Source organism: Bubalus kerabau, chromosome 11, assembly GCF_029407905.1.
Source record: "Bubalus kerabau isolate K-KA32 ecotype Philippines breed swamp buffalo chromosome 11, PCC_UOA_SB_1v2, whole genome shotgun sequence".
NCBI lineage: Eukaryota > Metazoa > Chordata > Mammalia > Artiodactyla > Bovidae > Bubalus > Bubalus kerabau.
Genome location: NC_073634.1, coordinates 71,151,647 through 71,440,004, shown reverse-complemented (window position 1 = coordinate 71,440,004; position 288,358 = coordinate 71,151,647). Strand labels below are relative to the sequence as shown.

The 288,358-nt window shown below is 41.7% G+C and overlaps 6 protein-coding genes, 2 long non-coding RNA genes, 2 other non-coding genes and 1 pseudogene across 43 annotated transcripts; 6 read left to right on the top strand and 5 right to left on the bottom strand.

Moving 5' to 3' along the window:
• Nucleotides 1-3,241: 3,241 nt before the first annotated feature.
• Nucleotides 3,242-11,965, top strand: SNRPG (small nuclear ribonucleoprotein polypeptide G). 5 transcript variants are annotated; one of them, XM_055540580.1, is made up of 4 exons: nucleotides 3,242-3,498; nucleotides 6,936-6,958; nucleotides 7,683-7,807; nucleotides 11,768-11,965. In XM_055540580.1, the coding sequence occupies exons 1-4, from the start codon at nucleotides 3,467-3,469 to the stop codon at nucleotides 11,810-11,812; spliced, it is 225 nt and encodes a 74-aa protein (XP_055396555.1). In that variant the 5' UTR covers nucleotides 3,242-3,466; the 3' UTR covers nucleotides 11,813-11,965. The 5 variants fall into 5 exon arrangements, with proteins under 5 accessions (XP_055396555.1, XP_055396556.1, XP_055396554.1 ...); XM_055540581.1 differs by lacking the exon at nucleotides 11,768-11,965 and adding an exon at nucleotides 8,565-9,199 and having other exon boundaries at nucleotides 3,245-3,498; XM_055540579.1 differs by having other exon boundaries at nucleotides 3,247-3,498; nucleotides 7,683-7,804; nucleotides 11,796-11,965.
• Nucleotides 11,966-12,506: 541 nt separating this feature from the next.
• On the bottom strand, nucleotides 12,507-26,637 carry PCYOX1 (prenylcysteine oxidase 1). Its single transcript, XM_055540576.1, has 6 exons — nucleotides 26,465-26,637; nucleotides 25,151-25,357; nucleotides 23,979-24,153; nucleotides 17,005-17,216; nucleotides 16,502-16,654; nucleotides 12,507-15,780 (listed from the first exon to the last, which is right to left on the bottom strand). The coding sequence occupies exons 1-6, from the start codon at nucleotides 26,622-26,624 to the stop codon at nucleotides 15,122-15,124; spliced, it is 1,566 nt and encodes a 521-aa protein (XP_055396551.1). The 5' UTR covers nucleotides 26,625-26,637; the 3' UTR covers nucleotides 12,507-15,121.
• Nucleotides 26,638-34,269: 7,632 nt separating this feature from the next.
• LOC129623292 (RNA-binding protein EWS-like) lies at nucleotides 34,270-36,436 on the bottom strand (the record flags this gene model as incomplete). Its single annotated transcript, XM_055540575.1, has 1 exon — nucleotides 34,270-36,436. A coding segment is annotated over one exon (1,992 nt), but the record flags the coding sequence as incomplete, so codon positions are not given.
• A 28,609-nt stretch (nucleotides 36,437-65,045) lies between these two features.
• LOC129623833 (phagosome assembly factor 1-like) lies at nucleotides 65,046-67,138 on the bottom strand (annotated as a pseudogene).
• A 1,555-nt stretch (nucleotides 67,139-68,693) lies between these two features.
• On the top strand, nucleotides 68,694-68,764 carry TRNAG-CCC (transfer RNA glycine (anticodon CCC)). Its single transcript has one exon. It is a non-coding gene; the product is annotated as a tRNA-Gly (tRNA).
• A 288-nt stretch (nucleotides 68,765-69,052) lies between these two features.
• On the top strand, nucleotides 69,053-107,807 carry TIA1 (TIA1 cytotoxic granule associated RNA binding protein). Of its 16 annotated transcripts, XR_008700463.1 has the most exons (14): nucleotides 69,062-69,328; nucleotides 79,744-79,846; nucleotides 82,797-82,895; nucleotides 84,852-84,906; nucleotides 85,076-85,108; nucleotides 86,374-86,461; nucleotides 89,604-89,679; nucleotides 96,076-96,184; nucleotides 96,567-96,662; nucleotides 96,762-96,846; nucleotides 97,211-97,334; nucleotides 98,177-98,322; nucleotides 104,378-104,520; nucleotides 104,625-107,807. XR_008700463.1 is itself a non-coding variant. In XM_055540568.1 (13 exons), the coding sequence occupies exons 1-13, from the start codon at nucleotides 69,303-69,305 to the stop codon at nucleotides 104,409-104,411; spliced, it is 1,074 nt and encodes a 357-aa protein (XP_055396543.1). In that variant the 5' UTR covers nucleotides 69,062-69,302; the 3' UTR covers nucleotides 104,412-107,807. The 16 variants fall into 16 exon arrangements, 13 of the variants coding, with proteins under 13 accessions (XP_055396543.1, XP_055396537.1, XP_055396539.1 ...); XM_055540568.1 differs by having other exon boundaries at nucleotides 104,378-107,807; XM_055540562.1 differs by lacking the exons at nucleotides 104,378-104,520; nucleotides 104,625-107,807 and adding an exon at nucleotides 99,252-102,343 and having other exon boundaries at nucleotides 69,067-69,328; nucleotides 98,180-98,322.
• A 2,740-nt stretch (nucleotides 107,808-110,547) lies between these two features.
• C11H2orf42 (chromosome 11 C2orf42 homolog) lies at nucleotides 110,548-149,389 on the top strand. Of its 3 annotated transcripts, none has more exons than XM_055540558.1 (10): nucleotides 110,548-110,661; nucleotides 123,368-123,645; nucleotides 124,111-124,945; nucleotides 125,649-125,759; nucleotides 133,090-133,194; nucleotides 134,504-134,608; nucleotides 137,994-138,101; nucleotides 139,949-140,049; nucleotides 141,380-141,542; nucleotides 148,708-149,389. In XM_055540558.1, exons 3-10 carry the CDS (start codon nucleotides 124,123-124,125, stop codon nucleotides 148,914-148,916), a joined length of 1,725 nt encoding a protein of 574 aa, XP_055396533.1. In that variant the 5' UTR covers nucleotides 110,548-110,661; nucleotides 123,368-123,645; nucleotides 124,111-124,122; the 3' UTR covers nucleotides 148,917-149,389. The 3 variants fall into 3 exon arrangements, with proteins under 3 accessions (XP_055396533.1, XP_055396532.1, XP_055396534.1); XM_055540557.1 differs by having other exon boundaries at nucleotides 110,639-110,718; XM_055540559.1 differs by lacking the exon at nucleotides 133,090-133,194 and having other exon boundaries at nucleotides 110,639-110,718.
• TRNAC-ACA (transfer RNA cysteine (anticodon ACA)) lies at nucleotides 135,128-135,199 on the bottom strand. The gene has a single exon. It is a non-coding gene; the product is annotated as a tRNA-Cys (tRNA).
• A 4,403-nt stretch (nucleotides 149,390-153,792) lies between the features above and the next one.
• LOC129623289 (uncharacterized) lies at nucleotides 153,793-192,091 on the top strand. Of its 3 annotated transcripts, XR_008700461.1 has the most exons (4): nucleotides 153,793-155,051; nucleotides 165,328-165,436; nucleotides 187,992-188,162; nucleotides 191,478-192,091. It is a non-coding gene; the product is annotated as an uncharacterized LOC129623289 (long non-coding RNA). The 3 variants fall into 3 exon arrangements; XR_008700460.1 differs by lacking the exons at nucleotides 187,992-188,162; nucleotides 191,478-192,091 and adding an exon at nucleotides 165,673-170,113; XR_008700462.1 differs by lacking the exons at nucleotides 187,992-188,162; nucleotides 191,478-192,091 and having other exon boundaries at nucleotides 153,807-153,926; nucleotides 154,958-155,051; nucleotides 165,328-170,113.
• A 17,539-nt stretch (nucleotides 192,092-209,630) lies between these two features.
• Nucleotides 209,631-211,144, bottom strand: PCBP1 (poly(rC) binding protein 1). The gene has a single exon (XM_055540556.1). It carries the CDS (start codon nucleotides 211,047-211,049, stop codon nucleotides 209,979-209,981), a length of 1,071 nt encoding a protein of 356 aa, XP_055396531.1. The 5' UTR covers nucleotides 211,050-211,144; the 3' UTR covers nucleotides 209,631-209,978.
• Nucleotides 211,145-211,724: 580 nt separating this feature from the next.
• On the top strand, nucleotides 211,725-269,221 carry LOC129623286 (uncharacterized). 11 transcript variants are annotated; one of them, XR_008700453.1, is made up of 12 exons: nucleotides 211,725-212,614; nucleotides 213,365-213,455; nucleotides 215,315-215,476; nucleotides 222,577-222,626; nucleotides 226,538-226,602; nucleotides 228,877-229,096; nucleotides 230,212-230,270; nucleotides 239,436-239,540; nucleotides 243,610-244,292; nucleotides 244,893-245,049; nucleotides 255,836-255,983; nucleotides 268,956-269,221. It is a non-coding gene; the product is annotated as an uncharacterized LOC129623286 (long non-coding RNA). The 11 variants fall into 11 exon arrangements; XR_008700449.1 differs by lacking the exons at nucleotides 243,610-244,292; nucleotides 244,893-245,049 and having other exon boundaries at nucleotides 211,726-212,614; nucleotides 228,916-229,096; XR_008700452.1 differs by lacking the exons at nucleotides 222,577-222,626; nucleotides 243,610-244,292; nucleotides 244,893-245,049 and having other exon boundaries at nucleotides 211,726-212,614.
• The last annotated feature ends 19,137 nt before the right edge of the window (nucleotides 269,222-288,358 follow it).

Genomic DNA, 288,358 nt, shown 5'->3' with positions numbered 1-288,358 from the left:
CCACTAAAAATAACATCGAGGAAGAATATTAATAGACATAGAAGCTGAGTGGGTATATTGCTAAGATTTAAAGGCATCTCACAAACAGTGTTAACAGCAGTTCTGAGTGTTAGGATTATACAGGTGATTATCACATTCTTCTGCCGATTTGCCGGTACTTTGTGCAATGATTGTGCTGTGTGCTGTGCTTCGTTGTTCAATCATGTCCGACTCTTTGCAACCACATGGACTGTGGCCAGGCTCCTCTGTCCATGGGGATGCTCCAGGCAAGCATACTGGAGCAGGTTGCCATGCCCTCCTCCAGGGGATCTTCCCAACCCAGGGACTATGGAATATTAATTTTATTTATTAAAGATACACAGCTTTATACTGTTAAATATGCAGGAACAAAGCATAGACAGGAAGTGTAGAAATGCTACAATAGCAATTTCACTTAAACACTAACAGCAAGGAGAGGGTGTGGAGAAAAGGGAACCCTCTTACACTGTTGGTGGGAATGCAAACTAGTACAGCCACTATGGAGAACAGTGTGCAGATTCCTTAAAAAACTGGAAATAGACCTGCCTTATGATCCAGCAATCCCACTGCTGGGCATACACACTGAGGAAACCAGAAGGGAAAGAGACACGTGTACCCCAATGTTCATCGCAGCACTGTTTATAATAGCCAGGACATGGAAGCAACCTAGATGTCCATCAGCAGATGAATGGATAAGAAAGCTATGGTACATATACACAATGGGGTATTACTCAGCCATTAAAAAGAATACATTTGAATCAGTTCTAATGAGGTGGATGAAACTGGAGCCTATTATACAGAGTGAAGTAAGCCAGAAAGAAAAACACCAATACAGTATTCTAACGCATATATATGGAATTTAGAAAGATGGTAACAATAACCCTGTGTACGAGACAGCAAAAGAGACACTGATGTATAGAACAGTCTTATGGACTCTGTGGGAGAGGGAGAGGGTGGGAAGATTTGGGAGAATGGCATTGAAACATGTAAAATATCATGTATGAAACGAGTTGCCAGTCCAGGTTCGATGCACGATACTGGACGCTTGGGGCTGGTGCACTGGGACGACCCAGAGGGATGGTATGGGGAGGGAGGAGGGTTCAGGATGGGGAACACATGTATACCTGTGGCGGATTCATTTTGATATTTGGCAAAACTAATACAATTATGTAAAGTTTAAAAAAAAAAAAACACTAACAGCAAGAAGTAGAATAGACATACAGTTATGACCCCTCTAGAGAAAATGCAAGGACTAGGATTTTGAGTACCAAAGAACACAAAATATATGATGAGTTTAAGTCTTTATTATCACTGGTATTTAAATAGAGTTATTTCTAAACATTAGAAATGAATCTTGTAGAACCATCCCCTACTTAAAACCACCAATGCTTTTCGATTTTGGCCTAAATCTTCTATAACCCCAATTGTATTTGATTCATAAATGCGGATGTATCTATCTCTAGTAACTAAACAAGGAACAAGTTGGAGACCACTTGTTACACCTAAACTCTTGTCTCGAAAATCAGTGCCTCAAATCAGACCTCATTTGCGTGCAGTACTTCATGTTGTATATAGAGGGGCAATGTACCTTAAATGGGGTCTTGGAGGCATTATTAAGCATTGCAGGACTGATCATAGGAAATACACTTCTAGCTCTAGATTCAAATTCTTGGAAAACCGAGCCCCAGTCATTCTGTTCTCTTAACAGTGCAGAGGTCACTAACTGAGCTGTTTCCAGAACCCCTGGCTTAGCATGACATTATCCTGTGAGAGTAAAAGCAAACCTCAGAGACACTAAAGTTTGGTTGGAGACCACCACAGTGAAGCGGATATCTCAATAAAGCATGTCACATGAGTCTTTTGGTGTGATACTATAATAATTACCAAAATGACACAGAGACACCAAATGAGCAAATGCTCTTAGGAAAAAAATGGCACCAAGAAATTCATCAGACTCAGGGTTGCCACAAAACTTTCATTTAAAGAAAAAAGAAAACAAAATGCGGTATCTGCAAAGCACAACACAATTCAGTTCAGTTGCTCAGCCGTGTCTGACTTTTTGCAACCCCATGGACTGCAGCACACCAGGCTTCCCTGTCCATCACCAATTCCCGGAGCTTGCTCAAACTCATGTTCATCAAGTAAGTGATGCCATGCAACCATCTCATCCTCTGTCCTCCCCTTCTCCTCCTGCCTTCAATCTTACCCAGCATCAGGGTCTTTTCAAATGAGTCAGTTCTTCACATCAGGTAGCCAAAGTATTGGAGTTTCAGCTTCAGCATCAGTCCTTCCAATGAATATTCAAGACTGATATCCTTTAGGATGGACTGGTTGGAGCTCCTTGCAGTCCAAGGGACTCTCAAGAGTCTTCTCCAATACCACAGTTCAAAACCATCAACTCTTTGGCGCTCAGCTTTCCTTATAATCCAATCTCACATCCATACGTTACTACTGGAAAAACCATAGCTTTGACTAGAGGGACATTTGTTGGGCTTCCCTTGCAGCTCAGCTGGTAAAGCTCAACACAGGGAAGCACAATTATGGAGGTATTGGCTCACACTGGCCAAAGAAATATTAGGGGCCCACTCCTCTTAAAGCTTATTTTCATTTAGTACATATGAATAAGAGAAATGTTGCAATCCACAAACACAAGGGATTGACTAGGGTCCTTCAGAAGCTAGAGGCGCTCGCCAATTTTACAGAAGAAAGATGCAGTACTATGTCTCTTCAGTCGTGTCGAACTCTTCACGGTCCTATGGACTGTAGCCCGCCAGGCTACTCTGTCCATGGGCTTCTCCAGGCAAGAATACTGGAGTGGGTTGCCATGCCTTTCTCCAGGGGATCTTCCCGACCCAGGGATTGAACCGGCGTCTCTTTCGTCACGTACAGGCGCAGGCAAATTCTTTACCACTAGCGCCACCTGGCAATGGCAACCCACTCCAGTACTCTTGCCTGGAAAATCCCATGGATGGAGGACCCTGGTAGGCTGCAGTCCATGGGGTCGCTAAGAATCGGACACGACTGAGCGACTTCACTTTCACTTTTCACTTTCATGCATTGGAGAAGGAAATGGCAACCCACTCCAGTGTTCTTGCCTGGAGAATCCCAGGGATGAGGGAGCCTGGCGGGCTGACGTCTATGGGGTTGAACAGAGTCGGAGACGGCTGAAGTCACTTAGCAGCAGCAGCAGCGTCCCCTGGAAAATCCACAGAAGACGGAAATGAAGGGGAATCCGTCCTAGCCAATCACTAGCTACACAACCGGAAGCTTGGGACTGATCGACAAACGCAGGCTTTCCCTAAGTATCGCGAGGTAAAGCGGGAAAGCGACCGACCATCAGTTGGTTAACGGGATCAGTGACGTCAGACGCAAAGCCCCGGGCCTGCTGCTGAAGCGTGAGGCCCACTCGAATTCCGTTTGGAGGCTTCTTGGAGCTCGCAGAGTAGACATGAGCAAAGCACACCCTCCCGAGTTGAAGAAGTAAGTATGCGTGGGGCCCGCGCCCAAATGGCCGCTTCCCTGTGTGCCTTGAGTTCCTTAGATCCTCCCAGGAGTGTGCCTGGCGTGCGTCTTCTGGGCCGCGGACGCCGAGATCCGGGCCAGTGTCGCGTGCTTCGGGGCCTGAGACCCGCGCGAAAGTAATATTTCGACCGGGTGGATACGGTTACCAAAGCCAACAAGGCGCCACCATCTGCTGACTTACTTCCCGTGCCCGAGCTCCCAGCTCTGTCTCCCGGACCCTCTCCCTCGTTTCTTGAAGGTCTCGAATGCCACACTTCGTTGAACATCTTGAGTAGCAGCATGTTTTCGATAAGGTGGCTGGACAGTGATTGTATAAAGGAAGCAGGGAGATGGATGTTTGATAGTATCTGAGGAATCAAAAGCCACCTTAATCTTAGACAGTATTTGTAGCTGTTTCTTTGAGCTTTAACTTAGAAATTGTATTCCTTTTTCTTGATTTCTTGTTCGTAGGTTAAACGTGAATGTCTTGTGATATCTACTCTGTTAACAGAGCTGTGTGAGAATATTCATGTTTCTAATTAGAGAAGGCTAGGTTGTGTGTGGGGGAATGCGGTTGAAGCCAGTAAAATCGACTCCAAGTAGGTTATTCCTACTGTAGATAACACCCAATTTAAAGTTTTAGCGTCCTAAAACACTCTTGGCTTAACTTAGCAAGTTCCATGTTTCCTGAGTAACTTCTCTGTCGTCTTTGTACTATGTAATGCCAGAATTCTGCATTTATTACTTGGTTAGCAGCAAGGATGGAAAATTGATCCAGGGGTCAGTTTGTGAGGCAGCCACCTGGTCTGCCTTGTGTACAGTTAATTTATGCTTGCCCCATAAAGAAGTCAGGCTTAAGGGAAAGTTCAAATTTAATGATTTTGCATTTAAATGCACTTGTATTGAAAACATATTTTGTGCAAAATCTCCGTGTATGTTTTAGTCTGTTAATTAAGACAACGCCTGACATTAAGAAAAAGAGATATTGCAATTAGTGAGCTGGTACAATCTTAAAATGTCTTCTGAATTCATCATGAACTGGTGAAATTATATTTTAACAAAGGACCATTCTCTACTTGTAAGACTTCCTTTTGATTAAGACATTATTTGAGAATTTCAGAGGATGAAACTGGTTTTAACACCTTTCTCTGCTTATCTAGATTTTATGAGTTGTGAAATCCTGTCAGGTCGACCTCCAAAATGGCTTTTAGTATTTTTCTTCCTTTACATTTCTCACAGATACCATCTTTAACAAGTGTATATACCCTTCTCCTAGTTTAGCATGACTCAGTGGTTCTTAACTGCAGGAATGAGAGTCTGGTTCTGCCGGAATCTAGTAGGTAGAGGCCAGGGTTGCTGCCAAATTTTCTACAGTGCACTGGACATCACTCAACAACAGAATTATCCGGCCCCAAGTGTCAGTATGCTGAGGTGCAGATACCTGGCCCAACCAGATTCTTCCTAGTGCTCTTAAAAATGGGTGACAAAGTAGTCTCTCTTTGTTTTTTTTCCTTCCAGTTTTGAGATATAATTGACATACAGCACTGTGTAGGTTTAGGGCGTATAGCATGATGATTTAACTTACATATGCCACAGTCGTTTTGCCCGCAGTTGGTTCTGCTGCAGTAACTTATTGCTGTCTGCATAACAGAGTGCAGACTTCTTAACCCAGCATTCAGGGCCCTCCATCTGAACTCCAGGCACCAGACTCTACACACCTTAATAGTTGAATACTGTGTTCTCCAGCCAAACTGACCATTTGATTTTATCAGACTTTTTCACTGCTGTGTGACTTAACAACATTTTATTTAAACTTTCTGAGCTTCAGTTGCCCTTCTATTAAATGGTGGTAATTATTATTAATTTATATGTATGTAATTTATGGGCTTGCCAGGTGGTGCTAGTGGTAAAGAACCTGCCTGCCAATGCAGGAGACATAAAGAGAGTTGGGTTCAATACCTGAGTTGGAAAGATCTGGAGGAGATCATGGCAACCCACTCCAGGATTCTTGCCTGGAAAATCCTATGGACAGAGGAGGCTGGCAGGCTACAGTCCATGTAATTGCAAAAAAGTCTGTCTTCTTACAACTTCTGTCTGGTCCTTTGTCTTATTTATCTTTGAATTCTCCCATGATATACATTAAAATTGAATGAAGATTCATATTTTTTAGCCTGTAACTGGAAGAGGTAAAAACTGGTTTGACTACATGTCTTCATATTATTCTATGCTGCTGATATGGAATTTTATTGCTTAATTCAAATTATTTAACTTCAAAATATGTATTTTGCCAAAGTAAACTTATGTGTTGAAGAATATCCTGAACACTTAAATTGATGTTTAACACTAAATAAACAACAGTACTTATTGTCTCAAATATAGACTAAAATACCTGTTGGATTGGGTATGGTATGATTACCTTCTGGTTTCTTCACAACTTTGTTTGGTTTTGGAAATAACCAAAAATATAACCAAATCTTTGTTTTTCTCTTAAGCCTGTAAATCCTGTTGTTGAAAATTAGTTCAGTATTGAACAACAAGAATGTTATTGTAGTTCATGTGGGAAATAGATGGGGAAACAGTGGAAACAGTGTCAGACTTTATTTTTGGGGCTCCAAAATCACTGCAGATGGTGATTGCAGCCATGAAAGTAAAAGACGCTTACTCCTTGGAAGGAAAGTTATGACCAATCTAGATAGCATATTCAAAAGCAGAGACATTACTTTGCCAACAAAGGTCCGTCTAGTCAAGGCTGTGGTTTTTCCTGTGGTCATGTATGGATATGAGGGTTGGATTGTGAAGAAGGCTGAGCGCCAAAGGAGTGATGCTTTTGAACTGTGGTGTTGGAGAAGACTCTTGAGAGTCCCTTGGACTGCAAGGAGATCCAACCAGTCCATTCTGAAGGAGATCAGCCCTGGGATTTCTTTGGAAGGAATGATGCTAAAGCTGAAACTCCAGTACTTTGGCCACCTCATGCAAAGAATTGACTCATTGGAAAAGACTCTGATGCTGGGAGGGATTGGGGGCAAGAGGAGAAGGGGACGACAGAGGATGAGATGGCTGGATGGCATCACTAACTCGATGGACGTGAGTCTGAGTGAACTCTGGGAGTTGATGATGGACAGGGAGGCCTGGCGTGCTGCTATTCATGGGGTCGCAAAGAGGCGGACACGACTGAGCGACTGAACTGAACTGAATATGTTCTAAACTCATTCCGTTCTTCATTATCTTCCCCTTCACAAGTTACATTGCTCAGTTAGTATAAGTACTAGCTGAGGTAGCCCATCATTCTCATCCTTTACAGCAGTGTAAAGCTTTTAATTTTTTAAATTTAATTATTCCTGTTACATAAATTTAGCAGATTACATTGACAATATCTAAAATTAGTTATATAATCTTTACCCCTTTTGATTTTTCAGATTTATGGACAAGAAGTTATCATGTAAGTCTTTTTGGTTTTCTATTTTCGGGGTGTTTTTTGAATATTAAATTAGTTTTTACATCTGCTTTGGTAGTATATTTTATTATTATATTAATAATGTTTTGAGAAACTTTATAAAAATTCAAAGCATACAGATCTCTAATTCACATCCATTTAAGCAAGCAGGTTTATCAGAATTCTAACTAGACAGCTTTCTTTTCTTTTTTTTTTTTTAGACAGCTTTATTTTCTTAATTTCTGATATTTAGTAAGTTTCACAGTATTTCATACTTTTATTTCATATAAGCCTTCTCTCACTTTGATAAAAATTAACATGATTTTATATTTGAAAACTTAACCTTTTTTCCTTTAAACAAAGAACAGATAAGGAATAAAAATCTGACCTGCACAGAACTCAAAGTATGTAGGGGTTAAGACCATGGCTTTAGAAACAAGCAGCCTTCAGTTTGAATTCCGTCCTTCAGTTTAAATTCCCTACAGTAACTGTGTAATCTTGAATCAGTTACTTAAAAATATTATAATTCAGTTGCTTCATAAAAAGTCAGGATGATTCTACTTTGTAGGATTCCTATAAGTTTAAATGTGGAGGTAAATGTAAAATGCTTAGCCCAGTGCTTGGCATATAGTAAAGATATATCAGGGTTTTCTCTTACTTTATTTTTAATGAGTAGTTTAGTTGATAGTTAATGGTCAGCTTTATTAAATTCCTTTTTCCTTTTACATAGTGAAATTAAATGGTGGCAGACATGTCCAAGGAATATTGCGGGGATTTGATCCCTTTATGAATCTTGTGATAGATGAATGTGTGGAGATGGCAACTAGTGGGCAACAGAACAATATTGGAATGGTGGTAAGTACAAATACAAGATCTCTCTTAGAGATTTCATTTTTCTTTTGGATTAAACATTAGCATCCCTTCTATCCAGCTCTTGGGTTAAACTGAAGTTAGGCAAATTACAGGCAAGATTAGATATTCCAACCCCCTTTTAGTTTAACTTCCTTTTAGTTTAACTTATGGCTGTTATTGAACTGTGGTAATACCCCAGTTACCTGTAGGTTAGATCTGAATCTTACACAGAATCCACTGAGGTCCTTGGACTTGAAATAGCTGTTGGAATTATTTTTGTGCTTTATTCTATAATGAGGCCCATACTGTTCCTTCATTAGAGCCATAGTGAAGTCACTCGGTCATGTCCAACTCTTTGCAACCCCACGGACTGTAGCCTGCCAGGCTCCTCCATCCATGGGATTTTCCAGGGAAGATTACTGGAGTGGGTTGCCATTTCCTTCTCCAGGGAATCTTCCTGACCCAGGGATCGAACCCCCAGGTCTCCTGCATTGCAGGTAGATGCTTTACCATCTGAGCCACCAGGGAAGCCCCTACATTAGAGCAGTAGTATAGAGGGTTTTCAAGTTCCCCAATTATGCTGAGTCCACCTCAAAGCAATTGAAACTATCTCTAAGGGTGCTGCTGCTGCTGCTGCTAAGTCGCTTCAGTCATGTCCGACTCTGTGACCCCATAGACGGCAGCCCACCAGGCTCCGCTGTCCCTGGGATTCTCCAGGCAAGAACACTGGAGTGGTTTGCCATTTCCTTCTCCAATGCAGGAAAGTGAAAAGTGAAAGTGAAGTCGCTCAGTCGAGTCCGACCCTCAGCGACCCCATGGACTTCAGCCTACCAGGCTCCTCCGTCCATGGGATTTTCCAGGCCAGGAGTACTGGAGTGGGGTGCCATTGCCTTCTCCAGTCTAAGGGTGCTGTTTGTGTTTTTGTGTGCTATTACAAGATCTTGTGTAATTTTAATATGTGCTGAGGATTACTACTCATCAAACTTCAGTGTTTATGCATTCACAGAAGGTTAATTACCCTTTCCAAGGCTTGTGTTATTGCTTGTTTCAAGTATATTTCCATTATTGCATTTTGAAAAGCAAATCAGTCAGGGTTTGAAAAACAACTTGGAGTCCCTAGATATGAGTCTCCCTGGCCTCTTGCACACATTTCATGTATATGGACCTTCTTTTCAGGTACAGTCCCCTTGAGATTCTGTTGAAAATGAATACAAGTCTGGCAAATCATTAGCATTTTCTTATAAAAGAGAGTTTTAAAAATACCCCAAGATTTCCTTCTAGCCCTTCCTTTTACAGATTAGGAAATCTTCATTCTGATAGAGGGTAGATTAGGGTTTTGGTTCATATATCAACAGATTCGCCAAAAAAAACAAAAAGAATTAAAAAGGGAATTGATGTTTAAAGTTCTAATTTGAGGAAATAACTTTTGAGAATGTGTGGCACTTTTCAGAATTTTTATTAGTGAAGGTATTTATGGTTCTCATAATTTTCCCCCTTATTTTGATGGGGTTAATTTTCCTTACATGGAAATTGGTTAAAAGCAGTGCTATCACAAGTCATTCAAATAGTGAGCTCCAACTTACTGTGATAGGCAGTCTGTTCTTCCATCTCTGATGTATGGTCTGTGACTAAAGTAAGTCTATTAGTAGGTGCTAATTCTTATGGCCGAGTTAACACTTTGAAAATGAAATAATGATAATATATCAATTTTAATTAAAAAACAGCCTAAAGAAAATGTAAGAATGGTTTTTCTAAGGGAAAGAAGGGAAACTATAGTTACTATTTTATTTTTTCACAAGCTGTTTGGCTAAAGAGACAGTTTCATTGGCTTCCTTGTTCCCCTTGTCCAATCAGTGACTCATTGAGGCCACTGAAACTATTTATTACATGACTTCCCTGGCAATCCACTGGCTCAGACTCTGCTCCCAGTGCATGGGGCCCAGGCTCAATCCCTGGTCAGGGAACTAGATCCTAAAAGTCACAACTAAGACCTGTGCAACCAAATAAATAAAAAGAAGTGGTGTTGTTTTTTTTTTTTTTTTTTTTTTTAAGAAATTACTTAATACAGGATCTTTCAGGTGGATATTACCTAATGATGTCTCAATTAGCCTCTTCTGAAATATAACCAGAGTAGTCAGTAGCTTCTCCTCTGTCTTATTTCCTTAAGATTCCACTCTACTTCAAGGTTCCCCTAAGAATATAGTAAAAATTGTGTAGTTTTTGATGCTATGTGTTTCAGGAGTTCTTACTGGCTTTGTGCTTTTGTAGCTCCAATTTAGGTTTGTATTCTTTATTAGACAGTTGTGCCCCTTCATGAAAAGGCCTGGGCAACACTTTGCCAAAACTTAGTACTCAAGCCCAATCCAAGGAGCAGTATGGAATTCTGGACCTGATCAGGGTTCCAGTTTGATCTGGAATATGGGGCATCCAACACAGTGGGAAAAGAGGAAGAGCCCTGTGAAGCAGACGAGCCTTAATTCCTGTGTCTTATATGAGAAGGCAAAGAAGTGTGTGATACCTTTTTAGAAAACATTGAGGAAAGTGACAGTTTTATTTTTTTTTAATAATGCCAAAAAGAAAAAGCCCTCAGATCTGAAAATCTTAGTTATGTGAAATAACTTCTCTTCACCACCTTCCACTTCTGGAGAAAGTCACAAATGGACAGGTTTAGGAAGGAACTGGGAAGAAGGCTACTTGGTTTTTAAGTTTTGATTGGTGAGAAGTCATGTTCATCTTCTGTTGCAAATAAGCCAGCAGTTTAAAACTCTTGAAAACTAGGAATCATGTTGTTTAGGTTTCTTCATTTCTTTTCCTGATTTGTTAAGAGTGAGAGTCTGTAGCTTCTTTCGGTCTCCATTGTCATTTTCAGTGCAGCTCTTTAATTCTTTGCCACTTTCTCACCATCAGCATTGCTGTTTGTCTCTGCCAGGCTCCCCAACACTTTCCCACCTGTCATGGTCCTTCCCAGTCTGTCACCTGTAGTAATCAGATGCAGGCCATCTGTTTGCTTAATTGAGCCTTTTGCGAGCCTGCCACTGCTTTAGGCACTGAGTAGATGCACCAAGCAAGTCCTTGCCCTCACAGAAATGACACTTGAGTGAGGAAGACAGTATATAACAGTGTGTCTAATAAATAAAGCAAGTAGAATGAGAGGAGAAAGGAACACGTTACAGCTATGCCAGCTGCCTCCCAGCATAGCTCCACTTTGAATCTTACTCAGTGAAAGTCACTCAGTCATGTCCGACTCTTTGTGACCCCATGAACTATACAGTCCGTGGAATTCTCCAGGCCAGAATACTGGAGTGGATAGACGTTCCCTTCTCCAGGGGATCTTCCCAACCCAGGGGTTGAGCCCAGGTCTCCCACATTGTAGGCGGATTCTTTACCAGCTGAGCCACCAAGGCAGTCCATGAATACTGGAGTGGGTAGCCTATCCCTTCTCCTGCAGATCTTCCTGACCCAGGAATGGAACCAGGGTCTTCTGCATTGCAGGTGGATTCTTTACCAGCTGAGCTACTAGCGAAGCCCCGAATCTCACTCAGGATGCCCCATCCTGTCCTTTCACCTGTCTGGCTCTATTGAACTGATTAGTGGTTGTACTACCTACAGTCCACCAGGGGCTCCTTATTTTCACAGTCCCCTTCCAGTTTGACTTTCCTGTCCCATTTTACCAGCCATTTAGCCTATGCTTCATGAATATCCTGAGTTACCTTCTTTTATAGAAGATCCCCAGGAGTAGGAAATGGCAACTCGCTCCAGTATTCTTGCCTGGAAAATCCCATGGACAGAGGAACCTGGTGGGTTATAATCCATAGGGTCGCAGAGAGTCGGTCACAACTGAGCATCTGAGCACTCACACACACTGACTAGGGGGAAAAAAAGCCTCACAAACTGACATTTAATAAAACCATTAATGAGGTGATGAAAATCCTTTAAATCATCATTGATAGATCTATTGAATAGTGTTCTTTTCAAATTCATTTTTTCTTAGGTAATACGAGGAAATAGTATCATCATGTTAGAAGCCTTGGAACGAGTATGAACAATGGCTGTGTTCACCAGAGAAATCAACGCTTCCATGTGTCCCCTCTCCACATTTTACTACCAGAAAAATTGGGTTGTGTACATTTTCTTACTTTTTTGTTAAATAAACTTTTGTAATAGCCAAAAATGCTTTCTTAGCTGTTCTCAACTTAGAATATCTGCTCTTAATCTGATTTTTTTCTGTCATGACCTGTTACTGGTTGAGACTGATTAGTTCAGAGGTTTTTAATGCATTAAAATAGAAAAATCTTACTAAATATGAAACATTGGCAAGATGCCCTTTTCCCATATCTTTTACTACTGAACAAAGTTAAAGAAGCTGCAAACCTGAATGGGTTTCTTCTAAAACATTAACTGGAATTTTCAAAGTTGTTGCAATAACTTGGACAGACTCTGACTTTTTCACATACATCTACATTCCAAGTACAGTTTCACTCAGACAACGTGGGTTAAACTGTGCAGGTCCACTTATATACTGGTTTTTTCCAATAGTAAATACTACAGTACTACACCATCCATGGCTGAATCCACGGATTCCAAACTGAAAAGAGGAACTGCATATGCAGAGAGCTGCTTGCTCAGAGGGTCAGCGTCCATAACCCCCACAGTGTTTTAAGGGTCAACCATATAGTGGAACAGAAGTAAAACACACAGGAAGTAATGATGTCTCTGTTTTATTTTGAACATAAGTGGGAAAAAATTTTGAATACAAGAGTAGAAATACAATTCCGGAGGAAAACATTCCAGTGCATTGTGGTTCTTTGTGGGGTAGAAGATGGTGGTAATGCTGCCCATGATACACTCACCTAGTTTGTAAATTTTATGGTGCACAAACTCCAGTAAGAGAGAATATCACAAACATGTGTCATAAACCTAACTTTAAAAAAAAATCTATCAAGCAAATGCTTAAGTTTATTTTTGTGATCTGGTAGAAAGCCTACAAGTCATGAATCACTTTAGAACTAGAGAGGGGGGTATACACAGTATGTGAGGCACTTGTAAACAAGTACGTAAAATGGTATTCCCTATTTTTAGGAAATGTTTACAGAAAAAATAAAGCTAGCGGGATCAAACTAGAGTTGATGTGAAGGCCATACATTTTTATTTTTCCATTCTCCTCTTTAAACCTTCCCTAACACTGTAACCACATAAAGTTGAATTTTAGAACTGGTAGAATTTCTAAGTGTGGCTCCTAACTGGCAGCATCACATAGGAACATAACAGAAATGCAGTCTTTCGTATGCTGCTCCACACCTACTGCAACATTCTAGGGGCGAGGCCAGCCATGTTTTAACAAGCCTTCCACTAACACTGGAGCAGGACTTGGCCTTCCTTCAGCCTGTGCATAATCTTTACCAGTCTCTTCTGTAAAAATTTCACTTGAGTAGCCTCCTGGAATAATGGGCCCTGACAGGTCTTTCTTCCAATTAAGTCTTTTTAAATTCTGTTAGTGGCATTAAAATTAATACGCTTACTATATGGATAACCTTTTTGCTCTTTAACAACTTCAGATGCCTTGTTGGAAAACAATCAGAGTTGGGTTTGATACAACAGCAATATTTAAAACTGGTGTTCTAAAAATATTTGCCATTGCAAAACAAGTCTGCAGATGTTAGAAATTATTCCACTAGGATTCACCCACTTTTAGCATATATACAACAGTGGTATACTCTACATACTGTCTTTTTTAAAACCACAAAAGGAAAAAAGTAGGAATGCCTCTTAACATACTTGCTAAGAATAAAAATAGTAAAAAGCTAACTCGGACAAACTAAATTTAATTCCTGCCTCTACATCAAATATCTTGGCAGTTTTATCAGCATATTTATATTCACAATTGTAGAGAATCAATCGCTTTAAGAATCAATGTTCTTTTTGCTAAAAGGAGCAAGTGCTATAATCTGGAGGAGGACTTTTTTAAAAAGACAATATATGTTTAACTTGGTTGCAGTTCAGTTACTTTAAGAATTCACAAGTTTTTACTTGTTTTGTCCTTTCCAGTGACTATAAGAACACTCATGATCTTTGTACAGGTGGAGAACCGGGTCTCAAGTTTGGCTACATCCTGGAATCATTCAGGAAGCAGTCCTACAGGTGACTGCAATGTACAGCCAAACCACCGCCTCAGAACAAGATTTCAACAACCAATTTCTCAATCAAAATGCTACAGTACCTTCAGAAGCATTTAACAGTTTGAACACAAAGTGGATCTGATCAAGTGTGGGGTCACTGACTATATTCTAGTGCCAGAGGCTCTACAGTCATCTAAGTTGCCTCTGCTGTGAGACTGTTGGTGCTTCTTACTACCAAGACTTCTAGAGTTCTCACAGAGAGAAATCCTTTGCAACATGGATTTGCTTTGATAATGGATTGGGTTTCTTGGGACTTTTAAGGCACTAAAAACCCTTTGAAAACATCATAAACCCCCACATCAGTGACTCTAAACCCCAGTTGTACGTTAGGAACTCTAAAAAGCTACAAAAAGCTCAGGTCCTATCCTTAGTCCATTAAACCAATCTCTGTTGTGGGGCTTTATCACCATTTTTCAAAGCTCCTCAGGTGAGGGTTTGATAATAGAAGACAAATTTAAGAAATTTCTTAAATCAATAGGCTATACTTGCTTTTCATTTTACTTGAGATTTTTGTGTGACATCTTTATACTACACTAAGACTTCTGAACTTCACCCCTAATGAAATAGAGACAGAAGCAATCAAAAGAACATTCTGAAAGTCAAGGCTTCAAGCATGGGCATATGTCCTTTGCAAAATGTAAGTTACTAAAGCCAGGTGTAAGATATCAGTTCCCATGGTAATTTTACCTGAATGAAGATCACATCCAACCGTGAAGTGCAAATGAACTAGCCCTGAACTAAAAGGTAAGTCTTCCTCAAGGGCTCAGCTTAAAATGCTTTAAAGTTTCGTTCAAAATCCAGGGCCCCATCCCAGACCTATTAAATCAGAACCTCCAGAGGAGCTAGAGAATTCATATGTCTAACAAACTCCAGGTGATTCTTATGACCAGACAAGTTTGGGAAATGCTGCTGATGGATATTCAAGAAAAGAGTTCAATTTTGAAGATGGAATAGTTTTACCTTCATGCTTAATTAGAACCTTGCGTTTCTCATGACTCACTGGGATTATTTTGTTAAATGATGATAATGGCGAAATATCTGATTCAAAATCATCTCTGTTCAGAGTATGTTCTTTTTTTTTTTTTTTTGCCAGTGATATTCCATTTGGAACCAGGAGAGGGATAAAGGAGAGAGTGGTGTTTCATAGTTCCGTTTTAAGTCTCTCATGTAAGTCCTCTTGGTCAATCATGTGTGTGTTCCCATTCCAGCGGTGATAGGCGAGGAGAGCAGCATTGTAGCCTGCAATGGCACTCATTTCCATGGCACTTGCTGCAAACTCTATGCCGTTGAGGTAATAAAGTCGATCGTGGAGTATGATGGAGGGGCATTTCTCTGGAGGTGTATAATGAGGGTATGCAAGCCATGACTGCTTCACAGCATAATCGTAGGACACAAAGAGCTTTAAAATTTGTTCTTTAGTAAGTGGTGCTGCAGAAAAGATCTTCCAGACATGTGCTATATCTGCTTTTGGCTGAGAATTACTGTCGTCTTCTACAGGGGACACAAGCCCAATGCTGTTAATGAATAAATCTGGGTTATCAGTGGTTAAGACTGTACCAAGATGAAACTCATTTAAGGCTCTAGAGCTAAAGACAGTTGAATTCAACTCCCCTTTAATTAAAGTTGTTACTAAAGGTTCGTAGTGTTGATGGAATTCCTCAATTGGAGGATCGAAGTTGAGAAAATTTATATTGGACATTTTCCGATTCAATGGAGTGGCCACCAGGACGATGTCATAGAAGTCTGAATGGGTCTCAGATCCAGTTTGGTAGACCACTTCATACACCTTTGAGGGATTTCCTAGAGGAAATAAAAAAGCATTTTTTTAAAGTGTTTCTAACATACTATATTTTACACCTTCTAAAAATAATTCTATACCTTAATAGTTTCTTCATAATTCTAAGGACTTAAACAAGTGTTGGAGAAGGCAATGGCACCCCACTCCAGTACTTTTGCCTGGAAAATGCCATGGACGGAGGAGCCTGGTAGGCTGCAGTCCATGGGGTCCCTAGAGTCGGACACAACTGAGCGACTTCACTTTCACTTTTCACTTTCATGCATTGGAGAAGGAAATGGCAACCCACTCCAGTGTTCTTGCCTGGAGAATCCCAGGGACGGGAGAGCCTGGTGGGCTGCCGTCTATGGGGTCGCACAGAGTCGGACACGACGGAAGTGACTCAGCAGCAGCAGCAAACAAGTTTTATCCCTTAAGATAACTGGCCCCAGCATTTGTTTTACACTGAGGCCAATTTTCTACTTGGAATGGAAATAAAACCTGTCAATAGATACAAAATATGAAATGTTTACTTTTGAGGATGAAATTCTTTTTTAAATCCAAAAAGTCATGCCACTGTACTTGAGCACATGTGTATCTATTTCCACATGACACACAACACCTAACCTCCAATTTAAAATTTCATCATTTGGAACTGAGTGAGAGATGGAGAAACAGGTTTTTCTCCCTGAGCAATTATTTTCTGCAGGGGAAATGAGAAACAATAAAATAGGAGTTCAAGCTTACCTGTCTGCTTGGTCCTCGTTTTCTCCTCTATGGACATTACTAAGCCCGATACAAGATTGCTTCTGGAAGCCTGAAGGAGCCTTGAGCAAACAAGTTTATTGCCACCTTTTACTGCCCAAAGGCCAGGATCAGTACCGGACATTGACACTGCCCCTGTCGGCGGCAGGACAAAACGTATTAATTCTGACTCTGTAAGGGGCCCTCTACCCACTCTCCCTTCCCGAGTAGCTGCATCGGGCTCCAAATCTAGACATTGCCAAATGACCCTCAGAGCAAAGTTTCCCCCAGGTGAGGACCATTCAACTAATAAAAACCAAAGACTCTGTTCCCATAAAAGTGTTCATCTACACATGCACAATTTTGCCAACATTTTCATTGTGTCCGAGGTTTCACAAAGGAAGGTAGTCATCTCCAAATCATGGCCTAAAGTAAGGAGCCACCAAAGCATCACGTAAACCGCACTGTCAACTAATGTCCGTTAACTATTCCAAGTCCTGACTTACCTACAAAGCCATTGATGTTTGTGGTTTGGCCATAATTTACCCTCATGACGGGAGTAATAATTTCATCAAGGAACTTCTCAGAGAAGCCTGCTTTCTGCAAGGTTTCAAGAAGTGACCGGTTAAATAATCCAAGATAGTCGTCCCCTCCTAGGGAATGCAGTAACTTTTCTACGCTACTGAAGGCATAGTCATGAGACTGGTAGCGGTAGATCCTTTTGAATAGAAGAGAAATGGCCATTAAACAGCAGATAGTGGGGAGGGTACACACAAAGAAGGAAAACAGCAGCCTAAGACTCCAAGTGGCTTTCCTGTTTTCTTTCAGATGAGTCCCTACCGATCCTGTGAGATGCATCTTTCCTAGGTATCCCAGAGGCTCCTGGCCTCCCTTTCCCTCTGTCTCCTCTGGAGGAAGTCCACTGTCCTTTGAATTCACTCTTCTGCATGAATATGGTCACTGGGATCACCTTTCAGGAAGTAGGTATGTCTTGTTCTCATTCATCTTCCAGCACACTTAGACATGTCTAAAATTAAACTTTACCTTTCTACTAGGCTTGATCCTCTCCTCCTACCCCCAATTCCAACCAAAACAATGGGTTACTCCTAACATCCTACACATCATCCTCAGTTCATTTAGTTTTAAATTTAAACATTTCATTTCTCCTTTCTGCTTCACCCACTTAAGAAGGGAAGCTTATCAACCTTCCTAACATCCCTCCTGTTATTTCTCATCTCCCTGATCTTAAGTGAAGCTTTATATTCAAACTGCTGCTGCTACTAAGTCGCTTCAGTCATGTCCGACTCTGTGCGACCCCATAGACGGCAGCCCACCAGGCTCCCCGGTCCCTGGGATTCTCCAGGCAAGGACACTGGAGTGGGTTGCCATTTCCTTCTCCAATGCATGAAAGTGAAATCGCTCAGTCGTGTCTGACTCCTAGCGATCCCATGGACTGCAGCCTACGAGGCTCCTCCATCCATGGGATTTTCCAGGCAAGAGTACTGGAGTGGGGTGCCATTGCCTTCTCCGTTTATATTCAAACTACTAACATGAATAACTGATTTATCTGCCTCTAGTTTCTCTTTTTTATATAATTTTTTTATATTTGTTATGTGTTAGAATATGGAGCATCAGTTTGAGCCAGACACTGTTCTAGATGCTGAGGATACAGAGGTCAATACAACACAGAAAGAAAAATCGCTGCCATAACAGAGCTTTTGTTTTAGATGGGACAACAGGCAATAAAATAAACACAAGCAACTTACTAACAGTTTGTGCTAAATTGCTTCAGTTGTATCTGACTCTTTGGGATCCTATGGCCTGTAATCTTTCAGGCTCCTCTGTTGGTGGGATTCTCCAGGCAAGAGTAATGGAGTGGGTTGCTGTGCCCTACTCCAGGGGATCTTCCTGGCCCAGGGATCGAACCCGTGTCTCTTACATCTCCTGTACTGGCAGACAGGTTCTTTTATCAAGGAGAAAAGTAAACCAAAAGATTGGAAACACTTGGAGCTGGCAAAGAAGCAGAGAGATCCAGGAGAGCAGGAGGAGGCACAGACAGAAAAAAGTAGTGGAGGTGGGATGAAGGACTTCCAAAATGGAGTAAGGACCTTAGAAAAATCTGTCCCTACATAAAAGCAATGAGAACACTGGCAAACACTGTCAACATCAACTTTTTTGGAACTCTGGAAATAAACCAAACACTTGCTAAAATCCCAGGAATATTTAGATGGCTGACTGTAAGAACAAATGAGCCCTGTGGTATCTGAACTGCCCCTAAGCTCATTCCCATCTTGCTAGCAACAAGGTAGCCTTCAAAATCAGCAGCCTTGCAACCACAATATCTGTGAAACCAGCAAGCTGGCAGCCACAGAGGCAATAAGACATGTTTAGAGCATCCCCAAATTCCCATTGTCAGAGAAGTGCCACTATTTGCCTTATCAGGACTTGTTCTTTTTTGATTAAAATGTTTAAAGGATATACTCCATTTACAAAATTGGGAAAGGAGTTCATCAAGGCTGTAAGTGTCACCCTGTTATTTAACTTATATACACAGTACATCATGTGAAATGCTGGGCTGGATGAAGTTAAAGCTGGAATCAAGACTGCCAGGAGAAATATCAGTAACCTCAGCTATGCAGAGGACACCACCTTAATGGCAGAAAGTGAAAAGGAACTAAAGAGCCTCTACAGGAAGGTGAAAGAGGAGAGTGAAAAAGCTGGCCTAAAACTCAACATTCAAAAAACTAAGATCATGGCATCCAGTCCCATCACTTGATGGCAAATCGATGGGGAAACAATGGAAACAGTGACAGACTATTATTCTGGGCTCCAAAATCACTGCAGATGGTGACTGCAGCCATAAAACTACAACACGCTCACTCCTTGGAAGAAAAACTATGACAAACTTAGCATATTAAAAAGCAGAGACACCACTTTGCCGACAAAGGTCCACACAGTCAAAGCTATGGTTTTTCTGGTAGTCACGTACGGATGGGAGGGTTGGACCATAAGGAAGACTGAGTGCTGAAGAACTGATGCTTTCGAACTGTGGTGCTGAAGACTCCTGAGAGTCCCTTGGACTGCAAGAAGATCAAACAAGTCAATCCTAAAGGAAATCAACCCGGAATATTCATTGAAAGGATTGATGCTGACGCTGAAGCTCAAATACTTTGGCCACCTGATGCGAAGAGCTGACTCAGTGGAAAAGACCCTGATGCTGGGAAGGACTGAAGGCAGGGGGAGAAGCAGACGACAGAGGATGAGATGGCTGGGTGGCATTGTTGACTCAATGGACATGAGTTTGAGCAAACTCCAGGAGATAGTGAAGGATGGGGAAGCCTAGCGTGCTGCAGTCCATGGGTTGCAAAGAGTTAGACATGACTGAGCAACTGGACAATTCCACGTACAATTACAAAATACTGGCTACATTCCCCATGTTGCACAATACATCCTGCGGCCTATCTTACACCCAATACTTTATACTTTCTATGCCCCCACCCCAACATTGTCCTTCCCCCCTCACCACTGGTAACCACTAGTTTGTTCTCTGTATCTGTATTTGTTCTCTGCATCTGTATTTGTTCCCTGTATCTGTGAGTCTGCCTCTTTTTGGTTATAGCCACTAGTTTGCTGTATTTTTCAGACTGTTTTTATGTGTGTGTGCTCAGTTGTGTCCAACTCTTTGAGACCCTATGGACTGTAACCCGTCGGCTCTCCTGTCCATGGGATTATTCCAGCAAGAATACTGGAATGGCAAGAATGGGTTGCCATTTCCTTCTCCAGGGAATCTTTCTGAACCAGGGAGCGAGCGAACCTGTGTCTCCTGCATAGGCAGGAGGATTCTTTACCACTGGGAAACCTTTTCTTTTTAGATTAGGGCTTGTCTTTTTTTACCTCACTCTATACAAACAGCCCATCCTGAGCACATCTGTCAAAAACTTTTGTTGCCTGAGTTTGTGATACCAAGTGGGGCTAACAAGAGGCTTATCCGAAGATTTTAAAAAGAAACACTGGGGAATGAAAAACCCCAATTCATTTCTAGGGACTTAGAAGGCCATGCCCATGTACAAGAATGTCACATGCCCAGGAAAGACCTGAGAAGGCCCTCATCTGTCACCTTCGGCTGACCTTGAGGCTTTGAGCAAGCCAGAAGTAAAGGCTAGAGCTATAAACCACCTGCCAGAGCACTGCAAGCGATCCTCACACACACACACTTGAGTAGTCAAACATGACAAAGAATAGAATTAGTTCCAGAATTAGTTCCAGAGTCACTAACAAACAAGCAGCAACAGTAACAAACCCTGGGGTGAGCAGATTTCTGACGTCCAGAGTTACTATTCAATATTATTTTAAATGTCCAGTTTACAACAAAAATCAACAGAAATCCTCCTTAAGAAAACCCAGACATTGGACCTGCCAGACAAAGACTTTAAATCAGCAACTATAAATATGCTCAAAGAAGTAAAGGAAGCCATATCTAAAGAACTAAAGCACGTATGAAAACAATGTAGATTAGGGACTTCCCTGGTGGTCCAGTGGTTAATACTCTGTGTTCCCAATGTAGGGGACACAGGTTCGATCCCTGGTTGGGGAACTAAGATCCTGCATGCCACACATCTTTGCCACAAACAAAGAAATGTAGATTAGAACAAACATAGACTGCTAATAAAGAGAAATAAATAATAGAAAATAAAAACAAACCGTGGAGTTGAAAACAGTAGATAAAATTTAAAATGAAAGGTAGGGGAATTCACTGTTCCTGACTCCTCTTTGGCAACCTCTGTGGCTCCTAATCCTGGTTTTTGTGACACAGGTGATACTACAAGCATTTAACAACTGGATTGAAGGCAAGAGAAAAAGGGGCGACAGAGTATGAGATGGGTTCAATGACATCACTGACTCAATAGACATGAGTCTGAGCAAACTCTGGGTAATAGTGAAGGACAGGGAAGCCTGCATGCAGCAGTTCATGGGGTTGCAAATAGTCGGAAATGACTTAGTGACTGAACAACACCAGCATTAAACAGAAAGCAGACTGATTATATCCCTGGAACTGAGTCAAGACTCCCTGCTGAGGGCAAGGAAAAAGATTCCTGGGGAAGAGAAAACATGCAGGCAGAAGCTATTTCATAAGACCAGCAGTATTTCACTATTTAGCAACTGGCACATGATGGCTCAATACTTGCTCTTTGTCCAGCAGGGTATGATGGATATGATAAAATTATCAAAATAAGACCTGCATGTTCTTATAGAAAGGAACAGAAATGTGTGGCCCTTTAAACAACATAACGGTCAGCACTCTATAATCAAGTATCAGAGATATATGGCGGGGCGGGGTTGCATAATTCCATGTTTTGGAATTGTTTTATAAATCAAAAATAGTATAATATTCAGGGAACTATATGCAATGTATGTGTATGTGCTTAGTCACTCAGTTGTGTCTGACTCTGTGTGACCCCATGGACTGTAGCCTGCCAGGCTCCTCTGTCCATGGGATTCTCCAGGCAAGAATACTAGAGCAGGTTGTCATTCCCTTCTCCAGGGGATCTTCCCAACCCAGGAAGATAGATTCTTTACTATCTAAGCCACCAAGAAACCCCACTATATGCAAAACCTTGTGATAAGTCATAATGGAAAAGAATATTAGAAAAGAATGTATATATGTATTAATAAACCATTTCGTTGTTCAGCAGAAATTAACACAACATTGTAAATCACTATACTTCAATAAAATTTTTTTTTTTTAAATTCAGAGGATAACTGGTTTGCAATGTTGGGTTGGTTTCTGCTGTACAACAACGTGAATCAGCTGTAAGTCCATATACATATATCCCCTCCCTTTTGAACCTCCCTCCCACCCCCTTATCCCGCCCTTCACATTTTAAAAAAATAGTACAGTCTATGTATCCCCTCCTTGGGCCTTTTTCACAGTTCTGTAACACACTACATTCACTTCAAAAGTGATTTCTTAATTTCTCAAAGGGCAATTCTCTACATGTCAAGAAAACTGATTCACACAGGCGAGGCTGTATCTCAGGCCACGTGAACTTGATTTTCCTGTTGAGGATGTAGCAACATGCCACCTTTCTCTAAAAAGTGACTGGCTCTACACAAATTCTATACATTTTCCTAGTGAACTGCTTGTCTCTCTACTAGAACATATATTCTTTAAGGGCAGGGGTATGTTCTAGGGTCTACGTCTTCAAGACCCAGAATACTGCCTGGCACAAACTAAGCACTCAATATTTGGTGAATGAATAAACGAATGAATGACTACATTAGAACAACCTGCACTATAGCTGACCTTTCCAGTAACTGGAGAGATGTTCAAGGAATTGACCTCAGAATGATGCTTAAAAAGAAAGAAATCTCCAACTACTACAAGTTACAGAAACTATATTTATCCTATTCAACTCTTACAAGCTGCATTTCTCCTGAGATCTAAAACTGTAAACCAGCATAAAAGTTAGCGCATGCCAACAACCTAAAAAAAAAAATAGGTTATATCATACATGTATATGTACAGTTGAGTCCCTTCGCTGTCTACCTGAAACTATCACAACATTGTTAAACGGCTATACCCCCATACAAAATAAAAAGATTTTTTAAAAAATAAGCTATAGTTTTCAAAGTCAGAATGGTTTTCATTTTGTTTTAATATTCTCTTGGCTGAGCCGTAGAGCATGTGGCATCCTAGTTCCCCAACTGGGATCAAATGTGCGCCCCCAGCATTGGAAGTGTGGAGTCTTAACCACTAGTCCACCAGGGAAGGCTCTAGACTGGTTACTTTATGTTATTTTTCTTACTTACCAAAAGAATGCATATTCATACATAAAGGACTTTTTGAAAATACAGAAAAACAAAGAGAAGGAAAATAGGCACCTATATTCTCACTATGTAAGACAGTGTGGGAATACAATACCTTAATTTAAATTCTTGGGGCACAGAACTGATATGCTATTTCAGGCTGCTGGCTCACTGAAACATCATGTCACAGTTAAATGAAGCTCATTTAAGTTTTCTACAAGCTCTTGTACGTATCACCTTATCCATCTACATACAACACTAAAACAGTTCAGAGATTAAGAGGGAGGACTCTGGAGCCAGATTGCCTGGGTAAGAACTCCAGCTCCACCAGGTACTAGGCAGGTGGACTTGCATACCTAAAACCTTTCTATGCCTCCACCTTCCAGTATCCTACAAAAAGCAGCTAGTAACAGTACCTACCTCAGAGAGCTGTCCTAAGACTTCAAAGAGTTAGTATTAAATAAACATTTACAAAATATGTTTTCAGAAGCAAAAATAAATGACCCTTTCATGTTCCAAGTGAATAAAGGCCCTGCATATCATATACAAAACATTTTTCCTAACGACCTTACAAATAGGCTTTGTGGTTAGGTAGAGCACTGTTCCCCAAAACTGTAATTCCTACAGATTATTTAATAAAAGGTCTTAGGTTAAATGGAAGAGAAAAAATTACCTCATAAACTTGTCTAATATATCCTCTACCCACATGTGCATTCGGAGGGATTGAAATCCATAGTGCCAAATTAGTTTAATCATGTTAATTATAAACCAGCTGCTCTCCTCATATACCAGAGTCTCTCCATTATACACCCCCACTAGGCCACTAGGGCTCTGAACAGCAGAGAGACCTGCAAAAACAAAGAAAGGGTAACTAAGTCAATGGTTTCTGTACTGATCAAATGAGAGAAGGTAATCTGAAGCTATGGAGGACCCTCTGAAATAAGTGAATCTGGGCTTCCCCCAGTTCTCAGGAGACATGTTAACAGAGCTCTATCTTTAGAACAGTGTGTGATACTCTAGACATCACACTGTCCAAAAGCAGATTCCCTTAAAGATGAGTTGGATGATCACTGCAGCTATATCAAAATTAGAAACTGGCTATATTTAGTCTCAAAAGACTAAAAAAGGCAAAAGAAAAAGCCAAAGGACAGCTGAATTCATCTTAAAATCAGCATAAATTGCTCCTGGCACACACGTGCCCTTGTGGAGCGAAGAGGCCCTGGAAGCATCCACAGGAAATGTGGAAAGCAGCTAAGGAAAATAGGATTTCCATTCCTGTGCAAATCCTATTCTATGTAACTCAACACTTCTCATAACTGGAAGGAGGCCAAAATTACACAATATTCCCCGAGGAGGGAGCCTGCAGAGGACCCCCCAGGCATTCCCCACAACCTGTCCAATACCTCTCCTGGTAGCAAAGCATCAGATGTCCCAAGTTCCAGGCACATGTTTGCCCCTACAGCTGTGAATGACCTTAAGTCAGACACCTCAACTCTCTGAGCCTCATTTCCCCAGCTATAAAATTAGCATGCTAGGTTTTGCTAACTCAAACCACTCTTTGATTCTTTAACACAAACCCAGAATATATAAGAATCAACAACAGCAACCATCCCCAACCCACGCCCCATGGCTGTAATTCCAGATAACTGAAGATATACTGTAGTGTCCCATTACAGCAGAGCAGCTCCTAAGGCAGTGCCAATTGCTAGCAGGAAAGTAAGGAAAGCAGTTTTACCAACTTCACTGTAAAAGACAATTAATAAGGCAGAAAAGTTTCAGTTCCCTATCTGATAACAATATCCATGCACTTGGAAGTCTGCTTTGTTCTCAGACCAAATTACATACCCAGATCCTTGACAAAACGCTTCATGTGCAGATTTAAAGGATGGATGACAGAACCTCCTGACTCAAATTCTTGCCCCTGCACATTCAAGGTGGCCAAACGGCCTCCCACCTTTCCTTTTTCGAACACGTCAATCTTCACATCTTTCCCAAATTTCTGCCGCAGATAATAGGCTGCTGAAGTGCCACCAATTCCAGCTCCAATAACCGCTACGGTGGGGAAAAAAAGGAACAGGGTTTTTTCTCTTACCAGCTTCGCATGTTTGTTTTTGAACCGCCGTAAATCAACAACCGACATTACCTAAAGCAGTTATCGACAATTTAGGGAAGCCTGGGGAGGGGGAGGCAAGGGACAGTTGCAGTGAAGACAGAAGCAAGTCTAAATCAGGACAGACACTGCCCCCAGACAACAGTAGTAGTAGATTGTTACTTTTTTTTTTTTCCACAGCCAGATGCCCCAGGCTCTCACAGTTCGTTGCGGAGGCACCAAGCGGCCCGCACACGCTCCTTTGTGCCCAATGCAAGGGAACAGAGGAGGTGGGGCCTTTCCAGCACGCATTTTAAATAAAGTGGCCGCCATTTTTGCCTAGATTTGTTCTGTCTCGTTAATGTAAATAGCTTAATGAACCCAAAGAAAATGGGTTAAAAAGGAATAAAAATAAACAACAAAAAAGCAAAACAAAATCAACAGGGAGCAAACCACCAAAACGAATCAAACTAAGAGAGTGACTGTTTCCGCTGAGTAGTCGTCCTAGGTAAAGTTCTTGCTCTGCAAGCCAGCCGACTTCAACAAAGCAGAGGGCGGAGGGGTACCCCCGCCCCCAGCCCATCACGGGAAGCACACGCGGTCAGCGCGGTCAGCCTGTTCGCGCTGCTCGGCGTGCTGTGCCCGCATGCGCCTCTCATCTGCAGAGCGGAACCGGCCAGTCGCTCCCTGAGCAGCCAGAGGACCGGCCTCTGAACAAGTGCAGCAAGGGAAGGCCGCGGGAGGGGCCTTTGCTTCCTTGGAGCCCCAGGTCCCCGAGACAGAGGCTGCAGGGACGCCGGGCGCCCGCCTGCGGACTGGTCTGGGTCGCCCCCACCTCCACTGCCCATTTCTCAAGTGGGCATGTCTCCACGCCCGAGAAAGGGCGTTCCCTGGGGGCACTGAAAGCGGTTCGGAGGCGCGAACTGGGAAGAGCAGCACATTCGCAGCGGGCTGGCTCCGCGCGACTCAGCGGGCGCCAGGGGCGCCCGGCCTGCAGCAGCTGGTAGTGACCTCCCGGCGCGGGACGCGCTCTCGCCAACCCCGCAGCGCGCCGCCTCTTCCTCGCCTACCGATCTTCTCCGGCGGGGCCCGCGGCTCGGCGCTCCCAGGGTACCACCAGCTGCACAGCAGCAACAGCCCCAGCCACAGCCGCAGAATCGAGCACGCGAGCCCAGGAGCTGCAGGTTCCATGGCTCTCCAAGCGCTGCGGTCGGACTGGAGCGCCAGCATGCCACCCGCATTTGAGTCTGCGCTCTCCGCCCGCCCCGCCCCCTGGCTGGCCTCACCCCTCAAAGCCCCGCCCAGGTCCGCTCCCACCCTACCCCCACTCCTCAGCGCAGGCCCCTAACACCCCAGGGCCACACTTCCCTCCTGGAGTTCCCAACCGGGTGGTCTGGGTACTCCAAGCCGGCTCTTCCCCATCCCCCGCAACTCACCCTGCTTCAGGGAGATACCAAAGGCCCCAGAGGAGGCTCACCCCAGCTTTTAATTTCTTCAGCTGTGCCCTCTTCTGTCCCTACAATCGCTCTCGCTCAAACAATGGTCACAGCTAATCACTGCCAAAAACAGACCAGGGGTGCAAGAAATACTTTACCGAGTGATTACTAGGTTCGGAACTGCTGGATATGGGATGAATGCGTAAATGGTACTGACAGTGACAATGACAGTCGCTCAGTCGTGTCCGACTCGTAGCGACCCCATGGACTGCAGCCTACCAGGCTCCTCCATCCATGGAATTTTCCAGGCAAGAGTACTGGAGTGGGGTGCCATTGCCTTCTCCAGGGGATCTTAAAAGGAAAAACGGGGGAGCCCAGGGATAGGATAGTTCAAAGTGAAAGGAGTGGAAACATCGTGACAGACATGTTGTCCACTCCAGTGCTCTCCAGTGTCCACCCCACTCCAGTACTCTTGCCTGGAAAATTCCATGGAGGAGCCTGGTAGGCTGCAGTCCATGGGGTCGCTACGAGTCGGACACGACTGAGCGACTTCCCTTTCACTTTTCACTTTCACGCATTGGAGAAGGAAGTGGCAACCCACTCCAGTGTTCTTGCCTGGAGAGTCCCAGGGACGGGGGAGCTGGTGGGCTGCCCTCTATGGGGTCGCACAGAGTCGGACACGACTGAAGTGACTTAGCAGCAGCAGTACTGTTAGGTGCGGAGAAGGCACTGGCACCCCACTCAGTACTCTTGCCTGGAAAATCCCATGGATGCAGGAGCCTAGTAGGCTGCAGTCCATGGGGTCGCGAACAGTTGAGTCACTTTCCCTTTTCCCTTTCATACATTGGAGAAGGAAATGGCAACCCACTCCAATGTTCTTGCCTGGATAATCCCAGGGACGGAGGAGCCTGGTGGGCTGCCGTCTGTGGGGTCGCACAGAGTCGGACACAACTGAAGCGACTTAGCAGCAGCAGCAGCAGTATTGTTATGTGAGAAAAGCTGCTAACTGAGTGATGGGTATTATATGATTCCATTTCTGTAATTAAAATACCCCTCCCAGCCAAAAAAAGGAAAAGAAAAGAAAAAAACTAGTACATGACCATGAAGAATAGTATGGATGGAAGGAAAACAAGTTGGATAAAAAGAAAGGTTAAACTTGGAGAAAGGAAGTAGAAAATCCACTACAAAAAAAGGATTCATTTATTGGACATTTATTGAGTTCTTTCCAAGTGGCAGACAGTGTTCCAGGTACTTGAGAAAAACCAGTAAACAAAATATTGTTTTTTAAAAATTTAATTATAATGACACAGCCATTCTAGTGGAAGGAGACCAATGACAACTAGAATAACATGCAAATGATGTAGTGTGGGGAAAGAGAAATGGGGAATGGCTTGCAATTTTAAATAGAGTGGTCAGATCAGGCTTCATTGAGCAGAATGGCATTTGAGCAAAAGTAAAGGGCTACCCACTCCAGTACTCTTGCCTGGAGAATTCCATGGACAGAGGAGCCTGATGGGCTACAGTCCATGGGGTCACAAAATGTCAGAAACAACTGACTGACTAATACTTGCAGTGAGAAAGTGAGCTAGGGAAAGAAAGACCTTTCTAAGCAAGGGAAATGCCTGGCGTGTTTGTGGAACAGCCAGTGGAACACAGTACAAACAGGAGAAATGGAGGCATTAATGGAACAAGATGCAAGTCACACAAAAACTAAACACTTCCTTGTAAGAACATAAAAATATGAAGATTAAGTCTGCTTTTTCTACAAATTATAAAGAAAGAGCTAAATTATGTCTTTTACTTTTTCCAAACTACATTATGCCCACAACACCTAAGTACCTTTAGCCTAAAAGGCCTTCAATAAATACACGCTGGTTGATTAGAATTTACCATGTCAGTGACCTTGACACAGGTGTCCTAGGAAAGAATGTGCTGAAAGGACCCTTGGTGAAGAGACAGTAGAGGTGGAGTTAAGGCTTTCTTATTCTGCCCATTTACCTTTGCAAAAGGATTCTGTCACTAAAACTTAAAAAGATATTTTTATGTCATTTATGGAAAATGTTACCATGTACATGAAGTATAATATAAAGTAATACTAGAAATCTTTATTCAAAGACGTATTCAAGAAAACAGTCCACCTTAGGAAGCTGAAGCCTAAGATTCTCTCCTTGACCAAATTCTCTTTAGCCAGGTTCCTCTGAGACCTCCTCTCAACAGCACCTCAACTTTAGCATATGAAGACTAACATAGTTTATAGGAGCTCAAAGCCACATCCTTGGAATGAGGATGTGCTTCCCTTAAAGTGCCTATTTGAGAAAAACTCAAGGCTGCCAAAAAAATTTAGTATTGGTTCCAGGTAATAAACGAAGATAGAGAGCCCCTATCTTCTAGTCTTAGTGGAAGGACAGGAGACTAAATTTGATAAGGAACAGTTAACGAAAGCAAAGTGACTTCACTTGCCTAATGGCTGCTTCTAAATTTTTGTAATCTTTCACTTCCCTAACTCCACTCAGTTCAGTTCAGTGCAGTCGCTCAGTCGTGTCCGACTCTTTGCGACCCCATGAATCGCAGCACGCCAGGCGTCTCTGTCCATCACCAACTCCCAGAGTTCACTCAGACTCACCTCCATCGAGTCAGTGATGCCATCCAGCCATCTCATCCTCTGTCGTCCCCTTCTCCTCCTGCCCCCAATCCCTCCCAGCATCAGGGTCTTTTCCAATGAGTCAACTCTTCGTATGACATGGCCAAAGTACTGGAGTTTCAGCTTTAGCATCATTCCTTCCAAAGAAATCCCAGGGCTGATCTCCTTCAGAATGGACTGGTTGGATCTCCTTGCAGTCCAAGGGGCTCTCAAGAGTCTTCTCCAACACCACAGTTCAAAAGCATCACTTCTTCGGCACTCAGCTTTCTTCACAGTTCAACTCTCACATCCATACATGACCATAGGAAACACCATAGCCTTGACTAGACGGACCTTGTTGGCAAAGTAATGTCTCTGCTTTTGAATATGCTATCTAGGTTGGTCATAACTTTCCTTCCAAGGAGTAAGCATCTTTTAATTTCATGGCTGCAGTCACCATCTGCAGTGATTTTGGAGCCCCAAAAAATAAAGTCTGACACTGTTTCCACTGTTTCCCCATCTATTTGCCATGAAGTGACGGGGCCAGATGCCATGATCTTCATTTTCTGAATGTTGAGCTTTAAGCCAACTTTTTCACTCTCCACTTTCATGCTGATTCCCCAACTTCTATCCCCTCATTCTCCTTTTAAAACAAGAGATCATCTATGTACAAATCAAAGTTGATTTCTACAATTCACACTGGACTTTTCCCTATTGCAACAGTATACTATTGATTAAAATTTAAATACTGATAAGTGTCTGAGTTTGTATTCACACTGCACTTCTCCCCAGTGAAATAGTATATTACTGATGACAGTAAAACTATAACCAGTGTATGGCTTTGTTTGTCTTTGACTCAAATTGATAATACTACCACGTCTCCAGGCTTTTTTCTTCATTGAAATTAACTCAAAGAAATTCATTTTCATATGTTCTTACTTCCACACATCTCATTTCTTTCTTATTCTAAATAGTCTAAATGATATTTATTGCCTTTAGGTAAGATAAGGAAATTCAGAGGCAATACGAGAAAAGATAAACATGTTTGATTACATAAAGATTTTCAGATGGTAAGAAATAGAATTTTAAAAGTTAAAAAAAAATACATGAGAATTAATATTTGCCTCTAAAATGACAGACAAGATGGTAGTTTATATCACATACAAAGGGTTCCATACTCAATATAAATACAGACTAAGTACATAGTTAAGTAAATCAAAAAAGAGAAAGCAAAGTGTCATTGGTCAAAAAATACACGATGTTCAACTCCAGTAGTAGTTTAGAAGAATGCAACTGCAAATAATGAGAAACCAGTTTTCATCAATCATATTAGGAAAAATTAATAAAAATAACATCTAAATGCAGAAAAAACAAGGCAGAATAGATATAGGTCTCAGGTACTAACTACGTTGGTTAGAGTGTGAGTGACAAAACCTTTTAAAAACAACTATTTATTAAGATACATATAAAGATAACATTTAATTCATAAATCCCATGTTTGGAAATCTATTCAAAAGAGATTAAAGAATCAGTCATAAGGATATATGTACCAAGATGCTTACTGCAACATTGCTTGAGGGCCAGGATCAGGGGGTAGGGAGGAGGACCAGGCATAAATACTAGCAGACATAAGGGAGAGATTCACTGCAACACAAAAATTAGGGGGAATTTTTAAAAATAATTTTATTTCTTTGTTCTCTCTATCTATTTTTGGCCATGTTGAGTCTTCATTGCTGCACGGACTTTTCTCTAGTTGCTGCGAGCAAGGGCTACTTTCTAGTGGCGGTGTGAGAGCTTCTCACCGTAGTGACTCTTGGACAGAGCATGGGCTCGGCAGCTGTGGCGCACAGGCTCAGCTGCTCTGTGGCATGTGGGATGTTCGCAGACCAGGGATTGAACCAGTGTCTCTGCACTGGCAGGTGGATTCTTTACCACTGAGCTACCAGGGAATGTCCAAAAATTGGGGGGCATTTAACACCACACTCACATCAATGGACAGATCTCCAGACAGAAAATCAGTATAGAAACACTGGTCTTGAACAACATGGTAAACCAGTTGGATTTTATAATTATATTTAAAAAATTGTATTCAGAACAGCAGAATACACATTCAAGTGCACTTGCATCATTCTCCAGGATAGATCACATAATAGGCCATAAAATAAAAGTTTACAACTTTGAATCATATCAAACATCTTTACCAACTACAACACTATGAGACTAGAAATCAACTACAAGGGGGAAATGTGCAGAAAATACAATACAAACACATGGAAGCAAAATAATATGCTACTGAACAAACAATGGATCACTACAAAAATCAAAGAGGAAATCAAAAAATACCTGAAGACACATGAAAAATCAAAAACGCAATGACTCAAAAGCTATGGGATGCAAAAAAGTAGTTGTAAGAGATAATTATTAGCAACAGAAGCCTACCTCAAGAAACAAGAAAAATCTCTAATAAACAACCTATACTTACACCTAAAGAAACTAATAAAAGAACAAATAAATCTAAGGTTAGTAGAAGGAAAGAAGTATAAACTCAGAGAACTAAGTAGAAACTACAAAAAAAAAAAAAAATACTAGTGAAACTAACATCTGGTTCATTGAAAAGAGAAAACAAAATTGACAAATCTTTAGCCAGACTCATCAAGAAAAAAAAGAGAGAGGGACCAAATAAATAAAGTCAGAAAAGGGAGAGGATACAACTAATGCCATACAAATACAAAGGATCATGAGAATGTCTGAGTGCTAAGTCGCTTCAGTTGTGTCCAACTCTTTGTGACACTATGGACTGTAGCCCACCAGGCTCCTCTGTCCATATGATTCTCCAGGCAAGAATACTAGAGTGGGTTGCCATGCCCTCCTCTAGGGGATAGTGTCCACTCAGGGACTGAACCCACATCTCTTGTCTCCTGCATTGGCAGGCGGGTTCTTTACCACTAGCGGCACCTGGGAAGCCCTCATAAGACAGTACTGCTGCTGCTAAGTTGCTTCAGTCGTGTCCAACTCTGTGCGACCCCATAGACGGCAGCCCACCAGGGTCCCCCGTCCCTGGGATTCTCCAGGCAAGAACACTGGAATGGGTTGCCATTTCCTTCTCCAATAAGAGAGTACTAGGAACAGTTATATGCCAGTTAAGGGGCAACCTAGAAGAAACTGACAAATTCCTAGGAATGTGTAATATCCCAAGACTGAATCAGGAGGAAATAGAAAATATGAAAAACAGAAAATACACACAAACCAATTATCAGTAATGAAACTGAAACAGTAATAGAAAAACTCCCAACAAATAAAAGTCCAGGACCAGGTAACTTCACAAGTAAATTCTACCAAACATTTAGAGAAAAGTTAACACCTAAATTTTAAAAAAAATTTTAAATTTTAAAAAACTATTCTAAAAAATTGCAGAGGAAGGAGTGCTTCCAAATACATGTCAAGGCCAGTATCACTCTGAAAACAAAACACACAAAGATACCACACCAAAAAGAGTATAGGCCAATATCACTTACGAACACAGAGGCAAAAATGCTCGAGAAAATATGACCAAACTGACTTCAACAATTACATTAAAAATATCATACAGCACGATCAAGAATTTATCCCAGGGATGCAAGGAGGGCTCAGTATTCAAAAATTAATCTACATGACACACCATGTTAACAAATTGAAGAATAAAAATCATATGGTCATCTTGAAAGATACAGGAAAAGAGTTTGACAAAATTCAACATGCATTTAGAATTAAAAATCCCAACAAACTGTGTACAGAGAAAATAAAATTCAACATAATAAGGGCCATATATGACAAGCCCACAGTTAATATCACACTCAACAGTGAACAGCTGAAAGCATTTCTTCTGCGATCAGGAACAAGGAAATTGCTCTTGCCACTTTTATCCAACATATTAGTGGAAGTTACCCCAATCAGACAAGTAAAAGAGATAAAAAGAATCCAAACTGGATAGGAAGATGTAAAACTATCACTATTAGATAACATGACACCATATACATAGAAAATCCTAAAGAAACTACTAAAGAGTATGAATTTAATATAGAGACATATGTTGAACTTCTATTACTAACAACAAATTATTAAAAGAAATTAAAGGGGAAATCCCACTTACAGTCACATTAAAAAGAATAAAATACCTAAAAATAAGTCTAAATAAGGAGGTAAAAGACCTCCACTCAGAAAATTATATGAAACTGATGAAAAAAATTACAGACATGAACAGATGAAAAGATATACCATGCTAATGAACTGAACAATTTCATATTGTTAAAATGACCATACTACCCAAGACAATCTATAGAATCAATGCATTGCCTATCAAACTACCAATAGCATTTTTCACAGAACTGGGACATAATTTTTTAATTTATATGGAAACACAAAACATCCTGAACAGCAAAAAAAAAATCTTAAGAAAGAAGAACAGAATTTTAGGTGTCAGGCACCTTGACTTCAGATTATACTACAAAGCCACAGTAATGAAAACAGTATAGTAGTGGCATACACACACACAAAAATACATAGCTCAATGGAACAGGATGGAGAGTCCAGAAATGAACCCACCCACACGGGTATTAAATGATGACAAAGGAGGCTAGAATACACAATGGGGGAGAGACAACCTCTTCAATAAATAATGACAAGAAAACTGAACAGGGACATGCAAAAAATCAAATTGGTCTACTCTCTCACTCCATACACAAAAATAAATACAAAATGAATTAAAAACATAAACGTTAAAACCTGAACCATAAAATTTCCAGAAGAAAGCATAGGCAGTAAGTCTTTTTTTTTTTTTTTTTTACCATTTAACTTGTTTTAATGTTTCTTCACAAATGGTGAAAAGTACTAAAGTACAGACAAGGAATAATCATAATGTTGTGGCCAACATTATAAATAAGGAATTATAAATTTAAAACATTTTCTGGTTTAAAAAATAAATCTGGTAGTCAATGCAGCTCTGCGGGTCTCTGCGTCTAGTAGGGCCGGTCTCTGCGCTCCTGACGGTGCTCGCCTTTATCCATCTTTCCAGGTCCTCCTCGCCCGCCTCGTCGTCCTCCCATCTGTTCCATCAGTGGTCCAGGGGGTCCCCCAGGGCCACCTCGTCTTCCACCACCAAAGCCACCACGGTCCATGCCCCGGCCGCCACGGAAGCCACCTCTGTCTCCACCACAGCCGCCTCTGAACATTCCACCAGGACCACCTTGGTCCATGAGGCCACCTCTTCCTCCCCGCATGCCTCCAGGGCCACCTCTGCCGCGGTCACCGCCCGGGGGCGGGAAAGGCGGTGGGAGGAAGCCTTCAGGCTTTGGGGCCTTACACTGGTTGCACTCTGTTCTCCAGGCGAAGTTCTGGTTCCCACAGCCCGGGTTGGGGCACTGCCAGTCTCCAGCTCGGTGCTGGACGTTTCCTCCTCCAGACGGGTTCCCCCGGGAACCGCGGGGCCCTCTTGGTGGGAAGCCGCCTCTGTCTCCTCCACGGCCTCCCATGCGCCCCATGGGTCCTCTAGGACCTCCTGGGCCCCCTGGACCTCCTCGGAGCGGCGGCGGCATCCCCCTGCCCTCGCGCGGCGGCATCCCTCCCCGCATGCTGTTCATGGGCGGCTTCTTCCGAGCAAGAGACACTTTAAGTTTGCTCCCTTGGAAATCTTTCCCATCAAACCACTCGACAGCAGCTTTGGCAGTTGCTGGGTCTTCGTAAGACACCGTAGCGTCGCCTTTGGGCTTTCCTGTTTCCTTGTCCAAGTAAATATGGATCATGGGTTGTCCAGTCCTCTTATTCATTTTAACGACTCCGCACTGCTTAAAGAAGTCCACCAGGTCATCGAGAGTCACACTGTCGTTCAGGCCTTGCACGTAAATGGCACTGTTGTCAGAGTCTTCATCTGGATCTACAGGTGGGCCTAAATCAAGGTCTGGTCCTTCATCCATGGGTCCACCAGGCTTATTGAAGCCACCTCGCTCTCCAGCGCCCATTCCACCGCGTCCTCCTCCCCGCCCACCTCTGCTCATGCCTCCACGATCAAATCCCCCTCTTCCCCTGCCCCGGTTATCAGGGCCACTCATGCTCCGGTTCTCTCCTGGTCCGGAAAATCCTCCAGACTCCTGCCCATAAACACCCATGCTACTGGGGTGGTCCTGTCGGAATGAACTCTGCTGCCCGTAGCTGCTGCTCTGTTGACTATATTGACTTGGAGCCTGGCTGTAGGATCCAGTCTGGGGGGGGTAACTAGTGGGTGGCTGCTGCCCATAGCTGCTTTGTTGACCATAGCTACTCTGCTGTCCATAGCTGCTCGGCTGCCCATAGGTGTTCTGCTGGGAGTAACTGCTCTGATCATAACTAGTCGGCTGCGCAGAGGAGTAGCTGGTAGGAGGATAGGATGGTGGTGCTGAGACCGGCTGCATGGGGTAGCTCCCAGGCACCTGGGGATAACTGTAGTTACTCTGTCCATATCCTAGGTTGGGCTGGTTGTAACCCCCTGTGCTAGATTGAGGTTGACTAGTCTCAGCAGGTTTGTTACCATCCTGCGGTCTTGCAGGCGCGGTGGCTGCTGGCTGCTGTCCATACGCCGGGTAAGCGGGCTGAGTGCCATATGCAGACTGAGCTGCATAGGAGGCCTGGGTGGTAGTAACCGTAGCAGCGGTGGTGTCGTAAGCACCAGTGCCGTACCCCTGGACAGGCTGACTGTATGCCTGGGGGGCAGTTGGAGTAGAATATCCAGTGGGAGGCTGTCCATAAGAAGTTGCATAGGCGGTCTGCCCGTAGGTTGCAGTGGTCTGCGCCTGGGTGTAGCTGACATCAGCGGGCTGTCCATAGGTTCCATAACTTTGCTGCCCATATGCCTGGGTAGTCTGTGCATATCCTTGAGCGGGCTGGGCGGTGTAAGCACTGTAGCCCTGCTGGGCTGCAGCTTGGCTGTATGTACTATAATCCGTGGACGCCCTTTTCTCTCCTTCCTTCTCGTTCTCTCAACGTCCGTCTCCCTCTCGCTGGTCCTCTACGGCAGTAAGTCTTTAATATCTGTCTTAACAATATTTTTTATATGTCTCCTCAAGCAAGGGAAACAAAAGCAAAAATAAACAAATGGGACTACACTGAAGTTAGAACTTTTGTACAGTGAAGCAAACTGTCAACAAAACAAAAACGCTACCTACTGAGTCAGAGAAGATAGTTGCAAATGCTATATCCAACAAGGGGTTAATATGCAAAATATATAAAGAACATATATAACTCAACATCAAAAAATAACGCCTGTTCAGAGCCTCTGCCCTAGTGGAATATGAGCAGAGGCTCTGAACAGACATTTTTCCAAGTAAGGCATACAGATGGCCAACAGGCACATGAAAAGGGGTCAACTTTGCAGATCATTAAAGAAACAAACCAAAACCACAATGCAATCACCTCACATCTGTCAGAATGGCTGTTTTCAAAAAGACAACAAATAAGTGTTGGCAATAACAAGGCATGGAAAAAAGGGAATCCTCTGGAACTATTGGTATATGCTAAGTTGCTTCAATCGTGTCCAACTCTGCGACCCTCTGGACTGTAGCCCACCAGGTTCCTCTGTCCATGGGATTCTCCAGGCAAGAATACTGGAGTAGTTGCCATTTCCTCCTCCAGGAGATCTTCTCGACCCAGGGATTGAACCCACTTCTCTTACCCGTCCTGAATTGGCGGGGCGGGTTCTTCAGCACTAGCGCCACCTGAGAAGCCTGGTACTATTGGTAGGAATGTCAATTGGTGTAGTCACTGTGGAAAACTGTATGGAGAGTTCTCAAAAAATTAAAATAGAATTTCCAAAGAATCCAGCAATTCCATTATTGGTTATTTATCCCCCCCAAAATGAAAACATTAATTAGAAAATATGATGCACTGCTAAGTTCATTGCATCATTATTTATAATGGCCAAAATATGGAAGCAAGCAAAGATTAAAAATATATGGTAAAAAAATAAATAAATAAATAAAAATAAAAATAAATAAAAATATATGGTACACATATATTCACACAATAGAATATTATTCAGGTCAGAGTTTAAGTTTGATAAGCACCAGTTAACGAAAATAGAAGAGTTTCACTTATACTAATCCCTGCTGCTCAATTTTTGTAATCTTACATTTCCCTGACTCTACTAGGCCCCTGTTCATCTCCCTCCGTATTTCCTCATTCTCCTTTTAAATCAAAATATCATCCCTGTACAAATCAAACTTGATTTGTACAATTCACATGGGACTTTTCCCTACAGCAACAGCATATTGCTGACTAAAATTTAAACATTAACTTGAGTCTGGCATTGTTTATCAATGACAACCCTCAAGTCAATAATTCCAGCACTGCTCCATAGGCTTTTTGGTTTTGGTTTGATTTTTGTTTTGTTTTTGTCTTTGAAACTACCCTGAAAGAATTTCATTTCACAACTTCTAATTTCGACACATCTGATTTTCTTCTTATTTTAAATAGTCCAAATGACATTTATTCTGTCTTAGAAATAAAAGGAAATTCTGAGGCAATATGAGAACATATTTGATTACATAAAACATAAACATTTTCAGATGGCAAGAGATAAAATTTTAAACATTAAAACATGCATGAGAATGAATATTTGCCATCAAAATGGTAGATGAGGGAATCGCCTGGTGGTCCAGTGGTTAAGAATCTGCCTTGCAATGCAGGGGGTGCAGGTTTGATCCCTGGTTGAGAAGGAAATGGCACCCCACTCCAGTGTTCTTGCCTGGAAAATCCCATGGATGGAGGAGCCTGGTAGGCTACAGTCCATGGGGTTGCAAAGAGTCAGACACGACTGAGCAACTTCACTTTCACTTTTCACTTTGGGTAACTAAGATCCCACATGCCATGGAGCAACTAAAGGCCCGTGCCCCACAACTACCGAGCCTGCACACTCCAGAGCCCACGTGCCACAACTAGAGAGTCGACATGCCACAGCCACCGAAGGCTGTGCTCTCTGGAGCCCATGCACCACAACTAGGGAGCCTGTGTGCCACAACTAGAGAATCCGCGAGCTGCAATGAAAGATCCCACATGATGCAATGAAGATTGTACAAACCACACCTAAGAACCAACACAGCCAAATAAATAAATATTTTTAAATGACAGATGAGATTGTAGTTTATATCACAAACATACAAAGAGCTCTGCAAATGGATAAGAAGGGTTAAACAACTCAATATAAATACAGACTAAATACATGAGTAGGGAAATCACAAAAGAAAGAACAAGTACCACTGAGCAAAAAAAAAAAACAAAAACCCCACACATGAATGGATGGTAACTCCAATAGCACTTTAGACAAAAGCAAATTCAAACAAGAGATACTAGTTTTCATCATTTATATTGGCAAAAATTAATGATAAGAACATCTTAATACAAGAAAAACTGAGGTGGACTGGGTGGGGTTTTCAGATACTAACTATTGGTGTTATGGATGACTATAACTTTTTAAAGACAATTATTTAGTAAGATATATATATAGAAAGTGATATATTTAATTCAGAAATCTCATGTTCAGTAACTTATTCAACAGAATTTAAAGAATCAGTCTTAAGGATATATGTTCCAGGATTCTTAATGCAACACTGATTGTAGTATGGGGAAAAAAAGTTGGAAGATGTGAAATTCAAACAGATACAAAGGGAAGCCCGGTGCTATTGGTAGGGAAAACACAGAAATATTGGAGAATTTAACACCACACTCACATCAATGGACAGGTCTTCCGCACAGAAAATTGATAAGGAAACACTGGTCTTAAATGACACAGCAGACCAGTTGGACTTAATAAATAAAAAAAAGAAAACTGCATTCAACAACAGCAGAATATGCATTCTTTCAAGTGCAAGATAGGTCACATGATAGGTCACAAAATAAGTCTCAGTAAAATTTAAAAGATTGAAATCATGTCAAACACCTTTTACAACCACAACACCATGAGACTAGAAATCAACAACAATGGAGAAACATGCCCAAAAAACCCACAATACACACATGTGGAGGCTAAACAATATGCTACTCAAAGACTAAAGAAATCAAAGAGGAAATAAAAAAAATACCTGAAGACAAATGAAAAAACAAAAACACAATGACCCAAAAGCTATGGGATGCAGCAAAAGCAATTTAAGAGGTAAGTTTACAGCAATAGAAATCCACTTCAAGAAACAAGAAAAATCTCTAATAAGCAACCTAACCTTACACCTAAGGGAACTACTAAAACAACAAACAAATTCAAAGTCAGTAGAAAGAAAGAATCATAAATTTACAGAGCAGAATTAATTAAAAAGAAACTAAAAAACAACAGAAAATACTAGTAAAACTAAGACCTGGTTCATTGAAAAGATAAAACTGACACACCTTTAGTCAGATTCATCAACAGAAAGAAAAGAAAGGGATCAAATAAATCAAGTCAGAAATGAAAAAGGAGAGGATATAACCAATACCACAGAAATGTAGATGATCATTTGAAAGTACTATTAACAATTATATGCCAATTAAACAGACAACCTAGAAGAAACTGACAAATTCCTAGGAATGTGCAATACCCTAGGACTAAATTAGGAAGAAATAGAAAATATGACCAAACAAATTACCAGCAATGAAATTGAATCAGTAATAGAAAAACTCCCAACAAACAAAAGCCCAAACCACACAGCTTCATGGTGAATTCTACCAAACAGAGAACAGTTAACACTTGGCCTTCTCAAACTACTCCAAAAAATTGTGGAAGAAAGAATGCATCCAATCTCATTCTATAAGGCCAAGAGATAAGAAGCCAGAGAAAGATATCACAAAAAAAGAAAATTACATACAAAACAAAAAGAAAATTATAAGCCAATATCACTGATGAACATAAAAATGTTCAATGAAATATTAGCAAACCAAATTTCAACAATATATTAAAAAGATCATACATCTTGATCAAGTGGGCTTTATCTCAGGGATGGAAGTAAGGTTTAATATCTGATAATCAATCATAGGATATACCACATTAACTAATCAAAAAAATAGAAATAATATGATAATCTTGGAGAAATATCTTTTGACAAAATTGAAAATTTATTTATGATTAAATCTCTCAACAATGTATGCTTAGAGAAAACATACATCAACATAATAAAGGTCATATATGACAAACCCATAGCTAACATCATAGTCAATGGTAAAAAGCTGAAAGCATTTCCTCTAAGATCAAGAATAAGACAAGAATGAACACTCTTGCCACATTTATTGAGAGTAATATTGGGACTCCAGGCCACAGCAATTGGTAAGAAAGAGGAATAAAATAAATACAAACTGGAAATGAAGAAGTAAATTGTCACTGTTAGCAAATGACATGATACCATACACTGACCATCCTAAAGACACTACCAGAAAACTACTGCTGCTGCTGCTAAGTCACTTCAATCGTGTCCGATTCTGTGCAACCCCATAGACGGCAGCCCACCAGGCTCCCCTGTCCCTGGGATTCTCCAGGCAAGAACACTGGAGTGGGTTGCCATTTCCTTCTCCAATGCGTGAAAGTGAAAAGTGAAAGTGAAGTCCTAGAACTCATCAAAGAATTCAGTAAAGTTGCAGGATCCAAAATTAATATACTGAAATCTGCTGCATTTCTAAGTCCTAACAACAAACTACTAGAAAGGGAAGTTAAGAAAACAATCCCATTTACAGTTTCATAAAAAAGAATAAGATATCTAGGAATAAATCTAAACAAGAGGGTAAAAGACCTATACTTGGAAAATTATAAGACAATGAAAAAAGAAATTGAAAATGACACAAATGGATGGAAAGATATATTATGTTCAATGGTTGGAAGATTTCATACTGTTAAAATGACCATAAAGTGCCAGTGTCATTTTTCACAAAACTAAAACAAATAATTTAAAAATGTGAATGGAAACACAAATGACTCCAAAGAGCCAAAACAGTCTAGAGAAAGAAGAACAGAGCTGCAGGTATCATGCTCCTTGCTACAAAGTCACAGTAAGGAAAACAGTATGGCAATGGCACACAAAAAAACAGACACACAGATCAATGGAACAAAACAGAGAACCCAGAAAGGAACCCACACTTATATGGGCAATTAATCTATGACGAAGGAAGCAAGTATACACAATAGGGGAAAAACAGCCTCTTCAATACTTGGTTTTGGGAAAACTGGCCAGCTACATGCAAAAAAAATCAAATGCAACTGCTCTCTAATACCATGCACAAAAATAAATTCAGAATGGATTAAAGACTAAATGTAAGACTTGAACCATAAACCCTAAACCAGAGGGAAACATAAGCAGTAAGTTCTTTGACATCAGTGTTAGCAGTATTTTTCTGGATATGTCTCTTCAGGCAAGGGAAATAAAGGCAAATATAAACAAATGAGACTATATCAAGTTACAAACTTTTGCATGTGAAAGAAAGTATAGATAAAATGAAAAGGTCATCAACTGAATGAGAGAACATATTTGCAAATGATATATTCAATAAGAGGTTAATATCCAAAATATACAAAGAACATAGACAACTCAACATTAAAAAAAAAAAAATTCAAAATGGGTAGAGGCTCTGAACAGACATTTTTCCGAAGAAGACATACAGATGACCAACAAGTACATGAAGAGCGTCAACTTTACCAACCATTTGAAAATGCAAATCAAAACCACAATGAAATATCTCCTCATACCTGTCAAGATGGCTATTATAAAAAAGACAAGAAATCATAAATGTTGCCATGGATGTAAAGAAATAAGAATCTTTGTACAGTATCAGTGAGAAAGTAAATTGATGCAGCCACTGTACTGGAAAATACTACAGAAACTCTTCACAAAATTAAAATAGAACTACTTGGACCCAGCAATCCAATTCTAGATATTAATCTAAAGAAAATTAAAATACTAATTAGAAAACATGTATAAACCCCTATGATCATTGCAGTATTATTTATAGTAGCCAAGATACAGAAGCAACCTAAATGTCTATCAATAGATGAATGGATAAAGAAGATGTGGTATAAATAATGGAATATTTCTCAGCCATAAAGAAGGATGAAATCTTGTCATCTGCAACAACATAGAGGGACCTCGAAGGTATTATGCAATGTGATATAAGCCAGACAGAGAAAAACAAATACTGTATGATTTCACTTATATGTGGAATCTAAAAAAAAAAACAAAACAAGGAAATCCCTGGTGATCCAGTGGTTAGGATTCCACAGTCTCACTGCTGGACCTGGGTTCAATCCCTAGTCAGGGAACTAACACTCCACAAGTCATGCAGCAGCCTAAATAAATAAAATTAAAAAAAAAAAAAAAGCCAAAACAAATGAACAAGCATAACAAAACAGCAACAGTATCATAGATAATAGACAATTAACAAGTGGTTGTCATTGGGGAGGGACTGGGGAGAGGAAAGAAATAGGTGAGGGCGATTAAGAAGTTATACACGTCCAGTTGTGAAATAAATGAGTAACAGGTAGAAACACACAGTGTGGGGATTATAGTCAAACTATGCGGTATCTTTATACATTGACTTATGACTAGAATTATCGTGGTGACTGCTTTTAATGTTTGGAAATATTGAATCACTATGTTATACAGCAGGACCCAACAGTACTGCTCCTGTACTGGTATTGGATCTAACAGTAACAGTATTATACGTAAACTGCATTTCAAAACAAACAAATTCTTAGAAAAAGAGATCAGATTTTTGGTACCAGAGGTGGATATGGAGAGGGAAAACTGGATGCAGTCAATCGTTAAGTATGAACATCCAGTTACAAAATAAATAAGTACTAGGAATGTAAGTTAGTGGAGGTGATGGAATTCCAGTTGAGCTATTTCAAATCCTGAAAGATGATGCTGTGAAAGTGCTGCACTCAATATGCCAGCAAATTTGGAAAACTCAGCAGTGGCCACAGGACTGGAAAAGGTCAGTTTTCATTCCAATCCCAAAGAAAGGCAATGCCAAAGAATGCTCAAACTACCACACAACTGCACTCATCTCACGCGCTAGTCAAGTAATGCTCAAAATTCTCCAAGCCAGGCTTCAGCAATATGTGAACCGTGAACTTCCTGATGTTCAAGCTGGTTTTAGAAAAGGCAGAGGAACCAGAGATCAAATTGCCAACATGCGCTGGATCATGGAAAAAGCAAGAGAGTTCCAGAAAAACATCTATTTCTGCTTTATTGACCACGCCAAAGCCTTTGACTGTGTGGATCACAATAAACTGTGGAAAATTCTGAAAGAGATGGGAATACCAGACCACCTGACCTGCCGCTTGAGAAATCTGTATGCAGGTCAGGAAGCAACAGTTAGAACTGGACATGGAACAACAGACTGGTTCCAAATAGAAAAAGGAGTACATCAAGGCTGTATATTGTCACCCTGTTTATTTAACTTATATGCAGAGTACATCATGAGAAACGCTGGACTGGAAGAAACACAAGCTGGAATCAAGATTGCCGGGAGAAATATCAATAACCTCAGATATGCAGATGACACCACCCTTATGGCAGAAAGTGAAGAGGAACTCAAAAGCCTCTTGATAAAAGTGAAAATGGAGAGTAGAAAAGTTGGCTTAAAGCTCAACATTCAGAAAATGAAGATCATGGCATCCGGTCCCACCACTTCATGGGAAATAGGTGGGGAAACAGTGGAAACAGTGTCAGACTTTATTTTTGGGGGCTCCAAAATCACTACAGATGGTGACTGCAGCCATGAAATTAAAAGACGCTTACTCCTTGGAAGGAAAGTTATGACCAACCTAGAGAGCATATTCAAAAGCAGAGACATTACTTTGCCAACAAAGGTTCATCTAGTCAAGGCTATGGTTTTTCCTGTGGTCATGTATGGATGTGAGAGTTGGACTGTGAAGAAGGCTGAGCGCCAAAGAATTAATGCTTTTGAACTGTGGTGTTGGAGAAGACTCTTGAGAGTCCCTTGGACTGCAAGGAGATCCAACCAGTCCATTCTGAAGGAGATCAGCCCTGGGATTTCTTTGGAAGGAATGATGCTAAAGCTGAAACTCCAGTACTTTGGCCACCTCATGCAAAGAGTTGACTCATTGGAAAAGACTCTGATGCTGGGAGGGATTGGGGGCAAGAGGAGAAGGGGACGACAGAGGACGAGATGGCTGGATGGCATCACTGACTCGATGGATGTGAGTCTGAGTGAACTCCGGGAGTTGGTGATGGACAGGGAGGCCTGGCGTGCTGCGATTCATGGGGTCGCAAAGAGTCGGACACGACTGAACTGAACTGAACTGAGGAATGTAATGTGCTACATGATAAATATAATTAACACTGCTCTTTGTTATATATCAGAGAAGGCAATGGCACCCCACTCCAGTACTCTTGCCTGGAAAATGCCATGGACGGAGGAGCTTGGTAGGCTGCAGTCAAAGATAAAGGTCGGACACGACTGAGCGACTTCGCTTTGAGTTTTCACTTTCATGCATTGGAGAAGGAGATGGCAACCCACTACAGTGTTCTTGCCTGGAGAATCCCAGGGACGGGGGAGCGTGATGGGCTGCCGTCTCTGGGGTCGCACAGCATCAGACACGACTGAAGTGACTTAGCAGCATGTTATATGTGAAAGTTATTAAGAGGATAGATTCTGAGTTCTGGACACAAGGAAATATATATACTCTTCTGTTTCTTTAACTTTGTATCTACATGAGATGATGGATGTTTCTTAAATTTATTATGATTTTTACCTCACTGTGTCAGTTCAGTTCAGTCGCTCAGTTGTGTCCGACTCTTTGCGACCCCATGAATCGCAGCACGCCAGGCCTCCCTGTCCATCACCAACTCCCGGAGTTCACTCAGACTCACATCCATCGAGTCAGTGATGCCATCCAGCCATCTCGTCCTCTGTCGTCCTCTTCTCCTCTTGCCCCCAATCCCTCCCAGCATCAGAGTCTTTTCCAATGAGTCAACTCTTTGCATGAGGTGGCCAAAGTACTGGAGTTTCAGCTTTAGCATCATTCCTTCCAAAGAAATCCCAGGGCTGATCTTCAGAATGGACTGGTTGGATCTCCTTGCAGTCCAAGGGACTCTCAAGAGTCTTCTCCAACACCACAGTTCAAAAGCTTTAATTCTTTGGCACTCAGCCTTCTTCACAGTCCAACTCTCACATCCATACATGACCACAGGAAAAACCATAGCCTTGACTAGATGAACCTTTGTTGGCAAAGTAATGTCTCTGCTTTTGAATATGCTCTCTAGGTTGGTCATAACTTTCCTTCCAAGGAGTAAGCGTCTTTTAATTTCATGGCTGCAGTCACCATCTGTAGTGATTTTGGAGCCCCCAAAAATAAAGTCTGACACTGTTTCCACTGTTTCCCCACCTATTTCCCATGAAGTGGTGGGACCGGATGCCATGATCTTCATTTTCTGAATGTTGAGCTTTAAGCCAACTTTTCCACTCTCCATTTTCACTTTTATCAAGAGGCTTTTGAGTTCCTCTTCACTTTCTGCCATAAGGGTGGTGTCATCTGCATATCTGAGGTTATTGATATTTCTCCCGGCAATCTTGATTCCAGCTTGTGTTTCTTCCAGTCCAGCGTTTCTCATGATGTACTCTGCATATAAGTTAAATAAGCAGGGTGACAATATACAGCCTTGATGTACTCCTTTTTCTATTTGGAACCAGTCTGTTGTTCCATGTCCAGTTCTAACTGTTGCTTCCTGACCTGCATACAGATTTCTCAAGCGGCAGGTCAGGTGGTCTGGTATTCCCATCTCTTTCAGAATTTTCCACAGTTTATTGTGATCCACACAGTCAAAGGCTTTGGCGTGGTCAATAAAGCAGAAATAGATGTTTTTCTGGAACTCTCTTGCTTTTTCCATGATCCAGCGCATGTTGGCAATTTGACCTCTGGTTCCTCTGCCTTTTCTAAAACCAGCTTGAACATCAGGAAGTTCACGGTTCACATATTGCTGAAGCCTGGCTTGGAGAATTTTGAGCATTACTTGACTAGCGTGTGAGATGAGTGCAGTTGTGTGGTAGTTTGAGCATTCTTTGGCATTGCCTTTCTTTGGGATTGGAATGAAAACTGACCTTTTCCAGTCCTGTGGCCACTGCTGAGTTTTCCAAATTTGCTGGCATATTGAGTGCAGCACTTTCACAGCATCATCTTTCAGGATTTGGAACAGCTCAACTGGAATTCCATCACCTCCACTAGCTTTGTTCATAGTGATGCTTTCTAAGGCCCACTTGACTTCACATTCCAGGATGTCTGGCTCTAGGTCAGTGATCACACCATCGTGATTATCTGGGTCCTGAAGATCTTTTTTGTACAGTTCTTCTGTGTATTCTTGCCATCTCTTCTTAATATCTTCTGCTTCTGTTAGGTCCATACCATTTCTGGCCTTTATCGAGCCCATCTTTGCATGAAATGTTCCCTTGGTATCTCTAATTTTCTTAAGAGATCTCTAGTCTTTCCCATTCTATTGTTTTCCTCTATTTCTTTGCATTGATCGCTGAAGGCGGCTTTCTTACCTCTTCTTGCTATTCTTTGGAACTCTGCATTCAGATGCTTATATCTTTCCTTTTCTCCTTTGCTTTTCATTTCTCTTCTTTTCACAGCTATTTGTAAGACCTTCCCAGACAGCCATTTTGCTTTTTGCATTTCTTTTCCATGGGGATGATCTTGATCCCTGTCTCCTGTACAATGTCACGAACCTCATTCCATAGTTCATCAGGCAGTCTATCTATCAGATCTAGGCCCTTAAATCTATTTCTCACTTCCACTGTATAATCATAAGGGATTTGATTTAGGTCATACTTGAATGGTCTAGTGGTTTTCCCTACTTTCTTCAATTTAAGTCTGAATTTGGCAATAAGGAGTTCATGATCTGAGCCACAGTCAGCTCCTGGTCTTGTTTTTGCTGACTGTATAGAGCTTCTCCATCTTTGGCTGCAAAGAATATAATCAATCTGATTTCGGTGTTGACCATCTGGTGATGTCCATGTATAGAGTCTTCTCTTGGGTTGTTGGAAGAGGGTGTTTGTTATGACCAGTGCATTTTCTTGGCAAAACTCTATTAGTCTTTGCCCTGCTTCATTCCATATTCCAAGGCCAAATTTGCCTGTTACTCCAGGTGTTTCTTGACTTCCTACTTTTGCATTCTAGTCCCCACTGACCTAGAGCCAGATATCCTGGAATGTGAAGTCAAGTGGGCCTTAGAAAGCATTACTATGAACAAAGCTAGTGGAGGTGATGGAATTCCAGTTGAGCTATTCCAAATCCTGAAAGATGATGCTGTGAAAGTGCTGCACTCAATATGCCAGCAAGTTTGGAAAACTCAGCAGTGGCCACAGGACTGGAAAAGGTCAGTTTTCATTCCAATCCCAAAGAAAGGCAATGCCAAAGAATGTTCAAACTACCACACAACTGCACTCATCTCACACGCTAGTCAAGTAATGCTCAAAATTCTCCAAGCCAGGCTTCAGCAATATGTGAACCGTGAACTTCCTGATGTTCAAGCTGGTTTTAGAAAAGGCAGAGGAACCAGAGATCAAATTGCCAACATGCGCTGGATCATGGAAAAAGCAAGAGAGTTCCAGAAAAACATCTATTTCTGCTTTATTGACCACGCCAAAGCCTTTGACTGTGTGGATCACAATAAACTGTGGAAAATTCTGAAAGAGATGGGAATACCAGACCACCTGACCTGCCGCTTGAGAAATCTGTATGCAGGTCAGGAAGCAACAGTTAGAACTGGACATGGAACAACAGACTGGTTCCAAATAGAAAAAGGAGTACATCAAGGCTGTATATTGTCACCCTGCTTATTTAACTTATATGCAGAGTACATCATGAGAAACGCTGGACTGGAAGAAACACAAGCTGGAATCAAGATTGCCGGGAGAAATATCAATAACCTCAGATATGCAGATGACACCACCCTTATGGCAGAAAGTGAAGAGGAACTCAAAAGCCTCTTGATAAAAGTGAAAATGGAGAGTGGAAAAGTTGGCTTAAAGCTCAACATTCAGAAAATGAAGATCATGGCATCCGGTCCCACCACTTCATGAGAAATAGGTGGGGAAACAGTGGAAACAGTGTCAGACTTTATTTTTTGGGGGCTCCAAAATCACTACAGATGGTGACTGCAGCCATGAAATTAAAAGACTCTTACTCCTTGGAAGGAAAGTTATGACCAACCTAGAGAGCATATTCAAAAGCAGAGACATTACTTTGCCAACAAAGGTTCATCTAGTCAAGGCTATGGTTTTTCCTGTGGTCATGTATGGATGTGAGAGTTGGACTGTGAAGAAGGCTGAGCGCCAAAGAATTAAAGCTTTTGAACTGTGGTGTTGGAGAAGACTCTTGAGAGTCCCTTGGACTGCAAGGAGATCCAACCAGTCCATTCTGAAGGAGATCAGCCCTGGGATTTCTTTGGAAGGAATGATGCTAAAGCTGAAACTCCAGTACTTTGGCCACCTCATGCAAAGAGTTGACTCATTGGAAAAGACTCTGATGCTGGGAGGGATTGGGGGCAGGAGGAGAAGGGGACGACAGAGGATGAGATGGCTGGATGGCATCACTGACTGGATGGAGTTGAGTCTGGGTGAACTCTGGGAGTTGGTGATAGACAGGGAGGCCTGGCATGCTGCGATTCATGGGGTTGCAAAGAGTCGGACACGACTGAGCGACTGATCCGATCTGATCTGATCTGATAATGAAAAGGACATCTTTTTTGGGTGTTAGTTCTAAAAGGTCTTGTAGGTCTTCATAGAACCATTCAACTTCAGCTTCTTCAGCGTTACTGGTTGGGGCATAGACTTGGATTACTGTGATATTGAATGGTTTGCCTTGGAAACAAAGAGAGATCATTCTGTCGTTTTTGTAAGTCAAATCACTATGTTGTATACCTTAAATTTACACAGTGCTCTAAGTCAATTGTATCTTTAAGAAAAAATGAAAAAAAAAAAGTGAACAAACCATTAACATAGTTACTGACAGCTCAAAGCTGCATCCTTGGGAATGACCCTAGTGCCCTTTTTAGTGCCTGAGAAAACACAAAGCTGCCAAAAGAAATTACTGTTTGTGGGAACTTCCCTGGTAATCTAGTGGTTAAGAAGCTGCCTTGCAATGCAGGGGATATTGGTTCCGTCCCTAGTCAGGGAACTAAGATTCCACATGCCCAGGAGCAACTAAGCCAGCACACTACAACTACTTAGCCCATGCACTATAACTGGTGAGTCCATGTGCCTCAGCAAAAGATCCTGCATAATGCAATGAACATCCCACAGGCCACAACTAAGACCCAACACAACCAAATAAATATATTTTTTAACAAGAAATTAGTGTTTGTTCCAGCAAACACTTTGAGTACGTGCATGCCTACTGTCATTAAGTCATATCTATTTGCAACCCCATGGACTGTAGGTCAACCAGCTCCTCTATCTGTGGGATTCTCCAGGCAAGAATATTGGAGTGGGTTGCCACTTCCTCCTCCAGGGGGTCTTCCTGACCCAGGGATCAAACCCACATCTCCTGCATTGATAGGTGGATTCTTTATCACTGAGCAACCTGAGAGATAGAGCCCCTATCTTCTAGCCTCTTAGGAATGGTATGAGTCTAACTATGATAAGCACAAGTTAAGGAAACCCTGTGAGCTTCACTTGAACTAATCCTTACTTCTCATTTTCCAAAACTTTACTTCCTTGACTCTCAGTTCAGTTCAGTTCAGTCGCTCAGTCGTGTCCGACTCTTTGCAACCCCATGAATTGCAGCACGCCAGGCCTCCCTGTCCATCACCAACTCCCGGAGTTCACTCAAACTCACGTCCATCGAGTCGGTGATGCCATCCAGCCATCTCATCCTCTGTCGTCCTCTTTTCCTCCCGCCTTCAATCTTTCCCAGCATCAGAGTCTTTTCCAATGAATCAACTCCTCGCATGAGGTGGCCAAAGTATTGGAGTTTCAGCTTTAGCATCAGTCCTTCCAAAGAACACCCAGGACTGATCTCCTTTAGAATGGACTGGTTGGATCTCCTTGCAGTCCAAGGGACTCCCAAGAGTCTTCTCCAACACCACAGTTCAAAAGTACTACTGAGCTCCAAATCATTCCACTCCCTTTATCCTCTGTGCCTTTCTAAAAGAGCAGATCATCTCTGTACAAACTGAAGTGAAGTGAAAGTCGCTCAGTTGTGTCCAACTCTTTCCAATCCCATGGACTATACAGTCCATGAAATTCTCCAGGCCAGAATACTGGAGAGGGTAGCCTTTCCCTCCTCCAGGGGATCTTCCCAACCTAGATATTGAATCCAGGTCTCCTGCATTGCAGGAGGATTCTTTACCAGCTGAGCCACAATGGAAGCTCAAGAATACAGGAATGGGGCGCAAACTGAGGTATCAGGGAAGTCCCTGTACAAATTGAAATTGATTTCAATTCACATTGGAATTTCTGTATTGCAATAGTATATTACTAATACAAATTTAAACTTAGTGTCCACACTGTATTCAAACTGAACCTTCCCCTATTGTGATACTATATTATTGACTACAATTTAAACTTTAAATATTGTCCAACTTTGTTTTATCTTTGACAACACTGATATTTATAACTCTGCCAAAGCTCCATGTTTCTTTCTTTCAAACCACCTTGAAGAAATTCATTTTCTACCTTCTCATTTCCCCATAGCTCATTTCTTTCTTATTCTAAGTAGTCTAAATGATTACTTACTCTGTCTTAGACAGCATGTTGCAGCCTGGTGGGGCATAGACCAGGACCTGCCCCATGACTCGAGGGTGCGGCAAACTGTGCCCTCCTGATTGTCCTAGCAAGCATGCTGAAGGGACATTTTTGGGGCGGGACATGCTCTCTGCTCCACTTCACTGCCTACCCCTGCATCTGTCCTCATGGAAACAAAACAAGATATTCCTGATCAACAGCAGAGCCTTCATTAATCAAGCTCCCCAGTATAGCTATTCCCTAATGATCTCATGTGACTTCCGGTAATAAAAGTGTGGGCTGAAAGGAGCCATTCTCTCTTCCTGCCATGGACAGCAGGAAGGCCCCGACTCCTCGATAGCCAAATTATACGTGTCTGTCCTTTCATTGCGCTTGCCCCTGTTTCAGGTCTTTCTCACTCGCTGTGCTGGATGTGGCAACAATACAGAAAATTCAGAAGCAATATGAAAAGATAAACACATCTGATTCCATAAAACTTAAACATTCTCAGATAGCTAGAGATAGAATTTTTAAAGTTTTTAAAAAGACATGAGAAAAAATCTGTCACTAATGTGACAAGAAAGATTGTAGTTTATATCAGAAATATACACAGAGCTCTACATATGGATAGAAAGAGGTAAACAACTCAATATAAATACACTAGGTATATAAAATAAATTGCCTGGAGAATCCCAGGGACAGGGGAGCCTGGTGGGCTGCCATCTATGGGGTCGCACAAAGTCAGACACGACTGAAGTGACTTATCAGCAGGTATATAAAAGGCAAATCAAAAAAGAGAAAGCTAGTACCATTGGTCAAAAAAACACACATGAAGAGATGCTAAACTCCAGCAGCAGTTTGAAAGTCAAAGTCACTAAGTCTTGTCCGACTTTTTGTGACCCCATGGATTATACAGCCCCATGGACTATACAGTCCATGGCATTCTCCAGGCCAGAATACTGGAGTGGGTAGCCTTTCCCTTCCCCAGGGGATCTTCCCAAGCCAGGGATCGAAACCAGGTCTCCCACGTTGCAGGCAGATTCTTTACTAGCTGAGCCACAAGGGAAGCCCAAGGGAAGTAGTACTTTAGATGAATGCAAATTCAAACAGGGAGATACAAGTTTTAATTGTTCATATTAGCAAAAATTAAGTCTAAAAACAATTTAATACAGAAGAAAATGAGATGAAGTAGTTGATGATCTCAGGAACTGACTTTGTTCCTGTGGATGTGAATGAATAAAACCTTTTAAAAACATTAGTTATTAAGATATGTAGAGAGAGATAACACATATTTCAAAAATCCCAAATTTCTGAAAAATTTCCAAATAGAAAATCTATTCTATAGAAATAAAAGAGCTAGTTACAAGGATATATATACTAGGATGCTTATTGCAACATTATTTGTAGTATAGGGGGGAAAACAGGTATAAAATAATAACAGACCTAAGGAAGAAATTGACTGAAATGCAGTAATAGTAGTGATGTTAACATCCTACTCACCAGGACTTCCTTCATGGTCCAGTGGTTAAGACTCCCACTGCTGAGGGCCCAGGTTCAATATCTGGCTGGGGAACTAAGATCCCGTAAGTCAAGCAGCACAGCCAAAAAAAAAAAAAAAGTCAACAAATAATAACTGTTGGTGAGGATGCAGAAGAAAGGAAACCCTTGTACACTGTAGGTGAGTGTGTGACCTGGTGCAGCCACTGTGGTAAACCATTTGGATAGTAAAAACAAACAAACAAACCCACCAGCTGTGCAACATGGCTGCCCCCCCTCAAAAAAAAAATTACAACAGAACTACTATACAATTCAACTGCTTCACTTCTGAGTATTTACCAGAAAAAAAAAAATTCAAAAAGATATGTGCACCTTCATGTTCACTGCAGGATTATTTACAAACAGCCACGATTCGGAGAAGGCAATGGCACCCCACTCCAGTACTCTTGCCTAGAAAATCCCATGGACAGAGGAGCCTGGTAGGCTACAGTCTATGGGATCGAGAAGAGTCGGACACGACTGAGCGACTTCACTTTCACTTTTCACTTTCATGCATTAGAGAAGGAAATGGCAACCCACTCCAGTGTTCTTGCCTGGAGAATCCCAGGGACGGGGGAGCCTGGTAGGCTACCATCTATGGGGTCACACAGAGTCGGACACGACTGAAGTGACTTAGCATAGCACAATATGGAAGCATCTTAAGTGCCCATCACTAGATGAATGGATTTAGAAGAAATACTGTATGATTACACACATGTGTGGAATCTAAAAAACAAACAAATGAATAAACATAACAAAACAGAAACAGAGTTGTAGATACAGAGAATGACCAGGTAGTTGTCAGAGGTGGAGGTCATGGGCAGGAATGAAATAGATGAGTGAGATTAAGAGGTAGAAAAACAATAATAATAATAAAACAAGAACAGTGGACCTTGAATCTATGTCAATGAATGCTATTTATGGTCATTTATTCAATTTGCCATTGAATACATGGTGGCATATTCTAGGAACTCTTTGCAGCTGCCTTCTCAGTACTCTGCAGGTATCCCGATGAGTTCTCATGCTGAGATCTTACTGTTTGTTTGGTTTTAAATATTTACTTATTTGGCTGTACCAGGTCTTCACTGCTGCATGCAGGAACTTTTAGTTGCAGCCTGTGAACTCAATTGCAGCATGTAGTATCTAGTTCCCTGACCAGGCATCGAACCCAGGACCACTGCATTGGGAGCACAAAGTCTTAGCCACTGAACCACCAGGGAAGCCCCAAATCGTATCAAATGATGACCTGAAAATTTTATTCTTGGAGACTTAAGGGGCACTTGTACGTTTCTTAGGCAGGGACATAGTGGGATATGAGTGGGGTGCTCAAGGAAACATAGGTGGCCATGTTTTTGTTAAATCTGGCTTAATTGAAAAACAAGTAGATACATGGTCTGAACAAACTGCTAGTGAAATGAAAGGTGAATTATTCTGCTCTGAAGAAAAGGGACATTAGCTCCTTCTGGCCACAAGGTGTCCTCAGGCAACTGAGAACCTAGTGGAAGCGTCTGAAGATCAATCCTTCCAACGTGGACCAGTCTCACAGGGAATCCCAGCACAACCATTAAGGAAATCTGCTCTTCCTGAGACGCACGATGTAAAGACTGATCATCTAGTGCCCTGAGCACCCAAAGCAGTTTTAAACTACCAGAGGGAAAAACAGAGGCATGTCAAAGAGTCAAAAATCCAAGGCTAACTCTTTGGGGAGCTTAAACTCAGAAACAGTACACATCTGATCCACCACACTCTTCTCAGAAAATTGCTCAGATCGTATCTGAGTTAGGGTACCAAATTAATAATAGGAAATTGTTCCTCGAAAGCCTAACAGCTCGCTGACAGGCACCTATGGGCACCCCAGTAGGGCTTATGTACAACACTTATGGATAGAGAAGTCGGTGTACCGCAGTCCATGGGGTCATAGAGTCGGACACGACTGAGCAACTGAACTGAACTGAAATATGGACAAAATACTTGCAAATGCTTATTTATTTGGAAACTGAGGAACGTAGTGCCCCCAAAATGACTAAGATGGGGCTCTTCTCACCTTTCCAGGCTGGCTTTGCACATGCATTTACATAATGCCAGCTTGATCAACATCTTTTCAGAATTCAGACCCTAAGGGAACAAGTTCTTCTAGGAGGAACTCGCTTTTCTCTCCCTAAGCCTTGAGATGTAAATTTTCTACCAAGGCTCTCAGGAAGTCTTAGCTTACTCCTATCTAAACCATTTGCAATTCCTGAGACTAAGAAGAAAAAAAAATGGAAAAGAGGCCTTTTTAAACTCATGCAAATAAAATTAACTACTCCAATTGTTGGGGCTTCCCAGATGGCACAGTGGTGAAGAACCTGCCTGCCAATGCAGGAGACGAAAGAGATGTGGGTTTGATCCTCGGGTCAAGAAGATCTCCTGAAGGAGGGCATGGCAACCCAGTTCAGTATTCTTTCATGGAGAATCCCATGGACAGAGGAGCCTGGCAGGGTTGCACAGAATCAGACACAATTGAAGCAATTTAGCATGCATGCACTCCAATTGCTATTTACAAACTAGTGAGTTTATACTGTAATCCCTGATTCATGACTAGATTTGAAAATGAAGTCATGAAATCTCTGGTTGTGTCTGTCTATACATGTGTGCGTGCTCAGTCACGTCGGACTCTGCAATACTGGAGTGGGTTGTCATTTCCTCCTCCAGGAAAGGATCAAATCCATGTCTCCTGTGGCTCCTGCATTGGCAGGTGGATTTTCCACCACTGAGCCACCTGGGAAGTCCTGTATGTGTGTAAGTTATAGATATGATATACCTTTACTGTGAATGACTTTACCAAAATTAACTTGTAAATTAACTGTATTTAATTGGCTTCAAGAAAATTAAACTCTTACGTAAATACTCAGAAATAGAAAAGAAACTAATTCAAATGAATTTTAGGTTCATATGATTTGAAAAATACTCAAAAACAGTTTTCAGTTCAGTTCACCTCAGTTCAGTCGCTCAGTCATGTCTGACTCTTTGCGACCCCATGAATCGCAGCACGCCAGGCCTCCCTGTCCATCACCAACTCCCGGAGTTTACCCAAATTCATGTCCATTGAGTCGGTGATGCCATCCAGCCATCTCATCCTCTGTCATCCCCTTCTCCTGCTGTCCCCAATCCCTCCCAGCTGAATCAGGGTCTTTTCTAATAAGTCAACTCTTCGCATGAGGTGGCCAAAGTATTGGAGTTTCAGCTTCAGCATCAGTCATTACAATGAACACCCAGGGCTGATCTCCTTCAGGATGGACTGGTTGGATCTCCTTGCAGTCCAAGGGACTCTCAAGAGTCTTCTTCAACACCACAGTTCAAAAGCATCAATTCTTCGGCGCTCAGCTTTCTTCACAGTTTAACTCTCACATCCATACATGACCACTGAAAAAACCATAGCCTTGACTAGATGGACCTTTGTTGGCAAAGTAATGTCTCTGCTTTTGAATATGCCATCTAGGTTGGTCATAACTTTCCTTCCAAGGAGTAAGAGTCTTTTAATTTCATGGCTGCAATCATCATCTGCAGTGATTTTGGAGCCCCAAAAATAAAGTCTGACACTGTTTCCCCATCTATTTCCCATGAAGTGATGGGCATTACTAGAAGTCAAATAAGGTCTTATTATATGTTAAAAAAAATTAGCAAGAAAAAGAACTTGATTTGATGAAACCAAGATTATTTCATCAATTGTATTGTAAATAGATCTTTAACCACCCCTTTCAAAGTCTTCTGTCATTTAACAGACAGCTATTGTTGCTCTCTGATACTTTGGAAAAAGATGCTTCATCTTCAAGAATATTCTTAGTAAGGACCTTTTGACAAGTACAGTTTCTAATAACTTTCAAATCATACCACTAATCTGAGTAAGAAATTAAAGAATTCTAATGGAAAACTGATGATGGTTTCATAAACACTTAACAATCAAGATCAACAAGAATTAGCTACAATAGGACTGAATGAACTGATGAATATAGTTATAATTTTTATGACTTTTTGTCTGAAATATTATTGGCTTTCAATATTTGTTTTCCAGTTTTAAGGAAATCTTTCCCCTTAAGCTAATAATGACTTATAGCAACTTGGTGTTAGTCATTCAGTTGTATCTGACTCTTTGCAACCCTATGGACTGTCCATAGGCTCCTCTGTCCATGGAATTCTGGAGGCAAAAACAGTGGAGTAGCCATTCCATTCTCCAGGGGACCTTCCTGACCCAGGGTCTTCTGCATTGCAGGCAGATTCTGTCTGAGGCACCAGGTAATTCTGTCAGATTACCATCTGAGGCACTAGGGAAACTTGTACTTTTTTAGGCAGAATTTAAATATTTATCCTTTCTCCATAACTGCTCATTCCAGAATTTGGAAACTCTTAGTGAATATTCTTATTTTTAGGCAATATAGTTATTTGAGAAGTTTCCTTATAAGAGTGCATAATTGGAAACACTGGTAATATTACTTTGGCTTTTATTTGAATGTCGTATTACAGGATATTTATAGAATCAAATATAACCAAACAGCTTTGAAGAACTAACGTGAACTTTATGACACCATAAAGCCCCTTGGAAACAACCTGGTACTCTGCTTGCAGGGTTCTCAGCAGCCTTACTAGGTAAATAAAGAACTCCACCTCCTGGCTGGTAAAGGAATCTCCAGATATTCTGGAGACCTCTAGAAGACAGGAATTCACCCAAATCTATAGATACTGCGCAGTCAGAATCTAATAGCAAGCCCTTGAGGTGGCTTTCCCGCCCTTGAGAATCCTTTTAAACATTCTGCCTGAGATTCCTTATGAAAACTTCCAGAAAAGCCAATTTAAAGAGCCTATAGAATCAATTGCTGCTGCTAAGTTGCTTCAGTCGTGTCCGACCCTGTGCAACCCTATGGACTGTAGCCTGCCAGGCTCCTCTGTCCATGAGATTCTCTAAGCAAGAATACTGGTGTGAACTGCCATGCCCTCCTCCAGGGGATCTTCCTGACCCAGGGATCAAAGCCACATCTCTTATGTCTCCTGCATTGGCAGGCAGGTTCTTTATCACTAGTGCCTTATGTGAAAAATCAAGACAAATTATTGAAGCCAGGTTTATTTTGCAAACAAATTAGTCTTAATTTGGCTATATGTGGTGGAAATGAGGATAATTTTATTTTTCCAGATACCTTTTATTTTTTTATTTTTAAAAAATTATCTATTTAAATTGGAGGCTAATTACAATATTGTAGTGGTTTTTGCCATACATTGACATGAATCAGCCATGGGTGTACATGTGTCCCCCATCCTGAAGCCCCCTCCCACCTCCCTCCCATCTCATCCCTCAGGGTCATCCCAGTGCACCAGTCCCGAGCACCCTGTCTCATGCATTGAACCTGGGCTGGCGATCTGTTTCACGTATAATACACGTTTCAATGCTATTCTCTCAAATCAGGAAATGAGGATAATTTTAGAGAGAAAAAAAATTATGTTTCAACAATATAACTTTGTGGATATTAAATTCTAGTGTTCATTTTTTTTTTTTAATTTACTGCCTAACATTCATTTCCTGAATGGCTTCTCATTACTATGCTATATTATTATTTTTTTTTTTTTTGTTAAGACAATCTCTTCAATAATGATGCTGGGAAAACTGGACAGCTACATGTAAAAAAAAATGAAATTAGATCATTCTTTAACTACAGTCACAAAAATAAGCTCAAAATGGATTAAAGATCTAAATGTGAGACTGGACACTGAAACTCCTAGAGGAAAACACAAGCAGAACACTCTGACATAAATTGCAGCAATATGTTTTCTATCCATTTCTCAGAATAGTGGAAATAAAAACAAAAACAAACAAATGGGACCTACTTAAGCTCAAAAGTTTTTGCACAGCAAAGGAAACAACAAAATGACACAGAGTGGGAGAAAATATTTGCAAATGATGTGATCAATATGGGATTAATCTCTAAAATTTATAAACAGCTCATGATGCTTAACAGCATCAAAACAACTCACTCAAAAAGTGGGCAGAAGACCTAAATAGACATCTCTTCAAAGAAGACATACAAATGGCTAATAGGCACATGAAAATATGTTCAACATCGCTAATTATTCAGTTCAGTTCAGTTCAGTTCAGTTGCTTAGTTGTGTCCGACTCTTTGAGACCCCATGAATAGCAGCATGCCAGGCCTCCCTATCCATCACCAACTCCCGGAGTTCACTCAGACTCACGTCCATCGAGTCAGTGATGCCATCCAGCCATCTCATCCTCTGTCGTCCCCTTCTCCTCCTGCCCCCAATCCCTCCCAGCATCAGAGTCTTTTCCAGTGAGTCAACTCTTCGCATGAGGTGGCCAAAGTACTGGAGTTTCAGCTTTAGCATCATTCCTTCCAAAGAAATCCCAGGGCTGATCTCCTTCAGAATGGACTGGTTGGATCTCCTTGCAGTCCAAGGGACTCTCAAGAGTCCTCCAACACCACAGTTCAAAAGCATCAATTCTTCGGCACTCAGCTTTCTTCACAGTCCAACTCTCACATCCATACATGACCACTGGGACAACCATAGCCTTGACTAGACGAACCTTTGTTGGCAAAGTAATGTCTCTGCTTTTGAATATGCTATCTAGGTTGGTCATAACTTTCCTTCCAAGGAGTAAGCGTCTTTTAATTTCATGGCTGCAGTCACCATCTGCAGTGATTTTGGAACCCAAAAAAATAAAGTCTGACACTGTTTCCACATCCTGGAATGTGAAGTCAAGTGGGCCTTAGAAAGCATCACTACAAACAAAGCTAGTGGAGGTGATGGAATTCCAGCTGAGCTATTCCAAATCCTGAAAGATGATGCTGTGAAAGTGCTGCACTCAATATGCCAGCAAATTTGGAAAACTCAGCAGTGGCCACAGGACTGGAAAAGGTCAGTTTTCATTCCAATCCCAAAGAAAGGCAATGCCAAAGAATGCTCAAACTACTACACAATTGCACTCATCTCACATGCTAGTAAAGTAATGCTCAAAATTCTCCAAGCCAGGCTTCAGCAATACATGAACCAGGAACTTCCTGATGCTCAAGCTAGTTTTAGAAAAGGCAGAGGAACCAGAGATCAAATTGCCAACATCTGCTGGATCATGGAAAAAGCAAGAGAGTTCCAGAAAAGCATCTATTTCTGCTTTACTGACTATGCCAAAGACTTTGACTGTGTAGATCACAATAAACTATGGAAAATTCTTAAAGAGATGGGAATACCAGACCACCTGACCTGCCTCTTGAGAAATCTGTATGCAGGTCAGGAAGCAACAGTTAGAACTGGACATGGAACAACAGACTGGTTCCAAATAGGAAAAGGAGTACGTCAAGGCTGTATATTGTCACCCTGCTTATTTAACTTATATGCAGAGTACATCATGAGAAGTGATGGACTGGAGGTTCCTTTAGAAAACTAAAAATAGAGCTACCATATACTCTGCAATCCCACTCCTGAGCATTTATCCAGAAAAAAGCATGATCCGAAAAGATACATGCAAACCAGTATTCATTGCAGCACTGTTAACAACAGCCAAGACATGGAAGTAACCTAAATGTCCATCAAAAGAGAAGTGGATAAAGAAGATGTGGTACATATATACAATGGAATATTACTCACCCATCAAAAAGAGTGAGATAATGCCATTTGCAGCAACATGAATGAACCTAGAGAGTGTTATACTGAGTGAAGTAAGTCAGACAGAGAAGTATCGTAAGTCAGACATGGCATCCTTTACATGTGGAATCTGTATATGCATGGCTGAGTCCCTTTGCTGTTCACCTCTGAGGCCAGTGCTGCACCAGGCTGATAGGTGGAAACTACTATGCTATATTATTGTTAACTTTAAATTTTTCAAGAGCATTCTAAGTTTCTTTCTGAAGCTTATCACAGAAATCTATCTTTGGGTGAAGATCAAGTACCCCATGACCTGTAATCAGGCAGATTATGCATACTAGGAAAGGCATTATTTAAAGGATTATCTCCAACCTAGATGGAAGATCCTTACCAGGTATTCTTAACTAACTCACATACAGTAAAACTGAAGGAAATTGACTTTTGGATTCTTATTTCCCACTTCAAAAGGGTCCTGCATTGGGCTGGTATATAGAGAGACCTGCTGACTTCAACTCACTTTAATACATTGCTCACATAGAAGGGAAACGGACACCCACACTAGGACAAGAAGACAATATCAGAGGCAGACAGCTATCGTAAGATGCTGGACCTGACGTGTATGATCATTTATAGTTTTTTACTGATTTCTTGGACTTTTGTATAAACCAACTTTTTTCTATCACAGACACAAATCCTATGTAGAGTTTTAAATTAATTCAATTGTTTTACAGTCAATAGCCTATGTCCAACTTTTCCAAGTGTACTGTAGTGGACTTCTCTCCAAGGCTCTAATTGGATGGCGCTCAGAAATTTTATTTTAGAAGAAAGATACTCTAGGACTGCATAAGCTACTGCTGATATCACTAAGTGGGACTCTCTTATCCAGCCAGTTAATGACATTTGTTTGGAGTATGGCCATAAATACTCCTTTTCACTAGATGCTAAATATATTAGTTAGCTCCTACTAAGATCCAGTGAATTCATGGAACAAATTTATGGCCTTGGCTCTCCCCAGGCTGGTTAGAAAGATGCACTATTAGTTTTACTCATGCTCAAGATCACGTAGAGGAGGTAGCCTTTGAAACTGCCCCTGTCAATCTGCCTTTAAAGTGAACACACAGGGATCAGTCTTCCACTGGTATGATCACTTAGTCAACGAATTTATTCCTTCATTTGAAGATGTCATCATTCACAGAGACTTTAACAAAACTCACCCAGCAAGCCTTAAATGATAGTAACCAAGTCATTAGCTTGCTTAATTCAGAAGTTTCCATGATGAGAAAATCCCGTGGCCCTTGATATTTTTAACTGCTTCCCAAGAGGCTTCTAATATAACCCATATTGTGACACAAATGAAGACTCCAATTTCCACTCTGAATGACCTTCTTTCGCGTTTAGGGGAGATGCGAGGAAAACGGTTTGGTTTGGGAAGGAAGAGGTCGTAGCTTTACTAACGGTATTGTTACTCGTTTTAATACATTTATTTGGCTGCACCAGGTCTTAGTTGCAGCACAGGGCATCTTCAATTTTCATGTGTCTTAGTTACAACATGCAGGATGTAATTCCCTGACCAGGGATCGAACCCAGGCCCGCTGCATTGGGAGCACAGAGTTTTACCCACTGGACCACAGAGAAGTCCCTGGCATTGTTATTATTGATGGTAATTTTGATTACAGTTTGTGTGACATAAAGTGATGGCTTCCTGCATTTCATGCTGTGTATCACCAACTTCTACTAAGACAGTAACATCTAAACTGCTTGAAATTATTGATCACATCTATAGCTGCCAATAAAATAATGAACATTCACAATGCATATACAATGTAAAACTGGCTTAAGTTCTATTGGACAATTTGGATTGACTGTTAGTCCTTGCCAGACATTCTACCAATATGTACATGCATGCTTGCTAATTCACTTCAGTCCTGTCCAACTCTTCTTCGACACTATGGACTATACCCCACCAGGCTTCTGTGTCCATGGGATTCTCCAGGCAATAATACTGGAGTGGGTTGCCTTGTCCTCCTCCAGGGGGTCTTCCCAACCCAGGGGACGAACCCGAGTCTCCTGTGGCTCCTGCATTGCAGGCAGATTCTTTACCACTCAGCCACAGAGGAAGCCCCTCTACTAGTACTGCTGCTGCTGCTGCTGCTGCTAAGTCGCTTCAGTCGTGTCCGACTCTGTGAGACCCCATAGACGGCAGCCCACCAGGCTCCCCCGTCCCTGGGATTCTCCAGGCAAGAACACTGGAGTGGGTTGCCATTTCCTTCTCCAATGCATGAAAGTGAAAAGTGAAAGTGAAGTTGCTCAGTCGTGTCCGACTCTTAGCGATCCCATGGACTACAGCCCACCAGGCCCCCCCGTCCATGGGATTTTCCAGGCAAGAGTACTAGAGTGGGGTGCCAATTCCTTCTCCAATGCATGAAAGTGAAAAGTGAAAGTGAAGTTGCTCAGTCATTTCCGACTCTTAGCGACCCCATGGACTGCAGCCTACCAGGCTCCTCCATCCATGGGATTCTCCAGGAAATAATACTGGAGTAGGTTGCCTTGTCCTCCTCCAGAGGGTCTTCCCAACCCAGGGGACGAACCCGAGTCTCCTGTGGCTCCTGCACTGCAGGCAGATTCTTTACCACTCAGCCACAGAGGAAGCCCCTCTACTAGTACAATCCCCCCTAAAAGGAAAGAAAGAGCAGGCTTTTAGAACCAGGAATGGAGGGATATGATGGTCCTAGAGCAGGTAAGCAACCATTCTGGGTGGCATCAAGGGACCAAATATTTGATTACCAAATGCCTTCTATCAAAAGATTAAGGATCAAAAGAGGGAGTTGATGAAATAAAATCATTTTTAAGGCACGACAAAAAAATTTAAACATAAAACTCTCTCTGCTCACTTAGGCCACTACTTCTCTTTAGTGTGTACTGTGCTCCCGCAATTATGTGTTAACCAGATTTCCTTAAAAGACACAGGAATTCCTGCTTGATGGTAAAGAGCAAGTATTTCTGGCACCAGAAAAGTAATTCCTTAGGATATAACGTGAGGGATTGAGCATGGGGATGTTTTATTTCTTTTTCTTCTCAACTGAAGAGGGTTTTCATTTCTAGCTCAAATGTTCTTCTTATTTTATTTATTATTATTATTTTTGGGGTGTACCATACACCATGCAAGATTTTAGTTCCCCAACCAGGGATTGAACACAGTCCTGGGCAACGAAAGCACTGAGTCCTAACCACTGGACCTCCAGGGAATTCCCACATTTCTTTCTTAATCCTTAATCTGCATTTGTACATGCAGATTTGGACGATGCAAACTGTCATCATTTGTTTTGTCTTCAAAATGTATATAACTTTGCATTAATTTCTTTTTTTTTTTTTTTTAAGTGCTAACATTCCAGCAACAGCACAAGGTGAGCTGTTGCTGAAGCCATAGGAGGAGGACTATGGGCAGGGCATGAGGAATGTTCCCTCATTCTAGGAGGATGGGAACAGTTCTGGCTGCCCCAGAGTGGGATGTGTGCAGGTCTTTAGCCAGGCCACAGTCTACATAGGAAAACAATCAGTCACAAAGTTATGGGAATGCCACATAAGCTTGGCTATTGGCCCGGGTGCCACAAAGGAGCCCAGGGCAGGTCCTCTGCACACTCGTTGTTAAAAACTCTACAGGGTGAGGCTGTACATAAGTTTATTACAAAAGAGTTGTACTTACAAAAATCTGTACACACAGGTGAAAACTCTCAAAATTCTCATCTATGTGTCACAAGTTGCTAAGCCAAAATATTAAAAACAGGGTAAAATTATAAACTTCTCAATTCTTTTCAAAAGGATTAATTTTTTAAAACACATATGCTACTTTCTTTAGCAAATCCCACAGACAGACTGAGCAGCCCAGCCCTCCTTGAGCCCCAGAGGCCTTGCACCATGAATGGGCCTGGCCAGGAGACACTGTCCAGAGTCAGGGCAGGAGAGCCAAGCCCACAGTGCAGAACAGAATGCTGAAACACACACAAAAGAAGGAAGATGTCTTTAGCTAAAACCTTGGCATTAAATGAAAGAGGCAAACAGGATGGAAACATGCAGTCCTACCAGCCAGGTTGGGGAAGAGTCAGGAAACAGGCAACTTTTCAGGCTGGCTCCAAGAGCAGTGGGAACCAGGTCTGGGCACATACCTTGATGGTAGAAAGTTGTATTTCAACCAGTTGGGTGTGCCCACTAGGCCTAGCAGGGAGCGCATACAAGAAAGAAACAGAGAAGGGTAGGTGGGCCATCCTGGCCACAACCAGCTCATAAAGTAACTAATGTGGATGTAGTGCAAAAAAAGTCACCACTAAGTACTATGGGCATGCTCCCTGCTTGCCTTAATGGTCACATGGCCATGCTGGGCCAAAGGCAGGACCTTGTTCTTATCCTGAATGCCTGTGTCCTCAATCACAGAAAGAGTCCCAAAAAAGACTTTTCCCAGGGTGCGTGGGACAGGAAAGACAGAGCCCTGTCTCCTTACATGTTAGTTGAGAGCTCCTGGGTCTGGGTATCAAGATGCACAGTTGCACTTCTCTTTGTAGTCTGTGTCCCCTGTTGGCACCAGCAGGTGAGAATGGGGGACAGAGGAATATCTGGACCTCTCACCTCATGGCAGAGCACCCAGCCTGAGCCCCACCTTAACATATCACAATAACCCTTCCACACTGGCGAGGTGTCCAGGAAAACCCACAGGGTGGCCTGCTGAATAGTATGTGGTACACAGTTTCATGGAGGAGCAGTTTCATGAGTCCTGATGTTCCTAGGGTACAGCTCCATGGTTCTCAGGTGGGCACCAAGCCTGGAGGGCCATAGAGAGTTACCAAGGCAATGTGACTGTTCTGCCTGACCTCAGAGACCATCTGTTTAAGGCCAAAGCAGAATGTGGAGCCAAATGGGTTGGAATTGTTTGGGCAGGAGAACTTGTGCAAGACAACAGGTTCCCCCCGCCCCCCACCCCAGAGGATGGCCCAGAAGCTCCTGAATGTTGTCCCACTTGCTGTAGGTCATGTGTGTTTCTGTCTGACCCTCTGTGTTTTCTCTCTTTACAGATAATGGAATCTTGAATTCACTGTAGTGATACATATTAAAATTATAATGTCTAGGGTAACTGGTGTGTAGGACAAACCTCTTCATTTTGTGTGTATTCCCATCAAAGCAGATGTTCATTCTGAAAGTGAAGTAGTTAAAAAGCAGTCATGGGACTTCCCTGGTGGTCCAGTACCTAAGAATCCACCTTCCAAAGCAGGACATGGGTTCCATCCCTGGTGGGATCCCACATAGCCCAGGGAAACTAAGCCCACATCTAGAGCCTGTGCTCCACAACAAAACAGTTCACAAGCTGTTAAGGAAGACTCAGAGCAGCCAAAAAGAAACAGTAGTCATTACACTTGGGTGGAACTTGCTTGTGAGGCAAAGGAGAAAGAATCTTCATCTTGTCTTCTGACTTGTAGAAGACCTTGTGTGGAGAGTCAAGCGTGCTAAGAACATCTTGGCAGGAATCGCCAAAATATACTAAGATTTCAAATACCTGCATCTGGACCATCTGGTAATAAGTTGGGTCCACACCTGTGGCAAGTAGGCAAAGTTGTAAAGCTGGGGATCCACTTTCATATCAAAGATTATCTACAGTCTCAGCATACATGTTGCCCAGGAAACATCTCAGGGGCATCATGGGAGCCTTGGTATCCTGTAGGCTGTTTCCACTGTACATGTACATTCATCTCACAGTTGCTCTGTGGGGTACCTGGAGAGAAGCCAGAACATGGGCAAAACTGGGCTCATACTCGGGAAACTTGGTGCATGAGTCTAGCTGAAAAGAGAAAGACAGTCCTCTGAGGTTGAGCTGAAAAAGCTGTGCAATGGAGTTGTCCACTCCAGGATGGGCTGCACCGAAGACTGGTCAATCTGCTCAATTAAAATGCACACCACAATAGTTTAACTGTACTTTCAGTTCAGTAGCTCAGTCGTGTTCGACTCTTTGCGACCCCATGAATCGCAGCACGCCAGGCCTCCCTGTCCATCACCAACTCCCGGAGTTCACTCAGACTCACCTCCATCGAGTCAGTGATGCCATCCAGCCATCTCATCCTCTGTCGTCCCCTTCTCCTCTTGCCCCCAACCCCTCCCAGCATCAGAGTCTTTTCCAATGAGTCAACTCTTCGCATGAGGTGGCCAAAGTACTGGAGTTTCAGCTTTAGCATCATTCCTTCCAAAGAAATCCCAGGGCTGATCTCCTTCAGAATGGACTGGTTGGATCCAAGGGACTCTCAAGAGTCTTCTCCAACACCACAGTCTAAAAGCATCAATTCTTCGGCACTCAGCCTTCTTCCCAGTCCAACTCTCACATCCATACATGACCACAGGAAAAACCATAGCCTTGACTAGACGAACCTTTGTTGGCAAAGTAATGTCTCTGCTTTTGAATATGCTTTTGAATACACTATCTAGGTTGGTCAAAACTTTCCTTCCAAGGAGTAAGAGTCTTTTAATTTCATGGCTGCAGTCACCATCTGCAGTGATTTTGGAGCCCCAAAAAATAAAGTCTGACACTGTTTCCACTGTTTCCCTATCTATTAGTCAAGTGATATATTTGAATGACCTTAAGTTTCTGATTGAAGGCTTCAAACAGTAGTTTGATCCTCTCCTGAGTCAGGTTATGGATGAGGTCATGCTTAAAAGAGGAGACCAGTGCCAATACCTATTGCTCTTTTCCCAGAGAGCGCTCAGGCACCACCTCCATATCCACCATTGATTGGGCCCGCCAGGCCGGGGTGGCCTCCTGTGCACAAGGGCTGGAGCTCCCTCACCAGCAGCAGCATGGGGCAGCCCTGAGCACTAACCTCTAATGGGCAGAAAATCCTCAGAGCTTGCTGAAAGACTGTCTCCTGGGTTATAATCCTCTTGATTATAAATTGGCTTGAATAAAATTCTCTATTTCTTTTTTTTAAATTACCTATTTATTTAATATCTTGCTGCACTAGGTCTTAATTGCCATATGCAGGAGATATATATATATATATATATATATATATATATAATTTTTAGTTGTGGCCTGTGGCCTCTTTAGTTGTGGCATTTGAATTCTTAGTTGTGGCACATGGGATCCAGTTCCCTGATGAGGGAACAGAGTCTTAACCACTGGACCAGCAAGGAGGTTCCTCTATTTCTTTCTTAGATTAACCATTAATCATTTTTTTGTGGACAATGTGAAATGTTCAGAACAGACAAATCTGTAGAGAGGGAAGATCAGTGGATTGGAGAGGAGGAGTGAGACGGGGTATTGGGAGTGACTTCTAATTGGTAAGGGTTTCCTTTGGTGGGGGTGGGGGGTGAAAATGTTTTAAAATTGATTATAGAGTGGGTGCATACCTCTGTAAATATACTAAAAAAACCATTGGCTTATACACTTTTTTTCCTTTGACTGATGGTATACAGTATCTCAGTTTCCAGACCAGGGATTGAACCCAGGCCATGGCAGTAAAAAAAACCCCAGAACCCTAAAATTTAGGCCACAGGAAATTCCTGAATTACACATTTTAAAAATTTGTATTGTTCACCCTCAAAATATTATTACTTGATGTCTTTGAATAAAACCCCAAGAATGTACCACAGATTCTAAATTCAATTTCAAAAATGATTATCTAAAAGTGCTGCAGTCTAAATGAACTACTTCAAAGAAAACATCACATTTTTGGGCATGTACATTTCCCAATGTTTAAAAAAATTTTTACATAATTTAAAATGCAATACAAAATGCATAATGACTATACTGACATACATTTTTCTGCCTCCCTGGAAGAGGATAAAAATTTGTATATCTTCTTATTCCTTCAGTTTTAGAACTCTTGGATTGATCTGTATTTAATAACTGTTTCTTAAATATTTTCCAATGTACAATGATTATATCAAGGAAATTCAAATATAAAGAAAAATTCCTCAAAGATCTGGAAATATATTCCTGGCTCAAAAATTCGGTTAACACCAAGAAGACAAATTCTTAATGAAACTCTTACTTTTTTTTTCCGGCTGCGCCGCGTGACTTGGGGAATACTTAACCAGAGTTTAAACCTGATTTCGGCAGTGAAAGCGTGGAGTCCTAAATACTGGACTGCTAGGAAACTCCCGGAAACTCTTTTAAATTTAAAAAAAAAAAAAAAAAATTTATTAAGTGAGATTTTTCATACAGAAAAAGTAGGAACATCCATTCAACCGTAGCAAAAGGAAAGAAAAGAAATCATTTCTTACCTGAAAAGTAACAGGTTATGGAGACGCTCGGTAAACTTTTATTTTAAAATGACTAAATCTTCCTAATATGGGAACGAACGTCCGCGTGTACTTGGTCCTAAGGTATTTCGGCAGAACCAGCTTCCGTGAGCGCCGCTGGTGTAGTGGTATCATGCAAGATTCCCATTCTTGCGACCCGGGTTCGATTCCCGGGCGGCGCACGCTGTTTTTTGTCCCCGCTTTGCGTAATTTTTAGAGTCTTTCTTCTTCTAGAAACACAACTTTTCATTTCCATGAAGATTTATATTTTACTATAAATCACTGTTGACACATTCGAATCTTGAGGTGGAATTCAAAAATGTTTACTCAAGTCATGAAACAGTTAACCTTTACGCCTGCGCAGTCTGACACAACCCCCTGGCGTCGTTGGAAGCACGGCTGCGCAACAAGTGAATATAAGGACTGAGGTGCAGCCTGGCGGCCAGGAGGTTGAAAGTGCAAAATTTTTCTGCGCCTGCGCGGCCGGGGTCACTTCCCTGGCTGCTCCAAGGCTCCCGGCTCGCCGCCATCTTGTATTGGGGCTTCATTGTTCGCGTTGGGCCCGGCAGTTGAGTGTAATTGCCGCCGAAGAAGGAGGCGGGGTAACCTCCGGTCAGCCGAGAAACCCGGCTACCCCTCAGCCATAGCCGGTCAAAAGATTTGTGAGGTAGTAAAGGGTAGGGAGCTGGACCTGGAGGCGCCGCCGCGACAGCAGCAGCCATGGAGGACGAAATGCCTAAGACTCTGTGAGTCTGGGGCAGCGATGAGGGGGGCGGGATGGTGATCGTCCCGGAGCGAGCCTTCGGCTCTGCGCCGCTCCCCAGCCTATTGTTCCCCGTGGACGCCGCGTTATCAAGGTTACTCTCTCTGGCGCTCACCTGGATGTCTAGGGACCGACACCCAGGCAGTGAGGACGAAATGGAAGGAGATGGGGCTCAGCCTCTAAATTAGTCCGTACACCGTAACTGCCCCTACAGCCTGGCCTTTGGCCTCGTCCCGGGCCCTCGGCGGCCTTCGGCCTGAGAAAAGACTTTCATTCAAACCTCTTTTTAGAACTCGGCGAGCCTTTTTGTCCCATGCTTTCTTTCTCGCCTGCATCCCTTCCCCCGCCTCTTGATTAACCTATTCTGATTTTTACAACCGTCTCGCTTTCATTTTACTTTGATTTTCTCCAGATACTCTCCCTTTCATTTTCTTTTCATTGATAAGAATTTTTGTGTTGAAAATCCGTGTACTCATTTTCAGGGGTGTAAACTTTATTTTCGCAGTTGCCAACTGGGAAAAAGCCAATTGTTTTTTCTTAAACTTCTCTTTGGCTCTTTTTCTGTGGCAACCCCCCATCCCCGATCAAAAAGCCCCAAATCGGACCCCTAAGGATTTTGAAACTGCTTTTTAAAAATGGAACTCTCGTCCGGAGGTATATATCAACTGAGGGGAAGTGGATTTAATGCTCTTTTATCTTCGCTTGCTACTTTTGTGATTGACATGTCGTTGAAGGAGCGGGGAGTTTTGAATAAAGCAACAATTGATAAGTACCGTAACTAAAATATTTAGTCACCTCTGTGAATTTTTGTAGTGTTAAGTGGTCTTAGTTTGGGATCATCTCTTTGTAGCGTAGCTTTCCCCCCGCCCCAGGCATTCTCCTTTGTTTTTCGAAGTACTATCCGATGAGGTGATCCTGCCTTTGTTGCTTTTCTCGAAAATAAGAAAAAGCCCAATTTTTGACGTAGCTTTCTTATTTTTATTCTTAGAATACTGGCAATTTGAGAACCCTCTGCATTAAAAAAAAAATACACTCTTAGGTTTCTTTTTGCAACTCTGGATATTATAGTTGTTATGAAATACAATGTAGTCAATTATTTTTTTAGCGCCAAAAAATAGTTTTGTTATATAATCTATGAGAAATATAGTCACTCTTTTCTTAATAAATAAGTACAATTTTTTGCTATTTTATCTCATGTTAGTGACCTTTAGTACTAGGATGCAGCAATTAGCACATGACTTTTGTTTTTTGAAAGATTGTGTCTGTAGATGAATACTCCCTGGGAAAAAAAAAATCATTAACCCCATAGAGTTTATGGAACCCTTTTTTCCCTTTTGCCTCTTCACTACAAGTATGATATCCAACAGCATACTGAATTAAGAAACTGTCTTTTTATATTATAATGTCTTCAAGGTTCTTATTTCAAAATTTTTAATTTCAGAAACTGCCAAAAATAATCTGAGAACTTAACCTTTTTTAGTATGTTGATTTGGGAATATCAAATAATGACAACTTCCGCTTTCCCAGGTCAGTCTACAGAAACATGCAGTACTAGTCTGGGGACAGAGGACCAGCCATTGTGGGAGAATTAATGAAGGAAGTTTTATTCAACAAATACTTGCCTTCGCTGTTAAGCCTTTCATGTGCTTGTTTAATCCTCATCAGAATTCTGCAGTAAATGTGTCCATTTTGCATTTGAGGAAAAGCTGAGATTAGAATTTAAGTAAGTCATCCCAAGTCATACACCTTTTTGTTCATCAGCCTGCCACTTTGCAGTCCTCAGCTTTGACTCACGTTTATGACTGATTTTGCCTTGTATACTACCAGAACACCACATCCAAGAATCTTTTCCCCAAGTTGTCCATACTTGAACATTTCCTAATATCTCCTCCCTTGCTTCTACTTTTCTCAACCAAAGCTCCCATTCTTCCAGTCAAACCAATCCTGATTAAATATGAGTAGGTGCTCATCCCTAAGTTTTGCCAGCAACGTTTTTACTTTTAATACAAAATGTTTGTGTGAATAACCTTGGGAGTCAGAGACTCTTAATATGTTCTTAGCAATGTCTGATCCATGGTAAGTGATCAATAAAATTGTTCTAAAAACGGGTACAGTTTCAAGCAGTGAATCAAGATTTACTCATTCTTGAGGGTAAGATATAGTCTGAATTTCAGTATTGCCTGTGTACCTAAATGGCTCAGAGGAAATACCTTCATTTGCCCCAAATGCGTGTTCAGCACTGCCTCTTTGGAGACCGCCAGGATTCAGTTTCTTGTCAGCAGTACTCTGGAAATGGTACAGTTTACCCTTGAACAATGCAAGGGTTAGGAGCTGTAGCCCTTGAGCAATCAAAAATCCATGCAGAACTTTTACAGTTGGGCCTCTGCATCTGTGGATTCAACCAATTGTGGATTGTGTAGTACATATTTAGTGGAAAAAAATACATGTATATGAATGAATGGATCCACGCAGTTCAAACCCATGTTGTTCAAGGGTCAACCATATTGTGAGAAGCGATTTGATTCGGGATACATTTTGAAAATAAAGCTACAGGAATTGCCAGTGGTTTGATGTTGAATGTGAGAGTGAAGTCGACAATAACTTTAATTTGCAAATGCATAATTATCAGTCATCTAGAATGTTAGTTTGTTGCAAAATAAAAATGAGAACTGCCTTGAGAGCCTGGATGTCTTAGTAAGTCTTCTGGGCATGTTTGCATGTGCTCAGTTGTGTCAGACTCTGTGACCCCATGGATTGTAGCTTGCCAGGCTCCTCTGTCCATGGGATTGTCCAGGCAAGCATACCTGAGTGAATTGGTCTCCCATGTCCCTTATCTTTTGCGTTGCATACTGATTCTTTACCTCTGCGCCACCTGGCAAGTCTTGTCTTCAGACTGATTTGTTTACAGTTGGCCCTTTGTATCCACTGATGTGAAACCCTCAATATGACAAGCCAAATGTAAGAAACTTGAGCATCCATGGGTTTTGGTATCCATGGGAACAGGCAGGTCCAAGAACCAATCCCTTCAGAGTAACAAGGGATGGATGACTGCATATGGTCTGATATCCAAGTGAAGGAGATGCCAACTAATAAAATTAAAGGGTTTCTGCTATCATGCAGCGGTCTTTTGTGAAGAAGAGACAGTTGTTATAAGGTTATGATACTGGCATGTAATATTTATATTATGTACCACGTGGCTCTTACCAAGTTCCATCCTCAGCTTCAATGGAGCTTGCTAGATTGTTCATGGAGAGATTAGATACCATCTGGCAAGAGCAGAATCATCTCCCCAACACATGAGAAAAGAACAGACACTGGCCTGCACCCATTTTATCCTCCTCTGCCTGTCCAGCCCATCATGGCAGCAAAAGGTGTCCCTCCTCCCATCAGAAGCAAACCCCAGGTAAAGGACTTGGATGTAAAGGAAACCAGAATATTGTCTTGAGCTGCAGACACTTTGGGGGTTCGCAGGCAGCTCAGATGGTAAAGAATCTACCTGCAATGCAGAAGACCTGGGTTTGGTCCCTGGGTCAGGAAGATCCCCTGGAGAAGGAGACAGCAACCCACTCCAGTATTCTTACCTGGAGAATCCCATGGACAGAGAAGCCTGGGAGGCTACAGTCCATGGGGTCGCAAAGAGTCAGACACAACTGAGCGACTAATACCTATGTACTATGTAAAACAAGTATTTACTGTTGTACATAATTCCTTTTTTAATTGAGATATAATTGATACACTATTATATAAATTACTAGTGTATAATTTTAAAGGTTATACTCCATTTATAGTTATAAAATATATTGCTATTTTAATATAAAATGTTGACTATATTCCCTGTGGTGTACAATATATCCTTGTCATAATTTCATAATTAGTAAGAGACATACACCTTTACCCCTGAACTAGAATAACTCCAGCAAAATGGATTTTCTATCATATTGCAAATGTTCAAAAATAATTCTAAGAGAATACAGTTACCTCTCTTAAATTTTTATTTTTTTATTGGAGTATAATTGCTTTACAGTGTTGTGTTAGTTTCTGCTGTACAGCCGAGTGAATCAGCTACAGTTATCTCTTTAACAAATATTTATAGAGCACCTAGAATATTCCAGGCAGAGTTCTAAGTAGTAGATATGAATGAAAATATGTCTCTACTCTTACAAAATTTATCATTAGATTAAAACCTATTTATTCATGTTTTTCACTCAAATTTTCAGAGGCTTCATATCAAATTCTGCATTTTTATACAATGATTGTGGCTCAAAACAAACCCAATACAGCATTCTGCCTTGCAGATTTTTCTTTGTAAGTTTAATTTTCCAGAGCTGTACTAATAAATACTTAAAATGTTTTAGATTCTAGTGTTATAACTATTTGAACTTAATATCACCTTAAAATAATGTATATGTTAAATTGACATGAAGTCCTATCCCAGAGCTGTCAAGTTTTCACTGGCATTGATGACTTTTTCTATTGAAACGTCTCAGGTAACTTTATTTTGAAAAATTTAAAACCTATGGAAATGTAGCAAGAATAGTGCATTTAAGACTTAGATACCTTTCATGTGGAATTACCAATTGCTAGTGGCCACATTTGCTGAACCATATGAGAAAACATCAATACATTTAGGGCTTAAATAAATGTAAAAATTGGGGCATTCTCTTATATAACCACAATATAATTTTCATACTAAGGAAACTGCATTGATAGAGTGTTTTTAATCAATACATAGTTCATATTTTATCCAGTTGCCCAAGGAGAACATTTACTTGCCAGTTTTGTATGAGATTGGTGCATGATCTCAGAGGTGATGTTATAAATACCAACATGAGATACTTCACTCTAGGCTGTTAACAAGAAGTTCATGGAACACCTAGAGAAGGATATTTTAATGTTTTTGAATAAAAAGCATCTTGAAAAACTATAACTACATAAATGTAAGAAATTTACATTTTGGTTTAGTAGTCTATTCAACATGGTGACAAGAAATCTTGGCTTTCAGCTGCTCCAGAATCAATTTTGGTATCCATCAGAATTTCTTTAAATGCATTGCTGCAAAAAAATTTAAGCATGAAAGGAATTTGATTTAAAAAAAAAGATACTGGGGCCATATTCTTATCTGTGAAGTGTTTCTCTGTGAATAAATCCACTTGTTACCTATCACTTTGTCTCACTGAGTTCTTTCCGCAGTGAGACATCAAGAACCTGAGCTTCATTAGGTCCTTGGACCAGGCCCACTTGGAGGTTAGAGCTGGGAAATGAATGAGATACACATGCCCAAGAGTTTGCACTGATACTTCCAATTCTAGTCTGATGCTACAGAGTTCATTCTGTTCTTTCCCCTCTCTGTATTTGTAACTCCATTCTCCCAGCTGTGAAGAACTTGGCTTCTATTGCCAGTATATATATTCCCAGTATGTTCACTTATTTGCTCAGTCTTAGAATTTCAAAAAGTAGCTTCAGAATTGTTCAATCATGCTTCCTTAAAAAAAAAAATATATATATATATATAGAGAGAGAGAGAGAGGACACTTTCAGAATTTGGAGGAAGTTTATGGAACCTGGCTTAGAAAACGTTCAGGAAAGACAGACAACTGTCAGGCCCACAGTCCTAATCAAGCTATAGACTATCCCCAAAAAGCATACTCCTACCACATACAGTGAGGGCCTGGTATTACAACTTCAACTTCCACTGGACATGGGACTCTGCTGCTGTTTGCCACCAAAGTGGATTCTCTTCAGTTTCTGCTTCTAACCCCTGTCTTTGTCTTCTCTGTTCAGGGCTGGTATCTCTAATATGACCTCAGTTCAGTTCAGTCGCTCAGTCGTGTCCGACTCTTTGCGGCCCCAAGAATCGCAGCACGCCAGGCCTCCCTGTCCATCACCAACTCCCAGAGTTCACTCAGACTCACGTCCATCGAGTCAGTGATGCCATCCAGCCATCTCATCCTCTGTCCCCTTCTCCTCCTGCCCAGCATCAGGGTCTTTTCCAATGAGTCAACTCTTCGCATGAGGTGGCCAAAGTATTGGACCTAGCCCAGATCATATGCGTGGTAGACTATATAACCATATTTAGCCTTTCATCTTTTGAAGAGGAGTCAGGCTTTGCCATAGGGTGAAGATTTCTCTAAATGTAGGAAGATGTTTGGCAGCCTTGAAAGGAAAGAAAAAAAACTTAACATGTAACTTAAATCTATGCTGTTAATAGGAAATCCTTTGCTTCAGAAACAGAATAATACGTGACAAAGTATGGGGTAACTAAAGAAACTTGTTTTATAAAATTGAGACTGTTACATATGTTAACTTAAGGTTTATTGTAATGGTGTCAAAGGTTGAGAGCAAGTTGTTTGTGTAACTTGCTCTGAAGAGACTTAATAAACAGCTGTGTGAAGTTAATTGATAAAGGCTCCAGGAATTTACATTATATAGGCCACATTAAATAGATACAAAAGCAGTACAGACCTTAATGCTTTTTGTAGTAGCTTTTATTATTAGCTATCTTCAAACTAGGAAAATCACTTAGAAATTTTGAATTTCTGAGAAAAAATTTGATAACAAATTTTTTCTGAGAAAAATCTTGAAGCTTTGCAGAGTAAATGACAGACTCCAGGTTCCCTACATACTGTCTGTTTATCACTGGATTACCTAGCTTTAGCAAAGTAGATGTTAGAATTAAATTTTCAGAAGAGCCATTTTTTTCCCTTAGACATATGCAATCCTTAGGGTTTCTTATAGGCACATGAGTTGGGTAAAAATAGACAGTGAAGAGTTAAAGAGATGGTTCAGAGTTTTCACCTTCACCCTTCCCTTAATGTTAATATCTTACATAACCATAGTATGATTATCAAAACTAAGAAGTTAATAGATTGGTACAGTACTATTAACTGCAAGTTTTATTGCTGTTTTCCCCAGTTTTCCCACTAATGTCCTTCTATTCCAACATCTAATCCAAAATACATTGTGTTTAGTTGTCATGTCACTTTACTTTCCTGTAATATGTGAGGAGATATCTTTCATTGTAGCACTTATGAAGGGTACTGTTCCTCCTCTGTGTCATTTCAGTTCAGTCGCTCAGTTGTGTCCAACTCTTTGCGACCCCATGGACTGCATGCAGCATACCAGGCTTCCCTGTCCATCACCAACTCCTGGAGCTTACTCAAACTCATGTCCATTGAGTCAGTGGTGCCATCCAACCGTCTCATCCTCTGTTGGCCCCTTTTCCTCCTGCCTTCAATCTTTCCCAGCATTAGGGTCTTTTCTAGCGAGTCAGTTCTTCACATCAGGTGGCCAAAGGATTGGAGTTTCAGCTTCAGCATCAGTCCTTGCAATGAATATTCAGGACTGATTTCCTTTAGGATGAACTGGTTGGATCTCCTTGCAGTCCAAGGGACTCTCGAGTCTACAACACCACAGTTCAAAGGCATCAATTCTTTGGTGCTCTCTTTATAGTCCAAGTCTCACATCTGTACATGACTACTGGGAAAACCATAGCTTTGACTAGACGGACCTTTGTTGGCAAAGTAATATCTATGCTTTTTATTATGCTGTCTAGGTTGATCATAGCTTTCCTTCCAAGGAGCAAGTGTCTTAATTTCATGGCTGCGGTCACATCTGCAGTGATTTTGGAGCCCAAAATAATAAGTCGGTCACTGTTTCCATTGTTTCCCTGTCTATTTGCCTTGAAGTGATTGGACTGGATACTGTGATCTTATCTCCACTGTATAGTGACTACCTTTTTTCTCAACATACCCTGTCAGAATTGAGTCACTAAGAGTTGCCCACACTCAAGGAGAGGGAAATTAAGCCTCACTTCATAGAGGGAGGTGTATCAAAGAATTCTTACCCGTAACATTATTACTAAGGTGTTTTAATGATGATTTGCCTCATTTCTTGTACATTTATTTATTAGAATTCTGTAAGAAAAAGTGATTTCTCACCCCCTCGCTAATCGAGGATTCAGTCAAGGATTATTCATTGTAAATATTAAGTTGTCAGTGTCTTTTAAGTCCCTCTTAATCAAAAGTAGCCTTCCTTTTTACTTTTTTTTTTTTAAAGGATGGTAATCTTTAAGATATCAAATAAGTCACCTTATATAATATCCCAGATCTGAATTTGTATAATTGTTTTATATGCCCAGTATCCTGTAAACTTAGATCTGAATTTAAGCTTAGCTAAATTCAAGTTAGATCTTTCTGACTTGAATATTTCATATATGATATTGTATAATATTGTATACACAATGTCTCATTGTTCGTTCATAACATGATTTAAAGTTTGATCACAGGGTCAAAGTGGCCTAGAGATCTCACTTTTTTCTTTTATTTTTTTACTGAAGGATAATTGCTTTACAGAATTGTGTTGTTTTCTCTCAAACCTCAACATGAATCAGCCACAGGTATACATATATCCCCTGCCTTTTGAACCTCCCTCCCATCTCCCCATCCTACCCCTCTAGGTTGATACAGAGCCCCTGTTTGAGTTTCCTGGGCCATATAGCAAATTCCCATTGGCTATCTATTTTACATATGGTAATGTAAGTTTCCATGTTATTCTTTCCATACATCTCACCCTCTCCTCCCCTCTCCCCATGTCCATAAGTCTGTTCTCTATGTCTCCATTGCTGCCCTGTAAATAAATAAAATTTTTCTATATTCCATATATGTGTGTTAGAATATGATATTTATCTTTCTGACTCACTTCACTCTGTGTAATAGGATCTAGGTTCATCCACCTTATCAGAACGGACTCAAATGAGTTCCTTTTTATGGCTGAGTAATATTCCGTTGTGTATACGTACCACAACTTCTTTATCCATTCATCTGTAGATGGACATCTAGGTTGCTTCCATGTTCTAGCTATTGTAAATAGTGCTGCAATGAACAATGAGATACATGTGTCTTTTTCAACCCTGGGTTCCTCAGGGTATATCCTAGCAGTGGGATTGCTGGGTCATATGGTGGTTTTATTCCTAGTTTTTTTAAGGAATCTCCATACCATCTTCCATAGTGGCTGTATCAATTTACATTCCCACCAACAGTGCAAGAGTGTTCCCTTTTCTCCACACCCTCTCCAGCATTTATTGTTTGTAGACTTTTTGATGATGGCCATTCTGACTGGTGTAGAGTTCTCACTTTTAAGGTGAGTTTTCCCTTTTCATATGTTAAGTAATCTATGTGACATCTTAGGTACCCTGCACATATCCATTTTCTTACTAGCCTTTCACCTAAGTTTTACATCTATTGATGGTTCATTCCTGAATCAATGATTTCAGTAGGGCTTACACATCGTTAATTTAATACTGTCTGTCTATAATTATTGTCTAGCATTTTTCTGTAAAGGAATTGTTCATTGTTCTTAAGACTCGGCACTTCTCTCTTTGCCATTTTAGCCTATTCCTATGCCTTCATAGTAAGCATTCAGTAGTCTGTTGAATCGGTAAATGGAAGGAAGGAATTGAATCCACGCTTTCTGGCATGTATAGGTGTTTTATTTTTCTGGGGAGAGGGTCTGTACCTTTCATCACATTCCCTGAAGGATTCTTAGCAGAAGAATTAAAACATCTATAGTTGTTGGGAGACTACATTCTCTGATTTCAGAAGTAATAAAACTAACATACCTGAGGTAATCTCATTTCAAAATCCCATTTTGAATATTTATAAACCCTTTAGATAAGGATCATCTTCCTCCCCCGCAAAAAGTAAGGATCATCCCAGTCATGTTGTCTTGTGATACATTATTTACAGTAATTTTGTTAGTCACCAACTTATATTATCTGTTAAAAAAAGTCTCTCCTAGAATCTTTCTACTCCCTTTCTGCTTCCACTGATCAGTGATATTCATTAAAAGGCTTCCCTTTCTTTCATGAGCATGTATAACAGTTTGATAGTGATTGATTCATCTTTCAAAAATATGTTTACTGTCGAAACCAAAGTATACCTCAATTGGACACTTTTAGGACAATCATGTGAATTAAACATTGAGGAAATTTTATTTAATGATCTCAGTCATACTGTAGAAGGAGAATACTTGCAGAGTTTTCTAGGATTGATTGTATGAATTGTTCTACATGTCAAATGATTCATTTGAGAGATTTTAGGCATATTTTCCTAAGGTAAGCCTATAAACTTAAAGCAGTAAGTTTTATTTGTGCAACCTTCACTAAAAACAGATACTTACTAGTTTCCCTCTACTAAACTGTCTAGTATATTTGTAAGTAACATATATTACATCTGTTTTGTAAGAGATTTTGAAGTTTTCAAACTTTTATAAGTTCCTAAATACTGTAGTACACAGCAAAGATCTGCCTATTCCCCCAATTCATTGTTCAGTATTCAACTTTAAGAACTGATTTAAAAGAAGCAAATTTTAAGTGGTGAATTGTTTTTCTTTGTGTTTCAGATACGTTGGTAACCTTTCCAGAGATGTCACAGAAGCTCTAATTCTCCAGCTCTTTAGCCAGATTGGACCTTGTAAAAACTGCAAAATGATTATGGATGTAAGGGTATTTTACTTAGTTAACTTTCTTCTTTTTTTTTTTTTTAATTTATTTATTTTTTTAAATACATTCTTTAAATCCATTATTTCCAGGATCTCTTAAATTGGTTTATACAGTCTAAATTCATAAAGGTTTTAGTAAATTTGTAATAAGTCCATTTTGGCCACCAAGTTTGTTTTACTCAGGAAAGAGAGACTAGATCTGATCATTTCCAAAACAGATGAGAACTATATGTGGGACTTTTGTTTTTAAATGTTTTGAGGCATCAGAATTGTTTGTTTTCTATGTGGTGTCAGTTGATTGGCAAATCTAGAAATTCAGTTATTAATTAAAATGGGAAATTAGGCAAAAGAAATAATAGACTTTGATACTGTGAAGATGTTTTAAACTTTATTTTTAAAGGTCACAATTCAAGTTTTTCTTGAATTGTGGCAGTGCCCATTCATCAGACTTTAATGTATAGAAAAAACAACAATTCACTCATGTAATCGGTATTAATCCTGAGTCATAATATGTGTAAAAAGGCAGCTTCAAATTCTCTTGATAAGAAAAACAGTACTAAAGAGAAACCTTTTATCCCATGGTCTTTCCTGCATTTAAACGTTTAGTTTTTGTTTCTCCAGGAAAGAAAGTCATGTATGTATCGGTATCTACTACTTTCTCTTCTATTATATTCCAGTTTAACGTTTTTTAACTTGGTATTTTAAAAGTAATTATTTAGCCAGTTGGCTTCGGTTTGTTGTCTTGTATTTTAAAATGTCAAAACTTTTCTCCTAATGTGGCAGAGTCACCCACACATAATACAGATGGATTCAACAATGTTTTTATTCTTTACACTCTTCTGAAGTGTTCTATTAATCATATTTAATATCTGTATGCCTTTGGATAATGAATAAAAGATTCCCATACCCATAGAGAAAGATAAGAGGGAGAGATAAAGGGAAATGACGGAGAATTTAAAACCAGTCTTTTCTTCATCTGGGTCTCCTTCCTTATCTTAGTAATGGCATTTACGAAATGCTTACTGCCTATCATTTTTATACTGAGGCCTCATCAAAAATACTAAATAGAAACATTACAAAGCAAATGTTATTCCTGTTTAATATATACAGAAATGAGGCAAAGCAAGGATGTCAACCCAGATTGATCTATTCTCTCCATAGGTCTATAGGCAGCTATTCTCTCTCTGTCTAGGTCTTTCTCAATTTTCTGGTAAAGATCTAGCAAAATGTTAGTGACTGCTGCACCTACAGAAAGAGTAGCTAGGGGAGCCTCTGCCGCTTCGTGTACATTGGACTTTGGTCACTCAGAGACTTAGATTGACTACTCTTTCTCCTGCTTACCATTTTTTTATTATTATTAAAGTTCACATCACACTGTTGGACTGATGTTCATATTTATTAATTTTATACTCCCTAGAGTATGAATTGGGAGAAGGCAATGGCACCCCACTCCAGTACTGTTGCCCAGAAAATCCTATGGATGGAGGAGCCTGGTAGGCTGCAGTCCATGGGGTCGCTAAGAGTCAGACACAACTGAGTGACTTCACTTTCACTTTCCACTTTCATGCATTGGAGAAGGAAATGGCAACCCACTCCAGTGTTCTTGCCTGGAGAATCCCATGGACGGAGAAGCCTGGTAGGCTGCAGTCCATGGGGTCGCACAAGAGTCGGACACAACTGAAGCAACTTGGCAGCAGAGTATGAATTGGAGAAGGAATACTCCAGTATCCTTGCCTGGGAAATCCCATGGACAGAGGAGTCTGGCAGGCTACAGTCCGTGGGATCACAAAGAATTCAACGTGACTAAGTGACTAAGACTTTAGAGTACAAAGGCTGATAATGCATATGCTTAGAATTTTTTTTTTAATCTAAAAAGTATAGTTTTTATTTTTCTGGACACAAGTGAAATGAACATTCTTATTTATTTGATTGCCATATTCTTACGTGTAAGCCACTTTTTTGACCAGTTTTCTGATTCTGATGCCTGTCAACATGGATCTTGGTAGTAGAACTCCCATTAAGAATAGCATTAGTTTGAATTAACACTTATATATTCTCTAATGCTTTTAAAAATAAATAATGGATAGTTTCAATGTCATCAATTTGGTGGTTGCCTCTTTACCCTAAAATTCTTTGAAATCATTGCCAGGGACATTTTTTCTTAACTGTTAGTTGTGCATGAAATAAAATGGCATATTTCTTTATTTTATTACCAATCTAGTCTTTTGAATTAGTTTCTTATTTTAACAATTCTGCTTGGGCGATTATGGAAAGAATTGTAAAATGGACTATGAAGCCATTTGGTGTTTTACACCAAGAGGTGTGAAAATACTGGGTATTTTTTCTACTTCCGTATAAGAAAGCACCCAGGCTTTGCCTGTCATCAGGCTTCAACTACTTCAAACACCAACAGAAGAGAGGAGAGAGTTTCTTTCTGGTTGCACTGCACAGTGGCTTGCAAGATCTTAGTTCACCAATCAGGGATTGAACCCGTGCCCCCATAGTGGACTCATGGAGTCCTAACCACTGAACCACCAGGGAATTCCCAAGAATTTTTATTTTTAAAGGCCTTCTAAGCAGGCAAAAATTTTGATGTCAGAAAGTCCACCTTCTAAAACCTATTCTAAAACTTTACTTACCTGAAAATGTCTTCAGTTTTTAGAGTATATTTACTTCTATTTTAATAATAGGTTTAAGAAGGTTAATTAGAAGGTTTAGTCATTAATAAAAGATTAAATTACATATAGTACATAATACAAGCTGTTGAAGAAGATAGCTTTCTATAAAAATAGTTATTTTTTGTTGTTGTTTACTGTCTTGTCTTAAACATTTACTTGCAGAACAGCCGCTCATTCTCCATGGCCTGATACTGAGCTGTATAAAACTTTGTCTAGTTTTAAAGTAAGGAGAGTATATAAAGCATAAAACTGACTTTTGTGTCTCTTCTTCAACAGACAGCCGGAAATGATCCATATTGTTTTGTGGAGTTTTATGAGCATCGTCATGCAGCTGCAGCACTTGCTGCTATGAATGGGCGGAAGATAATGGGTAAGGTAAGCTATCATAATTAAAGAAGGTGACATGCACTGGAAAACTCTAAGTTGTAAAAGGTTTTATTTCCATTTTAGAAGCATTGTATTTGTTTTACAGAAAACGATCACAATTAATATTAAAAAGATGGGGTAAAGCTTTTAGAGTATGTGTTTATGTTAGTATTCTTCATGGTTCCTTGCATATGGTAAATACTGAAGTAACTGTTGAATTACTAGGCTTTATTGAAATATATAGGAATGCTGACTACTAATGGGGAAGAATAAAAGAAAAAAAAATTTATTGGTACTTTAGGCAGGTTCAGTTCAGTCGCTCAGTCGTGTCTGACTCTTTGTGACCCCATGAATCGCAGCAAGCCAGGCCTCCCTGTCCATCACCAACTCCCGGAGTTTACCCAAACTCATGTCCATCAAGTCGGTGATGCCATCCAGCCATCTCGTCCTCTGTTGTCCCCTTCTCCTCCTGCCCCCAATCCCTCCCAGCATCAGGGTCTTTTCCAATGAGTCAACTCTTCGCATGAGGTGGCCAAAGTATTGGAGTTTCAGCTTCAGCATCAGTCATTGCAGTGAACGCCCAGGACTGATCTCCTTTAGGATGGACTGGTTGGATCTCCTTGCAGTCCAAGGGACTCTCAAGAGTCTTCTCCAACACCACAGTTAAAGAGCATCAATTCTCCGGCGCTCAGCTTTCTTCACAGTCCAACTCTCACATCCATACATGACCATTGGAAAAACCATGGCCTTGACTAGACGGACCTTTGTTGGCAAAGTCATGTCTGTGCTTTTGAATATGCTATCTAGGTTGGTCATAACTTTCCTTCCAAGGAGTAAGCGTCTTTTAATTTCATGGCTGCAGTCACCATCTGCAGTGATTGTGGAGCCCCAAAAATAAAGTCTGACACTGTTTCCCCATCTATTTCCCATGAAGTGATGGGACCAGATGCCACAATCTTTGTTTTCTGAATATTGAGCTTTAAGCCAACTTTTTCACTGTCCTCTTCCATTTTCATCAAGAGGCTTTTTAGGTCCTTTTCACTTTCTGCCATAAGGGTGGTGTCATCTGCATATCTGAGGTTATTGATATTTCTCCCAGCAATCTCCCAGCAATCTTGATTCCAGCTTGTGCTTCTTCCAGCCCAGTGTTTCTCATGATGTACTCTGCATAGAAGTTAAATAAGCAGGGTGACAATATACAGCCTTGACGTACTCCTTTTCCTATTTGGAACCAGTCTGTTGTTCCATGTCCAGTTCTAATTGTTGCTTCCTGACCTGCATACAGATTTCTCAAGAGGCAGGTCAGGTGGTCTGGTATTCCCATCTCTTTCAGAATTTTCCACAGTTTATTGTGATCCACACAGTCAAAGGCTTTGGCATAGTCAATAAAGCAGAAATAGATGTTTTCTGGAACTCTTTTGCTTTTTCGATGATCCAGCGGATGTTGGCAATTTGATCTCTGGTTCCTCTGCCTTTTCTAAAACCAGCTTGAACATCTGGAAGTTCACAGTTCATGTATTGCTGAAGCCTGGCTTGGAGAATTTTGAGCATTACTTTACTAGCCTGTGAGATGAGTGCAATTAGGCAGGTTAGTTGAATGTTAATAGAGAAGTTATGTATGGTTAGGATTTGTTATTTGCAGAACTGTACATTAAAAAAATAAATATTTAAGGGAAAAATGAAATAATTCTGAGATTATGTCCTTTCTACATTTTTCCTAATGTTAAAAAGCCTTTTCTCCAAAAAAAAAAAAAAAATGATAACAGATGGTAATGATTTTTTTAATGTCCTTACTTAATGAAACAAAGTTGTTAATTCTTTTTTAAAAAGTATTGAAATTTTGACCAGAAAATTTTGAATGCTTCTTGTCAGACATATACCATTGTATTCATAGATGCAAATCTTGTAACACCTGATTATGACCTTTATTTTTATGAAATATAAATGTAGAAAACATTTTTTTAGGAAGTCAAAGTGAATTGGGCAACAACTCCCAGCAGTCAAAAGAAAGACACAAGCAGTAAGTATATTTTATACTCTTTGAACTTTTGTGTTTATTGTACATAGTAGTTTTCTTGTAAGCATATAAACATCATGCATTTGCAGTAATGTTTTGATCGTTATCCTAAGATATGATTGACTGTGTTTGTGTTAATAAATTTAAGAACAAATCTAATCTTTGTCATCAGGTAGTACCGTTGTCAGCACACAGCGTTCACAAGGTAATTGTATCTTCTTAAACATAAAATGAAATCTCTTGAAAGGGTATTCACTAACCACCTGAAGTTTTTTTGTTTGATGTTGGGGGGAGTGGGGAGGGAGGGATCGTATTTCTATTTGTCTCTCTGGCAATATTTTTCCCCCTTTTTCCCAGTGTTCACCAAGTGTGGCTTGTCCGCTACTTGGGTGCTATTTCAAGTTCTCTGATTCCCCCCTTGGTAGCAGCTGATGCCTTAGAAATACTTCACCACTGAAGGGCAAGATACCCTGTTTCCTTGAGGTCAAGTTCTGTGCTTCATACCCAGATCTTCTTATTGCTTGAGTTGCACTTGAAACTATGTCTCCCAAACGGCAACCTAATATGTTGCTTAAGGCCTGCCAAGTAGGGGTAACTTTTCTTTCCAGATATACTTTGTCAGAATTGATGTGTATGTCCATTTAAAGTGTTGATCCAACTATTTTGTATATTTAAAGTGTTTCTTTTTTTTTTTTTTTTTTTTTTTGAGCATTGTCTTTTTAAGAAAACTTCATATATGGGATCATTATTTCTCTCCAGTGCTTTTTTAATGACTGATATAAAGTGAAGGGATTACTGTTTTCATTCTGTTGCCTTCAGTCTTAGTTCACTTGCACATGGATTCACATAAACTGAATGGTGTAATGTCTGGGCAACCAAAACTGTTGGCTTTTGAGAAAACTCAAATACTTTAACATCAAACTGTTGCAATGCAAGGTATTTCTTTGATTGTTCTTCACAAAATATGGTTAAACCAAGTATATCGCATAGCTAGCTTCAGTAAACTGTCTTAACTGAGGCAAATCTAGCCTAATAACTCATAATACCACTATTTTAATTTGTAAAGATTTAATGTAGTGGTAAACTGAATAAATGTGAATAATTACTATTAGAATGGTAAATAAGTCATTTATTTATATATATATATATATTTTCTTTTTTTTTTTGCAAAACTTGTTATATATTACTAGTTTATTTTGGCCAGTATAATAATTGGTTATAAGTAGAAATGTAACTATCAGTCTCCCATTAGATATATCATAGGAGAATCTTTCCTGTATTGTCACCTTGATTCATTATTCATTATGTTTAAAACTGATAGAATTTGTCTAGATATAGGATAGTGTTTTACTTATACTTTATTGTAATACATAAATTATTTTAAGAATACTTTATTGAATAGATCTTAGCATTTTTTTAAATTCTAAAATTGTATTTTTCTTTTCAATTCCCCTTCCTTTCCCCTATAAGATCATTTCCATGTCTTTGTTGGTGATCTCAGTCCAGAAATTACAACTGAAGATATAAAAGCTGCTTTTGCACCATTTGGAAGAATATCGTAAGTAACAGAAGATAAATTTTAAAATGCTTTTAATTAGAAACAATCATATAGAAGTAATTTGAAAATCTGTTGTGAATTTTTTTGGACATTAATTTTGACACTTGAATGTAATGTATTAATATTCACTTGAATAAATGTATTGTTTAGAGCCTATTCAAGCAGTTAACAGCCAAAGATTATTTTCCCATTGATAAATCTTTGGTCTTCAATTACCTTAAATTTTTTTTTCAATTAGCATTAGCTTTTAAGAGACGAATGTGCTGTCCTGCATCCTGTTTCTTGTATGAGTGTCTTGCTAGCCTGGTCATAATCTTTAGTGAACTTGTGCTGTGACTAAGGAGTTTAGACCCTTTGGCACTTCTATGATACCATGCATTTTCTGTTAATATATTTTAACAAAAAGAAACCTTAATAGTTTAAAAAGCAGTTATTAAATGTTAATTCCATTTAACATTTTGTTATTGTTGCTATTAACAACAATAATAATGCCTCTTAGTATTTTGTGAAGCACTGTATTGCTTGCATTGTTATTAATTGTACAGTTTAGGCCTGTTATAAATAGTTCACTTGAGTATTCATCATAAAAGAACTTTAATATTTTGAAAAGCATGCCTGTAATAGAGTAAGAATAAGTTGATTATTGCACTTTCTTAGAAGTAATTGTTGAATCTAGAAAACAAAGTTTTTAGAGTTTCTGGTTGCTTTATTATTGGTGTTCCAGCTAGAAGAGTAGAAAAAAGGAAATTCTAGCTTTGATTTAGTTTGATGAACAGACCAACAGCAGAGATGAGAAGGAGACTGGAAAGTAAATGCTGGTGATATTGATGTTGAATTTGGGAATTTTCATTTAAAGAGTTTTATTTCACTGGTAGGAGGATGAAAATGGATAGTGACCAAAGAATGATCATAAGTAAGGGGCCAACTTTAAAGGCAGTCACAAGATGAGAGTTTATAGGTGGGCTCTTCTTTTAGGTGACATTTTTCTTGAACTCTTAGGACTGACTTTAGGAAAAGTTCTAATTTCTTGATTGTTCTTTTTAGTCTGTTTTAGGGTTTTGATGATGGTTAGCTGGCTTTCAAATATCTAGATTGGACAGTCTTAACCTTTGACCTCTTAAAGGCTTTATAAATTTCTGTATACAAAATTTTGTGCTTCTTTTCATTTTGGTGTGTAGTATCTTTGTAAATTTTATCCACTTTCAGTGTAGTCACAGGACTGTAAAGGATTAAAGAACTCTGATCTGTATCTTTGCTACTTCTTCCTTAGAGAATTCTTTCAGATAATATAAGAATCAAGGCTAACATTTCCTAAAACTTAACTTTAAGAAGAAAAGGCTTTTCTAACATTTTAACAGATTAAATGCTATATTATTAAATGTCTAGATTTTGACTGCAGTCGCTTTTCTGAAAGCGTGGATATTTAGTTTGGGGTTAAGATAAAGATTGTTTAACAATTGGTGAGTGTAAGTTAAATGACATCCAAATTTTAGTAATTTCATTACTTTTTAATCAAGAATCAATCATTTCTTTTTGTTAAATATGTTGGTATCATAATTGTAGTCTGTAGATTTTCTTAGAGTCTACTATGATTACTGATGTATATATGATTTTTTTCTTGATACAACCTTTAAGTTTTATAATTTTCAGTTGAGATAATGTCTAAGCTTTAGGTTATCCTAAGAGTTAGTGTTTATAAATTTGAAGGAACCATTTTCAGTTGGTAGCATCACTTCTTGATTTTTTTTTTAATTAAAGGAGATACATTGATAAATACATACATTGAGAGATTCTCATGATAGTCAGGTATTGTCTGTAGATTCTACAACAGTGCTTGATTTATAAAAATTGTGTAGTAAGTGTTGGCCTATTAAAATATTGGGTATAAAAATTACAGCACTTTCTTTCCCTAATTTATACAGCTTAAATTTTTCCTGTTCCTTGAGTTTAGGGTAGTCTAACAGATTTTGCTGTAGAAAAGAATCAGCGACAAATTAAATGCATGTGTACCATAAGTATTTTTACATATTGAGAAGTGACTTGCATTAGTTTTCCTCTTTCACCATCACCTCTTTGTCATTTTGACCCTAAGCACTTAATAAATCACTCCTAAATTTATCAAAATATGCTTATGTATACTTTTAATATAAAATTATATTGCATGGCTTTCTGACTTGGGTTTTTGTTGTGAAAGTGCCTGTTTTGTTCATGTGTCCTGAGAGAACAAGCATTGTGACATACCTGGCTAACTTAAAAGCAGATTGCCTGCGAAGCACAATTTGAGTCCAATTTTTTGAGGTATGGAGTTTTAGCTATCATGGCTGGGTTTTTCACTCAATCTCAAATAATAGGGCTCTGGTTATTTTGCAGAGTATCTCTGAAGAATGGACAGAATTGCCCTGGCTAACTACAAGCTACGGTTCACAGTGGATAAATGTTGGCGTGCTTTTTTACTTTCTGACTTTTTAAAATTTTGCTTTTATATCTTGTAGTTTCCAATCAATCTTATATGATTGCTATTTTAGAATTTAGTGTAAAATCCTTTCTTATATTGAATAAGACTAAGTGTGTGTCTAGTATTTTTCTTCAGTAGTTTAACATTTCTGAAAATGTCAAGTTCTCAAAATTTACCCATAGTTCAGAAGGGGGGTGTGAACTGATCTGAGAAAATGAAAAAAATTAATTGATTTAGGGAATATACAACTTTTTCATTCTTTTAGTTTCCAGTTTTCTATTTTAATTTTTTAATGATTAGGTAGTATATAGTGTAAAATAGCAAATTATAAATTGCATGGTTAAAGAAAGCCATTCATTTAGTGTGCCAGTGAACCCTATAAGTTAAGTAATTCATGTGAATAGCTGCTTTTACCATGCTTAATATTTAAAAATGTAAAAACTTTGAAGTGGGAGGCAGTTTCTATAAAATGTATACATATATATTTAAGAAGTTTTTGATTTGCATGTTTATAAAATTAAGCCTCATTTGCTAATACATGATAAATTTTATAGAATAAAAGGTAAATTTGTATTAAAGGTTCATTTTAATGAAGATGAAACATGAAAATGAGTTGTGTATGAAATTCTCGCTTGATATCCAGAGGAGAGTTTGCAAACCTAAACTTCTGATTGTTTCTGATTTCAGAGATGCCCGAGTGGTAAAAGACATGGCGACAGGAAAGTCTAAGGGATATGGCTTTGTCTCCTTTTTCAACAAATGGGTGAGCTCAATAAAAAGTGCATGTGCAATAGAAGAAAGAACAAAAATGTTCATTTCATTTCGATTATTAGTCATTTCTGTCATCTACCATTTGTTCATATCACTGATAATTAGTACTCTTACTAGATGATACCTTCTTTCTCCTGTTTGGTTATTTAGTCAACATTTATTTAGCACCTTGGGCTTCGCTGGTGGCTCAGATGGTAAAGAATCCCCTGCAATGCAGGAGACTGGGGTTCGATCCTTGGGTCTGGAAGACCCCCTGGAGAAGGGAATGGCCACTCTCTCAAGTATTCTTGCCTGGTGAATCCTAGGAACAAAGGGGTCTGGCAGGCTATACAGTCCACGGGCTCATAAAGAGTTGGACACAACTGAGCAACTAAGCACATGTATTTAGCACCTGATGCATGCTGCCGTCTATGGGGTCGCACAGAGTTGGACATGACTGAAGCAACTTAGCAGCAGCAGCATGCAAAGTACTGAGAAAATGTTTTCAGAATATAAAAAGTAGAGGTGTTTAAATCATCATCCAAAGATAGGACAGATATTGAGTATCTCATATATATTTGATTTGTTTTCTCCCTGTTTTATATTCCTATGTTAATTTAAAAGTAACTAATAAAATGTTCCAGTGGATGGGAATTTTTCTAAAAAGAGTATATTAATGTATTTGAAAATGTCTCCTCATTTCCTTCATTCAGTAAACACTATTGAACATGAATTTGCATAGGCTTGAAGTTTCTGAGTTTTGCAGAGAAAAGGAAGGATAGCATAGTTTCTCAAATGAGAGGTGAAAGGCGGTTATAGATAAGGAAAGGCTTACATTTATGACAGCTGGATAAAATCTTTGGTATGTTCTCCATACAATGTAGTACTGTGGTGTTTACAAAAGGAAAATGAATGAGGAACCTCTGTAAGTACTGGTTATGGAAAGATTTCCATGGGAAATTGTCAGGTAAAAAAACTTTTTTGTGTAAAAAAGAAGAGAGCATATTATATGTGTATGCATGGCAGGGGGCAGGGTGGGGGTGATTTCTTTTCCCCCTGCATTCCCCCTGCAGAGATTAACAAGACACTTGTAAGGTTTCCTGTTTGTGGGGCAGGTAATGCGAGGCACATGGGCAGGACGGCGAGAAACTTTTAGCTATACTGTACTATGTGAAGTTTGAACCTTGTAAATATATTACTAATTCAAGTAAAGCGTTTTTTTAGTGTGATAACTCGAGGGTCCAAACAATTAAATGCAAAGATATCACACTTCTAAAAATACAGGGGTGGATGATAGGAGAATTTATATGCATTAATCCTGGATTATACACTGAGGCTTCATTAACCTTTAATTTTATTGTATTGCCTCTATGTTATGATTGTTTGCCAGTGATAAGTGCAAAAATACTGTATTTTTTGTGCAAGAGTCCCTTAGAATGAGCCATTAAAATTTGTGATACTATGAAATGTATTTTAGAAAGGATTTTCTTTAGTAAAGGGAGTATTTGAAATAGGTATCATTTCTTGATAACTTCAGGTGAAATTTATAAGCCTCATTTATTGTACCAGTTCCTTCCGAGTTTTTAAAAACATCTGTTTGCAGTTATGCCAACTAGTCTCAAATTATCTTTTATTTTCTAGTTTCTGTGTCTGCTTATATTGAAACTAATGTCTGGTTATTCCTCCCTATCCAGATATTCACTATAACAGCCAGCTTGCAGCCATTTTACTTTTTCAAAATTTACTTTTCAAATAAAACATCAGCCCTAAAAATATTAACGTGGCCTTTTTCTTTTTTAATTAATGTCTGTGCTGGGTCTTTATTGGTGCGAGAGGGCTTTCTCTAGTTGTGGAGAGTGGGGGGCACAACTCTTTGTTGCGGGCCCTTGAGCACACAGATTTCAGTAGTTGTGGTACACGGGCTTAGTTGCTCCGCAGCATGTGAAATCTTCCTGGACCAGGGATCGAACCCATGTCCTCTACATTGGCAGGCGGATTCTTATCCACTGCGCCACCTGGGAAGTCCTTAACATGGCTTTTAAGTTAAGGCAGAAGAAGGTAGAATGCACCGTAACTGTGTGTCGGCTGTTCACACAGTGGCATTGTATCTTTCGATCAGATTCTAACTATCATCTTCCTCTCATGAAGCGAAAGTGTCTTCTAAGAAGCAGGTATTAATCTAAGAGGTCAGGAAAAATCCATATATTAGAAGAAAAATTGCAAATGGTAAAGCATATTGAGAGATGAAGATGTAAAAGCTCTTGTCATGTATGGTCCCATCTACCAAGTGTAAAAGGAGATGAAAAAATAAAAACTATGAGACAGTAACTACCTCTTAAAGCTTTACTGTTAATCCCAGCATAATATTTAGGGAAGGTAGAAGAATACCTCATGCAATGAACTGATAGCCACATTTACCTTAAAGGATTGATAAACAGGTTGTCAATGTTTTGTGATACTTGGTGATATAGGTTGAGGTCTGTGGGTGGAGTAAAAACTCACTTTTTTGCATTTGGTATTATGGAATATATTACCCTGCTATATGTCACTATTGAATGCATAGTTAGTATGAAAGTCAGATATAGCAGAGGATGTCTGTGTGTGACCTCTGTAGTTACCAGACATGGATTATAATCCTGACAATCATCACACAAAAGGTATATAACTTTGAGTAAGTGATACAGTTTGATCTTCCCAAGTTTATGTTTTAGTGTCTATAAATTTGCGCTGTGTGATTGGCAGGCGTTCCTGGTGTTGCGAAGTGCCGCAGCACGGATTGCGGTTGCCCCTGGCTCCCTTGCCTCTCCTGTGTTGTGTGTCCTAGGCAGACTCCAGGACTGGTTGAACATACCTCCCTGCCGACTCTGAAGTAACGGAGTGTTGCTAGAGAGAAATTGAGTCAGCTGGTTTCACTTCTAATTTAGCGGTTACACATAGATAAACACATGGTACTGTCTTTGTAAACCTGTGTTTCTCTAGTAAAATTGATTTCCTGTTCTTTGAAAAACTGTTTCATGCTCCCTCATTTCTCCTCAAATATTCCTCACTCTTTTTCTCCATCATCACCCTGAGCTTCAAATGAGAAAGTAAAAGCTATCATACAGAAATTCCCTCAGCTTTCTACCACCAAACCTACATTAAATGCTCTCACCTTCTCCCTCTTCCTCCTGTTACAGTGGAGGAAGTCTTTCCTGTAGTTGTATATGAGCATGTAATTATATTTGTTTTCTAGGGCTGCTGTATCAAAGTAGCTGAATGACTTAGAGTAATAGAAAGATTCTCTAAGTTCTAGAGGATAGAAGTCCAGAATCAGGTTGTCATCATGGCCATGCTCCATCTGAAGATGCTGGAAGTATCCTTCCTTCCCTCTTTAGTTTCTGGTGGTAACTGGCAATCCTTGGCATCCTTGACTTGTAGCTGCATCACTCCAGTCTCTACCTTTGTCTTCACATGACCCTCTTTCCTCTGTGTGTGTCCTCGTTAACTTCTCATCTTCTTATAACAGCCCTTCTTTAAAAGGGCCCACCGTAACTTGTATGACCACATCTTAACTAATATACCTGCAAAGACCCTATTTCAAATGCAGTGAGGTCACTTTCACAGTTATGAGGCTGGATGGACTTCATATAAATTTAAGTGACACAGTTCATCCAACAACAGATAGTTATTAAACATCTTACAGAGTTCAGACTGGTTAGTGTGGAAAGCAATATTTGTTTTTTTAAGAAGAATCATTTCCTTTTTATGTGTCTTAAGAACAGCTTTTAGCCTTAAATTTACCTGTTGTTTGCTAGGTGAAGCCCACATTTGATGTAGGCAAACCAAAGCTGAAGCCCACGTCCTTTTCAGTCTACTCTTAAGTTGGCTTTATTCTTACTCTATACCAGGCCTACTCTTTTCAGGTTCACCTATGGATTTCTGCTTGCTTGGCTCTCGACAGTACATGGTTGTGGGTTTCTTCCTTCATCACTAGCTATTCCTTCTTAGTCACCTTAGCTCGCAATTTCTCCTTTATCCAGTTTTCACATTTTGCTGTTTTTCAGGGCTCTATCCTAGGATGCTTTATTTTCTCTCCAGCCTTTCTTCATGGCTCTGAACCTTATATCTGCAGCTCCATTTACTTCACACTTAACTAACAAATTATTTTCGTTTAGATGTCTTACATATATCTGAAACTTAATGTGTCTTAAATAATCGTTTCTTCCTCGAACTTGTTCCTCCACTGCCTCCCAGACTTCTCATTTCCATCAATGCTAGCACTGTCCTCCCTGCTGCCCAAGCAGGAACCTAGGAGTCGGCTTTGATTCCTGCCCTTTTAGTTACTGTGCACACGGCCCCCCCACCCCCATTCTATTGACTCTTCCTTTAGATTACATCACTGCTACTGTATTAGTCCTGGTCACCAACATTCTTCTTTAATCTGAATATTACATTAGTCTTATAAAGTGTCTTTTTACTGTCTTATCTCCCCAAACTGTTCTCCTTAAAACATAAGGATGGTCTTCTTAAGACATAAATTGGATCATGATAATCTCTTACTTAAAATAATCAGTTTTTTCTTCTCACACTTTTCCTTTTGGCACACTAGATTCCAGTGAAACTAGTTGTGTTTCACATGCTTCTTTTAGATGTGTACCAAACTCGTGCCTGCCTTAACACACTTTGCAGTGGTTTTCCCTCTACCAGGAACACTCTGGTTTTTTGACTTTTCTAGCTCCTTTTCCTCAGCTTAAAAGTCATTTCTAAGAGACCTTCCCTAATCGTGCTGCCCTAAGTAGATTCTTTTTTTTTTTTAATATAAATTTATTTATTTTAATTGGAGGTTAATTACTTTACAGTATTGTATTGGTTTTGCCATACATCAACATGAATCTGCCACAGGTGTACACGTGTTCCCCATCCTGAGCTCCCCTCCCACCTCCCTCCCCATACCATCCCTCTGGATCATCCCAGTGCACCAGCCCCAAGCATCCTGTATCCTGCATCAAACCTGGACTGGCAATTCGTTTCATATATGATATTATACATGTTTCAATGCTATTCTCCCAAATCATCCCACCCTCTCCCTCTCCCACAGAGTCCAACGGACTGTTCTATACATCTGTATCTCTTGCTGTCTCGCATACAGGGTTATCGTTACCATCTTTCTAAATTCCACATATATGCGTTAGTATACTGTATTGGTGTTTTTCTTTCTGGCTTACTTCACTCTGTATAATAGGCTCCAGTTTCATCCACCTCATTAGAACTGATTCAAATGTATTCTTTTTAATGGCTGAGTAATACTCCATTGTGTATATGTACCACAGCTTTCTTATCCATTCATCTGCTGATGGACATCTAGGTTGCTTCCATGTCCTGGCTATTATAAACAGTGCTGCGATGAACCTTGGGGTACACGTGTCTCTTTCAATTCTGGTTTCCTCGATGTGTATGCCCAGCAGTGGGATTGCTGGGTCATAAGGCAGTTCTATTTCCAGTTTTTTAAGGAATCTCCACACTGTTCTCCATAGTGGCTGTACTAGTTTGCATTCCCACCAACAGTGTAAGAGGGTTCCCTAAGGTAGATTCTTATCCCTGTGTCTCTGCTGCTGCTGCTGCTAAGTCACTTCAGTCGTGTCTGACTCTGTGCGACCCATAGACGGCAGCCCACCAGGCTCCCCTGTCCCTGGGATTCTCCAGGCAAGAACACTGGAGTGGGTTGCCATTTCCTTCTCCAATGCATGAAAGTGAAGTCGCTCAGTTGTGCCCGACTCCTAGCGACCCCATGGACTGGAGCCTACCAGGCTCCTCCGTCCATGGGATTTTCCAGGCAAGAGTACTGGAGTGGGGTGCCATTGCCTTCTCCCCCTGTATCTCAGTATGGCATATTCTTGCTCTCAGCCTTTTGTTTCTGTCATGGCACTTACAACAACTAATAATTACTTTATTTGTCTCCTCCAAAAAATGGAAGCTCCATGGCAGCAGAGACCGTGTCTGCCTCTTTGACTGTATTCCCAGCACTTAACGTTAACTGCTGTCTAGAACATGATGACTGCTCAGTATTTACTTGTAAGATGAATGAGTAACCAAATGCTGTTGTTGAAAACTTGTTGGATTGTATGAAGTGAGATTTTCATCCATAATAGTCTGGGTTGTTACGTGAACTTGACAATGGCTATCTCACAAGGGCTTTTGGGCTCAAGTCTTTCAGGTGATTAAAATTCCCAAAAGCCCTTATGAGGTAAAAGAAAGACAGTTTAAAAGCACCATTGTATTTTAGGAAAGCTGTCATATATTGTGTATATCATAAAGTATTCCATTAAGAAAACATTTGTGGAAAGCAACCATGAGTTTTCTCTTTTGCAAACAGTTGTTTAACGTCAACTAATAGTGGCTTCTTTGTCATTTCTAATGTTGTGTGGAACAGGATGCTGAAAACGCCATTCAACAGATGGGTGGCCAGTGGCTTGGTGGAAGACAAATCAGAACTAACTGGGCAACCCGAAAGCCTCCAGCTCCAAAGAGTACATATGAGTGTAGGTGTATTGGAGAAGAAAAGGAAATGTGGAATTTTGGAGGAAAAAACACTAGATTTTAAATGTTAGAGCTGTTCCCGGAGACTTATTGCAGAAATAGATGAGAAGCAAATCAAGACTACTGTTGAAAAATGTACTTAGTTTTCATTTTTGTAATTATAAATAATAAGTAATATCTCTAATGTCAAGTCTCCTATTAATTAGAGAATACTGAGTAATATTTAGACATTCTTCGGGGAGGTTTAATCCTCAATCAAATTGTAATATGTATTAAACAAGCATTTTGAACAAGATAAATACTACCATTACAGTAGTATAGTTAATATTGCTTTCCTCTTTTTGAACATTTTGTGAACTAAAAATATTAAACTTTTCTCCCCAGCAAACACCAAACAGCTATCATATGATGAGGTCGTAAATCAGTCCAGTCCAAGCAACTGTACTGTGTACTGTGGAGGCGTCACTTCCGGGCTGACAGGTACGGGGACCTTACCTATGTGGCATCTTAAGATTAATTTTAAAGTACTTGATATTGGTAGGATTTTAATGTGATTCGGTTTTGGTTTTTGTGTAACAGAACAACTAATGCGTCAGACTTTTTCACCATTTGGACAAATAATGGAAATTCGAGTCTTTCCAGATAAAGGATATTCTTTTGTTCGGTAGGTGTGGTTTTTAAAAAAACTTTTACCTCCAGATCATTTTTGAACTTTTAACTTAGTGGTTTTCTTTAAAATTTACTTTGGTTATAAAGAAATATACATTTATCTAGCTTTTATTAAATTTGCCACAATAACTCCTTCCTTCCAATACAAAGGCAAATCATTTTCTATTAAGAGAATTTTCTCCAAAAACTGAAAACATAGGCCATTTTATTCTCTTATATTAACTTCCTGTTTTACCTCAGGCCCAGTTTGATTTTTTCAAATACGTTTTATTTATAAGTACCTTAAACAATTTATATTGTAATTCTTAATATTATTGTAATTGTAATATCATTGTAATTCTTAATATTATTTTCAATAGGTTCAATTCCCATGAAAGTGCAGCACATGCAATTGTTTCTGTTAATGGAACTACCATTGAAGGCCATGTTGTGAAATGCTACTGGGGCAAAGAAACTCTCGATATGATAAATCCTGTGCAACAGGTGAGAGAGTTCTTGACTTTGCAAAGTAATGGCTGGGCTAATAGGTATTTTTAAATGGAATTGTTAATGATCCTTGTTAATGTTTCTAGCTACAATGATGGCATATAGGGGCTCTTCCTACATGTATAATATTATAGTTCCAGAGTGATGGTTCATGTATGCAGCGGTGACATGATGAATGTGACTGCCTCAACTGACTCATGCTCACACCACATTGGATTTTAAAATGTTCTAACAAACCTGACAGGATATTAAATTTTTTTCTAATTCTTAGTAGACTTACATACTATTTGGAGAACTCACAAGCATGTTTGAATTCAGCTGAAACAAAAGCTATAAATATATTTAGGACCTTGGCATTTTCTTCCAGATTTTGCCACCTTTGTTTTTCCAGGCAGCTCTAGTAGTTCAAACTTGATCCCACAAATATGTCTATGAGGAAATAGTAAATGAAACATCAAGATAAGATTGAGAAAATCCTAAACTATATAACTTTCTTAAGTAAACTGAATATAAGAATAGTCTTCATATCTTCCTTATTTAAAGGAAACAGTCATATGGATAATTTACAAAACACTTAAATGTTCTCTTGAGTTGAATATTTATTTCTAGGGCATTACCTGCTGGCTCAAAGAATATGGCATTTAGAGCATCACTGTAGAGTTGAAGCAGTATGACCTTGCTGTTTTTTAGCAGTGACAACTTACTCTTGCTTATCCTTTAGTTTTCATTGTAATGATGACCCTATCTGTTATGGTTATGTATTTGTGGTATATAAGGACTGTATATGCACCTATAATTTCAAATAATGCTAAATTATCTGTTATAACTTTGTTTAATAGCAGAATCAAATTGGATATCCACAAGCTTATGGCCAGTGGGGCCAGTGGTATGGGAATGCACAACAAATTGGCCAGTATATGCCTAATGGTTGGCAAGTACCTGCATATGGAATGTATGGCCAGCCGTGGAACCAGCAAGGATTTAAGTAAGCACACTTGTTCTTTTCCTTTATTATTAACCTTTGAAAATGTCAAGAACTTAGGAAGAGATTTTAAGTAATTAGCAGGTAATGTGGCCTTCTATCTAAAGCATAGCCTTTGAAGGACTTAGAGAGTTTTTTACTTTATAGTTTTAAGTGTATATCTTTTAAAAATTGCCTGCAAATGTGTTGCTTTGATTTATAACCAGCATTATAAGCACTTTGGTAATGCTTGAATGACTCAACAAATATTTAAGTAAGAAAATAGGAACTTAATAGTTGTTAAGGTTTTTATGTGACTAATGGTCACTGGCCTTTCTTGGATACAGTTATTTCGATCCTAGTTGCTTTATTCATTAGGCTTTTTTCCTGTGCAAAAGGGTTTATTTATACATTGTTATACAAAAGCTTCTTTATACATCCTGAATTATGTAATTTTACTTAAATTTCTGAAAAACACTTTACAGTTTTTATTTAAAATGAATCTTGTTATGTTGAAATATAAGCTTACATATACTAATAAATACTTTAATTTCTTCTTTGAGTAATATAAATGCAAGTCCGTATTATACCAGATGATCAAGATTCTTTCAGACAGTGGCTTGTTCAATGTATGTCAAACCCCAGGAAAACAGTTCTGAGATTAGAGATGAGTTTTTCTGAGTTCAAAGGGAATAAATGTTTATAGATAAAGGGTATTTTCTTAGCTGTAGTTAAACTAACAGAATTAAACCATACACATTAAAGCTACATAGATGCTTATTTTTAAAAGAAAAAACCTTTTGCCTTTGCTTTCTCTGACATAACAATTATTCTTATATTTGGGCTTAAGAAAAAGGATATTTCCCACATATGTGTAATTTCTTCTTGGCATTACATTTTATTTTAATCAGTGGATTTCCCTTCCCCTCTGCTTCTTTCACATTCTCCACCAGTCAGACACAGTCTTCTCCACCATGGATGGGACCAAATTATGGAGTGCAGCCACCTCCAGGACAGAATGGCAGCATGATGCCTAATCAGCCTGCAGGGTATCGAGTGGCAGGGTATGAAACCCAGTGAAAAAGGACTCCAGAATCTAAAGTCAGGGGCTTAAGGCTACAGGGAGTAGTAAAGCCGTTGTTTACTTACAGATTTATCAAATCAGTCAGTGCAAATGTCAGATACAGTGTATTTATTTAAAAGATTCATTTTTCAATCATGAAATTACTTATCATCCACATTGTTTTAAAAAGAAACAAGATGCTGGATGTCTGCCAATTTTTGCCTTCATTACCTTTTTTGATAAAGATTCTCAGATCCTTGTTTCAAATACAAATGCAGGGATTGCTGCCACTTTTTTTAAAATTGAGGCAGAAAATTGCACAATGTTGAACTTTTTTCCACTGAAGTAGTGTGCAGTTCTAGTTTGCATTCCTGATATGATTTAAAACATGTAATATAAAGATGTAAAAAAAAAAAGAAAAACCAAAACTGTGCAGAGTCTAGAAGTTCTTTGTAATCTTCAGCTAATGCACAATTCTGTTTTAGGTTTTTTTGAAATAGACATTATTTGAGCTGTCCCATCGCCACGGTTTCCCTCTGCCGTTTTTAAATATAAATTATTAGTTTACATCATTTTTGTATCTACATTTTTTCATAAATTTGTCTTGCCTTATTAAAGTTCTGTAAAATACACTTAAATGGAAAAAAAAAATGATGTTCATTTAGATTGAAAACTTTTCTCAGATGGATTGATAATTGTATTCATCTTGTGTTTTATATGAGAAGGTGCCTCAAGAATTCCCTGTTGAATCTGTTTAAAAGGGTTTTTATCTTCTGTGATAAACTTTGCTGTGTACCAGGAATTATAAAAACAAAAATTTGTTACTAAAGAAAATCTCTGAAATGTGATAAGTTCTTATGAACCCATGTTAATTTCATATGTCAACTTCTATATTTACATGTATTATTTCATTATGTAAAATGTTTTAGCAATTTAATATTTTGCACAGTTACCAAACTTTGTACGTCATTTCCTCCTTAAAGGCATCATGCAGAGTCAACAGGAGATTTATAAAGTTTTGTTTGCATGTGAATATGAAATACACACTTTGGTAGTCTTTGAATACAAAGTCATCAGCTCTTGTTTTTCAAGAATTTTGAGACACAAAGTTGTATGTAAAAAAATATATTAATTTGCCATATTCTAGTTACATTTACTCGAAAAGAGTAAATCAACTTGATTTTAATGTACAAATGATAGCTGTGAAACTGTAGAATATCCTTAGGTCAGGCATGGGGGTTCCTTGTGAACTTCAAAATTAGCCTGAATGACCAGCCGGGCGAAGCATTTTTTAAATGTTCAGAGGCCAAAAGATAAACAACAACAAAAAAATAACAAAAACCCTTGAAATCCTACCTCCTTAAACAGCCTTCGAAGAGGAGAAGCCTCAGTGCAATCATTACTTTGATTCTTTTGGTACCTGTTTTCCTGGAGTTCCCAGTTTTATTTTGGGCTGGCTCCAAGCATTAAGAAGTTTTAATCTGCGATGGCATTGTTCTAGTTTTGAAATTTCTAGTACATTTCAGAGTCTCTTAGAACAATAGTGGGAGATTTTGTTTTGTTTTCAATTAAAGTCACAAACTCTCCTGTTTGACTCACAAAGAAAAAGGATCCCCACTATACCTATTTGGATGCTTGGTTGTTCTTTTTAAGACCAGAGAGCTCCCGGTATTTTGTTCAGGAACAGAAAAGGCCCGTGGAATCTTAAGAGATTCCTAGTCTGTATTCTCCAGGTAGCAGTATAGGAGCCTGAACTGGTCTCTAAGCCAATACTCTAGTAAACCAGAGCCCAGGAAAGACAGCTCATAAATGTATAATTCTCTGGGGCTCAATTCTATGCAGTTGTAAACACTTGGAAATTTTATTTCCTTGTTAACTTCTACAGATCAGGGCATGCAACCAAAAGCAGCTTAAATGAAATACTCAAAAAATGAAATAATAGGATGCTGTTTTTAGATTCTTCTGGTTTATGTTCCTGTTTTAGGACCCTCGTTGTTTTTCTCTTATTCAAAAAAATTTTATGTCCTGTACATCTGTGGACTGCAGGGTAAATTATTTGGGCATAAATAATCTAGGCAAAAGTGTAGTTTTCCTTTCATTTTGACTATCTCAAGTAATAACACTTTTTATTAGCCAATATTTTTTTATTGCACAATTCTAAAATGTACAGACTACTTTTTGAGAAGAAAGTAGTATTACTCAAAGGGTTACTACTGAACAAATTTGCAATTCAGGAACATTGCTGACTTTGCTTTAAATCTTATTCTCAGTGTTAAATCATTTTAAAAATTAACAGTCTAAAAATCATACTGGTATTAGTATCCAGTAAGGAAATTACAGTTTTTAAAATGAATTCTTTCTCTGCAATATGCATTCAGATTTTACTTTAAAATACATCTGGTACTGTAAAGAACCTGAAGTGGTTCACACTTAAAGGGTTCATTAATCCAGTATTCTTTGCCCTGACTGTTTGGATATTAAAGTTCATTTATGTTTTCTATAACCTTTGGGATCTTCTTGCAGTGATTATTGTGTGTGATATTTTTTTTTTTTTCTTTTTGGTCTAGCCATATTGTTATATTCACTCAGGTATTTGTTAGATTTCTTTTTAATCTTATTTCAGAAACCATGCTTTGCATTGGGATACTGCAAAGAATTCCTGTAGAAAACTTATTATATGAAATCAGGATCTCATTTTCCTTGTTGATATTCTCTCCCTGTTGAAAATGAGATTCACATTCTAGTTTTATTCTTGTTTTGTTTCTATGCTTGCTTAGCTTCCTTTTGTATGTGTGTTAAGAGTTCTATTACTTTGGAAAAGGCGGTTGATAAGGATTAGTTTGCATAGAGAATTAGAATTGAGTTTACCAAGAGATACAGGGTGCTCTTGAGGTTACAGTTGAATTGGAAAAATAAACTGTGTTTGTAGGAAATAAAGAGCAAACCCTTTCAATGAAAGAGTGATGATTTCTAAACACAAAATCTTCTTTGTGTACAGGATTATTGCATTTTTTCCAATGACTACATTTTGACTGTTTAGAACTTGAAGAACATACCTCTAAAACAACAAATTTTAAGAACCTTGAGTAAAATGTATATGAATGAGTCTCAGTTGAGTACTACTTTACCCTATGGCCTCTGAAGTTGGAGGCTGAAGTTATTCTAATAGTAATTCACCTAAAAAAGGAAAAAGTAGATTTTTGACTCAGGGTTAATATGCTTAAATGAGTTACTGCACAGAAAGTAGGAGTTAAGCAGGTTTACATACTAGATAAATGAGATCCCTAGCTTATCTGTTTTCAGCTCTAGAACACCACTAACCATACTTAAACATGCAAGATTTAGAGGCTCCTACTGTGGAAATACTAAGCTGCTCTTGAGTGAAAAGACAGATGCTGATATTTGAAGGTCCTCACCGACTCAGTGGACATGAGTTTGAGCAAGCTCCGGGAGGTGGTGAAGGACAGGGAACCCTGGCATGCTGTAGTCATGGGGTCGCAAAGAGTCGGACACAACTGAGCAACTGAACAACAAAACCAAAAAGTAACTGGCCACCAGTCCTCGTAGAGTGGAGTGTGTTGACTAGTAAGCCCTACCCATGTACACAAACCTTCCAAACAGGTTTTTAGTGCTTCACTTTTCAATGAAGTCAGCCAAAGGTCACCAGAAATTGAGAAAAACTTTGACTGCAAAAGGTAGAGCTAAATAAAAAGCAGCTCTCAAGAATCTGAAAACTTATACTGTATTCAAGAAATTAGAACAATCCTAATAAAATGTCACAACAAGAAATGAGAATAAATAAATTCAGTGGGAGTATTAAAAGACAAGGAGATGTCCTGGAACAGAAATCAAAAGTAGAAAAAATAAATATGGATCCATTCAGGAGGTTTATAATATAAAATCAATAAGTGTTCCAAGAAGAAAACAGAAAATAGGGGAGTGGGTGGAATTTATTAAATAAAGGGAAATTTCCCTGATGATTTTTTGAGTTTTAAGGTTGAAGAAAGGCTAATGTTGAGTTTGCACAATAAATAGGAAAGATTCATGTGAAGCCACACCACTATAAAATTTTAGGATGCCAGGCCTGTAAGGGGCCCATCCTAAAATTTACCAGATAGAAAAAGGATTGAGAAAAATACCCAATGACAACATTGAACCTAGGTATCAGTGGGACACTGTCTTCAGAAGTGTAAATGAATTATGGTCATGGGTCACAATAGAATAAAGACTAGATATGTAAGTTCATAGAAGACTGATTCTCAGGGATAAACTGGATAAACTCCATCAGAACAAGTCATGGAAAAAAATACAATGTAGTATCTAGAAACAGGATCAAACAGGAGTGAGATAATAGGAAGTCTTAGGATTACAGTTGTGAAGAGACCTGGCAGCCAATCCAGATTGATGGTCAGCAGGCCAGACTTAAGGCTTTCTAGAGGTCGGGCTCTGTATTATGAGAAGCTTCGCAGAACTATGGAGAATGTGAAAAGACTAAATACTGGAAAATCAGGCAAATGGGAAGAGACAAGCCAGGGAAAACATTGTGTAAGAAGAAAAACATTCCCTGAGCCAAGTACATGCACCAAGCTAATATTTCTTGTTTTCCTGAATTATATTCATAAATATTTGTACTATTCCACTGCTTTGGTTTTCTCTGGCAACTCCAGTTGTATGTTGGATTTCCTCTGCCTGTCATCAATTTCTATCATTTGTTCTTAATTATTTTTTATCTTTTCGTTTGCCTTTTTTTTTTTTTTTTTTTTGGCACCATGACATACGGTATCTTAGTTCCCTGACCAAAGATCGAAGCCGCGTCCCCTGCTTTGGAAGCGTGGAGTCTTAACCATTGGACCGCCAGGGAAGTCCCTGCGTTTCTCATCTCTAATCTCTGTTCCTTAATGTGCTTCCTATGGTATCCTGACTCAGCTGTGTTCCTTTTAATGTAACCTTCATTTCTGGGGGAAAAAAATATTTTTTTCTGTTTCCTAAATTCTACCAATTTCTGTTTCACTTTAGGGACAGCTCTTCCCTGAATTCTTATATTTCTTAGCTGCATTTGCTTCATTAGATTTTTAAAATTTACATTGGAATGTCAGTGTATTATTTTCAACTGCTTTATGGGAACATTTTCTTGTGAGTTTTCTCCGGGGAAACTCTGGGTAAGTTTTGCTGTCTTTCTTATTTTTAATTACAGTATCTTGGTACAAATGCTGTGCTTACATCTTTCTGTTTATTCATATTTGAAATGGTTGGTTTTTTCTAGACCAAGTACCAGCAGGAGGATGAAGGGGAAAGAACCTGTCAGGGTTTCTTACCTCCCTTCTCTGTGGCTGCAATGAATTGTCTGCTTAAAAGTGTAGACATGGTTCCTCTCTGGGATGAGGCCCTGTTCAGAAGTTCTGTGCCAGCTGAGCACCCTTGATTGCTTCATGTGCTCCATTAAGTGACAAAACTCTTGTCTTCAAGGAGATCCCCTAACTTGCTTTCTGAAAGACATCTCCTCTGGATCCTTTAGGCACTTAACACATCTTCCCTCCCTGCCTCTTCCAGTACTCACATACTAGTTCAGTCCTTCTGACAGCTGGCTCCACTCACGGTTTGGCTCTCAGACTGAATATTTGCAAGTGATTTCTGAGGTCTGCCACTACTGGCCCCCTCCTCACTCCCTGTCCTTCCCCCACAACACTCAGTTGGCCTCCCATCCAGTACCACACTTCTTCTCAATGTGGAATGTGTTGAGTTTTCTCTGTATCCCTGGCTTCACTTAAGATACTGTTTGTGGGAGTTGGTGGTCATAGGTTTTCCTTATTGTTCCCTGTGGTTTCCAGGAGAAGGGTAAAGATCCAGGTACCAGACTACTAACCTTTCTGCCAGAATCAGAAGCCCAAAGGAATCTTTTATAGATGTAGATCTGATCATGACTCTTCCCTTCTTGAAAGTCTTTGCTTCAGATTATATTTAGGATGTAATCTAAAATCTTTGGAAAAGACCATGATGCTGGGAAAGATTGAGGGCAGGAGGAGAAGGGGGCAACAGGATGAGATGGTTGGATGGCGTCATCGACTCAGTGGACATGAGTTTGAACAAACCTGGGAGATGGTGACAAATAGGGAAGCCTGGCATGCAGCAGTCCATGGGGTCACAAAGAGTCTGACATGACTGAGAAACTGAAAAACAACGACCAAAATCTTTAATACAGCCTGCAGTTGTCTTCTAAAGTAGTCTGTGTTTACCCAACTTCACTGCAAGCCACTTTATATATCAGAATCCCATCAGGAGACAGAGACCACCACTAAAATTTGAAAAGGGAAATTTTAGTGTAAATAGTGAAAAATGGTTAATCCCTAGAAGGAGTCCAAAAATTGCAAGTGCAAAAAGAAAAAAAAGCTACTACTTCTGAGCAGAGTGGACAGTGCTAAGGGTTTAGGAGAGCACTTGAAGTTTCTAACCTCTTCAAAGTGGGCTTGATTCTCGCAGGAACCTGCAGCCTGGTAAGAAACATGCCAGAAGGTGTGGGCCAGACCTGTTCCTTAGAAGCTGCCTACCATTGGCCAGAGTTGATCTCCAGAAATGGTCCACCAGGTGAGGGAGCTAGGGTTGCCAGATTTAGCAAGTGAAAGCACAGTCCCAAATACTACATGAAACAAACTAAAAGTTATATGATGTTTAACTGGAATCCATGTTTAACTGGGTGTCCTGTATTTTATCTGTCAGCCTTTGATGGTGCTACAGGCTGGTGCATCCAAAGCTGCCATAGAAGCAGCTGCAAGTGAGGAAAAGTGTAGCCTGAGGGTGCAGCAGGGGCAGGTCCAGAGAACCACTGAAGGGAGCACCCCTGGGTCTTCTGTACACTGATCCATTGAATTGCACACTGAATACAAAGATTGAACCAGAACCTGTAAGGAACATTCCCTCCTGTCATTGCCTTGCATGTTCCTCTAGGTCCCTCTGTTGGCAGAGCCTAATATTGAGCCAACTGGCGCAGGTGAAATGCTTTACAAAGCAGGGCATAGCAGAGTGGATTGGGGATCAGAACTCCCACTGCAGAGCCCTGCCATGTGAATGCCTTTTGTCTGTCTGCTGTTTGTCTTCAGCTCTCCACTTAAATGTCTCTTCCTCTAAAACGTCTTCCTTTCTCTACCCACAGTCTAAATCAGGAGCCTCTCTAGTCATCTTATAGTTTCCCTTTAGAACATCTGTCATAATTTTAAATTATGTATTTATGTGATTATATCTTTAAAACTATGTTCCCCATTAAAAGTTGGTGACTGTTTTCTTCAGTGCTGTATATATACCCTGTAGGTAGTAAATCATTTAATTAATTTAATTATCTCGATCTCATTTTAAACAAATGGCTTTCTGCTGTGTGCTGATAAAATACTGGGTTTGAGGTGATAAGAGCTAAAACTAAAGGACCATACCAGGGCCAATTCTATGAGATCTACCTTCCAAAATGTGGGGTGTAGGCACATAAGACATTCAGGTAGAAATATCCAGTAGACAGTGTTGTAGAATTTGGAAGGGAGATCCAGACTGGAATAGAGATGGGAGTCATCAGCATTTAGGTGGTAGTTCAACCCAAGGAGTGGCAGTCACCCAGAGAGACAGTAGAGTGAGAAGAGGCCTGAGGACAGAACTCTTAGGTCTATCTTGTATGGAAGGGGGCAGAGACAGCTAAGCTTGCAAAGGAGAATGAGGAACAGCTGCCTGACAGGGGAGAAATACTGAAGGCCCATAATGTTGCAGAGATCAGGAAGGAAACCACTCAAGGAAATAGTAGTCAAGGGTCAAGTGTGGCAGAGGGGGGAAATGTTCACTGGATTTAGCAATAAAGAAGTAACTGGTGACTTTAAAAACTAACACTTTCAGTGAAACAGTAGGAACAAAATGTGGATGCAGTGGGTTAGGGAGTGGGAGGTGGAGATGTTTAGTGCAGACTGCCTTCCTGATTTAGTGGGCTGTAGAGAAAAGGAAGCAGAGAGGAAGGAGCAGATAGATTTAAGAAAGCAATAATTTTTTTAACATCTCAAGACAATAAATTATGAATAAATCACAAAGGTAAGTAAATGATCACCAAAAACAAAACCTCTACTGTTCACCCATTTGGAAATACACAACAAAAAAATACCTCTGTTTTATATAAAAAAACTGGAACAGCAGTTCAAGAATGTGTTTGTGTGCATGTGTGTACTATTTCTCTAGGATACTTAGAATTGAGAGATGGATTAAAGAATTTAAAGTGTAAAAATTGTATGATACATATTGTCAAATTGCCCTCTTAAAAGTTGTATCATTTTACACTCCAACCAAAAATGTCTGAAAGCACCCATTTGCCCCGCTTTTACCAATGCTGATTGTTATTAAGCTTTCATTTTTGCCAATCTGAGACATGTAAAATGATCTCTTCTATTTCCCTGATTGCAAGTAAAGTTAGTGATTTTTTTCCCATGGTAATTGGTTGTTTGTGTTTCTTTTCTGTGACTTTTCTGTTCATGTCCTTTGTCCGTTTGACCTCCAAGGACTTAGACATAGTGATTGTATATTGAATAATAAATAACTACTAAATAAATAAGCCCATGCACCTAGAGCCTGTGCTCCACTACAAGAGAAGCCACCGCAATGAGAAGCCTGTGCACCACAATTAGAAGCCCCCACTCACCACAACTAGAGAAATGCCCTCGGAGCAACGAGACCCAGTACAGCCAAAAAATATATATATATATATATTTTTTAAAGAAATATGATCATAGTATCTTATGTTAAGTGACAAAAGCAAGTTGCAGGAAAAAGATAAATTTATCTTTGAAAGTAATAGAGAAAGTTTTGGAAACAATATTTTTTGAACTAGACATCTTTCTTAACTAAGTATAATTAGAGTGAAAGCTAGGCTCATGCAAATGGAGAAACTAGAAACATTCTTAAGGTCAGGAAGACAAGGCTATCTACTATTACCTTATTAATTATTTCCAGGACTTACCTGGTTGTCCAGTGGTTAAGAATCCACCTTCTAATGCAGGAGACACAGGTTTGATCCCTGATCAGGGAACTAAGATCCCATATGCCTAGGGGCAACTAAACCCACACTCTGCAACTGCTGAGTCCATCCACTCTAGAGCCTGTGCTCCCCAAGAGAAGCCTACACGCTGCAATGAAGACCCAGGAGAGCCAAAGAAGAAAGAAAAATAAAAATCCCAAACTTATGACAATTAGAAAAATACTATAAAAACAATGAGAGAATTAAGTGGGTAAAAAAATATTAGCATACTGAAATAAAGAAGGCCCTTATTTGTATAAAGCCCTTATTTGAAGAAGGAATTGAAGAACCTAGCATGCCTGGCTTGGAAGAAAGAAACCTCTTTTAGAATGAGGTTGTTTGAAATATATAATGTGTATCAGCTGAAAACCCACAGATCTCTTAGGATGCATTTGGGCAATTCCATTGGAAAAAAATTTTAAACACTCTCTCTTTACAACAGAGTCTCTTTAATTGTGACACTATTAACATTTTGGTCCAGATAACTCTTTGTTGTAAGGGATGTCCTGTGCATTGGAGGATCTTCAACACCTATGGCATCTACTAGATGTGTAAGCAGTGCTCCCAGCTGAGAACAACTGCTTTGTGTAATCACTTAGCACTAATACAATCATAAACACAACCAGACGTGGGTGATCATTTAGATGATCCAGGATATACTTAAAAAAATTTCTTTTTGGCTGCACAGGCTGTTCATTGTATAGTGTGGACTTTGTCTAGTTGTGGTTTGTGGGCTTCTCTCTTGTGGCACATGGGCTCTAGGGCGTGTGGGTTCAGTAGTTGCAGTGCAGGGGCTTAGTCCCTCCATATGTGGGATCTTAGTTTCCTAATTAGAGATTTAACCCACCTCCCCTGTATATTGGAAGGCAGATTCTTAGCCACTGGACAGCCAGGGAAGTCCCGATCCAGGATCTTCTGATGATCATTTTAAAACTTGAAATGGAAAGACAAAATTGGAAAAATTTCGTGGAAAAGGAAAAATGTGCCCTTCTCCCCTCTACCTCCAGATTAGGAAACAACATAGCAAATCTTAATCACGGAAGGGACCCCTTCTCTTATTAATAGTTAAGAAGACTAAGGTTCTGCCAGCTAAAGAATGTCACTCACCATCTGGCTCTGTAAGGATTAAGTCATTAGCCACTGCAGTCACTGACCTTCAACACACCTTGAAGGGAGTTCAGGGTGGAGATCAGAAACAAGGCACTCTGTGCTCTGGAAAAATTGGGAGAATAGGACTTCATACGGATATTTTCAGATTCTATGAACCTAGTTTCCTGCATCTTTCCATACTTAGCAAAACACTAAAATCTTTAACTAAGATACCTGTGCTTTGTCACCAGAAGCACCCCTCTACCAACGTGTGCTTGATGCATATACCCCTTCTCCAAAATCATAGATGTGCTAACTTCCCCCCCAACCTCTTCACATCACTTCCTCAGAGCTGAGAGACTATCTCATTGATTACAGTCCTCAGTAAGTCCCTGAATATAACAAACACAACTCTCACCTTTTTATTTATTCATATTATTTCATTTGGCAGTTCTCAGGTGACCAGTCCACAGTGCAACGATTAATTAAAGTAGCAGGATGAAGGCTAAAGGTGCAGGAAATCTCATTTCGGGGTTTTCCAGTACATACAAGCCTCACCCTTAACATATTTGTACTCAACAGCTATTGTCAACAAAGAGTATGTAGATTTATTCTGCAATTCCATGGACTAAAACTAGGTCATGCCGGAACTCAATTAACTCAATTCCAACCCCTTCTAAGGGAAAACGTTCAAGTAATACGTCAGAGTATAATTAAGGGAGAAAAGATAACATGATACAAACACACAAGTGACAGAAACAGCGAATACTTTGGTGGACAACACTCCCTTGACAAAACACTAAATCGCAGCCGACGTTGCTAAAAATATAGAAAATCTAAGACTTGCATCAATGACGGATGGAATTCTCCTCAGAAACAGGACTCACTCAGGCCTAATCTAGCCATGACCAGCCCTAGAATTGTCTGTGCCTTCCAGTACCAGCAGAGTTGTCCAGAGCACTCTTGCCATAGCAAAAAACAAACAAACAAACAAACAAACTTAAGTGGTACAATGGCCTGGTCGCAGCCGTTGTCCGCTGCTTCTAGGATGAGTAAACTACAACTCCCGTCAGACAACGCGAACTGAGGCGGGGCGGCTCTGACCAATAACGATTGTCGTTACAGCGAACAGTTTGGCCGCGTTTGTAAAAGGCCGCGGCAGGCGAAGAGAGAGGAGGTGAGGGCGGTCATCAGCGTGGGAGCCCGGGGCCGCAGGGTGGGGGGCGCAGGGCAGGTAAGGGGACTGTGTTGACCAAAGGCGTGGGCGGCAGTGGGACAAGGGCGTACAGCCGGGAATCCCGGCAGATAGCGTTTCCCAAGAGCAGGGTGCTGGCCGAGTGATGCTTCTACTCGGGCCTACTTAGGACCGGAAGTGAGCGGTCGCACGGGGAGGATGCCGGGAAGTAGGTTCCCGGGTGATGCGTCTGGGGGCGGGCTGCGTCCTGGAAGCCAGGTGGAAGGTGCGGGACCCGCTGGCCGGGTGACAGGGGATCTTGAGCTTTCTCCGGTGTTCCGAGGCAGCGCAGGGCAAACGGAAGCAGCCTGGACCTGAAGTTGAGAGTTCTGGCTCTAGTCTTGCCCCTTCCTCTCTTTTCTGGTTTGACAAAGAATCCAACAAATTCCAAACTCACCTTAGATTATCTAGAGGCTGGCCGAGGAACAGGAATCAAATCCCTGCTTTCTCTGAGCCACTGGTAAAATAATACCTGTTTCAAAGGATCGTGGTGAGCATTACATGAGTAAATGCATGGAAAGGGCTTACTTGTACTCAATAAATGTTAGCAAGTTTTATGTTTTATTCATGGTGCTCGTTCACTTACTGCGCTTCACAAGGGTTAAACAGCGTTCAGCGACCTGAATATAGCTCGACAGCCAAATGGCACATGGCTGAAAGCCCACCACCACAGGGAGTGTTCATGGGGTAGCTCTTCCAGCCCCAGTCCCTCTACACCATCCGAGGAGGCTGTTCAGAAAACTTGCCCAGAAAAGGAGACCCTTAAGGCAGAGCTCAAATACAGATTCTTTATGAATCTGCATTCCTTCTCAGGTGGGACTCAGCCAAAACTCAAATTCGGACTTAAATCCAAGATCCCTGACTTAGGAGGAAATGGGAACTCACTATATTGATCTTTTAATTGAAACCGTTCAACTAGTGTCAGGACTTAGTGAAGCTCAGAGAGTTAAGTGTGAGGCAAAGTGGCGGGTAAAGAATGAGTTTATTAGCATAGGAGGCTTTTGAGAGATACAAGCAAGCCAGCAAGGGAGCACAACCCTGAGAACTATTCAATAGGGCTGCATTTTTATAATCAAAGGAGAAGTGGGGAAGAGAGAAGACCACCTTCCCCCATTCTTGGACCTGCATCAGGGCTTACATCATTAGTTCCTCCTTTGACCCTCTCTGGCCTAATTGGGACTGTCCTGGTGCTAATTAAGTCATTTGTATATTAGCAAAAGGCTAGTAAATTATACTAAAATATAGTGGGATTTCTAAACTTAACGAATTATCCTACTCTATCCGTGTCATTTACAAATTGTGTTACTTGTTCATGTATGCTTTCTGTAAGAAGTAATGCTCGTGCTCAGTTGCTAAGTCGTGTCTGACTCTGTGACCCCTTGGACTGTAGCCTGCCAGGCTCTTCTGTTTATGGGGTTTTCCAGGCAAGAATACTGAGTGAGTTGTCATTTCCTCCTCCAGGGGATCTTCCTGACCCAGGGATCAAACCCTCATCTTCTGCATCTCTTATATTGGCAGGCAGATTCTTTACCACTGAGCCATCTGGGAATCCTACGTGATACTAGTACAAGTTTAAAATTCAATCTTACAAAACAGTGAAATGTGCATATCCCTCCCTCTTTCCATTTCCCAAGTCCCCCATCACTTCTTTTGAGGCAATATGTTATATAAGTATGTGTCTTCCCTGTTTCCTTTTTTCTTTTTTAAACCAGGAGTATCACATTAAACACGAAGTTTTATACCTTTTTTTTTTTTTTTACCCCCCAGTGTATCTTGATATTTGTTCCTCATCAATACATATAGATCTGATATTTTTTAATGGCTCTGTAGTAGCATATTTTATAGTTACACTATGATTTATTTAGTTAGCTCTTAGACTGCTTCTGTTCTCGTGCAGTTATGGACAACCTTGCATGGACTACCCCTGTGCATGTTTCGTGTTCATGTGAGACTTGAACTCATGGAATCTTAAAAGTGGAATTGTTATGTCAAAGTGTGTTTTAAGTTTTATTTACATCCCTTTGAAGACGATATTGTAGTTTACACTCCTACCAACAATACAGAGTGTTTCTCCACATCCTCCTGTGATAACATCTTTTTGTCACTTTGCTGAAGTCCTGTTTTAATTTGCTTCTTGCTTATTGCAAGGTTGAGTTTTGGACATTTAAAACTTTTTTTTTTTTTTTTTAATCCCCTGGTGGTCAGGACACTGTTCTGCCACTTCTGAGGACCTGGATTCATTCCTTGGTTGGGGAACTAAGATCTCACAAGCCACACCACCAGAAAAAATTTTCTTTCTTTTTTTTTAGTAAGCTGTCTTTCCATGCCCTTTACTCATTTTTCTAGTGGGATTGCTTCTTTTTTATTGATTTGTAAAAACTCTTATTTTAGGAAATTAGCCCTTTGTATTTGCATTTCAAATATTTATTTTTCCCCATTAAATATAATTTTTACTTTATCTTGGAATATAGTTGATTTACAGTACTGTGTTAGTTTCAGGTGCACAGCAAAGTGATTCTGTACACACATATATATACATACATATATCCACTCTTTTTCAGATTCTTGTCCCATCCAGGTAATTAGAGGGTACTGAGTAGAGTTCCCTGCGCTATACAGTAGGTCCTTGTGATTTTCAATTTATCCTTTTGTTTTTAGTGGCAGATGTATTGAAATATAAATCATATAACATAAAATTCACCCTTTTAAAATGTTAAATTTGGTGATTTTAGTATATTCACAGAGTAATGCAACCTTCCATCACCCCATAAAGAAATGTCACACTTATTAGCAGTCACTCGTAATCCCTCCCATGCCCCTCAGACCTTAGCAACCACTCATCTGTCTCTATGCATTTGTTGATTCTGGATATTTTGTTTAAATGGAATCATACAATGTACGGCTTCTTATGTCTGGTTTCTTTCATGTAGCATAGAATATCAAGGTTCATTCATCCATGCCATACCATGTATCAGAACTTCATTTCCTTTTATAGCCAAATAATATTCCATTTTATGGATATATCACATTTTGTTTACCCATTCATCAGTTGATGGACATTTGGATTGATTCTACTTTATGGCTTTTATGAATATTACTACAATGAGCATTATGTACAAAACCACCAATTTTCTAAAGTGGTTGCAGCATTTTATAATACTATCAACAATGTATGAAGGTTCCAGTTTTTCTTTATCATTATTATTGTCTGTATTTTTTTAGTCATCTTGGTGAAATGGCATCTCGTTTTGATTTGCATTTCCTTAATGGCATGATTTTGAACATCTTTTCATGTGTTTATTGGCTATTTGCATATCTTCTTGGAGAAATATCCATTCATATCATTGGCTCATTTTAAAATTGGGTTATTTGTCTTTTTACTGTTAACTTATAAATGTTTTTATATATTCAGGATACAAGTCCTTTATCATATATATTACTTGCAAACATGATCTCCCATTCTGTGGGTTATCTTTTTACTTTCTTGATGCATCCTTTGAAGCACAGTTGTTTTTAATTTTGATTAAGATCAATTTTTCTGTTTTTTTCTTTTTGTCACTCAGGCTTTTGGTGTCATATCTAAGATACCATTTCCTATTCCAAGGTCACAAAGATATATGCCTGTATTTCTTCCTAAGAGTTTTATAGTTTTAGCTGTTACATTTATGTCTACGATCCACTTTGGGTTAATTTTTATATACAGTGTGAAACAGGGATCCAACTTCATTCCTTTGCAGGTGGCTATGTATTGCTCCAGCACCATTTGTTCGTGGGACTGTCCTTTATCCACTAATGGATCTTGGCATCCTTGTTGAACATCAACTGACCATAAATGAGAGAGTTTACTTTTGAATTCTCAATACTGTTTCATTGGTTTCTATATCTATCTGTATGTCTATTGTCACATTGTCATTTCCCCCCCAATTTTATTGCGATGTAATTGACATATAACATTATGTAAGTTTAAAGTGTAACACACTTACATTGCAAAATGATTACCACTATAACATTACCTAATGCTTCCATCACTTCACATAATTACCATTTCTTTTTTAAAAATCATCTATTCTTTTTGGAATAAAGATTTTAAAGCGCTGTATCTTCATTGCTGCACCCAGGCTTTCTCTAGTTGCAGTGAGCAGGGGCTACTCTCTAGCTGCGCTGTGTGGGCTACTCATTCTGGTGACTTGTCTTCTTGTAAAGCAAGGGCTTTAGGGTGCACAGCCTGTGGCTCACAGGCTGTAGAATATAGGCTCAGTAGTTGTGGCACACCGGCTTAGTTGCCCCCCAGTGTGTGAAATCTTCTGGACTAGGGATTGAACCCAGGTTCCCTGTGTTGCAAGATGGATTCTTAACCACTATAACTATGCTGTACATTAGATTCCCAGAACTTATTCGTCTTACAACTGAAAGTTTGTACCCTTTCATTAACATCGCCTAGTTTCTCCAATGCCCTAGGCCCCTGGCAACTACCATTCCATTCTGCTTCTGTGAGTTTAGTCTTTTTAGGTTCTACATGTAAGTGATGTAATACAGTATTTGTTCCTTCTCTATCCACATTGCCTTAATTTGCTGTGTAGTAAATTTTGAAATCAGGAGTGACAGTCCTTCTACTTTGTTCTTTCTCAAGATTTTCTGGCTCTTGCAGGTCCCTTGCATTTCCATATGAATTTTAGGATCATTTTGTCAATTTCTGCAGAAAAAGGCATCTAGGATTTTGATAGGAATACATTACATTGGATCTGTAGATCAATTTGAAGAGTAGTGCCATCTTAATAAGATCAACTCTTCTGGTTCATGAACATGAAAAGATGCCTTTCCATTTTCTAGGTCTTTAACTTCTTTCAGTTATGTTTTGTAGTTTTCACTGTACAAGTCTTCCATTGCTTTGGTTGCTTAGTTTGTTTTCATCTTTGAACTTAGTCTAAGGTACTTTTTTCCATAAAGAAAAATACCATTTTCATGTAATCAAATGAGTCATAATTTTAAACTGGGTCAAATATTTGAATAGTTATTTCCCCAAAGAGATAGACATATGACTAAATAAGCATGTGAAATGTGACCAACATCATTATTCACTAGGGAAATGTAGTAAAAACCATGGTTGAGGTACCACTCCACACCCATTATAATCTAATGGCCATAACCAAGGAGACAATAACACATGTTGGCCAGGAAATGGAGAAAGTTTGTGAGAATGTATAATGGTGCTGGTGTAATGTAAAATGGCACAGTCACTTTGGAAAACATTTTGGCAGTTTCTTAAAACGTTACACTTAAACTTACCCCGAAGTGTTAGTTGCTCAGTCATGTCCGACTCTTTGTGACTCCACAAACCGTAGCCCGCCAGGCTTCTCTGTCCATGGGATTCTCCAGGCAAGAATACTGGAATGGATTGCCATTCCCTTCTCCAGAGGAACTTCCTGACCCAGGGATCAAACCCTGTTTTTTTGCACTGCACGCAGATTCTTTACCATTTGAGCTACAGGGAAGTCTGACTACTCCTATTCATCAGTGTTGTTTTTTTAACTTCTTTATTGAGGTAAATGTAAAATTACCCTACCACCCATTAATTGTAATTCTCGGTTTCTACTCAAGAGTAATGAAGACAATTGTCTACATAAAGACTTGCATGTTAATGTGCTCGACAGTATTGTTCATGATAACCCTGAAGTGGAAACCATCCAAGTATGTATAAGGATCAATGGATAAACAAAATGATATAGCCATACAGTGGAATGCCATTCAGCAGTGTAAAGGAATGAAGTACTGATTCATGCTACGATGTGGTAGAACCTTGAAAACATGTTGAGTGAAAGAAGCCAGACATAAAAGGCCTCATATTGTATGATTCCATCTATATGAAATGTCCAGGAAAGGTAAATCTATAGAGACGGAAAGTAGGTTAGTGATTACCTAAGGGTGGGCATGGTGATTGACTCCAGAAGGCAAGAGGGCTCTTTTATGAGGTGGTAGAAGTGTTCTAAAACTTAATTGTCGTGATGGATACCCAACTCTATAAACAATAAATATTATTGAATTTTATGCTTAAAATGGGTTTATGTTACGGTATGTAAAACATACCCCAGTCAGTTCAGTTCAGTTCAGTTGCTCAGTCATGTCCAACTCTTTGCGACCCCATGAATCGCAGCACGCCAGGCCTCCCTGTCCATCACCAACTCCCGGAGTTCACCCAGACTCACATCCATCGAGTCAGTGATGCCATCCAGCCATCTCATCCTCTGTCGTCCCCTTCTCCTCCTGCCCCCAATCCCTCCCAGCATCAGAGTCTTTTCCAATGAGTCAACTCTTCGCATGAGGTGGCCAAAGTACTGGAGTTTCAGCTTCAGCATCATTCCTTCCAAAGAAATCCCAGGGCTGATCTCCTTCAGAATGGACTGGTTGGATCTCCTTGCAGTCCAAGGGACTCTCAAGAGTCTTCTCCAACACCACGGTTCAAAAGCACCAATTCTCCGGCGCTCAGCCTTCTTCACAGTCCAACTCTCACATCCGTACATGACCATAGGAAAAACCATAGCCTTGACTAGATGGACCTTTGTTGGCAAAGTAATGTCTCTGCTCTTCAATATGCTATCTAGGTTAGCATAACTTTCCTCCCAAGGAGTAAGCGTCTTTTAATTTCATGGCTGCAGTCACCATCTGCAGTGATTTTGGAGCCCCCCAAAAATAAAGTCTGACACTGTTTCCACTGTTTCCCCATCTATTTCCCATGAAGTGATGGGACCAGATGCCATAATCTTTGTTTTCTGAATGTTGAGCTTTAAGCCAACTTTTGCACTCTCCTCTTTCACTTTCATCAAGAGGCTTTTTAGTTCCTCTTCACTTTCTGCCATAAGGGTGGTGTCATCTGCATATCTGAGGTTATTGATATTTCTCCCGGCAATCTTGATTCCAGCTTGTGCTTCTTGAATAGGAAAAATTAATTATTTCTAGATTTAATGTTTACTATTTTCTGGATTCTGGGTTTTGTGTCATGTGGGCCATCTTCAATCTGACATCCTTAAAAAATATTTTAAGAAAAAATTCCCTCCTCTTTTTGTTCTAATGTATTGATGGTTCCATTTTTTGTGTGTTTGAATGTTTTATCTGCTTGGAATGTATTTGAGAACAGAAAGTGAGATAGGATGAATAATAACATTTTTAGAAGTCAAATTTCTGTCTCCCAATAAAATTTTATTCTGTACCCAATAAATTAAGAAAACTAGAAACAATGTTCAGAATCTTTTCTACTGAAATACTTGCACCTATATACTAAGGTCAGTGTTTAAGTTGTTAATTGCAACATTGTCTAGAACTAAAACTCATTAATAGAGATGGTTCAACTGTGGTAAAATATTAAGAATGCAAACTTGAGGACACTGAGTATAATATAACTCAATTTTTCTAAAACCAAAATCCCACATTTGTACATATATATATTTATTGATTGATAAACACAGAAAATAGTCTGATGGATATATGCCAGCCTGTTAACTGTATTTACTCTTGAAAAGTGAGGATTTGTGGGGTGGAAGGGCAAGTGGGGGTAGTGAAAGTAGGGCATAAAAGGGTCATTAGTCCTTTAGTCTGCTTTTGCAAAATCATAGACTTAAATGATTTATAAAATAAACTATAACTGGCAAATAGTTCCTCCCTTAATGAGCAAAGTTGTTCTGTTTTTTCACCTTAATAATAACATGAAATCATCATCATTGGTGTAATTTTAAAATTGATTTATATATAAAGCAATCTGAAGCTCAGAATTTAAAAGATTTGGTCATAGAGATAATCAGCTTTGGAACAACATTCGTTCCTAAGAAACCACGTTTGACTGATTGAGAATACCTACCAAAAAAGTGTATTGACCTCAGAAGGAAGTGCTGTGTAAACAGGCTAATGTCTCTAGGTGTTTTTAAAGGGGTGATTTTGCCCCCCAAGAGGACATTTAGCAATATCTGGAGACATTTTTGGTTTTTTATAACTTGGGGAGGACTCGTTGACTGCTACTGGCATCTAGTGGTGGAGACCCGGGATGCCACTAAACATCCTGTGACACAGAGGATAGCCCCGCATAATAGTTGTTGTTCAGTTGCTCAGTTGCGTCTGACTCTTTGTGACCCCCATGAACTGCAGCATGCCAGGCTTCCCTGTCCTTCCTTATCTCCCAGAATTTGCTCAAACTCATGTCCATCGAGTTGGTAATGCCACCCAACCATCTCATCCTCTGTCATCCCCTTCTCCTCCTGCTCTCAGTCTTTCCCAGCATTAGGGTCTTTTCCAATGAATCAGCTCTTCACATCAGGTGGCCAAAGTATTGGAGCTTCAGCTTCAGTATCAGTCCTTCCAATGAGTATTCAGGGTTGATTTCCTTTAGGATTGACTGATTTGATCTCCTTGCTGTCCAAGGGGCTCTCAAGAGTCTTCTCCTGCATCACAGTTAGAAAGCATCAATTCTTAGGCACTCAGCCTTCTTTCTGGTCCAATTCTCACATCTGTACATGATGGAAAGACTATAGTTTTGACTATATGGACCTTTGTCGGCAAAATAATGTCTCCACTTTTCAATATACTGTCTAGGTTGGTCATAGCTGTTCTTCTGAGGAGCAAGCGTCTTTTAATTTCATGGCTTCACTCACCATCTGCAGTGATTTTGGAGCCCAAGAAAATAAAAGTCTGTCACTGTTTCCATTGTTTCCCCATCTATTTGCCATGAAGTGATGAGACCAGATGCCATGATCTTTGTTTTTTGAATGTTGAGTTTTAAGCCAGCTTTTTCACTCTCCTCTATCACTTTCATCAAGAGGCTCTTTAGTTCCTCTTTGCTTTCTGCCACAATGGTGGTGTCATCTGCATGTCTGAGGTTACTGATATTTCTCCCAGCGGTCTTGATTCCAGCTTGTGCTTCATCCAGCCTGGCATTTCGCATGATGTACTCTCCATATAAGTTAAATAAGCAGGGACAACCTTGACGTACTCCTTTCCCAATTTTGAACCAGTCTGTTTTTCCATGTCCAGTTCTAACTGTTGCTTCTTGACCTACATACAGGTTTCTCAGATGCAGATAGAGTGGTCTGGTATTCCCATCTCTTTAAGAATTTTCCACTGTTTGTTGTGATCCAGACAGTCAAAGACTTCAGGGTGGTCAGTGAAACAAAAGTAGATGTTTTTCTGGAATTCCTGTGCTTTTTCTATGATCCAGCAGATGTTGGCTATTTGATCTATGGTTCCTCTGCCTTTTCTAAACCCAGCTTGTACATCTGGAAGTTCTCCATTCACGTACTGTTGAAGCCTAGCTTGAAGGATTTTGAGTATTACCTTGCTAGCATGTGAAATGAATTCAATTGTGCAGTAGTTTGAACATTCTTTGGCTTTGCCCTTCTTTGGGACTGGAATGAAAACTGACCTTTTCCAGTCTTGTGGCCACTGCTGAGTTTTCCAAAACTCAGCATATCGAGTTTGCTGGCATATCAAGTGCAGCACTCTAAGAATATCATTTTTTAGGTTTTGAAATACCTCAACTGGAATTCCATCACCTTCACTAGCTTTGTTCCTAGCAATACTTCCTAAGGCCTACTTGACTTCACACTCTAGGATGTCTGGCTCTAGGTGAGTAATCACACCATTGTGGTTGTCCAGGTCATTAGGACCTTTTTTTGTATAGTTCTGTGTATTCTTGCTACCTCTTCTTAATATCTACTGCTTCTGTTAGGTCCATACTGTTTGTGTCCTTTATTGTGCCCATCTTTTCATGAAATGTTCCCTTTTTCTAGAAGAGATCTCTAGTCTTTCCCATTCTATCGTTTTCCTCTATTTCTTTGCATTGTTCACTTAAGATGGCTTTCTTATCTCTCTTTGGTATTCTTTGGAACTCTGCATTCAGATGGATGTATCTTTCCTTTTCTTCTTTGCCTTTAGTTTGTCTTCTTTTCTCAGCTATTTGAAAGGCCTCTTCAGACAGCCACTTTGCATTTTTGCATTTCTTTTTCTTGGAGATGGTTTTGGTTACCACTTCCTGTGCAGTGTTATGAACGTCCTCCATAATTCTTCAGGCACTCAGTCAGATCTAATCCCTTGAATCTATTTGTCACTTCAACTGTATAATCATTAGGGATTTGATTTAGGTCATACCTGAATGGCCTAGTGGTTTTCCCTACTTTCTTCAATTTAAGTCTGAATTTTGCAATAAGGAGTTCATGATATGAGCCACAATCATCCTGGTCTTGCTTTTGCTGATTGTATAAAACTTCTCATCTTTGGCCACAAAGAATATAATCAGTCTGATTTTGGTATTGACCATCTGGTGATGTCCATGTGTAGAGTTGTCTTTTGTGTTGTTGGAAGAGTGTGTTTGGTATGACCAATGCGTTCTCTCAGGAAAACTCTGTTAGCCTTTGCCCTGCTTCATGTGTATTCCAAGGCCAAACTTGCCTGTTACTCCAGGTATCTCTTGACTTTCTACTTTTGCATTACATTCCTCTGTTATGAAAAGGACATCTTTTTTTGGTGTTAGTTCTAGAAGGTCTTGTTGGTCTTCATAGAACTGGTCAACTCCAGCTTCTTTGGCATTAGTGGTTGGGGCATAGACTTGGATTACTGTGATGTTGAATGGTTTGCCTTGGAACAAACCGAGATCATTCTGTCATTTTTGAGATTGCACCCAAGTACTGCATTTCGAACTCTTTTGTTGACTATGAGAGCTACTCCATTTCTTCTAAGAGATTCTTGTCCACGATAATAGATATAATGGTCACCTGAATTAAATTCACCCATTCCCATCCATTTTAGTTCAGATTCCTAAAATGTCAATGTTCCCTCTTGCCATCTCCTGTTTGACCACATCCAATTTACCTTGATTCATGGACCTAACATTCCAGATTCCTATGCCATGTTGTTCTTTACAGCATCGGACTTTACTCCAATACCAAATACATCTACATCTGGGTGTCGTTTCCACTTCAGCTCAACCTCTTCATTCCTTCTGGAGCTATTTATCTGCTCTTCTCCAGTAACACATTGAACACCTACGGACCTGGGGGCTTCATCTTCCAGCATTATATCTTTTTGCCTTTTCATACTGCTCATGGGGTTCTCAAGGCAAGAATGCTGAAGTGGTTTGGTATTCCCTTCTCCAGTGGACCACGTTTTGTCAGAACTCTCCACCATGACCCATCTGTCTTGAGTAGCCCTACACAGCATGGCTCATGGTTTCATTAAGTTACACAAAGCTGTGATCCATGTGATCAGTTTGGTTAGTTTTCTGTGATTATGGTTTTCATTCTCTCTGCCTTCTGATGGATGAGGATAAGAGGCTTGTGCAAGCTTCCTGATAGGAAGGACTGGCTTCCTTCCTATGTGGGGAAAATAGTCTTACTCTGGTGGGTAAAGCCATACTCAGTAAGTCTTTAATCTAAATTTCTGCTGATGGGTGGGGCCGTGTTCCCTCCCTGTAGTATCCAGCCCTAAATGTCTGTGGTGCCAAGGTGGAGAAACCCTACTATCAATCATATTTCACAAAACTTCATTCACTGAGTACATATTACATGGGGGATTAGTTCTTAGCACCAAAATGTAGGCATTCCTAGACTTTTCTTATTTGTACTTTTCAATTTGTTAATCAGTGGACTAGAGAAGATGTGAAGGGAGAGTCTTTTATCAAGACCATTCTTTGGGAACTTCCCTGGTGGTACTTAACTACTGGTGGTCCAGTAGTTAAGGGATATTGGTTTTTTCTATGATCCTCCAGTAGAGGGGATATCGGTTCGATCCCTGGTCTGGGAAGACTTCACATGCTGCAGAGAAAGTAAGCAAGTAAGCCCATGCACTGCAACTCGAGAAAGCCCTCGCACAGCAACACTCAGCACACCTGGAAAAAAAAAAAAAGACTGTTCTTTGGGGTCAGAGAGCAAAAGCAAAGCTCACACCTTATTTCAAAATCATAAGCAGATTTACCTTTTTAAAAAGCATTAAAAATATTAAACTTTAGTTAATAATATGCATGCTGCTGATACCTGCAGCTTGCTTTGAAATGCATCAAAATATGAAAGGGATTGATAGATGAAGAAAGGGATATGTAATAAACAAATATAGTAAAAGGTTAATTTTAGAATCTAGTGGGTGGGTATATGAAGGTTGACTGTATAATTCTGTTTTTTTATATGTTTGAAAATGTTCATAATGTTGGGGGGAAATCAGAAACAGAGATTCACATTCTTTTTAGCAGACACTGGGTTAGTGGCAACCACACTGCTGATTTTGATAAGTCGCCTCAGGCAAGTTACTTAACTTTTTGATTTTCATCTGAAAAGCCATTGTTGTTTGGCTCAAATATGGTGACACTAATATGGTGAGGTTCAAATGAAATAATGAACATAAAAGCATGTTGAAAAGCATAAAGTGCTCTAAAAATGCAGTGCATTACTCTTAGGAAGGCTGAGTGTTCGACTATTTACATACCTGGCTCTAGGTGTTTTTGAAAGCTCCCTGTGTAATGACATTAGCACTGTTTTACCTTCTTGTGATTGGAAGTATAAAACAGCCATGATAATTTCTATCAAATATTTCTCAAATATTTGTGAAAGACTTTCCTTTTCTAAAAGGAAAGAATCACTCTTTGTATAACTTTAATAGTTTTTTCCTGTTTTACTTACAGGCTGCCGTGGTCTCCACTTAGGGCAGTGGGAATCTTTGACTATGGAACATTGGGCATGAGCCTTGCCATTGGCTGGCCGAGAAGGAGGAGGCAGAATGTCTCCACTGTTACACCACAGAGTTCAAACTTCAGAAGACTTGAGTTAAACAGTGTTTTTTACTCTGCAAATTGTTGCATCCTCACTTGTCCTCTATGATCATCACAAACTAATGAAACACTTTTTAGGTCTTATGAATTCAGGTTATACTGTTTTCTGGATACTCTGGCAATTGATACAGGTAAGATTGGTCTGAGTTTTGTGGGGAATGGTGAAAGAGAACTCATCTTTCCCATTCTCCAGTCGCTCAAGTCAAACATCTCTGCATGTTGAAATCAGGTTAACTAGGGAATTCCTTGGCAGTCCAGTGGTTAGGACCCTGTGCTTCCACTGCCATTGATCCCTCGGTGTGGTCAGAAAAAGATTAGGTTAACCTAGCTTGTTGTATAAAACAAGACTGAATCTTGAGAAATATTTCAGTTATTACATTAGGCCTTAAAAACTAGAGAGATGCAAAATGCAAAGTTTCCTACACTTTTATTTGAGGGTTTAAATGGATGTTTTCTTTGAGGGTACAGTTTGATAGCTTCTACAGTGGATAGCTTCTTTTCATTTTACTTTTCTGTACTACATATTGTAAGTGATTTTAACTGTGTGTGTGTTTGTACATGTATACTCGGGCTGATGAGCTTATTGTCCTTTCTAGAACCTGTGAAAAATGGAACCAAACTCTCTAAGGACCAAAGTTCCAGCTTTCTTATCTGATTTGGGGAAGGCCACATTGAGGGGGATCAGAAAGTGTCCCCGATGTGGCACATACAATGGAACCCGGGGATTGAGCTGTAAGAACAAGACATGTGGAACCATTTTCCGGTACGGTGCCCGGAAGCAGCCTAGTGTTGAAGCTGTCAAAATCATCACAGGCTCCGATCTGCAAGTCTACTCAGTGCGGCAAAGAGACCGGGGCCCCGATTACCGATGCTTTGTGGAGCTAGGTGTTTCAGAGACAACCATCCAGACGGTGGATGGGACCATCATCACTCAGCTGAGCTCTGGCCGGTGTTATGTTCCCTCATGCCTGAAAGCTGCCACCCAGGGCGTTGTGGAGAACCAGTGCCAGCACATCAAGCTGGCAGTGAACTGCCAGGCAGAGGCCACCCCTCTGACTCTAAAGAGCTCGGTCCTGAATGCCATGCAGGCCTCCCCAGAAACCAAGCAAACCATCTGGCAGTTGGCCACGGAACCCACAGGTCCCCTTGTACAGAGGATTACTAAAAACATTTTGGTGGTGAAATGCAAAGCAAGCCAGAAGCATAGTTTGGGGTATTTACATACATCCTTTGTGCAGAAAATCGGTGCCAAAAGCTTGCCTGAACGCCGTTTCTTCTGCTCCTGCCATACTCTAAAGTCACACAAGTCGAATGCTTCCAAGGATGAGGCAGTCCAGAGATGCATTCATTTCTTTGCTTGCATCTGTGCCTTTGCCAGTGACGAGACATTGGCTCAGGAATTCTCAGACTTCCTAAACTTTGATTCCAGCGGTAGGTGGTGTGGTTGACACATTTACTCTGTTTTTCTAAAACGGCAATGAAAGAGTCTCACTGATGGCATTTGGAGATTGTCCTAGCAACCTTCAGAAGCAGTTGCTAGATAAATCCAAAGAAAAGCATTCCTTCTTTTAATTCCAGTCAGCACACTTGCATGAAGGTTGGTTGGTTGGTTGAAATTAACGATAATGAAACTTGGGCATTTTCACTGAGACAATGAATCAAGCAAAGTTAGCTTTGCTTTGATTTTTTAACTTTTCTACAGGTGCCCTATGTTAGTAAAAACAAAGAACAAACAAAAAGTACCTTCTATTTTGTCTCGCTTGTTTCTTATCTTTGAAGATGGGGAAAACTAGTACCTTACTCAAAAAATCTTCTAAAGTTTCTACATAAAGACTTATGTTGTTCTTAACATTTTCATCTTGTGCTTTTATTTTCATTTCTGAATGATCTTTAGCTGGCAGCAACTCCCAAATTTTTTGTTTTACATTTCTCTGTAGAGCCTTTTATCATATTAATGGCCCATGAACAAGAACGTATGTTTGGGGAGTTCTTTAAAGGAACTGATTTTAAGCAGGCAGTCATGCTGTAATTTGTTTTGGGGATTTGGATTTTTTAGAAATTAATTTTTCTCTAGGTTGGGACCCATAGTTATTCATAGATAATATTAATAATTCAGAAATTTGTTTTATTTTAGGTCTAAAGGAGGTTATTGTGCCCCAGTTAGGTTGCCATTCAGAATCACCAGTATCAGCTTGTGAGTCTACTGCCTCTAAGCCAAAGAAGAGGAAAAAGGAGGAAGTATCTGGTGAGAAGCTGTTTCGTTTGTTTGTTGGTGGTGTGACCTTTAGATATTGTTTTACTGTGTTTTATGTGTTTCACTGAATATCAGCAAATAAAAGAGGTAATGTTGTTGCTGTCTAAAAAAAAGTTTTACCCTTATTGATAATTCTTTTTCAAGCTAAGAGTTGGTTCTGTTGGCCAAGTATAAGATCCACTCAAACTCTGCTTGTATTATTGATATGTTTGTTCATCCCTGAATCATTTCAAACTAGTTTTACACCTTAATCTGCCTTAGGATAGACTTACAAAGTTTTCATTGATAGGTGTCTGTTTAAAAATTTGTGATAGTGTTTAATTATATTTTCCATGATAATTTAGAAATATACTTTGTTTTCTGCATTTTCAGCAGGTGGCATTATATGTGTATTTTTTTTTCTTTTTTAATTCAAATATATCAGTGTCAGTTAAGAACTCATATAAATCAGTGTGAAAATGCTAAAGTATCATAGTTGATAAGTGTTAAAAGACCTAGACTCTGAATGAAAGGAAAATATTACCTGGTCTGCACATGTGGACCAAACTCCAGACTCACTAGTGAAGAGAGAAATGCAAATGTTTTATAAAAACAAAATTAAAACAAGATACTTTAGGATACCAAGTTGGCAAAGCTTTTTTTTTTGCGTGATGAGGCCACAGGCAAATTGGTCTCTTCAGCGTGGCTAATGTAGTGTAAGTTGCTTTAGTCATTTGTGAAAGTAGTTTGCAGTATTTGTTAAGAACCTTGAAAAATGTTCCTATCCATAGAGGGAATATTACTGGAGGCGGGTCAAGTGATTGTGCATGGCTTAGGTGCTGGGAAGTTGGAGAAAGATGGAGAGACAGCGACTTGGTTATTTCTGTGTTTTTGAGAGAGACTTCTGGCAGCAATATAGAGCAGAGATTGTGGTTAAATGTTTACTTATGAGTCTTTCCCCAGAAAACTTGAAATTAAAAAAAAATAAAATTTATACCCTGTAACTCAGTAATTCTACTTTTAAATAATCTTTTTTAAAGGAAATAATCCTTGATATAGGAAAAACATTTTGTCCAGAGATGCTCATTAGGTATTTGTTTATGGTAATGAAAAATTAGAAGCAACTAAAGGGCCAACCACTGGGGATAGTTAAACAAACCACTTGAGAGAATGCCAGGCAGCCATTAAAATTGACTGTAAGGAGTTTGTAGAAATGTTAGATCACTCAGGTAGCCAGATAAAGTACAGAATACTCAATTCAATTTGAATTTCATACAAACAGTGAATAATTTTTTGGGTGTAAGTATTTCCCATGTAATTTTTGGGACACATTTACAATTAAAAATTATTTGAAATTAAAAAAATTTTTTTTGCTAAATCTGGTAATCCTGGTATAATTTTTGTTGTTGTTCGACTCTTTGTGACCCCATGGACTGCAGCTTGCCAGGCCTCCTTGTCCATCACCTTCTCTTGGAGTTTCCCCAAGTTCATGTCCATTGAATTGATGATGCCATCCAGCCTTCTCATCATCTGTCACCCTCTTCTGCTTCTGCCTTCAATCTTTCTCAGCATTAGGGTCTTTTCCAATGAGTCCACTGTTCATGTCAGGTGGCCAAAGTATTAGAGCTTCAGCTTCAGCATCTGTCCTTCCAATGAGTATTCAGGGTTGATTTCCTTTAGGATGTACTGGTTTGATCTCCGTGTTGTCCAAGGGACTCTCAAGAGTCTTCTCCAGCACCACAGTTTTGAAAGCATCAATTCTTTGGCACTCAGCCTTCTTTCTGGTCCAACTCTCACATCTGTACATGACTACTGGAAAGACTATAGCCTTGACTATGTGGACATTTGTCAGCAAAGTGATGTCTTTGCTTTTAACACACTGTCTAGGTTTGTCATAGCTTTCCTTCCAAGAAGCAGTTGTCTTCTGATTTCATGGCTGCAGTCACCATCCACAGTGATTTTGGAGCCCAAGAAGAGGAAATCTGTCACTGCTTCCACTGTTTCCCCTTCTGTTTGCCATGAAGTGATGGGACCAGATTCCCTGATCTTCATTTTTCCAATACTGAGTTTTAAGCCGGCTTTTTCACTTTCCTCTTTCACCCTCATCAAGAGGCTCTTTAGTTCCTCTTCACTTTCTGCCATTAGGGTGGTATCATCTGTATATCTGAAATTGTTGATATTTCTCCTAGCAACTCATCCAGCCCTGCATTTTGCATGATGTGCTCTGCATATAAGTTAAATAAACACAGTGACATTATACAGCCTTGTTGTACTCCTTTCTCAATTTTGAGCCATTCAGTTGTTCCATGTAAGGTTCTAACTGTTGCTCTTGACTCACATACAGGTTTTTCAGGAGGCAGGTAAGGTGGTCTGGTACACCAATCTCTTTAAGGGCTTTCTACAGTTTGTTATGATCTATACAGTCAAAGGCTTTAGTGTAGTCAAGGAAGCAGAAGAAGGTGTTTTTCTAGAATTCCTTTACTTTCTCTATGATCCAGCGAATGTTGGCAATTTGATCTCTGGTTCCTCTGCTTTGTCCAAACCCAGCTTGTACATCTGGAAGTTCTCAATTCAAGTACTGCTGAAGCCTAGCTTGAAGGATTTTGAGCATAACCTTACTAGCATGGGAAGTAAGTGCAATTGTCTGGTAGCTTGAACATTCTTTAGTACTGTCCTTATTTGGCATTGGGATGAAAATTGACCTTTTCCAGTCCTGTGGCCACTGCTAAGTTTTCCAAATTTGCTGACATATTGAGTGCAGCACTTTAATAGCATCATGTTTCAGGATTTTAAATAGCTGTGCTAAAATTCCATGACCTCCACTAGTTTTATTGGCAGCAGTGCTTCCTAAGGCCCACTTGACTGCACACTCTGGGATGTCTGGCTCTAAGTGAGTGACCACAGCATCGTGGTTATCTGGGTCAATAAAATCTTTTTTATACAGTTGTTCTGTGTATCCTTGCCATCTTTTCTTGATCTCTTCTGCTTCTATTAGATCCATACCGTTTTTGTCCTTTGTTATGCCCATCTTTACAGGAAATGTTCCTTTGATATCTCTAATTTTCTTGAAGAGATCTCAAGTCTTTTCCCATTCTGTTGTTTTCCTCTATTTCTTTGCATTGTTCATTGAAGAAGGCCTTCTTGTTTCTCTGTGTGCTTCCCTGATAGCTCAGCTGGTAAAGAATAGCCTGCAATGCAGGAGACCCTGGTTCGATTCCTGGGTCAGGAAGATCTGCTGGAGAAGGGAAAGGCTACCCACTCCAATATTCTTGGGCTTCCCTTGTGGCTCAGTTGCTAAAGAATCCGCCTGCAATGCGGCAGACCTGGGTTTGCTCCCTGAGTTGGGAAGATCCCCTGAAGAAGGGAAAGGCTACCCACTCCAGTATTCTGGCCTGGAGAATCCCATGGACTGTATAGTCCATGGGGTCACAAAGAGTCAGACTCGACTGCGTAACTTTCACTTTCACTTCTTGTTTCTCCTTGCAGTTCTCTGGAATTCTGCATTCATATACCTTTCCCTGTCTCCCTTGCTTGTCACTTCTCTTCTTTCCTCAGCTATTTGTAAGGCCTCCTCAGACAACCACTTTGCCTTTTTGCATTTCTTTTTCTTGCAGATGGTTTTGGTCCATACCTCCTATACAACATTACAAACTTCCGTCCGTAGTTCTTCAGGCACTGTGTTTACCAGAACTAATCTCTTGAATCTATTCATTACCTCCACTGTATAATTACAGGAAATTTGATTTAGGTTGTACCTGCGTGGCCTAGTGGTTTTCTCTGCTCTCTCTAGTTTAAGCCTGAATTTTGCTATAAGGAGCTGATGATTTGAGCCACATTCAGCTCCAGGTCTTGTTTTTGCTGACTGTGTAGAACTTCTGCATCTTCAGCTGCAAAGAATGTGATCAATCTGATTTCAGTATTGACCATCTGGTGATATCCATGTGTAAAGTCATCTCTGTGTTGTAAGAAAAGGGTGTTTGCTGTGACCAATGCATTCTCTTGGCAGAATTCTGTTAGCCTTTGCCTTGCTTCATTTTGTACTCCCAAGGCCAAACTTGCCTGTTACTGCAGGTATCTCTTGACCTCATATTTTTGCATTCCAATCCCCTATGATGAATAGGACATCGTTTTTTTTTTGGTGTTAGTTCTAGAAGGTCTTATAAGTCTTCATAGAACTGATCAACTTTAGCTTCTTCAGTGTCAGTGGTTGTGGTATAGACTTAGATTACTGTGATATTAAATGGTTTGCCTTGGAAATGAACCAAGATCCTTCTGTCATTTGTGAGACTGCACCCAAGTACTTCATTTCGGACAGTTTCATTGATTATGGGGGCTACTGCATTTCTTCTATGGGATTCTTGCCCACAGTAGTAGATATAATGGTCATCTGAGACCATTCAGGTATGACCTAAATCAAATCCCTTATGATTATACAGTGGAAGTGAGAAATAGATTTAAGGGCCTAGATCTGATAGATAGAGTGCCTGTTGAACTATGGAATGAGGTTCATGACATTGTACAGGAGACAGGGATCAAGAGCATCCCCATGGAAAAGAAATGCAAAAAAGCAAAATGGCTGTCTGGGGAGGCCTTACAAATAGCTGTGAAAAGAAGAGAAGTGAAAAGCAAAGGAGAAAAGGAAAGATATAAACATCTGAATGCAGAGTTCCAAAGAATAGCAAGAAGAGATAAGAAAGCCTTCTTCAGCAATCAATGCAAAGAAATAGAGGAAAACAACAGAATGGGAAAGACTAGAGATCTCTTCAAGAAAATGAGAGATACCAAAGGAACATTTCATGCAAAGATGGTCTCAATAAAGGACAAAAATGGTATGGACCTAACAGAAGCAGAAGATATTAAGAAGAGATGGCAAGAATACACAGAAGAACTGTACAAAAAAGATCTTCACGATCCAGATAATCACGATGGTGTGATCACTGACCTAGAGCCAGACATCCTGGAATGTGAAGTCAAGTGGGCCTTAGAAAGCATCATTACGAACAAAGCTAGTGGAGGTGATGGAATTCCAGTTGAGCTATTCCAAATCCTGAAAGATGATGCTGTGAAAGTGCTGCACTCAATATGCCAGCAAATTTGGAAAACTCAGCAGTGGCCACAGGACTGGAAAAGGTCAGTTTTCATCCCAATCCCAAAGAAAGGCAGTGCCAAAGAATGCTCAAACTACTGCACAATTGCACTCATCTCACACGCTAGTAAAGTAATGCTCAAAATTCTCCAAGCCAGGCTTCAGCAATATGTGAACCGTGAACTTCCTGATGTTCAAGCTGGTTTTAGAGAAGGCAGAGGAACCAGAGATCAAATTGCCAACATGCGCTGGATCATGGAAAAAGCAAGAGAGTTCCAGAAAAACATCTATTTCTGCTTTATTGACTATGCCAAAGCCTTTGACTGTGTGGATCACAATAAACTGTGGAAAATTCTGAAAGAGATGGGAATACCAGACTACCTGATCTGCCTCTTGAGAAATTTGTATGCAGGTCAGGAAACAACAGTTAGAACTGGACATGGAACAACAGACTGGTTCCAAATAGGAAAAGGAGTAGGTCAAGACTGTATATTGTCACCCTGTTTATTTAACTTATATGCAGAGTACATCATGAGAAACGCTGGGCTGGAAGAAACACAAGCTGAACTCAGGATTGCCGGGAGAAATATCAATAACCTCAGATATGCAGATGACACCACCCTTATGGCAGAAAGTGAAGAGGAACTAAAAAGCCTCTTGATGAAAGTGAAAGTGGAGAGTGAAAAAGTTGGCTTAAAGCTCAACATTCAGAAAACGAAGATCATGGCATCTGGTCCCATCACTTCTTGGGAAATAGATGGGGAACAGTGTTAGACTTTATTTTTGGGGGGCTCCAAAATCACTACAGATGGTGACTGCAGCCATGAAATTAAAAGACGCTTACTCCTTGGGAGGAAAGTTATGACCAACCTAGAGAGCATATTCAAAAGCAGAGACATTAGTTTGCCAACAAAGGTTCATCTAGTCAAGGCTATGGTTTTTCCTGTGGTCATGTATGGATGTGAGAGTTGGACTGGGAAGAAGGCTGAGCGCCGAAAAATTGATGCTTTTGAACTGTGGTGTTGGAGAAGACTCTTGAGAGTCCCTTGGACTGCAAGGAGATCCAACCAGTCCATTCTGAAGTAGATCAGCCCTGGGATTTCTTTGGAAGGAATGATGCTAAAGCTGAAACTCCAGTACTTTGGCCACCTCATGCGAAGAGTTGACTCATTGGAAAAGACTCTGATGCTGGGAGGGATTGGGGGCAGGAGGAGAAAGGGACGACAGAGGATGAGATGGCTGGATGGCATCACTGACTCGATGGACGTGAGTCTGGGTGAACTCCGGGAGTTGGTGATGGACAGGGAGGCCTGGAGTGCTGCAATTCATGGGGTCGCAAAGAGTCAGACACGACTGAGCGACTGATCTGATCTGATCTGATCCATTTTAATTCACTGATTCCTAAAATGTCGATGTTCAACACTCTTGCCATCTTCTCCTTGACCACATCCAATTTACCTTGATTCATGGACCTAAAATTTCAGGTTCCTATGCAATACTGTTCTTTACAGCATCAGACTTACTTCCATCACCAGTCACATCCACAACTAGCATCATTTCTGCTTTGGCCCAGCTGCTTCATTCTTTCTGGAGCTATTAGTGATTGCCCTCCACTTTTCCCCATTGGCACAAGGGACACTTTCTGAGCCCAGGGGCGGCGGGGAGCGAGGGGGATGGAGCTCATCTTTCGTTGTCTTATCTTTTTGCCTTTTTGTGCAGTTCATGGGGTCCTCACAGCAAGAATACTTGGAATGGTTTGCCATTCCCTCCTCCAGTGGAACACATTTTGTCAGAACTCTCCACTATGACCAATTGGTCTTCAGTGGCCCTGCATGGCATGGCTCATAGCTTCATTGAGTTACGCAAGCCCCTTCGCCACAGCAAGGCAGTGATCCATGAAGGCGGATGTAATCACAGGTCCTTAAAATCACAAAACCAGCAAAATAAACTATTTATAAAAAAGAAAATGAACACTGCTTCACCAGAAAATTGATAGTGATTGTCTGAGACGTAGAACAAAGGGTGAATTTATTTTCCTCCTTTCACTTCTAGTCCCCCCACCAACTTCCTGTAAAGAGTGTAAGACACTTTAAATGTTATATATAAAGGATAATGCTAATTCCTTTTAGAAACTGAAGCTAAGCTAATGTAGAAATTAACATAGGCTTTTTATATGTTTTAGACTTCAGAAATTAATGTGGAATTGATTTATACTCTGCAGACGTCTTGTTAAACACTATGATGATTGTGGTTTAGGTGCACAGACGAACAGTTCCCTGCTACCTCCAGATGCAGTGAGCAGTAATCTAAGGAAAAGTGGCCTGAAGAAGCCTGTGGTTGCTTCTTCATTAAAAAGGCAGGGTAAGTGTCCTTTCCCCAGAATAGGATAAAGAGGTGGAAAATTATCCTAAATAAGCCCAGGGGAATATAATCACATGAAATGTTGCATGTTGGCCCTCTAGATAAACAATAGCTAGCACCGAGGCCAAGATCTGTGCAATCCTTCCCACTGCCTCAAAACAAGCTCACAACCAAATTGTCTTTTAAATAACAAATGCAACAAAAATTACTGACATGATTTAGCATCATGGATTTTGTAGAATATTTTATTTTTGTTGCTCATTACCCACATGTAGTTGGTATAGGTGGTTCAAAACTGAAGAAGAAACATATTTTACAGTTATACAATGATAAATATTTGTTAAGAAATACAAAATTAGTGAAATTTGAAAACACTGAAAGGCAGTAACAGGAATATCATTCTGAATTTTTGAGACAGAATGACTTGATTTGAACATAACTTATAAATTTTTATATATATATATATCTCACTTTTCTGTGCAGAAGAGTTAATCCTGTATGTTTGGGGATCAGCATCTTCTTAACTCTCATATAATTTGGCGGGGTGATTAAAAATTAGACGTCATCTCTACGCTCACACTCTGGTTTTGAAGACAAGACCAATAAATACATAAATAGCAGATGGTGCATGTGTGTGTGCATGCTAAATCATTTCAGTCATGTCAGCAAATAGTACAAGACCAAATCTCAATTTTAATTAAGAACTTACACATTCTAAGAACAAATGTTTGTAGAAGGTCAGGAAGTAAACAAATTAAAAGTATCACTTTGATACAAAGAAAAAAGAAAATAGTTTTTCTTCCAGCTTATCATTAGATGCTTTTGCCTATGAGAATTTTAATTTTAAATGAATAGTAGTTTTGGCATCTTTACGTCTTTATGAAAAGGGGATATATACTTCAGACATGTGAAGACATTTCAGGAGAAGATATAGAACGGTAGGTCAGTATATAGACACACTCATCGGGAATCTGGTCAATTAATGGCTCTAAACCAACCATTCTTCAGCTTGCAGTTTGATGTTGAAAGGCTGCAAACTTTCTGTGGTTAATAATCTTAAACCTATTAGTCTCTCAGAGCTTCCTATTTCTTTTTTTTTCTTTCTCTAGATGGATTTTTTTTTAGATGGATTTTTAAAAAGAAAATCCCTGCAGTATTCCATTTCACTTAATTTACCTACTGTCATTGAATTTTGGCTTGTTGCTCTTTTGTATATTATAAACTCCTTAGCTTTTTCAGGGTTCAGTTAACTGTTAAATTCTGTAAGAAAAGATAAAAATTAATGAAGTTTTTTTTTTTTATTTCCTAGCCTGTGGTCAGCTGTTAGATGAGGCACAAGTGACCTTATCCTTCCAAGACTGGCTGGCCAGTGTCACAGAACGCATCCATCAAACCATGCACTATCAGTTTGATGGTAAGTGTTGGTCATCTAACTGCGCTGTTGCTGAAAGTCAGATAAATTAAAGTGATTGTGTATAGCTCTACTCTGTCTTGAAAAAAAAAAGTAATTGGGCTTCAGTCTAGAGGGCACTGGACCACAAGACGATAGAAATCTAAATGAAATAAAGGAATAATCACATAATTAAAATGCAGGACCAACAAAATTGAATTTGGTGATGGAAAAGAAAAACCACAGCAAATAATAAGTAAAAATAGACAGCCTTGGTCTTAGGGTGTGCATGGGTGTGTATTTGGTGAGGGAGATAACAAGCCTTAGAAGGTCACTCTAAACCCTCAAACTTAAAGCATGAGAGGAAAAAAGTACGGAAAAAAATCTAAATATGTGAGACTAAGATGAAAGTGAAAGTGAAGTCACTCAGTCGTGTCTGACTCTTTGTGACCCCATGGACTGTAGCCTACCAGGCTCCTCTGTCCATGGGATTTTCCAGGCAATAGTACTGGAGTGGATTGCCATTTCCTTCTCCAGCGGATCTTCCCTACCCAGGGATCGAACCCAGGTCTCCTGCATTGTAGGCAGACGCTTTACCATCTGAGCCACCAGGGAAGTCTGTGAGACTAAGATAGTTACATAAAATTACATGGATATGCTAAGGGCTTCCCTGGTGGCTCAGATGGTAAAGAATCCACCTGCAATGCAGGAGACCTGGGTTCAATCCCTGGATCGGGAAGATCCTCTGGACGAGGGCATGGCAACCCACTCCAGTATTATTCTTGCCTGGAGAATCCTCATGGTCAGAGAAGCCTGGTGGGCTACGGTCCATGGGGTCGAAAAGAGTCAGACATGACTGAGCTACTAAGCACAGCACATAGCACAGGTTTGCTAAGGAAGACTGGAGAACACAAGCTGCATTCAGGTTGATCATGATAGCCTCATAGAACCTCAGCAATTTCAGAAGTGGACCATCTACCAGGCCTTGCCCATTGCCTGAAGAGCATCCTTGATGGATGGTTTTCAGGTTTTGTGCAGTGGTGAGCAGCTCACTCCTTTCTGAGGCAGCTCATAACATTGTTGGACAGTGAGAGCTGTGAGGAAGGTCTTCCTCATACTAAGGGGAAATGTTTGCTAATAATACTTCCTGTTGGTTTTAGTCTGCGCCCCAGCCACATGGAGTAATTTTCTGTTCCCGTTTTCAAGTAACAGTCCCTGCTACCACACACACCCATTGGCCTGCATGACAGGTCTTCTCTTTTCCAAGTGATACATCTCAGGTCTTCAAACATTCCTCGTGGCATTATTTACAAACCTCACAACATTTTGATGTTCTTTGCTGAATATGTTGAAGTTTATGAATATCATTTAAATATAAAGCACCCCAAAGGGAATAGTAGCCCAACAGCAGACACTCAGTAGGAGGAGATGAGTTGAAGAGTTGGAGCAGTTGTGGCTTCATGTGAAGAAAGGAATAAGAATGAAGGTGTTGAAATACATGCTTAGTTTTATATACCTTGGTTCAGAATAAATAAAATTTAATCAGAAATAAAATTTTAGAAGTTATTTTTAGAAAAACAAAATAAACTAGGGAAATTTAGGGATTTCCCTGGTGGTCTAGTGGCTAAGATGACACAATCCCAGTGCAGGGGGCCTGGGTTTGATCCCTGGTCAGCGAACTAGCTCCCACATGCTGCAACTAAAGATTTGGCATGCTGCAAAGATAGAAGATCATTAAAAAAAAAACAAAAAACTAGGGAAGGTTAAAAAGAGAGTCTATTTTTCTCTTCTTTTAAAATTTCATTTATTTATATATTTTTTGAAATAATATAATAAATATCTACTAACCCACCTCCCAAAACATAAAATAGAACATTGACAATAATGTAAGCTGTAAACTATGGCCCTTTTTCATCCCATTCCTTATACCACCCTCTCTCACCATCTCTATTGCCACCACCTTTGTCAAAGTCACCATCAGCTCCCTCCAGCACTGTGATTCTGTGTCTTTTACAAGGGTTTTTCAAGATTAATTTATAAACCTAAACCCTAGCATTCCGTCAGCTGAGTTCTGGTGAGTTAGCACTTTTAGAGTCGTAATGATCTTTGCATGTAGCCTATAATCTAATTTCAAGATGAAACTTTAAAATTCCTTTCTTCAGTGACTTCTCTAAATTGCCTATATGGGAATTCCCTGGTGGTCCAGTGGTCAGGACTTCACATTTTCACTGCTGAGGGCGAAGGTTCAATCCCTGGTTCGGGAAGTAAGATCCTGCAAATCAGGCCACATGGCTAAAAATAAAATCAACTACATATATATTAATATTCAAAAGTGTGTTAGTCGCTCAGTCATGTCTGACTTTTTGTGACCCTGTGGACTATAGCCCACCAGGCTCCTCTGTCCATGGAATTCTCCAGGTAAGAATACTGAAGTGACAGCCATTCCCTCCTCCAGGGTATCTTCCCAACCCAGGGATTGAACCCAGGTCTCCCGAGTTGCAGGCAGATTCTTTACAATCTGAGCCACCAGGGAAGCCCCTATATTAATATTATAGTGGCTCAAAAGCAATGACAGTTTTGTTATTGACATTCTACATTCAATTAAGCAGGTAAAATCAATTGAAAGGATGTAAAATCTTAATATGAAATTCCAGAAAACCTTTTATTTTTCTTGATTTGATCTTTATTTCAAAAAAGGTATCTGAACTGTCTTTAAGAACTGCTCTTTAAGTTGCATCCAGGGAGGTGGAAGTTACTTATTAATCCACTTGGTTCTGGATGTTTTTGCTCTGTTGGAGCTTGACCCTTGGGCAGAGTTAGTAAGAAAAACTCTGAATTTTTTCAACCTCTCCCCTGAACACTATTTTCTGTTGACGTTTTGTTGACCTAGTGTTTTGTAAGTTTTTTAAAAGAAGTTTGTTAAGTATTTTCAAACAGTTTTCCTACCTTCAGATCAGAGAGAAGACTGATGCTTATTGGATGGTGTCCTAACTTTGCAGCCTCTGGCACTCACAGTTCTGGCCATCTAAGAGCATGAACGCAAGCAGCAAGTGCCTGGGAGAGTGAGCAGGAGTGAATCAAGTTTACCTTCTCAACTCAGCCTCAATGTCCTCATCTCATTTCATGTCCTCTTTAAAGGGAGAAGTCTGTGCTGTGGTGGCGTTTACAAAATTGAGGACTAGAAAAGTTATTTTTGGTAGATGACAAGAATAGGTTATAATTGCAAGGGATCAGGAGTAGAGCGAGTGACAGTGCTAGATTCATAAAGGTCCATCAAAGCTCGTTTTTGCCTCTGTATAAAGAAGTCTCGGTGGTATTTTTAGTTATTACTGCTCATTAGTTCCATTTCCTCTACTTTCCCCTCCACACCAGAATGTTTCTTTAAATGAGTTCTTCTTATTTCCTGTAGGCAAACCAGAGCCACTGGTTTTCCACATTCCTCAGTCCTTTTTTGATGCCCTGCAACAGAGAATATCCATCGGCAGTGCGAAGAAACGGCTTCCCAACTCTACCACAGGTACAAGATGTTTCTTTAGGAATAGCCGTAGATATCTGGACCTTACAGAATTATGTTTGGGAAAATCTGTGCAGGATTTTCAGGATTAGGTCTTCTAGTTACATGCTCAGAGCATGAAGCCTTAGCCCATCAGCTCTTAGAATAATGATCACACACTTCAAAGGCCTCATGCTTATTCTAGTAAGAATTGACGGAAAGATTCAGAGAGCACAACTTGATGAAAGAACCACCAATGAAGGGCAATGAAGGTGCCCACCAAGAAATTGGGTATTTTCTAGATAAGAGCCAGTTTCAACAAAAACATTGCAAGCTCCAGTTGTTATTTGGGCTGGCTTCTTGGAAGCATATTACAGTATGTGTTAAACACTAAAACTTTTTTTTCACGATTCCTGATTTTTGATAGAGGGAGATTTTCTTTTTGGAGTGATTCTCAGGCTCGGTACATTTTACCATTACAGTATTCTGGTACTTATTTCTTGATTTTATATAATATCTTTCTACTAGAGATCTCAAGATACTTATTAGGTAGTATAGAAAAATGAGGGAGAGAAAAGGAGGAAGAAAAGATTGCTCAGGGGCAAATAGCCCAAGAGTGTCTGTAGTTGGAAATCAGAGCTATTTCTTCAGTAAATTGTTATTTGATGATATAATAGGGACTAAAGTTTAATTCTGGAGAATTCCATGGACAAAGCAGCCTGGCAGGCTACAGTCCACGGGATCACAGAATTGGACATGACTGAGCAACTAACGCTTTCACTTTCACTTTAAATGGTACATACAGTGAATCACTCCGTTTAGGGCCAAAAAAATCTCCCATCTTTACACCTTATCTCTCTAACGTTTGAAACAATGTTGATTCTTCCCGTTTACACTTGAGGTCTAATATATTAATTTTAACCCATCCCTTAGATGTTTTTAGGCCCTTCAGTGGAACTCCTTTATAATCGGGAGGCAGGGTAATAATAGATTGGCAACCGCATGAGCAAAGTTTAAACTCCATGTAATTATTTTAAGGACTCTGATTTGACCTCTGCTGTATCTAAAGTTGTAAGAAGCTGTTTTATAATGGAGTCTTATGTCTGTAGTTTTATGAAACAAAGAAAGAAATTTCTAAGATGCCCAAAATTAGTACCTCAAGGAAGCATCAGAGACTTCATATAGCAAAAATCCGTATCATTTGGTTCACCACATTTTGCCAAAACCCTGTTTATAGATTTGCTTCTAGAATTCCATTTTTAGGGATTTCCCTGGTGGTCCAGTGATTAGGGCTCAGTGCTTTCAGTGCCAGGGCCTGAGTTTGATCCCTGGTCAGGTAACCAAGAGCCTGAAAGCCATGCAGCACAGCCAAAAAAGAAAAAATAGCATTTTTTAAAAATTTTTATTTATTTATTTTTGGCTGTGCTGGATCTTCCTTGCTGCTTGTGGGCTTTTCTCTAGTTGTAGAGAGCGGGGTCTACTCTCAACTTACATTGTACAGGCTTCTCATAGCAGTGGTTTCCCTTGTTACTGACCATGGGCTCTAGAGTGCTTGGGCTCCAGTAGTTGCAGCTCCCAGGCTCTAGACCATAGGCTCAGTAGTTGTGGCACACGGGCTTAGTTGCTCCAGAGCATGTGGGATCTTCTGGGACCAGGGATTGAACCCAGGTCTTCTGCATTGACAGGCGGATTCTTTACCACTAAGCTACCAGGAAAGCCCAGGATTTCTTTTTTAGAGGGCAAGATTCTATAAGGCACGGATATCACTTCACTGAACTCTCTAGAAACTAAAATGACAAATTCAGTGAAAGAGCACAGGTAATGCTATTATTTTTCAGTAGTTAATTTTGTCCCCTTTTTTTACCTTAAAGCTTTTGTTCGCAAAGATGCCTTGCCACTGGGAACCTTTTCCAAGTATACCTGGCATATCACGAATATCCTGCAGGTTAAACAAATCTTAGATACCCCGGAGGTAAGAGCTGATTTCTACAACACTGGGAGGGCAGAGTGGGGAAGAGAGAGAAGCAAGTGCAGGAAGCACCAGCTCGTTGAGTTACAGACACTACAGAGAATTCCTTTTGTTCATCCTAAGAGATTATTCAGGAACATTTGTGACTTTATGGTTCCAACTCTGATTTTAATAGGTATTCACTGGAACCTGAGGTTGTATTCTTTTTGAAATTGGAGCATCCTTTTTTCTTTGCCTTTGGGATGAGAAAACAAGGATGCTTTTTCTTGTAAATTAAATAATGCTCCCCTACTATCTGTGGTGAGCCCTAGATTAACTGGCAGGCACCTGGGAAGTATATGTATAATTTGAGATGATATGCTACTTGTGAAGTCAGTAGGTCCAGCACAATTTAGTGTCCCTCTCCAAACTGCAATTGAGTTCTCATTAGAGAAATGATTCTTAGTTTGTGTTCCTTTTTACAGGGATAGTATTAGACATTTTTAAACATTTTTTTCAAGCAGATCCTAAAAACTTGAGGATTTTCCCTTCCTATGATAATGAAATATTGTGGAAAACCCAACATCATGTGATTTCATACATTAAGATTAGCTTGATTGCAAGGCGTTGTTATGTTCAGAAAAATAATAAATTGGTATTTGTAGAACTTACATGTAAACACTAGGGAAGACTTATGTTAGCCCTAGGCTAACATAAAGACAATGGAGGAACTTCTTTAAATGCAGGATGTCACAGAAAGAAACATATGGTGTGCAGGGAGGCACCGAAACAACCCAGAGTAAAGTCAAGTTGCCGAGCTTCTGTCTGTTGCACATCACTTACCTATATCACCCCATTCCAGCTCACAGCCATGACTTGGTGTGGACTGTGTTTTGCAGATGAGAAACAGGCTGTGGGAAGCTCAGCCTGCTGTTTAGTGGCAAAGATAAAACTCAGTTCAGGCGTTGTCTGACTCAGTGCCAAGGAGGGTGGAAACACACAAGACATGCGCCATAGGTGTTGTCGGTAGAGTTTTTAGGAGAAGACTGCTGCCAGCAGAGCAGTGAGGAAGGAATAAAGTGACTTTAGAGCAGATCTGTGCCAGCAGCAGTTATGTAGCCATGAAGGTATTAGGGGTTCAGTTCACTAGGGTTTGGCTGGAATTCAAATTAAAGTTGTAGAAAAAAAGGGAAAGCCATGAACAATATATAGGAGAAAAGGCAGAACTGTTGAAAATACAAGGGAAAGTCTTGAGTGCACTTGAAAGAATGAATAAAACCCACTGTCATCCAGTGTTTGTCTACTTGTAAAGGTTTTCCTTTCTCACCTTTCTGGGTATTGTCTCCATGTCCAGATGCCTTTGGAAATCACCCGGAGTTTTATCCAGAACCGAGATGGGACCTATGAGCTGTTTAAATGTCCTAAAGTAGAAGTAGAGAGCATAGCAGAAACCTATGGTCGTATAGAAAAGCAACCAGTGCTGCGACCCTTGGAACTAAAAACTTTTCTCAAAGTTGGTAAGTAAATTGGTGGTTTCAATAGCACACCTTCCTCTGAAGGTCACCTGTGTGTATTATGCTGTCCTGGACTTTGGGTCTTGCCCTTAAGCGAAGAAGACACATTCATACATTTTGTAAAGGCAGTCATGGGATAAGGTGTTTTGTTTCATTTGAGCCACTGCTTTTAAAATAAAATTAGAGAAGCAATACCTGTTCATTATATAGAAATCATAGATTTCACTATAGAGCATAAAGAAAAATAAAAACCACCGATAATCCCGCCCGCCATGCTTCCCAAGTGACCCTAGTGGTAAAGAACCCGCCTGCCAATGCAGGAGACGTAAGAGAGAAGACGGGAAGATCTCCTGGAGGAGGAAATGGCAACCCACTCCGGTATTCTTGTCTGGAAAATCCTGTGGACAGAGGAACCTGGCAGGCTGCAGGAAAAGCCCACCAGGGTCCTCTGTCCATGGGGTCGCAAAGAGTTGGACATGACTGAAGTGTACACTCTTTTTTTTTTTCTGTGCATAGAAAGAGTTTCTGAAACATGGTATCATATCTAAATAGCTTTTACCACTTAAAAATATATCATGAACAACTTTCCATGTCTGTCTTCAACATTATTTTAGACTTTTTTATTATTATAAAACATATATAATATAAAACTTAACATTTTAACCATTTTTAAGCATAAAATTTTTCTGCCATAAAGTGCTTTGGCATTGTTATGCAACCATCCCTACCATTCGTCTCCAAAAGTTTTTCATCTTCCTCAACTGAAACTGTCCCCACTAAATACTAATCCGCATTCCTGCCTCCCCCAACCCTAGTTACCATTCCACTTTCTGTCTGTATGAATTTGACTACTTAAATTAGAATCATACAATTTTTGTCCTTTTGTTAATGGTTTAGTTCATGTACCATAATGTCTTCAATGTTCATCCACGTTGTAGCATATGTCAAATTTTCTTTCTAAGGCTGAGAAATGTTTCATTATATGTATAGACTACACTTTGTGTATCCATTCATCTGTCTGGATACTTGGATTGCTTGATCTTTTGGCTATTGTGAATATGACATTTTTAAACAGGTGCATAAAATTCATTCATTAAGTTATCTTACTCTGATCAACCCTGAGTTTAAGTTATATCAGACTTTTTGCTATTATAAACAATGCTTCCTTTTATAATTAACTTCCTTTTAGAAGAATCTTTTATGGCCTTAATTATTTCCTAACTTATTTAGGATATTTTGGGGGATAAATTCTTAAAAGTTAAATTGGAGGACTTCCCTGGTAACACAGTGGAAAAGAACCCGCCTGCCAATCAAACCTGACACAGGTTCGATTCCTGGTCTGGGACGATTCCACATGCCTCGGAGCAACTAAGACTGGACTGGGTGCCACAACCACTGAGCCTGAGCTCTGCAATGAGAGAAGCCACAACGAGAAGCCCGAGCACCGCAGCTAGAGAGTGGCCCCCAGTCACCACAACTAGAGAAAGCCCTGCACAGCAACGAAGATCCAGTGCAACCAGAAATAAATAGAATTATTTAAAAAAAGAAAAGTGAAATTGGAGCGTCAAAGTTTATTTACATTTTTAGGACTTTTGATTTTTTTTGTCACACTGCTCTCCAGAAAGATGGTACTAATTCTACACTTTACTCCTGCTAACCATGTATGAAAGAGTTTCTCTTTTTTAATCTTTGTTGATCTGATAGGCAAAAAATATCCTATCATTCTTTTAATTTACATTACCCTCAAATATCAATGAGTAAGTTTTTCAATTAGTCATTTGTATTTGATGAGTTGCTTTTGCTTTGTCTATTTTTAACTGAGGGATTTTAGCAATAATGACACCTGCAACAAAATGCACTTAATGAGCCATGTGCTGGGTGTTATTTTAAGTGCTTTACATAGATTAATTCACTTAATGCTCATCGGCCTACTCAGGGCCTATCACATCTGTAAATGTGATCCCCATTTACAGATGAATAAACCGAGGTGAAGATAGGTACAGTATCCTGCCCAGAGTTACAGAGCTAGTGAAGTGGTAGAGCTGATCTTCAACCCCAGGCAGTCAGAGCCTTCACTCCTAGCCATCCAGGCAGTACTCACTCACCTGTCTTTCCACTAACTAGGCTATAAGCACTTTCAGGGCAGTGAACTATGTCATGGAGAAATTTAGAATTTGTAATTATTTTGTCAAACTCCTGTGAAATATATTTTTGACTACTCTTGTGAGTAAGATGTTTGTCATGTGTCTAACTGGTTACTGCCAGTGTATGGGAAGCTTTTGATTTTGGTATGCATGCATGCTAAGTCACTTCAGTCGTGTCTGCTTCTTTGCAACCCCAGAGATTGTGTAACCTGCCCTCCTCTGTCCATGGGATTCTCCAGGCAAGAGTACTGGAGTGGGTTGCCATGCCCTTCTCCAGATTTTGGTATAATTACTATCAGATTGCTGTCCTTAATGAGTTCCTATTAGTGATGATAGTTGTTTACCTGTTGGTTTTTGGGAAATTAATTATATCACTTGAAAAATGATGACAAATTTGTTTCCTATCAAGTGTTTATACCATTGTTTTTTTCTTATTAAATTACCTACAACTTCAAGAGCAACAGTGAATAATAGTAAAGCTAGCAGCTGTGATTTTCATTTTATTATAGTAAAATTATTGTTTTTACTATAATAAAACTCCCCCAGCATAGCATTTTCCAACTGTCTTGAAGAAGAGATAGTGATAAATATTCTCTGAAAAAAGTGTTCCGTGATCTGATAAGTTTGAAAAATGCTATATACTGTCTTTCTTTGATTTGAAGACCCTTGAATGTAAGATGTTCAGTCAACTTTGTAATAACTTTTTTGGTTGGAAAAGAAATTTTGCCATATGAAAACTTCCCTAGTTGTAAGATACACTCAGATCTCAGAAAATGTTACAATTGGAGTAGGGAGGCAGTAGTGAGTAGTGTCTTACAATATAATGTATCTCTCTTAGTAACTCATCCTATAAATCTACATATTAAAAAGATCCTGAAATAAAGATTTGTACTGAACTTTATATAACTTAAAATTTCCCCAATTTATTTGACCAGTGAACTCTTTTCAGGGGAATGCCATTAGTATTTCATATAGAATACATTTCTGGAAAAAGCTGCTCTAAGTTTCACTAGTAAATAATGAACTATTGATTATTTCAGATAAAATTTTTTATTTTAATAGCATATCATATTCTTAGTTTATTAAGTTATTTTTATTTGGAGCTATAATTGATTTTTAATATAGTTTTTAAAAAAATATTTTTATTTATTCATTTATATTTTGGCCTTGCCACACAGCTTGCAGGAGTTCATCAACCAGGAATTGAACCTGGGCCATAGCAGTGAAAGTGCTAAATACTAACCACTAGACCACCAGGCAGCTCCCTGGAATTGAATTTTTTTTAAATACCTTTTTACCATCTTTTGAGAAACCTCTAAAGATAAACTCTACTGACCCAAGTGCAATGAAATTTAAGTACAGTTGATGTCCAATATGAATTTTAGGAATCAATTTCTAATATTGAAATAATCTTGCATTTCTGGAATAAATCCTATGTGGCCTTTTTTCTTTTAATATATATGTAGATTCTATTTGCTAATACTTTATTTAGGATTTTTTATTATCTATTCATAAGTATTCAGTTCAGTCCAGTCCAGTCGCTCAGCCGTGTCTGACTCTTTGCGACCCCATGAACCACAGCACGCCAGGCCTCCCTGTCCATCACCAACTCCCGGACTCCACCCAAACCCATGTCCATTGAGTCAGTGATGCCATCCAACCATCTCATCTTCTGTCATCCCCTTCTCCTCCTGCCCTCAATCTTTCCCAGCATCAGGGTCTTTTCCAATGAGTCAGCTCTTCGCATCAGGTGGCCAAAGTACTGGAGTTTCAGCTTCAGCATCAGTCCTTCCAATAAACACCTAGGACTGATCTCCTTTAGGATGGACTGGTTGGATCTCCTTGCAGTCCAAGGGACTCTCAAGAGTCTTCTCCAACACTGCAGTTCAAAAGCATCAATTCTTCAGTGCTCAGCTTTCTTCACAGTCCAACTCTCACATCCATACATGGCTACTGGAAAAACCATAGCCTTGACTAGACGGACCTTTGTTGGCAAAGTAGTATCTCTGCTTTTGAATATGCTATCTAGGTTGGTCATAACTTTCCTTCCAAGGAGTAAGCATCTTTTAATTTCATGGCTGCAATCACCATCTGTAGTGATTTTGGAGCCCAGAAAAATAAAGTCTGACACTGTTTCCACTGTTTCCCCATCTATTTCCCATGAAGTGATGGGACCGGATACCACAATCTTAGTTTTCTGAATGTTGAGCTTTACTTTTTGAGTAAAAAAGTACTGTTGAGCCAATTTTTTCACTCTCCTCTTTCACTTTCATAAAGAGGGTTATTAATTGCCTACAATTTCTTTTTTGGAGGCTATCTTTTTTGGGTCTTGGTAGTAGTTATATAGAAAATGATTTGTGTGTTTTGAACTATTTTCCACTTTTGTCTGTTAAACTTTCCGAACTCTTTATAAACTTTTTCTAACATTTTCTTGGAACTTTTTAATTTTTATACCTTTTGGAATTATCAGTTAATTTTTAAAATTCATGTTTGATAATAGGAACATTTAAGGTTCTTCTTATTAATATCTAAATAGTCTATAATCATAGTTTAGTTTCTGTGTTCCCAATACTTTGTATTTAAAATTTCTATTTGGTTGAGGCTTTTGATTTCTATATTCTTTTTTTTTTTTATTTCTATATTCTTAAGTATCCATTCCTACTTTTATTATTTTGAGTTCAGAAGATGTGCCTTTTCAATTTTTTTAAAGGAATTTAAAAATATTTTCTCACTAACCTAATGTATGATATGAATTTGTGCTAGCAAACGTGTTATTATTTATCCAATATAAAATTTTGTGTAGCTTTAAGATTTGTAAAACTTAGATAGCAGAGTTGTAATACAATTTACTACTACAGTTTTGTTTCTCTAAATGCCTTCTGATATTGCAAAAGCCTTTAAGTATTGTAATGCATTGTTTTTTGGTACATTAGAGTTATTGACTGGAGAAGGCAATGGCACCCCACTCCAGTACTCTTGCCTGGAAAATCCCATGGATAGAGGAGCCTGGTAGGCCGCAGTCCATGGGGTCGCTGAGGGTCAGACATGACTGAGCGACTTCACTTTCACTTTTCACTTTCACACACTGGAGAAGGAAATGGTAACCCACTCCAGTGTTCTTGCCTGGAGAATCCCAGGGACGGGGGACCCTGGTGGGCTGCCGTCTACGGGGTCGCACAGAGTCGGACACAACTAAAGTGACTTAGCAGCAGCAGCAGCAGAGTTATTGATAGATATCAATGGAAATATATTATCTTAGTCCATTTGGACTGCTGTAACAGAATACTGTAAACTGGGTGACTTAGACAACAGAGATTTATTTCTCACAGTTCTGCAGGGTGGGAAGTCCAAGATTCCTACAGATTCGATGTCTGATGAGGGCCTGCATCCTGCTTCAAAGATAGCCATCAGCAGGCTTCTCTCTGTGTCCTCACATTTTGGAAAGAGCATAGATGTCTCTGGGGTTTTAAATAAAGGCATTCAAATCTCACTCATCAGGGCTCTTCCCTCATGACCTAATCACCTCCCAAAGACCCCGCCTCCAAGTACTGTCAACATTGGGGATTAGGTTTTCAATTTATGAATTTTGGGAGGATACAATAGTATTAGGGAGAAATTTTAGAGAATATAGATTCAGCCTATAGCAATAGTTCATCAATTTAAAAATAACATCTGCCTTTAATTTGTCTTTATTCAGTATTACAACAGTGACACCAGCTTTCTTTTGTTTTACATTTTTCTGATGATTGCCATCCTTTTAACTTTTTTGTGACACTTTGTTCTTGTTGAATCTCTTATCAGTATTATATTATTTTTATTTTTTCTCTGACTTTAATATATCCCCTTTACCATAATTAATATGGTTGGCCTTCTGTCTTCTTATTTTATTATTATTATTATTGAATATTTTTGGCTGTGCTGGGTCTTCTTTGCGGTGCAGGCTTTTCTCTACTTGCAGCAGGGCTACTCCCCAGTTGCCCTGTGCAGACTTCTCACTTCGGCGGTGGCTTCTCTTGTCGCGGAACATGAGCACTAGGGTGCACAGGCTTCCGTAGTTGCCCCTCCCTGGCTTAGAGCACAGGCTCAGTAGTTGTGGCTCATGGGCTTTGTTGGTCCTCAGCACGTGGGGTCTTCCCAGATCAGGGACTGAACCCGTGTTTCCAGCACTGACAGGCAGAATCTTTACCACTGAGCCACCAGGAAAACCCCCTTTTTGTTTTTTCTGTTTTTTTGCTAAATGGACTATGTCTTCTATGTTTATTGTCTCCATGTTTTAGAGGTGATACTATATGCTTATTTTTAATTCTGCTAGTACTTTATATTTATTCAAGAGCATTCTTTAATCTGAGTTTTTCACATTTAAATCTTTAATATTCTGGACTTTATCTTGATGTAAGTTATGAAGCAAGATTCTGTCATCTTTTAGTTTCTTCCAGATAATTATGTAGTTGATGCACCCCATTTGTTATAAGAAACACTTACTTGTATTTCTTACACTAATTGAAAATACCATTTTGGCCTTATCTTAAATTCCTCTTCTTTTTGTATCCATTTTGGATCTTTCTGTTTTGTTCTTTTTGTCTGTCTAGATATATGCCATTACAACTCTCTTGTGGTTATTATGGATTTGTAATCTATTTTAGAACCATTTGGATTTTAATTCTGTTTCTTTCTGGTTTCCTTGAAACTTGACCTTTTCTTGCTAGTCTCCCTTTTCCTCTCATCCAGCTGTCTTTCCCTCTTAGCCTGGCCTCTCCTTATGATTCTTTTGGCCCTATTTTCATCCAGGCTAGGTCTTATTTTATTTGAGAATGCCAGACAGTTCCCTGAAATTTTATTTTGGATAGATAGAGCAGTAATCACTTTTCCCTTGCCTTGATTATTCTTGTTGCCCCCCCTCCCTTTTTTCCTTCTCACACAGTTTTTTTTTTTTTTTTTTTACTTCTTTTTCTTTTTAAAATTTGTGAAAATTTATTTTGGAATTGTACTAATCACTTCTTTTTTCTTTTCTTTTTTATCTTCAGGCAACACTTCCCCAGATCAAAAGGAGCCAACACCTTTCATCATCGAGTGGATCCCAGATATTCTTCCCCAATCCAAGATTGGTGAGCTTCGAATCAAGTTTGAGTATGGGCACCACCGCAACGGGCATGTGGCAGAGTACCAAGACCAGCGGCCCCCCTTGGACCAGCCCTTGGAACTGGCCCCTCTGACCACCATCACTTTCCCTTGAAGCAAAACAAGAGTCTTTTGCTGCTAAATTTGCACATCCCCACCCTTTGACAACTTTAAATACTAGTTAGACACTTAGATGGCTCTGTTCCTTAGTGAACTACTCTTAGCTAAGATGCAGTTTCTCAGTGCATTCAAGTGAATTCTTTCGAAGAAAAACTCTTCTTGTAAATAGCCCTTTTGGTGCTGCTGTGTATAGTCTTCATTTAACTTGGATGATATTCCTAGGTAGAGTTTTTAAAGAAACAGAAAACCAGCTCACTTATCTTCCTGAAGGACTCACCTTCAGAGTTTGTTTCAACCTTTTCCTAATTCTCTAAGAAGTCAGCAGCACTCCACCTTATACTAACATGTTGGAAAATTAATAATACCTTGGTTAGGGCAAAATGTTGAAGATCATCCTGACAGAGTTCCAATCATATCCTTTTATTTTCTTCTCAAATAAAGCACAGTGTCACTAGTTTTTATAAATTATATCTTGTGTTGGCCTAATTATAAAAGTATAAACCTTTTGGGAGATTTAGGTGATAGTGAACTAGGAAAAAGAGATTCAGGTGTCAAGGCAATATTGATTGACGTTTCAAACTAATGCTTGTAATTGCTTGTTCACTTGATTTTTATTTCCTTCATTACTCTCCAAAAAGCTTAACAGGTGGTAAGATTCAGTTTCTATTTTTTAATTCACTGATCACAGAATGGAGATACTGAAAGTCACAGAATAGAAGCCTGCCTTTAAGGAGAAAAGAAGAGAATGGAACATTTCCTATTTGCCTGTTACATCCCAGGCATTTTCATTTATAATCTCACTTAATCATTTTTCTCATTTAGTCCTCATCATTATTTGAATTTAGCCACCACTCCTTCTTTTATAAAGTTACACAGTCTCTCTGAGATTAAGTATCTTACTGGAAATAGCATTAAAAATGTTTCATTTTATTCCAAAGTGCATGTTCTTTCCACTTTATCATATTGCTTTATAATATAAATTCTTCATAATTCATTATCTTTGGAAGACAAGAGAAGTGTGTAGGTAGGCATTTTTGATTGCACATAACAAAAAGCCAACTCTAACCAGCTCAGGCAAAACCAGGAATGAATGACTGGTTCATGAACACTAAAATAGGGCTAGACAACTATCCTTGGGTGGAGCAGGGGTGTGGTTAGGCCTCAGAACCCCTGCAGCCAGGGTCCATCTGACCCATCTCTACCTCTCCTGAGGCTTCATTACTATCAACACAGTGCAGCTCCTTCTGGTAGGATATCTGGCTCCTAACACATCCTGGACAGCAAAGAGATCAAATCATTCAATCCTAAAGGAAATCAATCCTGAACATTCATTGGAAGTACTGATGCTGAAGCTGGAGCTCCAATACTTTGGCCACCTGATGTGAAGAGCCAACTCATTGGAAAAGACTTTGATGCTGGGAAAGACTGAAGGCAAAAGGAGAAAGGGGTGGCAGAGGATTAGATGCTAAGATAGCATCACCGAGTCAATGGACATGAATTTCAGCAAACTCCAGGAGATGGTGAAAGACAGGGGAGCCTGGTGTGCTGCAGTCCATGGGGTCATAAAGGGTTGGAAAAGACTTAGTGACTGAACAACAATAAATGCACCTGGAACTACGGCTATCACTTACGCTCTAGAGCAGGACTGACTGCTCTGCTCAACTCAAAAGTACAAAGTCCAAAATCCCCAAAGAAAGGTCTGATGGACCTAATGGAGGTGGGAGACGGGTCTGTGAGCATTTTCGGTAAAAGAAGGACCTGTGCCCCTACATGAAGGAGATGGGTAGGCAAATTAAGGATTGTTTGTCCTCTACAATTGAGGGGCTGGCTTGTGTGGAGAGTTCTCAAGTGCTTTAGACAATGAGGAAGATCCTTGAGAACCCAGAGGTCCAGGGAGAATTAGACTTTGTGCTGGGCTTTAAAGGAGAGGAAAAGGGGAACTCCCTGGTGTTCCATGCTTCCATTGCAGGGGACACGGGCTTGATTTCTGGTCGGGGAACTAAGATCCCACAAACCCTGCCACGTGGACAAAATAAAAAGGGATAGGAAGGGCTTGGATAAGTATAGAGAAGAGGAGACATTAAAACTAGGTGAGGCAGAGTGCCTGCCTGAAAAGTAAAAATACCCAAGGAAACACCGTGGCTGGCCTGTCCTAAGTCCTTCAGTCTTTGAGGACATCAGTCACAGTTTTTTGATCAAGCTAAACCTATGAGTGACAGGCAAATCCTGGCTGTCTAGCAATACTTGACTCTAACCTTGGGGGCCATTAGAACCACATGGGCCATAAAATACATAGCTGGGGCAAATAATTTACCCAAAGAGGCTCCTCCTCCAGTGCTGGGGTGTTCACCCAGGACCCCCCTGGCCCATCAACACAGTCCATCAAAATCTGGCATGGGTTCAGAGTTACATTGACACCGTCTCTACCAGGTTGAACACAGTCCTAAGAGTACCAGTAGGGTTGCTGCACCCACTCCCAGCATCCAAATACCTTCGGGACACCATCAGCACTGACCTCATTTCAGACCTGCCCCTCACTACAAGAGTAGAGGGGGCCTAGATACTCCCATCAGTCCAGTGCTCTTCAAACCCTGCACCCACCCATACACACTCTAACCCGTACCATCTGCTGCACACTTCCTTCATTAATTGTTGGTCTCTCCCAACTCTGAGGGCTGCCCATCTGCTGCCTTTCCATGCTGCAGCCACTGTTCGTATTCTGGAGTGGGAAGTGCAAAACCTTCCGATGTCCACACAGCCTCCTGCCTACTGCACAGACTGGCCATCCTCAGACTGAGTGTATACTGATGGGCATCCTAACTCCTCCTTCAAGCAACATAGCCAGGCCCCTAACACAGTGGGCATGGTGAGAACTACTTGCTACTCCTACACCCAGGACACTTTGGTTCACATCTGCCTCTACCAAAATTGCTAGCATCTCAACAGCTTGCTACTATTCAGAGGCATGAGAGGCCAGAGACCTTCAGAAAATCTGACTCTTAAGAACCACCCACCTAAGGGAAGTTCTGTAGGCCTGCCACCTGGCTCTCTCAAGGTACCAGAGGTCATCAGCTCTGTGACTTTCTGGGGAAGGTCCCCCTCTTCTCTCACTGATTCCTGTTCTGTCTAGTCAGCCAATCACTTCCCTTTCCCTCCAGCCCACATGTGCATACAAAGGCACCCACACCAGCCCCCATGCCAGGCCACTTACAGAGTGCAACCAGTATATGTCATCCCAGAGGAACTGCTCTTTCACTGCCTGGCCTCCTATGTCAGAAATAGGCCAAGATTTGCCCTCCACTAGAATTCAGGGTACTCTTGCTTTATCCACTGAAGGTGAGGGAATGAATGGGCAGGGGCTGCCCTCCTCCAGCCCTTTGAATGAATGGACTCTCTCAGCCAAGTCACAGACAACACAGAAAAGTCAGTCACAGAGAACAGCCCTGTGTCTATTTTGTCCGTGAACTTCCCAAGATGAACCTGCTTTACTCAACATAGTCCCTTTTTCTTTTTTAATCTTATAAATTCTGATTTCCTACTTTTCTTCTGGCCCCTCTTGTGATATTTCCTGACATTCCTTATTTGATCCTCTTTTTAAACCTCTTTACAGGGAGTTCCCTGGTAGTCTAGTGGTTAGGATTCCGGGCTTTCACTGCTGTGGCGCAGGTTCAATCCCTGGTCAGGAAACTGAGATCCCACAAGTCATGTGGCTTGTCAGGTAAACAAAAAAAAACAAAACCTCCTATCTGCCTGCCCTCCCACACCAGGCTCCCTTCACATCTTTCTACCATCCCACCTATCTCAACAGGAAAGGGCAGGAGAACATGTTTACACTAGTGCTTTAATGTGCACAGAAATCACCCACGGATATAGTCAGAACATATATTCAGAAATTCCAGGGTGGGGTCCAAGAGCCTGCAATTTTATCATCCAGCTGGATGAAGCAAGTTGCTGGACTGAAGCAATGCTCCCAGAGTGCAGGTTGCACTTCGAATTGCAGGATCTAACCCAGCGCTGGTGCAGACCCTCACCTTTCACTGCTAATGGGAGAGGGCAGTGCTTCTGGTCAGTAACAAGCACATAGCTGTGTGGTTCAAGGCACATATTAGTGGGAGCTGTTTTATGGCACACTACTGCAAAGCTGATCCTACGGTTGAAGCCTTGCTCCTGGGAACTAGTCACCATCTGACGGTTATAGAAATACAAAGCCGGTCTGCCACCATCTATTTTCCATGCAATTTTTCACCCTCTCCCCAGACTTCCATCTTAAAGTTCAGAGTTCAACCGCTGGGTTCAAACCCCTTACTCTGTTACCCGCTTATGAACCGTGTAACCTTAAGCAAGTTTTTAAAAGATCTGAGCCCATTTCCTCCTGTGGATGATGTGCATAGTAAATGAGATAGTCTGTTAAACGTTCATTAAATACTATTACCCTTAACCTATTGTTTCTCCTCTATCGTGTTTTTCTAACTTAGTTTTGGTGCTTTTCGTCCCTCAAGAGCTTTTGTACTTAAAACCATTGCCATACAGCGAGTTCACAACCTGATTAAAGCAAAAGAAAGGCCAGAAGTAAACACGAAAAGGGATATTGCTATTCCTTTCCTTCATATATTTTCCTTTGCTTTTCCCCCCCAAATTCTCTATAACCAACAATGTAACTTACATCGTTAAGCTCTAGAAAAGGCAAGGTTATAACCTTAAAAGAAAGCTTAAAAGAAAGCTACCACACTATACTGAGAAAACGAGCAAAAGAAAGACGCTCCGGCGCCGAGGGCGGAGGCTGATCACGCGGCCACGGCCCCCTCGGCTTCGCAGGCTGACGTCAGTCACGTTCTCCTCTCGCCTGCTCCGCCGCTTCCGGCCACCTTGGGGCTTTTCTTCCACCAGGCGGCGCCGCAGGACGTTCTGTTGCCGACGTCTTTTGCGCAGCCGCGTCAAAGCCCCGGACACGTCACCACCTTCGCGTCTTTTCTGGAGAGCGCGGGAAGGCGAGAGCTGGAGGACGGTGACGTCACTGGGGTTCCCCGCGTGGCTCTCGGGGCCCGGGGCGGAGCCGGGGACGTGGCGCGCGCCGGGTGGGGGCCGTGGGTGGCGCCGGGCACAGGTCCTGCCGGGACTGACCCGGCCGCGCCCGCCGCCGACGCTGCCTCGTGACCCACTGCGGGGCCGGGCCGGCTGCCTAGCTGCGGCAAAGGTGCTGAGGAGGCGGGCTCGGAGGGGAGGGGTGCAGGCGGTCTGGCGTGAATCTCTCCTGAGGTCTTTAGCCGGCCAGGCCGCTCAGGCGTCACCCTAACCTTCACATCCTATGTAAGGCCGGGCACCGACTTCCTGTTACCCTCGCGCGGTTGGGGCCGATCCTGGACTCTGGCCGGCTGGTCCGCCGGGGCGGCGGGGCACGTGGGGCCTGACTGCACCCAGAGCCGCCGCGCCAGACCCCGGGCCCCTCCCCGCCCAAGCCTCGCCCTGGCTGTCCTGCCTGGTGTGGAAGCAGAAGGGAGCGTGGCCTCTGGCTGGCCTGTCTGCCCTGAGCGAGTCGTTCAGATCTCCTTTTCAAAACACCGTCCACTCCACACTAGTCTGTGCCTAGCAGCCTAGTAGTAGTTGTCAAAATGTAAAAAGTTGCTTTTCCACTTTTTCCCACCGGCTTAGAGTCACCCTAACCCTTAGAGCCACGTTGCAGGGCCGTTAATTCCTGGGTAGTTCTTAAAATGCTTTGTGTGGTTCCCACTACTGAGTTCTAATGGAGAGAAACTTCCGTTTTCCTAGCATGAGCTCCACAGCCTGTCCAGTGAGTGGCTTTAGAAGAAAAGGTAGCAGAGGGCTCATCCATTATCTGATGAGTTGAATGTGGGGCCTGATGAGAGTTTACGGAAGGGTGGTTAGGGGAATTTTCTCTGGGCCCCAGCACCTGTGATACTGCGAGGCCACAGGATTTCCTGCTGGGAGCCTTGTCTAGGGCACACTGCCTTGTGGCACCGTGCAGTTGTCTTTCTGTTCTAGCTGCTCCTTACTAGAATTTTTCATCTCATGTTACAGTGCTATGGCCATTTCCTGGGATGGCATGAGTGAGCCATGAGGACAAGCCACTCTCCAGTAGCTTATAGGAAGCTGGTCTAACAGAGTAAGCAAGGTAGGACCATCTCCTGCAAGGAAGAAAACGAATGTATCCTGGAGGGCTTATGTAGCAGGGACTGTATTTGCCTTTTCACACAAGTTAGTTCATTCGATTCCCACAGCTGGTTCTGTGAGCTAGGTTTGAATTATCCTTTTATAGAGAGGAGGAAACTGGTTCAACAGGGTAAATGGTGTGCATCACTTCTTAAAGCAAGAATGTGATAGAGCAAGTGATCTCAGAGGCCCTACTAAAGTTCCATTGCAGGGCTCGGGCAAGAAAGAGACAGTAAAGAGTCAGCCCTTTTCTAGAGTATGAGGTGCTCAGGACCACCCAGAGGGTAAGAGTGAAGGCAGATTATACTAAAACCCTCTCCATATCCCAGTCTCTTGGCTACACCTGCCATGTGTATAAGGCAAAAAAGCAGGTTAAGTGATGGAGCGCTGAAGGGCAGCCTTTGAGACCCTAGAAGTCTGCAAAAACAAAGAAGGATCACCACTCCCAGTAAACACTTTGCTTTGGTCATGGATGGGTTAATGGAAAGACTTGTGTATCAGACTGGGGCCTTTTTTTAGCACCATCTGGCAGAAGCCACCTCTCCTGCACCTGCTCCATGTACAAACCATGGCTCATTTGCCAGTCAGCAGTGTGAAAGACAGAAGTGTGGTGAGTGTAAGTTAGGTTTACTGCTATCTCAGAGAGGTGTTCTCTGAACTTCATCCTGAGAATGACAACCCATACCCACTGCTAGTTGTCTGTGGAACTGCAAGAGACCCGAGTAAAGCAACAAAGGCCTAAGTCCTCTCTCCATTTTCTTTTGTTTCCTTTCTTTTTGTAAAATCTTGAACTTGGCTAGAGCAGAAGATAGACACATTCCTGGGATAAGGCAAACTAATCAGGGCCTAGGTATTTTGAAATCATTCCTCAAAGCCCAGGACTTGGTAGGTAAATATTCCCTGGTTTTGAACAAGGTAGGTAGCTGTTGTGTTTCAGATTGAGAGAGCAGATGAGCCTTGTTAGTTGACTCTGGGCCACTTTAAATGGAAGGTGTTTTTTTCCTTCCTCTTTGCTGCCAAAGCAATTCTTTCTGTCCTGTCTTAGGACCTTAGTTTGAAACCTATAAGGCATGGTCCCCCAGGTGCTTATTTGGAGAAATGTCTTCTATTTTGTCAGTGCGGTTTATACACCCCAGTGACAGGAAATAAGTTTGCCTTCATACCAGTAAAATCCACATGTAAAGGATGATGAGTTCTCCGTGGGAGTAAACCTAGGAAGTGTCTGTAAATTTGTTGCCCAAATGGTTGAGGACACTCCAAGCACTAATCAGATGTCTGGGAGCAGTCTCAAGAAGAAAAGGCTGGAACACGGTTGTAATTTAGGTTAAGTGATAAAGCAGTTTAGAGTCTAAACTGAGCAGAAGGGGTTTGGCCATCCTTGGAAGTAGAGCATTGGCCCTGGTACTACCTAAGGAAGGGCAGGCCTTATCTGAGGGAACTTGAGCCCTGTGATGGCCTTCATCAAACTGCTCCTATAGCAGGGAAGGGGGCCCTGCCATAAAGAGAGATGTGACTTTAGGTTGATTACTTTTGTTCTCAGTTTCTGTTAACCAAGCACTCTTTAGCCCTTGAGGAAAAGATCAGCCAGTCAGGCCAATTCAAGCATTCTAGTCCATTAGAATGTCCACAGTTCCTTGGTATGAATCATTACATTGGCATTTGGTTTGTATGCCCTGCAACCTCTGTGTGAACTTGGTTAATAGGTGTTTCAGAGGTGGATCCCTTCACATGGGATGGCTTAAAAGTGTAAAGCCCAGATCTGGGTCTTGTTAAATCAGCAAGAAATTAAGTTGGGGAGGAGGGGCAGGAAGCCAGCTTTGCCAAGGAAATACTACCCTTGTCTTATTGTTGATCTTCCTTTTGCAATCACGTTCAGGAAAATTATCAGCACAAGGCAGAAAGTGTTAAATTCTAGATGAGGGATACAGGCATCAAGTGCTATGGGTTCCAAGGTGGGGGGAGATTGCTGTGAGAGGTTAAAGAAAAGATGGTGTCACAGAAGAGGTGGGGGTAGGATTTGCCAAATGGATAGGATTTCAGTAGATGGAGATGTTGGAGATGGAGAAGAAATATCCTCTGCCATTTCAGTGAAGTCCCTCTAGAGCTGATGTAAAATGTATGGTCATCTGATCTCTTAGCTGTTAAGCCAAAGAAAAAACACTGTTGTGGCAGGAGAGGGAGTGGTAGGCCCCAGAGAAAAGGAAAGAAAATGAACTGTTTAGTCAGCAGCTTGTTTATTTAACATGTCTTGAGTTTTTAGTATGTGCCAGGCACTGAGCTGTGTCTGGGGGATACAGAAATGAACAAAACAAACAAAAGCCCTACCTTTCTCTCTAGTGAAGAGAAAGAAAGACTATGGAAGGAAGGTGGGAAAGAAGAAGAGTTGGCTGAAGGGCTATATGCTATGTCAGATGTGCTGTGGAGAAAATTAAAACAAGGGTTGGGGAAGTTGGAGGATGTACTGAGGATTTTTTTTTCTTAAAAAAGTTTTTTTCTTTTATTTTCTTCTTTTAAATGTTTAATGAATTATGTACAAGCTAATATAAAGGTAAAATATATGTGCAAGCTAAAAACTCAGATCTGGGCCTTTGATCATTTTCTGTGAGAAGGGGGAGCTGACCAGGTTGTGACCCAGAAGATAAAATTTGTCTGTGAATATGACTCACTGCCTGGGGAAAAGTAAGCCATGATGTATGAATGGAGCGCTTCGGAAAGCAAGAAAAACCAGGTGCAATGATAGAGGACAGAATTGTACCCTAAACCTCTAAATATGAATATTATGGTTCTAAGAAAATAGGTGTTGACCTTGTGAGATGTGATAGACCTAAGCGGAGAAAGAGGAAAGAGCTAAAGAAACAGCTTTCTCTGCTCCTTTTCCTGCTCAGGGCGGGTGGGTCTGGGGGAGGGGGCGGGGAGGAAGTCAGGCCTTGAGACAAGGTGGCTGTGGAATCTGCAGAGACCACATGTGTTTCCTCGAGAGGTTCACTGTTCACAGATGTGCCTGTGAAGCTGGAGATACGAAGTTCAGGAGGGATCTCAACCTGCTCACCCTGTGTGTCACAGCACTGTTGTTTCTTTTTCATTAAAAATTGGGAAAAAAATAAAAATTGAGGTATAGTTACTTTATAATGTTGTGTTGGTTTCTGCTGTACAACGAAGTACGGTTTGCTGTATGCGTATTTCTGTGTGTATACATATATCCTCTCCCGTCTGGACCTCCCACCCCTTCCACCTCTCTGGGTCGTCACCACAGAGCACAAGATGAGCTCCCTGTGCTATATACAGCAGGTTCCCACTAGCTGTCTGTTTTACACATGATAGTGTATGTTTGATGGCAGTTATCTCAACTGAAAAGTCTGGTCTTGACCCACCCTGGAATAGGAAATGGCAACCCATGCCAGGATTCTTGCCTAGCAAATTGCATGGACAGAGGAGCCTGGCGGGCTGCAGTCCGTGGGGTCACGAAAAATCAGGCATGACTGAACAACTGAGCACAGTGTATATATGTCAACCCCAGTATTCCAGTTCCCCTGCCCCCATCGCCCCGCCTCCTGTGCACATGTCCACTCTCTACCTCTGTATCTCTACTCCTGCCCTGCAGAGAGGCTCATCTTTGCCATGTTTCTGATTCCATATATATGCATTAACAGAAGATATTTGTTTTTCTGATTTACTTCACTCTGTATGATAGATTCTATGTCCCTCCATGTCTCTACAAATGATTCAGTTTTGTTCCATTTTATGGCCGAGTACTATTCCATTGTGCCCATCTTTGCATGAAATGTTCCCTTGTTATCTCTAATTTTCTTGAAGAGATCTCTAGTCTTTCCCATTCTATTGTTTTCCTCTATTTCTTTGCATTGATTGCTGAGGAAGGCTTTCTTATCTCTCCTTGCTATTCTTTGGAACTCTGCATTCAGATGCTTATTATCTTTCCTTTTCTCCTTTGCTTTTCACTTCCCTTCTTTTCACAGCTATTTGTAAGGCCTCCTCAGACAGCCATTTTGCTTTTTTGCATTTCTTTTTCTTGGGGATGGTCTTGATTCCTGTCTCCTGTACAATGTGTCACAAACCTCCATCCATAGTTCATCAGGCACTCTTATCTATCAGATCTAGTCCCTTAAATCTATTTCTCACTTCTACTGTATAGTCATAAGGGATTTGTTTAGGTCATACCTGAATGATCTAGTGGTTTTCCCCACTTTCTTCAATTTAAGTCTGAATTTGGCAATAAGGAGTTCATGATCCTAGCCACAGTCAGCTCCTGGTCTTGTTTTTGCTGACTGTATAGAGCTTCTCCATCTTTGGCTGCAAAGAATATAATCAATCTGATTTCAGTGTCGACCATCTGGTGATGTCCATGTGTAGAGTCTTCTCTTGGGTTGTTGGAAGAGGGTGTTTGCTATGACCAGTGTATTCTCTTGGCAGAACTCTATTAGCCTTTGCCCTGCTTCATTCTGTACTCCAAGGCCAAATTTGCCTGTTATTCCAGGTGTTTCTTGACTTCCTACTTTTGCATTCCAGTCCCCTATAATGAAAAGGACATCTTTTTGGGGTGTTAGTTCTAGAAGGTCTTGTTCAACTTCAGCTTCTTCAGCATTACTGGTCGGGGCATAGACTTGGATTACCGTGATATTGAATGGTTTGCCTTGGAAACGAACAGAGATCATTCTGTTGTTTTTGAGATTGCATCCAAGTACTGCATTTCGGACTCTTGTTGACTATGATGGCTACTCCATTTCTTCTAAGGGATTCCTGCCCACAGTAGTAGATATAATGGTCATCTGAGTTAAATTCACCCATTCTAGTTCATCTTAGTTCACTGATTCCTAGAATGTCGATGTTCACTCTTGTCATCTCCTGCTTGACCACTTCCAATTTGCCTTGATTCATGGACCTAACATTCCAGGTTCCTATGCAATATTGCTCTTTACATCGAACCCTGCTTCCAACACCAGTCCCATTCACAACTGGGTGTTGTTTTTGCTTTGGCTCCGTCCCTTCATTCTTTCTGGAGTTATTTCTCCATTCTTCTCCAGTAGCATATTGGGCACCTACTGACTTGAGGAGTTCATCTTTCAGTGTCCTATCTTTTTGCCTTTTCATACTGTTCATGGGGTTCTCAAGGCAAGAATACTGAAGTCATTTGCCATTCCCTTCTCCAGAGGACTACATTCTGTCAGACCTCTCCACCATGACCCTCCCGTCTTGGGTGGCCCCACACGGCATGGCTTAGTTTCATTGAGTTAGACAACACTGTGGTCCGTGTGATCAGATTGGCTAGTTGTCTGTGATTGTAGTTTCGGTCTGTCTGCCCTCTGATCCCCTCTCTTAGTGCCTACAGTCTTACTTGGGTTTCTCTTACCTTGGACGTGGGGTCTCTCTTCACGGCTGCTCCAGGAAAGCGTAGCTGCTGCTCCTACCTCTGATGCAGGGTGGCTCCTCTCAGCCACTGCCCCTGCCCTCGGGCAGCCGCACTCGTGCGCCATGGCAGCCATCTGTGTACCACATCTTCTTTATCCATTCATCTTTTGATGGACTTCTAGGTTGCTCTGTGTGCTGGCTATTTTAAATAGTGCTGCAGTGAACACTGGGGTACACATGTCTTTTTGCATTATTGTTTTCTTAGGGTATATGGCCAGTAGTAAGATTGCTAGGTCATATGGTAGTTCTATTTTTAGTTTTTTAAGAAACCTCGTACTGTTCTCCACAGTGGCTGTACCAGCTTACATTCCCACCAACAGACAACACTGTTTTCTGACCAAGACTCAGAGCTATAAAGTTTATCATACTACTTGGTGCCAGAGGTGAAACTGAGACAAAAATATTGGCACTGTAAAAATGTTTTTATGACTTACAGAATAGTAGAAGTAGAAACTTGTGGTTGAGGCGAGAGCAAAGGTGGGTAGTATGAATACTAGTGTTAACAGATAGTACTCCCAGAACACGGCTGAGAGATGGACAACAGGGCCTCAAAAGTCTACACTGACCTGTAGCAACAGTCAGAGTCAGTAGTCATCTCTCTTCTCTTTGAAGCTGGGGAAACTGGTGTGGCTTAGCTGAATTGGCTCATCTTACACACTGGCTTTACCTGTCTCCTCCTCCCCTCTGTTAATGGTAAGGTTAGGGGAACTTTAAAGGACTTCCTAATTGCGGGGGCGGGAGGGGGGGAGGAGTAGAGATCATACTTGTGTTCTTGACTGTCCCTCCCTGTTCTCTTGTTCCTCTCTAGGTCTGTCCTTGGGCAAGTCTCTCTCCCTCTTGGAGTTCTGGCTTCCTTTCTGTGTACAAAGGACTTGAATTGATCTCTGTTGTTCCCTCTGACATTCTGTAAAGAGATTGGGGCCCCTTCATCTTAACCCAACCTGTTCATTTGGACAGAGATTGGTCACTTAGAGATAGTTGGGTGTCATCCTTTTCTGAACAGTGTTTTCCTTTTTTTGCTTCCTCTGCCACAGAAGAGGCAATGGGAATAAGCACAAGAGAAGTTCTGTGGGGACCTGAGAAGGGGCATCTTGCCCGGACACTAATGGGCAGTGGAGACCACCAGCTCTATAGTCTCAGTCTGTGGTCTTGAAGAATCTTCAGATTGGCCAGTAATTTCTGCATGTGGTCTGGCTTTGCCCATGAGACGTGATAAACATCAAGCATACTGTTTGACCTAAAAATGGCAGCCCCTCTCCTGTCTGAGGTACTGATCCTGTGTGCACTCACTTCTTTCCACTCCCACCGGCACTGCCTTAGTTCAGCCCGTCTTCATCTCTTACCTCAATGACTGCAGGTCATTATGGTCATCTGGTCTTCCTGCACGCACTTTAAGCCTCTTCAAGTCTTCCCAGAATATGCCTGTCTCCGATGCAGCCCTGGTCATGTTACTCCCCTGCTTAAAACCCATCAGTGGCACCTCATTGTCTTCATATGTTTATTGGCAACTAATATGTACCAGTGTCTCCATCCCCTGGGGGACACAAAGGGAGACCCAGCTCCTGCCTTAGCATGACAACGAGGGCCTTGATCACCTGATTTTAATTTCCCCATCCATCCTCATCTCTTCCACCCCACTTTTCCCGCCCTCTATTCTCAATCCACATAGCCATGGCTTCTCTCTCCCCTCTGTACCTTTGCCCATGATGCTAACACTGCCTGAACATTCTTTCCTTCCCCACTTCCCCTGACCTGGTTCTATTTACTCTTCAGGTGTGCAGCTCAGTCATCACTCTTCCCTAACTCTCTGTGTGCCACCATGTTTGAAACAAGGCAGGCACACAACAAGAAGGGCAGTCACACTCAATACCCACACGGTGCCTTACTGTACTTGATCTTCCTGGCTCTCCATCTTCAACTGTGAACTTCTCAAAGGCAGGGAACTGGGTCTGATTTGCCTTTGTGTTCTCAGACCCCCTAGCATAGTGCTTAAAACCTCAGAGGTATTCTATAAATGTTTGTTGAATGAGTAAATGAATAAATGAACTAACGGATGAGTGCTCTGATCTGGAGCTTGCCATGACAAGCCTGGGGAACAGGGCTCTGGCTTACAGTCTCCTCTCCTTTTAATGGATCCTCTTTTTATTTTGTGGGCTTCCCTGGTGGCTCAGTGGTAAAGGATCTGCCTGCCAGTGCAGGAGATGCAGCTTCTATCCCTGGGTCAGGAAGATCCCCTGGAGAAGAAAATGGCAACCCACTCCAGTATCCTTGCATGGGAAATCCCCTGACAGAGGAGCCTGGCGGGTTACAGTCCATGGGTTGCGAAAGAGTTGGACATTATTTACTGATGAAACAACTTTTATCTTGTGGTTCTCCCAGGGAGATGGCTTATAGTGTTCAAGATATTGCCTTAGACTGTTTTGCTGAACTGATCTGTTCAATGTGGGTGGCAAACCCATGGGGCAATGGGGAATTCACAGGTGATCTTCAGAGTCACAAGTGAAACAGTGCCTACTGTCTTATATGGTAATGCTTATACCCCAAGTTTGTTAAATCTTGTTGTAAATTTGGTCCAAGGCTGTTTAAGACAGGGCTCTGGGAATTCCCTGATGGTTCAGTGGTTAGGACTCCGCACTTCCACTGCAGGAGGCACAGGTTTGATCCCTGGTTCATGGCAAATAGATGGGGAAACAGTAGAAAGAATGGCTGACTTCATTTTGGGGGGCTCCAATATCACTGCAGATGGTGACTGCAGCCATGAAATTAAAAGATGCTTACTCCTTGGAAGGAAAGTTATGACAAACCTAGACAGCATATTAAAAAGCAGAGACATCACTTTGCCAACAAAGGTCCATCTAGTCAAGGCTATGGTTTTTCCGGTAGTCATGTATGGATGTGAGAGTTGGACTAAAAAGAAAGCTGAGCACAGATAATTGATGCTTTTGAACTGTGGTGTTGGAGAAGACTCTTGCGAGTCCCTTGGACTGCAAGGAGATTCAGTCAGTCCATCCTAAAGGAGATCAGTCCTAGGTGTTCACTGGAAGAACTGATGTTGAAGCTGAAACTCCAGTACTTTGGCCACCTGATGAGAAGAGCTGACTCATTTGAAAAGACCCTGATGCTGGGAAAGATTGAGGGCAGGAGGAGAAGGGGACGACAGATGATGAGATGAGATGGTTGGATGGCATCACCAACTCAATGGACATGAGTTTGGGTAGGCTCCGGGAGTTGGTGATGGACCGGGAGGGCTGCCGTGCTGTAGTTCATGGGGTCAAAAAGAGTCGGACACGGCTGAGCAACTGAACTGAACTGGGGAACTAAGATCCTGGAAGCCACACAGCATTGCCAAAAAAAAAAAAAAAAGACCTTGTCTGCTCAGAATGTGTACATGGAGTCTTCCCCAGACCCCATTCCTTGAATCGGTTCATGCCCGCTCTTTGCCTGGAAGAAAATCTACCAGTTATTAATGGAAATAGGTGATTTTCATACCAGCTTGTGAACTCTTTTGCAAACTGACCAATTTTCTGAGATTCTCAAGGACACAATCTGGCAGTCTCCCATCTGTCGACTAGCTCAGATTTTTCAGTGACAAAACCGTGTTTCAAGCCAGGATGTCCTGACAGGAAACCTGAGAAAGGCAACACTCCTTCTTCCTGCCGCTGTGTTTTGTATGGATCTGTGGAAGCCACAACGGTGCAGTGGCTTCTGGCTGCTACTTTCAGTCTGTGGTGTTCATGATCCTCAGCCTGGTTGGGGTTTTCCCTGAGAATAAGCCAGGGCAGATGAATCTCACGGTGTCATTCCTGGGGATGCTGTGCATGTGTAATACATGTGGGCCTACAGTCTCTGTGGTGCCTTCTGCTCTGTGTTCCCAGCACATTTAGCAGCACTCACTAAATGACAGTGTTCCAGCCCAGTACTCTGCGGGGCTGGGGCGGATTATATGTTTCTAGACGCCTGATTCCCTGCCAAGCTCAATGTTGCTGAGAATGACTTGCTTTTTGACTCACATTTGATTTGAGCAGAACCTTTCATTGAACGCATCTGGCATACATCTCAAATTTCCTGCATATTAGCGAAGGAATTCTAGCTACTGAAAGCTGAACACTATGACACTGTTATAACTAATTAACACCCTGAAAGGTTAGTGAATCTTGTGTGGATTACATTACCCAGAGTTTGAACTCTTGCTATGATCTTTATAATGTACAAGCTATTTCTCAAAAGTCTTTAAAAAGGGAGAAGCTAGAGAAAACCATCCCTGTAAATCATATTTCTGAACACGGCTAACCATGAAAATGTTCACAACTTAGTGATATAGTAGATAGCTTGCAAATGGATTTAAAAGAACAAAACGAATGAGTCCAGACACATTTATGAGCTGAAGATGTCCTAATGGGGGATTAGAGATTGAGGGCCGGAGCTGGGTCTCACATTTGTTTTTGTCCCCAGCACAGGGCCTCAGATAGCCATGGATACATATTAGGTGTCAACTGACAGTCACTGAATTACTAAATGGAAATTTACTGGGGCTCTCTGCTCTGCGAAACTCGACACACAATTAGTCCTGCCCCATGGGATTCCTAGCTCGAGCAGATATTTTATGAGAGTTGTCACTCCGAGTTGATTGGATAGACAAAGTGAAACCAAGGGATTATGTTTAAAACCAAATACATTTACTCGCCTAAATTTTTATAACTGAGATGTTCTACTTTGGATGAAGCTGGACAAAATGACCCCTAACTTGAGGTTTGTAGGTTTAGGAAAATACAGTTGTTGTGTTTTTGTGTGTGTGTGTGTGTTTTTTTTTGAAGACACTGAAATGAACCCAGCAGGCCAGCTGGCAGGAAGTCAGACTGCGGTCCTTGCCTCAGAGGATGACACAGGCCAAAGGAGAGAAGAAAAACAAGGCAGCCAGAGCAAGTAAGTCATTTTGCAAAGCTTTGCAGAGCTTTCCAGGTTTTTCTGGAAAAAGGAAGAAAAGAAAGGAAAGGGCAGGAAGAGGATTGGTTAACAGCTGGCTACAGAAATGCTGATGAGTGGGTTTGTGTTGGTTTTGGTTTTCTAAGTTAGGAGTAAGGAAAGAGGGCGTGCTTGGCCTGGCACTGCTTGCGGGCCGGGCCGTCTTCCTGATCTCTGTGCTGACGCTGTTGTTCCAGCCACTGGAGGAATCCTGAGGCCTGCTACCCCATGTGTCTCATTGAAAAGCAGATGCAGACTGCCTTCCAAAGACGTCTAAGGCATGTGGAAGAGCAGAAAGGACAAAGTTTTGTTTTATTTTATTTTGCTTTTAAAATGTTTATGTGTATTTACTTTTTTGAATTGGTAATTCATATACATGGCTCAAAACTAAAATAGTATAAAAATGTATATGACAAAAAGTTGGCACGACTGAGCGACTGAACTGACTGAACAAAAAGTCTCTCTCCTGTTTCTGTTCCCCGTCTGCCCATTTCCCCCATCCTAAACAGAAAACTCTGTTACTAGGTTTTGTTTATCCCACTAGTGATGTTTCTGTGCATGTGTGTGCATGCTCAGTCCCTCAATCATGTCTGACTCTTTGCAACCCCACAGACCATGGCCTGCCAGGATCCTTGGTCCATGGAATTTTCCAGGCAAGAATACTGGATACTGAAGTGACTTGCCATTTCCTACTCCAGGAGATATTCCCAACCCAGCAATTGAACCTGTGTCTCCTGCATTGGCAGGCAGATTCTTTACCACTGAGCTACCTGAGAAGCCTTTTATGTATATACAAGCTAAAATATATATTCTTCTTTACTCCATTCTAACAAATGGTGCCATGCTATACAAACCTTTTGCACCTTGTTGTGTTCCCCATCCTCCACCCCCACTTAACACTATATCTTGGAAACATTTCCTTCTACGTGTACAGAGAGCATTCTCAGTTTTATTTTTGTGGCTGCAGAGTTTTATACTGTATGAATGTAGTGTAATTTATCTGGTTCCCCTTAAGGAGGTTTAGGTTATTTCCAGTGTTTTGATATTATGAATAAGGGCATGGTCCTTAAAAACAGATGTGACTCCAAATCCTAGTCTGATGCTTGACTTTAGGCCTTCATTGCCTAATCTGTAAAGTGGGGATTATTTTATATTTTTATTATCTGTCTCAACAGTATTGTGAAAGATTAAGTAATATAAGTAGGTACCCAGTGAAACCAATATATTATACCTTGCAACCAAGCATATTAGAATTTTATCTTGAAAAAGAAGATACTTTGATTACTCCTAATTAGAGTAATCACATAAATTTAAATACTTTTTTTCAGAACCAATGTACATTTATTATTTTTTAAAATCCAGATAAGTAAAAAGAGGAAAATACAGATAGCCTATAGTGGCGCTAGTGGTAAAGAACCTGCCTGCCAATTCAGGAGACCTAAGAGATGTGGGTTTGACTGCTGGATTGGAAGGAAGAAGATCCACTGGAAGAGGGTGTGGCAACCCACTCCAGTATTCTTGCCTGGAGAATCCCCGGGGCAGAGGAGCCTGGTAGGCTACAGTCCATAGGGTCGCAAAGAGCTGGACATGACTGAAGTGACTCAGCACATAATTGTACCACTGAAAAAAATTACTGATATGTTTGGATCTGTCTTTTGAGTTGTTTCTCTAACCAAATATGCATATAGTAAAAAATTCTGAATGGAATGGTGCAGTACATACTTTTTTATAACCTGCCTTCTTCAATTAACAGTGCTTGCAGTCATCTCTCCATGTCATAAAATATTTTTCTCATTGTTTTTAATGACTGCCTAGTATGTCATCCTTTGGATTTACAATAATTTATAATTTATTAAAAATTCTCTCTGGGTAGAGAATTTACTTATACATAAATATTTATTTAATCTCTCTAGAATTAATGGTGATTCATGATATGAGTTAAGTAATATAAATTATTATTATTTCTTTATACAAGTGGTTAATTAGCAACTTGCCTGATATCCTTTATTGAACAAGCCACGCTTACCCCACCAGTTTGAAATGCTATCTTAATCATATTCTAAATCCTTATATAAGCATAGATAGAATTGATTTTAGATTTTATTCTATTCTATAGATTGACTTCTCTATTCTCATGTAGTAATCACAATTTCATTAAAGCACACTTAAATATCTGCTGGTATAAGTCCTTCTTCATTACATTTTTTTCTTTCCAAGAATGTTATGGCCATTTTAATTTTCTTATTTTTCTCAAAATGTTAGAATAATTTTTACAGATTCTAGAAAAGTAGAATTGGATGAAAAATTGAATTGTATTTAATTTAAACATCCTTTTGGGGATGTTTTTGTTTCCTATGGCTGCTATAACAAATGACCAGACTTTACAGCTTAACAACAGAAATGAATTCTTGTAGTTCTGAAGGCCAGAAGTCTGATATCTGTGTCACTGAGTCGAACTCAAGGTGTCAGCAATGCCACAGTCCATCTGGAGGCTGGAGGGGAGAATCCATTCATTGCCTCTTCTAGTTTCGGATGGCTACTGGCCTTCCTTGACTTTGAAGATACTTTGATTGCTCCTAATTAAATAGGAATGAGTGTGTGCTAAGTCTTGTCCAACTGTTTGCATCCAGGGACTTCCCTGGTGATCCAGTGGTTACGAATCTGCCTTGAAAGGCAGGGAATGAGGGTTTGATCCCTGATTGGGGAACTAAGATCCCACATGCTTCAGGGCAACAAAGCCTACCCACCCCAACTAGAAGCCTGAGTGACACAATGAAGACCCAGTGCAGCCAAAAATAATAATAATAATAAATTGAAAGTTTTTTAAAAAGTATAATCCAACTATTGGTTTGAAAACTTTTACAAGATTCTATGATCTTCTAATCATAAAGAGGTCTTCTATCAATGCCTTTGCTTAGACTTGAAATTAGTTAGATCAGTGCTAAACAAGCAAACAGGTGGCACTAGTGGTAAAGAACCCTCCTGCCACTGCAGGAGACATGCGATGCAGGTTTGATCCCTGGGTTGGGAAGATCGCCTGCAGAAGGGCATGGCAATCCACTCCAGTATTCTGGCCTGGAGAATCCTGTGGACAGAGGAGCCTGGTGGGCTATAGTCCATAGGGTCACAAGGAGTTGGACATGACTGAAGCGACTCAGCAGGCATACAAACAAACACAACTGATTCACTCTTTCCTGCTTGTTTTACTCTGCTTTCAAGCAAGAAGTACCTGCTCTGTAACCTATACTTTGTTATTGTTTTAGTCATTAAGTCATGTCTGGCTCTTTTGCAACCCAATGACTGTAGCCCTCCAGGCTCCCAGGCAAGAATACTGGAGTGAGTTGCCATTTCCTTCTCCAGGGAATCTTCCTAACCAAGCAATTGAGCCTGTGTCTCCTGCATTGGCAGGCAGATTCTTTACCACTGAGCCACAGGGCCTCATATATCACAAACACATAAAATAATAAATTATTTAAAGAACTCACAGGAATCTTTGTCACTGAGTATCTTGTATTCAGTGCCAGTCCAGTCCCACTCATAACCCTAAATATCTACTCTTATTACTAACTGTATACAAGCCTTTAGAAACCCTGTTCTCCATCTGTTAACCTGTGTTCTCAAAAGGGGACTGGGACCAAATGCAATGAAAGTTGTGGGTTGTATGCCTCTATGTTGGAAGATTGCTTTGGCATTCAGGGAGGATATGAGGAACAGACCACTTTATTATTAAGAGAAAAAAACAAATTAAGAACTCCCTGGCAGTCCAGTGGTTAGGACTTTGTGCTTCCACTGCAGAGGGCAGGGATTCAATTCCTAGTCAGGGAACTAAGATCCTTCATGCCACAAAGTGTGGCCAGATACATAAATAAACATATTGAAACTATTTTTTAAAAAATAATTGTTGGATCCTTCTTCTCAGATGGCAGAGGTATTAGTTTCCTATTGCAGCTATAACAAATTACCACAAACTTAATGGCTTTAAACCACACAAGTTTATTATCTTACAGTCTGGAGGTCAGAAGTCCTAAAACTGAGGTGTTAGCAGGTCTCTGTTCCTTCTGGAAGCTCTAAAAGAGAACCTGGTTCCTCCCCTTTTTCTAATTTCTAGAGGCCAAGTATATTTCTTGGCTATGGCCCTATCCTCCATCTTTAAAGCCAGTTATGTAGCATCTTCCAATCTCTCTTTCTCTCTCTGACCTTCCTGCCTTCTTCTCATATGAACCTTTGTGATTACACTGGGCCCACAAAGATAATGCCCCCCATTTCATGATCCCTACCATAATCATACCTGTAAACTCTCTCTTGCCATAAAAAGTAACATGTTCAGAAGTTCTGGTGATTAGGATAAGGCCTTCTCTACCATCAATATACCATAGTAGAGAGACAACAGATTCCTGAAAAATACAGTATGGTTTCCCAGTAGTGCAGATCATCAATTTTCTTTCTTCTTCTTGATGTACTCATAGCTTACCAAATATTCACAGCATTGCACGTGACAGTTTAGGAAGTGAACTTTTTCAATATTAAAAGACTCATAGTACTGTTAAGTTTTCATAAATGTATCTGTGATGTGCATAATTCTTTGTCAAGTCAATATATATATAATCCTAGAATTATAAATAGTTCTAGTTTTATAGAAATTAATATGTCATTCTGTTTAAACTATTTGTTAAAAATTAAAGTTTAGATTTACTTTATTTAAATGTTTGATATTCATTAATTATGATTTATATTTTTCTTTTTAATTTTTAAAAAACTTTAAAATTATTTTTTTGGCCACATCACGTGGGATGTGAGATCTTAGTTCCCCGACCAAGGACTGAACCCTCACCCCCTGCAGTGGAAGCTCAGAGTTCTAACCACTAGGCTGCCAAGGAAGGCCCTTACCTTTAATATTTTTTAGTGTCTTAGAAGAAATATTTGTGAAAACTTGAAAAATAATTTAAATTTTTTATATTTTACATTTGTTAAAATTTTTGAGTAATTCAGATTTTATACACTTCAAATTCTTTTTAATCCTTAGGTCAGCACTATGCTATAGCAATATAACGCAAGCTAAAAATATAAATAAACTTTTTGTCATACATCTTAAGTAAAAGGTATAGGTGAGATTAATTTTTTTTAAGTATTTATTTATGTTTGGCTCTGCTGGGTCTTGGTTGCTGCTTGTAGGCTTTTTCTAATTGTCACAAGCACAGGCTTCTCATTGCAATGGCTTCTCTTGTTGGGAAGCACTGGTTGTCGGTGCTAAGGCTTCAGTAGTTTTGGCACACAGGCTTAGTTGCCCTGTGGCTTGTGGAATCTTCCTGGATCAAACCCGTGTCCCCTACCACCAGGGAAGTCTGGTAAAATTAATTTTAATAAGGCGGCGACCAGGAGGAGCTACCCTACGCCCGAGGCTAGGGGCAGCGGCCAGGAGGACCAACCCCACGTCCAAGGAGCAGTGGTTGCGCGGAGGGCCTAGAAGAGCTATCCCACGTTGAAGGTCAGGAAGGGCGGCGGTGAGGAGATACCCCTCGTCCAAGGTAAGGAGCAGCGGCTGTGCTTTGCTGTAGTAGCCGTGAAGAGATACCCCACGCCCAAGGTAAGAGAAACCTAAGTAAGATGGTAGGTATTGCAAGAGGGGATCAGAGGGCAGACACACTGAAACCATACTCACAGGAAACTAGTCAATCTAATCACACTAGGACCACAGCCTTGTCTAACTCAATGAAACTAAGCCATGCCCGTGGGGCAACCCAAGACGGGTGGGTCATGGTGGAGAGGTCTGACAGAATGTGGTCCACTGGAGAAGGGAATGGCAAACCACTTCAGTATTCTTGCCTTGAGAACCCCATGAACAGTATAAAAAGGCAAAATGATAGGATAATGAAAGAGGAACTCCCCAGGTCAATAGGGGCCCAATATGCTACTGGAGATCAGTGGAGAAATAACTCCAGAAAGAATGAAGGGATGGAACCAAAGCAAAAACAGTACCCAGCTGTGGATGTGACTGATAATAGAAGCAAGGTCCGATGCTGTAAAGAGGAATATTGCATAGGAACGTGGAATGTCAGGTCCATGAATCAAGGCAAACTGGAAGTGGTCAAACAAGAGATGGCAAGAGTGAATGTCAACATTCTAGGAATCAGCGAACTAAAATGGACTGGAATGGCTGAATTTAACTCAGATGACCATTATATCCATTATATCTACTACTGCGGGCAGGAATCCCTCAGAAGAAATGGAGTAGCCATCATGGTCAACAAAAGAGTCCAAAATGCAGTACTTGGATGCAATCTCAAAAACGACAGAATGATCTCTGTTCGCTTCCAAGGCAAACCATTCAATATTACAGTAATCCAAGTCTATGCCCCAACCAGTAACGCTGAAGAAGCTGAAGTTGAACGGTTCTATGAAAACTACAAGACCTTTTAGAAGTAACACCCAAAAAAGATGTCCTTTTTATTATAGGGGACTGGAATGCAAAAGTAGGAAGTCAAGAAACACCTGGAGTAACAGGCAAATTTGGCCTTGGAATATGGAATGAAGCAGGGCAAAGGCTAATAGAGTTTTCCCAAGAAAATGCACTGGTCATAGCAAACACCCTCTTCCAACAACCCAAGAGAAGACTCTACACATGGACATCACCAGATGGTCAACACCGAAATCAGATTGATTATATTCTTTGCAGCCAAAGATGGAGAAGCCCCCTATACAGTCAGCAAAAACAAGACCAGGAGCTGACTGTGGCTCAGATCATGAACTCCTTATTACCAAATTCAGACTTAAATGGAAGAAAGTAGGGAAAACCATTAGACCATTCAGGTATGACTTAAATCAAACCCCTTATAACTATACAGTGGAAGTGAGAAATAGATTTAAAGGCCTAGATCTGATAGATAGAGTGCCTGATGAACTATGGAATGAGGTTCGTGACATTGTACAGGAGACAGGGATCAAGACCATCCCCATGGAAAAGAAATGCAAAAAAGCAAAATGGCTGTCTGGGAAGGCCTTACAAATAGCTGTGAAAAGAGAAGCCAAAAGCAAAGGAGAAAAGGAAAGATATAAGCATCTGAGTGCAGAGTTCCAAAGAATAGCAAGAAGAGATAAGAAAGCCTTCCTCAGCGATCAATGCAAAGAAATAAAGGAAAACAACAGAATGGGAAAGACTAGAGATCTCTTCAAGAAAATGAGAGATACCAAGGGGACATTTCATGCAAAGATGGGCTCGATAAAGGACAGAAATGGTATGGACCTAACAGAAGTAGAAGATATTAAGAAGGGATGGCAAGAATACACAGAAGAACTGTACAAAAAAGATCTTCACGATCCAGATAATCACGATGGTGTGATCACTGTCCTAGAGCCAGACATCCTGGAATGTGAAGTCAAGTGGGCCTTAGAAAGCATCACTATGAACAAAGCTACTGGAGGTGATGGAATTCCAGTTGAGCTCTTTCAAATCCTGAAAGATGATGCTGTGAAAGTGCTGCACTCAATATGCCAGCAAGTTTGGAAAACTCAGCAGTGGCCACAGGACTGGAAAAGGTCAGTTTTCATTCCAATCCCAAAGAAAGGCAATGCCAAAGAATGCTCAAACTACCGCACAATTGCACTCATCTCACATGCTAGTAAAGTAATGCTCAAAATTCTCCAAGCCAGGCTTCAGCAATACGTGAACCGTGAACTTCCTGATGTTCAAGCTGGTTTTAGAAAAGGCAGAGGAACCAGAGATCAAAGTGCCAGCATCCGCTGGATCATGGAAAAAGCAAGAGAGTTCCAGAAACACATCTATTTCTGCTTTATTGACTATGCCAAAGCCTTTGACTGTGTGGATCACAATAAACTGTGGAAAATTCTGAAAGAGATGGGAATACCAGGCCACCTGACCTGCCTCTTGAGAAATCTGTATGCAGGTCAGGAAGCAACAGTTAGAACTGGACATGGAACAACAGACTGGTTCCAGATAGGAAAAGGAGTACGTCAAGGCTGTATATTGTCACCCTGTTTATTTAACTTATATGCAGAGTACATCATGAGAAACGCTGGGCTGGAAGAAGCACAAGCTGGAATCAAGATTGCCGGGAAAAATATCAATAACCTCATATGCAGATGACACCACCCTTATGGCAGAAAGTGAAGAGGAACTCAAAAGCCTCTTGATGAAAGTGAAAGTGGAGAGTGAAAAAGTTGGCTTAAAGCTCAACATTCAGAAAACAAAGATCATGGCATCTGGTCCCATCACTTCATGGGAAATAGATGGGGAAACAGTGTCAGACTTTATTTTTGGGGGGCTCCAAAATCACTGCAGATGGTGACTGCAGCCATGAAATTAAAAGACGCTTACTCCTTGGAAGGAAAGTTATGACCAACCTAGATAGCATATTCAAAAGCAGAGACATTAATTTGCCAACAAAGGTCCAGCTAGTCAAGGCTATGGTTTTTCCTATGGTCATGTACGGATGTGAGAGTTGGACTGTGAAGAAGGCTGAGCGCCAAAGAATTGATGCTTTTGAACTGTGGTGTTGGAGAAGACTCTTGAGAGTCCCTTGGACTGCAAGGAGATCCAACCAGTCCATTCTGAAGGAGATCAGCCCTGGGATTTCTTTGGAGGGAATAATGCTGAAGCTGAAACTCCAGTACTTTGGCCACCTCATGCGAAGAGTTGACTCATTGGAAAAGACTGATGCTGGGAGGGATTGGGGGCAGGAGGAGAAGGGGACGACAGAGAATGAGATGGCTGGATGGCATCACTGACTCGATGGACGTGAGTCTGAGTGAACTCTGGGAGTTGGTGATGGACAGGGAGGCCTGGTGTGCTGCGATTCATGGGGTCTCGAAGAGTTGGACACGACTGAGCGACTGAACTGAAGTGATACAAAACATTATCATTTCAGTATATAATAAATATATATTTCAATGAGAAATTGTGCATTTCTTTTTTTTTTTTTTTTTTTCCGCAACAAGTCTTCAAAATCCATGTGTATTTTACACTTACCACACATCATTAGCTGAAGAAGGGAAAGGCTACCCACTCCAGTATTCTGGCCTGGAGAATTCTTGGACTATATAGTCCATGGGGTCGCAAAGAGTCACTCAGCACAGCTGAACGACTTTCACACACACATCATTAGAGGTTTTGCCAAAATGAGCACAAGAGAAATAATTTCATGGGATGTATGATAATTTAAGAATTACGTTTCTGAGGACTTCCCTGGTGGCTTAGTGGTAAAAAATCCACCTGCCAATTCAGGAGACATGGGTTCTATCCCTGGTCCAGGAAGATCCTATATGAGGAGCAACTAAGCCCGTGAGCCACAACTATTAAGCTTATGTACCACAACTACTGAAGTCGGTGTGCCCTAGAGCCCATGCTCCACAACAAGAAAAACCACTGCAGTGCCCACTCACCGTGACTAGGTAACAGCCCACGCAACAACGAAAACTCAGAACAGTCAAAAAGAAAGTTTTTTTAATTATTTAAAAAAAAAGAATTATGTTTGTTTATTACTTTATATTGCTAGTCTTATCAAGGTATACCCCAATGTATGTAAAATTAATTAAATTCAGTCGACTTTGGTGAAACTTTCAGTTGTATAAAACCATAGTTCATATTTTGTGGTTTTGTTTTGATGAAGGTATGTGGCATTTGGTAAAGGGGCCTCCATTTACACTCTTGTCCCTAACCCCACTCATGCTAGGACTGGGCCGGATGACTGTCCACCATGTGACCAGGTGCAACTGGAGGACAGAATCTTTAGGCAACTTAGAAGAAGCCTTCTATAGCAGTGCTTACCACTGTGCTTTCTTATTCCTGAGTAGCTTCTCATGTCCCCTCTGTGATTCTCCTCAACCATTTCCCTTTCAATGAATAAATATTATCGACTAAATTCACATAGGTTATTTTTGCTATCTGTCAAAACTTTCACATATATATCTACCTGATATACAGTAAATGCCACAGGGAAGGAAACAGCAGATAAGGAAACAGGCTGAGAAAGATTAGGTGACCTAAGTATAACAGTTAGTAACCAGGGCTTCTCATTCTAAGTTGCTATTTTTTCTATTTCATTTTGTTGCAATTCCTTACAAGGCTCTGTGCTAGGCCCTGGAAGATGTAGCCATGGGAAATCAACTCTTTTTGCCTCAGTCTTATGCTTCATTCCCTGGAGACGGAAATGGCCTGTGTTGATGGAAAATAGAATATGTGGCAAAGGACAGGCCTGTTTTCATGAGCCGTTAGATGTCAACTTTGGGATTCTGTATTTTATTCTGGTGATAGCATGCATCCCTGAAGACTTTGCAGACAAGAAAAAGGCCTGCTGGGAGCTCTGCATTAAAAACAGGAAAAGTCAGGGACTTCCCTGTTGATCCAGTGGTTAAGAATCCACATGCCAACTCAGGGACACAGGTTCAGGTAAGCCTGTGCGTCACAAATATTGAGCCCACACTCTAGAGAAAGCCCATATGCAGCAATGAAGACCCAGTGCAGCCATAAATAAAGAGTGCTTTAAAAAGTATATAAATACTCAATTTGTGTGTGTGTGTGGTCAGTTGTATCCAACTCTTTGTGACCCCATGAACTGTAGCTTGCCAGGCTCCTATGTCCATGGGATTTTCCAGGCAAGAATACTGGAGTGGGTTGCCATTTCCTACCCCAGGGGATCTTCCCGACCCAAGGATCGAACCCAAGTCTCTTGCATCTCCTGCATGGGCAGATGGATTCTTTACCACTGCGGCACCTGGGAAAATACTCAGTAGAATATTTAAAAAAAAATAAAGCCAGGAGCATGGAAACCAGATAAAAGGCTTTTTAACAGTCCAGGAGAGACTCAACCAGGGTGGAGGCAGGAATGAAAATAAAGAGACATCTGTGGGACACAGCCTGGCTGTAGAATCTGTAGAAACTGACCACTGATTGGCCGTGGAAGGTCAGGGGCATGGGTAAAGTCAAACAAACCCTACTTTTTGTCCTGGGAAAGAGTGTTTTTGTTTACATAAGCATTGCAGTCACAAGGATAAGGTGGTCACCAGGGGTAAGGCAGGAGGGGGTGGGAGTGATGGAAAGTTAGAGAAGTGTTTTCTTGGATTATATTGAGTTACTATGGGGCATCCAGGTACAAATAACTGGCCAATTGTTGGAAAATCAGTTCTGTAGCTCAGGAGAGAGTTTTCTACTGGGGGTAGGATTTAAGAGATTTTTGAGACATTGGAGTTATGGGAATGAAGGAAGGCACGCAGGAGAAAAGAAGAGGACCAAAGGAAGAAGCCTCAGGAGAGGACATCTTTGCGAACCGAGAGGAAAAAGAGGAGGAAGTAAGAGAGGTGGAAGAGTAGCCAGGGAAAGGGGAGGCCCTTTGTGAGTGAACCTGAAGACAGACACCAGGACTCTCACCCTTTTGTCCCCCACATCCATCACTATGCTTGGCATACAGCAGGCATGACTGAGTGAATAAAAAAATGAATGAACCAGAAGAGAGCTATATCCCCCACCCACCCACCCACACACCCCCCCCCCCAAAAAAAGGAAAAAAGTCTTTTCAGAAGAAGATGGTTAATAATATAAATGCTGGTGAGAGGAAAAGAGTAATATTGACCAATAAGAGGCTCTCCGCTTTCTCCCTCTTCTTTTTCTCAAAACTCAAGTGGTCACAGGAACATGTTCCAGGTGGGACAGGGCTGACCATAGTGACCAGACAGGAGAGAACCGTCTCTGGGAAGAGTCGAACCCTAAGGACACTGGGGACTGGGGAGCTGTTGGAAAGGACACCAGATGAGGCCCACTTGGTGCCTTCCCAACCCTCCACCCCACCCTCCTCTTTGGTTCATGTAGTTGCCGGTATTTGTGTGCTGGGCCCTTCCCTCTGAGTCAGGAAAGAATCATTTCTAATCCTTTGGCTGACTAAAGTGAGGGACCTGTGTTGGCTTCTTTTAATGTTGGACTCCCAGTGAATGGGGGAGGCAGGGAACACCCACATATGGAAGCCGGCTTTACATGGAGTGAGGCACGTTGGTCCCTGGGCTGTAACTGAAGACATCTCCAGCCCTGGCTTCTGACACAACTATCTTTTAGAATGTTTACTGAATGTTCAGATGGCTTTTCCCTCCAAGGTGGGGCCTGGAAGTGCCTCAAGAGAGGCATTTTGTAATGCAATAAAGCAGGGTTTCAACTAACCATCCTCTCTCCTATTTGGGCCCCTGAACAGTCTAGGAAACTTCCTAGAAGTGTATGAAGGGAGACAGAATAGGGTCACTGCCGAAGACTGGCCAGCCAATCCAGAGAGATTCCCCATGGTGTCAACTCACCTCAGGGCTTAGTCAGACTGGCCCTTAGCCTTGCCTGGCTTGAGACCTCATGTATTAACACACAGAGTGGATCAGCTCTCTGGGAGCTGATTCATTAATCCAACTTTCAGATACTCATGTACGTGCAGGGATGATATTCTGATCTCCTAACCAATGTATTTTTTTTTCCTGTTTCCTGTAACCCTCCCTCCCTTTGAGATGACTGCACCATGAGGCATCTTTCACCTCAAGGCTCCTGCCACAGAGCAGAATGCAGAGACCCAAAGGCTGACTTAGTCTGAGGGAGTTTCTTCCCACAGCCCTACATCAAGTTTTCCCAGATTGAAAAGTGCAGGGCCCCAGGCACCTGTGGAGGGTCCACACTTGCCCCTTGAGTATTCTCATGCCTGAAAGTACAACCAAAAAAAAAGCAAACAACATAACAGGTTGGCAGAGACTGCAGAAGAAAGGACAAAGCTTTTTTCCTTCTTTTATGAAAAAGAGATCCCACATTTTCACTTCACACTGGGTCCCCCAAATACTTAGCTGAACCTGCTGGCAGATAGAGCATTCCTGAAGGAATTAGCCAAAGTCTAAGAATATTCTGGGGGTTTTGTGGCTTAAGTAAGAATGTCAGTTAGCCCTGCCCAAATTTGGAACAATGTTGGGACTATTTCAAGGTACATGAAATGTCAACAATAGAGGTGAAGGACTGTTACCAAAGCAAATATGTAGTGACTGCACAAGGGATAAGTAAACATAAATCAAACTTGCCAAAAGGTGTTTGTGGCTATTCAGCTTTGTTTGGAAGAGGGATGAGGTGGATAGAAAGGCTGTCTGGCTAGCTTCCCCTTGAAGCCAGAACTTTGCTTATTTACTTTGATAATCTAGGAGTATATCTGAAGATTGAAACTTCAGAAAATCTTGATTTGAATAAAGAGTTGATCTCCCCACCTCATCTTCAAAATTGGGTGCCACCCAATTCTGGTTGTTGCCAATTTGTTACTGAGCAATGGTATAATGTGTTTATTTTCATTCAGTTCTTAGGATAGCTGAAGTTATTTCAAATGGGTCTTCCTTTAAAAAAAATCAGATATTGGTATCCTTTTTTGAATTCTCCACTTAAATTCTTCATATTCTTATTTATTTGCACGTGCTTTCTACATATTAAAAATAATATTTTGCTTATCATATATGTTGCAAATAAGTTTTCCCAGTTTGTCCATTTCTTTTAACTGTCCCTCTGGACTGTCTCCAAAGCACAACATCCGATGGGAATGAATGAAGTCACAATAACAATAATACCAAAATTCATTAATTCAAATTAGTAGTCATCTAATTTACCACTAATAATCATCTACATTTACGAGTGCATACTAAATGCTTCATGCACGATTGAAAGTGTTAGTGAAGGTACTCAGTCCTGTTGCACTCTGTGGGACCCCATGGACTATGGCCCACCAGGCTCCTCTGTTCATGGGATTCCCCAGGCAAGAATACTGCAGTGGGTTGCCATTTCCTTCTCCAGGGGATCTTTCTGACCCTGAGATGGAACCTAGGTCTCCTGCACTGCAGGCAGATTCTTTAATGTCTGAGCGAACAGGGAAGCCCCATCTACCATTAATCCTTACAATGACCCTATAGGGTGGGTACTGCTGTTAGTTCCATTTTATAGATGAAGAAACAGGTGAAAGAAGACAAGTAATTTGTGTTTACACAGCCTAGGAAGGGATGAAATATGGGTCTTGATACCTGTCTGACACCCACCCCAGGTTCCAACCCTGGACTGTTCAATACAGTAGCCGTATGTGGCTATTGAGCACTTATGTGACCTCCCAAATCTTGAAGCCCAAGGATGAAAGAATGAGATATATCTCATTAATATTTAAATTGATTATATGTTGAAATAATATTTTTACTGCATTGGACTAAGTAAAATGCTTTACTGCTCTGAAATTTTTGTTAATATGGTTACTAGAAAACTTTATTTCATTTTATTTTCTTGGCCACCCCACTTGGCTTGCAGGATCTTAGTTCCCCCAGCAGAGATTGAACCTACGCCCTAGGCTGTGAGAGCACAGAGTCCTAGCCACTGGACCGTCAGAGAATTCACTCTTTTACTTTTTTTGTTTGTTTTCCTTTTTTAAAAAAATGAAATATGAATCACTTTACATTTTTATTGACAAGACAGTTCTAACTGCTTTCCTCCACTCCCATCCTTCACTTGGGTGTAGTCTTTGCTGTCCCTTGATTATTTTCCAGCTGCACGTTGTTGGCTTCTCTTTTTTTGATGGTATAAACAACGAACATTTATTTCTCACAGTTTCGGAGACTGAGAATTCCAAGATCAAGGTGCTAGCAGATTCAGTGTCTAGTGACAACCCTCTTCCTGGCTTGCAGATGGTAAACAATCTTCTTGCTGTGTCTTCAGATGGAGGAAAGCAAGCCTTTTTATAAATTTTTTAAATTAAATCTCTAGGATTTTGTGTATTTTCTTAATGTTTGCCTTCCTTTTATTAATTTTTAAAATATGCATTAAAATGGTAAATTTTAGGTTGCAAAAAAAAAAAAAAAATGAAGTCCTCATACACAACATGCTGCTGCTGCTGTTAAGTCACTTCAGTCGTGTCCGACTCTGTGGGACCCTTTAAAACGTTATGCAAAGCAAAATAAACCTGACGCAAAAGGCCAAATATTGTGAGATTCCCGACGAGATATCTAGAACGGGCAAATTTGTAAAGACGGAGAAAGTAGATGAGAGGTTACCAGGAGCTGAGGGAGGTGGGGGCGGGGGAAGGGGGATAAAAAAGAAAAAGGGAGTGGGGAACAAAGGGCTGCTGGGCGGCCGGAGAGCGGGGCGGCGAGGCTCCGCGCCCGAGGCAGGCGTCTTTGTCCGGGCGGGAGGCAGCGGCGGCCCGGCGGTGGGAGGCGCGGGGCCGAGCAGAGGAGCGGCGACCGCGGGGCAACGCCAGGACGGGCGCAGGGCCCGGCCGACCTGCAGCGCGACAGAGCGAGGCAGGGCCCCAGCCCGCGCACCCTCCCCTGCCCTTCCGCAGGGGCGGGCGGCGCACGCGCCCTGCCCTCTCCCGGTCCTCCTTAACAAAGAGCCAGGAGGAAGCCCTTAGCGAAGCCCAAGAATTGGAAATAAAGCTGCCGGGCCCTCCCTCTGCTCTGGTGCAATTCGGCCTGCGCCCCGGGGTCCTTGGCCTCAGGGACTTTACCTTACCGCGGATCTCGGGTACTTGGTGGTTTGTGCTTTTGTTTAGCACTTGCTCCTTTTTACTGTGTAAGTAGGAAGGAGTGCCCCCTCTCCCTCATCTTCCACTATCCCAATTTTAACTTATATACTTCCGTGATTTCCCCCATGACCACGTAAAATCTCTCTCTCTCTCTCTCTCTCACACACACACACACACACACACACACATAATGCACGCACACACGGCATTTCCTTTTGTTTTCCAATACGGCATCATATAATGTACACTGCTCTGCATCTTTTCTGTTCCTCATGGAAACCCCAAATCCCACTTGGGATTCACTTAATATTAATCCACGGCATGAAGGGACCTCCTGCCATGCCGGTTTACTTAACAGTTCTGTCGTTTTACCACCGTAAATAGTGCTGCCTTGAATGTCAAGCCCCGAGAGCAGGAGCAATTCCGCTTTTCAGCAGGGAGATCTGAGAGGTCGTTCTCCCCAGGTCCACGGGCGTGTTGCGGGCCCGCCGGCTGTCAGTGTCCCACGCGCTTTCTGAGCGGAATCCGCGGGCAACACTCCCTCCATTTTCCTCTTTCCCACCCTGCTCTTCCTAAATGTCTCCTCCTCCCTAGCAACCCGACTTCCTCGGGGGCCTCGGAGCTCTCTCCTCCCACTCCCACTCCCGGGCCACGGTTCACTATCCCCTCCCCCTCACATTTTCAAGGTGCTCAAGTCTCCTCTACCGAAGGAAAAAAGAACCATTACTCCTTTGTGTTATTTTCTTCTTTCCTTCCATTTTCTATACAACTTGAAAACCTTTTTCTAATTATTTTGCTATTAGATATTAATGCCCGTGGCTCATCATCCAAAGGTATGTATATCTGAAAGGGAGAGACCACAGCACCCCTGTCTGTTAACCACCCATTTTTCTCCCAAGGCCCTGAGTGATACCACTTTTTTGTGTATTTTTCCAGAACAACTATAGCAACGTATGTATCTTTCACAAACTGTAGCCAGAGGTGCAGACTGCTCTGCAATGCTGCAGGATTTTTTGGAAGTCTACCTGGTCTCTCTGGCTCCTCACTGACTTCTCCCCACCCCCACCCCCCCTTACACCATCAAGCTGCCTTCTCTGAGGGGGTGGAAACTCAGATCTAGTCCCTTCTCCATTCCCTCCCTTATCTGATCAGGTCCTGGCTGTGTGACCTTTGCAATATTTATCTCCCAGTTCCCTCCTCTTTGTTCTTCTGACTCCTCCTTCTTCGGCCTCCTCTGTCACCTTGCCAGGCCACTGCGGTAGCCTCCTGGCTCTCCTCCCAAGGTCTGGTGCTGATCTCTCATTTTGCTGCAGGTCCTTGATCCATCGCAAAGACTGTGCCACGGAAATGGCCCCTTAGATTTGGGAGATCAATCAAGTTTATTGCAGGGAAGAAGCACTGGCTTGGGTGGCCAGAGGCTAGGGTAGAATCAAGAACCTGCCCTTTCCTCGCCTCCTACTGCCTTCAGCAAATTCCTTCCCGTCTCTGGTTTCCTCAGCAGAGGAGCTCCAAAGCCCTCTGGCTCTAACCTCTGCGAGGCTACAATTACCATTCCATTCCTTTCAGCCGCACCCCACCTACCCCTCTCTGTGCTGCTCCTTTCCACAATCAGCCATACTTTCCTTTCGCTCTCACTGCGCCTCTGGAAAGTCCTCCTTCTTACTTGAAATATCCAGATCCTACTCCTCTTCAAAGACCTGACTTTTAGTCATTTTTCTCCAAAAACCTCTACAGTGTCCCCCAATGAGAGGAACTGCTTTGTCCTTGCAAGGCCTGTGTTGGTGCTACTTTATCTGTATGTCTTCAGTGGCATTCACCACACTGCTTTATAGAGTTGTTCCATACCTGTCCTTCTACTGCTGTCTGTCCATCTCTTCCCCCAGGACACCCTAGCCTAATACTTTGCATATCGTAGAGGATGTGGTTTTAGGAGTCCCAAGACCTGGGCCCAAGTCTAAGTTCTGACATTCAATAATTGTATTGAACATGACATGTAGCCTTTCTGAGCCTCATTTCTCCACATGTAAAATGGGAATAACAGCCTGTTTCATAGTGTTGTTGGGTCCATTAGATGACGTGGGGAAAAGAGATTTATGAACTGTAGAGCTATATACAGATATAAATCATAATAGTAAAGACAAATATAACTCAGATGCTGGCAAGAGTGATTGCCCTTCCAAAGAAGAATTTTTTTTAAAAAGTAGGGAAATCTTTGAAAAATGAAAGAACTTTTCCTCTTGGTTGTAGTCTCAAAATTTGAGGATTGCATCCTAATTCTTCCTTTTAGATCAGATATATGGTATTTAATATGAAGTAAAAGCTAGAAATACTCTACACATTAACAATGGGGGAGTGATTAAAGGATAGTTAGGTAACGAGAATAATATATGTGATCAACAAAATTGTATTTTTGAAGAATGTGTATTGACATGGGAAAACTAGTCATAATTTGACTTGAAAGCTTATAAAGCAGGATACTAAACAGTGCGTGTGGAGCCGAGGTCTAAGAGGGAAAGAGGCTTTCTCCATTTCTCTTCATAACTTTTTATTAGACCTCCAAATCAGGAGCCTGCTGCCAGAGAACTTGGGATACATTCCTGGGCCATGGCTTATACAAATAGTTCACTCCCTGCCTCCCCAGATCTGGGGCTTCAGGATGGATGAACCAGGAGCCCAGTGCCTCAGGGGAAGCCGCGGCCTACCCCAGATCTACCCCAGATCCGGGGCCAGCCTTTGGCCTGCCTGTGTCCCATTGGCTGACATTCCGGGTCTTCTCTCTACCAGTTCTTCCAGCTGAACTGTGGCCTCCAGACAAATAGAAGCCTCCAGGGCCTGCTTTGACGGTTTCCAGACTGGGTTTATAGGACCACTCCCTGCAGTCAAAATGCAGGCTCCACACACAAAATCTGGAGAACTACACTCCAAAAATGAATAAGCAAAAATGAGCCATCGCAGGGGCTTGGGGAGCTAAAGGGGCTCCAGAGAGGAGGTAGCATGTCTGCTAGCCATGGAAGGATGGTAGGAATTTGGCAATGGGAGATACTAAAATAAAGCCCTGTGATTGTTATCTTACCCATATTTTATATCTCAGAGTGGGGGAGGAGAGATGTTTTGTTTAAAATGTCTTTCCTGCTGATGACAACTTTTATTATAGAAAATAAAGATTAAAGAAGAGAATCTCCTATAACCTATGACCAATGTAGAACTGTGGTTTTCAACCCTGGTTAGCATCTCCTTGGGAAGCTTTTAGGAAATATCATGAACTATCTGCATGCAGACAATCTGATTCACTTGGGATGAAGTGGGGTTCCCATGTACACACACACACACACACACACACACACACACAAACACATAAACCAACATCTCACCCATCCATTAGCAGATCCTGCCAGTTTACCTTCAAAATTTATCTAGGATATGAACACTTCTTACCATTTCCTCTGACATCATCCTGGTCCAAGTTACTGCCTTCTGCCTGGGTTATTGCGGTAGCCTTCTAACTATCTCCGGGGTTTCCCTGGTGGCTCAGAAGTTAAAGCGCCTGCCTGCAATGCGGAAAACCTGGGTTCAGTCCCTGGGTCGGGAAGATCCCCTGGAGAAAGAAATGGCAACCCACTCCAGTATTCGTGCCTGGAGAATCCCATGCACAGAGGAGCCTGGTGGGCCACAGTCCACGGGGTCACAAAGAGTCAGACACGACTGAGCAACTTCACTTTCACTTTCTAACTATTTCCAGTTTCTATCTTCTGCCCCCATACCCACCCCCAAATTCTGTTGTCTACCTTGCACTCTGCAGAGTGATCCTTTAAAAGCATAACTCAGGTCGTGTCCCTTCTCTACTCAAAAATCCCATTATGGCTCCCTGACTCATTCAAAGTAAAAGGCAAATCCTTCGAGTGGCTATAATGGCCTACATGACCTGGCTGCTTCACTGACTCGTCATCTCTCACTCCCCTCTTTGTTCACTGCATTCCAGCCCCACATCCCCTTTGCTGTTCCTCCAACACAGCAAGTGTCTTGATGCCTCAGGACCTTTGCACTTGCTGTCCCTCTGCCTAGACTCCTTTGGTATTTCTCACCTTCCCTTCACATCTCTGACAAGTGTCAATCCATTAGAGGGGTCTTCCCTAACTACCCTCGTGGAGAAGAAAATGGCAACCCACTCCAGCATTCTTGCCTGGGAAATCCCATGGACAGAGGAGCCTGATAGGCTACAGTCCATGGGGTTGCAAAGAGTTGGACACGACTGAGTGAGCAGCCAGTTCCTGACTACGCTAAATAAACTTGCAAAGTACCCCCCTCACCCACACTCCCTATACTCTTATCTGCTTTACTTTTCTTCAGGCGAGTTTTCACCACCACACTTATCTATATTGCTAATCCCACGTGCCAACTTAGTCTAAAAAGTCCCTCATGAAAACAGTTTTTCTGCTTCTATCTCAAACCTCTCTTTCCATTTATTTTCAAAGTCCCATTGTCTGCCTTTCTCTAATCCTGTGTTCCCCAAACTTCTCCTTCCTCCTGCCTTCACCTGTTAGCTCAGGGAAATGAATTCCAGAGGAGTAATCAGCCTTCCAGCCCCACAAATGGCCCAGACTCTAAGCCCAGGCTGGTCTTAACTAGGACACTCTGCTATGCACGTTATTTATTTCAGTTTTTACACAAAGGAGATCTTAACGTTTCTATTGTTGGACAGTTAGGGTGTTTTCCAAGTTTCTACTATTGTAGCAACCTTGAACACACCCATCATTGTTTCCTTGAGATAAATTATTTGAAGAGGAATTATTGAGTCAAAGGGTACATGATATTCAAGGCTTCTGGTGGGGATTGCCAATTTTTCCTCCAGTTTATCTAATTATAGTCCCACCAGCTGTATGTGATGCCTTTTATATTCTTACATCTTTGACAAAACTGGGTATTTAAAAAACACTGGGAGGTGAAAAAATATTTTGTTTTAAGTAACATTATTGGTGAAGTTGGACATCTTTGTATTTCTCTCCCTTTTTTGAATGATTTGCCTCTGCCCTTTTTCCTTCTATTGGAAAATGCAGACTTTTATGTATAACCATTAAAAAAAAGTATTTTATTGAAGTATAGTTGATTTATAGTGTTATATTAGTATAGTCATTTTTATATTAAGAACATTGACTCTGAAATGTGTGTGCAAGTATTTTCTTCCATTTGTTTTTTACCTTTCAATTCTATTTTATACTTTTAAAAAATAATTTAATTAATTAATTAATTTTTATTTATTTATTTTTGGCTGTGCTGTGTCTCCGTTGGTGCGTGGACTTTTCTCTAGTTGTGCTGTGCAGGCTTCTCATTGCAGTGGCTTCTCTGGCTGTGGAGCACGGGCTCTACGGCACGCAGGCTCCAGCAGTTGCTGCTCCTGGGCTCCAGAACACAGGCTCAATAGTTGTGGCCCACGAGCTTAGTTGCTCCACAGCATGTGAGATCCTCTCTGACCAGGGATCCAGCCCATGTCTCCTGCATTGGCTGGTAGATTCTTTACCACTGAGCCACCAGGGAAACCCTCTTTTTTATACTTTTTAATGCAGGAAATTTAGGAATATTTTTAAAACCAAGTTTCTAAATCTTTTCTTTCCAGCTTTTGGTTTTGGCTTCATACTTCTACATGGCAAGTTTTAAATAACCCCCATGATATTCCCTGACAGCTGAAACCTAGTATAAAATGCAGAGGATTATAAACCTAGGCATTCCAGCTCTCAATCCACCTAGCCAGTGGCTTTTAAACTTTTTTTTTAAACTGACTTGTTGTAAAAAAAAAAGGGGGGGGGGAAGGGTTTTACATTTCAAGCCACTACCCTCAAAAATATTTATTTTAAAAAATTATTTTAGGGAAGTACCTGGTGGTCCAGTGGTTAGGACTCAGCACCTTCATTGCTGGGGCCTGGGTTCAATCCCTGTCCAGGGAACTAAGATCCTGCATGGCGTGGTCAAAAGTTTTTTAAAAATAAAAAAGTATCAATCTTAGTAAATTGATTTAGCCCATCAGTGAAGCCTGACCCAGGGTTTGTAAAACACAGATCAGAACCACGAAGAGGCTGCTTTTCTGTCTCCCCAAATCTTACCCACTTCCATGCCACTTTCACTCATCTCCCACGCCCAGGGGTGACGGAGAGGCCAGACAATCATCAATCCGTAGAGAACACTGAAGACCTTGTGTATAAGCACTGAAGCTGAACTAAGTTTTGATTGACATCTAACAGGCAAAAGCAAAAACTGGTTTTGGATTTCAATCCTGAGGTTTAGAATAAGGTTCTCTCTAGTTCATGGTCCTGAAACCCTTACCTTAACTATACTCACTTTAACGTAGTCCTAGAAAACCCCTCTTGTCTACGGTGTAATCCGGGATTTGGCAACAAATGGTCAACAGGATCTGCTCCAGCTCAGCTGTTCTCGCAATCAGAACACAGGGAAAGGGTGACACTATTTTCTTGGGCAGAGAAACTAATCCGATGCAGTCTTTAAAGGTACCTTTGTATGGAGACGTCAGCCCCTCTGTGTAAAGGTAGACAGTCATTAGGTAACATACTCTGGGGTCAGAAGACTGAATTCAAGTCCCTATTCTGTCTGGGATTCCCCAAGATTCTGTTCTAGGGCCAAGTCAGAACTCCTCTGTGTCTCATTTTTCTCATCCTTCAGTAGTTGTAATAACAGCTTTCTCAGGATTGTAGAGACATGCAGTTGAACCAGCAGTAAGGTGTTGTACCAGGGTAGTTGCTGCTGCTGCAGGTTCACTCACAGGCCTTCCTGACTTTGAAAGGCTGGCCATTTAATGTAGTTAGTGATCTGTGTCTATAAGCTGAACTTGAGATAGAGTTAATGGTTCTAATAACCTTAAATGAGTTTTAGAATTTAGGCCAGGCTTGGTTATTGCTAGACGAGACTGGCTGTGGGGGCAGGTTTCTATGCAATGAGCCCAAACACACACAGCTAAATGGAGTCAAATGCATGAAATACATATTAATTGTGTTTTTCAGAGAGCCCTCCGGGGTTCCTGGAGAGTGAACACAGCCTGCCACCCAGCCAGCTCTGAGCTTTCTACATTGTAGTAGGCCTTCATTTCTTCCTCCCCTGAGCAACCCTCTGACCCTCTAAACCCCCTAGGGTGGCTTTGGAAGGCAAACCCCAGAGGAGACACCTTGGCACAGGTGAGATGAATTTTAACAGTTTTTGAAAAGTCCGCTGAGGTTAAAATTGCAGATAAGCTGCCAAAGTTTGTAACTCCAAATAATGATGAAACCATGAATGGAACAATATGCAATGCTTAGGCTGAATTTATGTAGTTTAGAGCCTATATAGTTCAGAGCCTATTTCCACGGGGGCCTCTTGGGGTGACAGGGCACTCCTGATGCCTTCTTCCCTCCCCCAGAAAATTTCCTTCTAGGGACACACCTAGAGGTCTGCCTGGCCCACAGGGACTCCCCGAACTTCTCTGAGAAGAGAGCCAGCACCCAGGATGAGCTCCAGTGGCCAAGTCTGGGGTCCAGAACTCCATTTCCCTGGCAGAGCTAATTGATAGATCTGGAGACACCTAACCCAGGCAGGAAACCAGATTCTCCTTCCCGAGAATTTGAAACCTGAATAGAGAGTCTCTTCGCCTGGCAAGCTCAAGTGTGTGTCACATGAACCACTGCATTCTAGAGAGAAGGTCCCCTAGCTGCCTGGTTCCTGCCAGTCTGGCCCTGTCTGTTAGCCGTTCCTTCAGTTCTTTGAGCCCCTAGTCTCCTTCCAGTAAAGTCCTATTTGGATCAGGCAGTCAAAGTTGTTTTGGGAAAACAAAACAAAAACCATACAAACTACTATGTATAAAATAAATAAGCAACAAGGATATATTGTATAGGGAATGTAGCCAGTATTTTATAATAACTTTAAATGGAGTGTAATCTATAAACATTTTGAATCACTAAGTTGTACACCTGAAAAGAATATAATATGGTAAATCAACTATACCTCAGTAAAAATGGCACAAAACGAAATAAAAACCAAACCAAGTGATATAAGGAAGACATTATAAATATTACAGCATCCAGGAAGTCAAACCATGGTGAAATGGAAAGAGCATGAACTTGAATTTTTTTTTCCTTTAAAAATCTTTCCACACCTGAAGTAGTATTGAATCTTAGTTCTTTAACTGGCCAGCTGTATAAATTTAGACAAGTTACCCTTTCTAAGCCTCAATTTCCTTGACCATGAAGTAGAGATTGCCGACCTCATAAAATCAGCTCTTTAATTAGTCTAGTGACATTTATTGTGGTCACGCAAGAGGCTATTTTTGCTTATTTCTTAGATCTGGGCTGCATGACAGCTGAAACTTCTGGAAATTAGTGGTATTAAGGTACTTTGAGTATCATCGCACTTGAACATTTTGTTAGACCAGGAATCTTCTCTTTCTCCATTTTCTTTAGGAGGCATTGTGGTAGCAACTGAACATTCAGAATGGTCCTTTTGAAAAAATGGTGGTGAAAGACACGTAACATAAAATTACTGTCTTAACCATTTTTAAGCGTACAGTTCAGTGGCATTAAGTACATTCACGTTGTTATGCAACCAGAGGATTTACTAAACATTTTTATGCTTTACTAAAAATAAACAAAAACCTTTCAAACCCTTTGTCAGACCACTTGTCTCTATTTTTTCTGGATTGGAAACTGCAGTGACTGTTAGTATGAACTGGGTCAAATTCTAAGCAGGTTTGAGCTCGGCCCAGGGGAACAGTTCTCAGAAGCTAGTGCCAGAAGAGAATTTAGGAATTGTCTTGTCCAGGGGCCTTAATTTACATGAAAGCTCAGTTAGCTGGTCATTTAGGCAGCAGACCTTAACTGAGCCTGTGTCCCAAGAACCGGGATGGGTGCTGGAGGGTGGACACAGCTGGAGTGGCCCAGCCACTGTCTGTCCTGCTGGAGCTCGTGCTGCCCAGAGGGGAATATGACACACGGGACAGTAGGAGGTCAACAGGTTTGGTGGGCTGGAGAGTAGGAGAAAGGCACAGATCTACTCGAGATGGAATAACAATTGTAGTCTGGGACCAGATTGTGAAGGGCTTCAAAGGACGTGGAGAAGAACTTAGATTTTACTGATTTTTTTTCTATTGGTCATGGAGGTGGTCTGGTAGGAGTCAAGCTGGGGACTGATTCTAAGCTAGGGAGGAACATGGTCAGATGCGCATTTCAGAGCACGCACTGGCAGCGTGCAGACAGATGGTGGGCTGGAGGGCCCCAGAATGGGACTCGGGGGTTTGGAGAGAGGCCTTTTGGCACCTAATGCTTGGAAACATGAAACATCGTTTTTCAAATGATACAGTGAGATAACCAAGTCCATAGCTCAGTCCCATGTTCTCTCTGAGTGACCTTGAAGTGAACGGTTTTTCAAATCTTTGCATATCAGAATTTGCTGATGTTTCCTTTCCAAAAAGACTCCCCCACCCTGTCCTTGTTCTTCCCTACATTCCATCACCAGTTTCCCCAGGGTCTTGTTGGAGGAAAGTCCCTGCTCTGAGAATATGGTAGGAATAAAACTTGCCAGAAAAATGTGAAGCACGCAGAACCATGCCACCTCCACACTAGCCACAGGCTTTGCAATGCTATCTTTATGCCTCCAGATAAAGAGATCAAAGTTTCTCGATCTGAGTCCCCAGGCTAATTTACATGAGGAGGGTGGGGGTGGGAAGGGTGGGATAAGCATGATAGGATACAGAGGGAAATTTTTGTTTCATAGGTGATATCTCCATCATGGCCAACAGCACAGGATCTGTTGTAGAGAGGGGACTTGTCCTGGGGAATCACACACAAAATTTAAGGCAGAGTCTGCCCTCAATCTAGAATTCTGGAATGGGGACTTCCCTAGTAGTCCAGTGGCTAAGACTCTGAGCTCCCAATTCGGGGACCTGGGGTTCCATCCCTGGTCAGGGAACTAGATCCCACATGCCACAGTTAAGAGTTCCCATGCCACATGGCACAGCCAAATAAATAAATAAATAAATAGAATTCTGAAATTTCAACACTGGAAGAGGTCTTCAGTTCAGTTCAGTTCAGTTGCTCAGTCATGTCTGACTCCTTGCAACCCCATGGACTGCAGCAAACTCCAGTATTTCGGCCACCTGATGCGAAGAGCTGACTCATTTGAAAAGACCCTGATGTTGGGAACGATTGAAGGCAGGAGGAGAAGGGGACAACAGAGGATGAAATGGTTAGATGCATCACCGACTCAGTTGACATGAGTTTGAGTAAACTCCGGGAGTTGATGATGGACAGGGAGGCCTGGTGTGCTGCAGTTCATGGGATCGCAAAGAGTCGGACCCAACTGAGCAACTGAACTGAACTGAACTAGACTGCAGCACGCCAGGCCTCCCTGTCCATCACCAACTCCTGGAGTCCACCCAAACTCATGTCCATTGAGTTGGTGATGCCATCCAACCATCTCATCCTCTGTCATCCCCTTCTCCTCTTGCCTTCGATCTTTTCCAGCATCAAGGTCTTTTCCAATGAGTCAGCTCTTCGCATCAGGTGGTCAAAGTATCAAAATTTCAGCTTCAACATCAGTCCTTCCAATGAACATTCAGGACTGATTTCCTTTAGGATGGACTGGTTGGATCTCCTTGCAGTACAAGGGACTCTCAAGAGTCTTCTCCAACACCACAGTTCGAAAGCATCAATTCTTCGGTGCTCAGCTTTCTTCACAGTCTAACTCTCACATCCATACATGACTACTGGAAAAAGAAGAGATCTTAGGCCTGCCTAAGCCAACTCGTACCCATTTTACAGATGGGGAAATTAAGATCACTGAAGTGGCAGACTGAACTGGAAGGGAGTGCTCTTGGCTTTTTAAAAATTTTTTTCCAATTGAAATATATGTGACATATAACACTGTGTGACTGTGTAAATTTAAGGTGTTCAACATGTTAATTTGGTACCTTTATATATTGTAATGATTGCCATTGCAGTAATAATTAGCATCTCTGTAATGATATATAATTATCCTTTCTTTTTAGTGGTTGGACATTAAGTTATGATATCTCATTAGAAATGATGATTATAAAACAATACTGTTGTCTACTGTTTACTACACTGTGCAGTAAATCTCTGAAGCTTATTTACAACTCTTTGCAAGTACTCTTGGCTTTCTGTCCAGTGTACTTTCCACAACTTCCTGCTGATTTCATCCGCTAGCATATGTGTATGTGGGTATAGATTTATAAATACATAAAACTTGAGCAGTAAATACAGTGGAACAGAGTTTGCCCCAGGGTAGCTGTATTTAAAAAATGCACAAGTTCAGAAAAAGTCCAAGTCAAAATGCTCAGCCTTTACAAAGCTCTAGGGCTTTGTCCCCTTTCTTGTACTGAGCTCCGGTCACCCCAGCAGCCCATTGTCATGAGTTCAGGACATGGGCACACCTTCAGCTGGTCAGGTGGGCAGAATGAACCAGAAGCAAACAAATGAGAGAGCCTAGGGTTGGGAGATCCAACCTCCATATGGACCAGTTAACTTTTTACTCCAGTGATTCTCATCCACGATTGCACATTAGAACCTACCCCCACTCCACCTGAGCAGCTTAAAAAAAAACCCAAACCCAGACCCGAAACCAGGCTAATTACATCAGAATCTCTAAGGATGGGGCCCAGGTGTCAGCATTGTCCCAAGCTCCCCAGCTTATTGCACTGGGCAGCCAAGTGGAGAACAACTGTTCTTTCCTCAGTTACATCCTGAACCTCTTCCTCTGACCAGCATGTCAAAAATGTTTGGCAATCTTTGTTAAAAAAAAAAAAGGGGGGGGGGGGAGAGAATGCAGCTAGATGGCTGTGTGTTTCAATTATGCTAAAAAAAAAATAACATCTGAAATGTACATGATCCTGAGGTTAAGTTTTTAACTTGGATATTCTCGGCTGTGTGAAAGTCTCTTTATGATGTCAGGGCAGGCATCTGTGATGTACCCCAACTGGACCCCAAGGTCTTTACCATCAGGAAGGTAGTTTGGCCAATTGGTTAATAATGTGGGTTCTGGAAGTCAGTGCGCTTTCTTAACTAGGGCAAGTTACTAAATCAGTGCAAAGTGCCTGGCAAGTAGTCAGCCTTGTAAAAACTGGAGCCATTATTAATATTATATGGCTTTGTACCTTCACGCTTCCTTGGGCAAAGTAGGTGTCCAATAAAACTTCATTGGGTGAAGGGCATATGCCAGCACTGTCCAACAGAAATATCAGGGAAGCCACAAATGTGATTTCAACTTTGCTAATAGCTACATTTTAAAAAGTAAAATGAAACAGGTGAAATTAATTTTAATAACAGGTTACTATGTTCAAATATGATTATTTCAACTGTGTAGTCAGCATAAAAAAGTATCAATAAATGATTAATGAGCTATTTTACACATTTTTCTCCCTCTATACTACATCTTTGAAATCTGGTGTCCATTTGACATCTAATTCAAACCAGCCACCTTTCACATGCTCACCAGCCACATATGGCAACATATGTGTTGGGCAGCATAGGTTCAATGTTTCCTTCATGTCTCAAAACCTGCACATTGAAAGTGTCCATTAAATGTGCTCCTCTGGGCTGTTCCTACCTCCTGACCCCTCACAGGGGCATCCATGCTAGGCAGCCCTTCTCTTGTTCCCACTGGAAGCCTGTGTTGAAAAAGGTCAGTTTCTGACCTAATGTTGTTAACCTGATCTTTGTGTGAACATCCCCAGGGCTTTTGTAAGAGACATTGGCCTCATCCTTGCTTCAGCTTGTGTGCTTCCACCAGAAATTTGCAGCCGTAAGCGGAAAGTTACATTTTTTGTCTTAATTTTTGTAAAAATATTTGCTTGACCCAAAAGGCAGCCTGCCCAAGTGGGAAGTTCACAGGAGCCGCTGTACCTGCAGCGCTTCCTGCCCAGGCCCCGCCCACACCCCGCCCACTAGGGGTGGCAGCCTCCTGACCTCTGCAGCCAAGCAGCATGAGTCATCCTGGTCACTTGTTCAAACCTCCCCTCTGGTCTCAGAGCCGCTTTTGTTTTTCAGTTGAATAGGCAGCCTGAAACACACACACACACACACACACACACACACTCTGAGTGAGCCAGGCCGAGGGCTTGGTTCTTAAGCCGAAAAGCATATTGTTTGCCCTAACTTCTGTCATATTCCTCAGCCTGGCATTCTACTGCCATTCCAGGGACCCCTGGATCTCTCTGTCAGGGAAACTTTGTGTGTTTTAACTTAAGGCAGGAAAGGAATTCAGATCCTGACCAAAGGGCAGAACAAGGCAGGAATCTGTCCTCTTGTGACTGGGGGTATGTCCATACCCCCACAGGACACTGAGGCTTCAGTCAGAACTGCCAAGCCTCTCTTTATCCTCCCAACTAGGTTTGGGGTCTCCGTATGCAAAATGTACTTTATTTTTTGTCTTTGCAGTGTGGCTTACAGGATCTCATTTCCCTGACCAGGGATCAAACTTGGGCCTCCTGCATTGGTTAAGCATGGAGTCTTAACCACTGGACTGCCAGGGAATTCCCATAAAGGTACTTTTTGACCCCAGCAATACTCAACCATGGTTGCATATTAGAATCACTGGGGCAGCTTTTTCTTTTTCTTTCATTTATACATATTTATTCATTCATTTATTTTAATTTTTAGTTTATTGATGTACAGTTGATTTGCAATGTTGCATTACTTTCTGCTATCCAGCAAAGTGACTCAGTTATACATACAGATATTGTCTTTTTTATACTGTTTCCCATTATGGTTTGTCTCAGGATATTGAGCATAGTTCCTTCCCTATGCTATATAGTAGGACCTTGTGGTTTAACAAGGGGCAGCTTTTTAAATTCCTGATGCCCAAGTTAAAAACCAGACCAATTAAATTGGAATCTCTTTAGGTCTTTACTCTGACCAGGTGGGTTTATGATTTCCAGTTTCAGCTGGAAGCCTAAGTCTGCCCGGTAGCCCTTCAGGCCTCCCTATTCAGCAGGCCCAGCCTGTAATTCTGCACCCCCACTGCCGTCCAGACTCCCATCCTCCTTCCTCTGCCAGTCAGGGTCAGAAAGGACAGAGGTGGGTAGTTACTTTCTCCTGAGACACCCAGTCCTCACCCATCTTGCATCCTTCTTTGCTCTTCAGAGAAAGTGGAGACTGAGGCCAACGGGGCCCCCACCCCAGGAGCCCATCCTTTCCACACCCTCTGTGCTTTGTTTACCTATATTTTCCCTGTATTTCTTTCTCAAACTTTTAGTCTGTTTCATAGTCTTTTCACTTTCAACTTACAAACATTCTTGTGTCACTGCCACCTGAAAAATCGGAATCTCTTTCTCAGTTCTGTCTCCCTTTCAATTTAGTCTTGTATCTCTTGGTTTCTCTTCCCTGTGAAGCTTCTTGAAGGAGTCCTTATGGTGGTCTGTACTTTCTCACCTCTTCCCAACCTGCCACAGGTGAGCTCAGCTCCATCACAATATGGACACTCCTGACACTCGCTAAGGTCATGGGTGACCTCCTAGACACTAAATCCTTGGCCTATCTTCCATCACCCTCTTCTCACCGTTGGGCTGTGTTGATCACCTCCTCTCCCTAGAAATTCCTTTGGTCTTCTGTGACTCCTTCTTTACTGATTTCCTCTCATCTCTTTGATGGTGTCCTCTTGGCTTTACTCAGCCTTGAGACTGATGTTCTCTAGTTCTATCCTTGGCCTTCTCTCTTTGTGAATTTATCTATCCCAAGGCTTCAACTCCTACCTACATGATGTGAACTCCCAAATCTTTGTCTCCAGCCCAGATTTCTTACATGTCCAGCTGTCTCCTGGACATCTCCACACTAATATCCCTCTGAACATGTCCAGAATAGAACCATTATATTTTTTCCATCAAATTTGCTTTTACTCTAGTCATCATACTTAACAGTGAAACACTAGAAGTATTACCATAAAAGGAATGCAAAAAGGTACCCACTGTCATCCCTATAACTTAGGATTGTTCTCAAAGGACAATAGAAACCTGAATAAAAAAATCTATTCAATTCAATGTCTTATAAGAAAAATCAATAAGAACAATACATATTGGCAAGAAGATAATTGTTATATTTTCAAATGTGGAAAATTCCAGAGAATCACATGAAAAACAAAGCTAATCAAATTAGTAAAGTTGTCTGTTACAAATTAACAACACACTAAGACCATAGGACTGCTTTATGCTATTATCCCTTCACTCATTTAAAAATTTATATAGAGCCTACAGGGGAGCTACAGTTATGAATAAAAGGTATATAGTCTCTGCTCTCATGAACCCTACACTCTGGTAATAAGAAGTTAGATGTTATATTAGTAAAAAAGGTCTCACCACAAATAAATATCTAGGAACAAAGTTAACCAGTAATGTGTAGGACTTAAAATAAAACTATTCAGAAATGTGTTAGTCACTCAGTTGTGTCCAACTCTTTGCGACCCCATGAACTGTAGCCCGCCAGGCTCCTCTGTTAATGGAATTCTCCAGGCAAGAATACTGGAGTGGGTTGCTATTCTCTTCTCCAGGAGATCTTATTGACCCAAGAATCAAACTCAGGTCTCCTGCTTTGCAGTGGATTCTTTACTGTCTGAGCCACCAGGGACTCCTCAGAAACATAAAGGGAATCTTTAAAAATGGAAAGAAATACTGTGTACCTAAATTGGGAATGAATTAAAAATTTTAATTAAAATTAATGAATTAAATAAATAAAATTTAAATGAAAATGAATTTTAAGTTTTGTTAACTTATTCTGGAGGCACTTTGATTCAATAAACTTAGAAGTTTAAATGAGAGAAAATATTCAAGAATGTGTTGCAAAGTGTGTAAACCTTATGCTACCAGTCATTACCTTCTAGTACATGGAAGTAATAACCAACAGGTGGAGATGGCACAGGAAAGGACAGGCATATTGATAAGACAGAAAGGAAAGTCTAGAATAAAAAAGAATGTAATTTCTAATAAAGGTCTTCTCATATCAATAGGGAAGAAGAAGAAGGATTAGTCTGTGTTGTGCTTTGCTGAGTCGCTCAGTCCTGCCCGACTCTTTGCGACCCCATGGACTGTAGCCCGCCAAGCTCTTCTGTCCATGGGGATTCTCCAGGCAAGAATACTGGAGTGGGTTGCCATGGCCCCCTCCAGGTGATCTTCCCAACCCAGGGATCAAACCCAGGTCTCCCACACTGGAGCTGGATTTTTTACCATCTTAGTCACCAGGGAAATCCAAGTATATGGGTCGACTATCCCTTCTCCAGGGGATCTTCCCTGACCCAGAGCTGAATTGAGGAGTCCTGCAATTGCAGGTGGATTCTTTACCAGCTGAGCTACCAGGGAAGCCCTAAGGATTAGTCTGCTGCTGCTGCTAAGTCAGTTCAGTCATGTAAATGACAAAGAGTTTCATCTTGATACCAAGTCTCACAGGTAGGAGTAGGAGGTGGCTGCCCTGAAGTGCTAGCAGGGCTGTGAGGCCTAGTCTAGGCTTAGCCAGGAGCTCTGCATTTGATTAGAAATGTCTTCCAGAGGCCCAGGAACAGAAAACTACACTAAGGCACATATTTGTCATTCCTGGATTATTCAAGAAATATCAATGGGATAACTAGCCAGCAATTTGGGGAAAAAACTATTAGCTTTCTCTTCCATATATACCAAAATCAATTTCAGGTGGATTAGATTTAAATGTAAAAGATGAAAATATAAAACACTAGAAGAAAAAACAGGATATTTTTTTTCTAATAATTGTGGTTCGGCAAGGATTTCCCAAGCGTGACACTAAAGGCAGAAACCATGAAGTTAAAGATTGATAGATTTAGCTTCTTAGTCATTAGAAACTTGTGCAGAGCAGAAGTTAACAGGAAACTCACAAATTGAAGGAAAAAAATGCAGTATATGATGGATTACTATTTTATTATATAATGAGTTCCTCAATCAATATGAAAAATATGACCACTCCAATAGAAAAAAATGAAAAAGATGTTAATAGGTAATTCACCAAAAGAGAAATGCAAACATCTGAGAAACATATTTTTTTCTTTTTTTTTTAATCACCAATAATCTAAGGAATGAAAATTCACACAATGCAATGACATTTATTTTCACCTGCCAGATTGGCAAATAAAAATTTCTAGTCTGCTTGAGAATATGGGAAACAATATTGGGAAAATGCCTGCTAATGCAGTTTAGCCATCTTGGCTGCAAAAATCCACTCTGTAATGGTTTCTGATTACCTTTTTCAGAGAGCAGTCAGGTTCTAGAAGGTAGCATTTACTGGAGAGATTTGCAAAAAGTTGCAAAAGGAGAAGATCTCTGTAGCTAAGCTATAATTCTGTAAATTTGTGGTTAGCTAGAATATCCTGTCAGTCTGCTAAGTTCTAGTTTCCTTTTCTTATTTTAAAATGTCTCTTCCTAAGAAATGGGTCATGAGTGCTTAGGCTACTGTCCCTGAATAAAGCTTTGACTTCTTGGAGACCCAAATCCTTTGCTAAATTTTTGGGTAAAAACTGGCCCCATCTCAGGTACGTTGAGACAGCCACCTGCTGGGCACCAAAGTGTTGGCATGAGGCCAGGAGGCCCACCCAGATGGGCTATCTCCTCCCCAGTGAGGAACAGGAGACTCAGCAGTCTCCAGCCTTCTGAGCAGTAAGATCCACCTCATCAGATACACAAAGAATAAATCCTACTTTTGTCACCTTGTTCTGAGGAGGCAGAAACTTTCCCCTCCCAAGGACATTTGGTTGGATGATGTCCTGGGATGATTACATTAAAGATCTTCTTTCACTTTCACTGTGTAATACAGAATCAATAGAATGAAAATAAGAAGATATTATTAATACTATTAAAGTGTTAATCCTGTACTTCGCAATGCCTTCCTAGGCCAAACAGGCCCATTCACCTGGTGGTAGTGGGAAATTAAATTAGAGGAGAATTTCTTTGACTATAGATAGGGCAAAAGGAGGGCTTCCCTGGTGACTCAGATGGTAAAAAATCCACCTGCAATGTGGGAGACCTAGGTTCAATCCCTGGGTCGGGAAAATCCCTTGGAGGAGGGCATGGCAACCCGCTCCAGTATTCTTGCCTGAAGAATCCCCAAGGACAGAGGAGCCTGGCAGGCTATAGTCCATGGGGTCACAGAGTCGTACATGATTGAGCAATTAAGCACAGCACAGCACAGGGCAAAAGGAAAGGATAAAACCATTAAAACTGCTGATAGGTTTGCCTATATAAAACAACACAAAATTCATGTACAAATATCCTTCAATTAAAAAAAAAATGGAAAAAAAAACTCATGCACATCAAAAAACTTCAACATTCACAATCCCTGGAATTCAGATGCACATATATTTAGGCTATAATAGATGTACACCATCACCTTGCTCTAGAACAGTTCTCAAATTTTTTGGTCTTGGGATCCCTTTACATTCAAAAACTATTGCGGTTCCTAACACGCTTTTCTTGTGTGGGTTATTTTTATTCATATTAACTGCCTTAGAAATTACAGCTTATATATTTAGGGTAACTCCTAAATATATAGAATGCTCTTAGAATTACTAAGATAGAAGATATTCATCTCAGGAAGAAAATGTACAAAGGATATGAAGAGGCAACCTATAAAAGAAAAACATAAATTATAAAAATCATGAAAAAAGTTTCAACATTATTAGAAATTACAGAATGCAAATTCAAATCATAAAGAGAGCCAACTTATTGCTTAACAAATTAGTAAATGTGAAAAAAAGATATAAAATCGATAACCAACAAGGACCTACTGTACAGCACAAGGAACTCTCCTCAATCTTTTGTAATAATCTCAATGGGAAAATAATTCAAAAAAGAAAAGATAAATGCATATGCATAACTGAATTACTCTGTTGTACACCTGAAACTAACACAACATTGTTAATCAACTATATTCCAATATAAAATAAAATTTAAAGAAAGGTATTCCCAGTGTTGGTGGAAGTGCAAAGAAAAGGACACAGCTGTAAGAGTATACTTTGGAGAAATTTTTCCACAGAGCAGTATTTCTACAAGAGTGGTCAGGGACCCATAGGGCTCCTTGAGACTTTTTAGGGGTCTGAGAGGTCAAAGCTATTAAAAAAAATGTTTTTTTTAAACAATTTCTCAGCTCTGCCGGGCAGTCTTTTAAAACTATTTTTTTGATAACACTGAGATGTCATTTGCCATTTTGTTCTCTCTCATTAGTGTGGAGAGCAGTTTTTCAGAGGCTAGTTGATGTTCAGTATCTCAGCAGACTGATGCAGAAGAAGATATGACACCTCAGAATATTCTATTAAGCTAGATATTAAAAGGCTCTGCACAAGTGTCAAACTGCCACTTTTCTCACTAAACATTTTTTGTTGTGGAAAATACTGTTTTTAATAAAATTATATATAACCTACGTTAACACTTAATGGGTTCATTATATTTATTTTGAAATGAATATAAAAACATTTAATTTTTTTTAATGCTATAATTTCAAGATCCCCCGAGAAGGGCATGGCAATCCACTCCAGTATTCTTGCCTGGAGAATCACATGGACAGAGTAGCCTGGCGGGCTATAGTCCATAGGGTCGCAGAGAATTGGACATGGCTGAAGCGACTTAGCACAGCACAGCACATAATTTCTCAGATGGTTAATATGAATAAAAATAATCCACACAAACAAAAGCCTGTTAGGAACCACACTGGGTTTTGAATGTAAATGGATCCCAAGACCAAAAAGTTTGAGAACTGTTGTTCTAGAGCAAGGTGATGGTGTGCATCTAAAGCCTCGAATATAAAGCTACCCTTTAATCCAGACTTTCCTGTTTTGATAATTTTTCATAAGAAAATAGAGATGAATCTCAAGATATTTTTCTAAGTATATTCACCATTGTATTGTTTAAGACAGTAAAATGTAGAAACAATTTAAATTCTGTAAATAGGAGATTAGTTAAATAAATTACATCAATGTGATGAAGCACATATGGCTAATAAAAATACTACTATAAAATAATATTTATTGATTTATTGCAGTGAAAATGTTCATAGTTGATTGTTAAAAAATAGGATATAATTAAAAAAATCTTTTTCAACCATTAGTGCTGAGACAATTGGATATCCACATACAAAAGAAGGAATTTGGATCTGTACTCAGACCATATACAAGAATTAGCTCAAAGTGAGTGGATCAAAGGCTTAAATCTAAGGTCATGAAGATTTATACTAATGTTTTCTTTTAAGAGTTTTATAGTGTAAGAGGTAGAACTATAAAACTCTCAGAAGAAAACATTAGTATAAATCTCCCATCCAAGTACTAACCAGGCCCAACCCTGCTTAGTTAGTATAAATCTTTATGACTGTATATTAAGCAATGGTTTCTTAGCTATGACATCCAAAGGCACAACAAAGAAAAAAATAAACTGGATTTCATCTAAATTTAAAACTTTTTGGGAATTCCTTAGTGGCCCAGTGGCTAGGACTTGGATCTTTCACTGCCGGGGCCTGGGTCCAATCCCTGGTCAGGGAACTAAGATCCTGCAAGCTGTGCATGGTGTGGCCAAAAAAAAAAAAAAATTAAACAAAATTAAAAACTTTTACACTTCAAAGTATACTATCAAGAAAGTTAAGAGACAACCCACAGAATGGGAGAAAATATTTGCAGTCATCTCTCAGATAAGATTCTATTATATAGAATATATAAAGAACTCTTACAACTCAACAGCAAGATAACCTAATTTTTTAGATGGGCAAAGTATTTGAATAAACATTTCTCCAAGGAAGATATTCAAATGACTGATAAGCACAAGAAAAAATGCTCAACTAAGGAAATGCAAATCATTAGGGAAATGCCAACCAAAACCACAATGAGGTACTATTTCACACCCACTAGGATGACTCAAAAAAAAAAAAAAAAAAAAAAAACAGAAAAACTATCAGGCATTAGCAAGATGGTAGAAAAATTGGAACACTTATTCACTGCGGGTGGGAATGTAAAATGGTACAGCCACCATGTTAAACTATTTGGCAGTTCCTCAAAAAGTTAAACAGATTTACCACATGACCCAGCAATTCTACTCCTAGGTATATACTCAAGAGAAATGAAAACATATGTCCACACAAAAACTTAGAAAGCAATGTTTCGTACAGCATTATTTATAATAACCAAAGAGAGGAAACAGCTTAAATGTCTATTGACTGATAAATGGATAAACAACCTGTGCTACAGCCATACAATGGAATATACTCAGCCATACAAGGGAACAAAGTACTGATACATGCTATGGAGGAAGCATGGAGGAAGCCTTGAAAACATTATGCTAAGTGAAAGAAACTAGACACAAAAGGTCACATATTAGATAACTCTATCTATATGAAATATCCAGACTAAGCTAATCCATAGAATCAGGAAGTAGATTATTGGAAGTAGAGTCAGGAAGAAGTTCTAGTTGCCAGGCACTAGGGTAGATGGGGTGTGTGAGGAATGATGAGTGACTGGTATGGTTTTCTTTTCAAGGTGGTGAAACGTTTGGCATAAGATAGTGGTGATGATTATACAATGCTGTGAACATACTAAAACCTACAAAATTGTATACTTTAAAATGGTGAATTTTATGGTATATGAAGGATATCTCAATTTAATAAAAAGGAAAATAGCATACAAATTAGTGTGTAGAGTATGATCCATTTTTAAAAGGCTAATATATATATTACTTTAAAAGAGTAGTATATAAAAGACTAGAGAATGTTAACCTCTAGTCACAATAATGTAGTAATATGGGTTTTCATATGTATTATATATTTATGTATGTTCTATAAAATATGTATTGCTGAGTTAATTGAAAAATTGGGCAATAAGTTATTAAAGACAAAATAAAATACATGGGATTTTGTTTAAAATATCTTGAATATTAATTTGATACTAATTTCTCATTTAAATGCTTTATTCTCTGCAATCACCCTCTGTGTTTTTTTCAGTCTAGCTTTATTGAGGCTTTTGATGACTAAGTCAAAGATCTCTCTTGGTAAATGTCACATTGCACTTGAAAATATGTGGGTTATTTTCAAATATCTTTTGATATTGATACCTAACATAATTCCACAGTGATAAGATAACAGATTCTGTATGATTTCAACACCTTTATACCGTGAAATTTTTGTACCTTGTTTTATGTCCCTGGATATGTTCCAGTGTCTCCTAGTTTACAGTCTATGGCAACTTGAATAGAATTTGTATCCTACCATTGTGTGAAATTTTATAAATCTTAATTATGTTGAATCGGTTCACAGAGCTTTTCAGGTCTACTATATCCTTCTACTTCTCTGTGTATTCATTCTATTAAGTTTTGAGAGTTTGATATTAAAACTCCAACTAAAAATTTTAATTTATCTACTTAAAAATAATTGTAATATATAGTGGAACTATATGGAAACTTGTTCTGTATTTTCCAAGCCTCCTGTAAATCTGTTATCATATCTTCATAATTAAAAAAAATTTTTTAAAAGACAAAATAAAACAATATGCAGACTCTCTGACCATTTAGACTCTCCTGGGGCAAAATCTGTTATCATACTTTCATAATTAAAAAAAAATGACAAAATAAAACAATGTGCAGACTCTCTGACCATTTAGACTCTCTTGGGGCAATTTTTCTGGCCTAGTGGGACAACCCAAAATGGTGGTTAGGGGCTTCCCTGGTGGCTTAGAGGTAAAGAATCCACCTGCCAATGCAGGAGACACGTGTTTGATCTCTGATCCGGGAAGATCCCACATGCCAAGGGGAACTAAATCCGTGTGCCACAACTATTTTGCCTGTGCTCTAGAGCCTGGAAGCCCAACTACCGAAGCCCTAACGCCCTAAAGCCCATGCTCTGCAACAAGAGAAGCCACCACAACGAGAAACTCGAGAAACTCGTACATCACAACTAGAGAAAGCCGGAGCAGCAATCAACACCCAGTGTGGCCAGAAATAAGTAAATAAACATTAAAAAACCCCCAAAACAAACAAAACCAAAATGGTGGTTAGAAAGCAGCTTGAGAGCCACATTGTGCTCAAATACTGGCTCTGCCTCCCATTGGCTCTGTAGCCTTGGACAAGTCATCTCATTGCTGTGTGCCTCAGTTTCCTCACCTGTAAAGTGGCATCAGAATATGTACCTCACAGGGCCTTGTGGATTCAAGGAGTTAATTCATTTAAAGTGCTTGGAGCAGTGCTTTGCACACACCAAGCTTTTGATAAATGTTAGCCAGTCCTGGAGATGTTGCTGGCATGGCTCAGGTTGTAGGCTGGAGAATGACCATATCTGACCTCACTGACGTCCTGTCAGGAGCCAGTGGGAGAAGGTTCTCTTAAGGACCCATTGAACAAGCCCTGGAAATGCTTTCTGAAATAGAGGTAAACTAACAAATGACGGCATGGCTTTTCATCTCCATGAAGGCAGGTTTAAGGAAGTGTGTCTATCTCCTTGCGGCGGCTGCATAGCTCAGGGAATAAGTGATTTGGGGTCTTCCACCACCTGAGTGACTAACTGGGGAATGTGTTTGCTTTCACTGAAGAAGAGCTGCCTCAGTTCCCCACCAAGATGTACTCAGCTTCGGGGCAGATGTCTGGAGTCTTAAGAGGCTGCTGGGAGGAGCAGGGGGCAGCTAGAGTTATCTTCTCCTTACTTTAGTGTCCAGGGGACACTCAGGGGAGCCATAGCCACTTCATAGAGCCTTCACTGCTAGGGCCTGAGAGCGGGGGAAGGAAAGCGTGGGGGCCTGGGTCTGCTGGTGGGACGGCTTACCCTGCCTGCCTGTGTGTAACCTTCCCTGGCACGGACCCCTGTGCCTTCCCCTCTACTGCCCTCTCTGCTTCCCCATAAAGTCTAAAGGTGCCAGCACCTTCAGATGTTCAGAGCAAATGTCTCTGGTAGTTTCTTCCTTTCTGCTTTTTCCTCCATCAAGACTTGGTTGAATAGTTATCTAAAATGCCAAGCTGGGCTTGTTGCTGCCAGGTTTTTGTTAACTTCCCTTTTTCTTAAGAGTGTTTACAGAAGGCATGTGTGTCAAAGTCAGTCCTGTGGCAGGAAGGGCAGCAGAGGTAGGTACCCATGAAGGCAGTATCATTTCCCCAGGCAACCATGGGTATTATCTTATCCAGTTATCTCAGGTGAAGGATTGAAACCCAGAAAGGTGAGCAATTTGTCCAAAATCACCTAGAGCCAGGACTAGAACTCAGGTCTCTTGCTCATCACTATAAATTTCCTTGCAGAATTTTCATGCTAAAAGAGCAGGAGCCCCAGAACCCAGGAAAGTAATGAAGAGGACATCCAGGGACAGATTATGAAGAAACAAATGCTTTTCCAAATGCAAGGATGTCCAAACAGAATGACTTTGGAGAACTGTTAAGAAGTTGGCAGGCTTTGCACTGGTGGAAACAGATCCCAAAGGGTCTGGAAACTCCACTGAGTTTGGATTATCTTTTGAAGACCATGGGTGGAGGTGGGACTTGATGGCCTTTAAGCATGGGAGTGATGTGGTCAGATTGGAATCTTCAGGTGACCAGGCCAGGCAAGGTGGCCAGAGGACTCAGCAGTGGGCAGCTTCTCTGACGGTGACTGCCTATTTATATGTTTGGCTGGGTGCTGTCTTTTTGGCAGGAGGTGACAGCCCAGAAATGCTGGACCATATGTGGTTCACTACTTAGGGTAGCTGGGGGGTGGGGTGAGGGTGAGGGTGGTGGTGGTAAGGTGGATTCAGCTCACAAACCTCAAGCTCTTGGCAAACAAGTGACAGAGAATATGTAACTGCTCTAGGGGGTGAACCCTAAAATGGTGATGCATTGCCCAGTGGTTCTGCTGGCAGGGATGGGGTACATGGCGGTGATATACGTGTGCGGAGTGGGGCAATGGAGGGCACAAGGCTTGGGGGAAGACTGGCCTTCTAAATACAGGGGACAACTTCGGGGGTATGACACAACAGGTGCTTGTCAAGCTGTTTAGCCTCCTCCAGACTGTGGCAGTGGCTGGGGCCTAACAGCTGGTGGTAGGAATGATGGGGCTGTGAGAAGAAACACAGCAACTGCAGAGGGTGTGCATCCATTTTCAGTCCTCAGTCCAGAAGAGGATGGGGTGGGCTGAAGCTGCCCCAAAGAGAAAGGCGAGGACTCTTGAAGTGCAAGGGCCTGTAGACGGGGGGACAAAGTGGATTCAACTGTAATAGTCAAACTTGCAGGACATCTGACAGTCACTGCCCCAGGGCTCTATTTAGTCTTCTCAAACCTGCAGCTTTCATTTTCAGCTTTCTGCTGCCTCCTTTTTACTCTGCCTTTACTGAGGTTTCTTTCAAAAACAACAAAAAAAGAGAAGACTTTCTCCCAGTTTTCCCCCATCAAGTTATTGTCCTATTTCTTTTCCTCCTTTGTACCAAGCATTTGAGCCATCTACACTCTTGTCTTCACTGCCTTGGCCCCCAGGCCCTCCTCTCCTGCAGCAATCTGGCTTCTCTGCATCTCTCTTCTGAAATTCTGTTTCCTAAGGATGAGTTGGTGATGAACAGGGAGGCCTGGCGTGCTGCGATTCATGGGGTCGCAAAGAGTCAGACACGACTGAGCGACTGAACTGAAAAACTGAAGGATACTCATGACATCGAAATTATCTTCTCCAATGTCCCCTTTAATCTCCAAAATGACTGGAGGAAAGGGGATTAAAAAAAATTATTAGAAATTAGACTTCAGTTTATCTTATTAACAATTATGTTTATCTTTTCCAAGCATATTTCAAATTATTCATGTATATAGTTTATAAATAAGCATAATGACTACAGACACAAGTAATTTATTGATAAATGAGCATACGGGAGTTGGTGATGGACAGGGAGGCCTGGCGTGCTGCGATTCATGCGGTTGCAAAGAGTCGGACACGACTGAGCGACTGATCTGATCTGAATGACTTTTTATAAAAGGGGTACACTTTACGAAAATATTTGGAGATGACTGGTTTTCAAAATAAAGCTCAAACCCTTGTTTTCGCACTGAAAGCTGTTTATAATTTAGTCTCAAATGATTCCGCGGCTTCCTCTACCTCCCTTTCCCTCCCTTACCAAGTACTATGCTTTAACTACAATGGGCTATTACATACCTCCCAAGTGTACCAAAACTTAAGAGTTTTAGTTCAAAGTATTTTTGCACCTAGTAGATGTCCAATAAACCTTAAACCTTGCAATTACTGCCTTATTGTCACTCCACTGGCCTTGAAACTGTCCTCCTTGACCATTTTCAAGGGTGCTATTCTGGTTTCTCTCCTGCTGCCTTTATTGCTTCTTCTTTGGCTGTGTCCTTCATATTCATCCCAAAAATACTTACTGAGCCCTTGTTGCATGTCAGGTATGGTGACAGGCACTAGGAATATAGCGGTGAACAATCAGACTAGATCCCTTTACCTCCAGGTTATACCCCAAAGCTCAGTCTTTAGCCCTTTCCTCTCCTTGTCTCCCTGTAGCTGATTCCCTTTCAGTTTGTCTTCTATTTCAAGCTACTTGTTGAGTATTTCTGCTTGCAAATACTCCAATCACCAGGTCTGACCTCTCATTCCATACATCTTTTTTTCTCACCTCCTCAAGCAGTTTCAATCTCTCTTGCATTGGCGGCCCCTTCTATATGAATTTCTATTGATAACTACTTCCCCACCAATATTAGAGCCTGCTTACCTGGGGCATTTTTCTAACTGCAGTTTTTGCCTTTATTCTAAGCTGCCCGTCTTTCTATTCTATCCATTCTTGCTACCTAAATCATTACTCTACAAATTAGTGTCAGCTTTGCCTTTGAAGCAGTGGGAAGGAAAACGGTTTGAGGAAAATGAGGTGTACTTTTTACAGGGCATTGGAACCATTCCCCCAGCAAGTTTCAGGGACATCTCACAAACCATTTAGCTTGGTGTCTCAAGGTCCAACCTAATTATCCCCTCCTATTCTACAGACAAGAGCTCATTATTTCTAGAAGACACTGAACCTATTTCTGGGTCTTCGCTAGGGTCTCCCTAATTTATCCTGGCCCAAGACAACTACCTTCTCTCAGCTTATCATTTAGTAAACATTGCTTTCTTTCAATATTTCTCTGCCCAAAGAAACTGTGGGCAGAAATGGGCCTTTGGCTTTTCACAATCTATACTGAAGTTTACTGTCTTGTAAGCACTGTTCTGTTTAACACATGCTTGCCCCACCCTCCCCCCACCCCCAAACCCAGGAGATGATGATTTCAACAGCTCCATCTTATACAGAGCTTAAGTAATTCGCCCATGGCCACAGTGGCAGAATGCAAATTTAAATTCAGGTTCGACTCCAGGATTTGTGCTCCTTGTGACCACCTGCCTGACTTCACAGTAGATATGAAATACATAATAGACCCCAATCTTACCTCCAGGGACCCTGGGAACCAGGTCTGTACCTCCAAAAAAAGATGCCCTGCAGAGAAGAAACCTCAACAGGTATTTATGGTGGCTAACACTCCCCTCCCACAGGGATTTCTCTGTGATCTCCCACATTGCCTGGTTTGAACTACACACTTTGGCACCTAATTTTTTTCCTAATCTGCTGTTTCTTATATGTGTTTTTGCCTAAGAGTAGAAAAATTTCCTCCTCTCATCAGGTTCAGCCTAGATCTACTGGCTGACAGGAGGCTGCTAGGCCTTTACAGCAAAATCTTCCTTCCCCACTGGTGAAGAGAATTAGCGGCACTAATTCCGAACCTTTGAGTCTTGTTAAAAATTCGGTCTTCTGATGAGATTTGGGGTGGGACCCGGGAATCTGCATTTTTAACATTGAGGTCATTCTTCGGCGGTTGTCGACAGATCAGCCTACATTCCTGCCAGTGTGGACTGCCCCATTTAGGCAGAATTATTTCCTGGTACAATGATTTCTCTCAACATTGCACACAGTTGAAGAATTATAAGCTGGGCCTCCTTTGTTTCTGGATACACCACTTGGCAGGTGTAGGAACATCCTCTGACAGGCTGCTTGCCACAGGTGCTATGCTCGACACGTGCGCCCCGCTGGTACCATCCCCCTTCAATCCTGCTGCCCAAACACCACCCTCTATGCCTACCACCACCCTGCAGCACCTACCCTCTCCCAAGCCCTTAGGCCCACCCTAGCCCTCTTCCCTTCCCCCCTCCTCAGCCCCTCCCTTCCCCCCCAGCCCAGCCCTTCCCTCCCCCACCTTTTCTCTGGGCCCCCCAGGCTCCTCCCACCTCAGAACATTTTTTTGTTCCTGGCTAAGAGTTTTGCACATGGGATTGGGGGTGGGGCTGGGGCCGGCTGGACTAGAGGACACACTACCATTCATCAGAGGTCCTACAGAATGGGCATACTCTTCCAATCCGAGAAAACCCTCATGTTTTTTCTACCAGAGAAACGGGCAGAGGCCTCTCTCTGGAACCTAGCTGGAGGGATGTCACTCTCCAAGAGAGCCTTCCATCTCTGCAAACACCCCAAAGCAGGCCCAGCCTGCCGGGTTCCTTTGTTGGGATGAGAGGGAATGGAATCTTACCAATAAGATGAAAAGGGCTGGAGAAAATACCAGGAACGGGCCCACCTTTCTTCCTACAAAGGCCTAACGCTAAAAGGGGAGGGAAAAAAAAGGCACCAACAAAGAGTTTAAGATAGCAGTTCCCAGCTTTTTCAAATATGAAGCATTTTTTAACCAATCCATTTTTTAATTCTTAAATTCTTGACATTACAGAACTAAACTGAAATTTATTAACATTCCACTCTTAACATTTCTTATCGACAAACAGAAATAAAATTCATGAGCCAAAAACCCAAAACAAAACTAAAAACAGGGAAAAGCTTATAAAACTAAATATGGATCCCAGCATTAACAGCTGAACAGAGAATGTGATTTTTAAATTCTTAGCGGATGATAAAGTTGTGGAGAAACTGAACACTTACAAATTATTTAAAACCTGGAATCACTGACCAGAAATTACACAGTTGGATCATGGGAAAACAGCAGAAAGGGTTATGAGAGAACCTACACTGTTCTAGCTGCACCCCATGCCCTTCTCAGAAGAAAGCCTGGCATTGATTAGATATTGGGCCAGACTAATACTGGCAGCAGAACCAGTGATAGTAACCTGCCTACCAGAAGAGCCTTCCACTGGGTTGGCAATTTTGATCTGGGCCCCGGACATCTGGCGGATCTCATTAATGTTGGCGCCTTGGCGCCCGATTATGCAGCCAATTAAGTTATTTGGAATGGTGAGTTCATGGGTGGTTTGAGTAGATGCATCCAAACTTGCCCAATAGCCTTTCACCTCTGGAGAGCTGGAGTCAATTCCGGCGAATCCGGTCCCGCCGTGCATCATGGCAAAGTGAGACTGTTGTCTTGCCACCTGGTTCAGCTTGGCCAGATCGAGCGGAGAAATGGTGTGTTGTCCTTGAATCGAGTAGGCATCTAGAGGTGGTCCCTCCAGGTCATGGGTGGCGTGGGGGTAGCCCGCAGCGTCGCTGCACCGATCTTGGCCGCCCGCGCAGATGACTGGAGAGCTGGCCGGCATGGGCTGGTACGGAATGGTCATGACTCTCCCTTGCGGAGACTGGGAGAGCGTCTCCAGCATGACCAGGCAGATCTGCTTGACACACTCGGTGACAGACTGCGGCACGCCAGCAATGGTGATGGCCCGCTCGGTGGAGTTGGGCAGCATATCCCCCGCCACCTGGACCTGGGCCCCGGTACTCTCGCGGATCTCTTTGATCTTACACCCGCCTTTCCCAATCAGGGAGCCGCACTGGGTGGCCGGCACCACCAGCCTCAGGGTGACCGGGGGCCTGCTGGCCGCCGTGCTGTTGGTCATGGAGCTGTTGATATCTTCCTCCAGCTTGTCGATGATCATAGCGAAGGCCTTAAAGATGGCATTGGTGGGGCCGGTCAGAGTGATGATTCTCTCCGGGCAATTCCCCTCCGAGATGTTGATCCGCGCGCCACTCTCCTCGCGGATCCTCTTAACCGACTCCCCTTTCTTCCCAATAATGCTTCCTACTTCCTTTCCGTGCATAAGCAGCCGAATGGTGAGAGTCACATTTAGTCCACTTTCAGTCACACCGGCATCCATGGCGAGCGGCGGGCGGCGTTCGGGGGAGTTGGGCTCGTTACGTGGTCAAGTCTTTGGTGGCTGGCGGGGGGAGGGGAGGTGTAGGCCCAAAACTGCCGGCGCGAGGCGAGCGAGGGCCGCGGGAGCGAGCGGGCGCGGGCGGGAGGCCGCGGCGTCGTCGCAGGGGCGGGCGGCGGCGGCGGAGGGGGCGAGCGGGGCCGGGAGCGGCGGGCGGGCGGGTGGGCGAGGGCGCGGCGGTGGCGACTCCGGCGGCAGCCTCGGCGGTCTGGGCGGGGCGGGAAGCCCGCTTTCAACCCCGCGTACCCTCTGACCCCGGAAGTGCTTGCTGCGCAGGACCCTTTGAAAAAAAAATGAGGACCCATCCTTTTTAGGTCACAAGATTGCGCCAACCCCAATAGAGTAGTTTTTCAAAAATCCTCTTAATAGGCTAGCATTGAAAATAAAGCACCGGTGGGCAGAAGCTGTGATTCCGGCAAAATTTTAAGACGAACATGTATTTTATTAACCCAGAAGGCGCCGGCAGACGTTTGGAAATGGCAATGTTGTGCTTGGGAGCGACACATTATTTCCCGCCGTACAAATGCGGTTTGAGTGCGGAGCGACACGGGCAGCCCTGGCCGTAACTGCAGGCGGCTGCTAGGACGCCGCGGGTTTAAAACGTGCGCGTGAAGAGACCAGAGCGCATGCGCAAGGGTGTGGGGAGGACGGGAGGGGCAGCCGCGGTCTTCCGGGGGGGAGGGGAGACCAGACGAGGCCTTTGGGGCGGGCGCCCGCTCGGACGGGCACGTGGGGCCCCTTCGTCCTTAGCGTCCGGGCGCCCCGCGCCAGTCCCCACCCCTGCCCCGGCCCTGTGGCGGCAGCTGGTGGGGAGAAAAACCGAAATCATCCCGCGCCACGGCCATCAGAGTCGCGGCTGTGCTGATGGTTTCTGGGAAGTGCTAGAAACGGGGCCATAAAGAGAATGGCGTCCATTTACATAATGCTTTGTCTGCATTTTGCAACTCTCTTCGTTAAGCCCGCAGAAACCCCACCTCCTACGCTGGTGTCGTTTTAGTCGCTGCTGCCTCGTCACACGTTTAAGACAATGGAGTGCATTTATCCGGGCTCTTGGGGGGGTTCCTGCGGTTTCCCCCGCGAGGGTTACGCTCCCGCTGCTGCCTTTCGGCACCTTCCCCGTTCAGCGCAGCCATCGCGCCCGCGCTGTCCGGGGGCGGCCCCCAAATGGGCCCGCCATCTTGGAGGACCTTTCCTGAGGGTGTGGAGCCGAGCTGCCCTCCCGCTGAGGAAAGGTCGCTGGGGCCGTTGGTGCTCCAGTTGTGATTTCTGCCCGTTCCCTTTTTCCTTCGGTTGAGCGAGACAGAACAGGCCGAGTGCGCGGCGTGCTTTAGGATCCTTTATGGAAAGCGGCTAACGTGGCGGCCCCTCAGTCCCCCGCCCCCTTCCCCGGGGGGTGGCCGCCATATTTGCTGAACACAAAATGGCGACACGTGTCCTGGATTCGTCGCCAACGAGCAGTTGGGGTCGGCCTGAAAACTAGAATGCGCCCCCCTCCCACCCCACCCATGGTATGGGGCCTTCTCCGCGCAACGAGTGCTGTGACCAGAGTGGGTTGAAACCGCGTAGGCTGGTCCCAACCTTAGCGGGGAGTTTTTTTGTTTTTTAATACTTATTTGGCCGTGCCAGGTCTTAATTGCGCCATGTGGGATCTTGAGTCTTCATTGCAGCGTACAGGATCTTTTAGTTGCAGCATGTGGACTCATTTCCCTGACCAGGACTGGAACCTGGGGCCCCCTGCATTATGAGCAGAGTCTTAGCCACTGGACCACCAGGGAAGTTCCATCAGCGGGCGAATTTTAATACATTTCTCTCATTAGTTTGCAACAGGACCGCGATTAATTATAGAAAGTAGGCATCATATCCAGTCCCTAGCTCGTTATGTTTAATAATGAATGGATAAGTGGGGGCGCAGTACCAAAACATTTAGCAATCACTAAGGAATGAGATGCGAAATTACTGCTTTTCTAGACTTATAAGATAGGCTGTTGTGCTGGAGAGAGAAATAAATGGTATTATGAAGTTTCTTTTTTTAAAAAAAAGCAATTTCCATGAAGCGTCTAGGATACCTATGACCTTTTTCATAGGCCAGCTTGGCCAGTGAACCTCAGTTTACCTCAACTGTTAACTTGTAGACTAGAAGGGAAGGACATTTTTTGTGCATTTACCAGTGCTAGATCCTCGGCTAACCGTTTTACTGCATACTGTCTTTAATTTTTACGATGATTCTCTGAAGTACGTGTTCTCTCTTTTTTTAACAGATGAATTCATTTAGGCCCAGAGAGATGAAGTGACTAATTGAAGGTCACACAGTGTCCAGGATGGATTCCAGACCTTCTGATAGACTTATTGGTGAGCACATTTTCAAATTTTTCTCTTAAGTCAGGGTTTTAGAATTTAGATACTATTTGGACGTTTAGGTGAGCTTGTTATTTAAAGGAACCTCTCAGGTAACTTCTTGATGCATAGTCATCCCCTGTTTGTATCTGTTTGGGAATTCCCAGTTTTTCCTGGTGTGAGCTATGTCTGTAAGGGGCTCAGATGCCTTTTTTTTTTTTTTTTTTTAATATGTCTGGATGAGGCTAGAGAGAAGGAAGTGATTCAGCCCTGCATGAAGCCTCAAGTATCTGTCCGTCCGGCCTGGTCTGTGGCACATTTGAACTTACCTGGCTCTGTGGGAGCAGTTTCTTTGTATGACTCATTTGCTTCCTTCAGCTACACATGGGCATGACTTCCCCCTTCCCCACCCCAACCTCCACCCAGGTGAAAATAAATAAACTTAACCCTGGCGCCAGGCCTCCGTTTCTTCACAGATATTGACTGAGCGTGACAATGTTAGATAAATTTCGGCCTGTAGACTTTTCAGTTCATTGTAACAACTTGGGGACCGAGCAACAAATATGTGCCTAAATAGGGCTGTGTTGTATGGGTGGAGAGAAGGGCTTTTTGCTTCTTTTCACTTACACTGATCTTGTGCATTAGACTCTCCAAAGGGCCTTCACATTACCGTAGATAGTCCCACAGACAACTTCAATAGATGGGCACCTACAGTCACAGTGACAGTCACAGCACTAAGTGCTTACTGTGTGCCAGGCACTATTTGACCTTTTATTTTGTTCGTTATTTCAGTGGTTCTCACATTTTTAAAAGCAAACCACTATGAAAAATATGTTTTGCATAATAACTGAAACATATATACACATTTATATGAAGAAACGAAAATATTTGCAAAAACTACTTACTCATACTGCATGCAGTGTACTCTGGTAATTTCTGTTCTCTACTTTTAAAAGAAGGAGAGGCATGTCAAACTAAAGAGATAAAAACCTCGTTAAAACTTAGGAGACAACAAAAGGAGTAAATTATAATTTACAAGGTAATTATAATCAAGAATTATCCTAAAAAAAAAAAAAAAAGAATTAACGTGATTCAAAGCATTCTGGTCCTCTGCCACCTGTTTCTTTTCCCTAAAGAAAATTTTATCCACTGGGTCTTTCTTCCCAAGACTGCCTAGTGGAGTGAAGTTGCTCAGTCATGTCCAACTCTTTGCGACCCCATGGACTGTAGCCTACCAGGTTCTTCCATCCATGGGATTTTCCAGGCAAGAATACTGGAGTTGGTTGCCATTTTCTTCTCCAGGAGGTCTTTGAGACTCAGGGATTGAACCTGGGTCTCCTGCATTGTAGGCAGATGCTTTACCATCTGAGCCACCAGGAAAGTCATAAACGTTTTCTTCCAGATGTATTTCTTTAATCTCTTCATGTCTGAATATGTCTGGGACTTGACTTACCTTCCTAACAAAGCCTTCCCTTTGCCAGCTCTCAGCACTGACCTCTTCAGAGTCTTATACCCCTTCCCTTGGGTAGCCCACATTTAGCTTTTGATGAAATTGTAGTGTGTCTTGCTGTTGGTAATGCGTTGTATGGGCCTCAGGTGTTTTGCGTGACCCTGAGATCAGGCAAAGAGGGCACTGGACATGGGAATTGGTGGCTCTGGCCCCTAGCTCCAGCTCTGCCACTGTCTGGCTTTTAGACTTCTACAATCAAGTTCATTTATCTGAGCCTCAGTTTTCCCATCTGTAAACAGGAGAGTAAATGCTCTCTAAGGCCCCTTCTAATTCTGTCCAGATGATCTGGGTTATTTATCCCTGGGAGGGAGGGTTGTGTAAATGTTTTACTCATGTACAGTACATTCTCCACTTCCTTCCTCAGACCTGCACTATCTTGTGGATATGTGAGTGAATTCCACACCTCCCATTTTACAGATGAAGCCACTGAGATACAGAGGAACTGACTATAAATAGTCACCACCCCACCCCTGGAGCCTCACATGACTCTTCCAGGTTCATTAAAGGGTTTAACAAGGTTGGGAAGGTGAGTCAGGCTTTCACTTTGAAACGCAGAATTTTTGCTTCCTTTGACCTCACATATATGTTATATAAAACTTTTCAAAGTGTTATTTAATCATCACAGTCAGTTTTGCCAGTGAAAGACCCATCTTTGGATCAGAGTAGTCAAGCGACTTGCCCAAGGTTACACAGCTTGTTAGGACCTCAGCTGGGGATCTCGATTCCTAATTATGGATTATTCCTTTTCTTGGCTTCTCATACGGTGTCACTGACTTTAACACATGGGATAACTTTGTCTTAAATTCAAAATGTTTTCTATTCAGTCATTATTTTTCTGTCCCAGAACATCCAGTTCGTTATGTTAGGTTCCTGACACTTTTGGTTCAAGAGGCTCTCCTCTCTCTGGTTCTCTAATGTTTACATTTGTGGATTTGGGAAGTGGTGAGAATAAGACTTAAGTTCTCTTGGGGCAGGGACCACTTTTTTCCCCCTCTCCCCAACCTTCCTGGTCCAGCAACTATTCTGTAGCTTTTAATATTTGCCCTGTCAACATACATCATTTTCCCCCAGAACATGACTTCTTTTTCTCTTTCTCCTTAATATTTAGCTTTCTGTTTCTCTTTTATTTAAAATTACTGTAAATTAAGAGGGCCTTTCCCCTGTTACTTTTCAGGATACTATACAGTGCAGTTTAGAAACTTGTCTTACCCACTGTGGCTAGTAACAATTTGACCTCATATGCCGGTAATCCTCCATTGGTGTTAGGGAATCAGTGCTTGGTTTCCTCAGAAATAGGAGAAATCTGTTGGTGTGCTTTACAGAAGCAGATCTGTTGGTGTGCTTTACCAGAATTGGCCCAAGTTCTTCCAATTGGACAAAGCATTGCCCAAGGATTCCCCAGGGTCACTCTAACCGAAATGCGGCCTGGAGAACAGTGCAGAGAAAAGTTAAAGGGGAAATGAGAACGAATGCATATACAAAGTGTAGAATATGAGGAAGGAAAAAAAGGTAGGAGAAGGAAAGAGAGAAAAGAATAGGGCAGAGAGAAGAGAAGGATACAGAATCAGTGGAAAGGAGGTGAGAAGAGCGATCCAGAGGTCTGTTAACCTCTCCTGTGGTGTGGGACAAATCAAGGAAGAGCAGCTAGTATGACTCTTCCTGAGTCGATCTTTTCTTATTCTCTGTTTCCAATGTCAGGTAGGGGAAGTTACTTTGTTTCTGCTACCAGTTGGGAATGTGATTAGATGCCAGTAATTTTATATTTTATATTATTTTATTGAAATATAGTTGATTTACAGTGCTGTGTCAGTAAGAAACTTTTATATATATATTCTTTTTTATTCTTTTTTATTATGGCTTATCACAGGATATTGAATATAGTTCCCTGTGCTATTCAGTAGGACCTTGTTGTTTATCCATTCTGTGTATAATAGTTTGCATCTGCTAACCCCAAACTCTTTAATTCATCTCTCTCCTACCCTGCCTCCCTCTTGACAACCACAAGTCTGTCTTATGTGCCTGTGAGTCTGTTTCTGTTTTGTAGATAGGTTTATTTTTGTCATATTTTAAATTCCACATATAAGTGATATCATATTGTGTTTGTGTTTCTCCTTCTGACTTACTTGTATGATAATCTCTTAAGTCCATCCATGTTGTTGCAAATGGCATTATTTCATTCTGCTTTATGGCTGAGTAATGTTCCATTGTATATGTGTTCTTTATGCATTCAGCTGTCAGTGGACATTTAGGTTGATTCCATGTTTTGGCTATTGTGAACAGTACTGCTGAGAAGTTAGGGATGTATGTATCTTTTCAAATTACACTTTTGTCCAGATATATGCCCAGGAGTAGGATTGCTGGCATCATATAGATGCCAGTAATTTTAATATTAGCCTCCGTTCACCTGGTTGACTAAGGAAACGTGCTACAAAATCATATAACGTATTTGAGGTAAAAATTTCATGTTCTTTCATTAGGCAGATACTTACTGATTGCTTGATATGTCCCAAACACTGAGGCTGTAAAAATGAATGAGATACTGTCCCTGCCCTCAGGATGTTTATGGTTTGAAGAGGTAGACAGATGAGTAAACAGATTCAAAGTGTAATGTCTTTAAGTATTGGGATACGAGTAAGCTTTGGTGCTTACCAAGCTATGGTGTTACGGGTTCAGAGGAAGCCCTTGATTCAAGCCTTGGAGAGGGAATCTGGGAAGGCAGCTTGGAGAAGTTGTCATTCACTCTGAGTCCCAAGTTGGTAAAGTGCATAGTGAAGGGCAGGGAATGGTATTCCAGGCAGAGGGAGCAAGAGCCCAAAGGCATAGAGTTCAGTCCATTCAGAAGTTGTAACCATTTCACGGAGACATGAAAGATATTTGCATGATTCAGTTTGTGGTGATTATTGTTTTGCTGTTTCAGAAATGCAGATATTGAGACTTGTCTGTGTTCACTAGAGCACAGTTAAAAATTCTTATTTTGTAGCAATAATTCTCTTTTAAGATGAAGACACTAGAAGTCACATTTCCTATCTAGAGATTTGAAGGTCAAAATGTAGGTAAAGCAGAGCTTTTGAATTAGCAAATAATGATTAACCCTTTGTACGGTAAAAGAAAGCAGCTGCAATGGACAGCATATCCCTTTCTCATCCAACTTTTGGATTTCTGTTTTCTTTTGTTTTTAAAGGGGAATGTGTGGACATTTAGGGTCTTTGTTTAGCTGCTTAGGATCTTTGGGTTAGAAAGTAGAGAAATGAGTTCAGGAATAATTGCTACTTACGGCAGAACAAAAGAAATTTGTTTGAATAGCTCACTTCTCTGATAACACCTGCTGAGCACAAGCAAGACTTGGTTAAGGACATTGTTTCAGAGAGACAGTTACTTCAACCAGATAAAACATTTACTCACCATTATTCCCTGTGTAAAGTGTTTGGTGTCCATACTAAGAGCATTTAAGAGTTTTTTGAGATGTGGATAAAGCTGCATTAAACAGAAACCTTATGTGTATTCATTGCACAATACTGGGATTTAACATAGATTAAAAGAAAAAAAACGTGTTATGCATGGTTTAGAGAAGAATGCTTAGAATATAGTGTGTGTGTCCGTGGTTGTTTCTCGGTTCTCTTAATCTCTCAGCAGTATTTGACCCTCCTTCCTCACTAGTTTCGTTTTGCTTTTAGGATTCTCCTCCCTTGGTTCTCTTTCTGCCTCTCTAGCCCCTTCTTCTCAAATTCCTATGCAAACCCCTCCCCCCCAACACATACATTTTTGGGCTGATTTCTTTCTCATCTCGTCAGCTTCCAGTGATGGAGTACTCAGATCACTCCTTGGATCCCTCCTCTGTGTACACTCATTTCCTAGGTTCTCTCTTTTAGGAATTTAAATACCATTTATACCTTGAGAATTATAAAGTATATATTACTAGCTTGAATGTCTTCCTGTGAACTCAGAGTCTAATGTCAGCTGCCTACAGGATAATAGCTTCTTGAACTTAGTGTATTCAATACATTAACTTTGGAACTTCTCCTCTCAAACCTGTACCTATGTCAGTTTCTCCCCACCTCAGTTTCAGTTTTATAGAGGGCTCTTCCTTAACTCTATTCTCCCCCCACCCCCTTTTGGGGGAGCTGTGTCACATGGCATGCAGGATCTTAGTTCCCCAACCAGGGATTGAACCCATACCCCCTGCACTGGAAGCATGGTGTCTTAACTGCTGGCCCACGAGGGACATCCCTCTTGACTCTCTTTTTTCTCTTTCTTTCATCATCCAATCCACCAGCAGGTCCTATGAGCTTTACCTTAAAATACATCCAGAGTTTGAACACTTCTCACCCCCTTCCCTGTTACTATTGGAATATAGTCTTCCTCCTTTTGCTCTTGGTTCCCGAGTCTAATCTTAACAGTGACTAGAGTAATTTTGTTAAGTGTATATCAAATCATGCCACTCCTCTGCTGAGTACTGTCCACTGAGTCCCACCCAGAATAAACACTGAAGTCCTTAAAGTGATCCACATGGCCACATGGGATCTTCAGTATCACCTCTCCCAGCTGCTCTGACTTTGCCTTCTACCACTCTCCCCATGTGCTCTGGCCACACTGGTCTCTCTGCAGTTGATCCAGCATGCCAAGCCTTGGGACCATGGTAGTTTCTTTTTCTGGAACACTTTTTCCAGATGTCATATGGCCTCCTCCCTTGCCTCCTTCAGGTTTCTGCTCAACTTCACCTAATCTGTGAACCTTTCCTTGGCCATCTTATCTATGATAAAAACCATCTCTACTCTCTGTCTCTCTTGTTTCCCTTCCTGCTTTGTTTTCCTCCTTAGAACTTATTTCTGTTTGATATACTGTTCATGCATTCATTATTTAGATATTTTGAATGCTCCCTACTGTGTGCCAGGCACTGTTTGAAGAGCTCTCTTCTATAGTTTAATATTTGCCACCCATAATTAGAATGTAAATTTCACCCACTTTTTTTGTTCTTTGCTGTATTCCCACCTTCTAGAACAGTAGCTAGCACATAGCAGTTGAATTAATAAATTTATTCATTTTTAAACAGAAATGTATTGAATAAATATTAGTAGAAGGTTATGTACCAGATAATGAGGGGAAGATCTGTATGAACAAGACATTGTTCCTGCCTCAAATTGCTCACTGTAAAAAATACTTATTTTGAACTGTGCTTTCTAGTGGATTAAAATGATACATCATTTTGGAATTGGGGTGGTAAGAATGGGTGTGCAGTGATATGGTTATCTTCAGAGCCTGCTTTGTTAGGCTTATCAATAATTTGCATTGTTTTGGGGAGGGTAGGATTGATTATACCTCACTGCATGACTGGCTTTTGGGGTTACAAAGTCTCTTTGATCTTGCCTTGTTCGAGCAAGAGTTTCTTAAAAATCCTATTAATCAGTCTTGGTCCTTTTAGGTACCTTCTAGGAACCTTTTATCATAACCACTTCCTCTCAGGATTAGAGAAGGAGTTTACTATCTTTACCTTCCTGCATGTCTGAAAATTCTTTTCCAGAGGCCCTGGCCAGACACTAGCTATATGGTTGTGAACCTCTCTGAACCTCAGTTTCTGTGCCTGTCAAATGGAGATAATGATAAATGACACTAATCTTACTTCTTGTGAGGATTAAGTGACTAAATAATATACTAGTTTTGAGGACAGGAAAGTGGAAAGGGGAAGGACGTAGGGAACAATTGTTTTAAAAAGTAAATACTGTATATGTGTGCTTTATTTTGAAAAACTTAATAAGCATGTTTCTTTTCTAATAAGAGTAGTGAAGATTTTATTTTTAAAAACAAAGGCTTCAATGTATTGTTTTCATTTTTAAAAATAGACAACTTTAAAAAATAATAGTTATTTATTTTTGCCTGTACTACATCTTTGTTGCTTTGTGTGGGCCTTCTGTAGTTGGAGCAAGCAGGGGCTACTCTTTGTTAGGGTGTGAGGGCTTCTCACTGTGTGGCTTCTCTTGTTTTGGAGCCACACAGGCTCTAGGCATGCGGGCTTTGGTAGTTGTGGCACACAGGCTCAGTAGTTGCGGCTCCTGGGTTTAGTTGCTCCATGGCATGTGTGATCTTTCTGTACCAGGGATTGAACCTGTGTCCCCTTCATTGGCAGGTGGATTCTTACCGTTAAAATAGCCTTATCTAATCTTTCCTGTAACCCTTACCCTATTTTATAGAAACAGATTAGGAAACTTGCTTAAAGTCACACAGTAAGTGGTAGAGCTGGGATTTGAATAAGCATTCTGGCTCCGGAGCCGCTGCTCGCAACCTCTACACTCTACTGCTTCTATTCCTCTTTTACCTGTTTAAAGTCCGCAGTATGGGTCAGTAGTGTGGGACTTAGTAGGGCCAGTCCTACTGAAAAATGGGGCAATTTTAACGACTAGGCTAAGAATAAAGAGACCTGGGATCTTGTCTTGACTCTGTCATCAGCTTGCCACATCTAGAACTTTACTTTTCTCAGCCTGTTGTCCTCATTTATTAAACAAAGGAGTCTCTGGATGGTCTCTGATAGTCCTTATAGCTCTGATGTTCTGTGATTGGTCATATGAAGTGAGGAGGGTAATACTTGCTCAGCTCCTTAATTTGGCACATTGGTATTTGTGGGATTTGAGGGAGTTTGCTTTGTGCAGATGGAGATGCTAGATTTCAGGGCAAAGAATGAGCTGCTTTTCTGAGGAAGGTAGATCGGAGCTCCTTTTTTGAGGCTGGTTGCCAAGGGAACCTAGCCTCTGGCCAGGGACAACCAGGAATTCTTTGGTTGAGAGTGGGGAGCAGATAACTAAAACAAGCAGCACATTTAGGTTTCACTTTCCACCCCCCACCCCCACTTCCCGCAGCTAGCTGCTGGTTTCATACAGTTTCTATGTTAGGCATCGTTTTAAGTACTTTATAAAGTATCGTATTATTTAATCTTCTTAGTAATCTTAGGAGATGGGTACTATTATTTGGGTTGCAAATTTATAGACAATAAGAGTGAAGCAAATAGAGTTAAATAATTTGTCCACTTTTACTTAAGTGAAAAGTGGTACCACAGCCACAAAATTGTCTCCAGTCTGCCATTCACTTACAGGATTGCTTTCTGTAGTCCCCTGACAGATATGATCATTTAAATTATTTTTGAATAGTTCCATTGCTGGGAAGCTTATCACTTCTTAAGAAATCTAATTATATATATGTGTGTGTGTGTGTGTGTATATATATATATATTTAAAATTTTCCATTATAGTTATTATAGGATATTGAGTATGTCATGTGCTATACAGGACCACGTTGTTTATCTGTTTTATATATAGTTGTTTGTGTCTGCTAATCCCAAACTCTTTATTTATCCCTCCTGTACCCGTTTTCTCTTTTGGTGACTATGAGTTTGTTTTCTGTGTCTGTGAGTCTGTTCTTGTTTTGTGAATAAATTCATTGGTATCATATTTTAGATTCCACATGTAAGTGATATCGTGTGGTATTTGTCTTTTTCTTTCTGACTTCACTTAGTACGATAGTCTCCAGGTCCATCCATGTTGCTGCAAATGGCATTATTTTATTATTTTTAATGACTGAGTAATATTTCATTGTGTATATATATTGCTTACATATATGCATCTATTGATGGCCATTTAGGTTGTTTCCATGTCTCGGCTGTTGTGAAGAGTACTGCTGTGAACATTGAGGTGCCTGTATCTTTTTTTTTTCATTGTCCAGAGAAATTTAACAGGTTTATTTATAATTGTTATAAAGTTGAACTGCTGAAACTTGTTCACTGAAACATTTTGACTTGCATTAATGCCTTTATGTCCCTGCATTTATATTAAAAATTCACACAGAAATGAAAATGGAAAAACTGCCAATACCTGATTTCTGTACTCTATTTTTCCACTTGTAAACATATACTTAGATATGTTTTGACCCCATGGGGAAAAAAAAATCTAATGCTCAGAACTACCAATAATAGGAAGAAGAGAAAAAAATATTTTTAAAGAATGAAATGTTTCCCATCAGAATGGATTCTTAAGCATGTTTTCCATGTATGTGGCGTGCTAGCTGGATGTCATTTGGCATAATTGTTGCACATTTGGCATGGATAACACACAGGTTGGTGTCTTCAAAACAGCCGACCACAGATAGATTTCACTTGCCTCTTTCGAAGGACCAATAGCTGCACTCTAGAAGTGCAGATCTGTTCTGAAGTCCCGAGGAACTTCCCACACTGGTAGGAAAGTTTGTGAATCAGGAATTCAGTGGACTTCTGATAATTCTAATTTCATGGAGTGCTGCAATACCAGGCCTGTAATGATGAGATTTCTTCACCCTTGCAATAGAGGGCGTACTCTTTGCGAGAGGCTTTTGTGACCAGTTGCTTCCTTCGTGCTTTACCACAAGTGAACTTGCAGGCTGTCTGCTTTGTATGAGCCATGGTATAGAGACCTTCTTACTTAATCTCATTCCCTTCAGCTGGAACTCAGTTGCCTGTATATTTTTGAATTAGAGTTTTCTCTGACTGTATGTCCAAGAGTAGGATTGCTGAATAATATGGCAACTCTGTAGTTTTTTAAGGAACCTCCAGTTGTTTCCATTGTGGCTGTACCAATTTACATTCCCATTCACAGTGTAGGAAGTGTCCCTTTTCTCCATACCCTCTCCAGCATTTGTTATTTGTAGACCTTTTTAGTGATGGCACATTCTGACCCATGTGAGGTAATTCTGCATCGTAGTTTTTAAAAAAAAAGTATTTATTTATTTGGCTGCACTGGGTCGTAGTTGCGGCACATATGGTCTTCGTTGTGTCATGTGGGATCGTTTGGTGCAGTGTGTGGGCTCAGTAGTTGTGGCTCACAGGCTTTCTAGTTGCAGCACACAGACTTAGTTTCTCTGGGGCATGTGGGGTCTTAGTTCTCCGACCAGGGATTGAACTGGTGTCTCCTGCATAGCAAGGCAGATTCTTAACCACTGGACCACCAGGGAAGTCTCTTCATTGTAGTTTTGATTTGTATTTCTCTAATAACTGGGCTTCCCTTGTGGCTCAGCTGGTAAAGAATCCGCCTGCAATGTGGGAGACCTGGGTTTGATCTCTGGGTTGGGAAGATCCCCTGGAGAAGGGAAAGGCTACTCACTCCAGTATTCTGGCCTGGAGAATTCCATGGGCTGTATAGTCCATGGGGTCGCAAAGAGTATTTCTCTAATAATTAGCAGTGTTGAACATCTTTTCATGTGCCTGTTGGCCATCTGTGTGTTTTCTTTGGACTAATGTCTGTTTAGGTCTGCCCATTTTTTGATTGGGTGGTTTGTTTTTTTGTTATTGAGGTGTGTGAGTTGTTTATGTATTTTGCCAATAAAGCCCTTGTCGAGTGTGTTATTTGCAAATATTTTCTCCCATTCTGTAGATTATGTTTTCATTTTGTTTATGGTTTCTTCCATTATATTGTTGAATAACTCTTTTTGGTAGAAAATTATTTCTTGTTTTGAATTGAAATCTAATTGCTATCTGTTCTCATTGGTTTATAGCCTGTATCTTCCATATCCAATTGTGAGAATGTTTGAAGACACTCTTCCTATTTATAAGGAATATTTGCAGTTTTCTCCTAGCATCTAAGCCTGCTTTCAGTTCAGATTGGTCAGCACAGAAGCAGTCTGTCTCTCTCACTGTTTGCAAGTGCAGCCTTGCACTTCTTGTGATTAGTTAGCACAAAATGTGGGCCGTCCCCACATTCTTGGGGAACAAATGGATAGTGAACTGAATCTATTCAATTCGCTGCGAGTCTGGCAGGTTTGCAGTTCTCTGCTCAGAATCTCTAGGCCCTCAGGCTGTAGCCCCCGTATATACTGCCAGAGATCACAAAATGTCGGGAAGTTTATCCGGGCACTTGATGAAACTGCATTTACTTCGTCAGGCCACTAGGTGATGAGCAACTCGCAAACCCGACTGTCAGGGAGGGTTGTGTATAGGACAGTTTCTGTTTGTACTTGGAAACACCATCGGAAGTCACCTAGTAAATTTCATTAAATGGTTTTTCTTGGGGGGAGGAGAAACATGTCTCACGTATTCTTTGTCTTTCTCAGCTTTGATTCAATTTTAAATATTAATTGGGGTGGGGGGGTGGCTGCTCTGCGCAGCATTCCTGTATCAGGGATCAAATCTGTGCCCTCTGCAGTGGAAGCATGGAGTCTTAACCTATTGACTGCCAGGGAAGAAGTTCCTTAAATATTAATTTGACTAGGACACTTTGAGTGATTTTTTTTTTTTTTTAAGAAAAGGGGCCTAGATGCTACTTTCAAGGTCCATTTATTTATTTACTTTGTGTGTGTGTGTGTGTGTGTGTGTGTGTGTGTATCTTGTATCTTCATGTGTGAATGATGTCAGCTAGGTTTAAGATTGAATAGTAGTCCTAGTCTCTACAAAGTGTGCCTTCCCAGATGGTGCAGTGGTAAGGAATCTGCCTGCCAGTGCAGGAGATGCAAGAGACGTGGGTTCGACTTTTGGGTCAGGAATATGCCCTGGAGTAGGAAGTGGCAAGCCACTACAGTATTCTTGCTGGGAAAATTCCATGTACAAAGGAGCATGGTGGGCTACAGTACATGGGGTCGCAAAGGGTTGGACAAGACTGAGGAGTAACTGAGCACACACACTACAAAGTATATAGCTTTCTATTGTCTAATTTCTAGTGATTAAGATTAAAAGTCCAGCGTCAATAGGATTCTTTTCCCGTTGTAAGTAATAGCCACTTCTCTTTGAAAGTTTAAGTTTTTTCTTCATGCTTAGTGTTTTATCATGATAGATTTAGATATGATATTTAAAAAAAGAAACTCTCCTTGCCACTTGATGAACCTTTTAGACTTAAAAACCTAAGTTTTTTCTCAGTTAAGGGAAGTTTTATTGCTTTTCTTGTGTCTGTTTCCAACCCCCTTACTTTGTAGATGAAGAAACTGAGCCCAGAAGGGTTAAGTGACTTACCTAAGGGTTACTCAGGTAGTTAAAATGAACCTCAAGAAAATAAACTGACTCTTTTAATGAGGTACACTTTCATTGTATTGAATATTGCTGTAGTGAGAGAGCCATCGTGAACTGATTGGTGATTTTTTAGTGGGACAAGAGTTTTTCTAAGGTTTCATGAGGAGATGAAGAAGGAAGAGGAGGTGATAGAATTCGTTACTATTAAAATGTGGCCTATGTGAATGACTGCAGAATTAAGAAATCCCCCCAATACCCCAGCTATTGGAGATACCCCAAAGCTCTAAAATTTAATAAAGCCAAGAAGTTTTTTGAAAATTTGAGAATTATATTTTTAGTTGTCAGCAGTAGGATTATCATGGTCATTCTCTGTTGTAAATATTGGAAAATGTATAAATGGCGTCTGAAGGCTTGGAGACAGACATCATTAACTGCCTTATCAGTGGTCTGGTTTCTGTTTTGAATTCCAGCATGGGACCCTTTTCTGCTGGGAACCACCTGTTCTTGGGCTCTGTTGATCTTTGGATTTCCCCAGCCCTTCAGTCCCTTTCAGTTTTGAAATGAAACCTACCCCAGAGGGTGAGGTCAGGTACCGAGAGGACTTTGACAGCTCACACCAGATTGTTTTCTTTTCAGAGCTGTCCGGTATGTGACTATGTGATGCGTGAGGCACAGCAGGCTGTGATAGAGACTAATTGATGGTGAGTCAGCTATTGGGTAAGACCTAGGCAGTGTCATCTCTTTGGGTAGCCAGGAAAACATGTAGAGCAAATGTATCATCTTTTATCCTCAGGAAGTTAAGAGTGCAATCACCAGAGATCTATCATGATTTCTCTGTCTTTGGTTTATTGATGAAGGAAAGGCTTTATTTCAGTGTCCTTGCTCCTCATTTGTAGAACCTTCTTTCTTTTCAGGAAGGAGCCAAGTCCCTGGTCTCTTTCTGCTGTTCCAGAAATTTTCTAAACTTTCACTCTGTGCCTCCTGGAATTGCTGCTTTGATCTTTAGTGACTCCTTTAGATATGCCTACACAACCTTCCACGATGCCCCAGCCCCTTCACAGAATGAAGCTTCCCCTCTTCCTTTTGCTGTGAATGTGGTTTCCACCATATTGTTGCACTTCGCTTAGTATCTTCATGAGTGGGGCTGATGATCTCTTCAGCTTGTCCCACACTGCATCCCCCTGATTTTGTCTGACTGTCCCCCAGCCCTATCCCCCAGCACTGCAGAGCTGCTTCCAGATCTTCAAATACGTTTTCCCTTTTGAGATTGCTGCTGGCCAGCAGGGCCACCTGATTCCTGTCTTTGAAGCTGGCATCTTCACACTCATTCTCTCATATTTGTTTAGGACTTAGGCATTTCACCCTCCTCCAGGGGTTCTGGCCTAGTCTAGGGGATCTGTGGCCAGACTTGGTCTGGGGCCAAGGATTAAGGCTAGAGCATGGAATTAGGGGGTTTGATGTTAACTTCTCAGACATGGAGAGATGGCAAGCTGGAAGATTTAAACATCAAGGCCAGTCGAGGGTGGAAGAAACAGAAAGTTTAGTATTTGAAGTAAAGGATGTCCTTTGTAGGCTCCCTCTTTTCCAGCGTTTCAAAACTGAGTTATTTTTTAAGAACAGTTTTAGGTTCATAGCAAAATTGAGAAGAAGGTGCAGGAATTACCATTATTTTTTGAAAAATTGATCTTTAACTTTATAGACAATATAATAATATAGTCTAAAAAAATCAAAACATGTAGGTTTTTAAAAAAGTTTTTGAAAGTATTTTTACTTCAGATTGAAAAATGAACAGCTTCCACACTGTTCATTGGAAGATACACAGTATTCATGAATACAATGCTGGTCAGTTGAGGAGAGGTACAGACTTCAATTTCTCCTTCACACTTTTCTTTTAGAAAGATACTATACCAAAAAGAAACTTCAGCAGTACAAGGAAAACTATTTTCCCAATAAGTTTATGAAAACCTAAGTTTCCCAGTGGAATCAAAATTATCCTCCTGCTTCCACCACCTTAATATAACCTCATGCTTATTAGAACACTAATAGCTGCACCAAAACAAAGAGTACATTTACTTTCAACCGTGAGGGTGATTCTTTAAAAAGCGTAACATAGATCTCTGCAAGTAGTGTCTGAAATGGACAGCTAATACTGGATTTAATATTATTTTACAAATAATTGTTCTCTTAGTAAATTTAAGTCTACACACTCATAGTAGTGTTAGAAAATAAAACTATGGTTATGTACTATATGTTATGACAAACTAGTTTCAAAAAACAAAAGCTCAACATCTTGACAAAAATTCTCATCAGAATAAAATGTGACTAAAATTTACAATATTGTCAGAATCACACCACATTTAAAATCTTCCACGATTTACAAAAGTATGAATTTGCAGTTTTGGAGCACCTTTTTCTGTTGTGAATTAAAATATGAATATATTAAAAACTGTTAATTTTAAAAGATTATAGGTGTTTTAAATACTCCTGCTCTCCTATTTCAATTATTTCTGTATTCCCAGAGGCAGCCTGTTAAGTTTAGAATGTACCTCCCAGACTTTGTGTTTTCATATGTATGTATGAACCCAGAAAAAATTTAAAGTGCTATTTTTGTGTTTTATTTATTTACACAGATGGGCTCACATTTTGTGTATCATTCATGTATTTCTTTTTTTTTTTTTTTTTCATGTATTTCTTTCTTTGATTCAGTAATGTGCCTTGACGGTATTCCATACTGGTACCTGAAGATAGGTCTTTCTTTTTGGCTACTGTATAGTATTTCATAGACTAGATGCATTATGTTTTATTTACCTTTTTTCCTATTGAGGCACATTAAGGTATTTCTAATTTTCTGTTGTCAGTGATTCTTTTTGTGCTTTTTAAAACTTTTTTTGGTTTTTCTTTTTTCTTACGTAGTTTAAAATTTTTTATTTTTTATTGACCTTTTTGTGGTTTAAAAGTCATCATTCTGTTTCTAGGCCTTTTTTTTCCTTTTCTTTTCTTCCTACACCCCCTAGGTGGTCTCAGCCTCTCTGGCCACTTCAGTTACCATCTGCACATGGATGATACCCGGATCACTCTCCAGACCAGACTATCCAATTGTTGACATGGACAACTTCACTGGGATGTTTTGAAGACTCAGCAGAATGCAGCTCCTGCTCTTCCCCTGTTGCTCCTCCTCCAGTGTCCTGCCACGTGGTAAACAGCACCACCACCACCCATGCGGTTGCTGGGCCCAAAGCTTAGCGGTCATTCTAAGTCCTCCCTCCCCTTCCCATCGCTGACAGCCAGCCTGTCATAGGACTTGTCCTCCCCAGTATTTCTTGGATCCAGTTGCTTTTTTCTTCCTTGCCGCTGTCCTGTACCTTCGTTTTCTAATTTATAAAATATAGTATTTGCGAGGATTTAAATGAATTAATATATGTAAAACGCTTAGAACAATGGATAGGCATCTAGAATGTGCTATTAGCTATTATCATCATTGTTATTGTCTGCTTTTTCTTCCTCTTAATGTTCAGTTCAGTTGAGTCACTCAGTCGTGTCCGACTCTTTGCGACCCCGTGAACCACAGCACGCCAGGCCTCCCTGTCCATTACCAACTCCCGGAGTCCACCCAAAACCATGTCCATCCATTTTCATTTCTGTCTCCGGTCTTCATTTTATTCTCCTCTACCTTGATTCCATTCTCCACAGTGCAGCCAGAGTGATCTTTATAAAATGTTAAGAATGATCATGATCTAATTCCTCTGCATGTGTGTACTGTTACCACACTTAGAATGCTTTTTCCGTTGATTTTTGAATGGCTCATTCCTTTTTATTTAGATACACCTACTTTTATTTTTTTTATTATTTAAAAAATTTTTTGACTGTGCCGTGTGGCATATGGGATCTTAGTTCAACTAGATATTGAACCTACACCCCCTGCATGGAAAGTGCAGAGTCTTAACCACTGGACCACCTGGAAGTCCCTGGATACCTACTTCTAAATGTCATCTCCTCAGAGAGGCTTTCCTGTGACCACCTAATTATTATGAAGTAGCCACTTATACACGTACATCCCAGCACATCACCTGTTTATTTCTTTACATAGCACTAGCTAATAAATGATGTTTTTCTAGTTTAGCCACGTATTTGTTTATAGTTTCCACCAATTGGAATGTAAATTCTCTGAGAATAGGGATATTGTCTGTTTTATTTACAACAGTAAAACAGGACAGTGCCTGGCACATTGTAAGCACTCAGTGAATACTTGTTAAGAGAATGATAAAACAGCTTCATATGTCTTACAAGACCCTCCTTCTTGGTCTCTCCAGCATCATCTGCCATGGTGTACTCTCTACCTTGACCTCCCCAGCTCATCACATCTCTTCAGGTAAGCTTTCTTGCTCCAGGGACTTTACATAGGCTGTTCAATCTGCTTAGAACATGCTTCCTTAAATGCCCTGCCACTGCTTGGGTTTCTCCTTTCAATCCTTGGCCATGGCCAAGGGGACTTGGCCATGAAAGGGGCATGAGTACCTAGGATCACGGTTGAGGATCTGAATAGGCAGATTATTTGAGTGTTTGATGGCAGAATAGCTGAGAGTGGAGTGCAATCCTAAGCAAGTAAGGAAAGAAGCAAAAGGCTTAGGGATAATAAGATGAGGCAAGGGTGAAGTTGGAAGCTGAATCATTAGGTGAAAAACCTAGAGAATCAGGATCATGGGTGGAGTGTAAGCAGGGACAGGGCAAGCAGTTCAGGATTAAAGCCATAAATAATCTTTGGAATTACTAAAATTATCTTCTAGCATTGTTACTTCTGTAGTGTAAAACCAGCTGTTGGATTATAGGAAGGATCAGGTAGTTAACATGTAAAAGTTTGAACTAAATTTTGTGTTGCTTTGTGTTTTATATGCTATTTAAAGTCAAATCCCCAGAAATCCTATCTTACCTCACCCTGCCCCTGCTTTTAATTTCTGCTCCCAGGAGCTTACCTTCCCTCCTTTTAAATGTATTAGGCTCAACTCGCTTATATTTTTAATAAGTTTCCTGTAAAGAAGCCTTCAGCAATCTCGGTGCTCCCTTCTGGTAGGCTGAGGGTACTTCCTTCAGGTATGGTGAGCACTCCTTCAGGCTATCTCCTCCCTCCAAATTAAGCATAGGAGCTAGCCTCAGGAGTTCGGGACTTCCTGCCTAACCTGAATCTGTGGCATTTCTCTCTGAAGTTTGAGGAGGGACATGGGAGTGTATAATATAGGGTGGGACTCTTTTGGTGAGGCCTAGTAAAGGCAATGGCACCCCACTCCAGTACTCTTGCCTGGAAAATCCCATGGATGGAGGAGCCTGATGGGCTGCAGTCCATGGGGTCGCGAAGAGTTGGACACGACTGAGCGACTTCACTTTCACTCTTCACTTTCATGCATTGGAGAAGGAAACGGAAACCTACTCCAGTGTTCTTGCCTGGAGAATCCCAGGGATGGGGGGAGCCTGGTGGGCTGCCATCTATGGGGTCGCACAGAGTCGGACACGACTGAAGTGACTTAGCAGCAGTAAAGAGTAGTGAAAGGCTGGCTGGGTGTGCATGGATGGTAGGACCTGATGGTTGAAGGCAGTGGGCTTCAGAATTTCTTACCTGGAGTTGTCCTAGAGTTTATGGCAATGTTAGAGGGCTCTGATGTGCCAACTAAGGAATCTTGGTGAGTAGGACTAGTCATTACCCTTTAGAGGTGTTCTGTATGTTTTTCTACATAGCCTGGTGCTCTTCTACAGCCTGACCAATAGCTGGCATCGTGGTGGATGCTGAAGGGGAATCACTGGGATAGAAATAGTACTTACTGATTAGTGGTGTTGTCCCCCTTATGATGGTTGGATGGAGTGATTGTCTGCACATACTGGACATCCAAGGCCCAGTCAGCTGGTCTGTGTGAGATGAATCCTCTGTACTCCCCGCCTAGTGCTTCCTGGGAAAACCCAGCCTAAGGCAGCTGGAGATCATGGCCATCGTTAGTGATTACCCCAAGAGTGCTACCTGTCTGACTCCTCTGCTCTCTAATCCCCATGCTCTGATGTCCTGCCTTCTATTTTCTGCTTTGGGGGCCTTCAAATTTCATAAGCCCTTCTGACTCCCTTTTTAGTTTATTTCCTGCCCAGCTTGAGTCTTGGCTCTATGAGGTCCCCTGGTTTTGACATTGCCAGTCAGCTTTCCTCCATTGGCCCTATTCTTAGAGCTACGGTTTTGAGGCTTTAATATATCAGAATTACCCATGGAGGCAAGTGTTGAGGAGTAGGATACTTACTTAAAATGCAGATTCCCGGGAGAATGGACACATGTATATGTACAGCTGAGTCACTCTCTTATGCACCTGGAACTGTCACAACATTGTTAAGTGGCTGGCTATGCTATGCTGTGCTATGCTAGGTCACTTCAGTCGTGTCTGACTCTGTGCAACCCCATAGACGGCAGCCCACCAGGCTCCCCTGTCCCTGGGATTCTCAGGCAAGAACACTGGAGTGGGTTGCCATTTCCTTCTCCAATGCATGAAAGTGAAAAGAGAAAGTGAAGTCGCTCAGTCGTGTCCGACTCTTAGCGACCCCATGGACTGCAGCCTACCAGGCTCCTCCGTCCATGGGATTTTCCAGGCAAGAGTACTGGAGTGGGGTGCCATTGCCTTAGTATAAAATAAAAAAGGCAAATTCCTGGTCTTTACTCCTGCTATCCTGATTAAATTGGTATGGGTGGTAACCAGGAATCTGCATTTTGATTGGCCTTCTGGGTGACTCTGACACCAGTCATCATCTACAGGACCATATTTGGAGAAACTCTGACTTAGAGGACACTTTGACCACCTTCCCCTTCCCCCTCCCCTAAAGGGGAAAGAAAAGGATTTGAACTCTTTACTTGGATCCTGAGGTCCCAGGAAACTTAGACTGTCACCTGTCATCCAGTGGGGACAGTGGATAACTGTCTCTGTGTACCTCATCTTCTTATTGCTAGTGGTAGGCACACATTCCCAGTGAGGCAGACTCTACCTGGTAAGAGGGCCTTAATGACCCGGTAGACTGCAGGTCACTTGCTTTGGAATATGCTGGGGACTTAGGCTTTGGACTGAGAAAGCGGGATGGAACATAGACTTTGAAGGCTGTCAGCTGCACTTCAGATTTGCCTCTGGGATGCTGCTTTCTCTGTATGCAGTGACCGTGCCCTAATGTAGGTTGTCTTTTGGTCTCTAAGCTGTTGTCACTCCCTATTGCAGCTATCCTCTAAAAAGCTTCTACTGTCCTTAAAAAACAACCCAGCCTCGTCTCTCCTTTTAAAATCCTGTGTTGCATTTGTGTTACCTATACAGTCAAGTCCAGATGTCTCAGGTTGGAACAAAGTCTTGCAAATTTTGACTCAAATTGTGGCCTACAAGGCCTAGTAAGATCTGGTCCCTCCCTGTATTTCAAGTCTCATTTCAAGTCCCTCTTCCCCTTATCTCCTGAATGCATCATCACCTGCTTTCAGTTCTCTGGCTTCAGGGCCTTTGCCTGTAATACTGTTTACCCTGTTCTTCACCTCATTATCCTTTGCCTTTAAGTTTCAGTTGAGCATTATCTCAGTTTGGAGGTCTTTATTGGCCTCTGTATGTAAAGCAACACCACATTATTACAGCACCCTGTTTGTTTCCACTAGACCACTTATTGCTTTTTACTCATTTGTCTTTCCCTCTTACTACACTGTAAGCTCCGTGAGGACAGGGACCTTCTTGCTCATGATTCTGTCTTCAGCGCCTAGTGTGTAGAGGTACTCAATAAGAACTTGTTGAGTAAATTGCCTTTCACCTTCTTATTAGTACCTGCGTTGGGGCTTTGTGGCTCTGCACAGTTCTTACCCTTGGCGTGTGTGTTGTTACCTCTGCCAGAGGCACCCTTTCTCTCATTGACTGATCAGATTCCTTCTTGTTGTTTACCACTTCTCTGAGCAGTTCCTGGACTTCCCCAGGCAGTTCTGATTCAGTTAAGTACTTTGGTCCTCTTGAATGGACTTTTCACCCTGTATGGCAGTTTTCCTTCGTGGGAGATACATGGCATTGCCCTTGGTCTACAGATGACAAGCCAGAGGCTCTGAGAAGTGGATTAACTTGGAATAACTGAGATTCAAACCCTGTGAGTCTATAGAGCCCTCAGTCGTTCTGTCTCACTGTGCTTTCTCTAAAAGACACCAAATAGTAGACTCCAAGACTCTGAAGTGAAGGAGGTGTTTTTAGAAAAAATTACTTAAGTAATGAATGTGTGTGTGTATGTATGTATGTATATTTTTAATTTTCTGAGCATTAAACACAGTAAAGGGTAGAAGTAGTTCCCCCTCATCAGAGGTTTTGCTTTTTGCGGTTTCAGTTACTTCAGGTCTGAGAATATTAAATGGAAAATTCCAGGAATAAACAATTTGTAAGTTTTTAATTGCATGTTGTTCTCAGTAATGTGATGAAATCTTGTGCCATCCTTCTCCTTCCTGTCCAGGATGTGAATCATCCTTTAGTTCAGCATACCTACGCTGTGTATGCCATAGGAAAAAACATAGAATATATAGGGTTCAGTATTGTCCATGGTTCCAAGACTTGGAATGTATCCCACACAAATAAGGGAGGACTGCTATATCATTGACAAACTATTTATAAAGATAGATGATAGAATGAAGGATGAACAACTTATTCAGAGGATGCTGTGTGTATTCTGTTTCTTTATCAGTCATACCTTTGGTGATTCCTTGTGACAACCACAACATACAGCCTAGTAGAGACGAGCCTAAGTGAAGCACTGTTAAATTCAAATTAAAGCAAATGCCCGTTATCATTCATAGTTGGGTTTCCCAGGTGGCGCTAGTAGTAAAGAACCCGATTGCCAATGCAGGAGACAAAAGAGATGTGGGTTCAATCCCTGGGTTGGAAAGATCCCCTGGAGAAGGGCATGGCAACCTACCCCAGTATTCTTGCCTGGAGAATCCCGTGGACAGAGGAGCCTGGCAGGCTACAGTCCCTAGCATCGCAGTGTTGGACACGACTTAGCACACAGTGCAGTTGCTTGGAAGTATTATGAAGGGTGAAATCTGAACATTTTTGTTGAGAGGGAAAAATGTGCAAAAATTGGTGTGCAAAGCCGTTAACACATTTTGATAAAAAATATCTTAGTGTATGTTGGTTGATAAGGGACTAGTTGATATGGTGGATAGCACCATATTATATAGCAGTTAAAAAGAAAGATATACCCACCTTCTCACACACACACACACACACACACACACACACACACACACACACAGATATGGAGTAATCTCAGATCCATTAAGAGAAAACTAAAGCAAGCAAGATAAAAGTTCATGGCATGCTAGTATTAGTGTTTGTATGAAAAACGGAGAGGACTCTATATACTTGCTAGAAACAGACTACCTCTGGAGGTTTGTTTCTGTGTTTTTTTAATCTTACTGTGTTGCTGAAAATTTTAACCCCTATATACATTGCCTTTTAAAAAAATTGTGATAAAAACACATAAAATTTACTATCTTATCTGTCTTAAACTTTACAGCAAAGAAATCCTTTTTTCTAGTAAATGATTCCCAATTTTATGTCTTGGATTTTTGTATTTCAGATTTTTCTTGAAGTGAGACATTTCTACTAAGAATAGGACAAAAAAGGGGGAGATTGTGCTTGAAATTGAAGATACCTATGTGTACCATTTGTCTTATCATTTACCCCTCCATTTGTGTTACTTCCACCACTCTTGCACTGGAAATCTTAGTGCTCCTCCCCTCTTTATTGGAGTATAGTTGATTTACAGTATTATATAGTGTCAGGTGTACAGCATAGTGTACACCTGCAAGTTATACTCCATTTTAAGATAGCTATTATAATGGCTGTAATTCCTTGTGCCATGCAATGTATCCTTTTTGCTTATCTACTTTATACATAGTAGTTTGTATCTGTAATCCCTAATTTGTCCCTCTCCTCTTTGGTAACCACTAGTTTGTCTTCTCTGTCTGTCAGTCTGCTTCAGTTTTACATACACCTTGGAGTTGCCTTTTTCAATGACAGGTTTCTTGTGTGTTGATTTTGTCTTTCTAAATAGAGTAAATTCTTGCAAGCAGGAGGCATGTCTTATGATTATATCCTATAGCAATAAGCATAATAAAAGTTGCTCAATAACTGCATATTCAGAAAAGGCTAGAGAGAGGTAGATAAAGAGAGAAAGAGACTCTTCTGCTGAAGAGATGATTGCTTTGGCTTTTCTCTGATTCACCTTACACTCTTCACTAGTGAAGAATTTCTTTCACTTATAGACTAAATGTGTTTAAGATTTGTGTGTGTGTGTGTGTGTGTGTGTGTGTGTGTGTGTGTGTGATGTTACCTTCTGAAAGCCCAGGAGAGAGAGCAGAAGCTGGAATGGGGCCTTGAGGCTGTGGCCTGATAGTAGTAATATAGTGATTCTTCGGTGTTGTAGCCTGGAGGAGAGTCTCAGATTTTTACCCTCAACCTAATTTCAAGCCTGGATATTCAGCTATCACCTGGGTAGTTGGACCTGTATGTGCCTTAAGTGTCTAAATTTAGTAGCATGTAATAGGAATGTTTGATAAAAGTAATTTGTTATTTTTGGTGTAAGTATGTGAAAGCTCTTAACATAGGGCCTAGCATAGAGTAGGTATCCAAGAGGCAACAGATAGTGTTTGAGAAATATTTTGAAATAGTCAAATCTCTCCCTAGGTCCCCTATCTCTATTCATGTGCCTCCATGGTTACACTCAGGCTAAAGAAATAGGGAATAGCAACATGGATTCTACCTTTAGGAAGTTGCCAGTTTCTTGTTTGTGGCTTTATGCTCAAACCAGAAGTGTATTCTGCTTCCACATATTTGAGAGCAAAATATCTGGACCTAGGGATATACTCAAAACTGCATCCCAGCTGAAAATGTTCCTATCACTCTGGCATGGCTGGTCACCTCGGGCAGCTTTCTTGGTGGAGACCTGGCCTGAGAATCTTAGTGGGGAAGTCTTTATCTCTAGGGTGTCATAGCCAGGGTAGCCTATTGGGTCCAGGCATGGAGGGAGGGATAAGTAGGGGGCAAAAAGGGCTCAGTTCTGTGTTGTTTTCTGCTCCAAGGAAGATGTGGGCACTGGTATGCCAGGTGCTGTGTTCTGGCCTGCTGTGGCTTGTCACCGCCCTATGAATGAGTCAGTCTTGCTCTTGGCTGCCCTGCAAGGCATTTGGGGTATAGTAGGAGATCATGGCATCCGGTCCCAATGCTTCATGGGAAATAGATGGGGAAACAGTGGAAACAGTGTCAGACTTTATTTTTTGGGGCTCCAAAATCACTGCAGATGGTGACTGCAGCCATGAAATTAAAAGACGCTTACTCCTTGGAAGGAAAGTTATGACCAACCTAGATAACATATTCAAAAGCAAAGACATTACTTTGCCAACAAAGGTCCGTCTAGTCAAGGCTATGGTTTTTCCTGTGGTCATGTATGGATGTGAGAGTTGGACTGTGAAGAAAGCTGAGCGCCTAAGAATTGATGCTTTTGAACTGTGGTGTTGGAGAAGACTCTTGAGAGTCCCTTGGACTGCAAGGAGATCCAACCAGTCCATTCTGAAGGAGATCAGCCCTGGGATTTCTTTGGAAGGAATGATGCTAAAGCTGAAACTCCAGTACTTGGGCCACCTCATGCGAAGAGTTGACTCATTGGAAAAGACTCTGATGCTGGGAGGGATTGGGGGCAGGAGGAGAAGGGGACGATAGAGGATGAGATGGCTGGATAGCATCACTGACTCGATGGACGTGAGTCTGGGTGAACTCCGGGAGTTGGTGATGGACTGGGAGGCCTGGCGTGCTGCGATTCATGGGGTCGCAAAGAGTCGGACATGACTGAGCAACTGAACTGAACTGAACTGAGGAGCTGGACTAGAGAATCTAAATCAGATAGACTTGCTTCAAATCCTAGAGATTTGGAGGGAGGAAATACACCTCCCAGGTTGTTTCCCGTGTGCTGAGGTAGACGAATCTGAATCTCTGGGGGCTTCCTTCCATCCATGTTATGACCTCTCAGCTTTTCTTTTATTCCTTTCACGCTATCACTGTCCTGGCTTCTGGGAAGAGCAGAAGGATGGGGAGAGTTAATGAACTTGTGGGGCTCTGTGGATTTGCTGTCCTTATAATCCTTTCTGGATCAAAGCATAGGTGTGCAGAGGAGGGTGAATGAGTAGGTAGGAGAACAAACATATGCTGCCTGTACCACTTATCTGGCACTCAGCCTAGACCCTTGCTTGGTATTATCAATCTTTCTGTGTTGTTTTCTTGCCCATATAGAGCATAACTATGTGCACACATGTATTAATAATTTCTCATGAATGGATCCATACCTTAATACTGTTTTTCTTCTTTAAAACTGTTCTGTAATCCTTTTGTCCTTTTTCCCCCTAGTTTCATTGAGATGTAATTGACATATAACATTGTGTATGTTTAAGGTGTGCAGTGTGATGATTCGATACTATTACCACAATATGGTTAACACATTCATTACCTTACATAGTACCCTATTTTTTATGTGTAGTGAGAATCTTTTGTTGTTGGATTGTGTGTTATAGACATCTTTTCATGTCAGTAAACATAGAATTAATAGCTGAATTATATTTCCACGTGTGGATATTACCATAATGCATATTACTTTGTATTTAATCTGTTTATCTTGTCTCTAATCAGCGGGGTCTTCCCTGATGTTCTTCAAGTTGTAACAATTCCCCTTCCTTTACCCTCTCCCTTCTCTCCTTTACTTTTCTTTATAGTGTTTAGCCCAACATGCTATACTTTTTTTTCTTGTTTATTGCCTAACACCCTTCATTAGAATATAGACTCCATGAAAATAGGGATTTTTTTTTTTTATCTACTTTTTCTGTACCTATAGCTTAGTACCAGCTCCAGGTATACAGGTGGTGCTCAATAAATATTTGTTGAATGAATGAATTTGTTGGATTTTTGGTATGCCCATTGAGGTTTATATTTGTGATATTATATACATTCTTTCGGAGAAGGCAATGGCACCCCATCCCAGTACTCTTGCCATGAAAATCCATGGACGGAGGAGCCTGGTAGGCTGTAGTCCATGGGGTCGCTAAGAGTCGGACATGACTGAACGACTTCACTTTCACTTTTTACTTTCATGCATTGGAGAAGGAAATGGCAAGCCATTCCAGTATTCTTGCCTGGAGAATCCAAGGGACGGGGAAGCCTGGTGGGCTGCCGTCTATGGGGTCGCACAGAGTCGGACATGACTGAAGCGACTTAGCAGCAGCAGCAGCATACATTCTTTAGAAAATACTTTGGTACGTAATCTTTATACTCTTGTCCATGTATGTCCTTTGGATAAATTTTAAGAAATGGAATGACTGAGTTAAAGGATATGCACAGTTAAAATGTTGGTTCATGGAGCCAAACTACACTTAAGAATGTTAACACCAGCATTGCATGGGATTGTCTGTTTCTCCATATCATCAGTAACTCGGGCTTGTGTGTTTTTTGTCTTCCTCACCTGACAGATGACACATGGTCTTATCACTGTAATGTGGTAGTTGAGGCTGTGACTCTGGAGCCAGCCTGATGGGGACTGAATTCTGACTCAGCCACTTACTATGTGACCTTGGGTAAGTCATTTAACTTCTCTAAAGTAGGGTTAATGATAGCACCTGTTTCATGAGAAATAAATTAGTTAGTCCAAGTAAAATGCTTTGAATAGTAACTGAGACATGGCAGTAAATATGATTTAGTGTACATTTCTGTGAATATTAAAGATTAAACATCTTTTATAAATATAAATCCAGTATCTTTTGGGCAGATGTATATATTTTTTAAATCACTCATTCATGTCATGTCCTTTGCACATTTTCCTACTAGTATTTTTTTAAATAATTTGTAAGAGCTAAAGTGTTCACAGTTGTATATGGTGCAGATATTGTTCCCAGTTTGTCTTTCATTTTTCACCTTTATGCAATTTTTTATCTGTTTGGAAGAGTTTGACATTTTCAGGTAGTCAAAGATAATCTTTTCCCTTATAATATATTTGCTGCTAGGCCAATGTTTAGAAAAGGCATTCTTTCCGACTTCAAAATTATAAAAACAGTTATTGTCTTTGAGTACTTTGTATGGATGTATATTTTTAAATCTTTGATCCATCTGAAATTTATTTTGATATGAAGATAGCAGTTGATCTGGCACTGTTTCTTTTCAGTAATGTCCCAAACCCCTTTACTGAAGGAATAAGAACAGGAGCCTTTAATCTATTCTCCCCTCCCCTAATTTGAAAGTAAGGTATCCTAGCTATAGCAAATAGCAAAGCTCCATTTTATTTTGTTTTGTTTCAGCTCGTTTCACTTTGGTTCGTTGTATATCATTTCAGCCACACCACATGCCATGCACAGTGATCTCAGTTCTCTGACCAGGGACTGAACCCATGCCCCTTGCAGTAGAGGCACAGAGTCTTAACCACTGGACTGCCAGGGAAGTTCCCGGATCTGCATTACTCTGGGATGAATATGCTGTATAAAGCAGTTTGGGATCAGAACTCAGTTGACTATGTGATGAAGCTGCTGGGCTCACTGGTGTAGCATCTCTCCTGGCTCTGGAAGCTCCTCCTAAGTGGGTCCTTATTTGGAGACTGCTTTGATAGGCATTGTTAGTTTGGAATGATAAGTTCTGTTCAAAAAACATGTGACTGTAGCAGGTGTTTCCTCCCTCCAGCCTAGGTATATTGATAGGGTATTGGTTGGGGAGTGTTGAGTGGTAGTACACCCATCATGTTCTAGCTCTGTCCTCATCTGTTCTTTTTGGAACTCTAGTCCCATCCAGTTTTTTGCCTCTGACTCAAAATGGAAGGAGGGTGATTTGTATACAACAGAGCATCCACATATTTCATGGAAGCTACTATCTGCTGGAGATAATGACAAAAGGTAGCTAACTCATACATGGCATATACCAGGAACTAACTGTTCTATCACCTTACATATATAACTTCTTTATGTGGTAGGTGCTCTGTACTGGGTTGTATGGTGTTCCCCTAAAAATTTGTATCCATCCAGAATGTGATTTTATTTGGAAATAGGGCCTTTGTAAGATATAATCAAGTTATGAAGTCATTCCTTGATTGGGCCATAATACAGTGCCTGGTATTCTTATAAGTGGGAGACAACACAGACAGAAGACAACCATGTTGAGATGTAGGCAGGGTTTACTGGCACCTACTGGAAGCTGGAAGAGGCAAGGAAAGTGTCTTCCCTAGAGCCTTTAGAGGGAGTGTGGCCCTGCTGACACCTATATTTTGGGCTTTTAGGCTCGAGAACCGGAGAAGGCAATGGCAACCCACTCCAGTATTCTTGCCTGGAAAATCCCATGGATAGTGGAGCCTGGTGGGCTGCCATCTATGGGGTCACACAGAGTCGGGCACGACTGAAGCGACTTAGCAGCAGCAGCAGCCTCTAGAACTGTGAGAGGATAAATTTCTATTGTTTAAAGCCACCCAGCGTGTAGTATTTGTTACAACAACTCTAGGAAGCCAGTGCATGCTCTTACTGTCATCTCTGTTCTCAGATAAGGAAACTGAGGCCCGGAGAGGTCAGATACTTGGAAATCTCTTTAGGCCACTGCTCTGATGCCTGGGCATTCACTCTGCATCATTTGCTGCTGTTCTCATCAGCTCTGCACCTTCACTACAGCCTTCCTCTTATGGTAGTGCTGGGGCTGAGCTGCTCAGAGGGCTCCTTTCCTGTAACATACAGGCTGCAGCATTTCCCCATCCTTGCCCTCTGCCCACTCTAAAGCAGAAATGCATACCTCTCAGGAGGCTTTTGGTTGAAGTCTGATGATTACAGCAGGTGTCTTCCTGGTCGTACCCCTGCAGGTGAAATCAGACTTTTCTTATCATTTCCTTGCAATGTCAGGGAAGTATCAGTGACAGGTCAGGGGAGGGTCACCAAGCTTCTTCTGGCAAGTGTTTTTATGCTTCCCATTCCTGGCCTGCTGTATTTCCTAGAATTCCTGCCAGCAGACAGCTCAAGTCTTGTTTTTCTTTGGCGCTTTCAGGATCTCACACATAGTTTACATGCCACGTCTCACAGTCTATGGCTGTGAGCAGAGAAGGAGCAGCCTCTTGGTAGCACTGTGAGGACCCTGGTCACTTGTTCTTGATTAACTCAACCCACTGCAGTGGCTCTCTCCCTTGATAAAAGGAGTGGGAGGATAAGGGCATTGTTTGACCCTGCTCATCTCCCTGAACAGCACCTTGTCTGCCGTGGTCTCTTCTGCTGGCATCCCAGAAGAGGTTTCCTCCCCTTGCATCCCAATGCTGGCCACAGAATCCTGCCTGTTTTCTTGTATAGACCTTTTCCTTTGGATCCTAATCTTTTTCTCAGCTCCTCTTACTAGACTGTGTATCTCTTTTGTTTGCTGCTGTATCCCAGGACTGAGTAAAGACTTCGCACTTATTAGCCCATCAAGAAATGTTTATTGAATGAAGGAGTGAATATTGACCACAAAGTTTTGGAATCCTGCTTTTTCTTGCTTCATACTGAAGCCAGGGACCAGATTTAGAACTTTAGAGGTCTAAGCAATGGGAAGATTATGGTTGTTACTGTCGTTGTTCAGTTGCTAAGTCATGTCTGATTCTTTGGGACCCCATGGACTGCAGCATGCCCGTCTTCCCTGTCTTTTCACTTTCCCTTGGAGTTTGCTCAGATTCATGTTCATTGAAAGATTATGATGTTCCTCATAATTTCAGCCCTGAGTATATATTTCAGAAATAATACTAAACACAAAATAAGTATAAGGAAGTCTAGCGAAGTATAAGGGAAATCTAGCAAAATTTTGATATTTTGGATGAATAGAATATAATTTACATTATTGTTATTTCTGCTTTCCTAGTTCCCTGAGCATGTGCTGTCAGGTAATACTGCCTGAACCAGCCCTTCCCTGGCCTTGAATTTCACCTTCATTTCCTCATATTTCCATCTGTTGAACCTGCCAGCCAGCCATTTTCATCCCTCAGTGGTCCAGACCACTGAGAGCCCAGCCTGGGCTAGTGCTCTGGGCTCCCTGGGGCCTCGCCAAGAAAGTCACATAGAACGTGGACACTGCTGCAGGGCTCCTCACAGTGAGAATTCCCGTGCTGAACTGGGATTTAGAGTCAGCATAGCATTTTAAAAGTTGTTTTATTTTAATTTTGGTTGCATTGGGTCTTTGTTGCTGCACATGGGCTTTCTCTAGTTGTGGCGAGTGGGCTGTCTCTTTGTTGCAGTGCCTGGGCTTCTCACTGTGGTGGTTTCTCTTTTTGTGGAGCACAGGCTCTAGGGTGCAAGGGCTTTAGTAGTTGCCACACATGGGCTCAGCAGTTGTGGTTCACAGGCCTTAGAGTGCATGGGTTTCAGTGGTTGCAGCTTGCAGGTTCTAGAGCGATGGCTCAGAAGGTATGGTCCACAGGCTTCGTTGCTCTGTGGCATGTAGAATCTTCCTAGATCAGGGATCAAACCCATGTCTCCTACATTGGCAGGCAGATTCTTACCCATTGCGCTATCAGGGAAGTCCTTACCTTAGCATTGCCAAGTGATTACACTTAGGCCAATTTTTCATTGTAGTAAATTAAATCTGTAATAAATGAAATGTAATTTGCTTTCATGATTCTTGATGTGGAAAGTCTAGAAATTTCCCTTTGTTCTTCCTTCCTAGATCACTGAGAAAGAAGTCAAGACGCAGGCCCACTTTGCCCCTATATTAATATGGGCCTTGTTGAGACCATTTGGAAGTGGAGCTCAGGCCTCAAATAGGCTGTTCCAAGGCTATAAATGTAATCACATCCTGTTACTGCTTGATTCCGTCGAGTTTAAAATAGCGTTGGAAACCTCCTAGGAAAAAAAGCTCCACCGTAACTTCTTGGCTAAGGAAGTAGTATGTGCTGGCCAGAGCAGAAGGAGTAGCCAGGGCTCCCAAGTTCTATTCTGGACCTGTTGATTTGAGGTGTGATGTTCAGCAATCTGAGATGATGTTCTGTAGTGCTAAGGTTTCTCATCCTTAGCACAGAGTTTGTGCTTGCAGGGAAAGAGGCCAACATGCTGGTTTCCTGTCCTCTAGGAGAGTCTCATTATTAGAAGTCCTCCCTTTCATTTGAATTTCTGTGTCCCTACTTTTTTTTTAAATGAAGAAACATCCCCCGCAGAGTTAATACAGGAACCCCAGCCGTATCATCCATGTTTTACTTGACTTCATCTTATCAGAATTGCTTTCCTTTTAGCAGTGTGATTTAGATCAGCTCTTGTGAGGAATGGGAACTTTGATAGGGTTTAGGAAAAGGAAGGGAAAGTTTGTGTGGGGCACACACCTTGGACAACCAGAAAGGAACATGAAGGGACCAGGTACGTACTGACCCAGATTGGGAAGAACAAACATATCTCTGGAGAACCAGACATAAATTATATGTTTTTGTTTATTTTTTCATTTAGTTATCATAATGCAAATCAATGAAATATTATCTCCATTTTTGCATGTGGGCAAACTGAAAGTCAAAGAAGTTAGGTAACTTGCCCAAGATCAGACAGCTAATAAAAGGCTGAGTTAGGATTTATTTCTCCTCAGGTCTGTCCAGTTCCAAAGCCCACGCTGTTTTCATAGAACTCTTCTATCTCTGACAAGATTTGAGAAAGGAGGGTGGGGAAAGAAGAGAAGATGGGGAGATGCCACCTTTCTTTACTTCACAGTTCTGCTTGTTTAGACGTGTTTAGCCAGAGCACCCTGTTGGTAGAACAGGACTGGGTTCTGTATATAGATGTGCTGCAACAACTTATGTGGGAAAGTCACCAGTTGACTGTAGGGAAGGATTAAAAAAAGCCTTTATTCTTTACCTTTAGGTCTTCATTGTAGTGTAACTTATACTGTCAAAACACCACTGGTAACACTGGTGTACAGTTTAAGAGGGCCTTCCTGTCATCCAAATAAAATCTGTTGATGTGTTCTAGGGAATAAGCCATGATGGCGGCAGAGATGAGGGTGTGGTGTGGCCTTACTGCATGTATTGGGAGCTGGTGGCACCTGTTACATGACTACTACAGTGAATTATTACTGAGTAAACAAGAGGTGTCTCTCTTTTGCCTTTCCAAGGGAGACCAGATGGCGGTGAGTGTTGGCCCAGATCCAGGGGAGCCTGGCCTCTGGGCTGGCAGAGGAGACAGCTTTCGTGTCAGGTGATGAAATAAGAAGAGACAGGGCTGGTCTGTCAAGTGATATAATTTCAGGCGGCACCAAGAATACATCTTGCCCCTCAAAGACTTTTCTCATCTATGTGTTATTGCTTGGAATTCTACCAGTGACATTTTCTCCCCTTGATGTAAGCTTTTTGAGACCCTATGAAAAGACTCCAGGAAGGGTTTGATTATGAAATATCGGTCATGTAAGTGGAAGTATGAATGAGTTCTTAAGATTGATTTCTGAGAACTAGACTAAGGCAGGGACAGAGGGGAGAAAGCATTGTGCCCCTAGTCATAGTGATGGGAAGGATTCACCATTGAAATTGAGATTAGGGCCCTGAAAGGAGAAATTGGGTCCCCAAGAACCATTTTGTGTTCTTTACAGTTTTGCCTGAGGAAAGACAAGATGCTGAGAGTGGTCCCCACCAGTGTGCTGGCTGTGCAGTCATGATGTTGTCTGCAGAACAGCTGACGAGCAGAATGTGACAAGGAGTGTAGGGCCTTTGAGTCTGTGGTTTTCTCTGATGTCCTCAGACAAGGCCATCACAGATCTTAGGAAGCAGGAAGCATCTTCCCAGAAATGGTGTAAAATGGTGGCGCAAAAGAAGCCACTGATGATGACATGGGTAGAGCGCTTCCTCTGTGGCCGCTGGTCATAGACAGCTTCTGGTCTGGATTTCCCAATGAGCTGTGCTGAGATCGGGCTTTACCAGGAAGTAAAATAAGCCACGTCCAAAGCAGTGACAAAACATTTGAGGTGTCAATACAAAGGTGCAGTTCCCCCTTGTTCACTAATTTGTGGAGCCAAAATAACTAAGCCAGAGATGCCAGCATAGCACCTATGAGTCAGATCTTTAACCGTTTTGGATTGAATTCACTCCTGGTTGACTGTTCATTTTTCATTTACCATTTACAGAGGCTCTCAAAATGCCTTTGTAATTGAAATCCACACATCCCAGGGAGTCTTTGACAGCTCACATCTCAGTGCTTTTCTCAGCTCCTCACAATTGAATTCGTGTAAGCCGTTCACCCTCAGGCTTCAACTTTACTCTGTCCACATTTCTACCCACATTTCCAGAGCATTTTCTTTGGATCAGACTTTTGGCTTCATTCAGGCCTCTGAGGTTCTTTCTTCTTTTGGCACATTTCCCTAGACCCCTTACCTCCTAAAATTTGATACAGAATGGATCATGTTCCTTACTGGAATTGACACAACTTTTTGGAAGTTTCTGGTTATACCACACGTCTACCTCTCTCTCCAGCCACCTCAGCCTCACATGCAAGATCTAGTTGTGTAGTTGGATCTGCTGACCATGGGAATTTTGAAGCCAGTGCCCCCCTAGGGAGGGACTTCTGGGCATACACCCTGAGTGACAGGTCTGGTCTACTAGTCTCTGCCTCTCCTCTGTTTCACCTGTATTTTGGCTTTTCCCTGGAGGAGCCCCTAGCCCTTACCAGGACTATAATGCTGGGACTGTGGCCTTTGGTTTCCAGCCTCTTTCAGGCCAGGTCCCTTCTCCTTTTTTTACAGGTAGGCTTCGGCAGGTAGAGTTCTGCCCATGCACTGATCTCCTCATGTTGACTACTCTGAACTTTGCCTGCTGCTGTTTGGGCTAATTGGACGTCTTGCTGGTCTGTTTATCTATGCTTCTGGAACAAAGCTCTTAGGCATAGCCAAGCCCTTGTCCTGAATTTCATATTAGCTCTCCAGCTGCCTCTGCCTCAGGAAGAGCTTTTAATACGCATTTATAAAGCTCAAAAAGGGAGATAGAGAATACAGCATTTTCTAGACTGACTTAACTAAAGAACCTTTTTTTTTCTTTGACAGAAGGAATGTTTGTTAAAACTTGACAGAATATAGTGTTTGGTGGGGCACAGTTTCTGAAAGTATAAGGCTTTATCCCAAACCAGTGGACGTCAAATGAAGGAATTCTAGGTGAAGGTAATGTGACAGTCAGTGAGAAAAATTCTCTTCGGTAGGGAAATCTCTCCTGGGGCTCCTCATTGAACAAATGTCCTCTGAGCACCTGCCACTCATCTGTCTCTCTGCTGGAATCACATCATGTGTTTGATTGCTTACTGTGTGTCTGCATAAGGCCAGCTCTGATCTGGAGTGGAGCCCCAGGTAGAGAAGAAGGTAGGGGTGCTACATTATTTCTCCCACTTTTACATCCTCTTCTCCTTTCCTCCAGTTGAAATGGGTGATGCCATCATGGCCACAGAAACCATTGGCTTCTAGATCCAAGGAAAGAGGGCTTCTCTGAGGCTTTTCCCCTGGCTTTGACCTCTTCAGGGATTTCTGTAGCACTTTTGAGCACCCCATCTCTCCCACTCTGGAACTAGTTCATCTCCACACTAGTCTCCAGTTTCACTGCTAGTTCATGATTTTACTTTACATATGGGCATCAGTGCTAAGTGGGACGGAGCTCATTCTTATGGAATGGATATGACATTATAAATTTTCTACTTTGCCTATGAAATTCTCTTCTTTTATAGTTCGTGGGCAGTCCAAACTATAATAATTTTTTTCACCCCTTCAGTGAAGATAAACCCATGTTCTGGGCAGGGCAGTCTTGCAGGTGAAGACTCATTTAAATCTGCCAGGTGGATGACTGAGTGCGAAGAACATAGCTGGAAAAGGAAGCCAGTTACTCCTTCTGAATATTATTCTCAGCCAGGATAGGAAAAGACCACTTGAAGCAGATAGAAGTCACTAAGACTCCTGATTCAGGCCTTTTGAGACCCTGGTATATATGTCTTTACTGTCATCAGTGAGATCTTTGGTTGGCTGGCCTTATTAACTCAGTTGGCTGAGCTAATCATAAACTAGATGGAAAGGCTCAGTGTTGAACCTTCCCTTAGGTTTGGTGTTCTCTGAACAGCAATAGATAGCATCCTCTACCAACAAAACCCACCTTAGAGGCCTTGAAGGCTTGTTGTCACTTGTCCATTTCTGCTGCGTCCTGTGAAAGGCCATGTGAAGATCAGGGAGTGAGTTCACTTGCAGGTAGGGGGAAAGGGCTTGTAATTGACATTTAGAGATCTTAAATAGAGTCAGTCAGTTATTTGGTCATTCAGTTCAGTTCAGTTCAGTCGCTCAGTCGTGTCCGACTCTTTGCGACCCCATGAATCGCAGCACACCAGGCCTCCCTGTCCATCACCAACTCCCGGAGTTTACTCAAACTCATGTCCATCGAGTCGGTGATGCCATCCAGCCATCTCATCCTCTGTCGTCCCCTTCTCCTCCTGCCCCCAATCCCTCCCAGCATCAGAGTCTTTTCCAATGAGTCAACTCTTTGTATCAGGTGGCCAAAGTATTGGAGTTTCAGCTTTAGCATCAGTCCTTCCAATGAATATCCAGGTCTGATCTCCTTTAGAAAGGACTGGTTGGATTTCCATGCAGTCCAAGGAACTCTCAAGAGTCTTCTCCATCACCACAGTTCAAAAGCATCAATTTTTTGGCACTCAGCTTTCTTCACAGTCCAACTCTCACATCCATACATGACCACAGGAAAAACCATAGCCTTGACTAGACGGACCTTTGTTGGCAAAGTAATGTCTCTGCTTTTTAATATGCCATCTAGGTTGGTCATAACTTTCCTTTCAAGGAGTAAGCGATCAGTCTGTAGGTATTTATAATTATTTGTTGGTCTATAATTGCAGAAGGCTTACTTTCCCCAACTAGTCTTTCCTGTGATGAAGACATTTCCTAAGATTCTTTCCTTGGTCTCTTTTTCTGCTCCCTTCATAAACTGTCCCTGGTTGATGTCATCTATGCTTATCAAAAACTTTCAGATCGCTATCTCCAACGTAAGTCTCTCTTCTTAGTTCCTGACTCATGATGACTAAACACTATTGATACCGTAACCTGGATGGCTCTTAGCCTTTTTAAACTCTACATGTCCCAAGTCAAATTACATTATTCATCAAAGCATCCTCTTTTCCCTGTTCCCTCATTTTTTCTTACCCCATTCTTCTTCCTTTGTTCCTTGATTTAGGAGCGTCGCCATCCAGGGTGATTAGTAAACTTGCTTCTGAATCACTGTTTTGCGCTGATCCCCCACCAGGAATTTAATAGGCTCTGAGTATAATGTAAGATGTTTAGGATGTGTCTAGATGGTTTGTTTATTTTTTCTCCTTTTCTTAAATTTCTTGTCTGCAAGGCATGTATAGTTGAATTCCACAGAGAAGTTAACAGAAAAAATAATTAAAGGTTAATGTGAGGTTTAGATTTTAAGTAAAATGGAAGTTCTGGAAAGGAAGCATCCGAGGGCTACAACACTTTGAGAGGAAGCTTCGTGAAAGAGGTGAGAGTTGACTAAGGACACCTGAGGTGGGATAGGGCCTGGAAGACCTCTTTGGAAGCACGTGCAATGGTGAAAGGATGGGGCAAATAATTCGAAGCTTGTTTTTTGTGCAGGTTGAGTAATCATAAACTCCCCCATGAACTGCTTCTGCTCGGCACTAATGTCCCTTGTGCACTTTGATTCTGTTCAAAAGGTTCTGAGGACTTGAGCATCCTGTGTAATCTGTTAGTTAGCCTGGAACTGTCTTTTCCTTTAAAATTTTGGCTCAAAGCGTCATCATGCAACTTGTGGGAACTCTGATTCCTTCACCCAGAATTCACCATGTTCCTGGGAACTCTTATATTTATGGTCACTCTGATTTTGAGTTCTTGCTTCCATTAAATTCGTTCAGATTGTAGATGGTCTTAGTGTCTCAAGTTGCTGTTACTGTTTCCATCCACATTGACTCAGATGGTAGAACTCCGATATCTCCCAGCTCAAAGCCTTTGTTTGTGTGTGTAGCAGACTGTTAAAGTTTGGCGTAGTGGAGAGTATTTTACGTTGCAGCAAAGTAAGCAACTTGAATTCTAACACTGGCTCTCCCTGTCCCTTAAAGTACTTTGCCCACCTTTGCATTAGAGATCCATCACTATTACTGTATGTGGCCTTGGTGTCTCTTACAATCTTATCTCTTTCCTTTGCAAACCATCCTTACTCTGTTACTACTAAGCACTGCAGATATTTCTTATTCTTAAGCAAAGTAATTGAATTCTTAACTCTCCCTCCCAAATTCACCTCGTATAGCCAAGATCCACTGAAGGACTCCGCTGAATAAAAAGCTCATCTGCTTAGCCACACAAAGGATTTGTAGAACCTCTTATATGTACATTATCTTCTGTCATTTGGAAGTATTTCTTGTTTTAAATAGCATTTACTTTTTCTTAACCCAGAAATGGTTTTGCTTTGAAGGATCTGGGCAGAGGAGGTATAAGAGAAAAAGGGCAACAGTGTGAATATAAGCAGGAACCTACATAAAACCTATTGTGGGCAACGAAAGAACTCGTCTAACTGAAAAGAAGAATTCTTGTTAGAGAGTAGTGCTCAGCATAGATTAGGAAGTCCAGAAATGGACCTACATTCAGTGGGAAAGGATAGTGTTTAGGACAAATATCTAACCATTTAAAAGAAAATCTCTGCCACCTTCTAGTAGAATAAATCCTAGATAAATACTTTTATTTATTTTTATTTCTTCTTATTGGGTTGGCCAAAAAGTTTGTTCATAAAATCTTATGGAAATACCCAAAAGAACTTTTTGGCCAACCTGATATTTATTTTTATTTTATTTTTAAAAGTAATTTTTACTGGAGTATAGTTGATTTGCAGTGTTGTGTTAGTTTAAAGATTTTTACATAAAGTGATAAGTGTACTTGAAAATAGTTGTTTGTTTGTTTTTTTTAAATAGTTTTTTTAGTGTGGTACCAAAGGCACAAACCATAAAGGAAAAAAATGAGGTGGATTAGATTTTTAAAAATCACAACAAACACCATAAGCAAAATAAAAAGTAGATATCAACTGGTTAAAAAGAGTTTTCAGCATATCTCTAATGTGTGCAAAATTCTTAATTTGTAAACTCTTATAAATTAATAGGAAAAAAACACAGGAAAATGAGAAAAGTCATAGAAAAATAATTACAAGTGATTAATAAAGAATATAGAAAATGGGTGTTTCATTTATAATCCAGAAAACACAAACAGAAATGAGATATCATTTTTCAATATCAGTCTATATTTAGACTGATAAATTTAAAAAGAAGAAAATATTTATTGCTGGTGAGGGCTGGAGGAAAAGAAGAACTTATACTCTGTTGCTGGGAATGAATATTAATACATTTTCTCTGAAGTTCAGTTTGGTGATATATATCAGATTTAAGGTACACATGGTCTTAAACCAGCAATTCAACTTCTAGGTATTCATCCCAATGGTCAATGTACAGAGATACATATTTGAGGATATTTACTATTACAGAGTCTATAAAGCAATCAAAATAGCCATTGGTAAGGGACTGGTCAAATCAACTGTGGTATGTCCATACAATGATACATGAAGTAAATCTTTAATTATTGACACAGAAAGATGGCTATAACAGATGCATGAAAAAATATATAGCATATGAACCTATTTCAGTTGAGATATAGTCATAACTATGTTCAGTTCAGTTCAGTTGCTCAGTCGTGTCTGACTCTTTGTGACCCCATGAATCGCAGCATGCCAGGCCTCCCTGTCCATCGCCAACTCCCAGAGTTTACTCATGTCCATCGAGTCGGTGATGCCATCCAGCCATCCTCATCCTCTGTCATCCCCTTCTCCTCCTGCCCCCAATCCCTCCCAGCATCAGAGTCTTTTCCAATGAGTCAACTCTTCGCATGAGGTGGCCAAAGTATTAGAGTTTCAGCCTTAGCATCAGTCATTCCAATGAACACCCAGGACTGATCTCCTTTAGAATGGACTGGTTGGATCTCCTTGCAGTCCAAGGGACTCTCAAGAGTCTTCTCCAACTATGTAGATATATTTTAAAAATCATACAATGCATTAACAAATTATCTTTTCTGATTCAGAAAAAAATAGCCACTTAAAAAAAATTAGGAAATAACAAGAGAGTAGCATTGAAATATATACATTACTGGATGTAAAATAGATAAATAGTGGTAAATTGCAGTGTAGCACAGGGAACTCAACCTGGCTCTGTGGCAGCCTAGAGGATGGGGTGGGAGGGTGGGGGGAAGTTTAAAGAGAGGGGACATAAGTATACTTAGGGCTGATTCATGTTGTTTTATGGAAGAGACCAGAACAACATTGTAAAGCAATTATTCTCCAATTAAAAATAAATTTTAAAATAGAACAATTATAATAATATCTGAAATTAAATAGTAAATAGATTCTGACTTGTGATGGGTGGGCTGAAACCAGGCATTTTTTTTTTTTAACCTTGTTGAGCTAGGTAATGAATAGTGGTGATAAAAGTAGCAAGTTTTATAGTGTGAATGTATGAAATGAATGAAGTGAAAAATGAGGTTAGGGAAACAAGTTAGGAAGCTGTAGTGGCAGCGTAGGCCTGAAATATGAAATAAAAAGGCATCAGCTGGGGAAGGATTATAAGGAAAAGAACTAATTTGAAGGGCACTTCATAGAAGAAACCACTGATCTGATCATCTCTCAGGCAGGAAGAGGATAAAGAAGAAAAAATAAGTCACTGATAATGCCAAGGTGTCTGTTTACCCTGTGAAGTTGGACAACTACTCGTTGTGACAGAAATAGGGGTAACTGGAAAGGAGAAGCACTCTTTCTAGAAGAGGAGACAAACTTGTTTCTTGGGGTTGATCTTGAAGGGCTAGAGGTACATCTGAAAGGAAATGTTCTTTAGGCGGGGGATTCCCATTTAAAGAAAAAATAACATGTAAAAAGAGAGGTAATAGGTGAAAGTGGGGCTCTAAATCTGACACCCTTGAAATTCTTGGGGATGGGGTGGGTCATACTTGGTTCTCACTTTCCTGTCAGCAGTCTTGACAGACTCTGGAGAGGAATGTGGCGTTGGTCTCATTTAGAACCTGAGAACAGAGCTTGAGAGGTAGGATTGGGCAGTAATCATTATTTTAAAATCTCTCTGCCATTTACAAAGGCCATTATGTGCAGCAGTTTATTTAACACAGTCCTGTATACTACGTGTTATTTTTTTTTACTCCTTTATAGAACTGAAGTTCGGTTAGTAAAATTAGGACTCAAACTAAGGTATGTGTGCGCGCTCAGTCACTTGAGTTGTGTCTGACTCTGACTCTTTGTGACCTTATGGCTCCTCCTTTCCGTCAGGCTCCTCTGGCCATGGGGATTCTCCAGGCAAGGATACTGGGTTGGGTTGCCATACCCTCCTCCAGAAGATCTTCCTGACCCAGGGGTTGAACCCATGTCTCTTATTTCTCTTACATTGGCAGGCAGGTTCTTTATCACTGGCACCACCTGTAAAGCCCAAACTAAGGTATGTGAAGTGAAAGTCGCTCAGTCGTATCTGAATCTTTGTGACCCCATGGACTATACGATCCATGAAATTCTCTAGGCCAGACTCCTGGATTGGGTAGCCTTTCCCTTCTCCAATGGATCTTGCCAACCCAGGGATCAAACCCAGCTCTCCCACATTGCAGGTGGATTCTTTACCAGCTGAGCCACAAGGGAAGCCAAAGAATACTGGAGTGGGTAGCCTATCCTTTCTCCAGCGGATCTCCCTGGCCCAGGAATAGAACCAGGGTCTCCTGCATTGCAGGTGGATTCTTTACCAACTGAGCCTCCAGGGAAGCCCAAAGATCTAGTATGTGTGTGCTTACTCATATCTGACTCTTTGCAACCTTTGGATGTAGCCCACCAGGCTCCTCTTAACTGTGGGATTTTTCAGGCAAGAATACTGGAGTGGGTTGCCATTTCCTCCAACAGGGGATCTTCCTGATTCAGGGATCAAACCTGCATCTCCTGTGTCTCCTGCATTGCAGGCAGATTCTTTACCCACTGAGCCATAGGATACAGGCCTCAAATTCCATTTCTCATGTCTTCACTCTCTGTCACTTAGAGATGAATTTTCCAAAGAGGGAAAAACTAGAGCAAAAGCTGTGGCCTGGGTATAGTGGTACCTAAAATTAAGACGTGGGAGGAAGATGAGAGCCAGGGAAGACACCATGGTATTCACAGTCACTGCCCTGTCCCCTATCCCTTGTAGGCCCTGACATTCCTCTAACCAGAGAATGTTGGATGTTCCCTTGAATTCAAGGGGGAAAAGTCCTAATCTATTCATAAATAGCTTGAAGTATTTTAAGTAAGGTTGGACAGTTTGGTTACAGCCGAGTTTGTGTGGTAACTTGGTAGTTCATGAGATTCTGGCTTCATTCTTTTGAGAGCATTACAATAAAAGCGAATTTATTTAGACCCATGAAGGAAGGGCTTAACTAATTACATGAAAAAAGAGTTTCTTTATGTGTATGTGACGTCATTAGGTTTGTTTACTTTTGGAATGACATGGTAACTTACTTATGTATGCACTAGCTGGTGGAAAGCCAAAGAAGACCGGCTTCAATGAGTAGAAAAGCCTTCAATGAGTAGAAAATCAGACGTCTCTTAAGTCACTTCAGTTTCCCAACTGACAATCATATTTATGGGATGAAATTGTTTAACTGGTCCTGATAGCATAGACACAAAAGGCAGTTGTCTCCTGTCAGAAGTTTTGGGTCACCAGGGTCCACTTTAGAGATGTTCTTAGGCAATTGACAGACTGCTGTCTGCTAAGAGTCCTGTAGGGCATCCTTGCAGCTGAGTGCTTGGAGCATAGTGGGCAGTCATAGTGCTTGGAAACAGTGGGTGATTGAGTGGATAAGTGAGTGAGAGAGTGATCGTGTGAAGGACTGAAGGAATCTTTTGCCCAAGGCATGCTGAGTTGTATAGAGCATTCTTCCCGCAGCCTCACATTATAACTTGGCTAGGTGGCTTGGGGACAAGTCTTAAGACTCAAGATTTTGTAGCAGGGAGGGAGGAAATGGCACCATGGGAAGTTTCTGCTCTGTGCTGGTGACTCCACAGAGAGGGGACATTTCCACAGTCAGTTGCTAGTGTGATTTGAGTCACAGTCACAGGATCTCTCCTCCTAAAGGAAATCAGGCTGCTGAGACGGTCTGTGGGGCAAGTGAGAGGCCCATGGAGGTAGGAGAGTTCCTGTTGGCAACCTGGATCTTTCTCAATGAAGGCAGCTACTTTATAAGTTGTCTGTAGGAGGCTGTCCACCACCCTTCCTCCTCACTGCTTGGATTCTAAATCAGGAGCCTCTCAGGCTCATTCCCTGGCTTTTGCTTACCCAGCCTGCCCTGCCCTCTGGCTGTGTGCCCCTGGTGATTATTAGCCTGGCTGGAAATTATGCCCTCTACAAGGTTAAAGCAAATTGGGAGGTTCTGGCTCTGGCTCCAGGGGGACCGGGGTCTGTCACCTGGCCCTGCCCTGTGTTTCCTGGCATGCTTTCCTGGCCACCTTTTTACCTTTACACAGTCCTCCAAGCCCATATTTCTGCCTGAGTGAGGATTAAAGCCTGGCTTCTTCAGAGGGACTGTGGGCGCAGGAATGTCAGTACTTTAGAAGTATCTGACGCCAGTCCCTGTGTTGTGTTTTAGGAGAATTACCAATTTCATACAGATGATCTCATGTTGAGGGTGGTTGGGAGACAAGGACATGGAGATTTTTCATATTCACAAAAGGATTTACCACTGTTTTTTTTTTTTTCTTTTTTTTTTTTAAGCATTAAACCTGCTTTTCAGAATCAGATTTAGTTTCCATGCTTTAAATAATGTGCAGTTATTCGCATCAGAAAAAACTTTGGAGATTTTTTAGACAAATTTCCTGTTTCAGAAATGAACAAAACTACGGGAGGTCTAGGAATGGCGAAGTGGCACCTGTGCTTCGAACGCTCAGATTATGTAAAAGGAATTGAAGCAGACACTGTGCGAGGGGAAGTCTCAGTCCCTCCTTGAGGAGCATTTCTTGAGCCATTTTTCAGGTAAGAGAGGGAAAAATGCGTTCCTTCCCTTGGAATGCTCTGCTCACCTCCTGGTTACCTCAGATTGGGTAGTTCCTGCCCCCATTGACTTTTACCTTAGTCTTTTCAGTCTGAACACCAAATGACATGGTAACGTCTTAGTATTTTATATTCTTAAGCCGGCTTTAAATAAGTGAAAACCTTTATTACAGGTTGTGAATGACTGAATGCAACTTTACTAAGTTAGCAAAATGTCATGGAGGATCTTCAAGGATCCTGAGTTAATTGGTTGAGTAGATGATTTATTGTTAAAATTATCCAGTCTATAATAGGTACTTGTAAAGTCTACGCATTTGTTTATCAATTACTTATTAACTGTAGAGTTATGTGATAATTTGATATAAAGTGATAAGGTATGACAGGTGTAAGACTAATGCTGTGGGAACTCAGAGAGGAAAGATTATTTTTAGCTTTTGGATCTAGAGAATCAGGCAAGTTTTGTGAAAACAGGTTTGTCTAACACTAAATAAACTTGCACCCTAGTCAGAGGTGGCGTTGATTACAAAGGGAAATCTATTCTCCTCATTCATATTATTAAAATTCGGAATTAATAGCAAACAGTATATTTCTTTTCATGGTTTCTTTGCTAATCTCTAAAGCAGTTTTTCAAAGAACAGATGTTTGGTAAATAAGAGGAGTCCACTCTCTTTTATTAGATAGTATCTCTGCAGCTGGCAGCTGGGGGCAAGGGTGGACCCAGTCAGGGAGGCTGTTCTTTCAAGAAGCTTGTTTGAAGAAAGGAGTGTTAGTGAAGGAGGGGACACAGGATCTAGGGAGGTCTATTTATTTTTTGAGACCCAAGCATGATCTTGCACTGGGGAAAAAGTTAGTAGAGAAGGAAAAGCTGAAGACAGAAAAGAGAATAACAATTGTTGAGCAAGTCTCCTGGGGAGAAGGGTCTGCTGTATCTGAAGCACCGGTAGAGAGATTAAACTTGAACAAAAGACAAGGCTGTGGCTGATTTTAACTATCACCACACCCCACCAGCTACTGCTTTCCTACCTTTTGCTAGCACTCTGTTGAGCACTGTCAAGTCTCATTTGATCAGGGCGAGGGGCATGGTGTTGGGGCGAGGGGTGTGATGGGCAGAAGGGTTTGGTAAGATTTTGGAGAGACATTTTTCTTCTGTTGGGCTATGTGTTCTCTGGGCAGCAGAAATTGAGGTCATCTGCCAGGAGCAGGTGGGAGAGTGGGGATAGTGGCATGTCTTTTAAAAGCTGTCTTGCTCGTGGAGTGATCTGGAGACACATGGGAGGATACCTGAACAGTGCTGAAGACCCAACTAATACTGGAAGCAGCAGCTTTCAGGAGGGAGCAGCCCTCATGACTAATGATTGCTTTAGCAGTGCCCACTCAGCAACTTGGGGGTTAAAGCAGAGTATATTCATATTCAGATAGGAGCTGTGTTCTGTGGGCAAATGGAAGACTTGGAGTAGGAGGCATCTGGGATATTAGTAGCAGAATGGTCATCTTGTTGACTAGAGAAAGAAGTGAATTAAGGAGAGGACTGATAGGCAGCAAAGTGATGAGGGAGGTGGTATCGAGAGGCTGGAAACCTCAGTGAAGTTGAAGCAGCAGCTGTAGATGAGATGAGGAGAGGTCCTATAGATAGGAGGATATAGGAGATCGTGAGCAGGCAGAAGGTCTGACTTGAAGTGGAAAGGCAGACTGATCAAGGAGGCAAAGTCCTCGATGAGCGAGAGGTTAGCAACTTAACAGCAATGAGGAGGAGGGGCATAGTTGTTTGGTATAGACCTCGGCCAAGGGAGGGTTGTTTTTTTTTTAAGGTTATAGGAATAAAACAACACTGAGACAGACCATCTGTTTCTCCTTTGGATACCACTGGGTACTGAAGGATGATTTTTATGGCAGAATCTTCATTGTCCAGAAACCAAGTTCCTTAAGGAGTGTCAGGTTTGAACTAGGAAAAAGATGTCCAGAAGCATCTTTGAGTCCTGCCTTGTGCACAGCTGGCTGAATACCATAGAGTTTTAGCACTGGGGAGGCAGGTAGTTCTGGCCAAATGGGACAGCCTCCACAGAGTACTGGGTCTGTAGGCAGAGTTCGCAGCAACAAGGACTAAGTACTCTCACAGGGAAAATCCCATTTGGCCACTAGGGTTTTTTTAACTGTTCGGGTTCGGGATCAGAGTGGGGCCAATGCTTATCTTCTGTGAAAGGCTGAGGGGAAACTTTAACGGTTTCTTGCTTGAAATACTAGGAGTTATTGGACTCTTGACCCTTCTATTCCTGTGGGGTTTGGAATGTATTTTCTTCCTCTGTAGTGACAGCAAATAATGCCCTAAAGCCCACAGTTTGAAAGGGTCTGGAAATACTCAGATTATTGTTTATAAAGATGTTTTTGGATTTTCAGTGGCTCAGGATTTCTTTGACATTGTTAGTGTATTACTCAAACATTTAAGAAAGAAGCCTCTTAATAGATGAAAACGAGCAAGCAAGTAAAATTTTAACATTTCTTTTGCTTTTTTCTTGATTAATTTATACCACCACCATGGCTGTAAAACCAGATATGAACAGCTCAGAAAATGATTGCTTACGCAGCCATTTCACCACAGGAGCCTACTAAGCACAGCTCTGTGGTGCCCAGCAGAAGAGGCTGTGTGGCTCAGAGCCTCAAGTGCATTGCACCCGTGACAGTACTTTCTAAATTGTTCATAATTGCTTTTGCCACATAAAAATAAGAAACTAGTGTGTGACATAGCCACCATAAACAAAGATAGAAGACAGTCAACAGGCTGGGAGAAAGTTTGGGGATGTATGTGATAGTGGGTTAATTTCTATACTATATAAAGGGTTTCTAAAAATCAGTAACGATAAGACTACAGACTCTATAGAAAATGGGCAAAGAATACAAGCAGACAAGTCACAGTGGGGGCAAACTAAGTTTCGTTTAAAGAAGTGTTTATTCTTGAGCACAGTGTTCTCTGGATGAGAATGTTCCTTGCATTGGTAGATATCCATGAGTAGGGACTGTGAAATGCTGTGTGGCTATGAAAACATAACAGTAGCTTCTGTATCAGTGAAAAAGCAAGTATACCTACCCCACAGGACTGTGAAAATAGGGGTCAATGAAAGTACGGGTCCTGAGTTTTCTGGGGACAGTTCCAACTTTGTTTTCATTTTAAATTTGTCACAAAATGTGACTTTTATACCTGTGTAAGGCCTGAATGTAAATAAATTCATATCCACCCCCCTAAAAAAGAAAAAAGCAAGTACAGAGCAGCATGACCAGAATGTTCCTCTTTATGTATTTATTTTTTAAAAGATCTATTTACTTGCTTTGCTTTCTGGCTGTGCTGGGTCTGTGTGCTGCACACAGGCTTTCTCTGGTTGCAGTGAGCAGGGCCACTCTGCATCGCACTGCATGGACTTCTCGTTGTGGTGACTTCTCTTATGGTACGCAGGCTCTAGGCGTGCGGGCTCAGTGGTTGCAGGGTATGGGCTCAACAGTTGTAGCTCTTAGGCTTAGTTGCTCCACAGTATGAGGGATCATCCTGAACCAGGGTTTGAACCAGTATCCCTTGCATTGCAAAGTGGATTCTTAACCACTGGGCTGCCAGGAAAGACCCCTGCTTATTTATTTATTTTTAATGTTCTCACTTATTTAATTTGGGATGTATTCATCTTGACTTAAATTTTATTAGAGGATTCCTTTAGGTTAAACAGTATTTAAGGCTGTATTTTTTTTAATGTATTCATTTATTTTTATTTTTGGCTTTGCTGAATCTTCATTGCTACACATGGGCTATTCTTTGTTGAGGGACATGGGCTTCTCATTGCGATGGCTTCTCTTGTTGTTGTTCAGTTGCTCAGTTGTGTCCGACTCTATGCGACCCCATGGACTGCAGCAGGCCAGGCTTTCCTGTCCTTCACCATCTCCTGGAGCTTGCTCAAACTCTTGTCCATTGAGTTGGTGATGCCATCAAACCATCTCATCCTCTGTCATCCCCTTCTACTGTCCTCCAATCTTTCCCAGCATCAAGGTCTTTTCTAATGAGTTGGCTCTTTGCATCAGGTGGCCAAAGTACTGGAGCTTCAGTTTCAGCATTAGTCCTTCCAGTGAATATTCAGGGTTGATTTCCTTTCAGTTCAGTTCAGTTTAGTTGCTCAGTCGTGTCCGACTCTTTGTGACCCCATGAATCGCAGCACACCAGGCCTCCCTGTCCATCACCAACTCCTGGAGCTTACTCAAACTCGTGTCCATTGAGTCAGTGATGCCATCCAACCATCTCATCCTCTGTCATCCCCTTCTGCTGCCCCCAATCCCTCCCAGCATCAGAGTCTTTTCCAGTGAGTCAACTCTTCGCATGAGGTGGCCAAAGTACTGGAGTTTCAGCTTTAGCATCATTCCTTCCAAAGAAATCCCAGGGCTGATCTCCTTCAGAATGGACTGGTTGGATCTCCTTGCAGTCCAAGGGACTCTCAAGAGTCTTCTCCAACACCACAGTTCAAAAGCATCCTTTAGTATTGACTAATTTGATCTCCTTGCTGTGCATGGGACTCTCAAGAGTCTTCTCCAACACCACAGTTCAAAAGCATCAGTTCCTTGGCACTCAGCTTTCTTTATGGTCCAACTCTCACATCCATACATGACTACTGGAAAAACCATAGCTGTGACTAGATGGACCTTTGTTGGCAAAGTAACATCTCTGCGTTTTAATATGCTGTCTAGGTTTGTCATAGCTTTTCTTCCAAGGAGCAAGCGTCTTTTTAATTTCATGGCTGCAGTCATCATCTGCAGTGATTTCGGAGCCCATGGTGGGGAAAAAAGCATTAGTTGCTGGGAATTTGCAGAAATTGTGGGAGGGTATTGGATAGGGGGGTCCAGGCAGCTTTTATAAGGACATGGACAGTGGTTGCAGCTAACATATGATTGCTGTAGTGCTGTGTAACTTGTAGAATGTTTGACAGTGACCCACCGCCCCCCCAACCCCCAAGATCTTTTCTATGGAGTCTGTTGGTTGGATGGTCCAAAAACTATCCTGATACTCCCCTTCCTGCCCAGCGGAAGCCGTTTTCAATTCAGACTCCAAAAGGGAAGCAAAACTTCCCAACAAAGGGCTTGTCATTCCCTTTCTTTCATGTAATTTACACAGACCCTGAGGACACTTGACAAAGCCAGAGAGAGCTGTGGCCTTCACAGCCCTGCCAGCACTGAGTAGGGAGTGAGGAGAAGGAGAAGTCTTTCACGAGGTGTGAGACTTGAAGACTGCTCTGAGCAAGTACATCAACGAATATTAAGACTCCATGGAGTGCCCTAAAGCTGCCGAGGTCTCCATGTAGCTGGATTGGAAACAGGGCAGATCCAGTCATTGCCACACTAAATAAGCACTCTTGCTCATTCCTCAGGAAGAAAGACCCAGTTGATGGAAGAACCTGTTGTTTCTTCTTAACATCCACTTAATTACAAACTTTGAGGACAGTAGAGATCGTGGGCTTCGACTGCCCAGCATCATTCTCCCTTCTTAGATAAGAGCACCTCAATTTTCCTTTTAGGGATCACCTCCTTCCTATTCTCAGATCAGTTTTGGTGGAGTTGAGTCCATTCTTTGGCTGTAGGTGGAGGACACCTAACTGTGCCAGTCAGAGAAGGGCATGCATGGTCTCAAATTCAGGCCAGTTGGGACTCTGGATTTTCATTGAAACTGCTAAATGAATTCTCATTTCTTTTCCAGCTGGGTTGCTAAGCCTCTAGAATGTATGTAATCCTGAGGTTATTGGTGACCATCTTGGTACCTCAGGGGGAATTCTGAAGACAAGACAAGTGAAAGCTGAGCTGCAAGATCTAGAAATGGAGACTAATGACATTTTTCGAGCACCAGAGATCTAATCATGCCTGAAGCTAGTCTAAGTCTGAATATCTCATTTACATGGGTCTAGGCTTCCCCCACCCCCTTTTTTTCATTTTGAAAGTTTGATTTGGATTTTTGACACCTGCAGCCGATTTGAGTCTTAATTCGTGTCATGAATTATGTGTAGTTCTCATTGTAAAGTGTGGTTTGGCTTTTCTTAACATGACCTTTTGTCTTACAGTGCTGAATTTTTAGTTTGCTATGTGAATCGATTAGTTTGCTATGTGAGACCATAAGGAACCTAGGATTATCTTCTCTATATGGAAAAAACAGGAAGGAAGGAGAGAATGGGAAGAATATGGGATGCTGAATTTAAAGAACCCTGAAGTCCCTAGGTGCCTAGGAACCCTCAGACCCTATCTGGTCTTTCTGTTCTAAGTGCCCCAACTGTTCTATGCTTTTCCCTTATAATACATCATCATAGTAATGATATGTTCATGCAATATTTTGATTAAGGTCTCTGTCTCCCTCATTGACCTGGCAGTTCTATGAGGGCAGTGATTTTGCTAAATGTTATATCCCCAACAACTAGTCCAGCATGTGGCATTCAGCAAATGTTTATGGAATGAATTGACATGAATAGTTATACAGATTGGACTGATCCTCCTCGATTATTGGGGTTAGGATTGTGGCAGAATTGGCAAAAGCAGAGAAAGCAGTCCCTTTGTATTTCCTTTGTATTTCTTACACTACCCACACCACCAACACACGAGAATTTTTGTCTTAAATGAGATAGTTAATTTCAATTTGGTTGGGAAACCCTTTATCAAACTTTTAGTGCTTATGTTGTTATTAGAGCATTTTATTGAGGAATTAAATAGTGTGGTGGTTGACTTAATCTGTGGAAAGCCTTGCAGAGGAGTGGGTCAGATCTGTGTGATTAACAAGCAGTCTTGCTTGCTCCTTTGTCTTCATGAAATCATCTATTTAATTGGGATAGTCCACCCTCACTCAGGCTTGCCCAGAAATGTGTTGGAGACTGTAAGAAGGCCCAGGCAGTCAATGAGGGAGAGGTTGGGGATGTTGGAGACTTGACTGTCTTAACCAGAAACAAAAGCAGTAAAAGGTGGTCCTGGGAGGAGGGGACTGGTATCCTGAAGCTCAGTCCTTCCCTGCTCCCCTCTGGACCGGGCCCAGCAGAAGCTCCAGGGCACGGTCCCACCCCCGCCTCGCCACACAAAGCCTCCCCCTCCCAGCCGAGGCTGTGGTTCTTCCCTTCCCCCAGCCTGCCTTCCCTGAGATGAGGCGAGTGTTTCCCAAGGCCCATGTGACTTCCACTGGCAAGTGACGACTACAGACGGTTTACCAGTCAGTAAAACTGCCAAAGGCTTTTGTGCTGTAATAATCCTTTTCCTGTTTAAAACTCGGGGGATTTTCTACTGTTGCCAGTACTTTTTCAAGTCAGCAATTACAGTGTGGATTATGTAATGGCTAGGTATTAAAAATAGAAAAGACCAGAGTGTGCATCTATTTTAACCAAATGAAAACAGAGCAGAGGGAGGGGAGAGGAGAGGGAGACCAGAGGAGGAGGGGGACAGAATTACACGATGAGAAGCAGTGAGATTGCATCACGTGACCAGACAGCCCAGCCCACAGCTCACTCTGCCCTTCTGTCCCGCACTCCTATTCAAGGCCTCCTCCAGGGAGGGGACCCTGCAGAGAATTCTGAGGACTCAAGAGGACCCTCCTGAGTATTCCTCACCCTGAGGAATGTTTGCCTGCCCTGGGGTGTTTGCCTGCCTCTGACAAGGAAAGTGACCAAGAGGGGGAGGGATTGAATTTGGTGTTTTCTTCCAACCGCGCCCCCTTCTCTCCCTACCCACTCACCCCCTCCCCCAAGTCCAGGACTCCTGTGTCTTGATTTCCAAGGTCTTAGAGCTCTGCTTGTTTCTCTTGTTGCAGTGTTAGCATCACGGGATGGTTTATGGAGGAGTCTTTAGCATCCCAGGTCTCTTATCAGTCCCTTGCCAAAGCCACCCCAAATAAATATATAATGTAATTGAAACCCCTGTATTCACTATGAAAAATGGCTTCAGACCCTCCAGCCCTCCTGCTTCCCCACCCCAACTCCTCTTCCCACACTGGATTTCTACCTCTAAACCCTTCAGGTGGTGCATAGGAATTCAGAGGCTACCACTGATTTGTTCTTATGTGACTTCTCCTTGCTAATCCCCCACCCCTACCCTGAATCAGGAAATCTTTTTATTTTCCAAGAGACCTACTGAATTACTTTAAGTACCTCTAATGGTGAAATTTTGGGTGCCAGGTGGGTCTGGAGCAAGGAGGATATTTTTGGAAGGAGGACTTCCAAGAGTCTGACAGATCACATCAAAATACACCAGGCTTTCTACTATGTCACCATTTATACAGAGGAACCCACAGAGGGAGGTTTTGAGTTAATCACTTATACATAGTCTTTGAGCCTACATAGAGCCTATCCTGAAAGTATCCTACCTTGTAGGTCTTGGGTGGCAGGAAGTGATGGGTACTTTGAAGAAGCTCACTGTTTCCAAAGAGTGAACCCGGATGTGTTTGGTGGGGTTAGGGAGAGAGACCTAAAGTCTGGATTGTCAATAGAATCAGTTGCAGGCATTATTAGAAAGTTAGTTCCTCATCATTACTTCTGTCCACTCCAGCACCTGCCCCATCACACTTCATTCTCAGAGCCTTCATCTGCACTGGGGGTGGAAGAGAGTGTCAGCAACTCATAATAACACTGGTCCCAGCTCCATCCAACTCCACCCAGCCCTGCCCAAAGTAGAGGGAGTGCAGGGAAAGGAAGAGGGATCTAATTTGTGAATTTTAGGCATCATTTCACTAGATAGGAAGGGGAACCTGGGGACCTTCCTTAGGGCCTTTCAAATCATAATACCAACCTGCACTGGGAAATGTCCATGGGGTGGCACGTCTCGTGTTGGTTTTTAGGTCTTTGATTCTGGATTCCTGTTCACATTCTCACCAGAGGCTGACTTTGGTAAGGACTGCCAAACATCTGATATGGTCCAGATTTTAATTCTTCCAACCCACTGTGTCCATTAATGCACTTGAACATGCCTGATCAAGTTCCTAGCCTTGGGTGTGGTCAGGGTCAGTGCTGCATCAGTCATCTGTTATCTGGACAGGCTGGTCACTCCAGACCAGGCAGTCAGCAGAAGCTGGAGGTCACAGTGGGTATCTGCCTTCCACATCCCATCCCACTCCTGAGACTTTAGCAAGGTAAGGAGTCCACTGAAGCACCTGCCTTAGGGGCTGCCAAGGGCTTGAGTCAGTCCAAGACTAAATCATTAGTAGGGTTCACAAAGGAGCCCTTTCTGCCTAAACTCAACTCTGTGCTGTGGCCTTCCCATTCCCACTCCCATAGATAAGACCCTAAGGAGACATGGTAACTTGGCCACAGCACCTGCCCCATCACACTTCATTCTTAGAGCCTTCATCTTCACTGGGGGTGGAAGAGAGTGTCAGCAACTCGGAATAACTGGTCCCAGCTAGTTGGGTATACTGGTCATTCCTATCCTTTTTCTGAAAGGGGTCACCTTTCCTCTCATTAAAATATCCAAGGTATTTTCACCCCTACACACACACACACACACACACACACACACACACACACACACATGTGTACACATAGAGGGAGTGTTTCTAGTGTCTGTTGCTTAAGATAGTACTCGTAGTCATAAGCTGGTATGGACTGGGTAACACTTCAGTTCAATTCAGTCACTCAGTCATGTCCAACGCTTTGTGACTCCATGGATTGCAGCACACCAGGCTTCCCTGTCCATCACCAACTCCTGGAGCTTGCTCAAACTCACGTCCATTGAGTTGGTGATGCCATCCAACCATCTCATCCTCTGTTGTCCCCTTCTCCTGCCTTCAGTCTTTCCCAGCATTAGGGTCTTTTCCAGTGAGTCAGTTCTTTGCATCAGGTGGTCAAAGTATGGAGCTTTAGCTTCAGCATTAGTTCTTCCAATGAATATTCAGGACTGATTTCCTTTAGGATTGACTGGTTTGATCTCCTTGCTATCCAAGTGACTCTGAAGAGTCTTCTCCAGCACCACAGTTCAGAAGCATCAATTCTTCGGTGCTCAGCTTTCTTTATGGTCCAACTCTCAGATGCATACATGACTACTGGAAAAACCACAGCTTTTGATTATACGGACCTTTGTTGGCAAAGTAATGTCTCTGCTTTTTAATATGCTGCCTAGGTTTGTCATAGCTTTTCTTCCAAGGAGCAAGTGTCTTTTATGGCTGCAGTCACAAGCCAGGGGGATCGTTTAGATTTAATTTTTATTTATCTGGCTGCATCGACAAATTTGAGACACAGTAGTGCTTCTGTATGGAGAAGGCAATGGCACCCCACTCCAGTACTCTTGCCTGGAAAATCCCATGGACAGAGGAGCCTGGTGGGCTGCAGTCCATGGGGTCGCTAAGAGTCGGACACGACTGAGTGACTTCGTTTCACTTCACTTTGATGCATTGGAGAAGGACATGGCAACTCACTCCAGTGTTCTTGCCGGGAGAATCCCAGGGACAGGGGAGCCTGGCGGGCTGCCCTCTATGGGGTCGCACAGAGTCGGACACGACTGAAGCGACTTAGCAGCAGCAGCAGCAGTGCTTCTGTAACATGGGACATTCATATGGGCCACAGAGCAAGGTGTAAAGGGTAGATCTCTTGCAGTAACTCCATGACCGGGGTCAGAGCTTGACAACTATATCCCTTTACCACACATAGTACCACACCCCTCAGACCTCTTCTTGGTCTGATTCTGATGTCAGATTCAGAAATAAGTTTGGGAAATGAGCCAAGACAGGCTGAGGGTTGGGCCTCAGGACTCCACCTATTTGTCACAGCTCCTCTGGCTGGAAGTACCAGGAGGCAGGAGTGAGGAGAGGTGGTGAAGCGCCTGATTCGACTGCAGCCACACCTTGAGCTACTCTGTCACCCAGCAGAGTATGGGGGTGGGGGGAGGGAAGAGGGGGAGCAAGGAGAGCGGGAGGAGGGACGGAGGGAAGGGGAAAGGGTGAGGGGCTTGGAGCTGGGCAGGGCCAGATCGACAGGCATGTCTCTGTTTCCACCAGAGACTGAGACTCTGCTTCTGGGACTGAGATTCAAGTGTTGGGGGTGCTAGTCTTGGGAAAGTCAGCAGGGGGTGTGCTGGCAGCCAGCTTCAGCCTTGGGATAATCTGAGTCCAGGCTGACCAGGGTTGCTAAACACAGAGCTGTGGCAGCCCCTCCTCTACCCTCTTTCCTTCCAACCAGACAGACAGGCCTAGGCTCCAAAACTCTTGTTTTGTCACAAAAGGAAAGATGAGGAACAACTCACCAGCACTTCCTGCCCTGAGGGGTTTGCATTTTAACTTTTTTTCTTTTTGTAAAGTTTTTATTTAATTATCTGGCTGCACTGGGTCTTAGTTGTGGCATGTGGGATCAAGTTCCCTGACCAGGGATCAAACCCAGGGCCCCCGCATTGGGAGCATGGAGTCTTAGCCACTGGACCACCAGGGAGGTCCCAGGGGTTTGCATTTTAAAAGGACACTTTCAGAGTATTATTACTATTAGTATCACTAAAAATGTTAACTTCTCCTCTGGTCAGTTTTGGTCATTTAAAATTTTTTATAAAAAGTTAAAAAAGAAACCTTAAAATTATTAGCATAAAATTTAGTCTTTTTTCCATATATACTGTATTTAATCTTCCTTTCTTCATTCCCAGAATTTTCTTTTTTTTTTTTGGCCACGATGTGCCCCGTATGGGATCTTAATTTCTTGCCCAGGGATGGAACTCACACCCCCTGCAGTGGAAGCATGAAATCATAAAGAAGTTAATATTTTTAGTGATACTAATAGTAATAATACTCTGAAAGGGTCCTTTTAAAATGCAAACCCCTGGGACTTCCCTGGTGGTCCAGTGGCTAAGACTCCATGCTCCCAATGCAGGAGCCCTGGGTTTGATCCCTGGTCAGGGAACTTGATCCCACACACAGCTAAGAGCCTGGACTGCCAGGGAAGGCCCTCATGCCTTTTGTTTATGATTAGTTTTGTTAGAGGTCTATTTTCTAATAACCAGCTTTTGTGTTATCTCTTTTGTATTTCATTGTTTTACTTTTTAATCAGTTTTAAACTAGTTTTGTAGTTGAAAAATAATACAAAGGATCATTTTCATCTTATTAAAAAGACCAGTTACCCAAAAGAATGGACAAAAGATTAAAAAGAATTTTATGTGACTTAAAAGACCTTACTTACAGGTAAAATAATGCATCTTAATGATGGGCCTCTGGGCTTGAGTGGGGATGGGAGGCATCTTAGAGCGAGTGCCCCGTGGAGGGAAATCTGGGTTGCGCCCTGGAGGCTGCTGCCCCTACCTGTGATTTAGTTACTGCTATTAGTCAAGGCACAGACCTCTGCTTCCTCCCTGGTAAATCGTGACTAATAAAAAATGGCCCCACCTGTCTTAATCACTCGCTGTATCAATTCAGTTTCTGAGTGTGAGGGAGATAAAACACCTGAACTTGCTCTCGTCCCTCTGCTCGCAGTCTGTCAGCTACCGCAGGTGGCAGGGAGGGGCTGTGGGTGAGCGCAGCCTCGCCTGGGAGGGCTGCCTCACCAGGCTCTGGTGTGTAGCCTTAAAGAAACATTATATTGAAGGGAAGGAAAGTATCTTATTCTCTCTCTAGCTTTTGCCTGCTCCCTTATCTCGTCTTCAGCTAGGTTTTGTTATTGATTTTATTTTTAGGTGTTTTATACTTCTTTTTCTGTGGAGAAGTCAGTGGGAGGGGTAGGTGTGCTGCAAACAAGCCCAGAGAACTGGGAGTCAGGAACCAGGTGGTCTGTATCTACAGTTCTCAAATGTTCTGGTCTTGGGACCCTTTTTATGCTCTTTAAAAGTATTGAAAGCGTTAAATACTTTTGTTTGAACTTTAAAATTAGTTGTTTATTATTTTAAAATAACAGTAACAAATCTTTTACATGTTAACATACTTCTTATAAAAATGTATTTTCTAAATGAAAAAAGAACAGTTGTATTGTTTTATAGTTTTGCAAATATCTCTTTGTTTTTTTTCCCCAGGCTGCTCCATGTAGCATGTGGGATCTTAGTTTCTAGACCAGGGATTGAACCCACGCCCCCTTCATTGGAAGCATGGATCACTGGACCATCAAGGAAGTCCCAGCAAATCTGATTAACAAATAGCCTAATAGAAGACAGCTGGATTCTCATGCCTGCTTTTGTGCTCAATGATATATTGCTTTCCTTGAAGTAGATGAATGAAATTCAACTTCATACAGATTTGTATTTGGAAAAAGTAAAAGTATTTTAAGAGCCTTTTCAGATAATTGTGGATATCTTTTTATTCAAAGTCATAATATTTTGATAAAGGCATTTATTTACACAGCAGTAAAAATTATATATTATACATTGTGTGTGTGTGGGCTCAGTCACTAACTCATGTCTGACTCTTTGTGGACCCCTGGACTGTAGTCTGCCAGGTTCCTCTGCCCATGTAATTTTCCAGGCAAGAATACTGGAGTGGGTTGCCATTTCCTACTCCTTGGATCTTTTTTGATATGTCACCAGAATTGGACAGATGGCATATTCTGAAAGGTTAGTTGCAGTGTGAGATCTGAAACCTATCAGTGAATTTCTCATACTCAGTTATATTAGGGCTTCCTTGTGGCTCAGCAGTAAAGAATCCGCCTGCAGTGCAGGAGACATGAGTTCGATCCCTGGGTCAGGAGGATGCCCTGGAGAAGGAAATGACAATCCACTCCAGTGTTTTTGCCTGGAAAATCCCATGGACAGAGGACCTTGGCAGGCTACAGTTCATAGGGTTGCACAGAGTCAGACACTTCTTGGTGACTAAAAAGCAGCTATATTAAAGTCTGTTGGTCTGTCTTGTGCATTGAATGGGTCTTTTATTCATGCCTGATTTACTAACATCGTGCATTGGTCATTGGAAATAATGGCTCAGTGATTTATGTAAATCTTCCAAATGTAGACACATTTCAGTTCGTAATACCACATTTATTGTTATTACCACTAATTTCATCACCAAGTCTAGATATTGGGAAGCTGTCAAGCTCATTCTGTCAACAGTTTTCACTTGACAGCTCAAAATTTATCGGCAAAAAATCTAGCAGTTTCTTGATTTGACAAGCTCACTTCATTCATTTTTGAGAACACATCTTCCATTACCCGTCTGTATTATCAAAGTTTGTCAATCATTCTTTCTAATAAAAATGATGTTCCCCCCCAAAAGCAGGTAGTTTAGCTCTCCACGCAAACAATAACATAAATGCATTCAGTACTTCAGCACAAGTGATTTGTGTATAGACTCATAACAAGATGTATACTCAAGGGTCATGTTTTAATAAGATTAATAATTATTGCTCCATTGTAGACATTCTTAGGTGAAGTTGACCTTTTTTTAAAACAGAAGTGCTTGGGAATGAAGAATATGACTGTTGATTTGCGTTAAGGCCCCAGCAGTTTTATCTCCTGTTGCTTTTGTATTAGTACAAATGTCAACAAAGTGAACACTGCAAAAAATATCTTGGTGGTATTAAAAAAAAAAGTCTTGGTATTATTATGGACTCCCCGCCTCCCCCGCCCCCAGGAGTCCAGAGATCATAATACAATAGCCACTGATCTATGTGATCATGGGCAGTGATGACTTGTGGGCTCCAACACCTCAGTCAGCCTTCCTGGGTCTCAGTTTCTTCAACTGCATGAGGGGCCTGGTTGGGTTCTTAGTCTCTCCATACTATTGAACCCTATTTGCTAGTCGTTGGAACCACTTCTCCCCCAACAGCTGTGCTACAACTCTCGTCTCTTTCCCTCTCATGTCTGATTTTCTCTCCATAGCTCCCCCTAAGCCCACTTTTTATAGGTGGGTGTCCTTGTTTGATGTGCTTCTTCACTCCCTGGGTGATCTTATCCCTTCCCTGGTCTTTAACCATCACCTGCAGGCTGACAGCTTCCAAATCTCTTATCTTTAGTCCAGCTATCTGTCCTGGGCTCCAGTTCTATGATTCCAGCTTCCCTTTGTACCTCTTCACCAATATGCTTATAGGCATGTCACAGGCAGATTTCATCATCTTCCTCCACACATTGCCTTCTCTTCCAGAATAGCCAGTCTTGGTTAATCCTTCATCCACCTAACCGCTTAAACCAGAAGCCCAGGAGCTCTTCCCCCCTTATCCAGTTCCCTTCTATCGTCTCATCACCCAGACCCATTGGTTCTGCTCCCTAAATATTTTCCCAGTCACTCCCTGCTCTCCAATTCTTCCACTACTGCCTTGGACAGGCCCTCATCATTTCTTAAACTATTGCAAGAGCCCTCTCCCTGGTCCCCTGTCCTCCCTTTCAAACCCATACTCTAGCTTAGGCTGGAAACCATAAAAGTTTTTTGTTTTCCCATTAAATTCATATTATGTACTTATATGTCAGGCATTGTGCCGGATCCTGGGGATACAACATAGAAAAGACACAGAAGGCACAATCCGTTGCTTTCAGCACTCACAGTGTATGAGGGGAGAGAAAAAAATAAGAGGACACAGGAAAGCATGACAGTGTTTAGAGATTGGGGGGTGCTTGGGAACCTCTAGAAGCTTTAATTGAGGGTTCAGTTCAGTCACTCAGTTGTGTCCGACTTTGCGACCCCATGAATTGCAGGACACCAGGCCTCCCTGTCCATCACAAACTCCGGAGTTCACTCAAACTCATGTCCATCAAGTCAGTGATGCCATCCAGCCATCTCATCCTCTGTCATCCCCTTCTCCTGCTGCTCCCAATCCCTCCCAGCATCAGGGTCTTTTCCAATGAGTCAACTCTTCGAATCAGGTGGCCAAAGTATTGGAGTTTCAGCGTTAGCATCAGTCCTTCCAATGAACACCCAGGACTGATCTCCTTTAGGATGGACTAGTTGGATCTCCTTGCAGTCCAAGGGACTCTCAAGAGTCTTCTCCAACACCACAGTTCAAGGGGTGGCCAAAGAACAACTTCTGGAGGAAGCAACACTCAGACTGCACAACTGGGTGAGAGTTAGCTAGGAGTGGTGGGAATGTGGTGGTGAAAAAGCTTTCCTAGTGACTTGATCATCCCATTTCCCTGCTTAAAGTGCCCTTCTGAGCGTCACCACTGCCTGTAGGATAAAGTTCAAATTCCTTACCATGGAACACAAACTTTACGGCCTCTTAACCATTATCCTGTATTCACCCCGAGCTGCTTTCAGTTCCCCTAAACCCCGGCTCATTCCCTCACAGTTCCTGGCCTTTGCATACAGGATTCCTCACATCCTCCACCCTTCCCACCCATTCTGAGTTATCTGTGTCAGCTGACTCAGGAGACCTTCCCTGACCTCTCCTGTATAGACACTGTGGCTCCATCGCCTGTGCTCCCCACCTGTGCACACACCTGGACTCGTGTTCATTTATCACGTCATTAGAGCCCAGCCGAATGTCTCTGACTCTTGCTCCTACTTGCCAGTGCGAGATCCTAGGTCCTGCTTGGTTCCCACTCACTCACCCCATGATCATTTTGGGGATTCTCAGGGTGTGTGTCTCCGATGTGCCGATGGATAAGGTTAGTTTAACCCCCTACCCCCACTCCCACTATCTTTTCCCTTTGTCCAGCTCTGCAACCTCCCTTTGCCCCTGCCACACCCCCATGGAGCTATCAGATCTGCTTGACATTACCACACCCATTAGGCACACTGCACCTGCTAAGAGCCACTGATAGTCCTGTTGGCATGAAGTCAGCCAGCTCTCTAGTGTCAGAGCAGGGCCATGGGGCTTCTGGTACCCCTATTGCCTTACAGAGCCATCAGTTTCAGCTCCACAGATAAGTCAAAATCACAACTACCATCCGAGCTTAGAATTACATCCTCCATTCCACAGAGCAGAGCTTTTGTCTCTGGGTCAGCTCATTGTACCTATCTCTTCCTTCCTTTAGAAAGAGTTATTTCCCAACAGGTGCCTCAACCCGTCATGCAAATAGCTTCCAAGGCACCAGTGGGTCAGACACGTGTCACCATCATCACCTTCCATCCCCAGCCTGAAGGTAAAAAAAGGTATTGATATTATTTATTTAAAATAATAGATTATATAAACAGTACTGAATATAGCTTAATCATTACAAATCCAAGCAGGTTAGAGATTCATGGAATAACACTGATAAAGCTCCTCTTCCATCCCTACCCCTGTCTTAAAGTTTACATTCCTGGTAGGTACTGGTGGGTTAATTATTTGCTGGAAATGTTCAGACGTTCTGCTTTGCATTTACACATATGTGTGGCTTGCATAAAACTTGAGAAAGGATTCTTTTTTCCTCCCTGGATTTTCCCCCTTTCCACTCTCACATTCATGCAGCTGATTTCCTCAAGTCAGCTCTCCAGATTAGAAAAAGGAATCATCCCTCGGGTGTCTCTGGCTTTTGTGTGTCAAAAGCTTACACGCTTACGAAAACTTTAGGATGTGTAGAATAGCTCATGGAAGAAAAAGGATTCTCTTCCTCAGGATGAATGCTTTGACTAGAAACAAGATGGAAGAATGATTTCACCTAAGTGGCAAGACCCCAACTCCTTGCAGCCTTACCCTCTGCAGACCAGATGGGGGTAGGAGACAGGGAAGAAAGATCTGAGGTGTCTGGAGCCCTGCCCCGCCTTCTAGCAGCTCACCTGGGCAGGCAGGAGTGAGGTCCCAGAGAGTGATGGCCACGTGGTGGGGCCAAGCTGGGGGGACACAGGCAGCCTGGTCCAAGATTCCTGGCTGCCCATAGCGGCCCAGAGCAGCAGAGGTTACTAGATCTGGCCTCAGCCCGCTTCACAGCTGCCTCCAGTGGCCCATGTCTGGCGCTTAGTGTTCAGACATCCCTAGCATTAAGCTTCCCATTGGCCGGATGGAAACTCACCATAAACACTGTGTTGAGTTATAGAAACTAAAGTTTGATTTCTTGCACATCTGAATTTGTGAACTGAGATTTGTTCCTGTGGCTTGTACCATTCATATTTTGCCACTTGTGAAAATGATTTCACAATATATCTTGAAAATGTTTCCACAGAAGTAGATATATATTTATCCTTTTTTTAAAAAATAAAAAACTTTAATTTTTTAAAAATACAGGCTCATAGTAGGAAATTCTAACAATACTGCAGGAGAAAGCAAAAATTCCCCAGTCATCGATTCCCACTCCCTAGATATAACTACTGCTAACAGCTTCTTGAGTGTTCTAGAAATTTCCCATGAAGATAAAGACGTGTCCGTTTCTATATAGCTCTTTTTATATACAAATCATCTCAAGCTACAGGTACTTATCTGCAACTCTTTTGATTCTTTATTTAACAGTTTGACCTTTATTGTTAAATAAGTTCCATTATTTAAATAGATACAGTTCAACTTTCTTTCAGTGATGCCCAGTATTCCGTAGAATGGATGTGCCACATGTTTTTAACCAGTTGATTCATAAATTTCTAGATTTTTAGCTATTACTAATCAAGGGCACGATGAATATCACAATAGCTAGCATTTATCGGAGAAGGCAGTGGCACCCCACTCCAGTACTCTTGCCTGGAGAATCCCAGGGACAGAGGAGCCTGGTGGGCTGCCATCTATGGGGTCACACAGAGTCGGATACGACTGAAGCGACTTAGCAGCAGCAGCATTGATCACAGATACCGTTCTTAGCATATGGAAAGTCATAACCCTTATAAACAGCCCATTGAGGTATAGGCCCTGTTATTGCCCTGCTTCACAAATAAAGGGGCTAAGCCACAAAAGAGGTCGATAACTTTCTCTCGGTCACATATCTGGTGGTGCTGTGTCTGGAATTTGAACCAGGCATCAGGTCCCAAGCCCAAACTTTAGATTAGTATACCACAGTCCCCTGTGAATGCTGTACACCTGTGCTAATATCTCCATAGACGGGTTTGTAGCAGTTGCAAATGCTGGGTCAAAATAAATGCACAATAAACTTCAACAGTGCTAAGTGCTTAGAAGCCTATTTTATGAAGAGAGCAACGTGCTTCTTTTCAGAATCAAGTGCAGGGGCCACTTGTTTCCTGAGAAGAGAAGAGGCTACACCTCTTGTGCCCAGATACCTCACTAGGTAAGGGTGTTTTCTCTGCCGTGGTGAGGGCTTCAGTTCTGCCTCCTAATCTGGCCCTCTCTCTGGGCTAGACTATGCTCCCAGAAGCCTTGGTAGCCACGCCTATGCCCTTTAACTAAGGCCACAGCCACAGGCTGCCAGAGGTACCTCCCAGCTAGGAGATGGCCTAGACTCCAGTTTCTTGTTTATCTGAAAGAAGAGAAGAGGGTAGCCACCTAGAGAAACAAGTTGGCCACTGTTTACTTCCCCACCTGAAGCTCCTACATCTGACTACAAGGGGCATCAATGAGGGGCTTCCAGGTCTGGATCCACACTGGACCTGCACAGAGGTGTGAGATCAGAGTATGTGGTATGGCTCTTCCTTGGCAGTGGTTTTTATAGGACTGTGTCATGAACGTTTAGTCACTCAGTCATGTCTGACTCTGCAACACCATGGACTGTAGCCCACCAGGCTCCTCTGTCCATGGGATTTCCCAGGCAAGAATACTGCAGTGGGTTGCCACTTCCTACTCCAGGGGATCTTCCTGACCCAGGGATTGAACCTGAGTCTCCAGCATTGCCGGTGGATTCTTTACCTCTGAGCTACCAGGGAAGCCCTAGGACTGTGTCAGTGGTTCTCAAGTGGGGGCCGTTTTGCCCTCACCAGCACCAGCAGGGGATATTTTCCAATGTTTGGGGATGTTTTCCATTATCACAACTTGGTGAGGGGGTGAGGTGGGGTGTGCTGCTGGCATCCCGCGGATAGAGAGAGGCCACGGATGCTGCTAGACATCCTCTCAATGAAGGCACAGGACAGCTGCTCATGACAAAGAGTTATCCAGCCCAAAATGTCAGCAGTGTTGAGGTGAGAAATCCTGGGCTACAGAAGGGCAGACAGTGCCCAGTACATGGCTGTCACCGTGACATTATCAGTGGCAAACACTTAACATCTTGTTCACCTGTAGCTTGCCACTGTTTTAAAGTGGTTCATACCCATGAACTCATTTAATCCCCACAAGAAGTCTATGAAGCAAGTTCCACTATTATCGCCCCATTTTCAGATGAGGAACTGAGGCATGGGGCTGTCAACTGCTACCTCAAGGTTCCCATGGTGGCATCTAAGCTTGGCCTCTCACAAGTGCTCATGGCAGGTGCTCCAGGACCTCCCTTCTCTCTCTGCTTCTTCCAGAACCTGGGGAGCACCTGGGATTGTTTATATCTGTACAAAGAGGGAGTAGAAAAGCAGTCAACTGGTCATCTCTTTGACTCTGACACCTCTGTTTCCAATGGCATTTGTATTTTTTTTTCTCCAGAGAGTTTAACTGAAATGAGTACTGAGGGCAGAAATTATGAACAACCATGATGCATTTACATGAAAAAAATTCCTCATGTCACTCCTCCGGTGGTCTCTTAGGACTCTTTCAACCTCTGGGCTTACTGCTTGGAAGGCTGAGCTGCTTGAGAAGTAGATTTGCTTAAACACGAGAGCAAACTTTATCATCTAGGGGGACAAGGAGCATCTGGTGAGTCAGGTTAGGGACACCAGGGACGCAGGGCTGTTCTGATGAGGCCCATAGTTTGGATAAAGGGGGTGCTTCTCCAGACGAGGCCTCCAACAGCCTAGATGGGAAGTTGTAAATAGGATGAGAATGGCAGAAGGAGTGGGAAGGGATCTGTTGGATCAAAGCCAACTTTTAACCATAGGGAATACTTATTAATTACAGGATGCCACAGGATTGGCTATACCTCTGAGTGTGGGAGCAGTAACCTTTGCTTTGAACAAACAGCCCCGTCACTCAACAGTGATTAGCAGCAATAGGCATCTTCACAAGACCAGATTGACAGGTGGCCCACAACACACAGCCTCAAGCCTGGCCGGGAACCGGGCTTGGATGGTACACCTGTGGAGCCAATCAGCCCGTGCTTGGGCAGCCCAAGAAGTACTGACACAGAAATGACATATTCATCCTTGGGCTGTTTGCTGGAAACTTGCTATGTCCTAGGTACTGAGAAGGGGCTTCCCTCGTGGCTTGGATGGTAAAGAATGTGCCTGCATTGTGGAAGACCCAGGTTTGATCCCTGGGCCAAGAAGACCCCCTGGAGAAAGGAACAGCTACCCGTTCCAGTATTCTTGCTGGAGAATTCCATGGACAGAGAGGAGCCTGGTGGGTTACAGTCCATGGGGTCGCAAACAGTCCAACACGACCGAGCGACTAACAGTTTCACAGTTTTTCTTTCAGGCATTTAGAGGAACACAAAAGAAATGTAAGACACAAACCGTACCCACAGTCAAGAGAGTTGAGTAGACAACATTGTTTGAAAAGTTGTAATAGCACAGAAATATACAGAGTTGTCCCTCCATGTCCAGGCCTTGGTTCCAGGAGCTCTCCCCTCATCCCTGGAGTTACCAAAATTCATGGATGCTCAAGTCCCCTGTATAAAATTGTGTAGTATTTGTGTATAACCTATGCACATCTTCCCACATACTTTTTTTCTTTTTTTTGGCCATACTGTGTGGCTTGTGAGATCTTAGTTCTCCAAGTAGGAATTGAACCCAGGCCTTGACAGTGAAAACACAGAGTCCTAACCACTGGACCTCCAGGAATTCCAGTATACTTTAAAGCATCTCTAGAGTACTTCAATACCTAATACAATGGAAATGCTATGTAAATAGTTGTAAATACAATATAAGTGCTGTGTAAATGATTGCCAGTGAGAGGACAAATTCAAGTTTTGCTTTTTGGAACTTTATGGAATTTTTTCCCCCTCGAATATTTTCAATCCTTGGCTTGTTGGATTTGCAGATGAGGACAGTATATTACATATATGTACCCTCAGAGCCAAATGGGAATTCTAGACCAGGTGACGGGAGAGGTCTGTATCACACTGGTGTGTTCCTTGTAAAAGAAGTAGGAAACACAAAGAAGAAAATAAATCATACTAATTAATGCTTGTCAGAGATATATATTGTAAACTATTTTGGTTATATCCTTTAAGATCTTTTTTCTGTGCACATACATAGATGTAAATACACATACACATTCCATTACACAAATGGGTTTATATACTCATATGTTACATACTGTTCTGTGACTTACTTTTTTTGTGTGTGTGACTTACTTTTTATACTTAGCAATACGTTGTTGACAGTTTTCCTTGTCAATAAATTAATGACTCTGGTATTTCACTATATACCTACCACGATTTAACCAATTCCTTATTATTGTCCCTTTAGGTTACCAACAGTGGTGGTCTATATATAATACTGACTCTGTGCATGTCCTTATTTTTAATCCTTAGGTTATAGTCTTTAAGTAGAATTGTTAGATCAAAGGATATGCATGCTTTCAGTGATTTTGATACATTGCCCAGTTGCCTTCAGAAAGTTTATATCAATTAGGCTCTGTAGTCCTGCGAGACTATCTCTTTCACTACATCTTTCCCAACACTAGATATTATTATTTTTAATTGCAAATTTGATAAGCAAAATAGTGTTTTGTTGTTACTGCTTTATTTTTACTTATTATTTTATTACTTGGACTTTGTTTGTTTTGGACTTTTTTTTACAGACCAGTTAGTCATTGGTAATTCTCTTGAGAAATTGTTTCTATTTGTCAATAGTTTTCTATTGGTATATCCTTTTTAAAAATTTCATTTGTATTTTATTATTATTTAGTGTTACTAGGGTCTTCCCTGGTGGCTCAAATAGTAAAGAATCTGCCTGCAATGCCAGAGACCCAGGTTCGATCCCTGGGTCAAGAAGATCCCCTGGAGAAGGGAATGGAGACCCACTCTAGTATTTTTGCCTGGAGAATTCCATGGACAGGGGAGCCTGGTGGGCTACAGTCCATGGGGTCACATTTAAAAAAAAATTTTAATGTGGTTTATTCTTTTTGTCTTATTGATTGAAAAGAGTACTCAGTGTATATTCAGGCTATTAACTCTTTGTCTATTTCATATTACAAATATTTTATCCTAGATTGTCATTTGCCATTTAGTTTTGTTCACTATTTAAGCATTTGTAAAACTAAAATGTCCATGCAATCAAGGTAGTCTGTATAGGCTTTCCAAGCCACTAGGTGGAGGTGGCCATGGCTGGGAGCAGGGAGGCCCATTGGTGGCCCTTGCACTGGTACCAAGTGGCAAGACAAGGCCCAGTGAGGCCGCCTGGAGAGAGCTGAGTTGTGCAGTTACAGACGGAGTAGAGGTGGCCAAGATATGCTGGTCTTGGTGAGGGAGTGAAGAGGGAGGGAGAGGAGTCTGGGTGGCCCACAGGGTGCTGATGGAGGGCAGAAGGAGCAGGTGGAGGATGAGCCAGAACGGGAACTGGAGGAAGAGGAGGGGCTGCGGGCGAGGGGGAGGGGCTGTTGATGGACGCTCTGGATCTCTAGGCCTGGCCTGGTTTCTGTCTTTGTGTCAAACTCAGAGAGGCTTTCTCTGCTACAGAATTATAGATTGAGTTAAATTCTCTCTTAATACTTTTTTAATTTCATCTTTTTGGGATTTTTTTTTTTTTACATTAAAATCTGGATGAATTAGTTGTATTTTCCTAAGTTGTGAGTTAAAGATTTAACTTCCTTTTCCTTAAGGATAGATAGATAATCCTATTTATCCTTGCCCTCCTGATCCGAAATACCATCTGGATCTTACAGTAGATTCCATGTATATACCTGAGTCTGCCCCAGGATTCTCTGGTGTGTCCCGGTGAACTGTTTTGTACTGCACCAGCAGCATATGTCCTGATCACATTTTCTTTAAATATTGGGTTGGCCAAAAAATTCATTTAGGTTTTCCTGTATGATGTTACGGAAAAACCCAAGTGAACTTTTTGGCCAATACAATATATCTAATCGGTGCTGGTGATAAGGTATACTTCACACTTGTCTTTTTTTCTCTCAGAATTTTCTTTGCTCTTTTAGGATGGACTTCAAAATCATTGTGTCAGGCCCTGCTGCCTTGGACTGCACAGTGGGAGCTGGAAACACCAGTGACCCCAGTGGGACCCTTTGTATTTATCAGCACCACATATACCAGGAACTGGGTTTGATGATGCTGGACTTCCTTATTGGTACAGAAATCACATGAGGTTTCTTTGAGAAGAAGCCCCTCAGCGCTACTGACTTGGGGGCATCCGCCATTCTCTGGCCCAAGGACACGCCTGTGGACTCTCAGAGCCCCTGTGTCCTCTGTGGCTGCTACAGCTCCCAGCTATATGCTCCCCACTGTAGACAAGTCAGCCTGTGCTGGGGTTTTTTATTCATCTTGCAGGGAATCCTGTCTTCAGTCGTTGCCTCCTCCAAGCCTTCTCTTCTCTAACGATTTCCTATAGGTTAGCTCTGGGGATCTTTCCTTAATTGGTTCTTAAATGTGTTTTTCTTCTAGAGAATTCTTCATAATTGCCAGCATTGTGATGGTTTCTTCCTAGTTTCTTCTGTGCCTGCAAGTTCCCTCCTCTTTCACATTTGCTAGTTTTTTGTGTTTTTTTCTTATCTAAGTGGCTTTTCCAGGGTCCGTTTTTATTGAGGAATAATCAGAGAAGGCGATGGCACCCCACTCCAGTGCTCTTGCCTGGAAAATCCCACGGAGGAGCCTGGTAGCTGCAGTACGTGGCGTCGCAAAGAGTCGGACACGACTGCACGACTTCCCTTTCACTTTTCACTTTCATGCATTGGAGAAGGAAATGGCAACCCACTCCAGTGTTCTTGCCTGGAGAATCCCAGGGATGGGGGAGCCTGGTGGGCTGCCGTCTATGGGGTCACACAGAGTCAGACCTACTGAAGCAGCTTAGCAGCAGCAGCAGCAATGAACATAAAGTCACAAATTCTAAGCATACATCTCAGTGAGTTTTTTTCATATCTGTACACCATGGAACTACCACACTGATCAAGATAATTCTTTCAGAGTTAAGAAGCTGTTGGTGGGAGGTTGCATGGAGAGGGAAGTCATGAGTGTGTCCCCAAGATGCCATCTTTTTCTAGAACTGTCTTTAAAGAGGTTTAAGGAGGGAGCCTCACACCAAGACTATATAGTAGTGTGGAGAGCAGAATGGTTAGGAGTGATGTGTCATGGTTTGGTCATCCCCCTTACCAGCCATGGGACTTATGTACCTCAGTGTCAATAACTGTAAAATGGGAGTAGGTGATAGCTCTTACCTAACCAGCTTGTCATGAAGATTACACAAGGAAGTACCTGTCAGTGCCCCCAAAAATGTTAATTGTTGTTTTTGTTGTTATTAATAATGAGGAGGAGGAGGCAGTGGTTCTTAATGAAGGGTACACATCAGAATCACCTGGGAGCACTTTTGCAAAAATATACATGCTCAATCTGGCCAGATGTATTGAGTCAGAGTCTAGATTTTGAATACCTCCCCAAGTCATTCTGTTGCTTATCTTGGTTAAGAACCACTTGGCTGAAGGCGGCCATGACAGGACGCAGGAAGATCAGTGGGTGGCTGCTGCGATAGTGAGGGCAGGAGAGGATTGAGCTGGACAGATTCAAGACAGAGTGGAGAGGTCGCCAGGATGATGACCTTGGGTGGGGAGCAAGGAGGGAGGGGAAGGAGTCTGGGGTGACTCACAGGGTGCTGACCTGGATGATGGCTTGAGTAGGTGAAGGATGAGCCAGAATCAGGAATACAGGAACGGGGGTGGGGAGTGGGCCAGAGATTGTTATAATTCTTCTTGGGATTGTTGAATGGAGGCTTCTGGTGGGAACACCAAGCAAGTATGTGGGTCTCCAGGCCTGGACCAGTGGTGTTTTCAGGGAGTCACTGGTGGGAAGGAGATAGATCAAGCCATGTGCATGGTCATAGAGTGAATGTCGAAGGCAGAAGAGGGTCAAGTTCAGAATTATTCACCTCTGGGAAGGCGTGGGTCTATCCACTTCTTACTCCTTCTCTCAAAACAGAAATGCTTATTTCTCATGTAACCATCCCGTTGCTGAGGACTGATGGGAAATAAAATCAGTCTTCTCACTTGAGGATGAATAATCACTGTGGGTCACATCCTTTCCTTACAGGTCTCAAGGTTTTCCTCATCTGCTGATGGAAGAGCTTAATCCTCCACCAGCATCCTCACAGCACATTCTCTGGCTTTCTTCAGGCCCTTGATATCAACCAGTTATGCTTCAGTAAGAGTTTAACCTATCCCAGGATTAGTTTCTTGATTAAATATGTGTGTGATTTTTTAAAAAAAAGGAAAGAAAATGGGGCTTTGAAATCAAACGGGCTTTCTTTTCCCACCTCTCCAAGGGAGCAGGCTGTCGCCTCAGATCCCTCCGGGGCCTAGTCCACCTCACTCATTACCATAGGACGCTGCCCATACCTTTCCTTCTGCCCTGCCGCCCCCTCTCTATTCCTGCTTGTGCCATGGCAAGCCCTGCCTCCTCCAAGACTTCCCTGACTCCCGTCCCTTCCAGGTGAAGCCAGATGTGGGGCTCTGAACAGATTCCCACTGGCTTCCCAGTTGGGCATGGGGGTGGCAGGGATGGATCTCAGGAAGATGGGTCTCAGGATGGATGTGCACAAGGTCACTGCCTTTCAAACTTCCTTGATCACCACCTACAAACAGATATATAAAACCGAAGCAAAAGTTTTGTAAAAATAACACTCACTGTGTGTGATCCATTAGGGTATTTTCTGTTCCGTTTATTTTTTAAAGAAAAATGCTGGTTGCAGCCCCTTAAACTGATTTCACAACCCAGTCATGGGTCCCAGCCCAACAGGGTGAAAGACGCAGAGTAAGATCAGTAGTGCTCAGAACAACTCCAAACACAGCCAAGGGGCCCTCTCCAAACGTTGCGGGCAGATGGTGGCGCCGGCAGCTGTGTGTGCCTGGTGGCAGTCCAGTGGGCAGTGCTCTGCTCTCTCCGTGGAGTCTCCTTTCAGGGCCACTGTTGGCTGTGCCATAAAGTGGCCATGGGCACAGATACTTTGTCAGTGCTGAGAGGTGGAAGTCTGTAAAGCACTCCAGATGCCTGATAGCAAGATGCCAGCTCAGTGTCAAGTGTCACAGGGCTGTCTATCTTATCCATTAGATGAGGCTCCTCGTGGAGGCAAAGCTTCCAGCCCCTCTGGGGCTCATGGTGCTACTCACCTGGCTCAGTCACTCAGTCGTGTCTGACTCTTTGCGACCCCATGGACTGTAGCCCACCAGGTTCCTCTGTCCATGGAATTTTCCAGGCAAGAATACTACAGCAGGTTGCCATTTCCCCCTCCAGGGCGTCTTCCCCACCCAGGGATCAAACCTACTTCTCTTGCATCATCTGCATTGGCAGACAGATTCTTTACCAGTAGTGCTAGCCAGGAAGCCCTACTCACCTAACAGGGCTGCTGCTGCTGCTGCTAAGTCACATCAGTTGTGTCTGACTCTGTGTGACCCCATAGACGGCGGCCCACCAGGCTCCCCTCCCTGGGATTCTCCAGGCAAGCATACTGGAGTGGGTTGCCATTTCCATCTCCAGTGCATGAAAGTGAAAAGTGAAAGTGAGGTTGCTCAGTCGTGTCCAACTCTTCGCGACCCCATGGACTGCAGCCCACCAGGCTCCTCCGTCCATGGGATTTCCCAGGCAAGAGTACTGGAGTGGGGTGCCATTGCCTTCTCCCCTAACAAGGCTACAAATAACAAATAGAATAAGAGCAAAACATGGGGCTCTTGCATGCAGCATAATAACAACGATAGAAGTGATGGCTCTTATTGGCCAGAGGATGGATAATAAATCCATCAGTACACAAGGAACATTCCAGGTGCAGTGAATCTTGGAGCCCCCTCTCCCTCTGGAACTGGGAGTTAGTGAAAACAGAACCCATAGGAGTAACTACCTTAAAACCCCTGCCTTTAAGCCCGGTACTTTATCTCTCTGAGAGCCTCAAAGTCTGTTGACATTTACTTAGTACACTTTTCTAAGAAAAGCGGCTATCTGATTTCTCAACTCACTGAAGAAGAAAATAAATTGCCCGGAAAGGTGTTGGTGGTAGGTCTTTTCTAGAGAGAGAGAGATGTGTGGGTAACAGGAAAGTAAAAGCCATGGGGAGGGAGAGAGAAAACATGAACAGTAACCACAGCCATGTGGTTATCTTGTTCCTTAGGGAAAGCTCCTAAAGATGACCACTTCAGTGGGAAAAGGGTATTTTTTTAAAGCATTAGAAAACTGGGCCACATTTGAGCAACACTTTAAAGTGGTTCAAATAGTGTTTTGGCCATTGAAGTTTCATTTTCAGAAAACATATTCATGGGAACCTCAGTTATTCTGGAAATTAGGTGCTGTTGAACTGCCCCTGATCAGGGCTAGTTAGGGGTTTGGGGTGTGAGCTTGGGTTCACGGGCAAGTCCTTCCCATCCAGCCCTAGTCAGCCTCGTAGCCTGAAACCCCTCCATTACTGTTAAGTCAGGTTCCTTTTTTCATCAGTGTGAATTTGTGAATAAACTCTTTCCATTCTGAAAGCTTCTTGATACAATTATGGCCCGCTGATATTCTGAAGGGAGATGTACAGAGGGGACTGAACGGGGCGCCCCTGAGGATGGGGTGGGGCAGGACCTGATGGAGTGGCCTGAAGGACTAGTTGTTGTTAAGTCACTGTTATGTCTGACTCTTTGTGGCCCCATGGACAGTAGCACACCAGGCTCCTCTGTCCTCTACTATCTCCCAGAGTCTGCTCAAGTTCATGTCCATCGAGTTCGTGATGCTATCTAACCATCTCATCCTCTGCTGCCCCCTTCTCCTTTCATCTTCTACCTTTCCCAGTATCAGGGTCTTTTCCAGTAAGTTGGCTCTTGGCATCAGATGGCCAAAGTATTGGAGCTTCAGTTTCAGCATCAGTCCTTCCAATGAATGTTCAGGGTTGATTTCCTTTAGGATTGACCAGAGGGCGGGACAAAAGTCCTGGGATTGGGGCTGGGATGAGTTTTTAGGGAGCAGTGGGGGGGGGGGCCCGAGTTCTACCCTTTTCAGTGCTTTGCTTGAAGACAGTCCGCTCGCTGAGACAGAGCCAGGTTTCTGCTTCTCCCATAACCTGTCCATTTGAGGCTCACTGGCCACCTTATCCCCAAATCTGCTTCTGTGAGTCACCCTGAGTGACTGAAGGAGTGCCCCAAGGAGTAAGGGGACTTAAAGAAAAGCCAGGTTATTTCTGAGACAAAGATCACTTATTCCACACCATTTGAGAAAGCTACCTTTGAGTAGAAAGCAGTGGAGTTGGTGGTTTGTCACACCCCTAGGAGGTTTCTGCCTTATTTATTTATTTGTTATCTTTGCCTGTGCTGGGTCTTCGTTGCTCTGTGCAGGCTTTTCTCTAGTTGCGGTGGGTGGGGGCTCCTCTTCTTGGCCGTGCGCAGGCTTCTCATTGTGGCGGCTTCCCCTGTTGTGGAGCACTGGCTTCAGGGCAGTCAAGCTCAGTAGCTGTGACACATGGGCTTGGTTGCCCTGTGGCATGTGAAATGTTGCTGGACCAGGGATCAAACCTGTGTCCCCTGCACTGGCAGGCGGATTCTTAACCACTGGACCACCAGGGAAGTCTGAGGTTTCTGTCTTAACAATAGATTATACATAGTATGCATGCATAATGCAATTTTATTATTGATATTTGCAAATGCTGTCTGACTATAAAATGATGATACCATGTCCCCGTGGGGAGAATAACAATAAACCAAAACGACAATATCACACATCTTTGAAAAGATTTCAGGAGTTTGCAAAGTCATTTGCTGATGTGTCCCCAAGGCCTGAAATGAATTTGGGTTTGGTCAGGTGGTGGTTCTGAGATGCTGCCTAATGGAATTCTTTTCTTTTTAAAAAAAAAAAATTAGGAATATAATGTGAAGGATAAAGAAAAAAACCACTTAAGCTTAAGCACTCTAACTAGTGGAAATTAGATTCTGATGATGAAATCACAAATGATTTTAACAAGGAAAAGAAGAGGCATCAGCAAAAGAAGACCCAGGACCTTAGATTTTCAATGAACCCACTGTTTTTGCATATGTATGGGGTACTTAGTGGGTGGTACACGCATGTGAGAATGTCCAGAAGGAGCCAAGTCCAGAATTAGAAGAGATTGTACAGGAATCCCAACCAGCACAAAAGTTGCCTGTCTGCTTCCTCATTGAAGTCAAGAGGAGGAATAAGGCAAAGACAGGCCCACTGCTTGGGGGGATGGGCAAAGTATTCATGTCACAGAGAAAAAAAAATCTGCCAATTCCCATTTACTCCCAACTCTGCCTCCCTTCAGAATAGTCCCCAGGCTGGGGAGAAAAAGTAACAGCATCATATGGAATGAAATGAGGCTCCCAACAGTAGAGGAGATGGTAATAGAACCCGCTTCCCCAGAGCAAAGTCCACCCGTCACATTTCCCCATCTCGGTTGACTCATGTCCCTGAAATAGTACTTCCAGGGAGAGGCAGTCTGTCCACAGACAGATCCATTAGTCCTAGATTGAAACACAGATAAGGAAACTGAAAGCTGTCCTGAAAAGGATTTTTAAATCAGCAATTTTAAATCAATAAAGACCCACTGGGTAGGGTCTGCTCTAAGCTAAAGATAACAGCTCTGGTAAATGGCTTTGGGGTGACAAAGTGAGGGTTTGAAACAGTCTTATCAGGGTGGAAAAAGAGGAAGGAATTTTGTAAGGGAAAAGGTAGTATTTTATATTTGGGTTCAATGAACTTAGTCATCCAAGAAGGTACTGGGGGAGCCTGAGATGGGCTTGTGGAGGGGCATGAAGAGGCTGGTTTAGCATAGGCTCCCTGTAGACCAGGAGTGCACACCAAGAAGGAAACATCTGGGGCGGGTCATCAGGATGGAGAGAGAGGGTCTGGGGACCTGGGAGCCCAGGGTGTTGAGCCCAGGACCGTCAGCTTGGGGAAAAGTCCAAATACTTGAGAGTTGCCTGAGAGTGAAGGAGGGGACAGAGCTGTATGTCCAGAGGCTGGGCCAAGTGAGAGGGAAGCAGGCCCAGGCTCTGTCTGAGGAGGTTGTGTCTTCTCTGTCAATGAAAGCTTTGTGCAGGCTGGGGATGGCCTCCCTGTAGGGACATCTCGGGGCGGATGCCTCTCCAGGTGGCCTGCAGATCCCCTTTGCCGTGGATGAGGAGTCCGCAGAGAGCACCTTGGCCCAGGCACTTTGGAGCAAGGGGCAAACTGAGGCCTTGGGTTCAAGTCCTTCTTCTGCCACTCTGCCTGTTACTCTCTACACCTTGGTCCCTTCATTAAACACATGGATCATGGCAATAGTACACGCCTGCTAGGACTCTTGTGAAGTTTATGTGAGTGAAAGCGAGGCCCTTAGAACCACGCCTCAGCCTTGCTAAGGGCTGTGTACCATATAACCTCTGTGATTGTCATCTACCCGATGTCACCACCCCCACCCCCCCAACCTGTCACACAATTACTAATCTACTGATCTCTGGGCTGCGGGAGTAGAGGCGAGTACTTTGGGTCCCTGCCTTCCAGAACTCAAAGCCCAGTGTGGAAGGTGGAGACCCATCACGTGTGGAGAGGGGGTTCGGGCAGTACAGGGCAAGGCTTGGGTGGGGGTGTGTATGGCAGGCTGGGGCCTCCTTCCTCTGAAACTAGCTTCTGGAACCCTGACTTGGCTCCGGAGCATTTTCAGGTGTCCCAGGGCTGCTGTCTTGTCAACCCGGCGCTCTCCCTGGCTGCTGGCTCTGGGGGTGGTGGCCGTGCTGGAGGGCCCCTTCTGCATCCCATCAGTGCTGGGACTGGCCAGGCTGGCTTGGCAGGTCCAAGGGTCTAGGGGTGCCCCAGGGCCCCCCAGCACAGCTGGGACCCACAGACCCTCTTCCTGAACTCTAGGGCGCCAAATGCCAAGCCCCCTGGGCACCTCCCCGGGCAGTGTTGGCACACCGTACCCCGGGAGACGGGTGGTATTGGTGTCACTCATCCACATTTTACAGCCAAGCAAACAGGCTGGGGCCTTAAGTGTCTTATAAAGGGCGGGGCCACAACTTGGACCCAAGGTTTCCAAGGCCAAAATTGGGTGCCATTTCCATACCTCACCCTGGGCAAGACCTGAGGTGACTCAGCCAGGAACCCTTCCCTCCAGAGGAGCTGGAGCCAGACGTCTGATAACTGACTACTGCAGCCAGGGGAGGGGCCAGAGGGCTATGAGAGCCCCACCCTGCCAGGCCTGTCTCCTGCTCCCCGGATCCCCGCCTCGTCATGGGATCCCCCCACAAAGCCAGTGCCTGTCTGGGAACCCTGGTTCAGGGGACCCTCCTGCCAAGTTGTCCTGCCCGCTCACTCTTCAAGGAAATATCTCTCAACTAGTGATCATTTTAGAGAAAGAAGGCAGTAGTTTAGGAAAAAGACCTGTTTTTAAGCAGTGGTGGCCTTTTGTTTTCCCTAAAGACATTTTTAAAAAGCAACAGTTTTCGGTCCACAAC

Coding starts and splice junctions, on each gene's coding strand:
- SNRPG (XM_055540577.1), top strand. CDS start 3,467: ATGAGCAAAGCACACCCTCCCGAGTTGAAGAA. Junction 3,499..6,935: donor CACCCTCCCGAGTTGAAGAA/GTAAGTATGCGT, acceptor TTGATTTTTCAG/ATTTATGGACAAGAAGTTAT. Junction 7,808..11,795: donor AGAACAATATTGGAATGGTG/GTAAGTACAAAT, acceptor ATTTTTTCTTAG/GTAATACGAGGAAATAGTAT.
- PCYOX1 (XM_055540576.1), bottom strand. CDS start 26,624: ATGCTGGCGCTCCAGTCCGACCGCAGCGCTTGGAGAGCCATGGAACCT. Junction 17,217..23,978: donor ATATTAGACAAGTTTATGAG/GTAATTTTTTCT, acceptor TCTATTCAAAAG/GATCTACCGCTACCAGTCTC. Junction 15,781..16,501: donor AACGAGGACCAAGCAGACAG/GTAAGCTTGAAC, acceptor TATTTCCTCTAG/GAAATCCCTCAAAGGTGTAT.
- TIA1 (XM_055540561.1), top strand. CDS start 69,303: ATGGAGGACGAAATGCCTAAGACTCT. Junction 84,907..85,075: donor TCAAAAGAAAGACACAAGCA/GTAAGTATATTT, acceptor CTTTGTCATCAG/GTAGTACCGTTGTCAGCACA. Junction 89,680..96,075: donor TCTCCTTTTTCAACAAATGG/GTGAGCTCAATA, acceptor TGTGTGGAACAG/GATGCTGAAAACGCCATTCA.
- C11H2orf42 (XM_055540558.1), top strand. CDS start 124,123: ATGGAACCAAACTCTCTAAGGACCAAAGTTCCAGCTTTCTTATCTGAT. Junction 133,195..134,503: donor TTCTTCATTAAAAAGGCAGG/GTAAGTGTCCTT, acceptor TTTATTTCCTAG/CCTGTGGTCAGCTGTTAGAT. Junction 134,609..137,993: donor CATGCACTATCAGTTTGATG/GTAAGTGTTGGT, acceptor TATTTCCTGTAG/GCAAACCAGAGCCACTGGTT.
- PCBP1 (XM_055540556.1), bottom strand. CDS start 211,049: ATGGATGCCGGTGTGACTGAAAGTGGACTAAATGTGACTCTCACCATT.